This window comes from Drosophila biarmipes, unplaced genomic scaffold (genome assembly GCF_025231255.1).
Source record: "Drosophila biarmipes strain raj3 unplaced genomic scaffold, RU_DBia_V1.1 ptg000009l, whole genome shotgun sequence".
NCBI lineage: Eukaryota > Metazoa > Arthropoda > Insecta > Diptera > Drosophilidae > Drosophila > Drosophila biarmipes.
In genome coordinates, this window is record NW_026114530.1 from 1685974 (window position 1) to 1974331 (window position 288358).

The 288358-nt window shown below is 40.0% G+C and overlaps 2 protein-coding genes, 1 long non-coding RNA gene and 1 pseudogene across 5 annotated transcripts; 2 read left to right on the forward strand and 2 right to left on the reverse strand.

Annotated features, from left to right (window-relative positions):
* The first annotated feature begins 249 nt into the window (after window positions 1-249).
* On the forward strand, window positions 250-129351 carry LOC127011810 (uncharacterized; annotated as a pseudogene).
* Window positions 129352-157627: 28276 nt separating this feature from the next.
* Window positions 157628-166045, reverse strand: LOC127011811 (uncharacterized). Its single transcript, XM_050889984.1, has 2 exons — window positions 165998-166045; window positions 157628-158512 (listed from the first exon to the last, which is right to left on the reverse strand). Exon 2 carries the CDS (start codon window positions 158198-158200, stop codon window positions 157628-157630), a length of 573 nt encoding a protein of 190 aa, XP_050745941.1. The 5' UTR covers window positions 158201-158512; window positions 165998-166045.
* Window positions 166046-278990: 112945 nt separating this feature from the next.
* LOC108021983 (uncharacterized) lies at window positions 278991-287688 on the reverse strand. 3 transcript variants are annotated; one of them, XR_007765180.1, is made up of 4 exons: window positions 286513-287688; window positions 286405-286447; window positions 286217-286346; window positions 278991-279745 (listed from the first exon to the last, which is right to left on the reverse strand). It is a non-coding gene; the product is annotated as an uncharacterized LOC108021983 (long non-coding RNA). The 3 variants fall into 3 exon arrangements; XR_007765179.1 differs by having other exon boundaries at window positions 286053-286346; XR_001768025.3 differs by having other exon boundaries at window positions 278991-286346.
* Window positions 287689-287736: 48 nt separating this feature from the next.
* On the forward strand, window positions 287737-288344 carry LOC108021984 (ARL14 effector protein). Its single transcript, XM_017090824.3, has 2 exons — window positions 287737-287966; window positions 288143-288344. Exons 1-2 carry the CDS (start codon window positions 287768-287770, stop codon window positions 288304-288306), a joined length of 363 nt encoding a protein of 120 aa, XP_016946313.1. The 5' UTR covers window positions 287737-287767; the 3' UTR covers window positions 288307-288344.
* The last annotated feature ends 14 nt before the right edge of the window (window positions 288345-288358 follow it).

Genomic DNA, 288358 nt, shown 5'->3' on the forward strand with positions numbered 1-288358 from the left:
TTAGACAAATAACGTTAAGAGGAAGTATTAAAGAGGAGAAAACGATACAGTCAATTTTAACGACCATTAGCAAAAGAGGGATGGAGTTTCCAGAAAATCTGTTTTTTTTTAATACATTCGGCTCTAATACTTAAATTTATCGACCATCGTATCATTTTGGCATGTTAATGGGTAATGATAAAAAAACACAATATCCTTTACATTTTTACATAATATTTAAAAATGTGGTGCTAGACGGTTTCTAGTGTTATGGTAATATGTGAACGTAGCACCCTGCTACAAACCAAATCCCAACTTTCTAGCTTTATCGGGGTCGGATAAGCATTTCTGCGTGTTACATACTTCCCGATGAATTTAGTATACCCTTTTACTCTACGAGTAACGGGTATAAAAATACCATTTCGCACGATACGGAAGTTATTTATAGCATTTTTCTGGATAAATTGTAGCTGTTAAACTTATTTTAAATTTCTAGGAAGCTAAAACAAACTTTTGGGATAAACGCACAAACGGACCAGGTAAAAAATTGTCAAACAATAAAAACAATTTCATTATATGAAGGTTGGGGTATTGAAATAAAAATCTGTATATACATATATATACATATTATGGGTTTAGGTATCGGCTTACCAAAGTCTCATGTTTGAAATAAATATTTTAATTCCTTCGGCTTGCCGAAGTGAGCTTCTTCTCTTGTTTAACCTTATATTTGAATCTCTCTTCAGAATACAAAAACAAATGCACAAGACATAGGTTTGACCAAGGACTCCGATTTCAAAAATGTTTACATTGATGGCACTGAGACGCGTGTTGTTTTAAATTTCTGTAAAAAATTTAACTGTACAGTTCAAATTGATACTTGTAAGTATATAAATTATCTAAGCCAGAAATATTCTTAAAATTGTTTGCGTTAGGTTGAGTCCTTAACGAAAACAAATTTAAAAAAAATAAAAACCTTAAACAACCCATTTTTTTAAAATAATTGTTAAAATGTCCTTTAAAGACAAAAAGTCTTCTTAATTATATATGTTTTATCATCAGTATGTTTTTTTATCAGTAACATATTTTAATGGTCATAGGAAAATTTATAATTTTAAAACATTATTAGCCATATAAAATAGCTTTTCTGTCAATATTTAGAAATGGATGACTGAACAGGGTAGCCATAGTACCAAAATTAAAAATATACTACAAGGTGAGTTCCAAAGTAAACAGGACTTTTTTAATCTAGCGCCTTCTAGTGGCGCCATCTATATGTCAACTGGAGCGTTAGAATCTGCTATCGCTTATCGACTTCTAGTAAAAAAATTTCATGACATTTCATCTATTGGAAGTGAGGTTATTGCGTTTTAAGTGTCAGTATGTTTTTGTCTTCGGTGCGAAAATGAACTTCGAACAAAGAACGAATATTAAATGCGCAGTCTCATCGATCAACGCTTGTGTCCGACTATTTGACCAAAAATCACATTTTAACCATCAACAACTCCCCGTTTTCACCTGATATGGCACCGTGCGACTTCTATCTTTTCGGAAAAATTAATTTTCCGATGAAAAGAAAGCGTTATGCAGACGTAGAGGCCATTCAAAAGGCTTGCCCCGGCATACTGGCGGACATACTGGGCAACGAGCTAAAGCACTCGTTTGACATGCTTTTGGACCGCTGTATTAAAGCAGAAGGAGACTATTTTAAATAAAATGCATTTATTTTGCCGAAAAAACTATTTGTTCTGTCTTTTTTTTAAGTCCTGTTTACTTTGAAACTCACCTTGTAGATTAGTCGCAGTTATTTTAAAGGTGTGAGCTAAGCATTAAAAGCCAAATCGGAGCTGAGATAGCTTGCCGAATTCTGGGATTCTAACCCAAATAACAGACTTCATGCTCTTATCTATTAAGTGAGCAACAAAACATTAACAGGTCCACTCTAACGCCCATAAATGAAATTAAACACTAAATCAGTGGTGAAAAGCGCTTGCGCGACCAGCTGATTGTAGTGTGCGAAAGGGGCTTCGGACAGGGTGCAGGCCAAGCACATAAGTACGTGCCGTAGCACGTAGGAACACCTTGGGCGGTATTTCCTCGCGGGAAATTTATAAATAAAACACTTTAAACCTTATCACTAAGATTTATTCCTCTTATATATAATAATTGAGCAAAGTCCGATCGAAGAGAAACAGGTCACTGCGGGAAAAGGCCCAAATTTTAGTGCAGTACCGGTGAATTCCCCGGCGGGGATATGGTGGGTAGGGGACCGGGGGCACAACCCCTTGGAGGAAGCCTAGGAGTTGGACTGGTGGTGGGCGGTGGTACGCCGGCAAGAAAAGGACTGGCGGCGCCGGCTAATGCGGACGGTTTCCACACGCCACTGTCCAGTTTACCCGACTGGGCCAACATGGGAGCTGACCCATTAAAAAAGACCAATGTAATGGCGAGATCGCCAGAAAAAAGGGCGGAGAGCAGCGGCAAGCAGCCACGAAATGACGCGATAGTTATCGCAACATCTACTGGAGTGTCCTACGCGGTTAACCTTAAAAAGGTAAAGGCTTATCCTCCCAAACAAAGGTCTCTGACCCAGAAACCGCAGAGCTTCAGAGCAAAATGAAAGCGGCCCTGGGCAGCAATGTTGACGTCATGTCCCCTGAGACAACGCTGATCGAGGTGAAGGACATCGCCGAGACCACGGACAAAACGGATGTCATATGTGCGGTTAAGTCACAGTTTGATGTGGAACTGCCAGAATCTGCGGTGGTAGGACTTCGGGCGGCGTACGGGGACACCCAAACCGCCACACTAAGAGTTATGCCCGACATAGGGAGGCGTCTCATGGAAAAGCGAAAACTCGGTTGGGATGGACCTGGTGCGGAATCCGGTCAAAGATAACACCCAAAAGGTGTTTCAAGTGTATGGAATTCAACCATATAGCAGGGAACTGCTACAACTGCGGCGCAAAGGAGCACCAAGCCAGAGGCTGCAAAGCAAAGGCCTGCTGTATGCTCTGCAAGCGCCAAAAGGAGAAGGACTGTTACCACCCATCAATGAGTGGAAAATGTCCGTACTTCAGGAGGGCTTTGCAAGGGCTTAGGGGCTAATGAAGATTCTTCAGATCAATCTAAACCACTGCGAGGTTGCCCAAACGTTGCTGGAGCAAAATGTCATCGAGCAAAACGTGGACATGGAACTCATAGGCGAGCAATATATATAGAAATAAAAACTCCGGTGAATGGCTAGCAAATAGTAGCAAAAAACGGCAATATGGAGCTGCGGAAACCCAAGGCGCCAGATTAGCAGGAAAAAAAGCGGAAATTGCTTCGTCAAGGCCCATGTGAATGGTATAGCTTTCTATAGCTGCTACCTGCCGCCAAGCCTTAGCCTCGAAGCTTCGCCGCACTAGAGGTAGTACTGCTGAACTCTGGAACACAACCGACTTTCTATTGAGCCGGAACAAGTTCCATCAATGACCTTACATTTGTGAGCGCTGGACTGGCTTCTGGCTCCAGCTGGGAGGTTAGTGACGCCTATATGGGAAGTGATCATGCGGCAATAATTTGCACGATTAAGTCCACAAATGGCCCACCACGCGTTCCAAAGACCGTGGTAGGGTACAAAGTAGAAGCGCTAGACGTGGAGATGGTGCAGATGTTGTTCGAGGACCTCTCTACAAACGGATCAGCAGACGAAAGAGCAAACCGCATCGCAGATTACACTAAGGTAGCCTGTGATGCATCTATGCAGAGGAAGGGGAAACTCCCATCAAGGAAAATGTGAAACCAATCCATTGCGGAAGTTAGGAAAAAATGCCATACAGCAAGACGCGCATACCAACGAGCAAGAGAAAGACTCGAATTTAGGGCACTTCAGATATATTACAGGGAAAAAAGACGAGCCCTGGATAAACTAATAAAAGAAAGCAAATATATGCGAAGAAATAGACTCCAACCCTTGGGGCTTCGCCTATAAACTTGTCACAAAACGGCTTCGGGCATTTAGTAGAACGTCGCCGACATGCCCAGTCTCCCAAAAAGGGTAGTAGAAACACTATTCCCTGAGCAAGAGGGTATGGCGCGTATAGCACAGATCGTAGACACGAGAAGCATTAAGCTCACAAGTCCTGAGGAAGTCCTTGAGGTTTTTAAGACAATAAAGGGCGATAGGATAAGGCACCGGGACCTTATGGAATCCCGAATAAAGTATTAAAAATAGCCATAAAAGCAAACACAAAACAGTATTTGACATGTATAATGCGTGCCTAACAAAAGGCGTGTTTCCTAGTCGCTGGAAAACTCAGCGGTTGGTACTCATACCAAAGGGGGACAAACCAGCGGAGGAGCCTTTCTCGTATAGGCCACTCTGTATGCTGGATACGGTGGGTAAAATTCTTGAAAGAATAAACCACTCCCGGATAGAAGGTGCCCTTTTCGGAACCATCAGCCTCTCTGAGATGCAGTATGGTTTTCGAAAGGGACTATCTACAATCGATGCCATTGGCAAACTGTTCGAAGTCGCAGACAAAGCCATTGAGGGAAAAAGGTGGTTGTTCGGCACTAAGCAGTTTGCATAGCGGCAACATTGGTTGTTAAAAACGCACTCAACTCCGCTAGCTGGCACCACACACTAAATGCATTAAGCAAACTTAATGTCCCAGTGAACATAAGGCGAGTAATATCGAGCTTGTCGAAGGCCGCCTGCTCCTGTACGAAACAGAATCAGGGCAATCGACTCACAGGGTCACCGGGGGAGTCCCCCAAGGATCAGTCTTGGGCCCTTTGTTGTGGAATGTCATGTACGATGAGATCCTGCGGATGACATAGCCATAGTAGTTACGGCCAAGAAACTCCCAGACGCGGAAAGAATCTGCAATGAAGCTGGGAAACGAGCAAGCGCTTGGAGCGACTCTAAGGGTCTCGCCTTGGCAGCTCATAAGATCGAAGCAGACATGATAAGTAGCAGGCAGAAAGTTGAAACGGCCACTATTAAAATTGGAGAAGCCACCATAAAATCTCGCCCAAGCTTAAAATACTTGGGGGTCATGTTCGACCACCGGCTTTCTTTCAAAGTGCATCTAGCGTACGCTATTGGCAAGGCAGAACCAAGGCCGCAATTTCGCGAATTATGGCGAACACTCGTGGACCGAGGCAACCAGGACGTAGATTACTGGTTAGATTTATAACATCGACGATGATGTACGCTGCTCCCATATGATCCCGAGCCACACAAAATGGGAGTTACTTGAGGGGCGTGATTCCATACAGAGACTGTGTGCCCTGAGGGTTTGCTGTGCGTTCCGCACGGTATCCCATGACGCGGCACTAGTTATTTCAGGAGTAATACCGATGGACCTGCTAGCAGTGGAGTCAGCGGGTATCCGCGGAGGTAGCACAGGGATCGAAACTGTCGAATCCCTACGAAAAAGGTGCAGACAACTTACCATTGCAAAGTGGCAGGAGAGGTCGGCAAATAGCAGCAAAGGACGATGGACGCATAAGCTTATCCCAGAACTGGCTGGGAAGGAAGCATGGACATGTGGACTTTTACTTAACGCAACTGCTGAGAGGACATGGATGCTTTAAATACTACCTGAATAGGTTTAAGCATGAACGTTATCCGCACTCCCCACTCTGCGAGTCGAATAATGAAGAGGCAGAGCACGTATTTTTTGTCTGTCCGAGATTTGAAAATGAACGTCAAGATTTGAGCATAAGGGTTGGGAGGACGCCAGCCGTTTGTAACCTGTTAGAAATTATGCTTGAATCAGAAGTTAATTGGTCCGCTGCATGTAACATGGCCACAATAGTTCTTAAAAAACTGCGCATCGCAGAAAGGCTGCGAAATTCCAATATGATAGAATCCTAGAGAGCCCTTAGGGCATTCACCCCCCGGCGACCACTAACAAAAAAAAAAGCGACCACAAACTTAAAAAATAAAACAAAAATATTAACGGTGATACCTTAGTAAATATCAAAGAAAGATAATTAGGATTTTAGATTTACATTCTTTACGCTCACCCTGACGCCGACAAATCACCCAAAAGCGGATTTAAAATTTATTGATTTTGCCAATATCCATCAATTTACAAAAAATAAAGTTTGCATGCCCACTCTAACGCCCACAAATGGATGTCAAAACAACGGAATCTTTAACACTGCTACCTTGGAAACTATAAAAAACAGAAACTTTGGATTTCGGAATTACATTACTTAGCTTCGAACGCAGTTATCACTAAGATTTATTCCTCTTATATATAATAATTGAGCAAAGTCCGATCGAAGAGAAACAGGTCACTGCGGGAAAAGGCCCAAATTTTAGTGCAGTACCGGTGAATTCCCCGGCGGGGATATGGTGGGTAGGGGACCGGGGGCACAACCCCTTGGAGGAAGCCTAGGAGTTGGACTGGTGGTGGGCGGTGGTACGCCGGCAAGAAAAGGACTGGCGGCGCCGGCTAATGCGGACGGTTTCCACACGCCACTGTCCAGTTTACCCGACTGGGCCAACATGGGAGCTGACCCATTAAAAAAGACCAATGTAATGGCGAGATCGCCAGAAAAAAGGACGGAGAGCAGCAGCAAGCAGCCACGAAATGACGCGATAGTTATCGCAACATCTACTGGAGTGTCCTACGCTGATAACCTTAAAAAGGTAAAGGCTTATCCTCGCAAACAAAGGTCTCTGACCCAGAAACCGCAGAGCTTCAGAGCAAAATGAAAGCGGCCCTGGGCAGCAATGTTGACGTCATGTCCCCTGAGACAACGCTGATCGAGGTGAAGGACATCGCCGAGACCACGGACAAAACGGATGTCATATGTGCGGTTAAGTCACAGTTTGATGTGGAACTGCCAGAATCTGCGGTGGTAGGACTTCGGGCGGCGTACGGGGACACCCAAACCGCCACACTAAGAGTTATGCCCGACATAGGGAGGCGTCTCATGGAAAAGCGTAAACTCGGTTGGGATGGACCTGGTGCGGAATCCGGTCAAAGATAACACCCAAAAGGTGTTTCAAGTGTATGGAATTCAACCATATAGCAGGGAACTGCTACAACTGCGGCGCAAAGGAGCACCAAGCCAGAGGCTGCAAAGCAAAGGCCTGCTGTATGCTCTGCAAGCGCCAAAAGGAGAAGGACTGTTACCACCCATCAATGAGTGGAAAATGTCCGTACTTCAGGAGGGCTTTGCAAGGGCTTAGGGGCTAATGAAGATTCTTCAGATCAATCTAAACCACTGCGAGGTTGCCCAAACGTTGCTGGAGCAAAATGTCATCGAGCAAAACGTAGACATGGAACTCATAGGCGAGCAATATATATAGAAATAAAAACTCCGGTGAATGGCTAGCAAATAGTAGCAAAAAACGGCAATATGGAGCTGCGGAAACCCAAGGCGCCAGATTAGCAGGAAAAAAAGCGGAAATTGCCCATGTGAATGGTATAGCTTTCTATAGCTGCTACCTGCCGCCAAGCCTTAGCCTCCCCCAGGCAATAAATGTTCTCGAAGAGATTGCAGAAGACGCACGGGAAAATCGCCCTGCCGTAATTGCCGGGGACTTCAACGCCTGGGCCACGGAGTGGGGCTCCCCCAGAACAAATCCGAGGGGAAGTGCGCTGCTAGAGAGCTTCGCCGCACTAGAGGTAGTACTGCTGAACTCTGGAACACAACCGACTTTCTATTGAGCCGGAACAAGTTCCATCAATGACCTTACATTTGTGAGCGCTGGACTGGCTTCTGGCTCCAGCTGGGAGGTTAGTGACGCCTATATGGGAAGTGATCATGCGGCAATAATTTGCACGATTAAGTCCACAAATGGCCCACCACGCGTTCCAAAGACCGTGGTAGGGTACAAAGTAGAAGCGCTAGACGTGGAGATGGTGCAGATGTTGTTCGAGGACATCTCTACAAACGGATCAGCAGACGAAAGAGCAAACCGCATCGCAGATTACACTAAGGTAGCCTGTGATGCATCTATGCAGAGGAAGGGGAAACTCCCATCAAGGAAAATGTGAAACCAATCCATTGCGGAAGCCAGGAAAAAATGCCATACAGCAAGACGCGCATACCAACGAGCAAGAGAAAGACTCGAATTTAGGGCACTTCAGATATATTACAGGGAAAAAAGACGAGCCCTGGAAAAACTAATAAAAGAAAGCAAATATATGCGAAGAAATAGACTCCAACCCTTGGGGCTTCGCATATAAACTTGTCACAAAACGGCTTCGGGCATTTAGTAGAACGTCGCCGACATGCCCAGTATCCCAAAAAGGGTAGTAGAAACACTATTCCCTGAGCAAGAGGGTATGGCGCGTATAGCACAGATCGTAGACACGAGAAGCATTAAGCTCACAAGTCCTGAGGAAGTCCTTGAGGTTTTTAAGACAATAAAGGACGATAGGATAAGGCACCGGAACCTTATGGAATCCCGAATAAAGTATTAAAAATAGCCATAAAAGCAAACACAAAACAGTATTTGACATGTATAATGCGTGCCTAACAAAAGGCGTGTTTCCTAGTCGCTGGAAAACTCAGCGGTTGGTACTCATACCAAAGGGGGACAAACCAGCGGAGGAGCCTTTCTCGTATAGGCCACTCTGTATGCTGGATACGGTGGGTAAAATTCTTGAAAGAATAAACCACTCCCGGATAGAAGGTGCCCTTTTCGGAACCATCAGCCTCTCTGAGATGCAGTATGGTTTTCGAAAGGGACTATCTACAATCGGTGCCATTGGCAAACTGTTCGAAGTCGCAGACAAAGCCATTGAGGGAAAAAGGTGGTTGTTCGGCACTAAGCAGTTTGCATAGCGGCAACATTGGTTGTTAAAAACGCATTCAACTCCGCTAGCTGGCACCACACACTAAATGCATTAAGCAAACTTAATGTCCCAGTGAACATAAGGCGAGTAATATCGAGCTACTTCGAAGGCCGCCTGCTCCTGTACGAAACAGAATCAGGGCAATCGACTCACAGGGTCACCGGGGGAGTCCCCCAAGGATCAGTCTTGGGCCCTTTGTTGTGGAATGTCATGTACGATGAGATCCTGCGGATGACATAGCCATAGTAGTTACGGCCAAGAAACTCCCAGACGCGGAAAGAATCTGCAATGAAGCTGGGAAACGAGCAAGCGCTTGGAGCGACTCTAAGGGTCTCGCCTTGGCAGCTCATAAGATCGAAGCAGACCTGATAAGTAGCAGGCAGAAAGTTGAAACGGCCACTATTAAAATTGGAGAAGCCACCATAAAATCTCGCCCAAGCTTAAAATACTTGGGGGTCATGTTCGACCACCGGCTTTCTTTCAAAGTGCATCTAGCGTACGCTATTGGCAAGGCAGGCAGAACCAAGGCCGCAATTTCGCGAATTATGGCGAACACTCGTGGACCGAGGCAACCAGGACGTAGATTACTGGTTAGAGTTATAACATCGACGATGATGTACGCTGCTCCCATATGATCCCGAGCCACACAAAATGGGAGTTACTTGCAGGAGCGTGATTCCATACAGAGACTGTGTGCCCTGAGGGTTTGCTGTGCGTTCCGCACGGTATCCCATGACGCGGCACTAGTTATTTCAGGAGTAATACCGATGGACCTGCTAGCAGTGGAGTCAGCGGATATCCGCGGAGGTAGCACAGGGATCGAAACTGTCGAATCCCTACGAAAAAGGTGCAGACAACTTACCATTGCAAAGTGGCAGGAGAGGTCGGCAAATAGCAGCAAAGGACGATGGACGCATAAGCTTATCCCAGAACTGGCTGGGAAGGAAGCATGGACATGTGGACTTTTACTTAACGCAACTGCTGAGAGGACATGGATGCTTTAAATACTACCTGAATAGGTTTAAGCATGAACGTTATCCGCACTCCCCACTCTGCGAGTCGAATAATGAAGAGGCAGAGCACGTATTTTTTGTCTGTCCGAGATTTGAAAATGAACGTCAAGATTTGAGCATAAGGGTTGGGAGGACGCCAGCCGTTTGTAACCTGTTAGAAATTATGCTTGAATCAGAAGTTAATTGGTCCGCTGCATGTAACATGGCCACAATAGTTCTTAAAAAACTGCGCATCGCAGAAAGGCTGCGAAATTCCAATATGATAGAATCCTAGAGAGCCCTTAGGGCATTCACCCCCCGGCGACCACTAACAAAAAAAAAAAAAGCGACCACAAACTTAAAAAATAAAACAAAAATATTAACGGTGATACCTTAGTAAATATCAAAGAAAGATAATTAGGATTTTAGATTTACATTCTTTACGCTCACCCTGACGCCGACAAATCACCCAAAAGCGGATTTAAAATTTATTGATTTTGCCAATATCCATCAATTTACAAAAAATAAAGTTTGCATGCCCACTCTAACGCCCACAAACGGTTGTCAAAACAACGGAATCTTTAACACTGCTACCTTGGAAACTATAAAAAACAGAAACTTTGGATTTCGGAATTACATTACTTAGCTTCGAACGCAGTTAAATATTTTTACTCGAATTCGTCACGCCCACTTTAACGTCAAAGTACTTACAACTATAGCGTTAACAGTTTTTTACTACAAAAAAAACTATCTAAAATATTTATCCATTTTGTGCTAAAACAAGAAAGGAAGCTAACTTCAGTAAGCCGAAGTTTGTATACCCTTGCAGTTTTAAGAAATAATCAACGTTAGTAAATAATTTTTTCATATTATTTTCCCAATAATTTCCCGATTGTTCCTATGAACGCTATATGATATAGTCATACGATTTTGATAAACTTTAATTCGAAATTCAGTACTAATTTAAAAATGTTATTTTCAAGCTGAGAAGGTTAAATGTCAAAAAGCACCAAAGCTATATTTTGTTTTATATTGTTTTTCTACCAATTTTTCGATCGTTCCTATGACAGCTGTATGATAAAGTCTTCCGATTTTCATAAAATTTAATCTGGAATTCAGAAAAAATTTAAAAATTGTATTTCCACGCTTAGAAAGTTATATGTTAAAAAACACCGAAGATAAAATTTTTTCATACTATTTTACCATTAATTAATCGTTACTATGGCAGCTATATGATATAGTCGTCCGATTTTAATAAAATGTTATTCGAAATTCAGAATTAATAAAAAAAATGTTTTTCCAAGCTTAGAAGGTTATATGTTAAAAAAACACCGAAGATATAATTTTTTCATATTATTTAAGCACTAATTTGCCGATCGTTCGTATCTCAGCTATATGAATAAATTAAAAATGTATCCAAGCTTAGAAAGGTATATGTTTAAAAACAGCAAAGATATCATTTTTTTAAACATTTTTTTTCAATTTTTTTCCCCGATAGTTCTATGGGAGCTATAAGATATAGTTGTACGATCTGGATGGTTCCGACTCATATACTACCTGCAATAGAAAGAAGACTTTTGGGAAAGTTTCAGCCCGATAGTTAGCCATGCCAGCAAAAAAGGCGATGCATAAGGCGACGGCAAGCGAAGCTAGCCAAGGGGGAAATAGGGGCAAACATGCTGGGACCGAGAACACCAGTAAGGCCCAAAAACCTCCACAGGAGTGGAAAAAAGTAGAACCGAAGGAGAGGAAGCCCAAGGTACGTCCGCCACGAAATGACGCGATAGTTATCGCAACATCTACTGGAGTGTCCTACGCGGATATCCTTAAAAAGGTAAAGGCAGATCGGCAGCTGGAAGACCTAGGTCAAGCTGTACAGGCCGTCAGGCGAACGGCAAAGGGGGAACTGCTAATCCTCCTAAACAAAGGTCTCTGACCCAAAAACCGCAGAGCTTCAGAGCAAAATGAAAGCGGCCCTGGGCAGCAATGTTGACGTCATGTCCCCTGAGACAACGCTAATCGAGGTGAAGGACATCGCCGAGACCACGGGCAAAACGGATGTCATATGTGCGGTTAAGTCACAGTTTGATGTGGAACTGCCAGAATCTGCGGTGGTAGGACTTCGGGCGGCGTACGGGGAGGCGCCTCATGGAAAAGCGAAAACTCGGTTGGGATGGACCTGGTGCAGATGGACCTGGTACCATATAGCAGGGAACTGCAGATCCCAGGAGGAATGCTCTAAATGCTGCTACAACTGCCAGAGGCTGCAAAGCAAAGGCCTGCTGTATGCTCTGCACGCGCCAAAAGGAGAAGGACTGTTACCACCCAACAATGAGTGGAAAATGTCCGTACTTCAGGAGGGCTTTGCAAGGGCTTAGGGGCTAATGAAGATTCTTCAGATCAATCTAAACCACTGTGAGGTTGCCCAAACGTTGCTGGAGCAAAATGTCATCGAGCAAAACGTAGGCATGGAACTCATAAGCGAGCAATATATATAGATATAAAAACTCCGGTGAATGGCTAGCAAATAGTAGCAAAAAACGGAAATATGGAGCTGCGCCAGATTAGCAGGAAAAAAGCGGAAATTGCTTCGACAAGGCCCATGTGAATGGTATAGCTTTCTATAGCTGCTACCTGCCGCCAAGCCTTAGCCTCCCCCAGGCAATAAATGTTCTCGAAGAGATTGCAGAAGACGCACGGGAAAATCGCCCTGCCGTAATTGCCGGGGACTTCAACGCCTGGGTCACGGAGTGGGGCTCCCCCAGAACAAATGCGAGGGGAAGGGCGCTGCTAGAGAGCTTCGCCGCACTAGAGGTAGTACTGCTGAACTCTGGAACACAACCGACTTTCTATTGAGCTGGAACAAGTTCCATCAATGACCTTGCGGCAATAATTTGCAAAACTCAGCGGTTGATACTCATACCAAAGGGGGACAAACCAGCGGAGGAGCCTTTCTCGTATAGGCCACTCTGTATGCTGGATACGGTGGGTAAAATTCTTGAAAGAATAAACCACTCCCGGCTAGAAGGTTCCCTTTTCGGAACCAACAGCCTCTCTGAGATGCAGTATGGTTTTCGAAAGGGACTATCTACAATCGATGCCATTGGCAAACTGTTCGAAGTCGCAGACAAAGCCATTGAGGGAAAAAGGTGGTTGTTCGGCACTAAGCAGTATCGCATAGCGGCAACATTGGTTGTTAAAAACGCATTCAACTCCGCTAGCTGGCACCACACACTAAATGCATTAAGCAAATTTAATGTCCCAGTGTTCATAAGGCGAGTAATATCGAGCTACTTCGAAGGCCGAAGTGCTCCTGTACTAAACAGAATCCGGGCAATCGACTCACAGGGTCACCGGGGGAGTCCCCCAAGGATCAGTCCTATGCCCTTTGTAGTGGAATGTCATGTACGACGAGATCCTGCGGATGACGTAGCCATAGTAGTTACGGCCAAGAAACTCCCAGACGCGGAAAGAATCTGCAATGAAGCTGGGAAACGAGCAAGCGCTTGGAGCGACTCCAAGGGTCTCGCCTTGGCAGCTCATAAGACCGAAGCAGACCTGATAAGTAGCAGGCAGAAAGTTGAAACGGCTACTATTAAAATTGGAGAAGCCACCATAAAATCTCACCCAAGCTTAAAATACAATAAAATACCAAAAACTTAAAAAATAAACAAAAATATTAACGGTGATACCTTAGTAAATATCAAAGAAAGATAATTAGGATTTTAGATTTACATTCTTTACGCTCACCCTGACGCCGACAAATCACCCAAAAGCGGATTTAAAATTTATTGATTTTGCCAATATCCATCAATTTACAAAAAATAAAGTTTGCATGCCCACCCTAACGCCCACAAATGGATGTCAAAACAACGGAATCTTTAACACTTGGAAACTATAAAAAACAGAAACTTTGGATTTCGGAATTACATTACTTAGCTTCGAACGCAGTTAAATATTTTTACTCGAATTTGTCACGCCCACTTTAACGTCAAAGTACTTACAACTATAACGTTAACAGTTTTTTACTACAAAAAAAAACTATCTAAAATATTTATCTATTTTGTGCTAAAACAAGAAAGGAAGCTAACTTCAGCAAGCCGAAGTTTGTATACCCTTGCAGTTTTAAGAAATAATCAACGTTAGTAAATAATTTTTTAATATTATTTTCCCAATAATTTCCCGATTGTTCCTATGAACGCTATATGATATAGTCATCCGATTTTGATAAACTTACCATTGCAAAGTGGCAGGGAGGTAGGCAAATAGCAGCAAAGGACGATGGACGCATAAGCTTATCCCAGAACTGGCTGGGAAGGAAGCATGGACATGTGGACTTTTACTTAACGCAACTGCTGAGAGGACATGGATGCTTTAAATACTACCTGAATAGGTTTAAGCATGAACGTTATCCGCACTCCCCACTCTGCGAGTCGAATAATGAAGAGGCAGAGCACGTATTTTTTGTCTGTCCGAGATTTGAAAATGAACGTCAAGATTTAAGCATAAGGGTTGGGAGGACGCCAGCCTTTTGTAACCTGTTAGAAATTATGCTTGAATCAGAAGTCAATTGGTCCGCTGCATGTAACATGGCCACAATAGTTCTTAAAAAACTGTGCATCGCAGAAAGGCTGCGAAATTCCAATAAGATAGAATCCTAGAGAGCCCTTAGGGCGACTACTAACAAAAAAAAAAGGGCCCACAAACATAAAAAAATAAAACAAAAATATTAAAGGTGATACCTTAGTAAATATCAAAGAAAGATAATTATGATTTTAGATTTACATTCTTTACGCTCACCCTGACGCCGACAAATCACCCAAAAGCGGATTTTAAATTTATTGATTTTGCCAATATCCATCAATTTACAAAAAATAAAGTTTGTATGCCCACTCTAACGCCCACAAATGGATGTCAAAACAACGGAATCTTAAACACTGCTACCTTGGAAACTATAAAAAACAGAAACTTTGGATTTTCGAATTACATTGCTTAGCTTCGAACGCAGTTAAATATTTTTACTCGAATTTGTCACGGGAAAATACTACGAAAGAAATTTTAGCTTTTGGGTTTTTTGACATATTATTCTATAATATTGGGAATATACATTTTTATACTTTTAAGAATTTCAAATTCAATTTAATTAAAAGTATTGATTACTTTTTGTAACTGCAAGGGTATACAAACTTCAGCTTGCCAAAGTTATCTTCCTTTCCTTTTTTTTCATGAAATGGTTAATAATTTTTTGTTCTTTATTAATGCGATTTATTATGGTTTTAAATATACTTTAAAATCTACTGCTGCATGCATCACAGGCTACCTTAGTGTAATCTGCGTTGCGGTTTGCTCTTTCGTCTGCTGATCCGTTTGTAGAGAGGTCCTCGAAGAACATCTGCACTATCTCCACGTCTAGCGCTTCTACTTTGTACCCTACCACGGTCTTTGGAACGCGTGGTGGGCCATTTGTGGACTTAATCGTGCAAATTATTGCCGCATGATCACTTCCCATATAGGCGACACTAACCTCCCAGCTGGAGCCAGAAGCCAGTCCAGCGCTCACAAATGTAAGGTCATTGATGGAACTTGTTCCAGCTCAATAGAAAGTCGGTTGTGTTCCAGAGTTCAGCAGTACTACCTCTAGTGCGGCGAAGCTCTCTAGCAGCGCCCTTCCCCTCGCATTTGTTCTGGGGGAGCCCCACTCCGTGACCCAGGCGTTGAAGTCCCCGGCAATTACGGCAGGGCGATTTTCCCGTGCGTCTTCTGCAATCTCTTCGAGAACATTTATTGCCTGGGGGAGGCTAAGGCTTGGCGGCAGGTAGCAGCTATAGAAAGCTATACCATTCACATGGGCCTTGTCGAAGCAATTTCCGCTTTTTTCCTGCTAATCTGGCGCAGCTCCATATTTCCGTTTTTTGCTACTATTTGCTAGCCATTCACCGGAGTTTTTATATCTATATATATTGCTCGCTTATGAGTTCCATGCCTACGTTTTGCTCGATGACATTTTGCAGCATATTTGACTGTTAGCCTTATTCATGAGTTCCCTTTCATTATCCGCCACCATTGTACAGCAATTTGATGGGTTAGAATTTTGTGAGATTGTATTATTTTTGCCTGGCCTAGTTGTATCTTAACTACGGAATTATTGTTATCCAGTGGTGGAACCTTTAAATTTTGAGCTACGATGGTGGTGCATCTGGAAGGTTAATAGGAATTATAATATTTCTTGTTTCTTTTTAATATTTTTCTTAATCTTAGCTTTGTGTAACTTTTGTTTCTATGTAGAGATAAGTGTAATGTCTTGGTCCTCTAGAACTCTCTGTTTGGAAAACCTAGGAGTTATTTGATTCATTCTATTTTCTTTTCTGAATATTATGTCGCCTGTTTCAACGGATAATGGGTCTGCTTTGTCTTTATTTATTTTGTCTTTTTCTGACTCTTTGTTTTAGGGTTCAATACTTTTTGAAACTCATTGTTCTGTCTTAAATTTAATATCCCTAGAGAAAATGTGTGTTCTCTCTATTACCTCACGGCCACAGTCCAGTTCTTGAACCATTCTATTTTAAAGAATAATTCTGTAAGTCTCCGTAAGAGATAAGTGCATTCTCTTTACCGGAGATGTACTTGATGGTTGTTGAAATGATACGTGGGTTGTAATGTCGTATTGTGAACAGAAGTCGACAAATATTTTACCGGAAAATTCCGCTCCTGGGTCATACACGATCTTTTTTGGAATACCAAAGAGACTAAAATAGTTTTTCAAACAACTTACTACGTTCACACAACTTCTAGCTGGAATTGTATACGCACAAGTGAATTAAAAGAATTTGTCGATTATAGTTATAATAGATGGTTATATGTACAATTTGTATCGGTAAGGCGGGAATTTTAGTCCTTTGATGGAATGGTTTGGTGGTCTTTTATCGTGTTTTAAAGTTTGACATATATCTCAATTATTTATTGTTTGTGTTATTTTTTGTTTCAAATAAGGAAAATGGAGTGTACTTTTAAGGTGATTAAGAGTCTCCTTAATATCACGATGATTGTTTTTAATGTGATAGTTGTCCGATCTGGCTGGTTCCGACTCATATACAATAGAAAGAAGACTTTTGGGAAAGTTTCAGCCCGATAGCTTCAAAACTGAGAGACTAGTTTGCGTAGAAGCGGATAAACAGGCGGACATGGCTAGTTCGTCTAGTGACGCTGATCATGAATATATATACTTCATGGGGTCGAAACGTTTCCTTCACTGCGTTGCAAACTTCTGAATGAAATCATTATACCCTCTGCAAGGGTATAAACAAAGAGCGTCGAGTGCCTCGACTATTAGATACTTGTTACTCAGCTTAAAGGAGCAAAAGGAAAATGGAGATATATGTATAAGCAGCAAAGCAATATTATAAGAGCGCCACCTAACGGCTGCTTTGGTACATGTTATGTGGGCGGCAGACAGTTTTTAGCGTTTTGGCCTTTTGGGGGCGTAAGAGTGTGAAAATTTTAACTGAAATTTTTTTTGTATCATAAAAACTGTAAGCGCCGCTGAAACAAACTTGCGCTGCGTGGGGGAAGCACAGGAATCTGCATGCCAAGTCTGAATATTCTAGCTCACATAGTTTCCAAGATCTCAACGTTCATACGGACGGACGGACAGACGAACATGGCTAGATCGACTCAGCCTGTTATCCTGATCAAGAATATATGGGGTCGGAAACGCTTCCTTCTACCTATTGCATATTTTCCGACGAATCTAGTATACCTTTTTAGTCTACGAGTAACGGTTATACATAAATAAATTTATAACCATAAAGGACATAGCAATTTATATTTCCAATATTATAAGATAATATGTTAAAAAAAGTAAATAAAATTTAATTCAAAATTCAGAACTAATTAAAAAATGTTATTTCCAAGCGTAGGAGATTATAAGTTAAAAAACACCAAAACTATAATTTTTTAGTATTATTCTAACACTTATTTTTCAATTATCCGATTTTATAAAAATTTAGTTCGAAATTCAAAACTAATTAAAAAATGTTATTTCCAAGCTTATAAGGTAATATGTTAAAAAACACAAAAGATATAATTTTTATTTCATGTTTTCCTACTCATTTTTCGATCGTTCCTATGGCAGCTATATGATATTGTCGTCCGATTTTTATAAAAGTTAATTCGAAATTCAAAACCAATTAAAAAATATTATTTCTAAGCGTAGGAGATTATAAGTTAAAAAACACCAAAACTATAATTTTTTAATATTATTCTAACACTTATTTATCAATTATCCGATTTTATACAAATTTAATTCTAAATTCAAAACTACTTAAAAAATGTTATTTCCAAGCTTTTAAGGTAATATGTTAAAAAACACAAAAACTTTCGATGTAGAAATGCGCTCACTTACCAATGACGACTCTCAAAAACCCTCAACATCAACAAACGACCGTGTACTTAGAAGCCAAACTAAAGAAAAATCCACCCTATCTAAAAATCTAAAAGGTAAAGATCAAAGACCAAACCTTTCCAGCATAAACGTTATAAAACAAACACAAAAGCTTCAATAATCCCTAAATATATTACAATAAAAGAGATATTTGAACAACTACAACTGAGGATCCACACATTCCAACTCAAGAGGTAAAAGTAGTAGTAGCCAAATTCATTGAACAATCACAACTCACCCTACTTAACCCAACACCTTCACACACAGCGACCTCAGCTTTTGTTATCCCTCACTGACACCACTGACAATCTGGAATGTAATAGACGACCTTTTCGGAAGTGATCACTTCCCATTCATCCTCACTCTTTTTCCAACCGACACCATCATTTTTAAATTAAGCAAAGCAAACTGGGATGCCTTTGCAACCCACACACATAACAACAACAACATATACCCTCCCTCAACCAACATAAACAAAAAAACGGCACTAATTAACAAAATAATTATAAAAAGCGCACACCACGCAATACCACAAACACTACCTAACCGACACTCACGCACAGTTCCTTGGTGGAACAAAAACCTAGCAGACCTACACATAAAGAAAAAACAAACATGGAAAGCTCTGAAAAGAAACACAACCCAGGATACGATAATTGCCTACAGAAAAGCGAACGCAATTCTAAAAAAAGAAATTTAAAAAAAAATTTCTCACTTCAACCACATATTCAACCACTACATACCTTAGTCATACAAAACCAGCCTAATCATACCAATACTAAAACCTCAAAAAGATAAAGCCAGCATCTCATCCTACCGACCCATCTCACTTTACTGCTGCTTGAGCAAAACACTGGACAAAATAATAGCGAACAGACTTTGGTGGTTCCTTAACAATGACAAACAATGTGGCCAGAAAATAATAAAAGATATCATATACTTCACCAAAAACAGAAAAATTACTGTCCGAAAAGGGACACACAATTCAAGTAAACACCCGTTGGAAAATGGAATCCCACAAGGATACCCCATATCCGTAGTACTCTTCCTAATAGCCATCAACAACCTAGCCAACATCCTGACAAGATACAAACAGATTAAATTTAGCGCATATGCAGACGGTTTCCTTTTATTAGTACCTTTAAAAAACAATAAGAACATAAACATCAACCTAAACCACCTCTTTAGGAAAATAGAAGATTGAGGAAGTTAATTAGGCGCATCCCTGTCACAAACAAAATGTGAGCATCTACACATATGTAGAAAACTTGGGTGCAACTGCACCATTACAACCCAGAATTCTAGAATAAAAAACGTAGATTCACTCAAAATACAACTGGAACTCACATATTGACACTCTCATACCATCACTCTTCAACAAACTTAACATCATAAACATCACAAAAGCCATACTTATTTCTAAAATTGACTACGCACTTCATACTGTACTAAACAAATTAAAAAGCACACTGAACGCAGCTCTCAGAGCAGCCCAAGGTGCGTTTCGCACAACACCAATATACAACCTACTTTACGAATCCAACATTCCAACCATCGAGCAACGGCGAGACCACCTTACAACTAAGCTCTTCAAAAACCTTATCCGTTCCAGAGATACACCAATACACAAATTTATCAAACTAATAAATCGAGCTGTAGGAAACTGTCAACTTCTCAACATACCCTTCCAACCAACAAAACTGTAGAAAACAAAACCGCCACGGCAACTACAATAAAACATAATCAACACCTCGTTGCACAACTACAAAAAAAACAACACCTCACCCGAAACATTTCAAAAACTTTTCAATGAAACAAAACAAAACTACAAAAACCATACATTTATATACACGTACGGATAATTTGTCACAAGAAAATAATACGAAAGAAATTTTAGCTTTTGGGTTTTTTGACATATTATTCTATAATATTGGGAATATACATTTTTATACTTTTAAGAATTTCGAATTCAATTTAATTAAAAGTATTGATTACTTTTTGTAACTGCAAGGGTATACAAACTTCAGCTTGCCAAAGTTATCTTCCTTTCCTTTTTTTTCATGAAATGGTTAATAATTTTTTGTTCTTTATTAATGTGATTTATTATGTTTTTAATTATACTTTAAAATCTACTGCTAATAATTGTTTGACTGTTAGCCTTATTCATGAGTTCCCTTTCATTATCCGCCACCATTGTACAGCAATTTGATGGGTTAGAATTTTGTGAGATTGTATTATTTTTGCCTGGCCTAGTTGTATCTTAACTCCGGAATTATTGTTATCCAGTGGTGGAACCTTTAAATTTTGAGCTACGATGGTGGTGCATCTGGAAGGTTAATAGGAATTATAATATTTCTTGTTTCTTTTTAATATTTTTCTTAATCTTAGCTTTGTGTAACTTTTGTTTCTATGTAGAGATAAGTGTAATGTCTTGGTCCTCTAGAACTCTCTGTTTGGAAAACCTAGGAGTTATTTGATTCATTCTATTTTCTTTTCTGAATATTATGTCGCCTGTTTCAACGGATAATGGGTCTGCTTTGTCTTTATTTATTTTGTCTTTTTCTGACTCTTTGTTTTATGGTTCAATACTTTTTGAAACTCATTGTTCTGTCTTAAATTTAATATCCCTAGAGAAAATGTGTGTTCTCTCTATTACCTCACGGCCACAGTCCAGTTCTTGAACCATTCTATTTTGAAGAATAATTCTGTAAGTCTCCGTAAGAGATAAGTGCAGTCTCTTTACCGGAGAAGTACTTGATGGTTGTTGAAATGATACGTGGGTTGTAATGTCGTATTGTGAACAGAAGTCGACAAATATTTTACCGGAAAATTCCGCTCCTGGGTCATACACGATCTTTTTTGGAATACCAAAGAGACTAAAATAGTTTTTCAAAGAACTTACTACGTTCACACAACTTCTAGCTGGAATTGTATACGCACAAGTGAATTAAAAGAATTTGTCGATTATAGTTATAATAGATGTTTATATGTACAATTTGTATCGGTAAGGCGGGAATTTTAGTCCTTTGATGGAATGGTTTGGTGGTCTTTTATCGTGTTTTAAAGTTTGACATATTTCTCAATTATTTATTTTTTGTTTCAAATAAGGAAAATGGAGTGTTCTTTTAAGGTGATTAAGAGTCTCCTTAATATCACGATGCTTGTTTTTAATGTGATAGTTGTCCGATCTGGCTGGTTCCGACTCATATACAATAGAAAGAAGACTTTTGGGAAAGTTTCAGCCCGATAGCTTTAAAACTGAGAGACTAGTTTGCGTAGAAGCGGATAAACAGACGGACATGGCTAGTTCGTCTAGTGACGCTGATCATGAATATATATACTTCATGGGGTCGAAACGTTTCCTTCACTGCGTTGCAAACTTCTGAATGAAATCATTATACCCTCTGCAAGGGTATAAACAAAGAAGAGCGTCGAGTGCCTCGACTATTAGATACTTGTTACTCAGCTTAAAGGAGCAAAATGAAAATGGAGATATATGTATAAGCAGCAAAGCAATATTAGAAGAGCGCCACCTAACGGCTGCTTTGGTACATGTTATGTGGGCGGCAGACAGTTTTTAGCGTTTTGGCCTTTTGGGGCGTAAGAGTGTGAAAATTTTAACTGAAATTTTTTTTGTATCATAAAAACTGTAAGCGCCGCTGAAACAAACTTGCGCTGCGTGGGGGAAGCACAGGAATCTGCATGCCAAGTCTGAATATTCTAGCTCACATAGTTTCCAAGATCTCAACGTTCATACGGACGGACGGACAGACGAACATGGCTAGATCGACTCAGCCTGTTATCCTGATCAAGAATATATGGGGTCAGAAACGCTTCCTTCTACCTATTGCATATTTTCCGACGAATCTAGTATACCTTTTTAGTCTACGAGTAACGGTTATACATAAATAAATTTATAACCATAAAGGACATAGAAATTTATATTTCCAATATTATAAGATAATATGTTAAAAAAAGTAAATAAAATTTAATTCAAAATTCAGAACTAATTAAAAAATGTTATTTCCAAGCGTAGGAGATTATAAGTTAAAAAACACCAAAACTATAATTTTTTAGTATTATTCTAACACTTATTTTTCAATTATCCGATTTTATAAAAATTTAGTTCGAAATTGAAAACTAATTAAAAAATGTTATTTCCAAGCTTATAAGGTAATATGTTAAAAAAACACAAAAGATATACTTTTTATTTCATGTTTTCCTACTCATTTTTCAATATTATTTTAACACCTATTTTCCAATTGTCCGATTTTATTAAAATAGAATTCGAAATTCAGAACTTATTAAAATTGTTATTCCCAAGCTTAGAAGGTTATATGTTAAAAAACTCCGAAGATATAATTTTATTTTAATTTGTTCCCCGATAGTTCCTATGGGAGCTATAAGATATAATTGTCAGATCCGGCTGGTTCCGACTTATATACTACAGTCCGATAGCTTCAAAACTGAGAGACTAGTTTGCATAGAAACGGATGGACAGACGGACGGATAGACGGACATACGGACATACGGACCCTCTGAAAGGGTATAATAATGAGGAAAAAATTATATCTTCGGCGTTCTTTAACATAACACAAATAAATAACCTTTTTTTTTTGTTTTTGAATTTCGAACGTACACGAACTACCGACTCAATACGGTTGATGTGCACTTGATATTGTGGACTCCAAACCGGCGAACAATATTCCAAAATAGGACGGACAGAGGAGGTAAATAAAAATTTGGTCGTATAAGGGTCATCAAATTCTTTTGGCCAAAGCTTTATAAACCCAAGAACACGCAAGGCTTTGTTCACAGTGGACATAATGTGGCAGTCAAATTTAAGTTTAGGGTCCAGAAGAACACCTAAATCGTTAACTGAATATATACAGTCAAGTGGCGTAAATTTAAGAAAGTAACTGATAAGCGTAGGAGTACCCCTATAAAAAGTCATAACGTTGCATTTAAGGCAGTTCAAATTTAAAAGGTTGTACTCACACCATCCTTGAAAACAATCAATATCCGAGTGTAAGTTAAATCCCAACGCTAAATCATTATATGATGAACAAAGCTTAACATCATCAGCATACATTAGTACACGAGAATGTGTTATGCTTGAGCGAAGATCGTTAATAAACAAAGTAAACAGCAAGGGGGCCAAATGACTACCCTGAGGCACAACAGATGTCACGTAGATCAATTTTGAAACAGCATTCTTGAACATAACCCTCTGAGTCCTACCATTCAAGTAACATGAAATCCAAGATTACCGCAATTTATTTTGGATTCGGCTTGATCCGATTTTCGTTAAAACTCTTTGTGCATAAATTCTGATTTGTCCGGTTGTATTCTAAGTTTGCTAACCTAAGTCTTTGAAAGACTGCACTTAGGTCAGTGATATGTTCTTGTAGAGAAGCTGAGAAGATGATAATGTCATCCGGGTAAACCAAACATCATTTACCATTAAGATCGGAGAGGACATTGTCCATGATTCTCTGAAAAATAGCTGGTGCGTGTGGGGGCCCAAATGGCATTCTAATAAACTCAAGTGTCCTTTCTCAGACGTGAATGCTGTCATAGGGGTATCTTTGCTTTCCATCTCAATCTGATGATAACCAATGGCCAAATCTAGTGATGTTGCGTCCGGTTTTCTGATACAAAAAATACTAGAGCGCTCCACGGAGAATGACTATGTTTTCTTATGTTCTTGTCTAATAGATTACTAATTTTTCGTCTGATTTCCGTCCCATCTGTAGTGCTAAACCGAAAAGGTCTTCAAAATGTCTGTAGTTTTTATTTTGTGTTTTACCCTGTTAGTAATTGATTCTTTATTCCCTTCTTGAAAGATAAGATTTGTAAATTTCCTACAAAGTTGAGGAAGTTGTTGTTCTTCCTCACTGTTTAAATTGTTTAATTATTGTTATCCAGTGGTGGAACCTTTAAATTTTGAGCTACGATGGTGGTGCATCTGGAAGGTTAATAGGAATTATAATATTTCTTGTTTCTTTTTAATATTTTTCTTAATCTTAGCTTTGTGTAACTTTTGTTTCTATGTAGAGATAAGTGTAATGTCTTGGTCCTCTAGAACTCTCTGTTTGGAAAACCTAGGAGTTATTTGATTCATTCTATTTTCTTTTCTGAATATTATGTCGCCTGTTTCAACGGATAATGGGTCTGCTTTGTCTTTATTTATTTTGTCTTTTTCTGACTCTTTGTTTTATGGTTCAATACTTTTTGAAACTCATTGTTCTGTCTTAAATTTAATATCCCTAGAGAAAATGTGTGTTCTCTCTATTACCTCACGGCCACAGTCCAGTTCTTGAACCATTCTATTTTGAAGAATAATTCTGTAAGTCTCCGTAAGAGATAAGTGCAGTCTCTTTACCGGAGAAGTACTTGATGGTTGTTGAAATGATACGTGGGTTGTAATGTCGTATTGTGAACAGAAGTCGACAAATATTTTACCGGAAAATTCCGCTCCTGGGTCATACACGATCTTTTTTGGAATACCAAAGAGACTAAAATAGTTTTTCAAAGAACTTACTACGTTCACACAACTTCTAGCTGGAATTGTATACGCACAAGTGAATTAAAAGAATTTGTCGATTATAGTTATAATAGATGTTTATATGTACAATTTGTATCGGTAAGGCGGGAATTTTAGTCCTTTGATGGAATGGTTTGGTGGTCTTTTATCGTGTTTTAAAGTTTGACATATTTCTCAATTATTTATTTTTTGTTTCAAATAAGGAAAATGGAGTGTTCTTTTAAGGTGATTAAGAGTCTCCTTAATATCACGATGCTTGTTTTTAATGTGATAGTTGTCCGATCTGGCTGGTTCCGACTCATATACAATAGAAAGAAGACTTTTGGGAAAGTTTCAGCCCGATAGCTTTAAAACTGAGAGACTAGTTTGCGTAGAAGCGGATAAACAGACGGACATGGCTAGTTCGTCTAGTGACGCTGATCATGAATATATATACTTCATGGGGTCGAAACGTTTCCTTCACTGCGTTGCAAACTTCTGAATAAAATCATTATACCCTCTGCAAGGGTATAAACAAAGAAGAGCGTCGAGTGCCTCGACTATTAGATACTTGTTACTCAGCTTAAAGGAGCAAAATGAAAATGGAGATATATGTATAAGCAGCAAAGCAATATTAGAAGAGCGCCACCTAACGGCTGCTTTGGTACATGTTATGTGGGCGGCAGACAGTTTTTAGCGTTTTGGCCTTTTGGGGCGTAAGAGTGTGAAAATTTTAACTGAAATTTTTTTTGTATCATAAAAACTGTAAGCGCCGCTGAAACAAACTTGCGCTGCGTGGGGGAAGCACAGGAATCTGCATGCCAAGTCTGAATATTCTAGCTCACATAGTTTCCAAGATCTCAACGTTCATACGGACGGACGGACAGACGAACATGGCTAGATCGACTCAGCCTGTTATCCTGATCAAGAATATATGGGGTCAGAAACGCTTCCTTCTACCTATTGCATATTTTCCGACGAATCTAGTATACCTTTTTAGTCTACGAGTAACGGTTATACATAAATAAATTTATAACCATAAAGGACATAGAAATTTATATTTCCAATATTATAAGATAATATGTTAAAAAAAGTAAATAAAATTTAATTCAAAATTCAGAACTAATTAAAAAATGTTATTTCCAAGCGTAGGAGATTATAAGTTAAAAAACACCAAAACTATAATTTTTTAGTATTATTCTAACACTTATTTTTCAATTATCCGATTTTATAAAAATTTAGTTCGAAATTGAAAACTAATTAAAAAATGTTATTTCCAAGCTTATAAGGTAATAGTTAAAAAAACACAAAAGATATACTTTTTATTTCATGTTTTCCTACTCATTTTTCAATATTATTTTAACACCTATTTTCCAATTGTCCGATTTTATTAAAATAGAATTCGAAATTCAGAACTTATTAAAATTGTTATTCCCAAGCTTAGAAGGTTATATGTTAAAAAACTCCGAAGATATAATTTTATTTTAAATTGTTCCCCGATAGTTCCTATGGGAGCTATAAGATATAATTGTCAGATCCGGCTGGTTCCGACTTATATACTACAGTCCGATAGCTTCAAAACTGAGAGACTAGTTTGCATAGAAACGGATGGACAGACGGACGGATAGACGGACATACGGACATACGGACCCTCTGAAAGGGTATAATAATGAGGAAAAAATTATATCTTCGGCGTTCTTTAACATAACACAAATAAATAACCTTTTTTTTTGTTTTTGAATTTCGAACGTACACGAACTACCGACTCAATACGGTTGATGTGCACTTGATATTGTGGACTCCAAACCGGCGAACAATATTCCAAAATAGGACGGACAGAGGAGGTAAATAAAAATTTGGTCGTATAAGGGTCATCAAATTCTTTTGGCCAAAGCTTTATAAACCCAAGAACACGCAAGGCTTTGTTCACAGTGGACATAATGTGGCAGTCAAATTTAAGTTTAGGGTCCAGAAGAACACCTAAATCGTTAACTGAATATATACAGTCAAGTGGCGTAAATTTAAGAAAGTAACTGATAAGCGTAGGAGTACCCCTATAAAAAGTCATAACGTTGCATTTAAGGCAGTTCAAATTTAAAAGGTTGTACTCACACCATCCTTGAAAACAATCAATATCCGAGTGTAAGTTAAATCCCAACGCTAAATCATTATATGATGAACAAAGCTTAACATCATCAGCATACATTAGTACACGAGAATGTGTTATGCTTGAGCGAAGATCGTTAATAAACAAAGTAAACAGCAAGGGGGCCAAATGACTACCCTGAGGCACAACAGATGTCACGTAGATCAATTTTGAAACAGCATTCTTGAACATAACCCTCTGAGTCCTACCATTCAAGTAACATGAAATCCAAGATTACCGCAATTTATTTTGGATTCGGCTTGATCCGATTTTCGTTAAAACTCTTTGTGCATAAATTCTGATTTGTCCGGTTGTATTCTAAGTTTGCTAACCTAAGTCTTTGAAAGACTGCACTTAGGTCAGTGATATGTTCTTGTAGAGAAGCTGAGAAGATGATAATGTCATCCGGGTAAACCAAACATCATTTACCATTAAGATCGGAGAGGACATTGTCCATGATTCTCTGAAAAATAGCTGGTGCGTGTGGGGGCCCAAATGGCATTCTAATAAACTCAAGTGTCCTTTCTCAGACGTGAATGCTGTCATAGGGGTATCTTTGCTTTCCATCTCAATCTGATGATAACCAATGGCCAAATCTAGTGATGTTGCGTCCGGTTTTCTGATACAAAAAATACTAGAGCGCTCCACGGAGAATGACTATGTTTTCTTATGTTCTTGTCTAATAGATTACTAATTTTTCGTCTGATTTCCGTCCCATCTGTAGTGCTAAACCGAAAAGGTCTTCAAAATGTCTGTAGTTTTTATTTTGTGTTTTACCCTGTTAGTAATTGATTCTTTATTCCCTTCTTGAAAGATAAGATTTGTAAATTTCCTACAAAGTTGAGGAAGTTGTTGTTCTTCCTCACTGTTTAAATTGTTTAATTATTGTTATCCAGTGGTGGAACCTTTAAATTTTGAGCTACGATGGTGGTGCATCTGGAAGGTTAATAGGAATTATAATATTTCTTGTTTCTTTTTAATATTTTTCTTAATCTTAGCTTTGTGTAACTTTTGTTTCTATGTAGAGATAAGTGTAATGTCTTGGTCCTCTAGAACTCTCTGTTTGGAAAACCTAGGAGTTATTTGATTCATTCTATTTTCTTTTCTGAATATTATGTCGCCTGTTTCAACGGATAATGGGTCTGCTTTGTCTTTATTTATTTTGTCTTTTTCTGACTCTTTGTTTTATGGTTCAATACTTTTTGAAACTCATTGTTCTGTCTTAAATTTAATATCCCTAGAGAAAATGTGTGTTCTCTCTATTACCTCACGGCCACAGTCCAGTTCTTGAACCATTCTATTTTGAAGAATAATTCTGTAAGTCTCCGTAAGAGATAAGTGCAGTCTCTTTACCGGAGAAGTACTTGATGGTTGTTGAAATGATACGTGGGTTGTAATGTCGTATTGTGAACAGAAGTCGACAAATATTTTACCGGAAAATTCCGCTCCTGGGTCATACACGATCTTTTTTGGAATACCAAAGAGACTAAAATAGTTTTTCAAAGAACTTACTACGTTCACACAACTTCTAGCTGGAATTGTATACGCACAAGTGAATTAAAAGAATTTGTCGATTATAGTTATAATAGATGTTTATATGTACAATTTGTATCGGTAAGGCGGGAATTTTAGTCCTTTGATGGAATGGTTTGGTGGTCTTTTATCGTGTTTTAAAGTTTGACATATTTCTCAATTATTTATTTTTTGTTTCAAATAAGGAAAATGGAGTGTTCTTTTAAGGTGATTAAGAGTCTCCTTAATATCACGATGCTTGTTTTTAATGTGATAGTTGTCCGATCTGGCTGGTTCCGACTCATATACAATAGAAAGAAGACTTTTGGGAAAGTTTCAGCCCGATAGCTTTAAAACTGAGAGACTAGTTTGCGTAGAAGCGGATAAACAGACGGACATGGCTAGTTCGTCTAGTGACGCTGATCATGAATATATATACTTCATGGGGTCGAAACGTTTCCTTCACTGCGTTGCAAACTTCTGAATAAAATCATTATACCCTCTGCAAGGGTATAAACAAAGAAGAGCGTCGAGTGCCTCGACTATTAGATACTTGTTACTCAGCTTAAAGGAGCAAAATGAAAATGGAGATATATGTATAAGCAGCAAAGCAATATTAGAAGAGCGCCACCTAACGGCTGCTTTGGTACATGTTATGTGGGCGGCAGACAGTTTTTAGCGTTTTGGCCTTTTGGGGCGTAAGAGTGTGAAAATTTTAACTGAAATTTTTTTTGTATCATAAAAACTGTAAGCGCCGCTGAAACAAACTTGCGCTGCGTGGGGGAAGCACAGGAATCTGCATGCCAAGTCTGAATATTCTAGCTCACATAGTTTCCAAGATCTCAACGTTCATACGGACGGACGGACAGACGAACATGGCTAGATCGACTCAGCCTGTTATCCTGATCAAGAATATATGGGGTCAGAAACGCTTCCTTCTACCTATTGCATATTTTCCGACGAATCTAGTATACCTTTTTAGTCTACGAGTAACGGTTATACATAAATAAATTTATAACCATAAAGGACATAGAAATTTATATTTCCAATATTATAAGATAATATGTTAAAAAAAGTAAATAAAATTTAATTCAAAATTCAGAACTAATTAAAAAATGTTATTTCCAAGCGTAGGAGATTATAAGTTAAAAAACACCAAAACTATAATTTTTTAGTATTATTCTAACACTTATTTTTCAATTATCCGATTTTATAAAAATTTAGTTCGAAATTGAAAACTAATTAAAAAATGTTATTTCCAAGCTTATAAGGTAATAGTTAAAAAAACACAAAAGATATACTTTTTATTTCATGTTTTCCTACTCATTTTTCAATATTATTTTAACACCTATTTTCCAATTGTCCGATTTTATTAAAATAGAATTCGAAATTCAGAACTTATTAAAATTGTTATTCCCAAGCTTAGAAGGTTATATGTTAAAAAACTCCGAAGATATAATTTTATTTTAAATTGTTCCCCGATAGTTCCTATGGGAGCTATAAGATATAATTGTCAGATCCGGCTGGTTCCGACTTATATACTACAGTCCGATAGCTTCAAAACTGAGAGACTAGTTTGCATAGAAACGGATGGACAGACGGACGGATAGACGGACATACGGACATACGGACCCTCTGAAAGGGTATAATAATGAGGAAAAAATTATATCTTCGGCGTTCTTTAACATAACACAAATAAATAACCTTTTTTTTTGTTTTTGAATTTCGAACGTACACGAACTACCGACTCAATACGGTTGATGTGCACTTGATATTGTGGACTCCAAACCGGCGAACAATATTCCAAAATAGGACGGACAGAGGAGGTAAATAAAAATTTGGTCGTATAAGGGTCATCAAATTCTTTTGGCCAAAGCTTTATAAACCCAAGAACACGCAAGGCTTTGTTCACAGTGGACATAATGTGGCAGTCAAATTTAAGTTTAGGGTCCAGAAGAACACCTAAATCGTTAACTGAATATATACAGTCAAGTGGCGTAAATTTAAGAAAGTAACTGATAAGCGTAGGAGTACCCCTATAAAAAGTCATAACGTTGCATTTAAGGCAGTTCAAATTTAAAAGGTTGTACTCACACCATCCTTGAAAACAATCAATATCCGAGTGTAAGTTAAATCCCAACGCTAAATCATTATATGATGAACAAAGCTTAACATCATCAGCATACATTAGTACACGAGAATGTGTTATGCTTGAGCGAAGATCGTTAATAAACAAAGTAAACAGCAAGGGGGCCAAATGACTACCCTGAGGCACAACAGATGTCACGTAGATCAATTTTGAAACAGCATTCTTGAACATAACCCTCTGAGTCCTACCATTCAAGTAACATGAAATCCAAGATTACCGCAATTTATTTTGGATTCGGCTTGATCCGATTTTCGTTAAAACTCTTTGTGCATAAATTCTGATTTGTCCGGTTGTATTCTAAGTTTGCTAACCTAAGTCTTTGAAAGACTGCACTTAGGTCAGTGATATGTTCTTGTAGAGAAGCTGAGAAGATGATAATGTCATCCGGGTAAACCAAACATCATTTACCATTAAGATCGGAGAGGACATTGTCCATGATTCTCTGAAAAATAGCTGGTGCGTGTGGGGGCCCAAATGGCATTCTAATAAACTCAAGTGTCCTTTCTCAGACGTGAATGCTGTCATAGGGGTATCTTTGCTTTCCATCTCAATCTGATGATAACCAATGGCCAAATCTAGTGATGTTGCGTCCGGTTTTCTGATACAAAAAATACTAGAGCGCTCCACGGAGAATGACTATGTTTTCTTATGTTCTTGTCTAATAGATTACTAATTTTTCGTCTGATTTCCGTCCCATCTGTAGTGCTAAACCGAAAAGGTCTTCAAAATGTCTGTAGTTTTTATTTTGTGTTTTACCCTGTTAGTAATTGATTCTTTATTCCCTTCTTGAAAGATAAGATTTGTAAATTTCCTACAAAGTTGAGGAAGTTGTTGTTCTTCCTCACTGTTTAAATTATCGCTTCGGATTGATTTAAAATTCGTCTTCCTTATACCTCATCGCTTCTAATTTCAAACCCAACAAAAAAATAATTAGGTTTTGAGGAAAAATTGTTTATTTCGAGAAGGCTGTAGTTAATAAGAGCTTTATAGACCCCACCAGTTGTAATTATAATGTAATAATTATTCCGCTGCGCCAATAAAGAGGATAGGTTCATCGTTTTAATTGTTCTCATTCGTTATTTAATTTTTTTCATTCAAATGTATTTATGTTTTCTGACCAGCCCTTGTTGCTGCTCCGAGCTCGAAGGAGGTTCTCGTTGATCCCCAATTTGCTTAGGAGCTAAGAGGTGTAAGCGGCGATGCCAACTGCGGCAGAAGAGAGACACACATGCACTTTCTGCCTGCGGGACAAGTCACAGCGAGTGGTTCTTATTTCGGGCACTTAGGTTGCTGACCGAGACTCTGGATTGTATAAACACTGCGACAAAGTGTTACAGTGCGTGCCCCTTTCATTACTCTTGATACAGTGGGTGGTCAATACATATATTTTATATGAGTGCATACTACAATAATGGAGTTATTTTCTAGTATTAATTTTACGAAAAATTATATTACTCATAGCAATAATTTTTTTTTGTGTAGTTTTTTTTGTTTTTTTTTTAAACTTGTTTTTCTCTTATTTTTTTTGTGTTTTTAATTTGATTTTCTTTTTTTTGTATATTTTTATTTTAGATATGATTATCCTATGTGCTCTTATATTATGTATGGCCGTACTTGATATATTTATGAAATAAAAATTGAATATGAAATAAAGAGTTTTAATCTATCTTTATGTACTACTTGTTTTTTATTTTTATTATTTCTTATTGTTATGTTATCTCTATCTCCTAGTTGTTCTACTTTATAAGGATCTGCATATTTAAAGTCTAACTTATGTCCTGTTTCATTTTTCAATGAAACCTGATATCCTATTTTTAAATATAAATCTAAACTAGTTTTGTCGAAACTGATTGTATGTTTTAGCTTATGAGATTCTAGCATTAGTCTAGATCTCTAAAATGCCTGTCTAATCGAAATTGGAATTCCTTAGCATAGTCTTCTATATTATAAAGGGGGTTTTTTTTATCTATGCTATTAAAATGTTTTGGGAGATTTGAAATTTTACCAAAAACTTGCTCATATGGTCATAGTCATGTGCCATAGATGGGGTTGTATTAAAACAATATACGAAGTATCGCAGCCATACATCCCAATCTGTTTTGTCAATTGAGATGTATGAACGAATGAACTCATTGAGTGTTCTGTTGCTTCGCTCCATGGTACCTACTGTCTAGTAAGTTATGTTTTTAAAATGTAAATATTTACAAAGATTTTCAATAATTGAATTTTTATATTCTGTTCCCATATCCGTAACGAACGTCTTCATTGGGCCCTCCTTTAGTATAAAATCTTCAAATATAGCTTTTGCTACTGTATTTGCACTTTTATTTGGTATAGGTATAGCTACTAGGTATTTGCCAAACAGATGAGTGTTATTGCGTATTCATTTCCATTATTACATTAGATTAGATAGAAGTGGACCAATAGTATCTACATTTACTATATCGAAAGCTCTTTGTGGAGTTTCAGTTATAGCTAGTGGGGTCTTAGTATGTTTAGTCGTTTTCGACATTTGGCATTTAGGACATTTCTTTATGTACCCTATGTCTTTGGACATATTTTTCCAGTAATAGTGTCTCTGGACCTTGGCCAAGGTTTTTGTAATGCCTGTATACAAGGTGGTCTTGTATTGGATCATCATGGAATGCAGACAATATAGCTTCTTTTTCTTTCTTATTTTTTATTACGGTCACCGGGTTGAGTAGCGCTACTCCCAATGATTTCAATACATTATTGCCCATAATTTTAAAATTATCAATTGAAGCATTTTCAAAGATATTTTCCAACGGTGACACTTTGAGTTGGCTGACTTTGTGAATACCGGCCTGCTTTTCAAGCCTTTGAAAGAATTGACCTAAGTCAATGGTTCCATTATTATAAAATCGCTAACATCATATCTTGCTGTACTTTTCTTTCCGTGCTAAAAACATTTTCTTATTTACATGCTAGGTCACTACTTTACGTAATTCATCATTATTAATGACTTCATATACGTTAGGCTTTGAAGCTTTTTCTATAGGTTGCTTATGCAATTCTATTTGTTCTTTTCCTGCGCACGATTTTTGTCTACTTTGGTTTCTGGTAGTGATTTTCAGAATTGTATTGTTTGTTTGTATATTTTTTAAGTCTGTGATGGTTATTATAGAGAGCGCATCGGCTACAAGGTTATCATTACCCTTTAGATACTCTACCGCAAAAATATATTCCTTCAATTCAAGCCTTGTTCGTGTTAGTTTGGATCTGGGATTTACCATTGAAAATAAGTATGTAAGTGCTCTGTGGTCTCTTTTGACAGTGAAGTGTCTACCATAAATATATGGTCTGAAGTGTGTTATTGCCCAACGAATAGCTGCTAATTCTTGTTTTGTAGTGCTCTTGTTGCTTTCACCTTTCGTAAAGGATCTTGATGCGTATGCAACTGGAAGCTGTAGTCCATTTTTGCTTTGAGTTAGGACTGCTCCACAAGCGTATTTGCTAGCATCTGTTATTATGCAAAATTTGTTGCAAAATCTGGGTATTGCAACAGAGTAGCTTTTATTAATGTTGATTTAAGACGTTCGAAGGCGTTTTGACATTGTTTTGTCCATTGGAATTTTATATCTTTCTTACATAATCTTGTTATGTGACAGGAGTATTCATCAAAATTCTTAATAAAGCATCTGTATTAATTGCAAAATGCAATGAATCTTCTAGCGCAGTCCGCATCATGTGGGAATGGATAATTTTGAATGACGTCGTATTTTTTGTTGTCGGGCAAGATTCCTTTATCTGTGCATTTATGTCCTAAGAAAGTGAATTCATTCGTGAAAAATGAACATTTTTCAGGGTGCAACTTTAGGTTGTGTTGCCTACATTTCTCGAAAACATCAGTTAAGTTCTTGAGCATATGTTTTTCGGAATAACCAATGACTATTAAGTCATCCATATAAAGAAATGCTTGCGAAGCTTCTAGTCCAGAGAAAGCTATTGTCATCATTCTCCGAAAAGAGTTTGGCGCTATTTTTAAAATAAACTACTTGATCTGTGTTTGTGGTATTTAGTAATCTTATATATGCATTTTAGACTGTTGCTATGGTATTTGCGAATTTGAATTTCTTGATTCGGAATTAATACACAGTCTTTTTCTGAATTTATTTCGATTTTTCGGACGACTTGGGATCTTGCTGGCAGAATTAGGGAGTTGTTGCCAGAACTGTATGCTATTGGAACATAAGTCGGATATTTGAGACTTATTATAAGCCAGTTTTCAGACTGCTTGAAGTCTAATTGATAGTTGTATCTTTTGATAAAATCTATTCCTAGTATTCCATCATATGGAAACCTCTTGAATGTTTTGAAAATTATCGAAATTTTCCTTCAATATGGATATTATCGCACCTGTATCTAGTAAAAAAAAACTAATTCGTTTCCTGTTGCTACGTTCATGAAAGTGACGAATGTATTTAGACTGAGATTTAAAGTGTGAATTTTGTTTCGGCTACCGTAACATTGTTATTGTGGATGTTGTTGGTACTACCATTACCGTTGTAGTATTCCAGGCTGTTTCCGCCGCGGTTGTTTCCACCGATGTTGTTGTTTCTGTAATAATTGTTATTTTGGTTATTGTTATTTCTGTTATAACCATTGTTTTGATTAAATCCGTTATTCTGATAATATCTGGTATTGTTATAATTACCTCGATAATTACCTCTATAGCAATAATTATTTTTATAATTATTGCCGCGATAATTATTTTCACGTTGGGTGTACAATATGGAATTGGCATTGCCTGTCATTCATTGTTGCAAAATTGCCTGCTTCCCATATTGTTTTGAGGCGGCCATGCTCACAATTTTTGAATATTGTGGTGATGGCTTCCTTGGTGCTGAATTTGTTAGCGTGTTCGACTGATAGGCTTCGAAGCTTCTAAGAGCTTTCGTAGGTTGTCAATTTCTGTGGTGAATTTTTCTGCAGTTTTACCTTTTTGGCTTGTTTTCCCATTTTGGCTTTAACTACGTCGGATGTTTCTCCGACTATAGTATCTTACAGTTTTTTAATTATGGCTTTTATTTTTGTTTCGTTTTGGACTCTGTATAATGTCGATCCAATTATTTTTGATTTGATGACTTCTACAGCCGAAACCGCAAATGTACCTTTCGTAAGGTTAAACAACTTCAAAGCTGTTATGAATTTTCGAAGGTGTATCCTTTGCCCGTTAAACTTGGGGATAACATTCTATATTTTGTTAATGCATGCCCTTTGGGCAATTATCTTCTTAATTTATACAAAGCTGTTGTTAGAATCCGAGTCGGTCAACTTCAAAGCTGTTATGAATCTTTGAAGGTATATCCTTTGCACGTTAAACTCGGGAATGGCATTCGATATTTCTTTAATGTATGCCCTTTGGGAAATTATCTATTTTATTTCTACAAAGCTGTTGTTAGAATCCGAGTCGGTCAAGTTCTGGTCTTGAATAAGGACTGCCGGAATAGTGCGGTTGTTTATATCTTTTTCCTCTATATCGGGATCTGCTAAGATATGGTCGTCAGCCTCAGCTTGTATTGGTGGATCTGATGATTCTGACTCTTCTCTAGTTTCTATCTTCAACGGTGTGTTTAGGATAGTTGGTCTAGCCTGTCTCTCTGATTTCTGATCCGGTTTACTAATATTTCGGAATGCTTGTTTACAGTGTTTTGGACGGGGTCTTGATAATGACTTATAAAAATTCAAATTCAATTTTGAAATTATGTAGTTCCTTTTATAATTCGTCCCATTCCATTATTTAATGAAATATTTTCTAGATTCAGGAATCAATGAAAGATGTCTTCCAAGTATATTGTTATTGTTAATAACTGATTTAGGGTCGGGACGGTGCTCAATACTATTACTATACTACTAAAGCCTAAGTTGTACCTACTCACATTCGATTTCATTGATTAGTATAGGCTTAGCTCCTTTTTCGATTATTGATAATACCCTGTTCTGAAAGTCCGGTTCCTTATCAAGAGTGATTCTAATACACTCTGTAGTAATCATATTTATATATAAATTTTTTGTTTATTTGTTTATTTTCATTGTACATTGGATAAAATAATATCTATATATATCAAGATATGGCTATAAATATTTATATTAGATGGTTTGTGGGTTTTTATTATTTCTTCTTTTATTTTGAACATTTTTTCCAACTATTGTTTGAGCTTATATATTTTAAATTTTGTCCTGAGCATTAGCCTGGCTTTGATAAACATTTATTGCCTTGTAAAAAAAATGCGCTCATAATAAAGACAATGATTGATAATAAAATGTTTGTAAGATCTGTACATATTGTTTTGGACTCGATTTTATTTATAACGTCTGCTGTGGAGTCACCTTCTTTTACGTCTACTAAACCCATTTTTTTGTGTTTTTCTATGAGCTGCTATTGGGCCGTAGGTATTGTGAGAAAATTTTTTTTAACAATGGAAAAACCGGCCTAGTTTTTTTAGGCTATTGGGCCGTAGGTATTGTGAGAATTTTTTTTTAACAATGGGAAAACCTCCCTTGTTTTTTATGGTTTTCAGGCCACACGCTAATTGGGAAACTTTAATGTCGCTGAATTTCACATTAGTTTTTATATAAAATAAAAATAAAAAGGCATTGCAGTGCAATGAAAAAAATTATGCAACGCAGTGCATGGTAAAAAAAATTTACGCTCTATGAAGCGCTGTTGGCTTACTTCTCCTTGGTCTCGCTTGATTGGCAAGACGTGGCCGGTGCTGGCTGCACAGGCTGGACTTCCTCGATGCTCTTCTATGTTAGGGCATCGGTGCTGGCTGCATAGGTGTACTCGCAATGGGGCGAGCTCAGTGGTCCCTCGCAGTCGTTTGGGCACTTCTTCATTAACTTGGGTATTTCCTTCTTCTGTGGGGGAGGTAATTTGAGATTAGCTTTAGCGAGACTTTTAATTGCAGGGTAGGTGGATGTGTGTGTGGCTGTTTCATTTTTTTTCAATTAATAAATTGTTTACATTTTCAAGTTCGGCATGTAGTTTTGCCGAATTGTTCCAATCTCCCTTCTGGCGATTAACCTTTTTACCACAGCACTGCGTTTAGCACAGATCACACTCTACTCACTGCGATTCTTATTTTTCGTTGTCTGTTGCTATAATTTTTGTGTTTCCGTCCATCTTCTGGTTTTTTCGATGTCCTCGATGTTTTTCAAGTTTAAATCCTGAGTTCTGTCACGGTCGCCATGTAATAATTATCCCGCTCCGCCAATGAAGAAGATAGGTTCATCGTTTTAATTGTTCTCATTATGTTTTCGGAGCAGCCGTTGTTGCCGCTCCGAGCTCTTTTTTGATCCCCCATTTTCTTAGGAGCTAAAGGTCTAAGTCTCGTAGCGGCGCTGCCAACAGCGGCAGCGGAGAGACGCCCTATGTTTTCTTAAGTATATATCTATGCTCACTTAGTCTGGATCGCGGAGGTATATGCACATACATGAGGTCCGCTCGTGTTGCAATTATGCTGACGCTTGCACTTTCATATTTCGGGCACTTAGGTTGATAACCGAGGCTCTGAATTGTATAAACACTGCGACAAAGTGTTACAGTGCGTGCCCCTTGTAGTACTCTTGGTACAGTGGGTGGTCGATACATATATTTTATATGCGTGCAAGTTATCCAACCCCTGAAACCAGGCGACTTATTGCTTTTATAAACAAAAATTTCAATCTCTGCATTTGCCTTTATTTTTTCCTTTGGCTTTGAGGTCCGATCTTGGCTTCCTAGCTAAGTTAAACAAATCAAAATAAAGTAATATAAACACCAGCTTCCGTTCGAAGCACAATCAATTGCGATTTTTGCGTTCCAATTGTCCGCCAATTGCATCGGTCAGCATAATTGAATTTCACCATAATATGCGACAGTTTCATCTCAAGCTTTTAATCCAAACATAAATTGAAGTTCTAAAAGTTCAAAAGGAAAAGCTCCTGGCCGAGGTTTTTTGGATTTGGTTCAAGATTAGAGTAGGCAGTCCGAATTTGATCCAGATCGCGATTGGTTGATAATCATAAAGAAGTATGAGAAGTGAATAAAAATAATTGTGTTACTAATTTTCAATGAAGGTCTTTCACCAAAATATATTTAAAAATAAAAAATAAATTTTTTTATATAATTTTTCCGGCTGGCAATTAACTGGCGCCCAACGTGGGGCCGCTTCATTAAAAAGTTCCAAATAATTATTTAATGAAAAATAAGTTAAGTATAACCCAGCATTTTTAGTGGAAAAATCAAAAAATCCATCACCAACCGACGACACTTAACATTGTGACAGTAATCGTTGTTCAAAAATTACTAAAATTAATTAAAAATAATTAAATAAATTATTAAAACCCGGAAGTATATCAACGGTGGACCGAAAAATAAATTATTAATCTAAAAACCAAACCAAAAAAAAAACTCAAAAGGGAATCAAAACCAAAAATAAAAACTAAAAATACAGTGTCAAAAAAAATAAAAAAAAAGAAAAAAAAATTTAAAATACAAAGTGAATTAAGAAAATCTTCGAATAAATTATAGAAGAAGGAAGGGCGGTAGGGCAATCCCTCGCCAAGCTCAACACGATTGCAAATAAAAAATTTGAGAAGGAAGGAAGGCCTGAAGGGCCATCCCTCGCCAAAATCAGCACGAAGGAAGAACCCATCAGGACAGTTTCGTGAGGAATTAATTTAAAATAATAAAAATTAAATTTTGTAATTTAAGTTCAGGGAATTGAGAAAAATAATAAATTTAATAAAAATTCGAATTAAAAAATGCGAATTAAAAAATATCATCGAAAAACAATCTGGAGGATTATAAAATACAAAATACAAAGTTCACCGGGGAACCAATACAATATGTAGGTTGGAGGGAAGCTGCAGAAACTGCTATGAGTCTTTATAAAATTCAAAGCGAACAATATTTTATTGCTTCAACAATTTTACGAAATAAAATTATGCCCACGATGCTCTTACCAATCATGGCACCGTTTTAAATTTTCATGTAATCTTATCTAGATTAGATTTTATATGTAAGGATAAACGACCAATACATATTCTAGAGTCAGAACTAAGTATTCTCAGGCAGGGACGAATGATAGTTACTGAATACTATAACGATGTAAATAAAAAAATGACTTTACTAATAAACAAAACCATAATGACACAAGGAAAGGACAGTGTAATAACCAAAGAAACAAACAAAACAATAAGGGGCAACGCTGTACGAATATTAATATCCAGATTAAATGGATCTATCTCAGAAACTCTTTTCTCATTAAATTACCAACGCTTTGGCAAAGGTCCAGGAATTAGAATCAAACAATTTCCGTGCTCAAAACAAAGTTATAACTGGCTACAAAAGGGAAATTTTTGGCAAAGCATTAACCAAAATAACACTCAAAAGCTGTTAAGCCAATGGATGTTGATCCATCGATTCAACTCCAGAATAAACCTAATAACCATCAGCAGCCGAATAATAATTACAGGCAAATAATAATCAAAGAAGAAATAACAATTGGCAGGCAAATAATAATCAAGAAAGTTATAATAATAATTATTATCAAAATAATAATCATTCAAATTATTATCGCCCAAATCAAAATAGAGAGCAAACTTAACAAAAAAGGGAACCAGAGGGAACTGTAAATCAGCCAGCGAATAAAGTAAATAAATATTAATGAAAATCATTTTTTAGACGAGACCCCTACAGAGGAATGCCTTTTTTAAATAGAATAGACAGAAAAACTGAGAAGCAGTTAAAAATTTTGATAGATACAGAGCTTGTTATATAAAAAAGGGAATTTTTGAATATAAAAATGAGTTATCAATATATAAAAAGGTAACTACAGTTCATGGGTACTCAATTATTAAGTATTGTCATATTATCACTATATTTGAAACACGACATTTTTTTTATGAAATAGAAGGATTAGAATCTCATCTTCTAATAGGATTCAATTTACTAAGAAAAATTGGAGCTATAATAAATATAGCAAAGGGAGCATTAGAATATAAAGGGAAAACAGAAAAGTTAAAATATTACGATAATGAGGGAAAAGATGAAATAAATTTAATTAATGAAAAAAATAATATTCTTCCGTTAAAAGAATTTATTATAAAAAAATATTTTGATGAGAAAAGTAGAGAAGACACAGATTCATTATTTGTGGAAAATAGTGAAAAAGGCTTGGGAACTAAAAATCATGAGAACGCCGACGTAGAAATATCCGTCAACAAAAATACAAATATCTTGGGAACTAAAAATCCTGAGAACGCCGACGTAGAAATATCCGTCAACAAAAATACAAATATCTTGGGAATTAAAAATCCTGAGAGTGCCGACGAAGAAAATATAGTCAAAAATCGAATAAATAAAAATGGAAAATTTTCAAGCCAGCCGTCGTTGACAAACAACAGATAAATAATATCAGATAAAGGTACAGATCAATTAGGAGGACTAAAGGAAAAAATTGTTTCCTATATTGAAAAAGAGCATTCAAAAATTAATATGCAAATTCCTTTTAGAACATGGAAAATACGAATTTTTAAGAATACCATTCGGATTAACAAATGCACCAAGAATTTTTCAGCGAGCAATGGATGACATCCTAAGAGAACAAATATGGAAAACATATCATGTCTATATGGACGACATTATAATATTCTCAAATTCGATTGAACAACACTATGAAGACTTAAACAAAATTATAAATATATTATTAAATGCAAACATGAAAATCTCTTTGCAAAAATCAAAGTTTTTTAAATGCGTCTTATAACGTCATTAAAACAGACCCAGAAAAATTGACACCATTACTAAATATCCGCTTCCAAAAAATATTCGTGAACTGAGAAGTTTCCTAGGCCTTACGTGCTATTATAGAAAATTTGTTTTAAACTACGCTTTCATAGCCAAACCTCTAACAAAATACATTGGCGGTCATAATGGCAAAATTTCAAAAAGATTTTCAACAAAAATGTTAATTCGGACGTCGCAATTGGTGCAGTTTTAGCTCAAGAAGGTAAACCGATTACATTTATTTCAAAAACTTTATCTAAAACAGAGCAAGTTTATGCAACTAATAAGAAATATCTTTTAGCTATAGTATGGGCTCTTAAAAATCTAAGAAATGACTTATACGGAGTGATTGGAATTGAAATTCAAACCGATCATCAACCACTATCTTTCGCAATCTCTGATAAAAATCCTAATATAGAAATGAAACGCTGGTATTCCTTCATCGAAAGTTTCACTCCAAAAGTCAGTTATAAACCAGGTACAACTAATGTAGTTGCTGACGCCTTATCGAGGATTCAGATTAACAACATAACTGAAAGTAACGAATCGGTCTCAGATCAAAACACTCAGCATTCAGCAGAGAGTAGTTTTGAGAATGTTATACAAGAAACCCGAAAACCCTTAAACCAGTTTAAGCAACAATTGCTAATAGCAACGGGGAGGTATACAATACATGAGTCGATTAATAAATTCGAAAATACCAGACATATAGTAGAATTTGACACTTCCGAAAAATTGATATCAATCTTAAGAAAATACATTCCTCCTAATATAACAATAGGTATTCATTGTACTTTAGAGGACTTTTATAGAATTCAAAAACCACTTAAAGAAAATTTTATGAATAAATTTTTTGATGAAAATTATAAACAAATCATTAGATTGTATTATTGGCCAAACTTACTCACAAAACTAAAAGAATATATAAAAAATTTTACAATTTACAATGAAAACAAAAAGTAGCGACATCTAACTAGAATTCCAATTGGAGAAGCCCCAATCCCAGATAAAGAAGGAGAAAATTTACACATTGCCAAATTGTAAGCGCAAAGTCTCACTTTCATAACTTGCATTGAGGCCTATTCAAAATTTCTAGTAGTAAAAGAAATCCAAAATAAATTAAATATCGAAAACAAGTAATAATGACCGATAATGTACCGAGCTTAACCTCGGCCCAATTTAAATCTTGTGCACAAAGGTGCGGTTTAGCTTTACATTACGCAGGGGCACAGTACCTCAAACGGTCAAATTAAAAGGGCACATTCTACATTAACAGAATTAGCTCGATGCATTAAAGAATAATTTACATTAACTGATTATTCCGAAATAGTAATTAGAGCCGCTCAAGAATATAATCAGAGCATTCACTCATCAACGAACCAAAAACCCTTTGACGTACTATACAATAAAATAGAGCACGATAATATTCCTCAAATTTTAAAATATACACAAGAAAAAATGTTAGAAACACACAATGATAACAGAAAGGAAAAACAATATCATGTAGGACAGGTAGTTAATGAAAAGAAACATGGGGAAAGAAATAAACTTAAAACTAGATATAAAAAACAAGTAGATAAGGAAAATTTACCTAACAAAATAATAATCAACAGTAGAAATAGAATTATTCACAAAGATAATATAAAATTCTAAAAATTTTTTTACCTTTTACAGAAAATGTTTTATCACATGCTCATACAAAACAAAATCAGAAATAATTGACTATACAAGTCACGAGTATCTTATATTCAAGGACAATAAAGACGTATTGACATATGATTCATACGCAGACTTATTCAACGTAACTACTTAAGTTTTTATTAAGAAATAATAAAATGGAATCAGATAATATAAAAAGGGATACTAATAACAGATGTCAATGGGAAATTAGATATCATTTAGAAGTAATCGAATTAATTGTATCACAATTAATTTCAACTAGATCAAAACGGGGAATAAATGAGTTGGGCACTGTGTGGAAATGGTTAGCTTGAACTCCGGATCATGATGATTTTATGACAGTTCAGAATAAAGTCAATTAATTAATTGAAAATAATAATAAGCAATCTCAGTTTCACTCCAGACCTCATTGAGTAAAGACGTGCAGCTACGGCAATCCAAAATCACCAAAAACAGGCTTATCAGCAATATTTGCAACAACAAACAAATGAACAAAAAAGACATACAAAAAAACAACAAATAGTCACGTGATCATAACAACCACAAGCAGGGGGTTCGCCCCACAGAAGCAAAATGTTACTGTAACTTTTTTCTAAAAACTCAATAATTGAACATAAATTTATTGTTATTAAAAGAAAAGACAATTTATCACTGGAAAACACAAACCCATTTATTATAAAAAAATAAATCGACAACAACAAGCTCAAAAACTACTAAAAATAAAAAAAAATTGGTGAAGTTGACGTAGAACCATACGAACACAAAAGCGTTAACGAGACCAAGGGAGTCATTTCCTGCAATCTACTTATAAATGTCTCAGAAGAGAAAATTCTAGCCGAACTGAAGTCCCAAAAAGTTTCTCAGGTCTACAAATGGACCAGGCTAGTGGATCAAAATCGTGTACCAACAGGACTTATTACACTTACTTTTAACTCAACAAATCTCCCTGAAAAAGTGTTTATAGGCTATGAAATTGTGTTCACACGCCCGTACATAACACGCCCCATGCAGTGCAAAAAATGCCTTCGGTTCAACCATCCCCAACCGGACTGCAAGCAATATAACCCCGCATGTAAAAACTACTCAGAGACCACGCACAACAACGACAACAACGATTGTAATCGTCACTAGACGATTTTCTTAAAGAACTGGAAAATAAATATGCAGACATAAATAAGAAAGCTCAAACCCCTGCAGCCTACGACACTTTCGATGTAGAAATGCGCTCACTTACCAATGACGACTCTCAAAAACCCTCAACATCAACAAACGACCGTGTACTTAGAAGCCAAACTAAAGAAAAATCCACCCTATCTAAAAATCTAAAAGGTAAAGATCAAAGACCAAACCTTTCCAGCATAAACGTTATAAAACAAAGACAAAAGCTTCAATAATCCTTAAATATATTACAATGGAATAAAAAGAGATATTTGAACAACTACAACTGAGGATCCACACATTCCAACTCAAGAGGTAAAACAGTAGCCAAATTCATTGAACAATCACAACTCACCCTACTTAACCCAACACCTTCACACACAACGACCTCAGCTTTTGTTATCCCTCACTGACACCACTGACAATCTGGAATGTAATAGACGACCTTTTCGGAAGTGATCACTTCCCATTCATCCTCACTCTTTTTCCAACCGACACCATCATTTTTAAATTAAGCGAAGCAAACTGGGATGCCTTTGCAACCCACACACATAACAACAACAACATATACCCTCCCTCAACCAACATAAACAAAAAAACGGCACTAATTAACAAAATAATTATAAAAAGCGCACACCACGCAATACCACAAACACTACCTAACCGACACTCACGCACAGTTCCTTGGTGGAACAAAAACCTAGCAGACCTACACATAAAGAAAAAACAAACATGGAAAGCTCTGAAAAGAAACACAACCCAGGATACGATAATTGCCTACAGAAAAGCGAACGCGATTCTAAAAAAAGAAATTAAAAAAAAAATTCTCACTTCAACCACATATTCAACCACTACATACCTTATTCATACAAAACCAGCCTGATCATACCAATACTAAAACCTCAAAAAGATAAAGCCAGCATCTCATCCTACCGACCCATCTCACTTTACTGCTGCTTGAGCAAAACACTGGACAAAATAATAGCGAACAGACTTTGATGGTTCCTTAACAATGACAAACAATGTGGCCACAAAATAATAAAAGATATCATATACTTCACCAAAAACAGAAAGATTACTGTCCGAAAAGGGACACACAATTCAAGTAAACACCCGTTGGAAAATGGAATCCCACAAGGATACCCCATATCCGTAGTACTCTTCCTAATAGCCATCAACAACCTAGCCAACATCCTGACAAGATACAAACAGATTAAATTTAGCGCATATGCAGACGGTTTCCTTTTATTAGTACCTTTAAAAAACAATAAGAACATAAACATCAACCTAAACCACCTCTTTAGGAAAATAGAAGATTGAGGAAGTTAATTAGGCGCCTCCCTGTCACAAACAAAATGTGAGCACCTACACATATGTAGAAAACATAGGTGCAACTGCACCATTACAACCCAGAATTCTAGAATAAAAAACGTAGATTCACTCAAAATACAACTGGAACTCACATATTGACACTCTCATACCATCACTCTTCAACAAACTTAACATCATAAACATCACAAAAGCCATACTTATTTCTAAAATTGACTACGCACTTCATACTGTACTAAACAAATTAAAAAGCACACTGAACGCAGCTCTCAGAGCAGCCCTAGGTGCGTTTCGCACAACACCAATATACAACCTACTTTACGAATCCAACATTCCAACCATCGAGCAACGGCGAGACCACCTTACAACTAAGCTCTTCAAAAACCTTATCCGTTCCAGAGATACACCAATACACAAATTTATCAAACTAATAACCAGAAAGAAAATGGACCTCAACACTAAATCGAGCTGTAGGAAACTGTCAACTTCTCAACATACCCTTCCAACCAACAAAACTGTAGAAAACAAAACCGCCACGGCAACTACAATAAAACATAATCAACACCTCGTTGCACAACTACAAAAAAAAACAACACCTCACCCGAAACATTTCAAAAACTTTTCAATGAAACAAAACAAAACTACAAAAACCATACATTTATATACACGTACGGATCTCAACAAAATTCAACTACCGCTTTTGCTATTACCGCCGACACTGAAATATTGCACTACGGAAACCTACCACCTTACTCATCAATCCTAACAGCAGAGATAATTGGAATCCTCAAAGCCATCAAAATTGCAACCAGGAAAAGAGGAAAGTTTGTAATCTTTTCTGACTCATTAGGAGCGATCGAAGCAATCCACAATCCCCAAAACTGCATCAAATACCCAGCACACATAAGATCACTAATACAATTAAAACAACCTAAAATAAAAATTTTATGGACCCCAGGGCACTCCAACATTAAAGGAAACGAACTCGCAGACAAAACGGCAAAAGAAGCAACGAAAATGCCACTTATATATACGGAAGACGAAAATATATCAGACATAAACAAACTTCTAAAAAATCACATTAGGCAAGAAAATGAAACTCTTATAAACAGTTGCATTTGGTACAAAAACATCAACACAAACAACACCCACATATACGCACTTTCTGACATAACTCAAGAACAAATCACCACAAGTGACCAAATTAAATTTATAAGGCTCCGTCTTGGACACTCAAACATAACACACAAACACCTTCTCGATCCAAACACCTCCCGCAACTGCCCTCTCTGCCAATCAACTCCAGTTAACATGGAACACATCCTAGACTCATGCCCAGCGATAACCCAGGACAAGCAGCTTCTTTTTAAAGATCTCAAAGCCTTTGAGTACCTCAAGCACCCATCAGCAGAAAATATAGCAACTATCATAAACTTTCTTAAAAAACAAATTTATATAATCTCATCTAAAATCAAAATTTAAAATATCACTAAATTAAGTTCAATAATACGTAGTCGAAGGCCCCGCAGCTAGAACTACAACCCCCTATGTTAGTTTTAGTTTAAAACTATGATCTTTATGATCTTTAATAAATAAATAAAGAAATAAATAATAAGCAATCAATTATCAATTCGAAATTGTTTAAAGAAATAGAATCTCTTTCTTATGATTTTAAAAATGTTTTTATTGATCAAGATTTACCACTGCGAAAACATCGCTTACGATTATTAACATTTGATCTGCAAAATTTAATTGACACAATCACACTTGCAAAAATTGACGTTTTTTTTTTACCAAATATGTTTTTACCAAAATATGTTTTATGAAATGTCTAACTTTAAGAACGAACTTTTTAATAATTGTTGCACTTTAATAAAGGAAAAAACTTGTTTACCCGATTATTAAATGGTGAGAAATCAACTTGTAAAAAAATAAGAGAAAAAAATAAAAAAATAGACATCATACAAGATAGTGCAATTCTTATAAATGGTAACAATATTGTTAACAACTCCCATTTAAACGAGTCGTATTTAATAACATTTAATGGTACAACCAACATTAACAATATCTCATATACCAATTTGGAAAACAATTAAATCAATTAAATTAATTTCATATTGAATCGGGACGATCCATTTTAGAAGGGAAAGAGTTATCCAATCCCTGAAACCAGGCGACTTATGGCTTTTATAAACAAAAATTTCAATCTCTGCATTTGCCTTTGTTTTTCCTCAAAGCGTCCGATCTTGGCTTCCCAGCTAAGTTAAACAAATCAAAATTTAAGTAAACATCAGCTTCTGTTCGAAGCACAATCAATTGCGCCTTTTGCGTTCCAATTGTTCGCCAAATTGCATCGGTCAGCATAATTGAATTTTACCAGAAGATGCGACAGTTTCATGTCAAGCTTTTAATCTAAACATAAATTGAAGTTCCAAAAGTTCAAAAAGAAAAGTTCCTGGCCAAGGTTTATTGGATTTGGTTCAAGATTAGAGTAGGCAGTCCGAATTTGATCGAGAACGCGATCGATTGATAATCATAAAGAAGTATGAGAAGTGAATAAAAATAATTGTGTTACTAATTTTCAATAAAGGTCTATCACCAAAATATATTTAAAAATAAAAAATTATTTTTTTTATTTAATTATTCCGGCTGACAATTAACTTGCATACTACAAGACAAAGCTGACAAGCCGCTTGTCACATACGAGTACCATGTCAATCATGTTGGCCCGATGGATTTGACTAAAAAGCGCTAGCCTTTTGTGGTTGTATCCTACTCAAAGAACAGGGGTTGATGAAGTCGTCAGCTGTTTGGAGCGCCAGGCTGTTTGTTTTGGAAATCCGTACAGAGTAGTATCAGATCGTGGAGCTGCATTCACATCCCACTTGTTTAGGTGGTACTGCGACGGGGAGAAGATCCAACATTTTCTGATTGCTACAGGCGTACCTAGGGGAAACGGACAAGTAGAACGCACGCATAAAATAATTGTTCCAATGCTCTCCAAATTAAGCCATGCAAGTCCAGGTTGCTGGTATAAGCATGTAGGGAAAGTACAGTGCAGTCCGCTATCGCGGCATGTTGGAAAACTGTTTCATTCCCCGAATTAAAGAGGAAGGCGTAGACGACTTATGGTTTCAGCAGAACGGCACTACGTGCTACACAGCCAACGCCACAATCAATCTTTTGTGCGGTACGTTTGAAAATCGCATAATAAGCCGAAACGACGATATCAACTGGCTGCCTCGCAGCTGCTAAAAATTTGAAAAATATACACTCGTTTGTTTTTAATAGCGATTTTAAAATGCAAATCTTTCGTGTGGCACCGTTTACTTTCACAATTTTGCAACTGACACTCACACTAAGGCAGGGAAATCTTTTGATTGTATTTGTATGCCGCAACTGCGGCGCTAGGGAGCACCAAGCCAAAAGCAAATCAGAAAAGCTCAGTAGATTGTGTGTGTTCGTCGCCAAATTTATATAAAGTGACCTCCCAGTAGTTCAGTGAGAAAGCACAGAATTCACGGGTTCATAGTGGGTTTATTGCGGGTATAACTGCAGTCGGTTTTTTAATTTGCTTGTCCTCGCTGTCTCCGACGGTAGGGGTTGTCTCAGTGTTCTCTCGCCTCGTTGACGCGGTGTTCCAGTTTTGTAGCTCCATAAAGATCCTTGTCCGCTGCTTGTTCCTGACGCGTTGACTCGGCGACTGCTCGGCACTGTGGCTTCCGTTCAGATCGTGCGGACAGTCAAGGCGAAATGGCAGGAAGCTGCCTTGCTCTTCACTTCGCTTCTACGTCTTGTGTAAACGAGCGTTCCACCCTAGCCACACCCCTTCGCTTACTGTCCGTGCCGTACCGGTCGACCGCTCTCCCTTCTGGCTGATCGCGCCAGGACCTGCTCAACACCAATTGGCGCACGGGGCTCACGCCGGGACACGCCAAAGTGCTTAAGGCGAGGTACACTAGGGTTTGACAGCCTTACCTCCGAGCTCACGATTTCTTGTCTCCGGTACGCCAGACTTCGTTGGCAGGAATAAGCAGACCGCCTTGACTCTCCACACCGGGTTCAAAGTCCATGGCTCCGGTTTGATTCTCTTGTCCTTCATGCGCTGCTTCCCGCCGATGTCCAGCCTGATGCTGCCGTCCCGCTGATTCCCATGATGCATATGGCATGCTTGTATGCCGCTCCGCAGCCGAGATGTGGTGTTACTTCCTTTTGCACACGGCACTCTCGCTCCGCCCGCCAAGTATTCGCTCTCTCATTCTCCATTCTTGGTCTCCAAACTCTCTTGGGCTCAAAACCCTTTGCTCTCCAAACTCCCTTGTCTCCAAACTCCCTTGTCTCCAAAGACTCATGCTCGACAAACTCGCGCGTTCTCCAAACTCCCGCGTTCTTCAAACTCTCACGTTCTCTAACTCTTACGTTCTCCGTCCTTGATCTCCAAGCTCTCACGTTCTCCAACTGCTCTTCGCCGCGCCGTCACTACGCGAATTCGCCGCGCACCTGGTGAGCGGCCGGCTATCTGCTGCTGGGATTTGTGTGGAGTTATTCAACTCTTCACATTCCTCCCTTACTTCGGGAAAGATTTAAAAAAATCAGTGCTCCCACTCTCCGGCGTTCCCTTGTGTATCCTAGCCCCCGAGTCATGGCGCATCTCGTTTCGATTCCCTCGGCGCTCCCTCGTTTCTTCCTCGACGTTCCCTCGACGTTTTTACCCTGTTACAGTGCAGGTCGTCCTCCGCATAGCAACATTAAATCTCCCGCGCCGATCCTCCATATGTTCCCACTGGGCACCGATACTAATCTGATATCGATACGGCCCAGAGGGCCTGCTCACGATATCGATATCGCATCATCTCCGATATTTTTATTTTGCTTGTGCTCATCGATCGCACTATCGTCTAGTGCCAATCGACCGCCTATCGAGGAGCCCCATTCCCTGTTGTAAGTTGATTTTGCAATTGTTTATACACCTGTCGTAATTACACCTGTCGGTCGGAGTTTAGTTTTTTTACCCCTCAGCTCGGCGTTTCCACTGGTCCTCGACACTAAGTAAGTACTCTGATCTCGCACCCGACTCCTTGTATGTGCTCATCAACTTATTTTCTCTAGGCAGGTTGTCTTTGTGTGCCCTTTCAGACTCCTGAAGCTAAGTTAGCTGGTTTGGACCACAATCCGGACGGCGATCCTATCTCCCCGTTTGGAAATTATGCCCTTCCCCGGATGCGTGGCCTCTATAGGTACAGCTCTCTTAGCTGTGCCGACTTCCCCCTTCCTTCGGCAGACTGCTGCTGCGTGTTTCTAGCCAGTCCTAATCGAATCTTTGGAGACCTTGGTTCGTTCCTTTCTGCGTACGTTATCCTTGACGTGTTCATTGTACTGTATATGATTGTATCGTAGTGCATTGCAGAGAATCCTTCGAGTTTTCCCGTAGTACGCTTTAAGAATCCTAGAAGTGATCCTTGGAGTCTTTCCCCATTATCCTTCGAGGATCCTTGAAGTTATCCTTGTGCGCCTTCTTTCGCTCCCTTTATCCTTTGATCTCCTTGGAGTTATTCTTGGACTCTTTCCGCAGTATCTTTTGAGTTTCCTTGGAGATCTCCTCGGGCTCATTTTCGCCGTATCGTTTCAGAATCCTTGGAGCTATCCTTGGAACCTTTGCTCAGTGTCCTTTTGAGCGTTATCCTCGTGTCCTTTGGGCAACCTTGGAGCTATCCTTGTACCCTTTTCCGGCGTGGCCTTTGAAGATCCTTGAAGTTATCCTCGGACTCCTTTCGTAGTATCCTTTTGGACTCTTTGAAATTTTACTGTGGCTTTTTGTTCAACGTATCTGCTTGTAGCTGCTCTCTTGTGTTCTGTGTTTTTTGTTGTTTCAGCTCGCTCACGTGGATGGTCCTCTCTTTTTTTGTGTTCACGTGCCGTATTTTGATTACTGGTGACGCAAAATCCGTGAGCTGGTAAGGTCGGTAGTATCTTGGGGCCAAATTTACTGCGAACCCTTCGGCCGCCTTTGACAAATGATGCTCCTTGGCTCACACGACGTCCCCCACCGCTGGTGTCCATTGTCTCCTCCTTACGTTGTAATGCGTAGCCTGAGCCTGGGAGGCTCTCTCCAGATTCCGCTTTACAATCTCGAAGATTTCCCCGAGTTTGATGGCCTTCTTTCCTGGAGTCTCAGCGGGTCGCCCTCTTCTCAAGGTCTCTCTGTCGTGTAGGGCGCTAGGTAGCCTTTGTTCTATGCCTTGAGTAATAAACGCCGGTGTGCAGCCTGTGGAAACCGAAACACCCGTATTTTCTGCCAGCATGATCTCAGGCCATTTATCGTCCCAGTTTCTCTGATTTCTGCACTGTGAACTGCGCTATCATTGTCTTCACGGTCCTGTTTGCTCTCTCTGTCTGGTTCTCTTGCGGGGTATATGGAGCCGTGAACTGTTGCTTGGCTCCCATCTCGGCCAGGAAACTCTTAAAGATTTTGCCTTTGAACGTACTCCGTTGTCCGTTATGACTACCTTCGGGACCCCAAAACTTGCGATGAAGCGCTCCCTGAACGCTTTCTTTAGGGACTCGGCTGTCGCGCTCCGCAGCGGCACCAATTCAGTCCAATTGGAGAACCGGCAGCATTTGGTTGTTTTGAACGCGGCATGGGTCCGACGAAGTCTGCGCATACTGTAGCTCATGGTTCCTCCGGCACCTGCGTAAGCATTTTCATAGACGCCGGCATCTGATTCGGCTTGAATCTAATACATGTCTCGCACCCTCTTACGTGGTCTCGATCATCTCGGTGCATGCCTGACCAGCAGTACCAGGCTGCCAGACGTGCTATTGTCCTTCGGCTACCCACGTGGCCAGCTGCCGGGGAGTGGTGGTTCTCTTTCAGCACCGTTTCTCGTAGAGCTTTCGGGACGCCCATCTTCCACGTCGCGACATCCTGCCTGCTCTGTGTGAAATGTTCCTGTATAAGTGTCTCCCTCCATCACGTAGTCCGGGTACTTTTGTGGCTGGGTCCTAATCTTTCCGCGCATGTCCTGAATCTAGCTGCATGCTGCGGAGGCTTTCGCCGTCGATGTCTCCTTGATCCCTCGTTGTGTTACTGGTTGTGGCTGCTTTGACAATGCGTCTGCCAGCACATTGAGTTATCCCTTCCTGTACGCTTTTTCGAAGTCATACTGCTGCAATTTCAGGGCCCATCTGGCAATTTCAAATTTATTTGACAATTTTCATCATCCTATTTTTCGACTCTCTTGGATGATTCCCCTAATCAGATTTTTGAGAAAAATCTCTTATGCCGAAGTTTGATTATGGATTATTAAAGACGTTTCTGAGTCAAAATTGCCCCAATACCGTAATCACTCGCGTCCGTTTGCAGGACAAATGGTTTTTCATAATCCGGGCACGCCAAAAAGGGGCTGCCACCAGTCTTGCCTTTACATGTTCGAATGCCGATTGATGTTCCTGTGTCCACACCCACTTGTTTCCCTTGCGCAGCAGATCGTTGAGAGGTTTAACTATTTTTGCGAAGTCAGGTACAAATCGCCGGTACCATGATGATACGCCCTGACGGTGCCTATCCCGTCGCAAGTCACTCTATGACCCAGATATAGCAGCTCCGTCTTGAAAAATTGTAATTTTTCCGGGTTTAACCTCAGATTTGCGTCTTTCAGCTGCGGGAATACCTTTTTCAAGTTTGCCTTGTGCTCTTCTAGCGAGCGCCCGATCACTATAATATCGTCCTGGTACGCAAATGCGTGCGGCGACATCTCGGGTCCAACACCCGCTGGAAGGTTGCAGATGCCAAATGGAGTTCAAACGGCATTACTCTCCACTGGAATAATCCCTTTCCCGCACAGTAAACGCAGTGCACTCCCTGCGGCTTTCTTTCAGCGGGATTTGCCAGTAGCCATCCTTCACGTCCAAGCTGATTATGTACCGTGCCTTTCTCAGCTGATCGAGGATATAATTTATTCGAGGCATCGGGTAGGCATCCTTTATCGATTTGGCGTTGATCTGTTTGAAGTCGACGCACAGTCTCCACTTGCCCGTCTTCTGTAACGAACCGCTACACTTATAAAAACTCTAGGCCAGATGTTACCTCGAGATGTCAGCGCACGAGTTACCCTCTCTACCCTATTCGTAGAGATGGAGAGTCTGCGACGAACTCGAAGAGGCACGATCCAACTGGACATAATCGAGAACTACCGTTATAAACAGACAAGAGAAGACAGAATCGCGAAGTGGCGATTCTGCTCGGCCGAGTCAGTCGAGTGTGAACATCGTTACTGAACAGACGTTACAAAAATAAATGAAAACAAGAATAAATAATAAAAGTGTATTTATTGAATAACTAACCCTGGGAGATATCTACACCAATATTGTTATCAACAATATTGGTAACTGGCGCAGTCGTACTCTTACCTATTATTCTAAGAGCAACAATATGTGCTCAAGCCAATCAAACGTGTCGTGAGGATGTTTGAGATAGTTGCAGTTAGTTCTGTGTTTCAGTGCGACTCACAGACTAGGGGCAAATATACGTTTTCAAACCTTTTTACGTGCAGTTGATACATGTTCGAATGATATTAGTATATATTTAGGTGCAACCTAAGTACCAAATGCAACAATATATTAATATACGTACATATTTTATATTAACAGATAGGAGCTACCATGAGAGGAGCAAAAATCCATACTCCAAATACCAGGAGTCAAACTGGAATCAACACCATCGTATCCGAGAATACAGAGGCCATCGTAACAAGACAAGACGATCAATCATCCACTACTTCTTCATCAGAATACGTCCCTTCGAATCAAGGAGAGCAAAATGCTAATCCACTTGATATCCTATCAACACTAAAAATACCTGACGCAATTTGTTTTTTACCTGTATTCGACGGTAATCCAAAAACTTTACATGAATTTATAACCAATGTGGAGGAAATTCTAGCACTGATTAGCGGCACTAGTAAAACGCCATATGGTCAGCTGCTTCTAAGATCGATTCGAAATAAATTCGAAGGAAATGCCAGCGAAGGCATCATCGAAGCAGGAGCCAGTCTTGGGAAGAAATTAAAGAAGCCCTCATCTTGCATTGCGCGGACAAGAGATATGAACCCACTCTTATGTTCGAGCTCCACAATACTGTGCAGGAAGGTCTTTCCTTACGACAACTATATAACAAAGTCTGTGAGATTAAATTAGCATTATTTAGAATAGCGGAAACCACAAAATCGGAGCAGATTGTGGTTAAGACAAAAAAAAAAACATTGTTTGCTGACATATGTCTCAACTCATTTTTAGCAGGCATTAGAGGCCCATTAGGAGCTACAATATGATCCATGAAACCGACCAATCTCCGAGAGGCCTTCGAATGGGCATTGAAAGAAAGAGAAACTTTTTTCGCTTAAAAGAATATAAAAATACCGGATCAAAAACAGGAATATGGATCTCAACAATATTATAATAGAAGTATAGAATATAATAGAGGAAATTATGACAGACGTAGCCATAAACGTAGTAGAGACGGTTCTAACGATAGAAACGGTAATAGAGGAAATGACGACAGACGTAGCTATAAGCGTTATCGAAACGATTATGACAATATTGATAATAATTACAAAAGAAATAATATGTTAGCAATTATGCCAAAAGATAATAACTATAACAATAACAATCAACAGAAACAATCCAATAGACAAACCACCAACTATCAGTACAGAAATTCGAATAGTAATGCTAATCAACACGCACAAATGCACAATTTTAATGAGGCGGCAAATTTTCCACAAGAAGCCTCAGACAACAGACCGGATACCTGATAAATAAAGACAAGTCAAAACTACCATATATTATGGTAAACAAGATTTTCGATAAAACTCTCAAGTTCCTTATAGATACTGGTGCTACCTTTTCTTTTATTAACCCTAATTATATTGAAAAAGAAAATCAAATTAAACTACATACACCAATAGCCATTAAGATAGTACTAAACCAATTCCAATTATATAACAAGACTATGATTCCATTGTTTAGTGAATTCTCCGATGTGTCAGAATACTCATTTCTTTTATTTGATTTTCATCCATATTTTGATGGACTTATCGGGATAGATATATTGCAAGAAATAAAAGCTATTGTAAACATTCCGTTAAAAATACTTGAAACAAAAACTTCAAAAATAAATATTGAGCTAGAAGAGAAATCAAATTCTGATATATATACAATAGAAGAAGAATCAAAAAAGATTATTCATCTACCAGTAAACGTAACAAATGGAATGTTCTTGTTTGAAACCACAACTATTTCCGAAGACATTGTCATATCAGGTGGACTTTATACTGCCGAAAATAATCTTAGTTATATGGAAGTTAATAATTTTTCAAGACAGGACAAAAAATTCTGCTTAGATACATACTTAGAAGTACGACATTCGATAATCAAGATTTCAATACTTATATACGAACTCAGCATCTTAATAATGAGGAAATTACCCAACTTAAAAAACTCTGCTTATAATTTCCGATGCTGTTTTTCAAAGACGGAAATACCTTACCTTTCACTAACTTAATAAAGCACAGAATTAGAACCACAGACGAAATTCCCATTCACACTAGACCTTTTCGTTATAGTCAAAAAGAAAGACAAGAAATGAGGAAACAAATCAATAACCTGCTGGAACAAAAAATAATTAGGCATAGTTATTCTCTATGGAGTGCTCCAACGTTTCTGGTATCAAAGAAAATGGACGCCTCAAATACAAAAAAATGGCGATTAGTATCGGATTATCACAAATTAAATGAAAAAACTATCAAAGACAAATATCCTATGCCCAACATCAATGATGTGTTAGATAGAATTGGCAGGGCTAAGTACTTCACAGCATTAGATTTAGCTAGCGGGTATCACCAAATCGAGATGCATCCGAAAGACATAAACAAGACGGCATTTTCCACAGAAGGAGGACACTTTGAATTTGTAAGAATGCCATTTGGACTTACAAATGCCCCAGCCACCTTCCAAAGGGTTATGGATAACGTTTTAGCCGACGTAAATGGCAAATGTTGTCTTATATATCTAGACGATATAATAATATTCTCTGCATCTCTACAGGAACATATTAACGATTTAAAACCAGTCTTTAAAAAAATTAAATAATGCTAACCTTAAATTGCAACCTGCAAAGTCTGAATTTATGAGAAAGGAAATTGAGTATTTAGGTCACGTGGTTACGGACAGAGGAATAAAACCAAATCCAAAAAAAAATTAGTGCTATAAAATCATTTCCACTTCCAAAGACCAGAAAACAAATAAAATCATTTTTAGGTCTGCTCGGTTACTATAGAAAATTCATTAAAGATTTTGCTACGATCACCAAACCCTTAACACAACAATTAAAAGGTAAAGATTCAGACAAAATTGGCAAAGAGTTCTTAAACGCATTTGAAAATTGTAAAGACCTATTATGTAATGATCCATTGTTAAAATATCCGGACTTTTCAAAACCTTTCACTCTTACGACAGACGCAAGTAATGTGGCAATAGGAGCAGTCCTTTCTCAAGGCACATCGAACAATGAAAAACCAGTATCATTTGCTAGTCGCACACTTACAGACTCAGAATTAAAGTATTCAACCATCGAAAAAGAAATGTTAGCCATTGTATGGGCTACTAAATATTTCCGTCATTATCTATATGGCAAAAAGTTTTAAATTAACACCGATCACAGACCACTAACGTGGCTAATGAATTTTAAAGAGCCTAATTCTAAATTGGTTCGGTGGAAACTGCAACTTTTAGAATATGATTATGAAATCTCATATAAAAAAGGTTCTGAAAGTACACACCAACAGTTCTATAAAAAATACCCTTAATAAAAGACAAACACAATTTTAAACGTAAATAAACCAATTAACGAATACAACATGCAGATTATATTTAGAATTCATACAGACTCTCAAATAATAACCTCAACTCTTTTCAAAAAAAAAAATAAGGAGAGTAGTCACGGATAGTTCATTTGATAATAAAAAATAACAGAAACATTTAAAACAATATTAAAACCAAATAAAGTATACGCTATTTTTGCTGCAAATGACATTTTCACCATCATTCAAGATGTATTAAAAGAATATTTCTTACCCACAAATCTTTATAAAATTGTAAGAACTACTACCATACTGAAAGATGTTGAAAGTATTGCAGAATTAATCACAGAAATACAAAATTATCATATAAACAACAATCATAGAGGCGTAGACGAAACGGTAGCTCATTTAAAGAGACAAATATATTCTCCACAACTTAAAAATCAAACGTCCCGATTAATTAATAGCTGTGATATTTGTCAAACCTTAAAATATGATAGACAACCACAAAAACTATCTTATCAAGAAACAAAAATTCCAGATTTTCCTATGTAAATATTACACATCGACTTGTACAGCATCAATTGCAAAATAATTTTAACAATTATAGATAAATTTTCAAAATTTGCAGCTGGATATACTATTCCAGCAAGGGATAGTCTGAATATAGTTAAAGCCATGAGAAATTTCTTTGTACTCTTCGGTACTCCAAAAAAACTTGTCTGCGATCAAGGCGCTGAATTTGCAGGAAAAATATTTAAAGACTTCTGCCAACAATATAATATTCAAGTACATTTCACGTCTTTCCAACAATCATCTAGCAATTCACCAGTTGAGAGGTTACATTCCTCCTTAACAGAAATATATCGCATCATATTAAATAAAAAAAAGGAGAAAAAATTGGATTGTGATCATGATGATATTCTTACTGAAACGTTTACTACATATAATAACGCTATCCATTCTACCACTAAATACACTCCATATTAGATTTTTTACGGTAGACCACATTTATTTAACAAAGAGACGACCTTCAGCAACGAACATGATTATATACAAAAACTTAATGATTTTCAGAGAGTAATATATCCCGAGATTAAAGATAAAGTTGAAAAAAGATGAAAATTATAATCAATAAGTTGAATAACGATAGGCAAGACCCGGAACGACTAGAAAACAATGATATAATATTTAGAAAAGAAAATAGACGAAATAAGCTTACCCCTAGATTCACTAAGCATCAAGTATTACGAGATAAAGGTCCAACCCTTATCACATCCAAAAATCAGAAGATTCATAAATCAAAAATTAAAAAAAGAATAAAGAAACAGAAAACTCAGTCCATTTAAATTCTAATCCTTAAAAAAAAAAAAAGGAAGTTTGTTACAAAAGTAAGATATATAAATATATATAATATAAATAATGAAAGTTAATGAACAAAATAATGAAGCCTTAATATTTTTATAAGTTGATCATTTTTTGAGAAAAACATATAAAATAGATATATTATATAAGCTCAAAATTCAGACTAATAAGCATAATAATATAAGAGTTACAAACACTGTATGTATAGAATAGGCGATGAACGCAATAAAAAATGTACTTATGTCACAATATATCTAATAAGGCAAAGTAACAATATTTCAATAACCACATACTTATTCATTTTATATTAATCGAATAAACTACTAACCATGCTTAATCTAAGACTAGAGCAGGGTCTCGTTTTAAGGAAAACACCTTCGTTCGTGCCGTCAGATGTGTCTCCATTCCGGACCTCACTCAGCACTTGGGGGGGGGGGGGGGGGAGGAGTTACCCTCTCTACCCTATTCGTAGAGATGGAGAGTCTGCGACGAACACGAAGAGGCACGATCCAACTGGACATAATCGGGAACTACCGGTTTAAACAGACAAGAGAAGACAGAATCGCGAAGTGGCGATTCTGCTCGGCCGAGTCAGTCGAGTGTGAACATCGTTACTGAACAGACGTTACAAAAATAAATGAAAACAAGAATATTTATTGAATAACTAACCCTGGGAGATATCTACACCAATATTGTTATCAACAATATTGGTAACTCACGCGACAAGTTATTCTCCGGCTCTGGCTCTTCGGCTATGGGTGTGATGGTCTTGCCGACATCTCGGAATGCCTATTCCTAATAAAATTCCGATGTTCGCATGCCTCACCAATCTAACCGGTATGGAGAACAACACACACATCATGTTGCCTTTCTTATATACTTCCTATCCGACTGATCTGCCCCTCTCGCCACCCTCGATGTTCTGGAGGTCTTGGTCATGCCCACACTACCAATGGTTTCTCTTGCCCTCATCGCTTAATAGCCTGAGCGACCCCTTTCTCTTTTCAAGTGCACTCCTTCATTGCAGGTCAACGCCAGCCGCGGCCAACACTAATAACTTTTAGCACATTATAAACATTTTAATTACAGTAAAATACAAACATAACTTATTCCAAGATAGACGATAAAAAATCTCATGCGAATAGACGACAATTTAAAAATTACAAGATTAAAGACTTTTGGGACTAAACTGATGAACGATTTCGCAAATCCCCTTGGTGGACTTTGCCTAAATTATTAATGGTATGATTTTCTTGTTGTGCTTGCTAATGTTGGAGTTTCTCCATGGACATTTCAAATCCAAATTTTAAGTAAAATTAGTCAGACAAATTTTGTTGACTGGCCAATTTAACAAAACTCAAAACGAACGAAGAGCTTGGAATCCACGCGATCGAGCTTTCTTTCGATCATGTTTTCCCGGTTCGCTCAGATGTTGTCGTACATTTTTTTCTACTTCATGCTCATTCGGCCATCCCTTCTGATCTTTCCTTCTTAAGTCTCACCCCTCAATTTATTACATTTCCTTCCTACTCCCTTTCTTTTATGTAATGAATATATGAAAATTTGGACTCACCACTGTTTCAAATCCATCGACGAAAGCGCTTTCTTCGGGATGATGCTGAGAGCTGTGAAAGGGGGAAAGAAAATGCAAAAAAAGAAGAGGGGAAAGGGAGACACTCAAACCGACACAGCAAAAAAATGTAAAAAAAATTACTTTCGGGGCTGGCTGAAACTTCGATCGCGGCTTCAACGCATGCTTGCTTTTTCTTCTTTTTGTTTCTTAGCTAGCTGCCTAAGGCACTATTACACCCACATATTCACAAGCACCAACACAAAAAAAACTATGCTTACACTTAAATTTGCTTAAACTATGTTCTAGCCGCCAACTAACTCGCGGGCAGCTACTACAGGCTTTCACCGACGCGTGCGGCGGGTGCAAAAAAAACGTTTACTTTCGCGTAAATTGATCTTTTTCTCTAAATTCTTCTTTTCGCGACGGATCGCAACGAAAGCGACTGGCGTGATCCGATCCGTGTAGGAGACTGAAAGTCTTGCGAAGCCCCGCCTCTCTTTACCCACGAAAACGATAGCGGCTGCTTTTACGGCTCAATTTAAACTCTGCTGTCGTAGGTCGGGATTTTGTAACTTCTAAAATCGTGGATATCTAAATTAGGACTCTCTTCTCCTTTTCTTGCTCAAACACACGGCCGGTACCGCCTAGGGTTATGGGGTCAGACGCAGCTGGTATAATTTGGGTCAGGTTAGGTCGAAAATGTATATATAAAATTAATGCTTGATTTCCAATGCTGCTGCCGCCGCCTTTTCCGCTTGGCCGCCGAATTTCTCGCTTTCGTTTGGCACCAAGATCCACATCCGTTTCTTTTCCTTTCCTTCCCCAGCGCCTTCTCGGGGACTTTCCGAATCGCCTTCCGCCGACCGCCTACAATAATTTCCCCGGCTGAATTCAATTTTCTAAACATTTCCTTTTCTATCAAAACTCACCAGTCTAAGCGCGATCCAACCGAAAATTTAACAAGTAAAAAAAATTCCCTCTTGGGTCACTCGCGAACTGACTTGAGTTGACTGCGTCTATACGCTGCCGCTGCCGAAAAGGAAAAGAAAGCATCCGCCGCTGCCGACCCGCCGGTAACCTCGCTCGTGGGGCATGGTGAATTTCTAGGACCGCTTGACATGTGCCGCTGTTATTCTCCTAGACCCACCAGCTACCTATAAACCCTTTCTAGGCCTGTCACAGGTGGCGCCACCGCTAGGTTTTATCGGACCCACAGATGGAGCTACCAAACCATCTAGCATTTTAGACAAGCGTTTCAAAAATACCCCCCCTCAAGATCAGACTTGGGGGTCGACGCTCCAAGGATGATACCAAGAACGCTTGTCACCCTGACTCTACTGCTTTATGTCCTTAGCATGAAAGCGCCCCACATACCGTCCCTGTAGATCCTCGAGGTCATAACAAGCTTGACCAACCTTTTTCCTCACCCGTGACTTTACGAAGGCTGGTCCCAACTTTGCGTTATAGCCAGCTGCGAAATTACTTTGCTTGAAATTTCTACGATAAACTTCTTGACCTTCCTTGAAGAACACCTCCCTTGACCTTAAATTGTATTTTCGCTCATTTTTCTCGAACTGATTTTTCATTACCTCTAGAGCTTTGCTGCGGACCAGCTCAAGAGAGTCTTCTTTAGAAAACGCCAACGTTTTATCTTCCAGCAAATTGAGGGCTCCTAACAGCTTGTATGTGGCCCCAGACGATATGAAATGCTGTCCGAACACCATATAATATGGGGATGTCCCTAAGCTTGAGTGAACAGCTGATCTCAGGGCGCAGCATATACTACTTAGCTGCTCATCCCAATGCTTCTGATCACTTCGCACGTAGGATCGAATGGCGGCTATCACGGAGCGATATACCCGCTCCGAGGCATTTGACTGAGGAGAGTAAACCGGCGTCAAAGTGTGAGATACCTTGTACTCTCTTAGGAATTTTTGAAATGCTTCAGACTTAAACTGCGATCCATTATCTGACATAATCGTCTCGGGAACGCCAAAAACATGAAAAAGCTCCTGCTGCATGTACTTCACAACTACATCTGCCGAGAGTCTCTTTACTGCCTTTAAGAAAACAAACTTGCTGTAATGATCCAACACAATAAAGATCCCAATATTGCCACTCCTGGATCTTGGGTAAGGTCCTAAGAAATCTATGTAAAGTTTTTGAAACGCCCTCGCTGACTCTGAAGCCTTTCCCATTGGAGGTCGCAACGCTTGGTTTGGGGCTTTATTCATTTTACAAGTATCACATGACCTTATATATTCTTTTACATCTTTTACCAAGCCTGGCCAATAATAGTATCGCCTAAGCCTTTCCAATGTTTTGTGAACGCCTCCATGCGACGCTAACGGGTCATCATGCGCATTCTTAAGTGCTACAGGCACCAAACCCGAGGGAACCCATAACTTCCAACAAAAATTGTCGTGGATCGGCTCTCCAGATGTATGTTCAGTTCTCCGGAACACAAAACCATCGGCTGATTTTAAATCAGGGAGACTACTGGCATTAGCTTTAACCTTTTCGATCAGCTCTATGTAGTCCGGATCTTTGAACTGGGAAGATTCGAAATCTACAAGCAACCCCAGGCTGGCCTCTAATGTAGCGACTTCTTCTTCGTTGACCCTCGATAAGGCATCAGGAACAACATTGAGCTTGCCACTGCGATGCTCTATTTTAAAATTGAAACTTTGAAGTTTCAATGCCCACCTCGCGAGTCTAGAATGCAAATCTGTCTGTGTCATCAACCATTTAAGCGACGCGTAATCGGTAATCACCGTGAATTCGTGGCCCTCAACATAGGCACGAAACCTTTTGATGCAAATAATAGCCGCTAAACACTCTTGCTCCGTGACCGAATAGTTTCCTTGTGCCTTATTGAGCTTTTTTGATACAAAGGCAATTGGACACTCTTCGCCACTCTCAGACTTTTGATCTAGAACACCCCCTACTCCGGTATTGCTAGCATCACAATGGATATAAAAGGACTTGCTAAAATCTGGGCTACGCAGAACGGGTGCAGAGCAAAGCATTTCTTTTAACTTATTAAATGCTCGCCACCCTCTACGCTCATCACAAACTTTTGTCTAGGTTTTAGTAGATCGGTTAAGGGAGCTGTCACTGCAGCGAAGTTACTTATAAATTTTACCGACCATGCCAAGGAATCTCCTCAAAGCTTTCAAAGTCTTTGGCACTGGAAAATTCGTCATGGCCAAAATTTTATCAGGGTCGGTACGCACTACGCCTTCCCCTACTATATGGCCTAAATATTTGGCACTTTTCATGCAAAAATTTCTCTTTTCTACGTTCAATGTCAAACCTGCTTCTCGAATGCAACTTGCCACCGAACTCAAAACCTTCAGGTGACTATTGAAACTATCTGAGACGATAAGCAAATCGTCCAAATAAACAAAGACCTCATTCCTAAGTCCAGCCGGTATTACCTTATCCATCAGCCTAGTCATCGTTTGCGAAGCATTCGTGAGCCCAAATGACCGCCGGTGAAACCGGAAAATGTCTCTGCTTTACGGGTTTCGCCTCTCCCACATCAATAGAATGCAACAAAAGACTGGTTTTCCCTAGACCAGAGACCGCGAAGGAAGGGAACTTGTCAATCACGGCTTGCAACTGGATTCTTTGACCATCAGTTAGAATGTGAGAATCACAGTCAATTCCTCAACCCGCATAGCCGGTGGCAATAGCTCAAAAGAGGACCAAAAATCAATGCCCAAATAGAGGTCTTGACTAAGCGAGGGAATTATAAACATCTCGAAGTCCTCTGTTTTTCCTTCGTACTGTACTGGTGTCTTTAAACAACCTGTCACATTTTGCCTTTGCCCATCAGCTGTGTTCACTGTACTTGCACCCCTCTTGAACGGAACTCGACCTTTAATTATTTGCTCGGCCAACTTTCCGCCTATTGCGCTTATGGATGCCCCCGTATCTAACAGTCCTATTACAACTCTGTCAAGCAAACGAACCTCTGCATAGGGCCGTCTGTCCAAGCTCATTTAGCGGATTGCGTATATGTCCTTCGCTGACTGCCAATACCCTTTGATCCTTTTTGCATTTCGAGAAGGTTTCTTATAAGGTCTAATTTTAGTATTTGGAAATTCTGTGTTCCTTATGAGTTGCGGCCAGAAAACTGGTGGCTTTCCCTCAACCCCTGGTCCACAATCGTTTAATGCTAATTGACAACGGAATTCGCTGGTTTGTTGCGAAGAACACACGGCTGTTGTCGAGGACGTGAGTTCCGAGTTTGGCGTGTTAGCGCCTCCACACGATATAAGAATTTATCTACACTTAACCCGTCCTGATCACCATTAAAACGCAACTTCCAACTGCTTATAATTTGACGACTCCCCAAATCAGAGCTTGAAAAGGCTGAGATGGGCCGGTCTGGAATATCAATATCTCCTATCTCTGACGAAACTCTAAAATTATGGCTGGATGCGGCTGGCCTGAGTGGCTCTTGCATCTGCGCAGCTACATTAGTTTGGATCATCGCCCCCATCCGTTCGGTTAGCTGAGTTAATAGGTCATTCTGCATTGCCTTTAATTGCTGCGCAACAATATTGGCGATCACCTCAGCTTCAGTGCCACGAGTTGGCTGTTTCCCATTAAAACTGGCTGGAGCTTTCGGCTTGGCACCTTCTCCCTTGGGTTTGCAACCAGGGCAACTGCCCTTGGCCTTGATGAGATTGTCAATACAATCTTTGTGGAATTCGTGGCCGCATTTTGCCCGTCCCACTTGGTCTGCTGACAACGGCCTGTCGCAAAGCGCGCATTTGGGCGATCCTGAAGCCTCAGACTCCATTGATGCGTAGGAAAATAATGACTAATTTTCGTTTGAACAACTCGAATATATCCAGCCTACGAGTAACAACAGACAACCAGAAACCCGCAAAAAATATATAAAAGAATTTGACACCCGATTTCGTATAAATACAATAAAAAATAAATCAAATAAAGGTAATTGTTTAAGAACTTATTCACGTTCCATCTACCAGATCGCGGAGGGCTCTTTGATCCCCCCAAGCTCGAATTAACGGACCGCTTGAATTTTAAAATGGGGCTCCAAATGTTTAATAAATTGCAACTTGTGGGATTTTTCTTCGCGAGCCTTTGGTGATGCCTGTCATCCGTGGTCAAGTGTCCCGCTTTTCGTAAGCAAGTCCACTTGCATGTCCTATGCGTCTGACTTGCACCGCCTCGAGCTGCGACGTGTAGAGTATACACAAATAGGTTTGCTTCGGCTAAAAAAAACTAACGGCAGTGGTCGGCTTGATGATGATCATCCGTTTTCCTATGCTTCCGAACACCTTTAAAGTCGAAACTGATATCCTAACGACTGGAGCAACCTTAGCTAAGTACATCGATGTACATTTCCTTCCTACTCCCTTTCTTTTATGTAATGAATATATGAAAATTTGGACTCACCACTGTTTCAAATCCATCGACGAAAGCGCTTTCTTCGGGATGATGCTGAGAGCTGTGAAAGGGGGAAAGAAAATGCAAAAAAAGAAGAGGGGAAAGGGAGACACTCAAACCGACACAGCAAAAAAATGTAAAAAAAATTACTTTCGGGGCTGGCTGAAACTTCGATTTTTTTTTCTTAGCTAGCTGCCTAAGGCACTATTACACCCACATATTCACAAGCACCAACACAAAAAAAAACTATGCTTACACTTAAATTTGCTTAAACTATGTTCTAGCCGCCAACTAACTCGCGGGCAGCTACTACAGGCTTTCACCGACGCGTGCGGCGAGTGCAAAAAAAACGTTTACTTTCGCGTAAATTGATCTTTTTCTCTAAATTCTTCTTTTCGCGACGGAGCGCAACGAAGGCGACTGGCGTGATCCGATCCGTGTAGGAGACTGAAAGCTCCCGCTTCTCTTTACCCACGAAAACGATAGCGGCTGCTTTTACGGCTCAATTTAAACTTTGCTGTCGTAGGTCGGGATTTTGTAACTTTTAAAACCGTGGATATCTAAATTAGGACTCTCTTATCCTTTTTCTTGCTCAAACACACGGCCGGTACCGCCTAGAGTTATGGGTTCAGACGCAGCTGGTATAATTTGGGTCAGGTTAGGTCGAAAATGTATATATAAAATTAATGCTTGATTTCCAATGCTGCTGCCGACGCCTTTTCCGCTTGGCCGCCGAATTTCTCGCTTTCGTTTGGCACCAAGATCCACATCCGTTTCTTTTCCTTTCCTTCCCCAGCGCCTTCTCGGGGACTTTCCGAATCGCCTTCCGCCGACCGCCTACAATAATTTCCCCGGCTGAATTCAATTTTCTAAACATTTCCTTTTCTATCAAAACTCACCAGTCTAAGCGCGATCCAACCGAAAATTTAACAAGTAAAAAAAATTCCCTCTTGGGTCACTCGCGAACTGACTTGAGTTGACTGCGTCTATACGCTGCCGCTGCCGAAAAGGAAAAGAAAGCATCCGCCGCTGCCGACCCGCCGGTAACCTCGCTCGTGGGGCATGGTGAATTTCTAGGACCGCTTGACATGTGCCGCTGTTATTCTCCTAGACCCACCAGCTACCTATAAACCCTTTCTAGGCCTGTCACAGGTGGCGCCACCGCTAGGTTTTATCGGACCCACAGATGGAGCTACCAAACCATCTAGCATTTTAGACAAGCGTTTCAAAAATACCCCCCCTCAAGATCAGACTTGGGGGTCGACGCTCCAAGGATGATACCAAGAACGCTTGTCACCCTGACTCTACTGCTTTATGTCCTTAGCATGAAAGCGCCCCACATACCGTCCCTGTAGATCCTCGAGGTCATAACAAGCTTGACCAACCTTTTTCCTCACCCGTGACTTTACGAAGGCTGGTCCCAACTTTGCGTTATAGCCAGCTGCGAAATTACTTTGCTTGAAATTTCTACGATAAACTTCTTGACCTTCCTTGAAGAACACCTCCCTTGACCTTAAATTGTATTTTCGCTCATTTTTCTCGAACTGATTTTTCATTACCTCTAGAGCTTTGCTGCGGACCAGCTCAAGAGAGTCTTCTTTAGAAAACGCCAACGTTTTATCTTCCAGCAAATTGAGGGCTCCTAACAGCTTGTATGTGGCCCCAGACGATATGAAATGCTGTCCGAACACCATATAATATGGGGATGTCCCTAAGCTTGAGTGAACAGCTGATCTCAGGGCGCAGCATATACTACTTAGCTGCTCATCCCAATGCTTCTGATCACTTCGCACGTAGGATCGAATGGCGGCTATCACGGAGCGATTTACCCGCTCCAAGGCATTTGACTGAGGAGAGTAAACCGGCGTCAAAGTGTGAGATACCTTGTACTCTCTTAGGAATTTTTGAAATGCTTCAGACTTAAACTGCGATCCATTATCTGACATAATCGTCTCGGGAACGCCAAAAACATGAAAAAGCTCCTGCTGCATGTACTTCACAACTACATCTGCCGAGAGTCTCTTTACTGCCTTTAAGAAAACAAACTTGCTGTAATGATCCAACACAATAAAGATCCCAATATTGCCACTCCTGGATCTTGGGTAAGGTCCTAAGAAATCTATGTAAAGTTTTTGAAACGCCCTCGCTGACTCTGAAGCCTTTCCCATTGGAGGTCGCAACGCTTGGTTTGGGGCTTTATTCATTTTACAAGTATCACATGACCTTATATATTCTTTTACATCTTTTACCAAGCCTGGCCAATAATAGTATCGCCTAAGCCTTTCCAATGTTTTGTGAACGCCTCCATGCGACGCTAACGGGTCATCATGCGCATTCTTAAGTGCTACAGGCACCAAACCCGAGGGAACCCATAACTTCCAACAAAAATTGTCGTGGATCGGCTCTCCAGATGTATGTTCAGTTCTCCGGAACACAAAACCATCGGCTGATTTTAAATCAGGGAGACTACTGGCATTAGCTTTAACCTTTTCGATCAGCTCTATGTAGTCCGGATCTTTGAACTGGGAAGATTCGAAATCTACAAGCAACCCCAGGCTGGCCTCTAATGTAGCGACTTCTTCTTCGTTGACCCTCGATAAGGCATCAGGAACAACATTGAGCTTGCCACTGCGATGCTCTATTTTAAAATTGAAACTTTGAAGTTTCAATGCCCACCTCGCGAGTCTAGAATGCAAATCTGTCTGTGTCATCAACCATTTAAGCGACGCGTAATCGGTAATCACCGTGAATTCGTGGCCCTCAACATAGGCACGAAACCTTTTGATGCAAATAATAGCCGCTAAACACTCTTGCTCCGTGACCGAATAGTTTCCTTGTGCCTTATTGAGCTTTTTTGATACAAAGGCAATTGGACACTCTTCGCCACTCTCAGACTTTTGATCTAGAACACCCCCTACTCCGGTATTGCTAGCATCACAATGGATATAAAAGGGCTTGCTAAAATCTGGGCTACGCAGAACGGGTGCAGAGCAAAGCATTTCTTTTAACTTATTAAATGCTCGCTCACCCTCTACGCTCATCACAAACTTTTGTCTAGGTTTTAGTAGATCGGTTAAGGGAGCTGTCACTGCAGCGAAGTTACTTATAAATTTTACCGACCATGCCAAGGAATCTCCTCAAAGCTTTCAAAGTCTTTGGCACTGGAAAATTCGTCATGGCCAAAATTTTATCAGGGTCGGTACGCACTACGCCTTCCCCTACTATATGGCCTAAATATTTGGCACTTTTCATGCAAAAATTTCTCTTTTCTACGTTCAATGTCAAACCTGCTTCTCGAATGCAACTTGCCACCGAACTCAAAACCTTCAGGTGACTATTGAAACTATCTGAGACGATAAGCAAATCGTCCAAATAAACAAAGACCTCATTCCTAAGTCCAGCCGGTATTACCTTATCCATCAGCCTAGTCATCGTTTGCGAAGCATTCGTGAGCCCAAATGACCGCCGGTGAAACCGGAAAATGTCTTTGCTTTACGGGTTTCGCCTCTCCCACATCAATAGAATGCAACAAAAGACTGGTTTTCCCTAGACCAGAGACCGCGAAGGAAGGGAACTTGTCAATCACGGCTTGCAACTGGATTCTTTGACCATCAGTTAGAATGTAAGAATCACAGTCAATTCCTCAACCCGCATAGCCGGTGGCAATAGCTCAAAAGAGGACCAAAAATCAATGCCCAAATAGAGGTCTTGACTAAGCAAGGGAATTATAAACATCTCGAAGTCCTCTGTTTTTCCTTCGTACTGTACTGGTGTCTTTAAACAACCTGTCACATTTTGCCTTTGCCCATCAGCTGTGTTCACTGTACTTGCACCCCTCTTGAACGGAACTCGACCTTTAATTATTTGCTCGGCCAACTTTCCGCCTATTGCGCTTATGGATGCCCCCGTATCTAACAGTCCTATTACAACTCTGTCAAGCAAACGAACCTCTGCATAGGGCCGTCTGTCCAAGCTCATTTAGCGGATTGCGTATATGTCCTTCGCTGACTGCCAATACCCTTTGATCCTTTTTGCATTTCGAGAAGGTTTCTTATAAGGTCTAATTTTAGTATTTGGAAATTCTGTGTTCCTTATGAGTTGCGGCCAGAAAACTGGTGGCTTTCCCTCAACCCCTGGTCCACAATCGTTTAATGCTAATTGACAACGGAATTCGCTGGTTTGTTGCGAAGAACACACGGCTGTTGTCGAGGACGTGAGTTCCGAGTTTGGCGTGTTAGCGCCTCCACACGATATAAGAATTTATCTACACTTAACCCGTCTTGATCACCATTAAAACGCAACTTCCAACTGCTTATAATTTGCCCGACTTTGTCGGGACGACTCCCCAAATCAGAGCTTGAAAAGGCTGAGATGGGCCGGTCTGGAATATCAATATCTCCTATCTCTGACGAAACTCTAAAATTATGGCTGGATGCGGCTGGCCTGAGTGGCTCTTGCATCTGCGCAGCTACATTAGTTTGGATCATCGCCCCCATCCGTTCGGTTAGCTGAGTTAATAGGTCATTCTGCATTGCCTTTAATTGCTGCGCAACAATATTGGCGATCACCTCAGCTTCAGTGCCACGAGTTGGCTGTTTCCCATTAAAACTGGCTGGAGCTTTCGGCTTGGCACCTTCTCCCTTGGGTTTGCAACCAGGGCAACTGCCCTTGGCCTTGATGAGATTGTCAATACAATCTTTGTGGAATTCGTGGCCGCATTTTGCCCGTCCCACTTGGTCTGCTGACAACGGCCTGTCGCAAAGCGCGCATTTGGGCGATCCTGAAGCCTCAGACTCCATTGATGCGTAGGAAAATAATGACTAATTTTCGTTTGAACAACTCGAATATATCCAGCCTACGAGTAACAACAGACAACCAGAAACCCGCAAAAAATATATAAAAGAATTTGACACCCGATTTCGTATAAATACAATAAAAAATAAATCAAATAAAGGTAATTGTTTAAGAACTTATTCACGTTCCATCTACCAGATCGCGGAGGGCTCTTTGATCCCCCCAAGCTCGAATTAACGGACCGCTTGAATTTTAAAATGGGGCTCCAAATGTTTAATAAATTGCAACTTGTGGGATTTTTCTTCGCGAGCCTTTGGTGATGCCTGTCATCCGTGGTCAAGTGTCCCGCTTTTCGTAAGCAAGTCCACTTGCATGTCCTATGCGTCTGACTTGCACCGCCTCGAGCTGCGACGTGTAGAGTATACACAAATAGGTTTGCTTCGGCTAAAAAAAACTAACGGCAGTGGTCGGCTTGATGATGATCATCCGTTTTCCTATGCTTCCGAACACCTTTAAAGTCGAAACTGATATCCTAACGACTGGAGCAACCTTAGCTAAGTACATCGATGTACAATTGCTTCCTACTCCCTTTCTTTTATGTAATGAATATATGAAAATTTGGACTCACCACTGTTTCAAATCCATCGACGAAAGCGCTTTCTTCGGGATGATGCTGAGAGCTGTGAAAGGGGGAAAGAAAATGCAAAAAAAGAAGAGGGGAAAGGGAGACACTCAAACCGACACAGCAAAAAAATGTAAAAAAAATTACTTTCGGGGCTGGCTGAAACTTCGATTTTTTTTTCTTAGCTAGCTGCCTAAGGCACTATTACACCCACATATTCACAAGCACCAACACAAAAAAAAACTATGCTTACACTTAAATTTGCTTAAACTATGTTCTAGCCGCCAACTAACTCGCGGGCAGCTACTACAGGCTTTCACCGACGCGTGCGGCGAGTGCAAAAAAAACGTTTACTTTCGCGTAAATTGATCTTTTTCTCTAAATTCTTCTTTTCGCGACGGAGCGCAACGAAGGCGACTGGCGTGATCCGATCCGTGTAGGAGACTGAAAGCTCCCGCTTCTCTTTACCCACGAAAACGATAGCGGCTGCTTTTACGGCTCAATTTAAACTTTGCTGTCGTAGGTCGGGATTTTGTAACTTTTAAAACCGTGGATATCTAAATTAGGACTCTCTTATCCTTTTTCTTGCTCAAACACACGGCCGGTACCGCCTAGAGTTATGGGTTCAGACGCAGCTGGTATAATTTGGGTCAGGTTAGGTCGAAAATGTATATATAAAATTAATGCTTGATTTCCAATGCTGCTGCCGCCGCCTTTTCCGCTTGGCCGCCGAATTTCTCGCTTTCGTTTGGCACCAAGATCCACATCCGTTTCTTTTCCTTTCCTTCCCCAGCGCCTTCTCGGGGACTTTCCGAATCGCCTTCCGCCGACCGCCTACAATAATTTCCCCGGCTGAATTCAATTTTCTAAACATTCCCTTTTCTATCAAAACTCACCAGTCTAGGCGCGATCCAACCGAAAATTGAACAAGTACAAAATTCCCTCTTGGGTCACTCGCGAACTGACTTGAGTTGACTGCGTCTATACGCTGCCGCTGCCGAAAAGGAAAAGAAAGCATCCGCCGCTGCCGACCCGCCGGTAACCTCGCTCGTGGGGCATGGTGAATTTCTAAGGCCGCTTGACATGTGCCGCTGTTATTCTCCTAGACCCACCAGCTACCTATAAACCCTTTCTAGGCCTATCACAGGTGGCGCCAGCGCTGGGTTTTATCGGACCCACAGATGGAGCTACCAAACCATCTAGCATTTAAGAGAAGCGTTTCACTTCTTCCTTACCATCACGATGGAAGAGCTGTATGGGCTAGTTGAGTACTCTATGCATCCCATTTGGAGTAGCTCGTCCACCTTTGCATTGATTCCCTTGAACTTTCGGGTTCTTTGGGTAGTATCTCTGTTTTTTTGGTTTGTCATCCTTCATCGTTATTTGATGCTCTGATGTTTGACGTTCCTGTCATGGTTTTAAAACTGGATAGCTCTGCCACCAGGAAGTTCGTCATATTCGGTTTCCTGTTGTACGACTGCTACCGATAGCCTCTCCTCGAGCCACCCATTGTGTCGGTTCCTGGCCGGTATTATCACCTCGTGTCCATCACACCTTATCTTGGATCCGACTTGAGTTAGAAAGTTCCATCCTAATACCAATGAATCCACTACCCCTGGCAGTTTCTGCAGGCTCATGGTCAGTCACTTGTTCCCGAATGCGATCTCCACCTCCAGCTGTTCATCGATCCCGCCGCACCTTCCGTCTGCCAACCTATCTTGCCGCCGTGTCATCGTAATCCTCCCGAGGGCAGCCAGGTCGTCCGCCAGTTCCTTGCTAATAAAGCTCGCAGTTGCCCCGGTGTCGATCGTGGCCTTCTACGTGACTTCCCCAATCGTCACCGCTGCGGACAACTGCTGCTCCTCCTCGATTAGCTTGAAGAGGTAGCATCTTGTGACCCCCGATCGCCTTTCTGCGGCTGAGGTCGCTGGGCATTTCCCACCTTCTGGCGTCCATTGGCCTCCTCGTAGTGCTCCTGTTGCCTGCTGTCGTGGGACTCGTTGCGGCGGTGAAAATTGTCTCCTCGCATCTTCTGCACGTGACCTGCGTTGGTGGTGACGACTTTGCCTGTGAGAACTTGTTTTCTTGGTCGAACGCTTCCCGTTCCTTTTCCAGTTCTTCGTATTCATCGGCTAATAGCATCAACGTGTCCAGGTTCGGCACTTTGTACGCCCTTAGGAAGATCCTTAGGCTTGGGGTGCAGTTTTCCTTTATGATCTTTAAGGTGTCTCTCGCAGAATAGCTTAGAGGCCTCGACATCGTCTGCATGTCTATCATGTAGTCTTTAAATGACTCACTGAAACCCTGCTTTCGTTGCCTGACCTGATCCGACAGCCCTGTAAAGAAATCTCTCGGCAGAAAGTAAAGATGGAAGCTCTCAATGAACTCCGGCAAGGTTTTCCATTGTTTATCGTTGGCGATAAACCACTTCAACGCCCTTTCTTTCAGCAACTCCGGCATTGCTCGGGGGATCATGTCTAGGTCTAAGCCGTAGGTGTTGGCGGACCATTCTACTTTCCAGGAACTCGAACGGTTTCTCCGCCCCGTCGAACCTGACTGACAATCGCGGACTTGCTTAGCGACCCTTGCATAATCCGACTGGCTGGGGGTAGAGGTCAGCACCGTTGTCTTCCTGTCCTGGCTTGACTCTCTCCTGTGGGCCTCCCTTTGCAAGTTGTCGACTCTCAAACTTGCTACTAGGTTATCCCCTTCAGCGTTAGTTAGCGTGGTACTCAGGCCGGCTCTGTCGTAATACATAGCTTCCAGTCCAGCCCAGATGTCGGCCAGTTGTGGGTCGTTCTCTGTCTCGGAGTAATACAATGACTTCCTCATGTCTTCTAATCTGTCGTCCAGGGCGACATTAAGTCTTTGTGCGACCTGGGCGAAGTCCTCCTTCTTAAGGCGGTAAGGCGGTGGATGGGAAAATAGAATGAAAGAAATTATAGCTTCGGTGTTTTTAGACAAAAAAAATGGGAAAAATGTTGTTTTTATATAATTTTTTTTTTTATCAGTTTGTGCGGACTCGCCGAATGCAGAGTTATTAAAAAAAAACGTTCGACTTTTTTCGGTTTCGAATATGCACTGATTTTTAATGTTCGATTTCGAGATTACAAAAGAGAGATTTGTATGTATGTACATGTAGACCAGGTTGGCAAAGAGTTAAAATTATTAAGGAGCTTAAACAAAGTTATTTACAAAAATAATAATTAAATGAAAATTAATATTGACTTATGGTGTCATCGAACATTATCCGCCCGTTGAATGATCCAAGGAGTATTTAAGCACCAAGTTGCTCAGGCAGATGGTCTTCGAATGGATCCATTTTTCACTTGATATCGACCACTCTTACTCGTCCATCAGCTCCGATATGCGTGTCGGTGATGCGACCAAAGATCCATTCTTGGGGAGGTGTATTATCCTCGTGAATTATTACCATTTGGCCAGTTTGAATGTTGGCATTTGGTTTGAGCCATTTGGAACGCGCCTGAAGCGTGTGTAAATAATCAAGCCTCCATACCTCCCAGAACTGTTGCTTCAAGTACGTTATGTGCTGCCACCGCGTAAGATAGGATGGTCTGCTCTCGTCAATTAAAGGCTCCGATACGGACATCAAAAAAGGACCCAATCAGCAAGTGCGCAGGGCTAAGCGCCTCTCCATCGTTTGGGTCTTCGGAGAGGGGTGCCATTGGTCTTGAGTTTAAGATTGCCTCCGACTCGATTGCAATCGTTTAAAGCTTCTCGTACGTAGCCCAGTGTTGCCCAACATTTACCCTCCCTCAACCAACATAAACAAAGAAACGGCACTAATTAACAAAATAATTATAAAAAGCGCACACCATGCAATACCACAAACACTACCTAACCGACACTCACGCACAGTTCCTTGGTGGAACAAAAACCTAGCAGACCTACACATAAAGAAAAAACTAACATGGAAAGCTCTGAAAAGAAACACAACCCAGGATACGATCATTGCCTACAGAAAAGCGAACGCGATTCTAAAAAAAGAAATTAAAATTAGGAAAAGGGAATGGATTAACCATTGCTCTCTAATCACTTAAAGGCTCAACACCAGGAATCAACAGAATCTCATTTCCAATGATAAAAAAACATTTCACCATAAATCAAAAATAGAATACTTTCTCACTTCAACCACATATTAAACCACTACATACCTCAGTCACACAAAACCAGCCTGATCATGCCAATACTAAAACCTCAAAAAGATTAAACCAGCATCTTATCCTACCGACCCATCTCAATTTACTGCTGCTTGAGCAAAACACTGGACAAAATAATAGCGAACAGACTTTGGTGGTTCCTTAACAATGACAAACTACTACACCCTCTCCAATTTGGATTAAAAAAAGGCAAATCGACTTCGGATAATCTGCTCTATGCAGATCACATCATCACGAAGTCCCTTAATACTAGGAAACATACCTCACTCATCTCTCTTGACTTTGCAAGAGCTTTCGATCGAGTAGGTACACACGCAATAATTGACCAATTAATAAAATGAAAATGTGGCCACAAAATAATAAAATATATCATAAACTTTACCAAAAACAGAAAGATTACTGTCCGAATAGGGACACACACTTCAAGTAAACACCCGTTGGAAAATGGAATCCCACAAGGATACCCCATATCCGTAGTACTCTTCCTAATAGCCTTCAACAACCTAGCGAACATCCTGACAAGATACAAACAGATTAAATTTAGCGCATATGCAGACGAATTCCTTTTATTAGTACCTTTAAAAAACAAAAAGAACATAAACATCAACCTAAACCACCTCTTTAGGAAAATAGAAGTTTGGGGAAGTTAATCAGGCGCCTCCCTGTCACAAACAAAATGTGTGCACCTACACATATGTAGAAAACATAGGTGCAACTGCACCATTACAACCCAGAATTCTAAAATAAAAAACGTAGATTCACTCAAAATACAACTGGAACTCACATATTGACACTCTCATACCATCACTCTTCAACAAACTTTACATCATAAACTGCCTAGCCCGTCCCAAGTTTAACAGCAACACAAACACTCTACTAAACATCACAAAAGCCATACTTATTTCTAAAATTGACTACGCACTTCATACTGTACTAAACAAATTAAAAAGCACACTGAACGCAGCTCTCAGAGCAGCCCTAGGTGCGTTTCGCACAACACCAACATACAACCTACTTTACGAATCCAACATTCCAACCATCGAGCAACGGCGAGACCACCTTACAACTAAGCTCTTCAAAAACCTTATCCGTTTCAGAGATACACCAATACACAAATTTATCAAACTAATAACCAGAAGAAAAAAATGGACCTCAACACTAAATCGAGCTATAGGAAACTGTCAACTTCTCAACATACCCTTCCAACCAACAAAACTGTAGAAAACAAAACCGCCATGGCAACTACAATAAAACATAATCAACACCTCGTTGCACAACTACAAAAAAAACAACACCTCACCCGAAACATTTCAAAAACTTTTCAATGAAACAAAACAAAACTACAAAAACCATACATTTATATACACGTACGGATCTCAACAAAATTCAACTACCGCTTTTGCTATTACCGCCGACACTGAAATATTGCACTACGGAAACATACCACCTTACTCATCAATCCTAACAGCAGAGATAATTGGAATCCTCGAAGCCATCAAAATTGCAACCAGGAAAAGAGGAAAGTTTGTAATCTGTTCTGACTCCTTAGGAGCGATCGAAGCAATCCACAATCCCCAAAACCGCATCAAATACCCAGCACACATAAGATCACTAATACAATTAAAACAATCTAAAATAAAAATTTTATGGACCCCAGGGCACTCCAACATTAAAGGAAACGAACTCGCAGACAAAACGGCAAAAGAAGCAACGAAAATGCCACTTATATATACGGAAAACGAAAATATATCAGACATAAACAAACTTCTAAAAAATCACATGAGGCAAGAAAATGAAACTCTTATAAACAAATGCAACACATGGTACAAAAACATCAACACAAACAACACCCACATATACGCACTTTCTGACATAACTCAAGAACAAATCACCACAAGTGACCAAATTAAATTTATAAGGCTCCGTCTTGGACACTCAAACATAACACACAAACACCTTCTCGATCCAAACACCTCCCGCAACTGCCCTCTCTGCCAATCAACTCCAGTTAACATGGAACACATCCTAGACTCATGCCCAGCGATAACCCAGGACAAGCAGCTTCTTTTTAAAGATCTCAAAGCCTTTGACTACCTCAAGCACCCATCAGCAGAAAATATAGCAACTATCATAAACTTCCTTAAAAAACAAATTTGTATAATCTCATCTAAAATCAAAATTTAAAATATCACTAAATTAAGTTCAATAATATGTAATCGAAGGCCCCGCAGCTAGAACTACAACCCCCTATGTTAGTTTTAGTTTAAAACTTTACTATGATCTTTAATAAATAAATAAATAAATAAATAATAAGCAATCTATTATCAATTCGAAATTGCTTAAAGAAATAGAATCTCTTTCTTATGATTTTAAAAATGTTTTTATTGATCAAGATTTACCACTGCGAAAACATCGCTTACGATTATTAACATTTGATCTGCAAAATTTAATTGACACAATCACACTTGCAAAAATTGACGTTTTTTTTTACCAAATATGTTTTTACCAAAATATGTTTTATGAAATGTCTAACTTTAAGAACGAACTTTTTAATAATTGTTGCATTTTAATAAAGGAAAAAACTTGTTTACCCGATTATTAAATGGTGAGAAATCAACTTGTAAAAAAATAAGAGAAAAAAATAAAAAAATAGACATCATACAAGATGGTGCCATTCTTATAAATGGTAATAATATTGTTAACAACTCCCATTTAAACGGGTCGTATTTAATAACATTTAATGGTACAACCAACATTAACAATATCTCATATACCAATTTGGAAAACAAAATTTTCGACTACACAGCTACGAACCACTTCAAAAAATATGAAATATCCGATTACATTTTGTCAAATAACTCGGAACTGTCTTTAGATAATATAAATATCTTAAATACTTTCATTAAAATTAATAATACTAAAATATCACTTACCATTATATTATTAATTTTAATCATTATATATTTGATATTTTTAGTTATTATAAAATACAGAAATGTTATATTTTTGTAAACAAAAACAAGAGCCAGAACCAGAAAAATCTATTAACAAAGAAAATTTTTTAACAGAATTAAGAGATCAATTAAATTAATTTCATATTGAATCGGGACGATCCATTTTAGAAGGGGGAGAGTTATCCAATCCCTGAAACCAGGCGACTTATGGCTTTTATAAACAAAAATTTCAATCTCTGCATTTGCCTTTGTTTTTTCCTTTGGCTTTGAGGTCAGATCTTGGCTTCCTAGCTAAGTTAAACAAATCAAAATTTAAGTAAACATCAGCTTCTGTTCGAAGCACAATCAATTGCGCCTTTTGCGTTCCAATTGTTCGCCAAATTGCATCGGTCAGCATAATTGAATTTTACCAGAAGATGCGACAGTTTCATGTCAAGCTTTTAATCTAAACATAAATTGAAGTTCCAAAAGTTCAAAAAGAAAAGTTCCTGGCCAAGGTTTATTGGATTTGGTTCAAGATTAGAGTAGGCAGTCCGAATTTGATCGAGAACGCGATCGATTGATAATCATAAAGAAGTATGAGAAGTGAATAAAAATAATTGTGTTACTAATTTTCAATAAAGGTCTATCACCAAAATATATTTAAAAATAAAAAATTAATTTTTTTATTTAATTTTTCCGGCTGACAATTAACTTGCATACTACAAGACAAAGCTGACAAGCCGCTTGTCACATACGAGTACCATGTCAATCATGTTGGCCCGATGGATTTAACTAAAAAGCTCTAGCCTTTTGTGGTTGTATCCTACTCGAAGAACAGGGGTTGATGAAGTCGTCAGCTGTTTGGAGCGCCAGGCTGTTTGTTTTGGAAATCCGTACAGAGTAGTATCAGATCGTGGAGCTGCATTCACATCCCACTTGTTTAGGGGGTACTGCGACAGGGAGAAGATCCAACATTTTCTGATTGCTACAGGCGTACCTAGGGGAAACGGACAAGTAGAACGCACGCATAAAATAATTGTTCCAATGCTCTCCAAATTAAGCCATGCAAGTCCAGGTTGCTGGTATAAGCATGTAGGGAAAGTACAGTACAAAAGTTTCACCATTCAAACCATTAACCGGACTAGATATTCTTATTTCTGGAGATGTCAAACTTAAGTCTTTGATACAGGACTTGGAGAAGCCAATGCATCCACAACGAGTGACTGTTTGGTGAAGTTAGTGGTCGGGTGGCAACATGGGGCCGTTCTTTTTTGAAAACACGGACGGAGCCGCCATAACGGTTAATGGAGAGGAAGGTGTAGACGACTTATGGTTTCAGCAGAACGGCACTACGTGCTACACAGCCAACGCCACAATCAATCTTTTGTGCGGTACGTTTGAAAATCGCATAATAAGCCGAAACGGCGATATCAACTGGCCGCCTCGCAGCTCCTAAAAATTTGAAAAATATACACTCGTTGGTTGTTAATAGCGATTTTAAAATGCAAATCTTTCGTGGGGCACCGTTTACTTTCACAATTTTGCAACTGACACTCACACTAAGGCGGGGAAATCTTTTGATTGTATTTGTATGCCGCAACTGCGGCGCTAGGGAGCACCTAGCCAACAGCAAATCAGAAAACTGTAACGAACTAATTCATTTGCATGCGTGCGGCTAGCTCAGTAGATTGTGTGTGTTCGTCCCACAAAATGTATATAAAGTGACCTCCCAGTAGTTCAGTGAGAAAGCACAGAATTCACGGGTTCATAGTGGGTTTATTGCGGGTATAACTGCAGTCGGTTTTTTAATTTGCTTGTCCTCGCTGTCTCCGACGGTAGGGGTTTTTTTAGTGTTCTCTCGACTCGTTGACGCGGTGTTCCAGTTTTGTAGCTCCCTGAAGATTCTTGTCCGCTGCTTGTTCCTGACGCGTTGACTCGGCGACTGCTCGGCACTGTGGCTTCCGTTCAGATCGTGCGGACAGTCAAGGCGAAATGGCAGGAAGCTGCCTCGCTCTTCACTTCCCTTCTACGCCTTGTGTAAACGAGCGTTCCACCCTAGCCACACCCCTTCGCTTACTGTCCGTGCCGTACCGGTCGACCGCTCTCCCTTCTGGCTGATCGCGCCAGGACCTGCTCAACTCCAATTGGCGCACGGGGCTCACGCCAGGACACGCCAAAGTGCTTAAGGCGAGGTACGCTGGGGTTTGACAGCCTTACCTCCGAGCTCACGATTTCTTGTCTCCGGTACGCCAGACTTCGTTGGCAGGAATAAGCAGACCGCCTTAACTTAGCCGTGTGGTGCCCCTTTAGACCCAAGCCACCTGTGCCTCAGTTCGGAGATTCCTTGTAGTCCCGATCCCGAACGTCTCGACGTGGCAATCTTGCTCCTTGTAGGCTCCTACGGCGCTGCTTTCGACGACTCGCCTTGTTGGGTACCCCCTTGTAGTTTACTTGGTTGGTTTTCTGTTCACTCGGTATTCGATCGATTGCTTGTCTTAACTCTTCGACTCTTTTCCTCGACTGACCGTAATCGACTCATCCAGCTGCCAGCACCCTGCGGGTTTATATAGGGCCTCCGGAAACCGTTATTCCCCTTTTGCGCACGGCTCTCCGAAACTGTCCACACCGGGTTCAAAGTCCATGGCTCCGGTTTGATTTTGCAGCCGATGTCTAGCCTGACGGCAGCCCCGCTGATTCCCATGATGCATATGGCATGCTTGTATGCCGCTCCGCAGCCGAGATGTGGTGTCCGGCGGCGTCCCGTTACTTCCTTTTGCACACGGCACTCTCGCACCGCCCGCCAAGTATTCGCTCTCTCTTTCTCTATTCTTGGTCTCCAAACTCTCTTGGGCTCCAAACCCTCTTGCTCTCCAAACTCCCTTGTCTCCAAACTCTCATGCTCGACAAACTCCCGCGTTCTCCAAACTCCCGCGTTCTTCTCCGTCCTTGATCTCCAAGCTCTCACGTTCTCCAACGGCTCTTCGCCGCACCGTCACTACGCGAATTCGCCGCGCACCTGGTGAGCGGCCGGCTATCTGCTGCTGGGATTTGTGTGGAGTTATTCAACTCTTCACATTCCTCCCTTACTTCGGGAAAGATTTAAAAAAATCAGTGCTCCCACTCTCCGGCGTTCCCTTGTGTATCCTAGCCCCCGAGTCATGGCGCATCTCGTTTCGATTCCCTCGGCGCTCCCTCGTTTCTTCCTCGACGTTCCCTCGACGTTTTTACCCTGTTACAGTGCAGGTCGTCCTCCGCATAGCAACATTAAATCTCCCGCGCCGATCCTCCATATGTTCCCACTGGGCACCGATACTAATCTGCTATCGATACGGCCCACAGGGCCTGCTCACGATATCGATATCGCATCATCACCGATATTTTTATTTTGCTTGTGCTCATCGATCGCACTATCGTCTAGTGCCAATCGACCGCCTATCGAGGAGCCCCATTCCCTGTTGCAAGTTGATTTTGCAATTGTTTATACACCTGTCGTAATTACACCTGTCGGTCGGAGTTTAGTTTTTTTACCCCTCAGCCCGGCGTTTCCACTGGTCCTCGCCACTAAGTAAGTACTCTGATCTCGCACCCGACTCCTTGTATGTGCTCATCAACTTATTTTCTCTAGGCAGGTTGCCTTTGTGTGCCCTTTCAGACTCCTGAAGCTAAGTTAGCTGGTTTGGACCACAATCCGGACGGCGATCCCATCTCCTCGTTTGGAAATTATGCCCTTCCCCGGATGCGTGGCCTCTATAGGTACAGCTCTCTTAGCTGTGCCGACTTCCCCCTTCCTTCGGCAGACTGCTGCTGCGTGTTTCCAGCCAGTCCTAATCGAATCTTTGGAGACCTTGGTTCGTTCCTTTCTGCGTACGTTATCCTTGACGTGTTCATTGTACTGTATATGATTGTATCGTAGTGCATTGCAGAGAATCCTTCGAGTTTTCCCGTAGTACGCTTTAAGAATCCTAGAAGTGATCCTTGGAGTCTTTCCCCATTATCCTTCGAGGATCCTTGAAGTTATCCTTGTGCGCCTTCTTTCGCTCCCTTTATCCTTTGATCTCCTTGGAGTTATTCTTGGACTCTTTCCGCAGTATCTTTTGAGTTTCCTTGGAGATCTCCTCGGGCTCATTTTCGCCGTATCGTTTCAGAATCCTTGGAGCTATCCTTGGAACCTTTGCTCAGTGTCCTTTTGAGCGTTATCCTCGTGTCCTTTGGGCAACCTTGGAGCTATCCTTGTACCCTTTTCCGGCGTGGCCTTTGAAGATCCTTGAAGTTATCCTCGGACTCCTTTCGTAGTATCCTTTTGGACTCTTTGAAATTTTACTGTGGCTTTTTGTTCAACGTATCTGCTTGTAGCTGCTCTCTTGTGTTCTGTGTTTTTTGTTGTTTCAGCTCGCTCACGTGGATGGTCCTCTCTTTTTTTGTGTTCACGTGCCGTATTTTGATTACTGGTGACGCAAAATCCGTGAGCTGGTAAGGTCGGTAGTATCTTGGGGCCAAATTTACTGCGAACCCTTCGGCCGCCTTTGACAAATGATGCTCCTTGGCTCACACGACGTCCCCCACCGCTGGTGTCCATTGTCTCCTCCTTACGTTGTAATGCGTAGCCTGAGCCTGGGAGGCTCTCTCCAGATTCCGCTTTACAATCTCGAAGATTTCCCCGAGTTTGATGGCCTTCTTTCCTGGAGTCTCAGCGGGTCGCCCTCTTCTCAAGGTCTCTCTGCCGTGTAGGGCGCTAGGTAGCCTTTGTTCTATGCCTTGAGTAATAAACGCCGGTGTGCAGCCTGTGGAAACCGAAACACCCGTATTTTCTGCCAGCATGATCTCAGGCCATTTATCGTCCCAGTTTCTCTGATTTCTGCACTGTGAACTGCGCTATCATTGTCTTCACGGTCCTGTTTGCTCTCTCTGTCTGGTTCTCTTGCGGGGTATATGGAGCCGTGAACTGTTGCTTGGCTCCCATCTCGGCCAGGAAACTCTTAAAGATTTTGCCTTTGAACGTACTCCGTTGTCCGTTATGACTACCTTCGGGACCCCAAAACTTGCGATGAAGCGCTCCCTGAACGCTTTCTTTAGGGACTCGGCTGTCGCGCTCCGCAGCGGCACCAATTCAGTCCAATTGGAGAACCGGCAGCATTTGGTTGTTTTGAACGCGGCATGGGTCCGACGAAGTCTGCGCATACTGTAGCTCATGGTTCCTCCGGCACCTGCGTAAGCATTTTCATAGACGCCGGCATCTGATTCGGCTTGAATCTAATACATGTCTCGCACCCTCTTACGTGGTCTCGATCATCTCGGTGCATGCCTGACCAGCAGTACCAGGCTGCCAGACGTGCTATTGTCCTTCGGCTACCCACGTGGCCAGCTGCCGGGGAGTGGTGGTTCTCTTTCAGCACCGTTTCTCGTAGAGCTTTCGGGACGCCCATCTTCCACGTCGCGACATCCTGCCTGCTCTGTGTGAAATGTTCCTGTATAAGGTGTCTCCCTCCATCACGTAGTCCGGGTACTTTTGTGGCTGGGTCCTAATCTTTCCGCGCATGTCCTGAATCTAGCTGCATGCTGCGGAGGCTTTCGCCGTCGATGTCTCCTTGATCCCTCGTTGTGTTACTGGTTGTGGCTGCTTTGACAATGCGTCTGCCAGCACATTGAGTTATCCCTTCCTGTACGCTTTTTCGAAGTCATACTGCTGCAATTTCAGGGCCCATCTGGCAATTTCAAATTTATTTGACAATTTTCATCATCCTATTTTTCGACTCTCTTGGATGATTCCCCTAATCAGATTTTTGAGAAAAATCTCTTATGCCGAAGTTTGATTATGGATTATTAAAGACGTTTCTGAGTCAAAATTGCCCCAATACCGTAATCACTCGCGTCCGTTTGCAGGACAAATGGTTTTTCATAATCCGGGCACGCCAAAAAGGGGCTGCCACCAGTCTTGCCTTTACATGTTCGAATGCCGATTGATGTTCCTGTGTCCACACCCACTTGTTTCCCTTGCGCAGCAGATCGTTGAGAGGTTTAACTATTTTTGCGAAGTCAGGTACAAATCCCCGGTACCATGATGCTACGCCCTGACGGTACTTTTGGAGCTCTCTAACTGTTGACGGCGGTTTTAGTTCGACAATGGCCGCTACCTTTCCGAATCCGTGCCTATCCCGTCGCAAGTCACTCTATGACCCAGATATAGCAGCTCCGTCTTGAAAAATAGTAATTTTTCCGGGTTTAACCTCAGATTTGCGTCTTTCAGCCGCCGAAATACCTTTTTCAAGTTTGCCTTGTGCTCTTCTAGCGAGCGCCCGATCACTATAATATCGTCCTGGTACGCAAATGCGTGCGGCGACATCTCGGGTCCAACACCCGCTGGAAGGTTGCAGATGCCGAATGGAGTCCAAACGGCATTACTCTCCACTGGAATAATCCCTTTCCGGCACAGTAAACGCAGTGCACTCCCTGCGGCTTTCTTTCAGCGGGATTTGCCAGTAGCCATCCTTCACGTCCAGCCTGCTTATGTACCTTGCCTCTCTCAGCTGATCGAGGATATAATTTATTCGAGGCATCGGGTAGGCATCCTTAATCGATTTGGCGTTGATCTGTTTGAAGTCGACGCACAGTCTCCACTTGCCTGTCTTCTTCCTTACCATCACGATGGAAGAGCTGTATGGGCTAGTTGAGTGCTCTATGCATCCCATTTGGAGTAGCTCATCCACCTTTGCATTGATCCCCCTTGAACTTTCGGGTTCTTTGGGTAGTATCGCTGTTTTATTGGTTTGTCATCCTTCATCGTTATTTGATGCTCTGCCATGTTCGACGTTCCTGTCATGGTTTTGAAACTGGATAGCTCTGCCACCAGGAAGTTCGTCATATTCGGTTTCCTGTTGTACGACTGCTACCGATAGCCTCTCCTCGAGCCATCATTGTGTCGGTTCCTGGCCGGTATTATCACCTCGTGTCCATCACACCTTATCTTGGTTCCGACTTGAGTTAGAAAGTTCCATCCTAATACCAATGAATCCACTACCCCTGGCAGTTTCTGCAGGCTCATGGTCAGTCACTTGTTCCCGAATGCGATCTCCACCTCCAGCTGTTCATCGATCCCGCCGCACCTTCCGTCTGCCAACCTATCTTGCCGCCGTGTCCTCGTAATCCTCCCGAGGGCAGCCAGGTTGTCCGTCAGTTCCTTGCTTATAAAGCTCGCTGTTACCCCGGTGTCGATCGTGGCCTTCTACGTGCCTCCCCCAATCGTCACCGCTGCGGACAACTGCTGCTCCTCCTCGATTAGCTTGCCCGTTAGTTTGAAGAGGTAGCATCTTGTGATCGATCGCCTTTCTGCGGCTGAGGTCGCTGGGCATTTCACGCCTTCTGGCGTCCATTGGCCTCCTCGTAGTGCTCCTGTTGCCTGCTGTCGTGGGACTCGTTGCGGCGGTGAAAATTGTCTCCTCGCATCTTCTGCACGTGACCTGCGTTGGTGGTGACGACTTTGCCTGTGAGAACTTGTTTTCTTGGGCGAACGCTTCCCGTTCCTTTTCCAGTTCTTCGTATTCATCGGCTAATAGCATCAACGTGTCCAGGTCCGGCACTTTGTACGCCCTTAGGAAGATCCTTAGGCTTGGGGTGCAGTTTTCCTTTATGATCTTTAAGGTGTCTCTCGCAGAATAGCTTAGAGGCCTCGACATCGTCTGCATGTCTATCGTGTAGTCTTTAAATGACTCACTGAAACCCTGCTTTCGTTGCCTGACCTGATCCGACAGCCCTGTAAAGAAATCTCTCGGCAGAAAGTAAAGATGGAAGCTCTCAATGAACTCCGGCAAGGTTTTCCATTGTTTATCGTTGGCGATAAACCACTTCAACGCCATTTCTTTCAGCAACTCCGGCATTGCTCGGGGGATCATGTCTAGGTCTAAGCCGTAGGTGTTGGCGGACCATTCTACTTTCCAGGAACTCGAACGGTTTCTCCGCCCCGTCGAACCTGACTGAAAATTGCGGACTTGTTTAGCGAGCCTTGCATAATCCGACTGGCTGGGGGTAGAGGTTAGCACCGTTGTCTTCCTGTCCTGGCTTGACTCTCTCCTGTGGGCCTCCCTTTGCAAGTTGTCGACTCTCAAACTTGCTACTAGGATATCCCCTTCAGCGTTAGTTAGCGTGGTACTCAGGCCGGCTCTGTCGTAATACATAGCTTCCAGTCCAGCCCAGATGTCGGCCAGTTGTGGGTCGTTCTCTGTCTCGGAGTAATACTCCGACAATGACTTCCTCATGTCTTCTAATCTGCCGTCCAGGGCGACATTAAGTCTTTGTGCGACCTGGGCGAAGTCCTCCGTCTTAAGGCGGTAAGGCGGTGGGTGGGAAAATAGAATGAAAGAAATTATAGCTTCGGTGTTTTTTGACAAAAAAAAATGGGAAAAATGTTGTTTTTATATAAATTTTTTTTTATCAGTAAAATGTATATGTGCGGACTCGCCGAATGCAGAGTTATTAAAAAAAAACGTTCGACTTTTTTCGGTTTCGAATATGCACTGATTTTTAATGTTCGATTTCGAGATTAAAAAAGAGAGATTTGTATGTATGTACATGTAGACCAGGTTGGCAAAGAGTTAAAATTATTAAGGAGCTTAAACAAAGTTATTTATAAAAATAATAATAATTAAATGAAAATTAATATTGACTTATGGTGTCATCGAACATTATCCGCCCGTTGAATGATCCAAGGAGTATTTAAGCACCAAGTTGCTCAGGCAGAGGGTCTTCGAATGGATCCATTTTTCACTTGATATCGACCACTCTTACTCGTCCATCAGCTCCGATATGCGTGTCGGTGATGCGAACAAAGATCCATTCTTGGGGAGGTGTATTATCCTCGTGAATTATTACCATTTGGCCAGTTTGAATGTTGGCATTTGGTTTGAGCCATTTGGAGCGCGCCTGAAGCGTGTGTAAATAATCAAGCCTCCATAGCTCCCAGAACTGTTGCTTCAAGTACGTTATGTGCTGCCACCGCGTAAGATAGGATGGTCTGCTCTCGTCAATTAAAGGCTCCGATACGAACATCAAAAAAGGAGCCAATCAGCAAGTGCACCTCTCCATCGTTTGGGTCTTCGGAGAGGGGTGCCATTGGTCTTGAGTTTAAGATTGCCTCCGACTCGATTGCAATCGTTTGAAGCTTCTCGTACGTGCACCGACGAAATTAGTTGCATTCTCACATTAAAAGCGTAGTGGGATGCCTCTGCGACAGACGAAGCGCTTTAAACAGAGAATAAAATTATTGCTTCGAATGCGGTATGATCTGAAAAATGGTCCGCATAGGTCGACTGCAGTTACAAAAAAAGGTCGTTGTGAATAAAAAGCGAAGTGATCTCATTTTTTGTTCCATCAAACGAGACTTGTAATGGGAACAGTGTGTCCAGCGCCATACAATCTTTCGAACGATTTCTCGGGCGTTTACAATCCAAGCCTGAAGTCGCAGGATTTCAATGAGAGCCTTTGGTCCAGCATGAATGTGCTGCTTGTGGAGGTATTCAATAAATTTCAATGTGATGCAATGATTCTTTGGTAGAAGAACAGGAAATTTGGCATCGAGTGGAATGGGCGGCTTGGCTAAGCGGCCTCCTACACGTAATAGTGTAATCGAACCGTTTGATCCGCCTATCACTGCTAGGAACGAATTTAGTTTTTGAAATTCGGTTTTTAAAATCTAGTTTTTCTTTAGCTGCTGGATTTCGTTGAAAAAGGTCTTCTGTTGAATATGTGATACGATGTGCTTGAACGCGTATTCAGTTGCTAGTATATAAATTACAGCGACTATGTTTATTTTCCTATGGACCATAATTCTGTTGATGGCGCGTAACACAAAAGCTATGACTCGCAAAATGCGCCGATTGGATGAGAATTTGTTGATAACATAGTCGAATATATCTTCCTTGTTACCACTATCGGTACATGTGAGGACTGTTGCTTTTCGCAGCTCCAACTCTTCATTGGTGTCCTGAGAATTTGGTACTGGTTGAGGCCATCCCGTTGAGTCCTGACGTACGAAGCTTGGACCACGAAACCATATAGCTTCCATAAGCTCGGACGCTGCGCAGCCTCTTGAAACCATGTCTGCGGGATTGGTACTTGCCTGAAAATTGACTCCAAGTGATGTTTGACGTGGTTGATTGCATCTCAGAAATCCGGTTGGCGACGAAGCAGTTTAGCCTGGATGAGTGTTTGGTAAACCACTGAAAAACTATTCTTTAATCTGTCCAATAGAAAAAATTATCAATGTATTTTTCAAATTTATGCTTAATCTTGGTCCATGTTTGACACAATAAATATGCGGCGCACAATTCTAGCCGCGGCAATGAAATTGCCTTTATTGGGGCCACTTTAGACTTGGCGATGATTAGCATTGATTTGAACTCTCTATTTATGTATGTTCGTAGATATAGGCAACAGCCATAAGATCGCTGCGATGCATCTGAAAATCCATGTATTTTCAATGGATTTCTTGGTGACGAGTTAATGAATCTTGGAACTTTGATGGTTTGAAGATTGGGCAAATCTTCTTTTATTCGCTTCGACTAAGATTGAAGCTCAGGGGAAAGTGGATCGTCCCAGTTTAGACGATGCATCCACAACTCTTGGTCCAATATTTTGCATCGAATAACGACTGGTGATACGAGTCCTAGCAAATCGGACAAGAGAGCTACAAGTGAAACGATGCTCCGCTTGGTTATGACAGAGATTGTAGGTAGGGTATACCTGAAACAAAACACATCTAGTTTTGGTTGTCCCGACATGCCCAAAGTCTTCGTTACATCTTTGGTATCAACCTTGAATTGAAACTCTGCTGCGTTGCCTTCTGTTTTGCTTGTGTTCCACTTTGCAAGCTATAATCCGGGCTTAGAAGGTATGCTGGTGACCTCTGCAGCCTTGAGATGATGCTTCGACACTGCCTGCTCCAGTAAGTAGAAATGGTGCGCAGAACATGCCGTACGTGACAGTGTTGAGCTGAAACAATTTTAAAGCGAACTGAGTGCATGACGATGTATGCGAAAGGTAAGAAGTGTTAAGATAAGATTCTGCTGGATGCTTTGCCTAATTATCAACAACCCATTTACAGAAAAGGTTCGACGTTGTTTTGCACGATGCATTGAATACATCGCTTAGCTTGGTAGTCGTGCTTTCTGATCTAAGGACTTCATGATGAGGGATTACATAATGTGTCTTTTGAGAGTCGAAATCAGAAGCCAATTGCATGTGATTCAAATCTTTGTATTCCCCATATGAATTGAACGTTCATTTGCAAAAACCGAGATTTGGCAATTTCAAAGATTTACCTAACATGTGACGATTCTCCTAAAATGGCAAGCAAATTTGCACCCGTCCAGATTTGAGAAATCTTGTGTTTTCCACAAAATGCCGTTCGCATTCCTGCTCTTCTGCGGTGAAACCTTGATCGTACGAATCAAACTCCTCGATTAGCCAAAAACCTTTCTAACGCACCTTGCAGCTCCGTATATCGTGCCATGTTGTATGTTACGACTTGAGATTGCGGAATATAAGCATTCTTTCCGCCAACAATCCAACCAAGTGCTGTATTGACCAGAAAGGAAGTCCTGGACCAAAAGAAATTTTTCCATTAGAAAATAAATCAAAAAACTCTTGTGTGCTGATGAGTGATCAATCCGGTGAGCCATGTAGAAGCCTAGATCTGCAAGGTCAATCTCTGAGGGTATGTTCCATTGTGAAGTGTCAACGAATCGCTCTGGCTGATTAAGCGATATTGTCTTGGCTACAGCGAATTGCAAATGCAGTTCAGTTACAGAAAATAGTGGTCGAATAATTGTTGAGACCGAGAATCTCATCTGCGTTCTGACATCGCCTATGCCAGAAATGTCATACTTTTCTCTCATTTATTTCAGAGCCTGAGTCAAGCAAAGCTCTGGCTGGCTGAAATATTTCGAACGTATCCCTAATAAATTCTATTGCCGTAGGAATTAAGGCGCGCCTCGAAAGACGGGAATGCATAGAAACAGCATGTGTGGGTACCCGCTGCTGCTGAGATGTGTGGGAAACAATTTGTGTTTTGTGCTCTGGATGAGCAGTTCTATGCAGAGTAGTAGGATGTAAGCCTTGACAAACGCAGTATCGAGATCTGCCGGTGCGAAAAGAAGTTATGAATAGAGCGGATTGCTTGACGAAATTCAATTTATACTGTCAGTCTATTAAACCAAGTGAAGGGCAATGAGTGAGAGAGTGATCGGCAGCAGAATATTTTTTATAACCACCCTTGCTAACGTTGCTCTCCAAAAATTGCCTATGACGGCTTAAACTGCGATAACAAACCTCCCAAGTGGGCTACACCTCGTATTGTTGAACCCGATCGTACGATAATTTCAAATCTGCATCAATTTTATATAAAACAAGATGAAGTAGTATTGCGTTCATAACAACTGCTTCTGTTCCTAACGATAACAACGATTCACGCAGAGACGGTATCCAAGATACAGCGCAAAGCTGCGGGATCAGATCTTTTCATAACTTGAATATCGAATAAGCTAGAATTGTGATCTATGAAAATCAACATTTTTTATCGTAGCATTCCTTTAACTGCTTTAACACCTTTGAATAATTGTTTTCGGACACTTAAAAGGGGGCCATAACATTCAGGGCGGGGCCAGACAAACAGCTAAGCAAGTAGTTGAATTTGTCTACAGCTGATATTGAAGCGTCATCATGTACCATGCTAGTAAAGGCAGTGATAAACATCATGTAGTCACCATACTTCCACACGAACTTAGGCAGCTTTAACGAAGGCAAACGAATATGGTGCCCAGTTGCGCAATTTTCCGATGAATTAAAGAAACTTGCATCTTCTGGCCGGTCCTTCTTTGACGCCCCATTACGAGTGATGATAATTGCCTTGGTTTCTATAAATACGTCCTCTAACTCTTGCCGGCAGTCATCAGCCTCATCCAGCCTCATTCAGTTCGATGTGTGATTGAATTTGAAGAATTTTTTAAAATACGATTCCAAAATTTTTGACTGGCATTCAAGGGCAGCAAGGTCGTTCTGCAGATGGATGCGAGCAATTATTGAGTGAAGCAATACCTTATTAAAATATTTTGGCAATGCCCTTTTGTTGAACGTGAAATGACAAAACCGCGATTACATTTGCGAGTCTAGCTTAGAGTTTTTCATCCGCTGTTCCTAGCTCTCCAAAGCTGTACTTGAGATGGTTATGATGCGCGTACCCTGTATGCAGGTAACCACGACGATCCAGTGGCGATGATACCGGTGATCCAACGATGCTTCCGGAGATACAACGATGATGCCAAACACACTGCCAATATTCCGATGAGCTGCACTGCCTGCCCAAATACACCAAGTATTGGCGTTGCTGGAATCTATTTCTCCGCCGAATGTAGAGGGAATGATTTTAAGTGGTTAATGATGGGACTTGCCGAATGCACTATCCTGTCACGCTCGCCAAAATGTGCGGGCTCTGTTGTTAGAAAAAAACGTTCGACTTGTTTCGGTGTCTAATATGCACTGATTTTTAGTGTTCGATTTCAAAATTACAAAAGAGAGATATGTATGTATGTACATGTGTGAGCTGCATGTATAAGAGAGCGCATGGCGAATTTAAAATATAAACAAATGTGTGGTAATTAAGTAGAACAAGTTGGAAAAGAATTCAAATTATTAAGCAGCTTCAACAAAGTTATTTATAAAAATAATGATAATAATAATAAAATGAAAATGAATATTGACTTATGATGTCATCGAACAGTATATTGATATATAATTTTTTTTTAGTATAGCCATACCGAAGATTGTATACCCTTGCAGTTATAAGAAATAATCAACTTTAATAAATAATTTTTTCATATTATTTTCTTACTAATTTTCGGATTGTTCCTATGACAGCTATACGATTTTGATAAAATTTAATTTGAAATTTAAAACCAATTAAAACATGTTATTTCAAAGCTGAGAAGATTTTATGTCGAAATACACCAAAGCTATAATTTGTTTTATATTATTTTCCCAACAATTTTCAGATGGTACCTATGACAGCCAAATGATATAGTCATCCGATTTTAATAAAATTTAATTCAAAATTCAGAACTAATTTAAAAATGGTATATCCAAGCTTAGGAGGTGATATTTTAAAAAACAACTAAGATATAATATTTTTTTTTAAATTTTCCCCGATAGTTCCTATGGGAGCTATAAGATATAGTTGTCCGATCCCGATAGAAACGGACGGCCAGACGGACATGGCTAGATCGACTGGTCTAGTGACGCTGATCAAGAATATTAATACTTTATGGGGTCGAAATCATTATACCCTCGGCAAGGGTATGAAAAAGAATTTTTAAGAATGAAATTATATATAATAAAATAGAATTTATTATAATTAAAGATATTGTAAGGTTTGTATTAAAAAAATAAATAAAATATTTAGGAAATTAAAAATGTATATATTCTACGTATTAAACATTTTCAATCTGTCAGGACCGCCAGGAACAAAGTGGCCTCAATGGGAGTGATACGAAGCTGAGATAGGGAGTCTCAGGAGTGAGCAGAGACATATGGAAGAGATCTTTATTACATTGCAGGATCCATGGTAATACTACTCAGAGGCTGGGCCTTGGGCTGGTGGCACACCTACCCATCCCCGATGCCATCACGAGTTCCTTCAGAAAAAAATTGCTGGAGTACCACAGAACAGCGAAATACGAGGAAAAGGCAATAGAAAATATAAGACGTAGACACCATAGTAAGGGGGAACCAGCGAAAGAACCCGAGATCTCTGTAAAATCAAGAGGTTTACGACACACATACAAAAAGAAAAAACTTAGGTGGGTTTACCAATAGAGGAGAGCACATGATCGCACAACTCAGCCGAGAAAACGGCAAACTCCGAAAACGCGCTGGGGACAATCGAATCTACCTGGAAGTTAATGGAAACCACCAAGAAACCAGTAGAGACCCCAAAAGTAACTATGAACACTAGACAGAGGCATTACAACATCATTCGACTTAATAAGATAAGTAATAGATACTCGCACAAGTCAATAAAGGCAACACATGAGTTCGCGGGACCATTGACATGGGAGCTACACGAAGTTTCATCGGCAGAAAGCTAGTCAACAGAATAGCAAGACACGGGAAGAGCAAGCGAATAACCGAAGCCATTAGACCAGCAGAACGGACAAACAGAAGAGGCACAGAGGCACTGGAAGTGCCAATACAGCTCGTGTACCAAACAAGCACAACGAAACTGGTAGTCCTCGACTGGTAATTGGAAATAAGGAAGAACGCTATAGTCGAGTGCCTCGACTATCAGATATTCAAACTTCAGAATATGGCAGCAAAGGGAAATGCATATATATAAGCAGCAAAGCGATATTTTAGGGCGCCACCTACCGGCTTTTACAGTAGATGTTATGTGGGCAAGCAGATTTGAGCTTTTAAACCGTTTGTTGGCGTAAGAATGGGCATGGTACTTGCGCTGCGCAGGAAGCCCAAGAGACACGGCATCAAATCATAAGCAAGAGGCATTCTAACAGATACAAGAATCAAGAATCCCTCAGAAGACAATTGGAAAATTGCCAGCCATAAGATCTCGAAAAAACACGATCGCCCAATTAAACATTGGTACTTTTATTGAAACACGGCAACTCAAGCTATAAAAAATAAGAAAATAAAAAAATATTCGCTTACAGTTCGTCGAAAGCAATCAAATAAAAAATAACAAAGAATTTAGTATGCGTAGATTTCAGCTGACCGAGCATGCAGATCGAGATGCATGCCGAATGGGTCAAGTACTTACCATTCGTGAGGGAAATATACAATCACACTAGACTGTATAGACATCTATCGTCATGGGAGACGAGAGAGCGCTTTCTGCGAGAAAACCACAACGAAGCAACAGCAGGTCACCTAGGGTTCAGAAAGTCTAAGCACCGGAGACATGACTTACATGACTTTACAACAAAGGCAGCGGGGAAATTGCTGAAAGAGATAGCAAAAGCACCATAGGATCCGAGTCGACCGGGTATAGCCCTGCTTTTCTATTATACGGACGGGAAAGATGACTACCTGGAAGCCTGTTTAACGAAACCACACCAGTATCCGGAAAGGAAAAAAAAGGCAGTCGAGATTCCGTTGCAAAAATGATGAAGACAAGCAAGTTCGGATATCTGTACATCGGAAGAACAGAACAAGATCAAGACAGGAATTACAACCCTTGGAAATAGGACTCAAAAAGCTCAAAATAGGAAACCTCATATCGGAACAACAACAGCCATTATCCAAGGCAGCTAAGCTAGCATTAAAGGAACAGGGCCCATTTAAAGTGACAGGATTCGTGTCAACAGTAAAAGCAACGATAAAACACACAGTGACAGGAAAGACACACAGAACGTACGAGTATATAAACGAATTTAATCCCATAATAGCACTTTGATCCGCTTTTGTCAAGGTTGTCCGTCAAAATTTGTGTCATTGTTCTTGGCCTTCTCCACTCTCGCATCAGCAAAGTTATAGCCAATGTTTTCAAACTCTTTTTCACATTATGTTTTGGAAAAGCAATATAGTGTAGGCTTAAGTTTATTGTAAAAATCTAATTGACAATTATTTTATTAGCGGAGAGTATCGTATTTAGCGGAGAGTATTAAATTTACCATATCAGCGAAAGTCAAACTATTCATGACTGCAAACGTCGATCGGGGGGTCTTACAATTCTAAGTACAACTATAAGGCTGATACTTGCCGCTTAAAAAATAAATGTAATTATTTTATATAAAAAAATATAAGATTTATGGGAAAATTATAGATCTAAGGGATTACATATAAATAGTTTTTTCTAAAAGATTAATTCTTGATCTTAACTCTTTTTATCTAGACGATAGGAAACAATGACTGTTGCAGCCGTTGTGATTATAACTGCCTCTTGGTAATATATAAGTTATCTAATTTATCTGCAGGTATCGGTAGAATTGAGTTTAGGTGTTTTGCTATATATATATATGTATATATCGGTTGTTTTCTTTAGAGGTAGAGAACTTTAAGTTGGCATCACTGTTCAAGATGGCGACCGATTTAACAGTAGTCAAGTGATTTATTCTCAGTTTGGTTTGGCAATTCATCATGAATAGACTCACGCCTGAACAACGGTTGCAATTGCTCTATTTTATAATAGTTTATTGAAAGACACGTTTGGTGACCGCCTAATTTCACGTTTTGGACCTGTAAATTGGCCTCCAAGATCTTGTGATTTAACACCGCTAGACTACTTTCTGTGGGGCTATGTAAAGTCATCGGTCTATGCTGATAAGCCACAAATGCTTAACCATTTGGAAGACAACATTCGCCGTGTTATTGCCGATATACGACCGCAAATGTTGGGAAAAGTCATCGAAAATTGGACGTCCAGATTGGATTACATCCGAGCCAGCCGTGGCATATGCCATAAATCATATATAAAATGTAATGCCACAAGATAATCTTTCGAATAAAAAAAATTCATGTCAATCGAATAATCCATCGCTGTTTTATTGCAACGTTCTATACCTAAAAAAAAACACCCGTTATATTATCATAAAAATAAGAATTTCGTTCCGACGAACTTATTCTCCTTTTAATCCTGGACGATGTGATCTCGACGCTCAGGACTCTGGACCTAGAAGTCGTTACAATTAGTTTATATATATATATATATACACACAATATTAGATGGCGCTTCAAAAAAACCTTAAAAATACGTTGCACAAAGGAAATAAGACTATGGCTGTATATATGTGTATGTATGTAAATTAATTTTTTCTCATGTGATTTAATAAAAAAAAATATTTTTTTATTTTTATAAATCACTCATTCACTATTACATTTTATGATAGGTCGGACTTATTTAATTCACTGCTATTTTATTTTTCAAATTTGTTCTCATCGATTCGGATCTCAAAAACGGATTGCCTGCTCTCTAGTTCAATGATCAATAATCAAACCTTGGCTTAAGAGATTTAAGTCAAAAAATTGACTGAAGAGAGTAGGAAAATAGGATGATGCAATTTACCAATTAGCGGAGTTTAGGAAACGCTTTGGGGATCTTTTTTTTACGCTAGCGGACTTGGGTCTCGCTCCTGGGGATCTTTTGCTTACGTTAGCGAAATCAGGGCTCGCTTGGGACTCCGATGTTAACAATATCGGCTTTGATGTTTACAGCATCCGTTTGATGTTGCCTGCTTGAAATTGATCTGGGTGGGAATGATTTCGAGGCCTGGTTGTCAGAAATATCTGTCCACGGCCTATTCTCGGGTCTGTCAGAGTTATCTTAGCTCTCGGCTCAAAGCTGTTTATAAATTGGGTAAGAGCCCCTAAATAATGTGTCATATAACTCCCCCTATTCTAAATTGAATTGTCCCGATCCATTGAAAGTGTTAGGTATATTGAATTTAATTGATTGGCTAAATCGACAATGATATTTTCTTCTAATGTATTTTCGTTGTCGGGGATATTATTTATTTCATTACCGAAAATGTTGCCTTCTGGTTCAATTTCTATATAAATTTTCCATGGTTTGAATATTAAAAATGTTCTGAATTTGATTATAATCATTACAATTAAATTTATACATGTAAATATTATTAATATTAACGTAATTGGTATGTGAGTTTGTTTAATTTGAATAAATGGATTTAGTATGTTAATATTATCGAGTAAGAGTTCCGAATCATTGGATATAATATATTCGGATACTAAAAAATCTGTATATTTTCGAGCTGTGATGAATTCCAATATCATATTGTCTACATTGGTGTAGGAAATATTATTAATTTAAGTGGTGCCATTAAAAGTTATAAAATATGACCCATTTAAATGAGTGTCATTAACTGTATTATCCTTCTGGGTTAAGTGTGCAATAACTATTAAATATTTCTGTTTTAAAATTAGACATTACATAGTACTTATTTCTACATTTTGCGACGTGATAATCAATTAATAATTTTCCATCAACATGTGAAATGATCTTGAATTGTAAACGTCACAACGATCGATAATAATAGGGTATTTTATGTAAATTATAATAAGATCTTGATGCAAAGCGATTTTAAATTCAGATATATCTAAAAGGCTGTTATAACTACAGGTCCATCTTCGTGCTTAAAAATTTCTAGTATATCATCATTGTTTAGAATTTTAGTTTAAATACATCAATTTTGGCAAGTGTAATTGTGTCCATTAAATTTGTATCGTCTACGTAAGTAAGCGCAGACGATATTTTCTAAGTGGAATTTCTTGATTTTTAAAGGCTGTTTTGAATTGTTCAAAGATTTTATCTCTTGAAATATTTTAGAATTAATAACGAATTGATCGTTATTATTTTGTATTAAATCATCGATTTTATTTTGGACTGTTATGAAATCATCATGATCTGGTGTTCCCGCTATCCATTTCCAAATGGTGCCTATTTCATTAATGCCTCTTTTTGATCTACTGGGTATAACTTAAGAGATAAGTATTTTGATCATTTTTAAATCGTGGGATATTTCCCAAAGAAAATTCTTGTTGTCGTGACCCTTTGGAAATTCTGTTTCAAGATTAATTATTTCTCTATAAGGACTTATATTAGTTATATGAAATATCTCTGCGTGTGATTCATAAAGAAGAAAATCTTTGGTATCCTTGTGAAGAAGGAAATAATGGTTCGTGTAATCCATAATTTCGGATTTGGTTGCAGCTACCAGCAATAATAAGTACATTATTGAAATCACTATCTGTAATTTGAAACAAGTTATTTAATATTATCTTTATGAATCGTACGGTTTCTGTTATTTATAATAACTTTAACTTTTGGGAGATTTTGCTTAACTACTTGTTTTTTATATCTAGCATTAAGCTTGTTCCTATCCCCGTGTTTATTTTCGTAAATTACCTCTCCTACGTGATAATTCTTATTTTGTCTATCTTTATTGTGAAAATGCAACATTTTCTCTTGGGCTCGCTGCAATAATTTAGGAATATCATCGTGTTTGATTTTATTAAATAATATAACAAAAGGTCGATGATTGGTTATTGGCTCGTTATCTATCATGAAAGATTTTGCTAATTGTTGTAAAATTTCTGAAACTTTATTTTCTATATTTAGTTTATTAGGGATTTCTTTTACCACTAAGTATTTCGAAAACGAATCTATACAAGTAATGAATATAAGATTTTGGGCGTAAAATATGTCAAGATGCGAATTCTCACCTTCTCTTTCTGGAATTGGTGCTTGACCGATAGAAATCTGTACTGGGTGTCTGTTGTATTTGTTTTGATTACAGATAGTGCAATTCTTTATAAACTACTTAAGCTCCTTGTATATATTTGGCCAATAATAGAGTCTAGTTATTTGCTTATAATTTTCATTAAGCCCTCTATGAGCTCTACAATGAGTTTCTGTGATCTGTGATCAAGAGATCTGTTTTCAGCGTTCTGTTCAAATGTCTTAGTTCAAATATCTTTAAAAAAATGTATTTATAAAATTGTCCTTAAATGGTTTTTGAATTCTTTAAAAATCTTTTAGAGTACAGTGAACTCCCATTGTTATATTGGGTGGAATATATTCCCTTAAGATTGATACTAAATTTTCTGGAGTGTCATACTCTATTATATGTATAATATTTCCGAATACTTTAATCGACTCATGTATTGTATACCTTCCCGTTGCTATTAGCACTTGTTGTCTAAACTGGTTTATGGGTTTTCGGGTTTCTTGTATTACATTCTCAAAACTACTCTCTGCAGAATGCTGAGTATTTTGATCTGAGACCGATTCATTACTTTCCGTTAAGTTATTTATTTGAATCCTTGATAAAGCGTCCGCAACAACATTTGTTGCTCCTGGCTTGTAAATAATTTTGGGTGAACAGCTTTCAATAAAGGAATTCCACCTTTTATCTCAATATTTGGATTTTTTTGAGAAATGGAAAATGAAAGAGGTTGATGGTATGATCGGTATAGATCTCGATGTTGTTAACCCCATATAAGTAATTACGAAGATTTTTAAAAGCCCCTACAATGGCTAAAAGTTCCTTTTTATTGGTTGCGTATAATTGTTCGGTTTTAGTCAGAGGTTTTGAAATAAATGTTATTGGTTTTCCTTCCTGAGAGAGAACAGCACCAATTGCTAAGTCAGACTCGTCCGTTGTTAGAGTACATTTTTTGTTATAGTCTGGTTGTACTAGTTCTACTTGTGCAATTAAATTTTCTTTGAGCTCGTTAAAAGCTCTTACAGCTGAATCATCAAACTGTATTAAAGTTTTACGTGATGCCTTTTTTGATACTTTGCCGTTTTGGACTTCTAAATATTTTGTTAAAGGTTTAGCTATTTTTGCGTTATTTTGTATAAATTTTCTGTAATATCCTGTAAGGCCTAGGAAGCTTCTAAGCTCTCGAATATTTTTGGTTATCGGATATTTTACGATAGTATAAATTTTTTCGGGATCGGTTTTTATCACATTGTGAGAAACAACGTAACCGAGAAAATTTGTTTATAATTTAAAGAACTTTGATTTTTCAATTGAAATTTTCATGTTTGCGTTCAGCAAAATTTTAAAAATGACAATTAAATCTATATAATGTTGATCATTTGTTTTTAAGAATATAATTATTTCATCCATATAAACATGACATGTTTTACACACTAGTTCTCTTAAAATATCATCCATCGCTCGTTGTAAAATTCTTGGATTCTGATTCGTTCATAAGAATCAGATGAAATCAAGTTTCCAAGTCAATTGTTGAAAAGTATTTGGCTTTTCCAAGATAAGATAAAATCACTGAAGGGTCCTGCATTGGATACCTATCAGGTATAGTACTTTCATTAAGTTTATTATAATCTATTACGAGTCTGAGCTTTGGAGTTCCATCTTCATTGAAACATTTTTTTGGTACCACTAGTACAGGAGAATTATAAGGACTTCTACTTAGCCTTATAATTTCTTCTTTTAGGATTCGACTTATTTCAGGATTCACAAAATCTGAAGCTGATAGAGCATAAGGGTATTGTTTGCTGTAAATTGCCCTATTATTTACGGTGTTTATTTCACCGCATATGTCTGTCCTAAATGGAATATGCATATTAATTGTTGAATGTTCTTTAATGATAATATTTAATTTTTCGTTCTTCAGGTCTTTTCTTTGATCTGCAGAAGATACTTTTAAGTTGTTTATTTTTTGGTTGTCGGATAAGTCGATAACGTCGTGTTCAGAATTTTTAATTTTTAAACTTATTTCAACCACGCCGTGTTCAGGATTTTTAATTCTCGAACTTTCATTTTTGTCTGATTTTTCAACGATGGCGTGTTCAGAAATTTTAATGCCGAACTTTTTTTTTCGAATTTTTCAACGACAGCGTGTTCAGGATTTGTATATCCCAAACCAAATTCGCTTTGATTACCCATTTCAGATTCGTATCTGATTTGAGCCTGTTCCTACAAAGTATTTTTGTAATATAAATTCCTTTAATGGAATAACGCTGTTTTCTCTTGTTAAATAATGTTGGTTTAAGTTGCTTCCGTTATCGTAAATTAATTGTTCTTTATTTCCAATATATTTAAAAGCTCCCTTAGCTGTGTAAATTACAGTTAACCTGGATAGACTCGTCTACCTCCATTGGTTCAGGCTTATTTTGTGGCTGCCTATACTACTCTGGTTCCAAGAATTATTAATATTTTGATTATAATTACCATACGTATTTTTGTTCTGATTGTTGTCATGATTAAACCTTTAATTATTATTGTTTCGCTTGTAAGTGTAATTGTTGTTTTGTTGTCTTGGCTTGTAGTTGAAATGTGTTTGTCCATTTCCACCAGAATTTGGGTCACTATGTTTTCTCTGAATATTTGAGAAACTCGTGTTGTTGCTTTCTAATTCCTGAACTGTGACCATTGCATTTGGTAGGTCAGGTGGATTCATTGAGAAAATAGTATCTGAAATTTGGCCGTTGAGGCCGGTAATGAAGACTCTAAGCGCTGTCTTCCTTTGTTTCTTATTCATGTCAGCTGTTATCGGTTTGTTTCTACCATAGGTCATAATAGTTTTATTAATTAGTAAAGTCAATTTTCTATTAACCGTACCAAAATAATCCATTATAGATAATTATCCCTGACTCAATAATTACATAATACACAATAAATTCCTGTTTAATAGAATTTTCTTTTTTAAGTATAAAATCTTAAATTAAAAAGGGCTCTAATAACTATTGCTGAGCTGGAAGGTCATTTCGTTGCAATCGGGTCCGGTATGAAAGGACGGTGTGGTAGGACGCTTTTGTTTTGATATTTCGTCTTTAACGGGTAGAATGCCAAGATCTCTGTAGATGTTGTCGTTCCGAACATACCAAGGTGCCCCAGTGATAGTTCTCAAGATTTTTGATTGTGCTCGCTTTATAGTGTCGATGTTGCTGCTGCTCGCTTTTCCCCACAACTGGGAGCCATAAGTCCAGACTGGCTAAAGCGTTGAATTGTAAAGCAGGACCTTGAAGTCCAGATAGAGGGGGAAGAAAGAAGAAGAAAAGGAGGCTATTGGATTTTAGTTTTAGATACATTTTCTTAGGACACGTTTGTCTGCTAAGAGTAAACGTTATGTGTTTACACTTTTTTGCATTTATTACGCCAGTCTGATAACCAGAACTTTAGAACTTTAGTTTACGATTTGCGCGAAACGCAAATCCTTGCGTTTAAAAATTTTTCGAACGTTTTCGACTGAGTGAATAATTGTTTATTTGGAGCGTTAACAAAACACGTCTGCACGCGACCGAAGTGATTGAATTGGACGTTTGTCGCTAAAGACAAAGTCTAGTTTGGCCATTATAGCTTCGAAATTTATTACCCTACCATTATGGGTTAAGGTATAATTTGCCATTCCCGTTAATTTGTTTCTTAATATAGATAAGGCAGAATAAATCATTTCACTCCCTTTGGCATATTGTCCCATGGCTATTTCAGCTGATTCTCTCCAGCTTACATATTTATCTTCTTCACCTTTATATTCCCTAACAGATTTAATGATCTCATAGGATGTGACGCACTTGATATTTGGGTCTATAATCTCTATCTTTTATGGATTTAATTCAAGATTTACAATTTGTTTAATTAAATCTCCTACATTGTGCTTTGATTTAACTCACTACTTTCTCCAAGCCGTGATGTTGGTTGAACGACTTTAGAACTTGAAGACTCTAAGGATCACTAGATCACTAGTCCAACGATGAGTTTCTTGATATCGCTAACATCTTGGATATCGTCTTTGTGGTCAACGATCTCCATGGTGTTGCCGGCCACTGTGGACGTTTTTCTGCCCATCTTGGGGGCCTTAGGCCATCCACTTGGTTCATTGGTAATCTTCGTCATTAGAGGTTGATAGATTTATCGTAGATTTTCTTCAGGATGCAATCGATTGTAGGACCGTTAAGAAAAATTTTCTCCTGAATAAAGGTGGCTTCCAGAGAAAGATGGGGACGTCTCTCGGAACACTAGTCTTCTTCTAATCGTGATCCTCAGGGGAGTTGCATTTCTAGACCAGTGCCAGGGAGATCAGAAAAGATTTTGTCTATGTTCTCTATTTGGCTGCGGTCTTTTATACCAGACAAGAGCTACCGCTAGCTCAACTAGGGATAATGTTTCTCTATTTCCCTAATCCTAGGAGTCCGGTCACTTGTGTTCCAACGATCATCTAGGAAACATGACCAAGGAGAAATACCCGGTTAAGTGTCTTGTAAGATAGTGTTGGTATTAATGGTGGATCCGTAAGAACTCGGATTTATATCGGCACTGCGAACTAATAAGGATCACTGGCGTCCCGGTGTGGATCCTTGGAAATCAGCCCAGATCTATTTGTGATCACGGAGTGAGTTCCCCCAGAAATCACGTTACCGACTTCCGTACCGAAAATGAAACGGATGTAGACGGCAGGTTGAAACTTACGATGCCTGGCATACCGAAACATACGATGCCCTACATGCACAAGCCTGACACGAAATCCAAGTAGCTCGTTTTCCCAATGAGCCAGAATACTACGAAACCGTCAAACGTTCACTACGACGCAAGCACTGCACAACTTGACTTTTCCGCAGCGCAGAACCATAAGGCTGTGCTCAATTCCGCCCTTCCGTGACACTGAATTATAAAACAAGCTTTACAAAACCCTTCCACAGTGCCGAATGACGAAGCAATAGTGCTCCAGTCCGGCCCTTACGCAGAGCTGACACATTAAAGCAAGCAGCCAGCAACTCAGTCCTTACGCAGCAGAGGCAACCAGCCACCGATATTATCAGTTATACCCTATCTCTACACATTCATAGTAAATACAAGAAGGAAGGTAAACCGATCCATAGAGGAAATAAATGTCTGCCCTGGCCACGGCGAGCTATACCGCCTCCTGAAACAGGTTCGTTACAACCATTGTAAGGTTGCAAACTGTTGCTAGAGAAAACTACCATCAAGCGATAGGTAGTAATTGCACCCATAAGCAATTCATTAATACAAATAAAAATTCCGTGGAATGCTTAGCAAATACCAAATCTGCAATACGGAGCTACAGTAGTCAAAGATTTAAAATTAACAGGAAAAATAGCGGGAATTGCTTTCTAGTGCTAGAATGATCTCACCTCCATCAATAAACTTTAAATTTCAGACGCCACGGGGTCCAGCTGGAAAGTGAGTGACAAAAAATTGCGGGAAAAATAGCGGGAATTGCTTTCTAGTGCTAGAATGATCTCACCTCCATCATAAACTTTAAATTTCAGACGCCACGGGGTCCAGCTGGAAAGTTAGTGACACCTATAAGGGTAGTAATCATACAGCAATAAACTGCTCAATAAGGGCGAGAAACGTTCCATCACGAGTTCCTTATAGAGTGACAAAGGTACAAAAAACCATGCAGAGAAAGAGAAACAATCCGTCCAGACGTAGGCCTGCATACTGGTGGAACTAAGCGTTTTTTAGCGTGGTTCCTATTTATTATTGTGAAATAATAATGCACTTATCATATCAATTTCTTTTTGTGAGCTCAAAAAGTTTTAGTGTGTTTTTGATTATTTCAAATTCGCCGGTTTAGGTTTTGTGTTTTGTTTGCCTTAATTTATCCACTTTCTTGCACTTTTCTCGAAACTTGTACGAGACATGTAAATAAAATTAAAAAAAAACTTAACTTGGTTTGTAAGACTTGGTTTTATAAGGCTTTATTTGAGCTACTCTTTTGATAATTTTATTTTTCACGCCCCTCACTTCGCCATAACTCCATGTCTACTCACTCAGATTTATTATTTTTCAGCTTCCAATAGAAGTTTTTCAATTGCCAATGCTTCAGCGTCTTCTATTCCATTTGTAGTTGAGTCCTTGTTACATGGCGACCGTGGCATGGTGTCTCACGGTAATAATACCTTTGCTTGGTGACTCCGTGTAACTCCCCATAAGACGGGAATGTGTTGGCCGTAGAACTTTTATATATTTATAATTTAATGTTATGTACAGTGTGTACCACATATGCGCGCATACTACACTACTCAATTATAAGAAATACAGACATATTTTAATGCATTTTGTTCGGGGAAAAGAGGTAAAGCGATCCATAGGCCAATATCAGTCTCGAACTTTGGCCCTTTACCGCCTCCCAAAACAGGGTCAGAAACATACATGTCCGAGTTCGTAAAGAACGCCAACCATACCGAGGAAACCATCAAACGCCTCCTAGAGCTGTCCCATAAGCTTTCAAGAACCCATTACCAATACCCGAACCCACAAGGACCGCCAGGAACAAAGTGGCCACAATGGGAGTGATACGAAAATGAGACAGGGTTCATAGCAGGGCGGAGAAGTCAGCACAGGAATATGGTATAGATCTTTAACACGCTGCAGGATCCATGGTAATACTACTCAGAAGCTGGGCCTTCAGCTATGGCACACCTACCAATCCTCATCCCCATCATGACTTCCTTCAGAAAAAAAAATGTTGGAGTACCATAGATCAGCGATCCACAAGGAAAGAGCAATGGAAAACATAGACACCAGAGAAGGGAGGAGCCCGCGAAAGAACCCGAGAGCGCTAGCGGAATACCACCGATTAGCCTAGGAATTCGAGGACCTCCAGTCACATAATAGCACAACTCATCAGAGAGCTCAGCAAACACCGGCAACTCGCTGGGGACAACAGCAACCAACTGGAAGTTACTGGAGACAACCAAGAAACCACAAGGAAAGAGCAATGGAAAACATAGACACCAGAGAAGGGAGGAGCCCGCGAAAGAACCCGAGAGCGCTAGCGGAATACCACCGATTAGCCTAGGAATTCGAGGACCTCCAGTCACATAATAGCACAACTCATCAGAGAGCTCAGCAAACACCGGCAACTCGCTGGGGACAACAGCAACCAACTGGAAGTTACTGGAGACAACCAAGAAACCAGTAGAGACCCCATAAGCAACTACAAGCACCAAATAAGGGCATTAAAAGATCATTCGACTTGAGTAATAGAAACTCGCACAAGTCAATACAGGCAACACATGAGTTCGCGGGCCCTTCAACATGGAAGCCACACGAAATTTCATTGGCAGAAAGCTAGCCAACAGAATAACAAGATACGGGCAGAGCAAGCGAATAACCGAAGCCATTGGAGCAGCAGAACGCACAAACAGAAAAGGCACAGAGGCACTTAATACAGCTCGTGAAACAAAAAACAAGCACAACGACACTGGTAGTCCTCGACGAGGTAATCGGAGACCTACTACAGGGAGGCATCAAAGCAAATATTAACAAGGAAGAACGCTATAGTCGAGTGCCTCGACTATCAGATACCCGTTACTCAGCGTAAGGCAGCAAAGGGGAAATGAATATAAATAAGCAGCAATTCGATATTTTAGGACGCCACGTACGAGCTTTTCCAGTAGATGTTATGTGGGCGGTAGACAGATTTAAGCCTTTAAACCGTTTATGGGAGTAAGAGTGAGCGTGGTACTTGCTCTGCGCAGGAAACCCCGGAATCTGCTTGCCAAGTCTGACAGTTCTAGTTCTTATGGTTTCTCTCAGCCTCAGTGTTCATACCGACAGACAGACGGATAAACGGTCGGAAACACTTCTTTCTACCTGTTACATACTTTCCGACGAATCTAGTATACCATTTTACTCTACGAGTAACGGGTGTAAAAATAACTACAGATAGCAACACAGGAATAAAAAGCACAAGAGAAACGGCTTCAGATTATTAGCAACAGGAGATCTAACAGATACAAGAATCAGGAATCCCTCAGAAGAGATTTGGAAATGATAAATCGAATCAAAGGAGTCATTCACATTGACGATCTCGGAACCTAGCAATAAAAAATAAACGAGTAGACTAACTCGCTTACAGCTTGTCAATAGCAATCGAAGAAGAAAAGAACAGAGAATGAAGTATGCGTAGATTGCAGCTGACCGAGTCCTCAGATCGAGATGCATGTCCGGTATCCCGAATGGATCAAATACAAGCACACTAGACCTGAAAAGCGCTATCTGAAGATTCCGAGTGACAAAATTATAAAACATTATACCACTTTTACTGTACCAGGTCACGGACTGTTTCAGTGGAAAGTAATCCCTTTCGGATTAAGCACAGCCCAACCCACTTTCCGAAGAGCCCTCTGGATGACTTAGTGTTCATTGGAAGTACGAAACGGGAACACCTTAAGAAATTGCAAGAAGTAATGAGACGACTACGCAAGGCAAGCCTCAACACGAAGAAATGTTTCTCCTTTAAAGGAGAACTAAGATATGTTGGTCAATTAGTCAGGGCAAGAGGGATACACACCGATCCGGAAAAAATAGTCGCAATCCTCAGCATCCCAAATGCATACACGGCGAGGCAGGTACACAGCTTTTTGGGGGTAGCCTCATGGTAAAGAAGAATCGTTTCGAACTTCACCGAACTGGCACAATAACTTTACAACCTGGTCAAGAAAAGTACACAACAGAAGTTTCTAGCAATAGAAAGAGGCCCAGAAACGTGGCCGGCTTATGCAGTAATGGAAGGGAAAATTGTATAGACATCTATTGTCATGGGATACTAGGATACGCAACCGTGGAAACTATGCGTTGCAAAGAACCAACGAGAGCGAATTCTGCGAGAAAACCACAACAAAGCAACAGCAAATCACCTAGGGCTCAGAAAGTCTAAGCACCGGAGGAACCGGCGACATACTACTGGCAATGGATGCACGTTACATGACTTTACAAGAAAGGCAGCGGGGAAATTGCTGAAAGAAATAGAAAAAGCACCCTAGGATCGGAGTCTACCGGGTATAGCCCTGCGCTTCTATTATACGGACGGGAAATATGACTACCTGGACTCCCGTTTAACGAAACCACACCAGTATCCGGAAAGGAAGGTATTACAAACTATGGAAATGAGACTGGAGGCTTAAAATAGGAAACCTCATATCGGAACAACAACACCCATTATCCAACGCAGCTAAGCTAGCACCAAAGTAAGAGGTCCCATTTAAGATGACAGGATTCGTGTCGAAACAGTAAAAGCAAAGTTAATACACACAGTGACAGGGAAGACACATAAAACGTATACAAACGAACTTAAACCCATAGTAGCAATTTGTTGTCCGTCGAAATTTGTGTCATTGTTCTAACCAGCACACCCCATTGTAAAAGTTCTAGCCCATGGTTTCTAATTCTTTTTCTCATTATAAATTTATTGGGTAATATCTATGTCGACGTATGCGTATCGTCGTTCCGACGAACTATTTCTCCTTTTAATCTTGGGCGATGAGATCTCGACGCTCCGGACCCTGGAATTGGAAGTCATTAAAATTGGTTTATATATGTATATATACGTACGATATTGGATGGCGCGTCACAACAATATAAAAAAATAAGACTATGACTGTATGGATGTGACTGTATAAATGTGTATGTACCTATACATCGCATGAGAGTTTCACTGCGACATACGTCAGTTTTGATGCTCGAGCTTGAGCGGGTCGATTCGGATTTTAAAAAACGGATTACTGTTACCAGTAGATCGGTGGTGGTCCTTGCTCTGGCCACCCAACACCAAAACAAAATTTTTCAAACACGCCCAAAAAAGCTTGTCACACTTATGCAGCGATATTTCGATTATGATAAGTCATCGCTAAAACCGTGAACCGTTAAAATTACCGACAACGGGATTGTCGTCATCGCTCGGTTTGGTCACACTAGTCGGAGCCTATAAAACCTCAGTCCGGTCACTTGCGTTTCAACCATCATCGAAAAAACATCACCAAGGAGAAATACCCGGTTAAGTGTCTTAAAGATAGTCTTGGTATTGATGGTGGATCTGTAAAGCTCAGTTTTATATCGGCTCTGCGAACTGCTGAGGATCACTGGCATCTCGGTGTAGTTCCTTGGAAATCATCCCACACATATTTGTGATCACGGCGTGAGGTCCCCCAGAAATCACATTACCGGCTTCCGTCCAATGAAGTAAGCTATACAAAACCCTTCCACAGAAGAGGAAATAAATGTCTGCCTCGAACCCTGGCCACGGCGAGCTATACCGCCTCCTGAAACAGGTTCGTTACAACCATTGTAAGGTTGCAAACTGTTGCTAGAGCAAACTTCCATTAAGCGATAGGTAGTCATTGCACCCATAAGCAACTCATTAATACAAATAAAAATTTCGTGGAATGCTTAGCAAATACCAGCAAATCTGCAATACGGAGCTACAGTAATCAAAGATTTAAAATTAACAGGAAAAATAGGGGGAATTGCTTTCTAGAGAATGATCTCACCTCCATCATAAACCTTAAATTTCAGAGCTGGAAGGTTAGTGACACCTATAAGGGTAGTGACCATACAGCAATAAACTGCTCAATAAAGGCGAGAAACGGTCCATCACGAGTTCCTTAGGCAGTGACAAAGTACAAAAAATAATGCAGAGAAAGGGGAACAATCCATCCAGACGTAGGCCTGCATACTGCTAAGATATAGCGGGTGTCGAAAAAGACTGCCACAGCGTTGAGAAGGACTGCCACAGGGACTGTCATCCAGAAGTATACCTGAATTTGAGGCACCTCATTTCAGGGAAGGAAAACGATACCTGAACAAAATTATAAAAGAAAGTGGATGCTTAAACCAAATATGTGAAAATGTGTACTCAAATCCGTGGGGCTGCGAATGTAAGCTCGCCACTCGACACACCCAGCAGTCCCAAAAAGTAGTGGAAAATATTTTCAGAGCATAAAGTACTGCAACACAAGGTACAGTGACATAAATTACAGTATAACATAACTAAGATTCATTTGACTGGTATTTCATTCAGGGGGACCGAAAGTTATGGCTTTTACATTTCTACCAGTTTGTTCCGTAATACGTCAGCCTGTGGATGTTATATGTAGTTTTTGAGCTTTGCTGAAGAGTTATAATTATTATTATTTTTTGGGCTTTGTAGAAGAGTTATTAGCTCTGGAAAATTGTCTGATGAGAGCTCCGAAAGCGGTTGGTGCTTGTTATAAATGCGTGAAATACGTTTGGCACCGCGAAATTCATTACGTCTGAGACTTTTCGGGGATCTGCTGGCCAGTAGGTTTTAGGGAAAAGAAAAGAAACAGCATCGAATTTGTTATTTGATTTTTTAATTGCATTATATAATTGCCTTCCTTTGAGAGTCACGAGCTCACGGATCCCTGTCGTTCTTTCTTTTGTTGGTAGCTTACTGAGTATTTTGAGCGTGGTACCTATTTATTATTATTAAATAATTATGCATTTGTTTAAAACATATCAATTTTTTTGTGAGTTCAAAAAGTTTTAGTGTGTTATCGCTTATTTCAATTCGGCGATTTAGTTTTTGTGTTTTTTTGCCTTTAATTCATCCAGCTTCTTGCACTTTTCCCGGAACTTCCACGAGACACGTGGGTATAATAAAAAAAAAAAAACTTAACAACTTGGTCTGAGTGATTTTTAATTTGTATTTGCATTAGCTCTATGTTACGATGCAAGCTGGATGTTGCAAAATCCATTTACTTGCACTTTGACTTGATTTTCCCTTCCCTCCGTTTTTTCGTGGAAACTTGAGTTAAACGTTTTCCTGCTCGTTTTCGGGTTGATTATTCTACAGGGAAGCTACTGCCTGGATTATGATTATCTTAAAATTAGATTAATTTGTTCTCAATGCAAGTTATATTATTAAATATATACTCAGAAAAAGGAAAATAGTTTTTATCCAATACGTATTTTTAGAATGTTCCAATATTTTTTGTGCAATTCGGACCAGTACTCCAAATCAATATTTAATTATTAATATCTTTTTCGCATTTCTCACGCATGTCGTGTAAGTTAGCGTTGGTCAATCTACGGCGTTTTAAGGATGGGTCTAGAATCTATTAGTTAGGACCTTGAATTAGAAAAAAAAGTTAACCTTAAGAAATGTTTTGCCTATATTTTACACAAGTAAAGCAAAGAAATAAAAATTAAATAAATACTTTTTAAACCGTTATTTTTTGCATTTTATTTATAGCAGACGCAAACAATTGGGTCAATGTTTATCCAAATATTTCTGGGGATGGTGCTCTCGGTATGATTACACATCATAAAGTGGATATCTGCATTGGTGCAATGTACTCGTGGTCTGAAGATTAGTCATATTTAGATCTATCCGTGTATCTTGTGAGGTCTGGGATAACATGCCTTGTTCCTGCTCCATTACGGATAGCTAGTTGGTATCTACCATTAGAGCCTTTTCAAAAACATCTATGGGCTGCGATTCTGTTATGCCTATGTATGGAAGCTATTGGACTAATTCTAGCTTATAAGAGTGAGCAGGATCTGTGCGTGCAGCCTGAAAACCATTATGACTGGTGGACGGGCACAAAATTCGGACTTTCAACCACTTTTAAGCTTTTTATATCGCAATCAGAAAGTAGCAAAGCAAACTCAAATACAGTCCGTTTATTGCTCTTTGTCTGCTTTCTAAATGATTTAATTATTACCAGCATATATGGTGGTGGCTTAGCCAGTATATTGACAGTACCCAACATGGACGAAGCAGCCGACACAGTCCAGCGTCTGCTGACTATTTGGTGCCTGAAGCGATTGACCAGTTAATAATTATGAAAGATGATCTTTATTTCCAGTATACCGTTGCTGGTGTTCCCAGACTTTGGCCTTTCTTAGATCAATTCAATTCGCTGATTCAGTGCTGGCATTCGTCGGGACTCGATAAGTACTGGGAAAATCGTATTGTGGCTGATAACTTAAACCTCAAAATACAAAAACAACTCGAAGAAACTATGTCAAGAAATAAAGAAGATATTGGTCCGTACATGCTTGGAATGACTAACTTTGCCGGAATCATCCTTATTTGGGTGTTAGGATCAAGTGTTGCAATATTGTCTTTTTCTTTTGAGTTACTGTATTTATCTAATGTTTTCACGTTTATACACAATAAGTATAAACATACTTATAAAATATGAATATTTGATAAACAATGGTATGGCGGGAAGAAATAAAACTAAGGTTCATACTACCGTTCGTCAAAAAAAATTTAATCCTAATGTTTATTCAACTAAACCTTTGGTTTAGGGCATGGTTGCCCTGGCATGGTTGCCCTAGCATGGTTGCCCTGGTTTCCCTCACCCAAACAATTAGGATTGACGTGGCAAACTTCAGCGAGCCTTATATTCATTATGGAAAACCCATAATATGTTAAACCCCATAAAGTATATATATTCTTGATCAGCGTCACAAGACGAGTCAATGTAGCCATGTCCGTTTGTCCGTCGGTCCGCCTGTCCGTCCGTTTCTACGCAAACTAGTCTCTCAGTTTTAAAGCTATCGGGCTGAAACTTTCCCAAAAGTCTTCTTCCTATTGCAGGTAGTATAAAAGTTGGAACCAGCCGGATTGCACAACTATATCTTATAGCTCCCATAGGAACTATCGGGGAAAAAATTTTTAAAAAATTATATCTTTTCTGTATTTTAACATATACATTTCTAAGCTTGGATATTACTTTTTTAAATTAGTTCTGAATTTCGAATTAAATTTTTTCAAAATCGGACGACTATATCATATAGCTCCCATAGGAACAATCGAAAAATTAGTAGTAAAATAATATTGAAAAATTATATCTTCGGTGTTTTTTAGCTTATAACCTCTTAGGCTTGAAAATAACCTTTTTTTTGGTTTTGAATTTCGAATTAAATTTTTTTTCAAAATCAGACCACTATATCATATAGCTGCCATTCAACGCTTGGAAATAACATATTTTAATAAGTTCTGAATTTAAGATTTACTTTGATCAAAATCGGACGACTATATCATATAACTGTCATAGGAAGGATCGGAAAATTGGTGGGAAAATAATAGGCTTTAGATTTGAATATTCCTTGATTCTGCTGCGTTCGTTTATATTGTTAATGATCGCTAAGCTATGCCGGCAGAGACGCCGGCAGGACTGCAGTCGACGCTTATGTGTAAATGCTTAGGGCTGACGAAGGGTCGCAGAGGAATAGAAAGGTAGTATGTTCACTTGGTGACAGTGCGGCTGACTCTGCAATGTCCAGTCCCAGTGCACTTAAGGGAGGTCATACAACCGTGCCCTTCAGGAACAGCTTGCTGACCGATCTTGACGACTGATATACTCATCGAAAGGTAACGCAAAACAATTTGAAAATTACATACCAAGACTTTGGACTTCGTAAGCATATTTATATTTTTGGGTGTATTAAGTTGATCGAGATAGAAAATTTCTGTTCAAGACTTTAAAAAAATCCGCTAGCCTAGCGAGATTATTAAAGAAAAAAGATTTTAAAGGCCTATACTTTGTAAACATATAATGCTACAGAATTTACAGAATATATGTCTCTTAAAATAAAGTAAATTTTGCAAATGACGCTGTGTATACTGATGTTGTCCAAAAAAAAAAAATGAATTAAAAGTTAAAGCAAAAATTTTTTTTACATATACTTGTTGAGTTTTTTTTTTTAAATCGGTTCGAACGATTTATTTTCAAATTTTAAACAAAATGACAGTTCATGTTCCTCAATGTTTGATATATAAAAATTTTTTGTCATAATAATTACGGGCTTGAACGATAAAAAATGTCAGCCCCTAGTTAAATTTGAAGAGAATTGTAGTGCCCATTTGAATGCCCAAAACTGTGCAATAGTAATTTAATGAGCACAAAATCGACCAAAACATTTTTTTGTAAATAAATTATTTAAAGTTCAGAAATTTAATGTAATGTTAATATAACTCATATATTAGTAATAAGGCAAGAGTCGAAACGGAGTTAATAACTCCAACAACGGTAACATTGTTAGGGATACTCCCGAAAATCATTAGATATTCATTTATTGGGAACCATTAGACTCACACCATCAATTTAAGTCAAAAACTAAGTATCCATGAATATTTTGCAACAGGAAAAAATTGTATTTTTTATAGATACAGTCGCCGACAACAACAGCAGCCAGATTTGTAGTTATATTAGTACACAAGAATTATCTTAGCTAAGCTTTTCCCCTCCGTTCTCGCATCAGCAGTAGCCACACACACACCAGGATAGCAACGAAATATACACCAAGAAAAGAGCTCGCGTGAGCAGCGCCGCACAGAGCAAGCGAGAGAGGACAAGCGATCGAGGAGGAAAACAACCCGCGAAAATTGGCACGCGGCAAGGGAAGAGCGAGAGAAATGGAGTACCGAATCTTCGACAAGTGAAAAAACCCAGAACAGCCGAAAACTTGAACAAAACGCGGCGGCAAAGCTTGACTCTGTCACTTTTGAAAACGCGGCGCATCGGACCAAAAGTACGAGCAGGTCACTCTTAGACACGCGGCGCACGTGATCAGAAGTGCGAGGAGTGGACTCTTGCAAAGGCGGTGCACGGGATCAGAAGCAGGGGACTCTTACACACGCGGCGCACGGGATCAGGAGTGCGAGAAGCGGGACTCTGGGTAACACAGCGATCGATATCGGCATTGCGGAGAAAAATCTAGATGGACAACGAAAATATTGTGCGTTCGGAGTGAAAAAATTTGCGAAGGAAGAAAAACCCCAAGGACGGTCGAGTGACCAGTGCAAGTGACCCAGGAAGCGAAGGAAGGAGTGGGAAGGTGAGGAGAGTGTGCCGGCCCATGACCAGCGGTGGAGCAACCGCGTGTGTGTGTGCGTGAGAGCGAAACGGGTGAGTGAGTGGAGTGAACCGCATTTTGGCCAGCGAGAACCACGTGCAATGAGAAATTTCTCGAAGGCCTCGATGCGGCTTCGCCCAGAGTAGGCTAGAATTTATATACCATGACCTAACCTAACCCGTTAACCCGCGAGCACTGAGAAAAAGATGAACCAAGAAATGAAAAGAATGCTCTAATATAAAATATTTCTCGCCTGATTTTAATCCAACTCGTAGGAAAAGAATACAATCAAGCTGGCCACGCATAAATACAAATATTTCAAGACAAATGCCTAGATTTTAGGCCATAAATTCTGCCCTAGGAAAAAGTAGTCTCCATAATCGATCCCCTCTCTCTCGGCCTTCTCGTAGCGAATGCTATGAGCCAGGCCCAAATGCGCGTTACCGCTGACCCTTTTCACTCTGCTACAGACACCGAATAAACTATTTCTCTCACTCCGTACCCCGGTGGCTGGCACTCTACATCTCACGCCAGCAAACAGATTTTCGTCCAAGACCTTTTTGTCCCATATCTTTATAAATATTTTCGGTAAAGAGACCCTGGCGGGACTGAGTATATCCCAGCCTACTAGACTTATTTACACTTTTATGACAATCAATCTTAAAATACAAAAAATATATCAATTGAAGAACTAAATTGGATTGAGATTCAGGCAACTACATTTTCCATTCATATTTCATTAAAAATACAAGTGTTATGAACCAAACTGATAAATTCAGCATGGTATTATAAGGCTATTTTGAACAACGATATAAACTCATGTGTAAAGAAAACTCAAGAGAAAAGTCTGTATTATCTCAACTTTCGAAAAAATTTCCTCCATAGTCCAAACACAGCCTTCAAACATATGAACCCAATACACAGACAGATTCGGACTAAAAACCAAATCAATAGGAAAGCGTAGGTAAATATGTTAGTGAATAAAAATATTCTGTTTCTTTTTATAACAGTCCATTATTCTTAGTTCCCAGACGGACTCCATGAAGAAGAAACGATTGGAAACTAAAGATTAATAATAAACTTATCTGATAAAGGTTTGATACCTAGAATGGATGAGATTTAGATAAGCTAGCTAGAGCAAAATATATATTTCATCATCTTTGCCTAATATCACTTTTCATAAAAAAAGAAAAAGTTCTAGAGATATAATGTCTTTACACGCGACTAGTGATGTAATAGTAATTAGATGTTAACAAATATAATGTTTTCGAGAACTCTAGGGAATACAAAAAGTTTCATCCTGAAAAAAGGTAATTTTTTATACCTGAATTAATTTTCTGGTATCTAAATGCACTGATAATGAAATCTTGCCCGACTACAAAAATATACATAAGTTCAAGTTGCTAGAAAGCAAGCTTGTGGAGCAGTATCATCTCAAAAAAAGAAAAACTCTAAATTTTTTTCGTACGCCTCAAAAACGTTTACGAAAGGTTAAAGTAACATTGGCCAATAACACACTTCTTACCATATACTATTATTTTATATTTTTTATGCCTTAACAAGAATAACCAATAGAAGTAAAGATCAACAAGTAGAAGTAGAGATTAACAAGTGTAACATATTTGGATATTTACTGTTGATTAAGTAATTTGTACACCCAATTAACTGTGGTTTTCTGCTCATGAATCAAAACGACATTCCTAAGCAAAGGCTATAAAACGAAACAGCCCAAGCTTCAAAAATTTCTGTTGACGTAAAAACGCTAACATTCCGCAAATGAACGACGTCTTATGCGACGTCTTGCGAAATCAGATTTCAGAGCGCTCTTATAAACAAGCATGCATTGAACTAAGATACTTGCTCTTACCTAGGCTTCTACCCAACAGTTACTCTAACTACTCCAACAGCAACAACAACAGAAACTGGAATGGTATCGACTGTCCGCTCGATTTCACCTTTATCCAAAAACCGCAGACAAACGCGCCCGTGCTTACAGAATTACATTTATTTATGACATCTGGGATAGAATAATTCTTCTCATAAGTGTCCTAAGGGACAACAGCAGAAACAGAAATGAGTGAGAGGTGTGGTAGACAAACCGCCGACTGCACCAACGCTGGAGGAAAAATAAATGAGTGTCGCTCGTCGCCTGTTTTTTTTTTCGTTGAGCAAAGGGATGTATCGATACAAAAAGCTCTAGAGGTGTGCCCAAGCGATAGACCCCGCACACTCCCAATGGCTAAAGACAGGGCACGTCAGGAGAAAAAAATAAGAAGAAGAATTGAATATACTAGAAGATAGCCTTACCGACCCTATAAAGTATATATTCTTGATAAATGTATATATATATATATATCTTACTTTATGGGTTCGGAAACGCTTACATCCGTCTGTTACATACTTTCCGACAAAACTAGTAAGGGAAGGTACTGAAGTTTATTATTCTGCAATAGTTTATGACATCCCATTATTGTTCCGAAGAAGTCCCTGATAGACTCTAACAAGAAGAAATTTGAATTAGTAATTGACTATCGCTAGATTAAAAAGAATTTGTGATCTTATAAATTTCCGCTTCCTAGAATTATTGACATGGCCCAGTTGAAATAAGCCAAGAATAGCTTTGATCTGAAGGACAGATTAACTTACATCGTTGGAGCCTTTCAGTCCCGGAACAAGATGTGTTCCCAGGGTCACCATTAAGTATTAATACGATATTGTCGCCATTCGACTGATGCTACCATAAGAAAACACATTGAAAGAAAAAAACCATTTGAAGCCGTCAAGGCCAGGATAGCCGCTGATGTGACCCTGGCTTGCAAGGGTTTCTACAAAACGTTTGTGCTGAAAAAAAATACAACGATTAAGGCTTTGGTGCCAATCTCACACAACATTCCGACTAAGGTGAGCGGCCTTTTTCTTCTTCAGCCGATCTTGAAATAGAGTGAAAGGACGTTTAGCGTGGGGAAAATAAAACTAAAACAATCACATCAAAGGAATAACGGATAACATGACCCCAAAGTGGTTAAATAGCATTGTCTGCACAGAAGAAACGATTTTAACACTTCATACAATAAGAGACGGTCATGCTCGCCGTTTCCAGAATAATGCCAAAGTATCTGGTGTCCGAAACCAGTTCATGTCCCCATAAAAATTGAGAAGGCTGCAAGACCTAGCGCGCTACTACAATCTCACTTGACCAAGGCTGTGGAAAGCTTCCTTTGAAAGCCACCCTTAAAACTCGAAGCGCCGTTCAAAATCGCAAAACTAATTTTGCAGCTTATTTCAAGATACTACACCTGAAGAGTGTTAGGTAGAGAACAAAAGAAATAAGCGATCTAAAGCCAGGAATTGAGATCGTCTCTTAAACTGCGGAAATAAATGGCCACGACATCGCAGCACTTTCCCTTAGCCGAAAAAGGTAGAGAAGAAAAGAAGTATCCCAACTGGCACAGCACATGTAACTCTGCAAATCTAACCCTTTTTGGAAGACCAGCGTAAAGGCAAGACCACCACAACAGGAGAATAAACCAGCATTACAGCTTCTAAAAAACTGAAGACGAATGGACTGAAACAGCTTATAGACATCGGATTAAAGTTCAGCAAGCTGAGCAAGCTAATGGAAAGGAATTATCTCGATTAACATTGTCTTTTTCTCATTAACGGTTTCGCCTCGTCCTGCTTTGCTGAAGACCCTCTCCAACTCTATTTTTGAAAAAGAGCATTTTCAATGCGGAAAAGTCGTTCTGGTTCATCTAGAAATTTATTAAATATGTGGACTATGTTTGATCGTATTTCCTTAGCTATTTAAATTTACCTTGGTCCAAAATAATTTATCTATTTCCTGATTGACCAAGCCCCTCTCTATATACTGCTGTCTCATAACAACGGAATCAGTTATGGCAATACAATGTTGATTATGAGCTTGATTATTTAGAATTAAACAAAAAAATTACTTATTATCGCCGCTTTTCTTCACAGTTGAAATATCCGTTTGGTTGGGTGAGTCCTGGCAAATTGCCAACGTGAGCAGCTCACTATCCAAATAGTCACATGCTTGGTCCGCATGTTAAGGGTTTCTAAATCCATTTTTTTTTAAACGTGGATCAATAAGGGTTGGTATTCTGGGAAGTTGCCACTTCTGGTATATAGACAAATGTTTTCTTATTCCGCCCAACAATTTATTTATAATAGTTTTTCCCTCTACGGTCTCCAAGTCTGGCATAATGCGTTGTAACTTTCGACACAAAAAATTTGCCGTGGGTTTTATTAAGGAAATTGTAACATACGTCCCAAGTACGTTATACGTACGTTATACTTTTTCTTGGAGCAACGTATATGGGAGGCCATCTTGGAACACCAGGTTGATAGTATGGGTGAAGCAGGGGGCATTTCTTAGTTTCAGAATATCCCTCGACTTGAGCATTGTTGCGGCATTGTCTTTAACAATGCAAACTGTTTTTTCAAGAACGTTCCACTGCGTTAATATTTCTTGAATTGTATTTGTAATATTATTTGCCGAATGCTTAGTAGCATCCAAAAAGTTTTTGGTGCCTAATGATGCTATTTTCATTGCATAGTCGTGTACAAAGTGAACTGTAACTGTTAAAAAAGTGTAACTGCAACGTTTGAAGTGCAGTGAAATAATTGCCAGATTTCCTTATATAAAACCTGTGTTTATAGTAAAAGTAAATACAAGAAGTAAAGAGTAAGTTACATGTAGTGGAGAAGGTCACGGAGTCACTGCTAATAATAATACCTGTGAGTACTTTACAAGTCATTTATTTTTTACTAGACTGTAAGGCTGCAGGTCCTCAGCGATCATTTCGGTTAAGGCGCGGTCAATATCAATTTTACGCTTTGAATTCAATTATACAATATTGCTCTCTTAAAAGAATCTGCATGCCAAAAGTGATTCTACCTCTTATAGTTTCCGAGATTTCAGCGTTCATACAGACAGACAGACGGACATGGCTAGATCTACTCGGCTAGTGATCCTGATCTGGAATATATATACTCTATGGGGTCGGAAACGCTTCCTTTTACCTTTTACACACTTTCCGACGAATCTAGTATACCCTTTAATTCTATGAGTAACAGGTAACTAAATTATTTAAAGAAAACTATCCATTTTGTTATTAATTACACAAATCTGCGCAAATTCCTTTCTTTCTCTCTTTTAACGTAGAGATGGTGTGAGGAGTTGAATAACTCCACACAAATCCTAGCAGCATATGGCCGGCCGCTCACCAGGTACGCGGCGAATTCACATAGTGTCGGCGTGGGCAAGAGCGGTTGAAGAACGTGAGATATTGGAGGTCAAGGACGGAGACGTGAGAGTTGGAGAACGTGAGAGTTTGGAGAAAGTGAGAGTTTGGAGAACGTGGCATCTTGGAGAGCAAGAGAGTTTGGAGACAAGGGAGTTTGGAGAGCAAGAGAGTTTGGAGGGCAAGAGGGTTTGGAGACCAAGAATGGAGAGAGAGAGAGAGAGCGAAGACTTGGCGGGCGTAGCGAAAGTGCCGTGTGCAAATGGGAGTAACGGGACGCCGCCGGACTTTGGACGCGGCCGTGAACTTTGGAGCGAGAGAGAAGGTGCCACATCTCGGCAGCGGTGCGGCACACAAACATGCCACTTGCGTCACCGGAATCAACGGGACGGCAGTATCAGGCTGGACGTCGGCGGGAAGCAGTGCGTGAAGGATAAGAGGGTCAAACAGGAGCCATGAACTTGGGACACGGTGTGGACAGTTTCGGCGGGCCGTGCGTAAAAGGAAAATAACGGTTCCCGGAGACCCTATATACGCACGCAGGCCGCTAGCAGCAGGATCAGTGGCATACAATCAGTCAGTCGATTACGGTCAGCTGAGCACAATTAGTCAAGTCAAGCATTTGAACGAATACCAACCAAGCAAACTACGAGGGAGCCACAACAAGGCGAGTCCTTTAAGGATCAAGATTGTCACCTCGAGACGTTTGGGATTCGGATTACAAGGAATCTTTGAGCTGAGGCACAGGTGGCTGAGGTCTAAGGAAGCACTACACGGCTAAATCAAGGCGGTCTGTTCATTCCTGCCAAAGAAGTCCTGCCGTTACGCCTGGAGGGTCTACCAGACTTGGAGAAGTTAAGGCCGGCGACTTGAAATCGTGAGCTCGGAAGTAAGCCAGTCGAGCAGTAGTGTACCTCGACCCGAGGACTACTTGGGCGTGACACTGCACCAAGTGGAGTTGAGCAGGTCCTGGCGCTATCAGCCAGAAGGGAGAGAAGTCCCGGAGCGGCGCGACTGAACCCCGAGAGTAACGAGCCAGAAAGGAGAGAAGTCCCGGATCGGTGTAAGCCCACGAACCCAACACAGAAGTCACGCGACGTACAGCCACCCTGCCAGGAGCAGTTCGCAGGACACCGCAACAACCACGCAAGGAGAATCGAGCCCGCAGGAACGGCACAGTACGCGAAAGGGTGTGGCTAGGATGGAACGTTCGTTTACACGAGGCGTAGAAGCGAAGTGAAGAGCGAGCCAGCTTCCTGACGTTCCGCCTTGGCTGTGCGCACGATCTGGGGGGAAGCCCCCATGGTACCATCCGGGACAGAGCAAGGGATATGCGGTCGTGTGTCGAGAGGAGTGATCCTGGAGAACTCGTCAGTCTGTTAACCCTAGTCTGGGAACGGTGACGTTTCCCTAAGCCCCGATGCTGACCCCATAGCGAGTCTGAATCGTGGCCGAGCAGTCACCGAGTCGAACGAGTCAGGAACAAGCAGCGGACAAGAAACACCGTGTCAACGAGGCGAGCGAACATTGAGACAACCCATACCGTGGGAGGCAGCGAGACAAGCAAATTAAAAAGCCGACTGCAGTGAATTCTGTGCTTTCTCACTGAACGTTTATATAAATTTGGTGGGACGAACACACACAATCTACTGAGCTAGCCGCACAAATAATGTAGCGAGCAGAAAGCAAACAAATCAGTTCGTTACATCTGGCGCCCAAAACGTGATTGTCCCAGCGGTGGAAGCAAAATAAACAGAATGGGAAAGAAGTGAATTTACCGCCTTAAGAAGGAGGACTTCGCCCAGGTCGCACAAAGACTTAATGTCGCCCTGAACGGCAGATTAGAAGACATGAGGAAGTCATTGTCGGAGTATTACTCCGAGACAGAGAACGATCCACAACTGGCCGACATCTGGGCTGGACTGGAAGCTAAGTATTACGACAGAGCCGGCCCGAGTACCACGCTAACTAACGCTGAAGGGGATAACCTAGTAGCAAGTTTGAGCGTCGACAACTTGCAAAAGGAGGCCCACAGGAGAGAGTCAAGCCAGGACAGGAAGACAACGGTGCTGACCTCTACACCCAGCCAGTCGGATTATGCAAGGTTCACTAAACAAGTCCGCGATTGTCAGTCAGGTTGGACGGGGCGGAGAAACCGGTCGAGTTCCTGGAAAGTAGAATGGTCCGCCAACACCTACGGCTTAGACCTAGACATGATCCCCCGAGCAATGCCGGAGTTGCTGAAAGAAAGGGCGTTGAAGTGGTTTATCGCCAACGATAAACAATGGAAAACCTTGCCGGAGTTCATTGAGAGCTTCCATCTTTACTTTCTGCCGAGAGATTTCTTTACAGGGCTGTCGGATCAGGTCAGGCAACGAAAGCAGGGTTTCAGTGAGTCATTTAAAGACTACATGATAGACATGCAGACGATGTCGAGGCCTCTAAGCTATTCTGCGAGAGACACCTTAAAGATCATAAAGGAAAACTGCACCCCAAGCCTAAGGATCTTCCTAAGGGCGTACAAAGTGCCGAACCTGGACACGTTGATGCTATTAGCCGATGAATACGAAGAACTGGAAAAGGAACGGGAAGCGTTCGCCCAAGAAAACAAGTTCTCACAGGCAAAGTCGTCACCACCAACGCAGGTCACGTGCAGAAGATGCGAGGAGACAATTTTCACCGCCGCAACGAGTCCCACGACAGCAGGCAACAGGAGCACTACGAGGAGGCCAATGGACGCCAGAAGGTGGGAAATGCCCAGCGACCTCAGCCGCAGAAAGGCGATCGGGGGTCACAAGATGCTACCTCTTCAAACTAACGGGCAAGCTAATCGAGGAGGAGCAGCAGTTGTCCGCAGCGGTGACGGTTGGGGGAGTCACGTACAAGGCCACGATCGACACCGCGGCAAGTGCGAGCTTTATAAGCAAGGAACTGGCGGACGACCTGGCTGCTCCCGGGAGGATTACGATGACACGGCGGCAAGATAGGTTGGCAGACGGAAGGTGCGGCGGGATCGATGAACAGCTGGAGGTGGAGATCGCATTCGGGAACAAGTGACTGACCATGAGCCTGCTGATACTGCCAGGGGTAGTGGATTCATTGGTATTAGGATGAAACTTTCTAACTCAAGTCGGAACCAAGATAAGGTGTGATGGACACGAGGTGATAATACCGGCCAGGAACCGACACAATGATGGCTCGAGGAGAGGCTATCGGTAGCAGTCGTACAACAGGAAACCGAATATGACGACTCAGCGAACTTCCTGGTGGCAGAGCTATCCAGTTTCAAAACCATGACAGGAATGTCGAACATGGCAGAGCATCAAATAAGCCAATAAAACAGCGATACTACCCAAAGAACCCGAAAGTTCAAGGGGAATCAATGCGAAGGTGGACGAGCTACTCCAAATGGGATGCATAGATCACTCAACCAGCCCATACAGCTCATCCATCGTGATGGTAAGGAAGAAGACGGGCAAGTGGAGACTGTGCGTCGACTTCAAACAGATCAACGCCAAATCGATAAAGTATGCCTACCCGATGCCTCGAATAAATTATATCCTCGACCAGCTGAGAGAGGCGCGGTACATAAGCAGCTTGGACCTGAAGGATGGCTACTCGCAAATCCCACTGAAAGAAAGCAGCGTTTACAGTGCCGGGAAAGGGCTTATTCCAGTGGAGAGTAATGCGTTTGGACTCCATTCGGCATCTGCGGGTCACTGGGTCCATTCGGTCACTGGGTGATTGAACCCGAGATGTCGCCGCACGCATTTGCGTACCAGGACGATATCACAGTGATCGGGCGCACACTAGAAGAGCACAAGGCAAACTTGAAAGAGTTATTCCGGCAGTTGAAAGACGCTAATCTGAGATTAAACCCGGAAAAAGGACAGTTTTTCAAGATGGAGCTGCTGTATTTGGGTCATAGAGTGATTAGCGACGGGATAGGCACGGATCCGGAAAAGGTATCATTAGAGAGCTAAGACAGTACCTGGGAGAAGCATAATGGTACCGGCGATTTGTACCTGACTTCGCAAAAATAGTCAAACCTCTCAACGATCTGCTGCGCAAGGGCAACAAGTGTGGACACAGGAACATCAGTCGGCATTCGAAGAAGTAAAGGCAAGGCTGGCAGACCCCGTACTGGCGTGCCCAGATTTTGAATAACCATTTGTCCTGCAAACGGACGCAAGTGATTACGGTATTGGGTCATTTTAACCCAGGAAACTGAACGTGGCGAAAAAGTGATCTCTTACTCAAGACGAACGCTTAACGGGCTGAAAAAACTACTCCACGACCGAGAAGGAGTGTTTGGCAATAGTCTGGGCGATCCGGAAACTGAAAACATATTTGAAAGGGTACCACTTCAAGGTGGTAACCGACCACATGGCACTGAAGTGGCTCAACAGCATCGAGAGCCCTTCAGGAAGGATCGCCAGATGGTCCCTGGAGTTGCAGCAGTATCACTTCGAAATAGAGTACAGGAAGGGACAACTCAATGTGATGAAAAGACGCATTGTCAAGGCAGCCACTACCAGTAGCGCTGGGAGGGATCAAGGAGACATCGGTGGCGGAAGCCTCGCATCATGCAGCTGGATTCAGGACATGCGCGGAAATATTAGGGACATACCACACTCTACGAGAAACGGTGCTGAAAGAGAACTACCACTCACCGGCAGCTGGCCACGTAGGAAGCCGAAGGACAATAGCACGTCTGGCAGCCCAGTACTACTGGCCAGACATGCACCGAGATGCTCGAGCCCACGTAAGAGGGTGCGAGACATATATCAGATGCAGGCGGCTGGGAAAATGCTAACGCAGTTGCCGTAGGAACCATGGGCTACAGTATGTGCAGACTTCGTCGGACCCCTGCCGCGTTCAAAACACGGCAACCAAATGCTGCTGGTGCTGAAGACAGGTTCTCCAAGTGGACTTAATTGGTGCCTCTGCGGAGCGCGACGGCCGAGTCCCTAAAGAATGCGTTCAGGGAGCGCATCATCGCAAGGTTTGAGGTCCCGAAGATAGTCATAACGGACAACGGAGTATAGTTCAGCAGCAAAATCTTCCATATACCCCGCAAGAGAACCCAACAGAGAGAGCAAATAGGACCGTGAAGACAATGATAGCGCAGTTCACAGGGCAGGATCAGAGAAACTGGGACCGCCAAACATAACACAGAGGCCGCGGGGAACGACACACATTGCAGATCCCCATGAGGCCTGCCAAATGTGCGGCGGCCAATAACACTGGGCACGAGGATGTCGACTCCAACGCCTGTTGTTCTGCTGGGTGTGCGGGAGAGTAGGTGTCAGGAGCGTCGAGTGCTGCCAGCAGGCGGGAAATGCCCAGCGACCTCAGCCGCAGAAAGGCGATCGGGGGTCACAAGATGCTACCTCTCCAAACTAACGGGCAAGCTAATCGGGAGGATTACGATGACACAGCGGCAAGATAGGTTGGCAGACGGAAGGTGCGGCGGGAGCGATGAACAGCTGGAGGTGGAGATCGCATTCGGGAACAAGTGACTGACCATGAGCCTGCTGATACTGCCAGGGGTAGTGGATTCATTGGTATTAGGATGAAACTTTCTAACTCAAGTCGGAACCAAGATAAGGTGTGATGGACACGAGGTGATAATACCGACCACATGGCACTGAAGTGGCTCAACAGCATCGAGAGCCCTTCAGGAAGGATCGCCAGATGGTCCCTGGAGTTGCAGCAGTATCACTTCGAAATAGAGTACAGGAAGGGACAACTCAATGTGATGAAAAGACGCATTGTCAAGGCAGCCACTACCAGTAGCTCTGGGAGGGATCAAGGAGACATCGGTGGCGGAAGCCTCGCATCATGCAGCTGGATTCAGGACATGCGCGGAAGTATTAGGGACATACCACACTCTACGAGAAACGGTGCTGAAAGAGAACTACCACTCACCGGCAGCTGGCCACGTAGGAAGCCGAAGGACAATAGCACGTCTGGCAGCCCAGTACTACTGGCCAGACATGCACCGAGATGCTCGAGCCCACGTAAGAGGGTGCGAGACATATATCAGATGCAGGCGGCTGGGAAAATGCTAACGCAGTTGCCGTAGGAACCATGGGCTACAGTATGTGCAGACTTCGTCGGACCCCTGCCGCGTTCAAAACACGGCAACCAAATGCTGCTGGTGCTGAAGACAGGTTCTCCAAGTGGACTTAATTGGTGCCTCTGCGGAGCGCGACGGCCGAGTCCCTAAAGAATGCGTTCAGGGAGCGCATCATCGCAAGGTTTGAGGTCCCGAAGATAGTCATAACGGACAACGGAGTATAGTTCAGCAGCAAAATCTTCCATATACCCCGCAAGAGAACCCAACAGAGAGAGCAAATAGGACCGTGAAGACAATGATAGCGCAGTTCACAGGGCAGGATCAGAGAAACTGGGACCGCCAAACACAACACAGAGGCCGCGGGGAACGACACACATTGCAGATCCCCATGAGGCCTGCCAAATGTGCGGCGGCCAATAACACTGGGCACGAGGATGTCGACTCCAACGCCTGTTGTTCTGCTGGGTGTGCGGGAGAGTAGGTGTCAGGAGCGTCGAGTGCTGCCAGCAGGCGGGAAATGCCCAGCGACCTCAGCCGCAGAAAGGCGATCGGGGGTCACAAGATGCTACCTCTCCAAACTAACGGGCAAGCTAATCGGGAGGATTACGATGACACAGCGGCAAGATAGGTTGGCAGACGGAAGGTGCGGCGGGAGCGATGAACAGCTGGAGGTGGAGATCGCATTCGGGAACAAGTGACTGACCATGAGCCTGCTGATACTGCCAGGGGTAGTGGATTCATTGGTATTAGGATGAAACTTTCTAACTCAAGTCGGAACCAAGATAAGGTGTGATGGACACGAGGTGATAATACCGGCCAGGAACTACACAATGGGTGGCTCGAGGAGAGGCTATCGGTAGCAGTCGTACAACAGGAAACCGAATATGACGACTCAGCGAACTTCCTGGTGGCAGAGCTATCCAGTTTCAAAACCATGACAGGAATGTCGAACATGGCAGAGCATCAAATAACGATGAAAGACGACAAACCAATAAAACAGCGATACTACCCAAAGAACCCGAAAGTTCAAGGGGAATCAATGCGAAGGTGGACGAGCTACTCCAAATCACTCAACCAGCCCACACAGCTCTCCTATCGTTATGGTTAAAAAGAAGACGGGCAAGTGGAGACTGTGCGTCGACTTCAAACAGATCAACGCCAAATCGATAAAGGATGCCTACCCGATGCCTCGAATAAATTATATCCTCGACCAGCTGAGAGAGGCACGGTACATAAGCAGCTTGGACCTGAAGGATGGCTACTCGCAAATCCCACTGAAAGAAAGCAGCGTTTACAGTGCCGGGAAAGGGCTTATTCCAGTGGAGAGTAATGCGTTTGGACTCCATTCGGCATCTGCGGGTCACTGGGTCCATTCGGTCACTGGGTGATTGAACCCGAGATGTCGCCGCACGCATTTACGTACCAGGACGATATCACAGAGATCGGGCGCACACTAGAAGAGCACAAGGCAAACTTGAAAGAGTTATTCCGGCAGCTGAAAGACGCTAATCTGAGATTAAACCCGGAAAAAGGACAGTTTTTCAAGATGGAGCTGCTGTATTTGGGTCATAGAGTGATTAGCGACGGGATAGGCACGGATCCGGAAAAGGTATCAGCCATCGCCGAATTAGAGCCACCGTCAACAGTTAGAGAGCTAAGACAGTACCTGGGAGAAGCATCATGGTACCGGCGATTTGTACCTGACTTCGCAAAAATAGTCAAACCTCTCAACGATCTGCTGCGCAAGGGCAACAAGTGTGGACACAGGAACATCAGTCGGCATTCGAAGAAGTAAAGGCAAGGCTGGCAGACCCCGTACTGGCGTGCCCAGATTTTGAATAACCATTTGTCCTGCAAACGGACGCAAGTGATTACGGTATTGGGTCATTTTAACCCAGGAAACTGAACGTGGCGAAAAAGTGATCTCTTACTCAAGACGAACGCTTAACGGGCTGAAAAAACTACTCCACGACCGAGAAGGAGTGTTTGGCAATAGTCTGGGCGATCCGGAAACTGAAAACATATTTGAAAGGGTACCACTTCAAGGTGGTAACCGACCACATGGCACTGAAGTGGCTCAACAGCATCGAGAGCCCTTCAGGAAGGATCGCCAGATGGTCCCTGGAGTTGCAGCAGTATCACTTCGAAATAGAGTATAGGAAGGGACAACTCAATGTGATGAAAAGACGCATTGTCAAGGCAGCCACTACCAGTAGCTCTGGGAGGGATCAAGGAGACATCGGTGGCGGAAGCCTCGCATCATGCAGCTGGATTCAGGACATGCGCGGAAATATTAGGGACATACCACACTCTACGAGAAACGGTGCTGAAAGAGAACTACCACTCACCGGCAGCTGGCCACGTAGGAAGCCGAAGGACAATAGCACGTCTGGCAGCCCAGTACTACTGGCCAGACATGCACCGAGATGCTCGAGCCCACGTAAGAGGGTGCGAGACATATATCAGATGCAGGCGGCTGGGAAAATGCTAACGCAGTTGCCGTAGGAACCATGGGCTACATTATGTGCAGACTTCGTCGGACCCCTGCCGCGTTCAAAACACGGCAACCAAATGCTGCTGGTGCTGAAGACAGGTTCTCCAAGTGGACTTAATTGGTGCCTCTGCGGAGCGCGACGGCCGAGTCCCTAAAGAATGCGTTCAGGGAGCGCATCATCGCAAGGTTTGAGGTCCCGAAGATAGTCATAACGGACAACGGAGTATAGTTCAGCAGCAAAATCTTCCATATACCCCGCAAGAGAACCCAACAGAGAGAGCAAATAGGACCGTGAAGACAATGATAGCGCAGTTCACAGGGCAGGATCAGAGAAACTGGGACGAGAAATGGCCTGAGATCATGCTGTCAGAAAATACGGGTGTTTTGGAATCCACAGGCTACACACTGGCGTTTATTACTCAAGGCAGAGAACCAAGGCTACCGAGCGCCCTATACGACAGGAAGAAGGCTACCCGCTGAGACCCCAGGGGAGAAGGCCAACAAACTCGGGGAAATGTTCGACTTTGTAAGGTGGAATCTGGATCCTCCTCCTCCCAGGATCAGGCTAGGCATTACAAACTAAGAAGGATACAATGGACACCAGCGGTAGGGGACGTCGTGTCGGCCAAGGAGCATCTTTTGTCAAAGGCGGTGGAGGGGTTCGCAGAAAAGTTGGCCCCAAAATACGACGGACCTTACCAGGTCACGGATTTTGCATCACCAGTAATCTGCAAAACACGGCACGTGAACACGAAAAAAGAGAGGACCATCCACGTGAGCGAGCTGAAATAACAACAAACACAGAACACAAGCGAGCAGCTACAAGCAGATACATTATACGAAAAGCACCAGTAAAACCCCAAAGATTCGTGAGGGATACTACGAGAGGAGTCCGAGGATAACTTCGAGAATCTTCATAGAAAACGGCAGAAAATAACCAGAGGAGGACTCCAAGGATGCCAAAGAGGACACTGAGAAAAGGGTACAAGGATAGCTCCCAGGATGCCCAAAGCATACGTGGAAAAGAACCCGAGGATAACTCCAAGGAGATCAAGGATATCGGGTGCGAAAGAAGAAGCACATCGATAACTCCAAGGATGCTCGAAGGATAATGAGGAAAGACAAGCCAGGAAACTTAGCTTCAGGAGTCTGAAAGGGCACTCATGGTCAACAAAGGCAACCTGCCAAGAAAGATTCCGTTGATGAGTCGGGTGAGAGATCAGAGTACTTAACCACGCCTCAATAGGCGACCGATTGGCACTGGACGATAAAATAAAAATATCGGTGATGATGAACATCGCGGCGAACAAGTGGCAACGCCGCACCTGCGATATCGATATCGTGAGCAGGCCCTCTGGCTATTTAGAGCCGATTAGTATCGGTGCCCAGTGGGAACAGATGGAGGATCGGAGCGGGAGATTTAAAGTTGCTATGCGGAGGACGACCGGCGCTGTGGAAACGAAACAAGGTTGAAAGCGTCGAGGGAACGTCGAGGGAGCAACGAGGGAGCGCCGAGGGAGCCAGAAAGTGATGCGCCATGACTCAAGGGCTAGGATATACAAGGGAACATCGGAGAGTGGGAGCGCTGATTTTTCTTAAATCTTTCCCGAAGTAAGGGAATAACTGAATAACTCCACACAAATCTCAGCAGCAGATAGCCGGCCGCTCACCAGGTACGCGACGAATTCGCGTAGTGGCGGGGTGGCGAAGAGCGGTTGGAGAACGTGAGAGTTTGGAGATCAAGGACGGAGACGTTAGAGTTGGAGAACGGGAGAGTTTGGAGAACGTGGCATCTTGGAGTGCAAGAGAGTTTGGAGACATGGGAGTTTGGACAGCAAGAGGGTTTGGAGAGCAAAAGGGGTTTGGAGACCAAGAGAGTTTGCAGACCAAGAATGTAGAAAGAGAGAAGACTTGGCGGGCGGAGCGAAAGTGCCGAGTGCAAATGGGAGTAACGGGACGCCGCCGGACTTTAGACGCGGCCGTGAACTTTGGACCGAGAAAGAAGGTGCCACATCTCGGCAGCGGTGCGGCACACAAACATGCCACATGCGTCACCGGAATCAGCGGGATGGCAGCATCAAGCTGGACGTCGGCGGGAAGCAGTGCGTGAAGGATAAGAGGGTCAAACAGGAGCCATGGACTTTAGACCCGATGTGGACAGTTTCGGCGGGCCGTGCGCAAAAAGGGAATAACGGTTCCCGGAGGCCCTTTATAAACCCACAAGGCGCTGGCAGCGAGGATCAGTAGATTGTAATCAGTCAGTCGATTACGGCCAGTCAAACACAATCAGTCAAAACAAGCATTTGAACGAATACCAACCAAGCAAACTACGAGGGAGCCACAACAAGGCGAGTCGTCGGAACCAGCGCCGTGGGAGCCTACAAGGAATTTCCGAACTGTGACACAGGTGGCCTTGGTCTAAAGAAGCACCACACTGCTAAGTCAAGGCGGTCTGTTCATTCCTGCCAACGAGGTCCAGGCGTTACGCCTGGAGGGTCTACCAGTGCCTGAGTCCTGAAAAGGAGAGGCGTCCGATGTTCAGGCACCATTTTTGCCGGCGTAAGCTACGTCGTATTCGGGTCGTGGGATCTTGGTAAACCTCTCTCCTCTCCAACATAACGAGAATTAATATTTAAAGTGCCTGGAAAAAATAATATTAACGCGTAAAGTTCGTCAGTCGTCAGTCCACACTGCCCCACAAGCCTAGCTCTCGCTTGATTGCAATACGATCGGGCTGTGTTTTGGCCATATTCCCTCCCTTTTACACATTCGTGTGCATATGGATCGTGACGGGCCTCGCACAACGATCCCCTATTGTCGAGGTTGTCCGTCGAAGGTTATATCATTGTTCTTGACCTACTCCACTGCATTGAAAAACTGCAAACGTCGCTCAGAGTGCTCTTGAAATTGTACATACAACTACAAGGCTGAACCTCGCCGATGAAATGTTATTACTATATATGTCTAAACGTATAATACATATAATTTATATTAAAAGAATATAGAGATAATAATAGAATTAATTTTTGGTCTTAACTAAAAATATATTGACATTGCCCAAAAATATGTTCTTGTCTAGAGAGAGAACAATGACTGTGGGAACTGTTGATATTATGATAGCTTTTTGAAGCCTATTACAATGAATGAGTGGTGAAAATTCCAGACGGAAGGTCTCAATATATAATTTCTCTAAATCATCTACCGCTATGGGTAGGGATGTTTTTAATAAATCGGAAACTTCGCTCCGACACACTTACCCCTTTTTATTTAATCCTGTTCGATGAGATCTCGACGATCTGGATCCTGGGTTTCGGGAGATGTTAAAATTGGCTTATATATGTTTATACGTGCGATACTTGATGGGCGCTCACAAAAAACATAACAAGAAAACAACGTTACACAAAAATATAGCACTATAGCTATATAAATATGTATATACTCGTATGTATGCATCGTACGGGAACTCCACAGTGGCACACGTCGGTTTCAATGGTTGAGCTGGTCAGTGCAGCTCCAATTTCTTGTATTAGTTGTCGGTCTTGCTTCACTTGTATTGAAAAAAAAATGGCATGCACTTGCTTTTTGTTGTCTATTGTTGTTGGCTATTTACTATTTTTTGCTATGAATTGCCACTTAATTCGCCCTTTATCGGCTTATTGTTTTTTTTTTTTCTTTATGTACACTTTTGCCTCGACTGCTTTTTCCTTCTTAGGCTCCGATGTGTGCAACTACTTTCTCCAGGGCGTGGTGCTGGTCGCGGCGTCGCTAAATGGAACGTCTGTTTATCTTGACGACCTTAAGGAGCACTATTATCAGGAGTAGACCAACTATGATCTTCATGGTCTTGTTTACATCCTGTATACCATCGTTGTGGTCAACGATCTCCACTGTGTTGATGACATTGGCACTGCTGCCGTCGACTTTGGACGTTTTACTGCCCATCTTGGGGGGTCCTTATTGCCTCCAGAGTGCTTTGTTGCACTCTTCGTCCTCTAGGGTTGGGATGTGGTCTTCCTTCGGAATAAGGGTGTCCTCCAGGAAAGGACTTAGGTGTCCTTATAAACACTAGTTTTCTTCCGATAGCTCTTGATCGGAGCCAGCGGAGATCAGAACAAATTCTGTCTGCCTTCTACATTTCGGCTGACCTCTTTTATACCGCGCTAGAGATTTTGCTAGCCCTTCCGTATTGGATGAATTAACTAGGGGTTCCCACCTAGGGATAATGTTTCACTATTTCACTTATCTGAGAGGTTATTGACCGGTTGCCGTATTTTGCCACCTGCTGGATTACGGTTACCAGAAGGTCCTGAGTCCGGTTAGTCACATGTACCTCTCCCTCTGTCTCAATATTCATTGTTTGTTTCTATATGGAATCTTCTTTACAAGGAGGGCGTACGTAACCGGCTCGAAGTGATCGATGCGGAACACATGGAATGACGTCGCAAAAGGAATCTGCGTACCTTTGGTTTTGTTGTTTCCTCTTTTTTTTATTTATTTATTTATTCTTTTTCAGGCGCTGAGTGACGTGTGGCTTCGACCCACGCCTTAGAAGATCCAGTCGGGCTTATTATATAATCTGTGTCATATGGCAGGGTTTTATTGCATAACAATAATATTTGTTCCGAAAAATAAAAGCTTTCCGGCCCCGCACGGATATATACATGCATACATACCTGTAAAGGGAGAAGGGGAAGAAAACAAAACAAACATTCAAAGATAGTTAAATACTACAAAAAATAGAAGAAAATATGGTATTAGTTGTTGGTGCCTTCATCATGGTTTTTTTGTAACCGAGGCTTCGCAGCTGCATTGTGGAGAATATTATTATCATTATTATATATATATTTTTGTTCCCAAAAAAGTACATGTATAGGTTCTTATTTTTATTATTTTTTTTAAATTTATTTATAAACTTTTCTTATCTTAATAATAAACGTTATTCCTAGGCTCCTTCAGGACCTTTGCCCGTCCTGCCTTGCCAGTAGTCCCAGGCTTCGGCTCCATTTGTGGAGCTTCATTGGCATTGGTCCTCCTGTACCGTCGGTTTTTTCCTTTGTATTCCTGTTGTTTGGGTGTCTGCTTCCACTCGTGTAAGGGTCTGACAGGTTTGCATTCAGCATTGCTGGATGCCCTCTTCTTCGAGATGGATACTCCGGTTCAAGCCGTGCATCCACTCGATCAAGAGCGCCAGATACGACGTTTCATCTTACGGAGCCGACAGGCGGCGCGGATGGCTTTTTGGTGGATTGCTTGCATCGTATATGGTACCATTTCGGTCTCTGCTTGGGGTTTTTATAGCAGCGGAACGAATTCGGTTTGGTCCAAGCTTGGCATTATATCCGACAGCTTTATTACTCTGTTTGTAGTTTTTTCTGTAGACAACTTGTCCTACTGAAAATTCTACTATCTTGCTGCGGGTGTTATACGCCCTTGTCGCGCGTTCATGAGTTCGGTTGAGTCCCTGGGTCACTTTTTGGCGTATGAGTTCCATCTTGTCTGGGAGGTTTATCTGGTAGTCTCCTGCCGGTATACCACCTAACTTCCGTAACACTGGATAGGCCGTGCCATGGGTAACCATACGCGTTCCGATCATGGCGTAGTAAAGTGCCATCCCAATTGGCTCATGTTGGCCATTCCTAAGAGCACACTCTATTCGACTTAACTGGGTATCCCAATTCCGCTGATTCGTTGCAATTATTGCTCGCAAAATTTGAAGTACCGATCGGTTTACTCTCTCAGCCGCGTTCGCTTGTGGGGAGTAAAAGCCAGATTTTACGTGTGGAATACCATACCATTGGCTCCCCAAATATTTGGGACCCAAACTGTTTTGCCGTTGTCAGAGTGTATGAACTCAGGGATCCCGTACTGGTGGAAGACTTTTGTCTCAAGGAATTTTACGACCTCTGTAGCTACTGCATGTCCCATCGTCTGTAGCCAGACCAACCGTTGGTCCTTGGGTATGGTCCCATAAAGTCGATAAACAATCTCTGACCAGCACTTTCCCTGATACGCTGTTCTCCCATGGGTGGTCGGTCACTTTTGTTGGCAGTCTTAGTGATTTTACAGAGCTCACACTCTTTCACTATCTTTTGGACATCTACAGCCATCCCTGGCCAGTAGTAGAAATCGGGTCGTAGCTCGGTGGGAACCCAGAGCTTCCATGCTCGGCCCTCATCCACGGCGTCGTTTAGGCAGAGGCCCATCCGTTTGTAGACGTAGCCTTCCGATATTTGAAGGTCTTTATTTTTACCTAACTGATGTTCCACCGCCTGCACCAGTTTGACATAATCCGGTGATTGGACCGCTGTCGAATCCAGGTTGATGTGTAGGTCCAGCTCTTCCGCACCAGTCTTCTGTAGCTCGTCCATATGAACTCGTGAGAGTGCATCAGGGACTACATTTAGTGATCCTTTTCTGTGTTCTATGGGGAAGTCAAACGCTTGCAGCTTCAAACTCCACCGTGCGAGTCTGCCTGACAAGTCTTTCTGACCCATCAGCCATTTTAGACTAGCGGAATGTTCCGCTGTGCCTTGTTCAACTTGACTGACATATAGGCAATCGGGTGTTCCCCTCCTGAGTCATCGGATTGGAACAAAACTCCTCCTACTCCCGTGGTGGACGCATCACATTGGATGGTATATGGTTTCTTGAAGTCTGGGGGGATAAGTACAGGTGCTGAGGACATGCTGGTTTTCAACAGTTCAAACGCCTTAATTGCTTCTTCCGACATCTCAATTTTCTTCACCCGGTCTTTCTTCAAGCACTCGTAAAGCGGAGCCGCTGTCTGTCCGTAGTTTTGAATAAACCTCCTGTACCAACCAGTCATACCCAGGAACCTTCGCATCTGTTTGGTGGAGCTAGGCTGAGGAAATTCCTATATCGATTGTATTTTTGCCACGTCAGTTCGGATGCATCCTCGCCAACCACGTACCCTAGATACCTGTAGCAAAACTTGCTTTTGTCTACATTAATGGTTAGCCTGACCTGGCTCAACATATCTAGGTGAGCTTCAAGTGTAGGTGAACAAACCAGCAGGTCATCCAAATACACAAATACATTTTCGCGCAGCGCCGCTGGTATAACTTTATCCATTAGTCGGCACATTCTCGGTGCAGCATTGCACAGGACAAACGAGTCACTGGGGAACTCCAGCTACTGTTGCTCTCCTCAATCACGCCAAGACCTAGCATGCGGTCTAGCTTGGCATACACCAGCTTTTATTTAGCTGGGGATATTGGGTAATGTCGCTGTTTGATTGGTAGGTCCTCGTTGGTAACTTCAATTACATACTGTTCTAGACTGGTCTTTCCTAATTTCTTATCCAGGCATGAGGAATATGTGTCTATCACTTGCAGCAACTTTAAATGTTCTTCTGGAATGAGCTGATGCGGGGTATAAGCCGTCTCGTGCTTGAGCGTGTCGTTCATACCCAGGTCTCCAGTCATAAGGTCGACCTCTGGTGTTGTTTTAACGGTGGCAACCTCACGTCTACCTTTACCAGGGAAAGTGAGGCCGAATGTATTCCAAAAATTAGTACACACTCTTCATTTAGCTTTCTTATTGGCCTCGACCTGTTTTTCAACAAAGCACTTTATCTAGTAACGCAAGTATTTCTTCTCCATCAACCTTTGTTTTGGCAAAGAAGCGGTTGTCGTTTTGCATGCTCACTACTGTGTCCACTACCTTTTGTTTGAGCCGGCGATTGTCTGCTCTGACATCATATAACTTTAGTATTTTTCGTGCTGTTCGTTTCTCGTTATTGGCGAAGATACGTTCGCGACCTGAGCATTCTTGTCCATCCCCACAACGCCCCCGAGGTTATCGGCTGCGCATGTTTCTCCCGGTGCTCTTTAGCCAGCGATTAACTCGGAGACCTTCTCTTTTGAGCTCCGCCAATGAGGTTATCGGGGATGTTAACAGCAGTCCCTCCATTTGGGAGTTCATATTGTCCTTCAAAAGCTCGATAAATTCTTCTTCAGCGATTTTGTGCTTGAGCTTGAAATGCAAGTTGTGCATATCCGAAACCTAATCGCTAAAAGTTTCGTGCGGTCCCTGTCTGCGATCCATTAGTTCCTTGACTTTCATGAGGTCGCTCGCAGTAGTGGAATACGCCCGTCTCATTTCTTGGGTTAATGAGTAGTAGTCGAAATCGAAATCTTCCGCTTTGTCCTCCATAAGTTGCTAATATAATTTAGTGGCCGCAGCGGTCATCGGAAGATGGAACTCAGGAAAGACCTGTTGGCGACTGAGGTCATACAATTCTTGCAGTCGGTCCAGCTCTCAACAGACATGCCGCGCCCGCTACCGTCGAACTTTAGGTTTCATCTGTCTCGTCTGTCATCTCTTGATCTCGGTCCCTGACATGATGCGTTCCTATCGATCTCTGGATGCAATTGGTGGCTCGTCTCCCTCTCGTCTGGTCGGAATTGGGTGTTCTTAAACGGTGCATCTGACTATTGAGCATATCCTGTGTCACCGGTTCCAGAGGTGAAGTCTCTTGATATCTCCAGAAGCTGGCAGTAGGATTTGGAAGAGATCGGGTTGGTGAGGGCAGTCCCTTCGGTTCGGGCCCCCTAGTTGTTGTAGACTGCATTTCGGCTACTTGCGCTTTCACTGCTTCTATTTGGGCGCTCATACCACGCTGCATCTCGTTGCTCTGCCTCAAAAGCTCTATCAATCTCTGCTCACGTCGCTCGGCAGCTTCTAAGCTATCCTCCTCGTGTCTCTGATATTGAGGAAGCATACTTGATATCCCTCTAAGAGGTCTGAGGGGTAAATTCTCTCCACCGGCGGCTCCTTCCATTCCGGGGGCTTGGTCCAGATTGTTTTCTTCGGACAGGGTGTCTACCTGTACTGGCTGATTCTGGGCGCGCTTGCACTCCGGGTTTGGTGGTTTTCTCCGCGCGTAGTTGCGCGGGTCAGTTTTCCGGTGCTGGGTTGGATCAAAATCTTCTTTTTGGCCCCCTACATTTATACATTTGGACCTTCTTTTAAGGTCTTCGCTATTTTTTTTTTTTTGTATAGATTGCCACTTGTGCTGACTAAGGCATGCACTCACTTTTCACTTTACGTTTGGTATAACCGGATCACGCGCCTCTTTTCCAAGCACGCGGTCTGCGACGTAAACGCTAAATAAATAGACAATAATAATGTGAATATACTGAGGGGTGCTGCTCTCTGCTCCGCAAGTCTCTCTTCGCCCCAAGAACTAAACACAACAGGTACCCCTAACTAGGGGTGTCAGCCGCTTTTACACAACTGGGTTCCGCTAAGCTAACATGCCCTTACTTTCCTTTTCTAGTCAGCGCAAAAGTTTCAAACGAAAACGGGCTGCACCTAGACCAGGAATCTGTCCAAAACCCACTCCCGCCAGTAGTCGGAAATCCGGTTGTTTGACCGATCATTCTCGGGCTCCACACCCGCCTTCCTATTTCTCTGGACTCGAACCAAGCAAACGACCTGACAAACTAGCCTAATACGTTGTAGGGCGCCGGCCAGAGAAATTAAAGATCGTCCCCCGCCCAAATATGTCAAGGGAAACAGTAAAGACTCGAACCAAGCAAACGACCGGACAACCGCCTTGTACGTTGGAAGGCGTCGGCTTTACGTTTCATACCCCCACCCCAATCTGTCCTGGATCGACAAACGAACAGTACAAGCGCACCGCAAGTGCTAAATGCGTTGCCGTAATATTTGCGCTCCTGCTATTCTCGAGCCTATCAAACGACCTGGCTAATGCCTAGTAAGTCGTGGGGCGTCGGCCAGAAAGCTCATCTAAATTATATTTACGTTAACTTCAACAAATAGTCTGTCAGCACATACTGTAGGTGTCGTATTATAAAAGGAATAACTCATACTTTGATTTAAGGAAGTTCCGGTAATTTGGCCATGCACAAAACAGGGAATCTCTTTTTATAGTTAAAATATTTCAAAGTCAGACCTCCTCAACACTGACAGTCACAGAAGCTGCGGACTTTAAAGTTAAATGTTTGGGATTAAAAACAATTAGGTAAGCATGTGCACATTAGAAACTTAATTCCCCCTGCTCTATCAAACAGTCAAATTACAAAAACTTAATTCCCCCTGCTCAATCAAACAGTCAAATTACTCATGGCAAATAAGAATGGAAGCTATGCCATACTCAGGTCAGATGTTTGACCCTGATAGAATTCTTTAAGGAATATGAAAATCCTGCGTTGGGCGCCATTTCTGTTACGTAGGCATATTAGTGCCTGAGTCCTGAAAAGGACTTGGGCCGAGGGAGACGCGTCCGATGTTCAGGCACCATTTTTGCCGGCGTAAGCTACGTCGTATTCGGGTCGTGGGATCTTGGTAAGCCTCTCTCCTCTCCAACATAACGAGAATTAATATTTAAAGTGCCTGGAAAAAATAATATTATAGCGTAAGGTTCGTCAGTCGTCAGTCCACACTGCCCCACAAGCCTAGCTGTCGCTTGATCTCAATACGATCGGGCTGTGTTTTGCCCATATTCCCTCCCCTTCACACATTCGTGTGCTAATGGATCGTCGCGGGCCGAGCAATACGATCCCCGATTGTCGAGGTTGTCCGTCGATGGTTATGTCATTGTTCTTGACCTACTCCACTTCTTACATCAGCACAACCCCATGTTAAAATTCTAGTTCACCATGGTTTCAACTTCGTTTTCACATTATAAAGCAAAACACTGAACATTCACGACTGCAAACGTCGCTCAGAGGGCTCTTGAAATCGTACATACAACTACTAGGCTGATACTCGCAGCTTAAATGTTAAATTTAATTACTGTATATGTCTAAACGTAATATACATATAATTTATAACAAAAGAATATAGAGATAATGATAGAATTAATTTTTGGTCTTAGCAAAGAATATATTGACATTGTCTAAAAATATGTTCTTGTCTAGACGAGAGAGAATAATGACTGTGGGAGCTGTTGATATTATGATAGCTTTTTGAAGCCTATTACAATGAATTAGTGGTGAAAATTCCAGACGGAAGGTCTCAATATATAATTTCTCTAAATCATCTACCGCTATGGGTAGGGATGTTTTTGATAAAACGGAAACTTCGATCCAACACACTTACCCCTTTTTATTTAATCCTATGCGATGAGATCTCGACGCTCTGGATCCTGGGTTTTGGGAGATGTTAAAATTGGCTTATATATGTTTATACGTGCGATACTTTTTGGGGGCTCACAACATAACATAACACGAAAACAACGTTACACAAAAAAATAGCACTATAACTGTATAATTATGTATATATATATGCATCGTACGGGAACTCCACAGTGGCACACGTCGGTTTCAATGGTTGAGCTGGTCAGTGCAGCTCCAATTTCTTGCATTAGTTGTCGGTCATGCTTCACTTGTATTGAAAAAAAAATGGCATGCACTTGCTTTTTGTTGTCTATTGTTGTTGGCGATTTACTGTTTTTTGTTTTTAATTGCTTGTTTTTTTTCTTTATGAACACTTTTGCCTCGACTGCATTTTCCTTCTTAGGCTCCGATGTGTGCCACTATTTTCTCCAGGGCGTGGTGCTGGTCTCGGCGTCGCTAAATGGAACGTCTGTACATCTTGACGACATTTAGGAGCATTATTATCAGGAGTAGACCAACTATGAACTTCATAGTCTTGTTTAGATCCTGTATATCATTGTTGTGGTCAAGGATCTCCACAGTGTTGATGACATTGGCACTGCTGCCGTCGACTTTGGACGTTTTACTGCCCATCTTGGGGGGTCCTTATTGCCTCCAGAGTGCTTTGTTGCACTCTTCGTCCTCTAGGGTTGGGATGTGGTCTTCCATCGGAATAAGGGTGTCCTCCAGGAAAGGACTTAGGTCTCCTTATAAACACTAGTTTTCTTTCGATAGCTCTTGATCGGAGCCAGCGGAGATCAGAACAAATTCTGTCTGCCTTCTACATTTCGGCTGACCTCTTTTATACCGCGCTAGAGATTTTGCTAGCCCTTCCCTATTGGATGAATTAACTAGGGGTTCCCACCTAGGGATAATGTTTCACTATTTCCCTTATCTGAGAGGTTATTGACCGGTTGCCGTATTTTGCCACCTGCTGGATTACGGTTACCAGAAGGTCCTGAGTCCGGTTAGTCACATGTACCTCTCCCTCTGTCGCAATATTAAGAGGCTCGAAGTGATCGATGCGGAACACATGGAATGACGTCGCAAAAGGAATCTGCGTACCTTTGGTTTTGTTGTTTCCTCTTTTTTTTTATTTATTTATTTATTCTTTTTCAGGCGCTGAGTGACGTGTGGCTTCGACCCACGCCTTAGAAGATCCAGTCGGGCTTATTATATAATCTGTGTCATATGGCAGGGTTTTATTGCATAACAATAATATTTGTTCCGAAAAATAAAAGCTTTCCGGCCCCGCACGGATATATACATGCATACATACCTGTAAAGGGAGAAGGGGAAGAAAACAAAACAAACATTCAAAGATAGTTAAATACTACAAAAAATAGAAGAAAATATGGTATTAGTTGTTGGTGCCTTCATCATGGTTTTTTTTTAACCGAGGCTTCGCAGCTGCATTGTGGAGAATATTATTATCATTATTATTATGTATATATATATATATATTTTTGTTCCCAAAAAAGTACATGTATAGGTTCTTATTTTTATTATTTTTTTTAAATTTATTTATAAACTTTTCTTATCTTAATAATAAACGTTATTCCTAGGCTCCTTCAGGACCTTTGCCTGTCCTGCCTTGCCAGTAGTCCCAGGCTTCGGCTCCATTTGTGGAGCTTCATTGGCATTGGTCCTCCTGTACCGTCGGTTTTTTCCTTTGTATTCCTGTTGTTTGGGTGTCTGCTTCCACTCGTGTAAGGGTCTGACAGGTTTGCATTCAGCATTGCTGGATGCCCTCTTCTTCGAGATGGATACTCCGGTTCAAGCCGTGCATCCACTCGATCAAGAGCGCCAGATACGACGTTTCATCTTACGGAGCCGACAGGCGGCGCGGATGGCTTGTTGGTGGATTGCTTGCATCGTATATGGTACCATTTCGGTCTCTGCTTGGGGTTTTTATAGCAGCGGAACGAATTCGGTTTGGTCCAAGCTTGGCATTATATCCGACAGCTTTATTACTCTGTTTGTAGTTTTTTCTGTAGACAACTTGTCCTACTGAAAATTCTACTATCTTGCTGCGGGTGTTATACGCCCTTGTCGCGCGTTCATGAGTTCGGTTGAGTGCCTGGGTCACTTTTTGGCGTATGAGTTCCATCTTATCTGGGAGGTTTATCTGGTAGTCTCCTGCCGGTATACCACCTAACTTCCGTAACACTGGATAGGCCGTGCCATGGGTAACCATACGCGTTCCGATCATGGCGTAGTAAAGTGCCATCCCAATTGGCTCGTGTTGGCCATTCCTAAGAGCACACTCTATTCGACTTAACTGGGTATCCCAATTCCGCTGATTCGTTGCAATTATTGCTCGTAAAATTTGAAGTACCGATCGGTTTACTCTCTCAGCCGCGTTCGCTTGTGGGGAGTAAAAGCCAGATTTTACGTGTGGAATACCATACCATTGGCTCCCCAAATATTTGGGACCCAAACTGTTTTGCCGTTGTCAGAGTGTATGAACTCAGGGATCCCGTACTGGTGGAAGACTTTTGTCTCAAGGAATTTTACGACCTCTGTAGCTACTGCATGTCCCATCGACCATCCGTTGGTCCTTGGGTATGGTCCCATAAAGTCGATAAACAATCTCTGACCAGCACTTTCCCTGATACGCTGTTCTCCCATGGGTGGTCGGTCACTTTTGTTGGCAGTCTTAGTAATTTTACAGAGCTCACACTCTTTCACTATCTTTTGGACATCTACAGCCATCCCTGGCCAGTAGTAGAAATCGGGTCGTAGCTCGGTGGGAACACAGAGCTTCCATGCTCGGCCCTCATCCACGGCGTCGTTTAGGCAGAGGCCCATCCGTTTGTAGACGTAGCCTTCCGATATTTGAAGGTCTTTATTTTTACCTAACTGATGTTCCACCGCCTGCACCAGTTTGACATAATCCGGTGATTGGAACGCTGTCGAATCCAGGTTGATGTGTAGGTCCAGCTCTTCCGCACCAGTCTTCTGTAGCTCGTCCATATGAACTCGTGAGAGTGCATCAGGGACTACATTTAGTGATCCCCTCTGTGTTCTATGGGGAAGTCAAACGCTTGCAGCTTCAGACTCCACCGTGCGAGTCTGCCTGACAAGTCTTTCTGACCCATCAGCCATTTTAGACTAGCGGAATGTTCCGTTGTGCCTTGTTCAACTTGACTGAAATATAGGCAATAGGGTGTTCCCCTCCTGAGTCATCGGATTGGAACAAAACTCCTCCTACTCCCGTGGTGGACGCATCACATTGGATGGTATATGGTTTCTTGAAGTCTGGGGGGATAAGTACAGGTGCTGAGGACATGCTGGATTTCAACAGTTCAAACGCCTTAATTGCTTTTTCCGACATCTCAATTTTCTTCACCCGGTCTTTCTTCAAGCACTCGTAAAGCGGAGCCGCTGTCTGGCCGTAGTTTTGAATAAACCTCCTGTACCAACCAGTCATACCCAGGAACCTTCGCATCTGTTTGGTGGAGCTAGGCTGAGGAAATTCCTATATCGATTGTATTTTTGCCACGTCAGTTCGGATGCATCCTCGCCAACCACGTACCCTAGATACCTGTAGCAAAATTTGCTTTTGTCTACATTAATGGTAAGCCTAGCCCGTTGTAAGCAGGCGCTGACCTGTCCCAACATATCTAGGTGAGCTTCAAGTGTAGGTGAACAAACCAGCAGGTCATCCAAATACACAAATACATTTTCGCGCAGCGCCGCTGGTATAACTTTATCCATTAGTCGGCACATTCTCGGTGCAGCATTGCACAGGACAAACGAGTCACTGGGGAACTCCAGCTACTGTTGCTCTCCTCAATCACGCCTAGACCTAGCATGCGGTCTAGCTTGGCATACACCAGCTTTTATTTAGCTGGGGATATTGGGTAATGTCGCTGTTTGATTGGTAGGTCCTCGTTGGTAACTTCAATTACATACTGTTCTAGACTGGTCTTTCCTAATTTCTTATCCAGGCATGAGGAATATGTGTCTATCACTTGCAGCAACTTTAAATGTTCTTCTGGAATGAGCTGATGCGGGGTATAAGCCGTCTCGTGCTTGAGCGTGTCGTTCATACCCAGGTCTCCAGTCATAAGGTCGACCTCTGGTGTTGTTTTAACGGTGGCAACCTCACCTCTACCTTTACCAGGGAAAGTGAGGCCGAATGTATTCCAAAAATTAGTACCTGTTTTTCAAGAAAGCACTTTATCTAGTAACGCAAGTATTTCTTCTCCATCAACCTTTGTTTTGGCAAAGAAGCGGTTGTCGTTTTGCATGCTCACTACTGTGTCCACTACCTTTTGTTTGAGCCGGCGATTGTCTGCTCTGACATCATATAACTTTAGTATTTTTCGTGCTGTTCGTTTCTCGTTATTGGCGAAGATACGTTCGCGACCTGAGCATTCTTGTCCATCCCCACAACGCCCCCGAGGTTATCGGCTGCGCATGTTTCTCCCGGTGCTCTTTAGCCAGCGATTAACTCGGAGACCTTCTCTTTTGAGCTCCGCCAATGAGGTTATCGGGGATGTTAACAGCAGTCCCTCCATTTGGGAGTTCATATTGTCCTTCAAAAGCTCGATAAATTCTTCTTCAGCGATTTTGTGCTTGAGCTTGAAATGCAAGTTGTGCATATCCGAAACCTAATCGCTAAAAGTTTCGTGCGGTCCCTGTCTGCGATCCATTAGTTCCTTGACTTTCATGAGGTCGCTCGCAGTAGTGGAATACGTCCGTCTCATTTCTTGGGTTAATGAGTAGTAGTCGAAATCGAAATCTTCCGCTTTGTCCTCCATAAGTTGCTAATATAATTTAGTGGCCGCACCGGTCATCGGAAGATGGAACTCAGGAAAGACCTGTTGGCGACTGAGGTCATACAATTCTTGCAGTCGGTCCAGCTCTCAACAGACATGCCGCGCCCGCTACCGTCGAACTTTAGGTTTCATCTGTCTCGTCTGTCATCTCTTGATCTCGGTCCCTGACATGATGCGTTCCTATCGATCTCTGGATGCAATTGGCGGCTCGTCTCCCTCTCGTCTGGTCGGAATTGGGTGTTCTTAAACGGTGCATTTGACTATTGAGCATGTCCTGTGTCACCGGTTCCAGAGGTGAAGTCTCTTGATATCTCCAGAAGCTGGCAGTAGGATTTGGAAGAGATCGGGTTGGTGAGGGCAGTCCCTTCGGTTCGGGCCCCCTAGATGTTGTAGACTGCATTTCGGATACTTGCGCTTTCACTGCTTCTATTTGGGCGCTCATACCACGCTGCATCTCGTTGCTCTGCCTCAAAAGCTCTATCAATCTCTGCTCACGTCGCTCGGCAGCTTCTAAGCTATCCTCCTCGTGTCTCTGATATTGAGGAAGCATACTTGATATCCCTCTAAGAGGTCTGAGGGGTAAATTCTCTCCACCGGCGGCTCCTTCCATTCCGGGGGCTTGGTCCAGATTGTTTTCTTCGGACAGGGTGTCTACCTGTACTGGCTGATTCTGGGCGCGCTTGCACTCCGGGTTTGGTGGTTTTCTCCGCGCGTAGTTGCGCGGGTCAGTTTTCCGGTGCTGGGTTGGATCAAAATCTTCTTTTTGGCCCCCTACATTTATACATTTGGACCTTCTTTTAAGGTCTTCGCTATTTTTTTTTTTTGTATAGATTGCCACTTGTGCTGACTAAGGCATGCACTCACTTTTCTCTTTACGTTTGGTATAACCGGATCACGCGCCTCTTTTCCAAGCACGCGGTCTGCGACGTAAACGCTAAATAAATAGACAATAATAATGTAAATATACTGAGGGGTGCTGCTCTCTGCTCCGCAAGTCTCTCTTCGCCCCAAGAACTAAACACAACAGGTACCCCTAACTAGGGGTGTCAGCCGCTTTTACACAACTGGGTTCCGCTAAACTAACATGCCCTTACTTTCCTTTTCTAGTCAGCGCAAAAGTTTCAAACGAAAACGGGCTGCACCTAGACCAGGAATCTGTCCAAAACCCACTCCCGCCAGTAGTCGGAAATCCGGTTGTTTGACCGATCATTCTCGGGCTCCACAACCGCCTTCCTATTTCTCTGGACTCGAACCAAGCAAACGACCTGACAAACTAGCCTAATACGTTGTAGGGCGCCGGCCAGAGAAATTAAAGATCGTCCCCCGCCAAAATATGTCAAGGGAAACAGTAAAGACTCGAACCAAGCAAACGACCGGACAACCGCCTTGTACGTTGGAAGGCGTCGGCTTTACGTTTCATACCCCCACCCCAATCTGTCCTGGATCGACAAACGAACAGTACAAGCGCACCGCAAGTGCTAAATGCGTTGCCGTAATATTTGCGCTCCTGCTATTCTCGAGCCTATCAAACGACCTGGCTAATGCCTAGTAAGTCGTGGGGCGTCGGCCAGAAAGCTCATCTAAATTATATTTACGTTAACTTCAACAAATAGTCTGTCAGCACATACTGTAGGTGTCGTATTATAAAAGGAATAACTCATACTTCGATTTAAGGAAGTTCCGGTAATTTGGCCATGCACAAAACAGGGAATCTCTTTTTATAGTTAAAATATTTCAAAGTCAGACCTCTATTCTGAGACAAAGTGCTGGTTGAGTGGCTGCTCAACACTGACAGTCACAGAAGCTGCGGACTTTAAAGTTAAATGTTTGAGATTAAAAACAATTAGGTAAGCATGTGCACATTAGAAACTTAATTCCCCCTGCTCTATCAAACAGTCAAATTACAAAAACTTAATTCCCCCTGCTCAATCAAACAGTCAAATTACTCATGGCAAATAAGAATGGAAGCTATGCCATATTCAGGTCAGATGTTTGACCCTGATAAAATTCTTTAAGGAATATGAAAATCCTGCGTTGGGCGCCATTTCTGTTACGTAGGCATATTAGTGCCTGAGTCCTGAAAAGGACTTGGGCCGAGGGAGACGCGTCCGATGTTCAGGCACCATTTTTGCCGGCGTAAGCTACGTCGTATTCGGGTCGTGGGATCTTGGTAAGCCTCTCTCCTCTCCAACATAACGAGAATTAATATTTAAAGTGCCTGGAAAAAATAATATTATAGCGTAAGGTTCGTCAGTCGTCAGTCCACACTGCCCCACAAGCCTAGCTGTCGCTTGATCTCAATACGATCGGGCTGTGTTTTGCCCATATTCCCTCCCCTTCACACATTCGTGTGCTAATGGATCGTCGCGGGCCGAGCAATACGATCCCCGATTGTCGAGGTTGTCCGTCGAAGGTTATGTCATTGTTCTTGACCTACTCCACTTCTTACATCAGCACAACCCCATGTTAAAATTCTAGTTCACCATGGTTTCAACTTCGTTTTCACATTATAAAGCAAAACACTGAACATTCACGACTGCAAACGTCGCTCAGAGGGCTCTTGAAATCGTACATACAACTACTAGGCTGATACTCGCAGCTTAAATGTTAAATTTAATTACTGTATATGTCTAAACGTAATATACATATAATTTATAACAAAAGAATATAGAGATAATGATAGAATTAATTTTTGGTCTTAGCAAAGAATATATTGACATTGCCTAAAAATATGTTCTTGTCTAGACGAGAGAGAATAATGACTGTGGGAACTGTTGATATTATGATAGCTTTTTGAAGCCTATTACAATGAATTAGTGGTGAAAATTCCAGACGGAAGGTCTCAATATATAATTTCTCTAAATCATCTACCGCTATGGGTAGGGATGTTTTTGATAAAACGGAAACTTCGATCCAACACACTTACCCCTTTTTATTTAATCCTATGCGATGAGATCTCGACGCTCTGGATCCTGGGTTTTGGGAGATGTTAAAATTGGCTTATATATGTTTATACGTGCGATACTTTTTGGGGGCTCACAACATAACATAACACGAAAACAACGTTACACAAAAAAATAGCACTATAACTGTATAATTATGTATATATGTATGCATCGTACGGGAACTCCACAGTGGCACACGTCGGTTTCAATGGTTGAGCTGGTCAGTGCAGCTCCAATTTCTTGCATTAGTTGTCGGTCATGCTTCACTTGTATTGGAAAAAAAATGGCATGCACTTGCTTTTTGTTGTCTATTGTTGTTGGCTATTTACTATTTTTTGCTATGAATTGCCACTTAATTCGCCCTTTATCGGCTTCTTGTTTTTTTTTTCTTTATGAACACTTTTGCCTCGACTGCTTTTTCCTTCTTAGGCACCGATGTGTGCCACTATTTTCTCCAGGGCGTGGTGCTGGTTGCGGCATCGCTAAATGGAACGTCTGTACATCTTGACGACCTTAAGGAGCACTATTATCAGGAGTAGACCAACTATGAACTTCATGGTCTTGTTTAGATCCTGTATATCATCGTTGTGGTCAACGATCTCCACTGTGTTGATGACATTGGCGCTGCTGCCGTCGACTTTGGACGTTTTACTGCCCATCTTGGGGGGTCCTTAATGCCTTCAGTTTGTTTTCTTGCACTCTTCGTCCTCCAGGGTTGGGATGTGGCCTTCCTTCGGGATAAGGGTGTCCTCCAGGAAAGGATTTAGGTCTCCTTAGAAACACTAGTTTTCTTCTACTACCTCTTGATCGAAGCCAGCGGAGATCAGAACAAATTCTGTCTGCCTTCTTCATTTCGGTTGACGTCTTTTTTACCGCGCTAGAGCTTTTGCTAGCCCTTCCGTGTTGGATGAATTAACTAGGTGTTCCCACCTAGGGATAATGTTTCACTATTTCCCTTATCTGAGAGGTTATTGGCCGGTTGCCGTATTTTGCCACCTGCCGGATTACGATTACCAGAAGGTCTATCGTGGTCGTTGTTCTGGTCACCTGACACCCTCAATTTGCCAAATTGCAATTTCGTCTGCCTGTACCTCTCCCTCTGTCTCAATATTCATTGTTTGTTTCTATATGGAATCTTCTTTACACGGAGGGCGTACGTAACAGGCTCGAAGTGATCGATGCGGAACGCATGGAATGACTTCGCAAAAGGAATCTGCGTACCTTTGGTTTTGTTGTTTCCTCTTTTTTTTTATTTATTTATTTTTTCTTTTTCAGGCGCTGAGTGACGTGTGGCTTCGACCCACGCCTTAGAAGATCCAGTCGGGCTTATTATATAATCTGTGTCATATGGCAGGGTTTTATTGCATAACAATAATATTTGTTCCGAAAAATAAAAGCTTTCCGGCCCCGCACGGATATATACATGCATACATACCTGTAAAGGGAGAAGGGGAGGAAAACAAAACAAACATTCAAAGATAGTTAAATACTACAAAAAATAGAAGAAAATATGGTATTAGTTGTTGGTGCCTTCATCATGGTTTTTTTTAACCGAGGCTTCGCAGCTGCATTGTGGAGAATATTATTATTATTATAATTATGTATATATATATATATATTTTTTTGTTCCCAAAAAAGTACATGTATAGGTCCTTATTTTTATTATTTTTTTAAAATTTATTTATAAACTTTTCTTATCTTAATAATAAACGTTATTCCTAGGCTCCTTCAGGACCTTTGCGATGTCCTGCCTTACCAGTAGTCCCAGGCTTCGGCTCCATTTGTGGAGCTTCATTGGCATTGGTCCTCCTGTACCGTCGGTTTTTTCCTTTGTATTCCTGTTGTTTGGGTGTCTGCTTCCACTCGTGTAAGGGTCTGACAGATTTGCATTCAGCATTGCTGGATGCCCTCTTCTTCGAGATGGATACTCCGGTTCAAGCCGTGGATCCACTCGATCAAGAGCGCCAGATACGACTTTTCATCTTACGGAGCCGACAGGCGGCGCGGATGGCTTGTTGGTGGATTGCTTGCATCGTATATGGTACCATTTCGGTCTCTGCTTGGGGTTTTTATAGCAGCGGAACGAATTCGGTTTGGTCCAAGCTTGGCATTATATCCGACAGCTTTATTACTCTGTTTGTAGTTTTTTCTGTAGACAACTTGTCCTACTGAAAATTCTACTATCTTGCTGCTGGTGTTATATGCCCTTGTCGCGCGTTCATGAGTTCGGTTGAGTCCCTGGGTCACTTTTTGGTGTATGAGTTCCATCTTGTCTGGGAGGTTTATCTGGTAGTCTCCTGTCGGTATACCACCTAACTTCCGTAACACTGGATAGGCCGTGCCATGGGTAACCATACGCGTTCCGATCATGGCGTAGTAAAGTGCCATCCCAATTGGCTCGTGTTGGCCATTCCTAAGAGCACACTCTATTCGACTTAACTGGGTATCCCAATTCCGCTGATTCGTTGCAATTATTGCTCGTTGCTTGAAGTACCGATCGGTTTACTCTCTCAGCCGCGTTCGCTTGTGGGGAGTAAAAGCCAGATTTTACGTGTGGAATACCATACCATTGGCTCCCCAAATATTTGGGACCCAAACTGTTTTGCCGTTGTCAGAGTGTATGAACTCAGGGATCCCGTACTGGTGGAAGACTTTTGTCTCAAGGAATTTTACGACCTCTGTAGCTACTGCATGTCTCATCGTCTGTAGCCAGACCAACCTTTGGTCCTTGGGTATGGTCCCATAAAGTCGATAAACAATCTCTGACCAGCACTTTCCCTGATACGCTGTTCTCCCATGGGTGGTCGGTCACTTTTGTTGGCAGTCTTAGTGATTTTACAGACCTCACACTCTTTCACTATCTTTTGGACATCTACAGCCATCCCTGGCCAGTAGTAGAAATCGGGTCGTAGCTCGGTGGGAACCCAGAGCTTCCATACTCGGCCCTCATCCACGGCGTCGTTTAGGCAGAGGCCCATCCGTTTGTAGACGTAGCCTTCCGATGTTTGAAGGTCTTTATTTTTACCTAACTGTTGTTCCACCGCCTGCACCAGTTTGACATAATCCGGTGATTGGAACGCTGTCGAATCCAGGTTGATGTGTAGGTCCAGCTCTTCCGCACCAGTCTTCTGTAGCTCGTCCATATGAACTCGTGAGAGTGCATCAGGGACTACATTTAGTGATCCTTTTCTGTGTTCTATGGGGAAGTCAAACGCTTGCAGCTTCAGACTCCACCGTGCGAGTCTGCCTGACAAGTCTTTCTGACCCATCAGCCATTTTAGACTAGCGGAATGTTCCGCTGTGCCTTGTTCAACTTGACTGACATATAGGCAATCGGGTGTTCCCCTCCTGAGTCATCGGATTGGAACAAAACTCCTCCTACTCCCGTGGTGGACGCATCACATTGGATGGTATATGGTTTCTTGAAGTCTGGGGGGATAAGTACAGGTGCTGAGGACATGCTGGTTTTCAACAGTTCAAACGCCTTAATTGCTTCTTCCGACATCTCAATTTTCTTCACCCGGTCTTTCTTCAAGCACTCGTAAAGCGGAGCCGCTGTCTGGCCGTAGTTTTGAATAAACCTCCTGTACCAACCAGTCATACCCAGGAACCTTCGCATCTGTTTGGTGGAGCTAGGCTGAGGAAATTCCTATATCGATTGTATTTTTGCCACGTCAGTTCGGATGCATCCTCGCCAACCACGTAGCCTAGATACCTGTAGCAAAACTTGCTTTTGTCTACATTAATGGTTAGCCTGACCTGGCCCAACATATCTAGGTGAGCTTCAAGTGTAGGTGAACAAACCAGCAGGTCATCCAAATACACAAATACATTTTCGCGCAGCGCCGCTGGTATAACTTTATCCATTAGTCGGCACATTCTCGGTGCAGCATTGCACAGGACAAACGAGTCACTGGGGAACTCCAGCTACTGTTGCTCTCCTCAATCACGCCAAGACCTAGCATGCGGTCTAGCTTGGCATACACCAGCTTTTATTTAGCTGGGGATATTGGGTAATGTCGCTGTTTGATTGGTAGGTCCTCGTTGGTAACTTCAATTACATACTGTTCTAGACTGGTCTTTCCTAATTTCTTATCCAGGCATGAGGAATATGTGTCTATCACTTGCAGCAACTTTAAATGTTCTTCTGGAATGAGCTGATGCGGGGTATAAGCCGTCTCGTGCTTGAGCGTGTTGTTCATACCCAGGTCTCCAGTCATAAGGTCGACCTCTGGTGTTGTTTTAACGGTGGCAACCTCACGTCTACCTTTACCAGGGAAAGTGAGGCCGAATGTATTCCAAAAATTAGTACACACTCTTCATTTAGCTTTCTTATTGGCCTCGACCTGTTTTTCAAGAAAGCACTTTATCTAGTAACGCAAGTATTTCTTCTCCATCAACCTTTGTTTTGGCAAAGAAGCGGTTGTCGTTTTGCATGCTCACTACTGTGTCCACTACCTTTTGTTTGAGCCGGCGATTGTCTGCTCTGACATCATATAACTTTAGTATTTTTCGTGCTGTTCGTTTCTCGTTATTGGCGAAGATACGTTCGCGACCTGAGCATTCTTGTCCATCCCCACAACGCCCCCGAGGTTATCGGCTGCGCATGTTTCTCCCGGTGCTCTTTAGCCAGCGATTAACTCGGAGACCTTCTCTTTTGAGCTCCGCCAATGAGGTTATCGGGGATGTTAACAGCAGTCCCTCCATTTGGGAGTTCATATTGTCCTTCAAAAGCTCGATAAATTCTTCTTCAGCGATTTTGTGCTTGAGCTTGAAATGCAAGTTGTGCATATCCGAAACCTAATCGCTAAAAGTTTCGTGCGGTCCCTGTCTGCGATCCATTAGTTCCTTGACTTTCATGAGGTCGCTCGCAGTAGTGGAATACGTCCGTCTCATTTCTTGGGTTAATGAGTAGTAGTCGAAATCGAAATCTTCCGCTTTGTCCTCCATAAGTTGCTAATATAATTTAGTGGCCGCACCGGTCATCGGAAGATGGAACTCAGGAAAGACCTGTTGGCGACTGAGGTCATACAATTCTTGCAGTCGGTCCAGCTCTCAACAGACATGCCGCGCCCGCTACCGTCGAACTTTAGGTTTCATCTGTCTCGTCTGTCATCTCTTGATCTCGGTCCCTGACATGATGCGTTCCTATCGATCTCTGGATGCAATTGGCGGCTCGTCTCCCTCTCGTCTGGTCGGAATTGGGTGTTCTTGAACGGTGCATCTGACTATTGAGCATATCCTGTGTCACCGGTTCCAGAGGTGAAGTCTCTTGATATCTCCAGAAGCTGGCAGTAGGATTTGGAAGAGATCGGGTTGGTGAGGGCAGTCCCTTCGGTTCGGGCCCCCTAGATGTTGTAGACTGCATTTCGGATACTTGCGCTTTCACTGCTTCTATTTGGGCGCTCATACCACGCTGCATCTCGTTGCTCTGCCTCAAAAGCTCTATCAATCTCTGCTCACGTCGCTCGGCAGCTTCTAAGCTATCCTCCTCGTGTCTCTGATATTGAGGAAGCATACTTGATATCCCTCTAAGAGGTCTGAGGGGTAAATTCTCTCCACCGGCGGCTCCTTCCATTCCGGGGGCTTGGTCCAGATTGTTTTCTTCGGACAGGGTGTCTACCTGTACTGGCTGATTCTGGGCGCGCTTGCACTCCGGGTTTGGTGGTTTTCTCCGCGCGTAGTTGCGCGGGTCAGTTTTCCGGTGCTGGGTTGGATCAAAATCTTCTTTTTGGCCCCCTACATTTATACATTTGGACCTTCTTTTAAGGTCTTCGCTATTTTTTTTTTTTTGTATAGATTGCCACTTGTGCTGACTAAGGCATGCACTCACTTTTCTCTTTACGTTTGGTATAACCGGATCACGCGCCTCTTTTCCAAGCACGCGGTCTGCGACGTAAACGCTAAATAAATAGACAATAATAATGTAAATATACTGAGGGGTGCTGCTCTCTGCTCCGCAAGTCTCTCTTCGCCCCAAGAACTAAACACAACAGGTACCGCTAACTAGGGGTGTCAGCCGCTTTTACACAACTGGGTTCCGCTAAACTAACATGCCCTTACTTTCCTTTTCTAGTCAGCGCAAAAGTTTCAAACGAAAACGGGCTGCACCTAGACCAGGAATCTGTCCAAAACCCACTCCCGCCAGTAGTCGGAAATCCGGTTGTTTGACCGATCATTCTCGGGCTCCACAACCGCCTTCCTATTTCTCTGGACTCGAACCAAGCAAACGACCTGACAAACTAGCCTAATACGTTGTAGGGCGCCGGCCAGAGAAATTAAAGATCGTCCCCCGCCCAAATATGTCAAGGGAAACAGTAAAGACTCGAACCAAGCAAACGACCGGACAACCGCCTTGTACGTTGGAAGGCGTCGGCTTTACGTTTCATACCCCCACCCCAATCTGTCCTGGATCGACAAACGAACAGTACAAGCGCACCGCAAGTGCTAAATGCGTTGCCGTAATATTTGCGCTATTCTCGAGCCTATCAAACGACCTGGCTAATGCCTAGTAAGTCGTGGGGCGTCGGCCAGAAAGCTCATCTAAATTATATTTACGTTAACTTCAACAAATAGTCTGTCAGCACATACTGTAGGTGTCGTATTATAAAAGGAATAACTCATACTTTGATTTAAGGAAGTTCCGGTAATTTGGCCATGCACAAAACAGGGAATCTCTTTTTATAGTTAAAATATTTCAAAGTCAGACCTCTATTCTGAGACAAAGTGCTGGTTGAGTGGCTGCTCAACACTGACAGTCACAGAAGCTGCGGACTTTAAAGTTAAATGTTTGAGATTAAAAACAATTAGGTAAGCATGTGCACATTAGAAACTTAATTCCCCCTGCTCTATCAAACAGTCAAATTACAAAAACTTAATTCCCCCTGCTCAATCAAACAGTCAAATTACTCATGGCAAATAAGAATGGAAGCTATGCCATACTCAGGTCAGATGTTTGACCCTGATAAAATTCTTTAAGGAATATGAAAATCCTGCGTTGGGCGCCATTTCTGTTACCTAGGCATATTAGTGCCTGAGTCCTGAAAAGGACTTGGGCCAAGGGAGACGCGTCCGATGTTCAGGCACCATTTTTGCCGGCGTAAGCTACGTCGTATTCGGGTCGTGGGATCTTGGTAAGCCTCTCTCCTCTCCAACATAACGAGAATTAATATTTAAAGTGCCTGGAAAAAATAATATTAACGCGTAAAGTTCGTCAGTCGTCAGTCCACACTGCCCCACAAGCCTAGCTCTCGCTTGATTGCAATACGATCGGGCTGTGTTTTGGCCATATTCCCTCCCTTTTACACATTCGTGTGCATATGGATCGTGACGGGCCTCGCACAACGATCCCCTATTGTCGAGGTTGTCCGTCGAAGGTTATATCATTGTTCTTGACCTACTCCACTGCATTGAAAAACTGCAAACGTCGCTCAGAGTGCTCTTGAAATTGTACATACAACTACAAGGCTGAACCTCGCCGATGAAATGTTATTACTATATATGTCTAAACGTATAATACATATAATTTATATTAAAAGAATATAGAGATAATAATAGAATTAATTTTTGGTCTTAACTAAAAATATATTGACATTGCCCAAAAATATGTTCTTGTCTAGAGAGAGAACAATGACTGTGGGAACTGTTGATATTATGATAGCTTTTTGAAGCCTATTACAATGAATGAGTGGTGAAAATTCCAGACGGAAGGTCTCAATATATAATTTCTCTAAATCATCTACCGCTATGGGTAGGGATGTTTTTAATAAATCGGAAACTTCGCTCCGACACACTTACCCCTTTTTATTTAATCCTGTGCGATGAGATCTCGACGATCTGGATCCTGGGTTTCGGGAGATGTTAAAATTGGCTTATATATGTTTATACGTGCGATACTTGATGGGCGCTCACAAAAAACATAACAAGAAAACAACGTTACACAAAAATATAGCACTATAGCTATATAAATATGTATATACTCGTATGTATGCATCGTACGGGAACTCCACAGTGGCACACGTCGGTTTCAATGGTTGAGCTGGTCAGTGCAGCTCCAATTTCTTGTATTAGTTGTCGGTCTTGCTTCACTTGTATTGAAAAAAAAATGGCATGCACTTGCTTTTTGTTGTCTATTGTTGTTGGCTATTTACTATTTTTTGCTATGAATTGCCACTTAATTCGCCCTTTATCGGCTTCTTGTTTTTTTTTTCTTTATGAACACTTTTGCCTCGACTGCTTTTTCCTTCTTAGGCACCGATGTGTGCCACTATTTTCTCCAGGGCGTGGTGCTGGTTGCGGCATCGCTAAATGGAACGTCTGTACATCTTGACGACCTTAAGGAGCACTATTATCAGGAGTAGACCAACTATGAACTTCATGGTCTTGTTTAGATCCTGTATATCATCGTTGTGGTCAACGATCTCCACTGTGTTGATGACATTGGCGCTGCTGCCGTCGACTTTGGACGTTTTACTGCCCATCTTGGGGGGTCCTTAATGCCTTCAGTTTGTTTTCTTGCACTCTTCGTCCTCCAGGGTTGGAATGTGGCCTTCCTTCGGGATAAGGGTGTCCTCCAGGAAAGGATTTAGGTCTCCTTAGAAACACTAGTTTTCTTCTACTACCTCTTGATCGAAGCCAGCGGAGATCAGAACAAATTCTGTCTGCCTTCTTCATTTCGGTTGACGTCTTTTTTACCGCGCTAGAGCGTTTGCTAGCCCTTCCGTGTTGGATGAATTAACTAGGTGTTCCCACCTAGGGATAATGTTTCACTATTTCCCTTATCTGAGAGGTTATTGGCCGGGTGCCGTATTTTGCCACCTGCCGGATTACGATTACCAGAAGGTCTATCGGAGTCATTGTTCTGGTCACCTGACACCCTCAATTTGCCAAATTGCAATTTCGTCTGCCTGTACCTCTCCCTCTGTCTCAATATTCATTGTTTGTTTCTATATGGAATCTTCTTTACACGGAGGGCGTACGTAACAGGCTCGAAGTGATCGATGCGGAACGCATGGAATGACTTCGCAAAAGGAATCTGCGTACCTTTGGTTTTGTTGTTTCCTCTTTTTTTTTATTTATTTATTTTTTCTTTTTCAGGCGCTGAGTGACGTGTGGCTTCGACCCACGCCTTAGAAGATCCAGTCGGGCTTATTATATAATCTGTGTCATATGGCAGGGTTTTATTGCATAACAATAATATTTGTTCCGAAAAATAAAAGCTTTCCGGCCCCGCACGGATATATACATGCATACATACCTGTAAAGGGAGAAGGGGAAGAAAACAAAACAAACATTCAAAAATAGTTAAATACTACAAAAAATAGAAGAAAATGTGGTATTAGTTGTTGGTGCCTTCATCATGGTTTTTTTTTAACCGAGGCTTCGCAGCTGCATTGTGGAGAATATTATTATCATTATTATTATGTATATATATATATTTTTTTTTTGTTCCCAAAAAAGTACATGTATAGGTTCTTATTTTTATTATTTTTTTTAAATTTATTTATAAACTTTTCTTATCTTAATAATAAACGTTATTCCTAGGCTCCTTCAGGACCTTTGCGATGTCCTGCCTTACCAGTAGTCCCAGGCTTCTGCTCCATTTGAGGAGCTTCATTGGCATTGGTCCTCCTGTACCGTCGGTTTTTTCCTTTGTATTCCTGTTGTTTGGGTGTCTGCTTCCACTCGTGTAAGGGTCTGACAGATTTGCATTCAGCATTGCTGGATGCCCTCTTCTTCGAGATGGATACTCCGGTTCAAGCCGTGGATCCACTCGATCAAGAGCGCCAGATACGACTTTTCATCTTACGGAGCCGACAGGCGGCGCGGATGGCTTGTTGGTGGATTGCTTGCATCGTATATGGTACCATTTCGGTCTCTGCTTGGGGTTTTTATAGCAGCGGAACGAATTCGGTTTGGTCCAAGCTTGGCATTATATCCGACAGTTTTATTACTCTGTTTGTAGTTTTTTCTGTAGACAACTTGTCATACTGAAAATTCTACTATCTTGCTGCGGGTGTTATACGCCCTTGTCGCGCGTTCATGAGTTCGGTTGAGTCCGTGGGTCACTTTTTGGCGTATGAGTTCCATCTTGTCTGGGAGGTTTATCTGGTAGTCTCCTGCCGGTATACCACCTAACTTCCGTAACACTGGATAGGCCGTGCCATGGGTAACCATACGCGTTCCGATCATGGCGTAGTAAAGTGCCATCCCAATTGGCTCGTGTTGGCCATTCCTAAGAGCACACTCTATTCGACTTAACTGGGTATCCCAATTCCGCTGATTCGTTGCAATTATTGCTCGTAAAATTTGAAGTACCGATCGGTTTACTCTCTCAGCCGCGTTCGCTTGTGGGGAGTAAAAGCCAGATTTTACGTGTGGAAAACCAAACCATTGGCTCCCCAAATATTTGGGACCCAAACTGTTTTGCCGTTGTCAGAGTGTATGAACTCAGGGATCCCGTACTGGTGGAAGACTTTTGTCTCAAGGAATTTTACGACCTCACGGCATGTCTCATCGTCTGTAGCCAGACCAACCTTTGGTCCTTGGGTATGGTCCCATAAAGTCGATAAACAATCTCTGACCAGCACTTTCCCTGATACGCTGTTCTCCCATGGGTGGTTGGTCACTTTTGTTGGCAGTCTTAGTGATTTTACAGACCTCAAACTCTTTCACTATCTTTTGGACATCTACAGCCATCCCTGGCCAGTAGTAGAAATCGGGTCGTAGCTCGGTGGGAACCCAGAGCTTCCATACTCGGCCCTCATCCACGGCGTCGTTTAGGCAGAGGCCCATCCGTTTGTAGACGTAGCCTTCCGATGTTTGAAGGTCTTTATTTTTACCTAACTGTTGTTCCACCGCCTGCACCAGTTTGACATAATCCGGTGATTGGAACGCTGTCGAATCCAGGTTGATGTGTAGGTCCAGCTCTTCCGCACCAGTCTTCTGTAGCTCGTCCATATGAACTCGTGAGAGTGCATCAGGGACTACATTTAGTGATCCTTTTCTGTGTTCTATGGGGAAGTCAAACGCTTGCAGCTTCAAACTCCACCGTGCGAGTCTGCCTGACAAGTCTTTCTGACCCATCAGCCATTTTAGACTAGCGGAATGTTCCGCTGTGCCTTGTTCAACTTGACTGACATATAGGCAATCGGGTGTTCCCCTCCTGAGTCATCGGATTGGAACAAAACTCCTCCTACTCCCGTGGTGGACGCATCACATTGGATGGTATATGGTTTCTTGAAGTCTGGGGGGATAAGTACAGGTGCTGAGGACATGCTGGTTTTCAACAGTTCAAACGCCTTAATTGCTTCTTCCGACATCTCAATTTTCTTCACCCGGTCTTTCTTCAAGCACTCGTAAAGCGGAGCCGCTGTCTGGCCGTAGTTTTGAATAAACCTCCTGTAGCAACCAGTCATACCCAGGAACCTTCGCATCTGTTTGGTGGAGCTAGGCTGAGGAAATTCCTATATCGATTGTATTTTTGCCACGTCAGTTCGGATGCATCCTCGCCAACCACGTACCCTAGATACCTGTAGCAAAATTTGCTTTTGTCTACATTAATGGTTAGCCTAGCCCGCTGTAAGCAGGCGTTGACCTGGCCCAACATATCTAGGTGAGCTTCAAGTGTAGGTGAACAAACCAGCAGGTCATCCAAATACACAAATACATTCCATTAGTCGGCACATTCTCGGTGCAGCATTGCACAGGACAAACGAGTCACTGGGGAACTCCAGCTACTGTTGCTCTCCTCAATCACGCCTAGACCTAGCATGCGGTCTAGCTTGGCATACACCAGCTTTTATTTAGCTGGGGATATTGGGTAATGTCGCTGTTTGATTGGTAGGTCCTCGTTGGTAACTTCAATTACATACTGTTCTAGACTGGTCTTTCCTAATCCCTTATCCAGGCATGAGGAATATGTGTCTATCACTTGCTGCAACTTTAAATGTTCTTCTGGAGTAAGCTGATGCGGGGTATAAGCCGTCTCGTGCTTGAGCGTGTCGTTCATATCCAGGTCTCCAGTCATAAGGTCGACCTCTGGTGTTGTTTCAACGGTGGCAACCTCACGTCTACCTTTACCGGGGAAAGTGAGGCCGAATGTATTCCAAAAATTAGTACACACTCTTCATTTAGCTTTCTTATTGGCCTCGACCTGTTTTTCAAGAAAGCACTTTATCTAGCAAAGAAGCGGTTGTCGTTTTGCATGCTCACTACTGTGTCCACTACCTTTTGTTTGAGCCGGCGATTGTCTGCTCTGACATCATATAACTTTAGTATTTTTCGTGCTGTTCGTTTCTCGTTATTGGCGAAGATACGTTCGCGACCTGAGCATGCTTGTCCATCCCCACAACGCCCCCGAGGTTATCGGCTGCGCATGTTTCTCCCGGTGCTCTTTAGCCAGCGATTAACTCGGAGACCTTCTCTTTTGAGCTCCGCCAATGAGGTTATCGGGGATGTTAACAGCAGTCCCTCCATTTGGGAGTTCATATTGTCCTTCAAAAGCTCGATAAATTCTTCTTCAGCGATTTTGTGCTTGAGCTTGAAATGCAAGTTGTGCATATCCGAAAACTAATCGCTAAAAGTTTCGTGCGGTCCCTGTCTGCGATCCATTAGTTCCTTGACTTTCATGAGGTCGCTCGCAGTAGTGGAAAACGCCCGTCTCATTTCTTGGGTTAATGAGTAGTAGTCGAAATCGAAATCTTCCGCTTTGTCCTCCATAAGTTGCTAATATAATTTAGTGGCCGCACCGGTCAACAGAAGATGGAACTCACGAAAGACCTGTTGGCGACTGAGGTCATACAATTCTTGCAGTCGGTCCAGCTCTCAACAGACATGCCGCGCCCGCTACCGTCGAACTTTAGGTTCCATCTGTCTCGTCTGTCATCTCTTGATCTCGGTCCCTGACATGATGCGTTCCTATCGATCTCTGGATGCAATTGGTGGCTCGTCTCCCTCTCGTCTGGTCGGAATTGGGTGTTCTTAAACGGTGCATCTGACTATTATGCATATCCTGTGTCACCGGTTCCAGAGGCGGCGTCTCTTGATATCTCAAGAAGCTGTCAGTCGGATTTGGAACAGATCGGGTTGGTGAGGGCAGTCCCTTCGGTTCGGGCCCCCTAGATGTTGTAGACTGCATTTCGGCTACTTGCGCTTTCACTGCTTCTATTTGGGCGCTCATACCACGCTGCATCTCGTTGCTCTGCCTCAAAAGCTCTATCAATCTCTGCTCACGTCGCTCGGCAGCTTCTAAGCTATCCTCCTCGTGTCTCTGATATTGAGGAAGCATACTTGATATCCCTCTAAGAGGTCCGAGGGGTAAATTCTCTCCACCGGCGGCTCCTTCCATTCCGGGGGCTTGGTCCAGATTGTTTTCTTCGGACAGGGTGTCTACCTGTACTGGCTGATTCTGGGCGCGCTTGTACTCCGTGGTTGGTGGTTTTCCCCGCGCGTAGTTGCGCGGGTCAGTTTTCCGGTGCTGGGTTGGATCAAAATCTTCTTTTTGGCCCCCTACATTTATACATTTGGACCTTCTTTTAAGGTCTTCCCAATTTTTTTTTTGTATAGATTGCCACTTGTGCTGACTAAGGCATGCACTCACTTTTCACTTTACGTTTGGTATAACCGGATCACGCGCCTCTTTTCCAAGCACGCGGTCTGCGACGTAAACGCTAAATAAATAGACAATAATAATGTAAATATACTGAGGGGTGCTGCTCTCTGCTCCGCAAGTCTCTCTTCGGTCAAGATCCGTCCGATATTTAAGCCCCAAGAACTAAACACAACAGGTACCCCTAACTAGGGGTGTCAGCCGCTTTTACACAACTGGGTTCCGCTAAGCTAACATGCCCTTACTCGTCTTTTCTAGTCAGCGCAAAAGTTTCAAACGAAAACGGGCTGCACCTAGACCAGGAATCTGTCCAAAACCCACTCCCGCCAGTAGTCGGAAATCCGGTTGTTTGACCGATCATTCTCGGGCTCCACAACCGCCTTCCTATTTCTCTGGACTCGAAACAAGCAAACGACCTGACAAACTAGCCTAATACGTTGTAGGGCGCCGGCCAGAGAAATTAAAGATCGTCCCCCGCCCAAATATGTGAAGGGAAACAGTAAAGACTCAAACCAAGCAAACGACCGGACAACCGCCTAGTACGTTGGAAGGCGTCGGCTTTACGTTTCATACCCCCACCCCAATCTGTCCTGGATCGACAAACGAACAGTACAAGCGCACCGCAAGTGCTAAATGCGTTGCCGTAATATTTGCGCTATTCTCGAGCCTATCAAACGACCTGGCTAATGCCTAGTAAGTCGTGGGGCGTCGGCCAGAAAGCTCATCTAAATTATATTTACGTTAACTTCAACAAATAGTCTGTCAGCACATACTGTAGGTGTCGTATTATAAAAAGAATAACTCATACTTTGATTTAAGGAAGTTCCGGTAATTTGGCCATGCACAAAACAGGGAATCTCTTTTTATAGTTAAAATATTTCAAAGTCAGACCTCTATTCTGAGACAAAGTGCTGGTTGAGTGGCTGCTCAACACTGACAGTCACAGAAGCTGCGGACTTTAAAGTTAAATGTTTGAGATTAAAAACAATTAGGTAAGCATGTGCACATTAGAAACTTAATTCCCCCTGCTCTATCAAACAGTCAAATTACAAAAACTTAATTCCCCCTGCTCAATCAAACAGTCAAATTACTCATGGCAAATAAGAATGGAAGCTATGCCATACTCAGGTCAGATGTTTGACCCTGATAAAATTCTTTAAGGAATATGAAAATCCTGCGTTGGGCGCCATTTCTGTTACCTAGGCATATTAGTGCCTGAGTCCTGAAAAGGACTTGGGCCAAGGGAGACGCGTCCGATGTTCAGGCACCATTTTTGCCGGCGTAAGCTACGTCGTATTCGGGTCGTGGGATCTTGGTAAGCCTCTCTCCTCTCCAACATAACGAGAATTAATATTTAAAGTGCCTGGAAAAAATAATATTATAGCGCAAGGTTCGTCAGTCGTCAGTCCACACTGCCCCACAAGCCTAGCTGTCGCTTGATCTCAATACGATCGGGCTGTGTTTTGGCCATATTCCCTCCTCTTCACACATTCGTGTGCTAATGGATCGTCGCGGGCCGAGCAATACGATCCCCGATTGTCGAGGTTGTCCGTCGAAGGTTATGTCATTGTTCTTGACCTACTCCACTTCTTACATCAGCACAACCCCATGTTAAAATTCTAGTTCACCATGGTTTCAACTTCGTTTTCACATTATAAAGCAAAACGCTGAACATTCACGACTGCAAACGTCGCTCAGAGGGCTCTTGAAATCGTACATACAACTACTAGGCTGATACTCGCAGCTTAAATGTTAAATTTAATTACTGTATATGTCTAAACGTAATATACATATAATTTATAACAAAAGAATATAGAGATAATGATAGAATTAATTTTTGGTCTTAGCAAAGAATATATTGACATTGCCTAAAAATATGTTCTTGTCTAGACGAGAGAGAATAATGACTGTGGGAACTGTTGATATTATGATAGCTTTTTGAAGCCTATTACAATGAATTAGTGGTGAAAATTCCAGACGGAAGGTCTCAATATATAATTTCTCTAAATCATCTACCGCTATGGGTAGGGATGTTTTTGATAAAACGGAAACTTCGATCCAACACACTTACCCCTTTTTATTTAATCCTATGCGATGAGATCTCGACGCTCTGGATCCTGGGTTTTGGGAGATGTTAACATTGGCTTATATATGTTTATACGTGCGATACTTTTTGGGGGCTCACAACATAACATAACACGAAAACAACGTTACACAAAAAAATAGCACTATAACTGTATAATTATGTATATATGTATGCATCGTACGGGAACTCCACAGTGGCACACGTCGGTTTCAATGGTAGAGCTGGTCAGTGCAGCTCCAATTTCTTGCATTAGTTGTCGGTCATGCTTCACTTGTATTGAAAAAAAATGGCATGCACTTGCTTTTTGTTGTCTATTGTTGTTGGCGATTTACTGTTTTTTGTTTTTAATTGCTTGTTTTTTGTTTTTTTTTTTTTTTCTTTATGAACACTTTTGCCTCGACTGCTTTTTCCTTCTTAGGCTCCGATGTGTGCCACTACTTTCTCCAGGGCGTGGTGCTGGTCGCGGCATCGCTAAATGGAACGTCTGTACATCTTGACGACCTTAAGGAGCACTATTATCAGGAGTAGACCAACTATAAACTTCATGGTCTTGTTTACATCCTGTATATCATCGTGTTGATGACATTGGCGGTGCTGCCGTCGACTTTGGACATTTTACTGCCCATCTTGGGGGGTCCTTATTGCCTTCAGTTTGTTTTGTTGCACTCTTCGTCCTCCAGGGTTGGGATGTGGCCTTCCTTCGGGATAAGGGTGTCCTCCAGGAAAGGATTTAGGTCTCCTTAGAAACACTAGTTTTCTTCTACTACCTCTTGATCGGAGCCAGCGGAAATCAAAACAAATTCTGTCTGCCTTCTACATTTCGGCTGACGTCTTTTTTACCGCGTCAGAGCTTTTGCTAGCCCTTCCGTGTTGGATGAATTAACTAGGTGTTCCCACCTAGGGATAATGTTTCACTATTTCCCTTATCTGAGAGGTTATTGACCGGTTGCCGTATTTTGCCACCTGCCGGATTACGGTTACCAGAAGGTCTATCGTGGTCGTTTTTCTGGTCACCTGACACCCTTAATTTGCCGAATTGCAATTTCGACTGCCTGTACCTTTCCCTCTGTCTCAATATTCATTGTTTGTTTCCATTAAAATCTTCTTTATCTGCGTACCTTTGGTTTTGTTGTTTCCTCTTTTTTTTTATTTATTTATTTTTTTTTCCTTTTCAGGCGCTCAGTGACGTGTGGCTTCGACCCACGCCTTAGAAGATCTAGTCGGGCTTATTATATAATCTGTGTCATATGGCAGGGATTTATTGCATAACAATAATATTTGTTCCGAAAAATAAAAGCTTTCCGGCCCCGCACGGAAATATACATGCATAAATACCTGTAAAGGGAGAAGGGGAAGAAAACAAAACAAACATTCAAAAATAGTTAAATACTACAAGAAATAGAAGAAAATATGGTATTAGCTGTTGGTGCCTTCATCATGTTTTTTTTTAACCGAGGCTTCGCAGCTGCATTGTGGAGAATATTATTATCATAATTATTATGTATATATATATATATATTTTTTTGTTCCCAAAAAAGTACATGTATAGGTCCTTATTTTTATTATTTTTTTAAAATTTATTTATAAACTTTTCTTATCTTAATAATAAACGTTATTCCTAGGCTCCTTCAGGACCTTTGCGATGTCCTGCCTTACCAGTAGTCCCAGGCTTCGGCTCCATTTGTGGAGCTTCATTGGCATTGGTCCTCCTGTACCGTCGGTTTTTTCCTTTGTATTCCTGTTGTTTGGGTGTCTGCTTCCACTCGTGTAAGGGTCTGACAGATTTGCATTCAGCATTGCTGGATGCCCTCTTCTTCGAGATGGATACTCCGGTTCAAGCCGTGGATCCACTCGATCAAGAGCGCCAGATACGACTTTTCATCTTACGGAGCCGACAGGCGGCGCGGATGGCTTGTTGGTGGATTGCTTGCATCGTATATGGTACCATTTCGGTCTCTGCTTGGGGTTTTTATAGCAGCGGAACGAATTCGGTTTGGTCCAAGCTTGGCATTATATCCGACAGCTTTATTACTCTGTTTGTAGTTTTTTCTGTAGACAACTTGTCCTACTGAAAATTCTACTATCTTGCTGCTGGTGTTATATGCCCTTGTCGCGCGTTCATGAGTTCGGTTGAGTCCCTGGGTCACTTTTTGGTGTATGAGTTCCATCTTGTCTGGGAGGTTTATCTGGTAGTCTCCTGTCGGTATACCACCTAACTTCCGTAACACTGGATAGGCCGTGCCATGGGTAACCATACGCGTTCCGATCATGGCGTAGTAAAGTGCCATCCCAATTGGCTCGTGTTGGCCATTCCTAAGAGCACACTCTATTCGACTTAACCAATTCCGCTGATTCGTTGCAATTATTGCTCGTAAAATTTGAAGTACCGATCGGTTTACTCTCTCAGCCGCGTTCGCTTGTGGGGAGTAAAAGCCAGATTTTACGTGTGGAATACCATACCATTGGCTCCCCAAATATTTGGGACCCAAACTGTTTTGCCGTTGTCAGAGTGTATGAACTCAGGGATCCCGTACTGGTGGAAGACTTTTGTCTCAAGGAATTTTACGACCTCTGTAGCTACTGCATGTCTCATCGTCTGTAGCCAGACCAACCTTTGGTCCTTGGGTATGGTCCCATAAAGTCGATAAACAATCTTTGACCAGCACTTTCCCTGATACGCTGTTCTCCCATCGGTGGTCGGTCACTTTTGTTGGCAGTCTTAGTGATTTTACAGACCTCACACTCTTTCACTATCTTTTGGACATCTACAGCCATCCCTGGCCAGTAGTAGAAATCGGGTCGTAGCTCGGTGGGAACCCAGAGCTTCCATGCTCGGCCCTCATCTATGTCGTCGTTTAGGCACAGGCCCATCCGTTTGTAGACGTAGCCTTCCGATGTTTGAAGGTCTTTATTTTAACCTAACTGTTGTTCCACCGCCTGCACCAGTTTGACATAATCCGGTGATTGGAACGCTGCCGAATCCAGGTTGATGTGTAGGTCCAGCTCTTCCGCACCAGTCTTCTGTAGCTCGTCCATATGAACTCGTGAGAGTGCATCAGGGACTACATTTAGTGATCCTTTTCTGTGTTCTATGGGGAAGTCAAACGCTTGCAGCTTCAGACTCCACCGTGCGAGTCTGCCTGACAAGTCTTTCGGAGCCGCTGTCTGGCCGTAGTTTTGAATAAACCTCCTGTACCAACCAGTCATACCCAGGAACCTTCGCATCTGTTTGGTGGAGCTAGGCTGAGGAAATTCCTATATCGATTGTATTTTTGCCACGTCAGTTCGGCTGCATCTTCGACAACCAAGTACCCTAGATACCTGTAGCAAAATTTGCTTTTGTCTACATTAAAGGTTAGCCTAGCTTACAACATATCTAGGTGAGCTTCAAGTGTAGGTGAACAAACCAGCAGGTCATCCAAATACAAAAATACATTTTCGCGCAGCGCCGCTGGTATAACTTTAGCCATTACTCGGCACATTCTCGGTGCAGCATTGCACAGGACAAACGAGTCACTGGGGAACTCCAGCTACTGTTGCTCTCCTCAATCACGCCTAGACCTAGCATGCGGTCTAGCTTGGCATACACCAGCGGTTGTCGTTTTGCATGCTCACTACTGTGTCCACTACCTTTTGTTTGAGCCGGCGATTGTCTGCTCTGACATCATATAACTTTAGTACTTTTCGTGCTGTTCGTTTCTCGTTATTGGCGAAGATACGTTCGCGACCTGAGCATTCTTGTCCATCCCCACAACGCCCCCGAGGTTATCGGCTGCCCATGTTTCTCCCGGTGCTCTTTAGACAGCGATTAACTCGGAGACCTTCTCTTTTGAGCTCCGCCAATGAGGTTATCGGGGATGTTAACAGCAGTCCCTCCATTTGGGAGTTCATATTGTCCTTCAAAAGCTCGATAAATTCTTCTTCAGCGATTTTGTGCTTGAGCTTGAAATGCAAGTTGTGCATATCCGAAAACTAATCGCTAAAAGTTTCGTGCGGTCCCTGTCTGCGATCCATTAGTTCCTTGACTTTCATGAGGTCGCTCGCAGGAAAACGCCCGTCTCATTTCTTGCGTTAATGAGTAGTAGTCGAAATCGAAATCTTCCGCTTTGTCCTCCATAAGTTGCTAATATAATTTAGTGGCCGCACCGGTCATCGGAAGATGGAACTCAGGAAAGACCTGTTGGCGACTGAGGTCATACAATTCTTGCAGTCGGTCCAGCTCTCAACAGACATGCCGCGCCCGCTACCGTCGAACTTTAGGTTTCATCTGTCTCGTCTGTCATCTCTTGATCTCGGTCCCTGACATGATGCGTTCCTATCGATCTCTGGATGCAATTGGTGGCTCGTCTCCCTCTGGTCTGGTTGGAATTGGGTGTTCTTAAACGGTGCATCTGACTATTGAGCATATCCTGTGTCACCGGTTCCAGAGGTGAAGTCTCTTGATATCTCCAGAAGCTGGCAGTAGGATTTGGAAGAGATCGGGTTGGTGAGGGCAGTCCCTTCGGTTCGGGCCCCCTAGATGTTGTAGACTGCATTTCGGCTACTTGCGCTTTCACTGCTTCTATTTGGGCGCTCATACCACGCTGCATCTCGTTGCTCTGCCTCAAAAGCTCTATCAATCTCTGCTCACGTCGCTCGGCAGCTTCTAAGCTATCCTCCTCGTGTCTCTGATATTGAGGAAGCATACTTGATATCCCTCTAAGAGGTCCGAGGGGTAAATTCTCTCCACCGGCGGCTCCTTCCATTCCGGGGGCTTGGTCCAGATTGTTTTCTTCGGACAGGGTGTCTACCTGTACTGGCTAATTCTGGGCGCGCTTGAACTCCGTGGTTGGTGGTTTTCCCCGCGCGTAGTTGCGCGGGTCAGTTTTCCGGTGCTGGGTTGGATCAAAATCTTCTTTTTGGCCCCCTACATTTATACATTTGGACCTTCTTTTAAGGTCTTCGCTATTTTTTTTTTTTGTATAGATTGCCACTTGTGCTGACTAAGGCATGCACTCACTTTTCACTTTACGTTTGGTATAACCGGATCACGCGCCTCTTTTCCAAGCACGCGGTCTGCGACGTAAACGCTAAATAAATAGACAATAATAATGTAAATATACTGAGGGGTGCTGCTCTCTGCTCCGCAAGTCTCTCTTCAGTCAAAAACCGTCCGATATTTAAGCCCCAAGAACTAAACACAACAGGTACCCCTAACTAGGGGTGTCAGCCGCTTTTACACAACTGGGTTCCGCTAAGCTAACATGCCCTTACTTTCCTTTTCTAGTCAGCACAAAAGTTTCAAACGAAAACGGGCTGCACCTAGACCAGGAATCTGTCCAAAACCCACTCCCGCCAGTAGTCGGAAATCCGGTTGTTTGACCGATCATTCTCGGGCTCCACAACCGCCTTCCTATTTCTCTGGACTCGAACAAAGCAAACGACCTGACAAACTAGCCTAATACGTTGTAGGGCGCCGTCCAGAGAAATTAAAGATCGTCCCCCGCCCAAATATGTGAAGGGAAACAGTAAAGACTCAAACCAAGCAAACGACCGGACAACCGCCTAGTACGTTGGAAGGCGTCGGCTTTACGTTTCATACCCCCACCCCAATCTGTCCTGGATCGACAAACGAACAGTACAAGCGCACCGCAAGTGCTAAATGCGTTGCCGTAATATTTGCGCTCCTGCTATTCTGGACTCGAGCCTATCAAACGTCCTGGCTAATGCCTAGTAAGTCGTGGGGCGTCGGCCAGAAAGCTCATCTAAATTATATTTACGTTAACTTCAACAAATAGTCTGTCAGCACATACTGTAGGTGTCGTATTATAAAAAGAATAACTCATACTTTGATTTAAGGAAGTTCCGGTAATTTGGCCATGCACAAAACAGGGAATCTCTTTTTATAGTTAAAATATTTTAAAGTCAGACCTCTATTCTGAGACAAAGTGCTGGTTGAGTGGCTGCTCAACACTGACAGTCACAGAAGCTGCGGACTTTAAAGTTAAATGTTTGAGATTAAAAACAATTAGGTAAGCATGTGCACATTAGAAACTTAATTCCCCCTGCTCTATCAAACAGTCAAATTACAAAAACTTAATTCCCCCTGCTCAATCAAACAGTCAAATTACTCATGGCAAATAAGAATGGAAGCTATGCCATACTCAGGTCAGATGTTTGACCCTGATAAAATTCTTTAAGGAATATGAAAATCCTGCGTTGGGCGCCATTTCTGTTACGTAGGCATATTAGTGCCTGAGTCCTGAAAAGGACTTGGGCCGAGGGAGACGCGTCCGATGTTCAGGCACCATTTTTGCCGGCGTAAGCTACGTCGTATTCGGGTCGTGGGATCTTGGTAAGCCTCTCTCCTCTCCAACATAACGAGAATTAATATTTAAAGTGCCTGGAAAAAATAATATTATAGCGTAAGGTTCGTCAGTCGTCAGTCCACACTGCCCCACAAGCCTAGCTGTCGCTTGATCTCAATACGATCGGGCTGTGTTTTGCCCATATTCCCTTCTCTTCACACATTCGTGTGCTAATGGATCGTCGCGGGCCGAGCAATACGATCCCCGATTGTCGAGGTTGTCCGTCGAAGGTTATGTCATTGTTCTTGACCTACTCCACTTCTTACATCAGCACAACCCCATGTTAAAATTCTAGTTCACCATGGTTTCAACTTCGTTTTCACATTATAAAGCAAAACGATGAACATTCACGACTGCAAACGTCGCTCAGAGGGCTCTTGAAATCGTACATACAACTACAAGGCTGATACTCGCAGCTTAAATGTTAAATTTATCTACTGTATATGTCTAAACGTAATATACATATAATTTATAACAAAAGAATATAGAGATAATGATAGAATTAATTTTTGGTCTTAGCAAAGAATATATTGACATTGCCTAAAAATATGTTCTTGTCTAGACGAGAGAGAACAATGACTGTGGGAACTGTTGATATTATGATAGCTTTTTGAAGCCTATTACAATGAATGAGTGGTGAAAATTCCAGACGGAAGGTCTCAATATATAACTTCTCTCTGGATCCTGGGTTTTGGGAGATGTTAGAATTGGCTTATATATGTTTATACGTGCGATACTTTTTGGGGGCTCACAACATAACATAACACGAAAACAACGTTACACAAAAAAAAAGCACTATAACTGTATAAATATGGATATATGTATGCATCGTACGGGAACTCCACAGTGGCACACGTCGGTTTCAATGGTTGAGCTGGTCAGTGCAGCTCCAATTTCTTGCATTAGTTGTCGGTCATGCTTCACTTGTATTGAAAAAAAAATGGCATGCACTTGCTTTTTTTTGTTTATTGTTGTTGGCGATTTACTGTTTTTTATTTTTAATTGCTTGTTTTTTGTTTTTTTTTTTTATGAACACTTTTGCCTCGACTGCTTTTTCCTTCTTAGGCTCCGATGTGTGCCACTAATTTCTCCAGGGCATGGTGCTGGTCGCGGTGTCGCTGGAACGAATGGAACGTCTGTACATCTTGACAACCTTAAGGAGGACTATTATTAGGAGTAGACCAACTATGAGCTTCATGGTCTTGTTTACATCCTGTATATCATCGTTGTGGTCAACGATCTCCACTGTGTTGATGACATTGGCGGTGCTGCCGTCGACTTTGGACGTTTTACTGCCCATCTGGGGGGTCCTTGCACTCTTCGTCATCCAGGGTTGGGATGTGGTCTTCCTTTTGGATAAGGGTGTCCTCCAGGAAAGCACTTAGGTCTCCTTATAAACACTAGTTTTCTTCCAATACCTCTTGATCGGAGTCAGCAGAGATCAGAACAAATTCTGTCTGCCTTCTACATTTCGGCTGACCTCTTTTATACCGCGCTAGAGCTTTTGCTAGACCGTATTGGATGAATTAACTAGGTGCTCCCACCTAGGGATAATGTTTCACTATTTCCCTTATCTGAGAGGTTATTGACCGGTTGCCGTATATTGTCACCTGCCGGAGTACGCTTACCAGAAGGTCGATCGTGGTCGTTGTTCTGGTCACCTGGCACCCGCAATTTGTCGAACTACAATTTCTTCTGCCTTTGCTAGCCTGAGTCCGGCTGGTCACATGTACCTCTCCCTCTGTCTCAATATTCATTGTTTGTTTCTATATGGAATCTTCTTTACACGGAGGGCGTACGTAACACAGACTTGGAGCAGTGCAGGCCGGCGACTTGATATCGTGAGCTAGGGGGTAAGCCTGTCGAGCCCCAGTGTACTTCGCCCCAAGCACTACTTTGGCGTGTCCCTGCGTCAGGCCAGTGCGCCAAGTGGAGTTGAGTTGGTCCTGGCGCGATCAGCCAGAAGGGAGAGAAGTCCCGGAGTAGCGCGACAGAAACCCGAGAGTAACGAGCCAGAAAGGAGAGAAGTCCCGTATCGGGGTAAGCCCATGAACCCAACACAGAAGTCACGCGACGTACAGCCACCCTGTCAGGAGCAGTTCGCAGGACACCGCCACCAGCAAGCAGGACACCACACCGCAACAGCCACGCAAGGAACGGCATAGAACGGCATGGACAGTACGCGAAAGGGTGAGGTGGAACGTTCTTTAACACGAGACGTAGAAGCGAAGTGAAGAGCGAGCCAGCTTCCTGACGTTCCGCCTTGGCTGTCCGCACGATCTGGGGGGAAGCCCCCATGGTACCATCCGGGACAGAGCAAGGGACATGCGGTCGTGTGTCGAGAGGAGTGATCCTGGAGAACTCGTCACTCTGTTCACCCTAGTCTGAGAACGGTGACTTTACCCTAAGCCCGTGGCCGAGCAGCCACCGAACCAAACGCGTCAGGAACAAGCAGCAGACAAGGATCTTCAGGGAGCGACAAAACTGGAGCACCGTGTCAAAAAGGCGAGCGAACATCAAGACAACCCATATCGTCGGAGACAGCGAGACAAGCAAATTATGAAGACGACAGCAGTTATACCCGAAATAAGCCCACTACGCACCCGTGAATTCTGAGCTTTTTAACTGAACCGCACAAATAACGTAGCGAGCAGAAAGCAAACCAACAATAATGTCCGAAAAAGGAAGACGGTTTATGAAGAAGGGGAAAATCTGGCGGGGGTGGACTTGGTGCAGAGCCTAAATATATGCTTTCATTGAATGGGTTTGGTCATTTAGCTCAGAATAACCGCAGTCAGGATGACTTCTCGATAAGCTGATTCAACTGCGGCGCTAGGAAGCGCAAGCAAGCAGCCGCAAAATAATCTGTAAAATCTAAATAATCTGTTAAATAATGAAGAAACCAAATTACGCTCATCAGACCATAAGTTCTTAGTGCTTGTACCCAGAATGGCAATACATGGGCCCAGGAGTAAATCAACTTTTTTCAAATAAACCTGCACCAATGCTATGTTCGTAAAATGTTGCTAAGGCAAAATTGTATTTATTCGTACACAAGCTAACTATATGAAAAAAAGATAACAGTGTATGGTTCGCAGATACTAGCAAAAAGTCTCCAATATGAAGCTGCTGGTAACCAAAAGCTTCAAATAATCAGGACATAGCGCCGGAATTTTCGCTAGGATTCGGGTGATTGATATAGCCTCCTATAGCTAACAAAACCGACCACCTCTAGATCTAGAACCACTTTCATTATTGACTTCACATTTATGAGCTCCGGCTTGGACACGAGATCCAACTGGGATGTTAGTGACATTTACACGGGTGATGACCATGCAGCAGTAATCTGCTAAACAAAGGTGACAAACGGCCCACCGTTCCTTAGACTGTGGCAAGGTACGAAATGGAAACGCTATTTATTTATATATTTAATAGAAGTTAGCAAATTTCTGCCAGCATAAACAAAGTACCCGTCTCACATTAAGATATTTGTAACATTCAGATTCACAGAACATTATGTCAATATTAAAAGTACAAATATATATATTGCGAACCTTTAACCTCAAATGGATCATGTAATTTAATATTCGTTGCTGATATTTAAGGCAATAGGTCGAATGTGACGAGTTAACCTTACAGGGATGGAGAACTGTAATTGACCGAGAATGTTCGAACAGCAACAAAGTCTAACGTACTGTCCGTACCAATCATTTCGTTGAGAGACAAGATCGGCCGAACTGAGCGGTCACATCTATATACAACATAATTTTCCGTAAATATTTCGTAATCAGACACAGAAGGATTAAGTCACGTTTCAGTAAAAGCTATTACATTGGCATCAAACGAGACACTGTTGACGTAAACTGAGTACATTTTGGTAGTGTAGGTAAAAATTGTTGATTAGTTTATTGAAACGTTGGTTGAAGGAATCGGAGGCCCGTGCTTGCTGTGTACGTATTCGTGGACAATGACTTATTTGTGGCATCAAGAGCCTTATCAAGATGTACCTCAGGAAGTAACAGGTAGTTTTTGACATCGTCTTTAAAGGCGATTAAGGCAATTAAGGTGGGAGACGAAAATGAGTTTATTTTGGGCAATTCTCGCCCTTATCAGGCGAACCGTACTGGAATACCAGTCTTTATAGACCGGATTTAAGGATCTATATAATCGGTTATTTAAGGCTGAATCTAATTTTAAAGATAGTATTCTGCGGTCAGAGGCAGCTGGCGGCCTCAGTGTCTATGATGCATTGGAACCACTTCCTGTTGCTGCCAATTCTAGATCGTGCGCTGCTGCTTTTGGCTCCGCATACAATAAGAAAGTGTCTGGGGTCCGAAACCAGTTTATGTCCCCATAAAAATTGAGAAGGCTGCAAGACCTAGCGCGCTACTACAATCTCACTTGACCAAGGCTGTGGAAAGCTTCTTTCCTTAAAACTCGAAGCGACGTTCAAAATCGCAAAACTAATTTTGCCGTTTATTCCCAAGATACTACACCTGATGAGTGGTAGGTAGAGAACAGGGAAATAAGCGATCCAATGCCAGGAATTCAGATCGTCTCTTAAACTGCGGAAATAGATGGCCACGACATCGCGCTTTCCCTTAGCGGAAAAAGGTAGAGAAGAAAACGAGTATCCAAACTGGCACAGCACATGGAAATCTGCAAAGCTAACTCTTTTTGGAAGACCACCGTAAAGGCAAGACCACATAAACAGGAGAGTAAACCATCATTAAAGCTTCTGAAAAACAGAAGACGAATGGACTGAAACAGCTTATAGACATCGGATTGAAGTTCAGGAAGCTGAGAAAGCTAATGGAAAGGAAGTATTTAATTACAAGCCCACTGAGGAATATTTATGATGAAATGATGATAACTACCTACAGGCTAAAGCCCAGTCGGTAGTGAAAAGCATTATCGAAGATCAAGAAAAGTCCCAAAATAAATTCACGAAAATTGCGAGGAAGGGAATCGGAGCTGGGACAGAGAGGACCAGCAACACCAAAAAGCATGAGCTAAAGGACAAGTAGCAGTTAATGCTTAAGGACGTGATAATCATCGCAGCCGCTAAATTCTAGATTTGGATGGGATACCTCCATTAACATTGTCTTCTCAGCACTCTGACGTCAACATTGCTACCCAGGGCAGCTTTAACAGTGCTCTGTAGATTCTAGATAGATCGGATACTTTGTTTAAGAGAATCAGAAGTATCCCCTTAGCTGTGCACTGCTGAATTTATTTCTGGGCTGCAGTTTATGGAGCTTGGACAAGCCGTAGAGGCAGTGCAGTGAACAGCTAAGAGGCTCTGCTGATTCCCCAAGTCATTAACGTTTTCGCCTTGTCCTGCTTGCTGAAAACCCTCTCCGACTTTACAGATGAAGAGCATTTTCAATGCGGGAAATTCGTTCTGGATCATCTAGAAATTTATTAAATATGTGGACTATGTTTGACCGTATTTTCTTAGCTATTTAAATTTACCTTGGTCCATAATCTCCAAGTCTGGCATAATGCGTTGTAACTTTCGACACAAAACATATGCCGTGGGTATAATTAAGGAATTGGTAACATACGTCCCACATACGTTATACGTACGTTATACCTTTTCTTGGAGCAACGTATATGGGAGGCCATCTTGGACTACCAGGTACGGGTGAAGCAGGGGGCATTTCTTAGTTTCAGAATATCCCTCGCCTTGAGCATTGATGCGGCATTGTTTTTAACAATGCAAACTGTTTTTTCAAGAACGTTCCAATGCGTTAATTTTTCTTGCAATGCAATATTATTTGCCGAATGCTTAGTAGCATCCAAAAATTTTTTGGTGTCTAATGATGCTATTTTCATTGCATAGTCGTGTACAAAGTGAACTGTAACCGTTAAAAAACTGTAACTGCAACGTTTGAAGTGCAGTGAAATAATTGCCAGCTTTCTGAAGGTTTCCTTATATAAAACCTTTTTTTATAATAAAAGTAAATATAAGATGTAAAGAGTAAGTTACATGTAGTAGAGAAGGTCACGGAGTCACTGCTAATTATAATAACACCTGTGAGTACTTTACAAGTCATTTATTTTCTACTAGACTGTAAGGCTGCAGATCCTCAGCGATCATTTCGGTTAATGCACGGTCAATATCATTTTTACGATTTGAATTCAATCATACAATATGGCTCTCTTAAAAGAATCTACATGCCAAAACTGACTGTTCTACCTCTTATAGATTTCGAGATTTCAGCGTTCATACAGACAGGCAGACGGACATGGCTAGATCTACTCGGCTAGTGATCCTGATCCGGAATATATATACTTCATGGGGTCGGAAACGCTTCCTTCTACCTGTTACACACTTTCCGACGAGTCTAGTATACCCTTTAATTCTATGAGTAACAGGTAACTAACCTATTTAAAGAAAACTATCCATTTTGTTATTAATTACATAAATCTGCGCCAATTCTTTTCTTTCTTTCTTTTAACGTAGAGATGAAGATATCGACCACTATCGAGAGTGGTATAAGTTCTTAGTGCTCGTACCCAGAATGGCAATACATGGGCCCAGGAGTAAATCAACTTTTTTCAAATAAACCTGCACTAATGCCATGTTACCAAAATGTTGCTAAAGCAAAATTGTATTTATTCGTACACAAGCTAACAATATGGGAAAAAGATAAAAATGTATGGTTCGAAAGCTTCAAACAATTAGGACATAGCGCCGAAATTTTCGCTAGGATTCGGGTGATTGATAAAGCCTCCTATAGCTAACAAAACGGACCACCTCTAGATCAAGTACCAGTTTCATTATTGACTTCACATTTATGAGCTCCGGCTTGGACACGAGATCCAACTGGGATGTTAGTGACACTTACACGGGTGATGACCATGCAGCAGTAATCTGCTAAACAAAGGTGACAAACGGCCCACCGTTCCTTAGACTGTGGCAAGGTACGAAATGGAAACGCTATTTATTTATATATTTCATGGAAGTAAGCAAATTTCTGCCAGCATAAACAAAGTACTCGTCTCACATTAAGTAGGCTTTGGCATAGACAGGTTGGTTAAGATATTTGTTACATTCAGATTCACAGAACATTAAGTCAATATTAAAAGTACAAATATATATATTGCGAACATTTAACCTTAAGTGAAGTATGTAATTCAATACTACTACTAATACTTAAGGTAATAGGTCGAAAGTGACGAGTTGACCTTACAGGGATGGAGAACTGTATTTGACCGAGAAGGTATTTTGTTCCAGGAGATTCGTAGACGTTAACATTCGTTTCATACGGGGACATAACTGAACTGCACTGGTGCTATAGCTGAGCGGTAATTAGCTCACTAATTAGCGGTATAAAAAAGAGGCAGAGTGAGGGAGAGGGTACAGGTAGGATGAAGTTGTGAGGAGTTGAATAACTCCCCACAAATCCCAGCAGCAGATGGCCGGCCGCTCACCAGGTACGCGGCGAATTCGCGTAGTGGCGGCGCGGCGAAGAGCGAGGACGGAGAACGAGGGAGTTTGGAGATCGAGGACGGAGAACGAGAGAGTTTGGATATCGAGGACGGAGAACGAGAGAGTTTGGAGATCGAGGACGGAGAACGAGAGAGTTTGGAGATCGAGGACGGAGAACGTGAGAGTTTGGAGAACGTTAGAGTTTGGAGAGGAAGAGAGTTTGGAGAGAAAGAGAGTTTGGAGACAATTGAATTTGGAGAGAGAGAGAGAGAGTTTGGAGACCAACAATGGAGAAGGAGAGAGCGGAGACTTGGCGGGCGGAGCGAGAGTGCCGTGTGCAAAAAGGAGTAGCGGGACGCCGCCGGACTTTGGACTTTGGAAAGAAGGTGCCACATCTCAGCAGCGGTGCGGCACACAAACATGTCGCATGCGTCTCCGGGATCAGCGGGACGGCGGCATCAGGCTGGACGGAGGCGGGAGGCAGTGCGTCAAGGACAAGAGGGTCAAACAGAAACCATGGACTTTGGACCCGATGTGGAGAGTTTTGGCGGGCCGTGTGCAAAAGGGAAATAACGGTTCCCAGAGGCCCTATATAAACCCGCAGGGCGCTGGCAGCGAGATCAGTCTGTCAAGATCAGTCGTTCGGGATCAGTCATTGAGAAGAGTCAGTCAAGTGAAGAGCATTCAGTCGAGAGCAGTCAGTCGAGATCAGTCAGTCAAGAGCGAGCAGTCAGTCGAGAGCAAGGAGTCGTCGGAGGCAGCGCCGTGGGAGCCTACGAGGAGCAAGATCGTCACGTCGAGACGTTCGGGATTGGGATTACTAGGAATCTCCGAACTGAGACACAGGTGGCTGTGGTCTAAGGAGGCGCCACACGGCTAAGTTCTGTTCTGTCCTTCCGACGAAGTCCTGGCGGTACGCCTGGAGGGTCTACTAGACTAAGATTTGAAATCGAGAGTAGCAAGCCAGAACGGAGAGAAGTCCCGGAGCGGCGTAACAGAACCCCCAGAGTAGCGAGCCAGAAGGGAGAGAAGTCCCGGAGCGGCGCAACGGAACCCCTAGAGTAGCGGGCCAGAAGGGAGAGAAGTCCCGGAACGGCGTAACAGAACCCCTAGAGTAGCGAGCCAGAAGGGAGAGAAGTCCCGGAGCGGCGCCACAGAACCCTGAGAATCACGAGCCAGAAGGGAGAGAAGTCCCGGATCGGCGTATACCTTCGAACCCCGCGCAGAAGTCAAGATCTACAGCCACCTGTCAGTAGTAGTTCGCAGGACATCGCCACCAGCAAGCAGGACACCACACCGCAGGAACGGCACGGACAGTACGCGGAAGGGTGAGGCTAGGGTGAAACGTTCGTTTACACGAGGTACAGAAGCGAAGTGAAAAGCGAGGCAGCTTCCTGGCGTCCAGCCTTGACTGTCCGCACGATCTGAGCGGAAGCCCGTGGGACCATCCGGGACAGAGCAAGGGAAAGGCGGTCGGGTATCGAGAGGAGTGATCCTGGAGAGCTCGTCAGTCTGTTCACCCTAGTCTGAGAACGGTGACGCTTCCCTAAGCCCGCACGGCTGACCCCATAGCGAGTCTGAACCGTGGCCGAGCAGTCACCGAGCCAGCCACGTCAGGAGCAATCAGCGGTCAAGGATCTTCCAGGAGCGACAAGACAACCAGCCACGTCAGGAGCAATCAGCGGTCAAGGATCTTCGAGGAGCGACAAGACGACCCACACCGTCGGAGACAGCGAGACGAGCAAGTTATAAAGCCGACTGCAGTTATACCCGCAATAAACCCACTCCGAACCCGAGAATTCTGTGCTTTTTCACTGAACTACTAGGCGGTTACGTTTATATAAATTTGGTGGGACGAACACACACAATCTACTGAGCTAGCCGCACAAATACCGTAGCGAGCAGAAACCGAAGAAATCAGTTCGTTACATCTGGCGCCCAAAACGTGATTGTCCCAGCGGTGAAAGTAAAATAAACAGAAGGGGAAAGAAGTGGATTTAACGCCTTAAGAAGGAGGACTTCGCCCATGTCGCACAAAGGCTTAATGTCGTCCTGGACGGCAGATTAGAGGACATGAGGAGGACATTGTCGGAGTATTACTCAGAAACAGAGAACGACCCACAACTTGCCGACATCTGGGCTGAGCTGGAAGCCATGTATTCCGACAGAACCGGCCCGAGTATCACGCTAACTAACGCTGAAGGGGATAACCTAGTAGGAAGCCTGAGCGTCGACAACATGCAAAGGGAGGCCCACAGGAGAGAGTCAAGCCAGGACAGGAAGACAACGGTGCTGACTACTAGACACAGCCAGGAGGATTATGCAAGGGTCGCAAAACAAGTCCGCGAGTGGTCATTCAGGTTCGACGGGGCGGAGAAACCGTTCGAGTTCCTGGAACAAGTCGAATGGTCCGCCAACACCTACGGTTTAGACCTAGACATGATCCCCCGAGCAATGCCGGAGTTGCTGAAAGGAAGGGCGTTGAAGTGGTTTATCGCCAACAATAAACAATGGAAAACCTGGGCCGAGTTCATTGAGAGCTTCCATCTCTATTTTCTGCCGAGAGATTTCTTTACAAGGCTGTCGGATAAGGTCAGGCAACGGAAGCAGGGTTTCAGTGAGTCATTTAAAGACTACATGATCGACATGCAAACGATGTCGAGGCCTCTAAGCTATTCTGCGAGAGACACCTTAAATATCATAAAGGAAAACTGCACCCCAAGCCTAAGGATCTTCTTAAGGGCGTACAAAGTGCCGAACCTGGACACGTTGATGCTATTAGCCGATGAATACGAAGAGCTGGAAAAGGAGCGGGAAGCGTTCGCCCAAGAAAACAAGTTCTCAAAGGCAAAGTCATCACCACCAACAAAGGTCACGTGCAGAAGATGCGAGGAGACAGATAGCCAGGAGGCACGGAGAGTTGACCAGTTTTCACCGCCGCAACGAGTCCCATGACAGCAGGCAACAGGAGCACCACGAGGAGGCCAATGGACGCCACCACAGCAGCAACAGATACAACCAGCGAACACGGTGTGGAGACCGCCAAACACAACACAGAGGCCGCGGGGAACGACACACATTGCAGATCCCCATGAGGCCTGCCGAAGGTGCGGCGGCCACGGACACTGGGCACGAGGATGTCGACTCCAACGCCTGCTGTTCTGCTGGGTGTGCGGGAGAGTAGGTGTCAGGAGCGTCGAGTGCTGCCAGCAGGCGGGAAATGCCCAGCGATCTCAGCCGCAGAGAGGCGAGCGGGGGTCGCAAGATGCAACCTCTCCAAACTAACGGGCAAGCTAATCGAGGAGGAGCAGCAGTTGTCCGCAGCGGTGACGATTGGGGGAGGCACGTACATGGCCACGATCGACACCGGGGCAACAGCGAGCTTTATAAGCAAGGAACTGACGGACAACCTGGCTGCCCTCGGGAGGATTACGAGGACACGGCGGCAAGTTAGGTTGTCAGACGGAAGGTGCGGCGGAATCGATGAACAGCTGGAGGTGGAGATCGCATTCGGGAACAAGCGACTAACCATGAACCTGTTGATACTACCAGGGGTAGTGGATTCATTGGTGTTAGGATGGGACTTTCTAACCCAAGTCGGAACCGAGATAAGGTGCGCTGGACACGAGGTGAGAATACCGGCCAGGAACCGACACAATGGGTGGTTTGAGGAGAGGCTATCGGTAGAAGTCGTACAGCAGGAAGCAGAGTATGACGACACAGCGAAGTTCCTGGAGGCAGAGCTAGCCAGTTTTAAAACCATGGCAGGAACGTCGAACATGGCAGAGCATCAAATAACGATAAAGGACGACAAGCCAATAAAACAGCGATACTACCCGAAGAATCCGAAAGTTCAAGGGGAGATCAATGCGAAGGTGGACGAGCTACTCCAAATGGGATGCATAGATCACTCAACCAGCCCATCGTGATGGTTAGGTAGAAGACGGGCAAGTGGAGACTGTGCGTCGACTTCAGGCAGATCAACGCCAAATCGATAAAGGATGCCTACCCGATGACTCGAATAAATTATATCCTCGACCAGCTGAGAGAGGCACGGTACATAAGCAGCTTGGACCTGAAGGATGGCTACTGGCAAATCCCGCTGAAAGAAAGCAGCAGGCAGTACACTGCATTTACAGTGCCGGGAAAGGGCTTATTCCAGTGGAGAGTAATGCCGTTCGGACTCCATTCGGCATCTGCGACCTTCCAGCGGGTGTTGGATCGGGCAATTGGTCCCGAGATGTCGCCGCACGCATTTGCGTACCAGGATGATATCATAGTGATCGGACGCACACTAGAAGAGCACAAGGCAAACTTGAAAGAGGTATTCCGGCGACTGAAAGAGGCTAATCTGAGATTAAACCCGGAAAAATGCCAGTTTTTCAAGAAGGAGCTGCTGTATTTGGGTCACAGAGTGACTAGCGACGGGATAGGCACGGATCCGGAAAAGGTAGCAGCCATTGCCGAATTAGAGCCGCCGTCAACAGTAAGAGAGCTCCGACAGTACCTGGGAGTAGCTTCATGGTATCGGCGATTTGTACCTGACTTCGCCAAAATAGTCAAACCACTCAACGATCTGCTGCGCAAGGGCAACAAGTGGGTGTGGACACAGGAACATCAGTCGGCATTCGAAGAGGTAAAGGCAAGGCTGGTGGCAAACCCTGTACTGGCGTGCCCGGATTTTGAAAAACCATTTGTCCTGCAGACGGACGCAAGTGATTACGGTATTGGGGCTATTTTGACCCAGGAAACCGAACGTGGCGAAAAGGTGATCTCTTACTCAAGCCGAACGCTGAACGGGGCTGAGAAAAACTACTCCACGACCGAGAAGGAGTGTTTGGCAATAGTCTGGGCGATCCGGAAACTGAAGCCGTATTTGGAAGGGTACCACTTCAAGGTGGTAACCGACCACATGGCGCTGAAGTGGCTCAACAGCATCGAGAGCCCGTCAGGAAGGATCGCCAGATGGGCCCTGGAGTTGCAGCAGTATGACTTCGAAATAGCGTACAGGAAGGGACAACTCAATGTGGTGGCAGACGCATTATCAAGGCAGCCACTACCAGTAACACTGCGAGAGATCAAGGAGACATCGGCGACGCAAGCCTTCTCAGAATGCAGCTGGATTCAGGACATGCGCGAAAAGATAAGGACGCAGCCACAAAAGTACCCGGACTACGTAATGGAGGGAGACACTTTGTACAAGAACATTCCACACAGAGCAGGCAGTGAGGATGTCGCGACGTGGAAGTTGTGCGTCCCGAAAGCTCTGCGAGAAGCGGTGCTGAAAGAGAACCACGACTCACCGGCAGCTGGCCATGGAGGAAGCAGAAGGACAATAGCACGTCTGGCAGCCCGGTACTACTGGCCAGGCATGCACCGAGACGCTCGAGCCCACGTAAGAGGATGCGAGACATGTATCAGATTCAAGCCAAATCAGATGCAGGCAGCTGGGAAAATGCTAACGCAGGTGCCAGAGGAACTGTGGGCTACAGTGTGCGCAGACTTCGTCGGACCCCTGCCGCGTTCAAAACACGGCAACCAAATGCTGCTGGTGCTGATAGACAGGTTCTCCAAGTGGACTGAATTGGTGCCGCTGCGGAGTGCGACAGCCGAGTCCCTAAAAAAAGCGTTCAGGGAGCGCATTACGCAAGGTTTGGGGTCCCTAAGGTAGTCATAACGGACAACGGAGTGCAGTTTAACAGCAAAATCTTCAAGAGTTTCCTGGCCGAGATGGGAGCCAAGCAACAATTCACGGCTCCATATACCCCGCAAGAAAACCCGACAGAAAGAGCAAACAGGACCGTGAAAACGATGATAGCGCAGTTCACAGGGCAGGATCAGAGAAACTGGGACGACAAATGGCCTGAGATCATACTGGCAGTAAATACGAGTGTTTCGGAATCCACAGGATACACGCCAGCGTTTGTTACTCAAGGCAGAGAACCGAGACTGCCGAGCGCCCTATACGACAGAGAGACCTTGGGAACAGGACGACCCACTGAGACCCCAGGGGAGAAGGCAAACAAACTCGGGGAAATCTTCGAGATTGTAAGGCGGAATCTGGAGAGAGCCTCCCAGGATCAGGCTAGGCATTACAACCTGAGGAGGAGACAATGGACACCAGCGGTGGGAGACGTCGTGTGGGCCAAGGAACATCATTTCTCGAAGGCGGCCGACGGGTTCGCAGCAAAGTTGGCCCCAAGATACGACGGACCTTACCAGGTCACGGATTTTGCGTCACCAGTAATCTGCAAAATACGGCACGTGAACACAAAAAAAGAGAGGACCATCCACGTGAGCGAGCTGAAACAACAACAAACACAGAACACCAGCGAGCAGCTACAAGCAGATACGGTAGACAAAAGGCAACAGTAAAGTTTCAAAGGATACCCAGAGGACACAAGGAAAGGGGTCCAAGGATAGCTCCAAGGATACCCGAAGGGCACAAGGGAAGGGGTCCAAGGATAGCTCCAAGGATACCCAAAGGACTCGAGGAAAGGGGTCCAAGGTTAGCTCCAAGGATACCCAATGGACGCGAGGAAAGGGGTCCAAGAATAGCTCCAAGGATACCCAAAGGACGCGAGGAAAGGGGTCCAAGGATACCTCCAAGGATACCCAAAGGACGCGAGGAAAGGGGTCCAAGGATAGCTCCAAGGACGCGAGGAGAAGGTCTACAAGGATCTGATTAGGACTGGCAGCAGCAGTCTGCCGAAGGAAGGGGGAAGTCGGCACAGCTGAGAGAGCTGTACCGAAAGAGGCCAAGCATCACGGAGAAGGGCATCATGCCCAGACGAGGAGACGGGATCGCGGGCCGGATCGGGGTCCAAACCAGGAAGCACAGCTGCTGGAGTCTGAAAGGGCACTCGTGGTCAACAAAGGCAACCTGCCAAAAGAAAGGAAGCTGATGAGCACATACAAGGAGTCGGGTGTGTGATCAGAATACTTATGCAGTGGCAAGGACAAGTGGAAACGCCGGGCTGAGGGGTAGAAAAAAACTAAACTTCTGCCGACCGGTGCACGGGCATAAACAATTTGCAAAATCACCATTCAACAGGGAAGGGGGCGCCTCGATAGGCGGTCGATTGGCACTGGACGATAGTGCGATCGATGGGCACAAGAAAATGGAAATATCGGTGATGATGAACATCGCGGCTCGCAAGTGGCAACGCCGCACCTGCGATATCGATATCGTGAGCAGGCCCTCTGGGTATCGATAGCAGATTAATATCGGTGCCCAGTGGGAACAGATGGAGGATCGGCGCATGAGATTCGAAATTGCTATACGGAGGACGACCGGCGCTGTGGAAATGAAATAGGATGGAAATCGTCGAGGGAACGTCGAGGGAGCAACGAGGGAGCACCGAGGGAACCGGAACGAGATGCGCCCTGACTCAATGGCTAGGATATACAAGGGAACGCCGGAGAGTGGGAGCGCTGAGTTTTCTTAATCTTTCCCGAAGTAAGGGGGGAATGTGAGGAGTTGAATAATTCCCCACAAATCCCAGCAGCAGATGACCGGCCGCTCACCAGGTACGCGGCGAATTCGCGTAGTGGCGGCGCGGCGAAGAGCAAGGACGGAGAACGAGAGAGTTTGGAGATCGAGGACGGAGAACGAGAGAGTTTGGAGATCGAGGACGGAGAACGAGAGAGTTTGGAGATCGAGGACGGAGAACGAGAGTGTTTGGAGATCGAGGACGGAGATCGTGAGAGTTTGGAGAACGTGAGAGTTTGGAGAGGAAGAGAGTTTGGAGAGAAAGAGAGTTTGGAGACAAGGGAATTTGGAGAGCGAGAGAGTTTGGAGAGCAAGAGGTTTCGGAGACCAAGAGAGTTTGGAGACCAACAATGGAGAAGGAGAGAGCGGAGACTTGGCGGGCGTAGAGAGAGTGCCGTGTGCAAAAAGGAGTAGCGGGACGCCGCCGGACTTTGGACTTTGGAAAGAAGGTGCCACATCTCAGCAGCGGTGCGGCACACAAACATGTCGCATGCGTCTCCGGGATCAGCGGGACGGCGGCATCAGGCTGGACGGAGGCGGGAGGCAGTGCGTCAAGGACAAGAGGGTCAAACAGAAACCATGGACTTTGGACCCGATGTGGAGAGTTTTGGCGGGCCGTGTGCAAAAGGGAAATAACGGTTCCCAGAGGCCCTATATAAACCCGCAGGGCGCTGGCAGCGAGATCAGTCTGTCAAGATCAGTCGTTCGGGATCAGTCATTGAGAAGAGTCAGTCAAGTGAAGAGCATTCAGTCGAGAGCAGTCAGTCGAGATCAGTCAGTCAAGAGCGAGCAGTCAGTCGAGAGCAAGGAGTCGTCGGAGGCAGCGCCGTGGGAGCCTACGAGGAGCAAGATCGTCACGTCGAGACGTTCGGGATTGGGATTACTAGGAATCTCCGAACTGAGACACAGGTGGCTGTGGTCTAAGGAGGCGCCACACGGCTAAGTTCTGTTCTGTCCTGCCGCCGAAGTCCTGGCGGTACGCCTGGAGGGTCTACTAGACTAAGATTTGAAATCGAGAGTAGCAAGCCAGAACGGAGAGAAGTCCCGGAGCGGCGTAACAGAGCCCCCAGAGTAGCGAGCCAGAAGGGAGAGAAGTCCCGGAGCGGCGCAACGGAACCCCTAGAGTAGCGGGCCAGAAGGGAGAGAAGTCCCGGAACGGCGTAACAGAACCCCTAGAGTAGCGAGCCAGAAGGGAGAGAAGTCCCGGAGCGGCGCCACAGAACCCTGAGAATCACGAGCCAGAAGGGAAAGAAGTCCCGGATCGGCGTATACCCTCGAACCTCGCGCAGAAGTCAAGATCTACAGCCACCTGTCAGTAGTAGTTCGCAGGACATCGCCACCAGCAAGCAGGACACGACACCGCAACGGCCACGCAAGGAGGATCGAGCCCGCAGGAACGGCACGGACAGTACGCGGAAGGGTGAGGCTAGGGTGGAACGTTCGTTTACACGAGGTACAGAAGCGAAGTGAAAAGCGAGGCAGCTTCCTGGCGTCCAGCCTTGACTGTCCGCACGATCTGAGCGGAAGCCTGTGGGACCATCCGGGACAGAGCAAGGGAAAGGCGGTCGGGTATCGAGAGGAGTGATCCTGGAGAGCTCGTCAGTCTGTTCACCCTAGTCTGAGAACGGTGACGCTTCCCTAAGCCCGCACGGCTGACCCCATAGCGAGTCTGAACCGTGGCCGAGCAGTCACCGAGCCAGCCACGTCAGGAGCAATCAGCGGTCAAGGATCTTCCAGGAGCGACAAGACAACCAGCCACGTCAGGAGCAATCAGCGGTCAAGGATCTTCGAGGAGCGACAAGACGACCCACACCGTCGGAGACAGCGAGACGAGCAAGTTATAAAGCCGACTGCAGTTATACCCGCAATAAACCCACTCCGAACCCGAGAATTCTGTGCTTTTTCACTGAACTACTAGGCGGTTACGTTTATATAAATTTGGTGGGACGAACACACACAATCTACTGAGCTAGCCGCACAAATACCGTAGCGAGCAGAAACCGAAGAAATCAGTTCGTTACAAAGTATTATCGTAACCAACGGATGAGTACATGGACTGAACAAATTTGCAAGCAAGTTAGCCATACCGGAATTACAAGAGGCGGATGAAGTATCAAAGTGAAAACAAGATGGAAATTCTTGTGACTTTCTTTTTGAATTAAAAATGGCATAGAACTGTTTGGGGTTATCCTTGAATTCGGTTTTACAACGGTTTATGTAACTATTGTAGCAATCGGAATTAGAGATAAAGAAATTCCAGTGAGCAATTAAATACCTCGAATGGTCGGCCATCTGTTTTTTATAAAATAGAGTTTACGAGGGAACCAGGGGGCTTACAAGACTCGGTGGCAGAGGGAAATGACGGGACAAACATATCGAAAATATAATATACTGGTCCATAAAACCGTTCCACTTAGCTCTACGAAAGCATCGAAAGGATGCTGGTGCGGTATCGGAACATGGCAGTACTGAATCTAATGCTTTTAAGGTTCCATTAAGAGTAGGATGGTACGAGTCTTCAGGATTCGAAAGCGGACCAGTTCGAATAACATATCCGGCAAGCATTTCAAGCTCGAGTTCAGTTGTTTTAAATAAAGATCAATAAGACCATGAACAAACTCATCATGAGAATATATGAATTTATTGAGGGCATCCAAGGATTGGCAAGAAGGTTAAAATCGCGCAAAACGATAAGATGATCGTTATTAACAGTCGAATGAATACTTTATATTTGAGCCAAATGATGAAGATAGAGACTAGTATCAGAATAGGGGAATACCCGAGGATATAAAAATCATGAACATGAATTCGCACAGCAACAAAGTCTAACGTACTCTCCGTACCAATCATCGGAATACGTTTAGAGACAATATCGGCCGAACTGAGCGGTCACATTTATAAACACCATAATTTTCCGTAAATATTTCGTAATCAGACACAGAAGGATTAAGTCACGTTTCAGTAAAAGCTATTACATTGGCATCAAACGAGACACTGTTGACGTAAACTGAGTACATTTTGGTAGTGTAGGTAAAAATTGTTGATTAGTTTATTGAAACGTTGGTTGAAGGAATCGGAGGCCCGTGCTTGCTGTGTACGTATTCGTGGACAATGACTTATTTGTGGCATCAAGAGCCTTATCAAGATGTACCTCAGGAAGTAACAGGTAGTTTTTGACATCGTCTTTAAAGGCGATTAAGGCAATTAAGGCGGTGGATGAAAATGAGTTTATTTTGTACAATGCCCGACCTTATCGGGCGAGCCGTACTGGAATACCAGTCTTTATCGGACGGATTTAAGGATCTATATAATCGGTTATTTAAGGCTGAATCTAATTTTAAAGATAGTATTCTGCGGTCAGAGGCAGCTGGCGGCCTCAGTGTCTATGATGCATTGGAACCACTTCCTGTTGCTGCCAATTCTAGATAGTGCGCTGCTGCTTTTGGCTCCGCATACAATAAGAAAGTGTCTGGGGTCCGAAACCAGTTTATGTCCCCATAAAAATTGAGAAGGCTGCAAGACCTAGCGCGCTACTACAATCTCACTTGACCAAGGCTGTGGAAAGCTTCTTTCCTTAAAACTCGAAGCGACGTTCAAAATCGCAAAACTAATTTTGCCGTTTATTCCCAAGATACTACACCTGATGAGTGGTATGTAGAGAACAGGGAAATAAGCGATGCAATGCCAGGAATTCAGATCGTCTCTTAAACTGCGGAAATAAATAAATTCTAGATTTGGATGGGATACCTCCATTAACATTGTCTTCTCAGCACTCTGACGTCAACATTGCTACCCAGGGCAGCTTTAACAGTGCTCTGTAGATTCTAGATAGATCGGATACTTTGTTTAAGAGAATCAGAAGTATCCCCTTAGCTGTGCACTGCTGAATTTATTTCTGGGCTGCAGTTTATGGAGCTTGGACAAGCCGTAGAGGCAGTGCAGTGAACAGCTAAGAGGTTCTGCTGATTCCCCAAGTCATTAACGTTTTCGCCTTGTCCTGCTTGGTGAAAACCCTCTCCAACTTTACAGATGAAGAGCATTTTCAATGCGGGAAATTCGTTCTGGATCATCTAGAAATTTATTAAATATGTGGACTATGTTTGACCGTATTTTCTTAGCTATTTAAATTTACCTTGGTCCATAATCTCCAAGTCTGGCATAATGCGTTGTAACTTTCGACACAAAACATATGCCGTGGGTATAATTAAGGAATTGGTAACATACGTCCCACATACGTTATACGTACGTTATACCTTTTCTTGGAGCAACGTATATGGGAGGCCATCTTGGACTACCAGGTACGGGTGAAGCAGGGGGCATTTCTTAGTTTCAGAATATCCCTCGCCTTGAGCATTGATGCGGCATTGTTTTTAACAATGCAAACTGTTTTTTCAAGAACGTTCCAATGCGTTAATTTTTCTTGCAATGCAATATTATTTGCCGAATGCTTAGTAGCATCCAAAAATTTTTTGGTGTCTAATGATGCTATTTTCATTGCATAGTCGTGTACAAAGTGAACTGTAACCGTTAAAAAACTGTAACTGCAACGTTTGAAGTGCAGTGAAATAATTGCCAGCTTTCTGAAGGTTTCCTTATATAAAACCTTTTTTTATAATAAAAGTAAATATAAGATGTAAAGAGTAAGTTACATGTAGTAGAGAAGGTCACGGAGTCACTGCTAATTATAATAACACCTGTGAGTACTTTACAAGTCATTTATTTTCTACTAGACTGTAAGGCTGCAGATCCTCAGCGATCATTTCGGTTAATGCACGGTCAATATCATTTTTACGATTTGAATTCAATCATACAATATGGCTCTCTTAAAAGAATCTACATGCCAAAACTGACTGTTCTACCTCTTATAGATTTCGAGATTTCAGCGTTCATACAGACAGGCAGACGGACATGGCTAGATCTACTCGGCTAGTGATCCTGATCCGGAATATATATACTTCATGGGGTCGGAAACGCTTCCTTCTACCTGTTACACACTTTCCGACGAGTCTAGTATACCCTTTAATTCTATGAGTAACAGGTAACTAACCTATTTAAAGAAAACTATACATTTTGTTATTAATTACATAAATCTGCGCCAATTCTTTTCTTTCTTTCTTTTAACGTAGAGATGAAGATATCGACCACTATCGAGAGTGCGCACCACTAAGGGCGGTATTAGGAGGCATCCAGACGGCAAGACCAATAATAATGTCCGACAAAGGAAGACGGTTTATGAAAAAGGGGAAAATCTGGCGGGGGTGGACTTGGTGCAGAGCCTAAATATATGCTTTCAGTGAATGGGGTTGGTCTTGAGTTCTTGATAAGCTGATTCAACTGCGGCGCTAGGAAGCGCAAGCAAGCAGCCGCAAAATAATCTGTAAAATCTAAATAATCTGTTAAATAATGAAGAAACCAAATTACGCTTATCAGACCATAAGTTCTTAGTGCTCGTACCCAGAATGGCAATACATGGGCCCAGGAGTAAATCAACTTTTTTCAAATAAACCTGCACTAATGCCATGTTACCAAAATGTTGCTAAAGCAAAATTGTATTTATTCGTACACAAGCTAACAATATGGGAAAAAGATAAAAATGTATGGTTCGAAAGCTTCAAACAATTAGGACATAGCGCCGAAATTTTCGCTAGGATTCGGGTGATTGATAAAGCCTCCTATAGCTAACAAAACGGACCACCTCTAGATCAAGTACCAGTTTCATTATTGACTTCACATTTATGAGCTCCGGCTTGGACACGAGATCCAACTGGGATGTTAGTGATACTTACAAAGGTGGCGACCATGCAATAATCTGTTAAACAAAGGCGACAAATGGCCCACCAAGAGTTCCTTAGACTGTGGCAAGGTACGAAATGGAAATGCTATTTATTTTTATATTTCATTGAAGTAAGCAAATTTCTGCCAGCATAAACAAAGTACTCGTCTCACATTAAGTAGGCTATGTCATAGACAGGTGGGTTAAGATATTTGTTACATTCAGATTCACAGAACATTAAGTCAATATTAAAAGTACAAATATATATATTGCCAACATTCAACCTTAAATGGATCATGTAATTCAATATTCGTTTTACTAATATTTAAGGTAACAGGTCGAAAGTGACGAGTTAACCTTACAGGGATGGAGAACTGTATTTGACTCGTAGTGATTGATTTTTGATTCGTAGACGTTGACATTCGTTTCATAAAGCCATGCTGAGACGGGAACATAACTGAACTGCACTGGTGCTATAGCTGAGCGTGGCATAAAAAAAGCGGCAGAGTGAGGGAGAGGGTACGGGTAGGATGAAGTATTATCGTAACCAACGGATGAGTACGTGAACTGAAAAAATTTGGCAAGCAAGTTAGCAATACCGGAATAACAAGAGCCGGATGAAGTATCAAAGTGAAAACAAGATGGAAATTCTTGTGACTTTCTTTTGAATTAAAAATGGCATAAAACTGTTTGGGGTTATCCTTGAATTCGGTTTTACAACGGTTTAAGTAACTGTTGTAGCGATCGGAATTAAAGATAAATAAATTCCAGGGAGCAATTAAATACCTCGAATGGTCGGCCGTCAGTCCGTTTCCCTTAAATTTCCTAAAAAGTCTAGATATGAAATTTTTTAATAAAAAGAGTTTACGAGAGAACCAGGGGGGCTTACAAGACTCGGTGGCAGAGGGAAATGACGGGGCAAACATATCGAAAATAGAATATAGAGTTCCATAAAACCGTTCCACTTAGCTCTACGAAAGCATCGAAAGGATGCTGGTGCGGTATCGGGACATGGCAGTACTCCATTAAGAGTAGGATGGTACGAGTCTCTAGGATTCGACATATCATATCCGTCAAGCATTTCAAGCTTGAGTTCAATTGTTCAAAAGAATGATCAATAAGACCATGAACAAACTCATCATGAGAATATATAGATTTATTGAGGGCATCCAAAGATTAGCAAGAAGGTTAAAATCGCGCAACACGATAAGATGATCGTTATTGCCAACGGTCGAATGAATACTTTGTATTTTAGCCAAATAATGAAGGTAGAGACTAGTATCAGAATGGGGGAATAGCCGAGGATATAAAAATCATGAACATGAATTCGAACAGCAACAAAGTCTAACGTACTCTCCGTACCAATCATTGGAATACGTTTAGAGACAGTATCGGCCGAACTGAGCGGTCACATTTATAAACAACATAATTTTCCGTAAATATTTCGTAATCAGACACAGAAGAATTAAGTCACGTTACAGTAAAAGCTATTACATTGGCATCAAAGGAGACACTATTGGCGTAAACTGAGTATATTTTGGTAGTGTAGGTAAAAATTGTTGATTAGTTTTTTGAAACGTTGGTTGAAGGAATCGGAGGCCCGTGCTTGTTGTGTACGTATTCGTGGACAATGACTTATTCGTGGCATCAAGAGCCTTATCAAGATGTACACCAGGAAGTCAAATTTTAAACGAAGACTAACTTCAGCACGGGTAATTCAGTCCGAGAAATAGTTAGCTCGCTACACAGGTAGTTTTAGGCATCGTCTTCAAAGGCGATTAAGGCAATTAAGGCGGTAGATGAAAATGAGTTTATTTTGTGCAATGCCCGCCCTTATCGGGCGAACCGTACTGGAATACCAGTCTTTATTGGACGGATTTAAGGATCTATATAATCGGTTATTTAAGGCTGAATCTAATTTTAAAGATAGTATTCTGCGGTCAGAGGCAGCTTGCTGCCAATTCTAGATCGTGCGCTGCTGCTTTTGGCTCCGCATACAATAAAAGAGTTTCTGCGTTCCGAAACCCCCATATGTCCCCATAAAAATTGAGAAGGCTGCAAGACCTAGCGCGCTACTACAATCTCACTTGACCAAGGCTGTGGAAAGCTTCTTTTGAAAGGCTCCCTTAAAACTCGAAGCGACGTTCGTAATCGCAAAACTAATTTTGCCGTTTATTCCAAAGATACTACACCTGATGAGTGGTAGGTAGAGAACAGGGAAATAAGCGATCTAAAGCCAGGAATTCAGATCGTCTCTTAAACTGCGGAAATAAATGGCCACGACATCGCAGAACTTTCCCTTAGCTGAAAAAGGTAGAGAAGAAAACGAGTATCCAAACTGGCACAGCACATGGAAATCTGCAAAGCTAATTCTTTTTGGAAGACCAGCGTTAAAGCAAGACCACATAAGAATAAAACAGCATTAAAGCTTCTGAAAAACAGGAGACGAATGGACTGAAACAGCTTATAGACATCGGATTGAAGTTCAGGAAGCTGAGAAAGCTAATGGAAAGGAAGTATTTAATTACAAGCCCATTGAGGAATATTTTTGATGAAATGATGATGACTACCTACAGGCAAAGGCCCAGTCGGTAGTTAAAAGCATTATCGAAGATCAAGAAAAGTCCCAAAATAAATTCACGAAAATTGCGAGGAAGGGAATCGGAGCTGGGACAGAGAGGACCAGCAACACCAAAAAGCATGAGCTAAAGGACAAGTAGCAGTTAATGCTTAAGGACGTGATAATCATCGCAGCCGCTAAATTCTAGATTTGGATGGGATACCTCCATTAACATTGTCTTCTCAGCACTCTGACGTCAACATTGCTACCCAGGGCAGCTTTAACAGTGCTCTGTAGATTCAAGATAGATCGGATACTTTGTTTAGGAGAATCAGAAGTATCCCCTTAGCTGTGCACTGCAGAATTTATTTCTGGGCTGCAATTTATGGAGCTTGGACAAGCCGTGGAGGCAGTGCAGTGAACAGCTAAGAGGTTCTGCTGATTCTCCAAGTCATTAACGTTTTCGCCTTGTCCTGCTTGCTGAAAACCCTCTCCGACTTTACAGATGAAGAGCATTTTCAATGCGGGAAAGTCGTTCTGGATCATCTAGAAATTTATTAAATATGTGGACTATGTATTTTCTTAGGTATTTAAATTTACCTTGGTCCATAATCTCCAAGTCTGGCATAATGCGTTGCAACTTTTGACATAAAACATATGCCGTGGGTATAATTAAGGAATTGGTAACATACGTCCCACATACGTTATAGGTACGTTATACCTTTTCTTGGAGCAACTTATAGGGGAGGCCATCTTGGACTACCAGGTATGTGTGAAGCAGGGGGCATTTCTTAGTTTCAGAATATGCCTCGCCTTGAGCATTGATGCGGCATTGTTTTTAACAATGCAAACTGTTTTTTCAAGAACGTTCCAATGCGTTAATATTTCTTGGAATGCAATATTATTTGCCGAATGCTTAGTAGCATCCAAAAATTTTTTGGTGATAATGATGCTATTTTCATTGCATAGTCGTGTACAAAGTGAACTGTAACCGTTAAAAAACTGTCATACAATATGGCTCTCTTAAAAAAATCTACATGCCAAAACGGCCTGTTCTACCTCTTATAGTATTCGAGATTTCAGCGTTCATACAGACAGACAGACGGACATGGCTAGGTCTACTCGGCTAGTGATCCTGATCCGGAATATATATACTTCATGGGGTCGGAAACGCTTCCTTCTACCTGTTACACTCTTTCTGTCGAATCTAGTATACCCATAAATTCTATGAGTAACAGGTAACTAACCTATTTAAAGAAAACTATACATTTTGTTATTAATTACATGAATCTCCGCAAATTCTTTTCTTTCTCTCTTTAAACGTAGAGATGGAAATATCGACCACTATAGAGAGTGCGCACCACTAAGGGCGGAATACGGAGGCATCCAGACTGCCAGACCAACAATAATGTCCGACAAAGGAAGACGGTTTATGAAGAAGGGGAAAATCTGGCGGTGGCGGACTTGGTGCAGAACCTAAATATATGCTTTCAGTGAACGGAGTTTAGTCATTTAGGTCAGAATAAACGCAGTCAGGATGACTTCTCGATAAGCTGATTCAACTGCGGCGCAAGGAAGCGCAAGCAAGTAGGCGCAAAATAATCGGTAAAATCTAAATAATCTGTTAAAAAATTAAGAAACCAAATTACGCTTATCAGACCATAAGTTCTTAGTGCTCGTACCCACAATGGTAATACATGGGCCCAGGAGTAAATCAACTTTTTTCAAATAAACCTGCACCAATGCTATGTTGCCAAAATGTTGCTAAAGCAAAATTGTATTTATTCGTACACAAGCTAACAATATGGAAAAAAAGATAATAATGTATGGCTCGCAGATACTAGCAAAAAGTCTTCAATATGAAGCTGCTGGTAACCAAAAGCTTGTAACGAACACGGCAATGTGTGCGGCTATCTGGCAGCGTACTCTGCCTACAGGGTCGGCTGTGCTCAGGGAAAATGGGAGTGGGGTTTTGCTACCTAGAGAACCGCGCCGTCACATAAACTTAAATAGTAGACAGAGTAGGGAACTATTGACAAACTAAACCAAAGCTCAAACAATCTAATTTTATACTAAGTGTGAGGAATTGCAGATGTCATTTAATTCCTCTTTAAAACCCACCCAACCTTGCATAGGCTCGCTTTGCGTATGTGGCCAATGCCCTTATTAATGATGCATAGTTACTTTAGGTGTGCCAATTCGCAAACAAATTTACTTCATTTTATACTTCATTCTCAAATACGTACCAAAATTCAATTAAAGATAAGTTGCCCATGGCAGCTGCTTATGATTTTCTTAACGTTAGCTTGCCCATGGCAGATGCTTATGATTTGCTTAACGTTAGCTTACCCATGGCAGATGCTTATGATTTGCTTAACGTTAGCTTGCCCATGGCAGATTAACCATATAATGGGTACAAATGACTTCATTTAGGTTCTTCATTCAAAAATTTACGTTACCAATTAAGTTTTAAAAAGAAAAACGGTAATCTTCAACAAAATAGCACGGGTGTCGAAACTTGAATCTATAGTTATTCTATAGTTATAGTCGGCTATGCCGTACTTACAACATTAATACTTTAAATCTGTTTCCAGTGCAGTCGACAGGCCTGTGGACGGTGTGTGTAAACGAGGATGTGTGTATGCTGAGTGAACTACAAAATATTATTAATTAAAAGTCAATCTAAGGCCAAATATACATACTGTACCCGTGTAATAAGCTTAATTTCTATAAAATTTAAATCCATTCTAAAAACTACAAAAGCAATGCAACAGTCAGATCGGCTGCCGAGATCGGGGGATCCAGGGTGTCTGCTTATCCGCTATACGCTCGTGTTGGACGTGTCGATGGCTAACCATCAGTCTGGGGTTAGGTTACTCGCAACTGGTCAGGAGAATATGGCGATCAACACGTGTATCAATCTAGGAACTGCAAACATAATAACTAACTGGTCAAGGCTGGGTTTACTTTTATTTACCTTAAGTTTTCCTTACGTCTTACAACGGTTGGAAAGCTTGGCTCGAAACTTAAATTTGCACTGGTAAACTGTATGTGGCTCGGCTCGAGTAGTCCCGCAGCCAGAGTGAGCCAAAACGAGCTCCAGGCGATTTGATCAAATAGCGCTCCGCACTCCCACTGTCGTTTATCCATTAGTACACCATTATTGAAAAATATTAAATTCCCTATGCTCACCGGAATGTTGACCATAACCAATATTTCCATTTTGCGTGTGTCCATCGATCGCGCTATCGTCCAGTACTAATCAACAGCCGTGGTACTAATTGCCGTGGTATTTACAAGCCTGCAAACGGAAGCGAGTGATTACGGCATAGAGGCAATTTTGAACCTATCCTCGGTTGTCGTATCCTGCGATGGTTACTGCGCTAGCCACTGGATTGCTAGACAGTCCTTTGTGTAACGTAGAATGATGACGTTGATGCCAGTTTCGACAAACATATAGTAACCCACAGTCACACACAGAGTTCGATCCCGGGATTTTCTCAGATATCGAGGTATTTAAGGGTGCTTGAAGTCTGTCGCACTGTGTCATGCAGTGCTCTAAGCTGTTTCGCAGACCTGTTTATAGGCGTATAATCGACGATTCCTCCCATTAACGGAGGGTCTAAAATTTTGCCGTTTTGGTACGTTCATCTAGGTCACAAAACAGAGATCGCTCAACAGGTATAGCTTGCTAGAATAATAACTGTCTCAGTGTCGTCGTTTGGCAGAATCCTTTCCATAGTTCTTAATGAGCTGTTGGCTCTGTCCTTGTAGCTCATTTTGGTTGTCTAGTAGTCGATTGTGTAAATCGATTCTTGTGTGACTTGTTTCCTCAATGAATGATTGACATAGTGCGTTAAGCTAATGCTGGACGTTGCTTGGTATCCTGCAAAGCTGGATGAATCCTATGAAGCTGCATCAAGCGGCTGTAAATCCTGTTGAACTGGAATAGGCTGTGTATCAAGTGTAGCTAAAAGATCTATGATATCCTGTGAAGCTAATTAAGCTGCGTATCCTCTGAAGCTAAAGAAAGCTGCGAATCCTGTGAAGATGGATGAGCTATGGTATCCTCTGAAGCTGCAGTAAGCTGCGAATCTTATGAAGCCGGAGTTAGCTGCGTATTCTGTGAAGCTGGATCAAGCAGTGGTTTCCAGGGCGGTTCCACCAGTTAGAGGTTCAGCTTTTTGTTGGAAGGGGTCGCTAAAGCGTGATCCATTGATGGTAAAGGATCACATCGGGGACACCAATGTTTGTGCCTAACCAAGGACAATGGTAAGAGTGAGCGCCTTGTCGCTGGCGTTTTTATGGCAGCACGATCGTTACACGACGATGGATGGACCCTCACTGCGCTGAGTGTTGGGCTAACGGGGGTTGGCCGCTAGATGAGATGTATTATCCTATTCCTTGAGGGAGGAAGAAGATCCGCGGAGTTATGATAGCGTTGATAACTGATTCATTCTTAAGTTGATACTTGCTTATATAGTTCTTGGAACAAGGAAATGTACTTTTATGAGTTATATTCTAGAGTAGGTCAGTGAGTTTCGATGATGTTAGCAGTTAGCATAGTTAGCTCGGCTGACACTGCAACAACGTGCTGACCACATTGGCGGGTCAGTGCACCGTCGAGTTAGTGGGACGTTTAGTCAACCGTTGACATAAAATATAATATGCCTGGTACTGATTTGTTGGGTGCTGGTCATGTTGAGCACCCTTGGGCCTTGGGTACGAAAAGGGTCCTAGAATAACTACAAGGATTCTCAAGAGATACTATGAAAAGAGTACAAGGATAACTCAAAGGATTCTCAAAGGATATTACGAAAAGACTTCAAGGATATCTCCACGGATTTTAAAGGCATACTACGAAATGACTCCAAGGTGTAGGAATGCTTGTTCGAGCTATTTTTATGAATCCTCAAAAGTAGAACAGAAAAATGAAAAAGATACAAAAAGAAGCAAAAGAAACCGTGCTGCCCATAAAGTATGTTGCTATCGGCAAGGGCAGATATTCTTTTCTTGGGCTTGGAAGGAAAATCAGCTGATTGATTTCATATTGGCGGCTCAATATATCCGGTTTGAGGTAACCAAGGTAACACGCGATTTCCTTTTCTTTTTCGATTTCGATCGCCAGGGAGGACAGTCAATGAGTTTAGAAAAAAAGGTTTTAGAGCTTTGCATTTTTTATCCTTCCGCCAATGGCAACCAACGTAACACAAGCCAAAATTTTGAAAAGAAAGTTAGCTTGGTACGCATTCGCAAAAATCTTTAAACAGTTTCCACTTGGCAAACCAGCAGAAGAGAAAGATACTTCCCAGAAAATCAAAAGCCATTTCGCGCAGATCCAATTCGCCGGAGATTAAAAGAATTTGCAGCCATTCATCACCCCGTTTTCCATGTTGGAAACTTCTTCCTGAGCAAGGCAATTCGCTCAGCTTCTCAGAGCGACCAGCTTACCGTCTCTCTCTTGGATTCCAGCCGGCAAAGCCAAAGTCCTTTACGCCGACCACGCCGCATAAACTTTAAATTAATTCGCGCCGTGCTTAGCCGCAAGTGGAATTAAAAAATCACGCAGCCAAAGTTTGGCTAGTTTTTTTTTATTGGATTCAAAATGTAAAAGAAGTTTGCGAAAGAAAAGGTGGAAAAATGTGAGAGGAGTGAAATATTACGGATTAAGAGAATGGAAAAAGTAAAACACGTGTAAGTGAAAAGTAGCAAAGAGAAAACAAAAGTATAACTGAAAAAAAAAGATGTAAGTGTACAAATAATTTATATAAAGCCTAACAAAGGGAAATTAAAAAAAAATGTATACGAGTATATGCATACATTTCCTTAATTGAAAAAAAAATATCTATAAAAAAAGTTTAAAGAAAAATGTGCGCTAAATTCGGAAGTAAAAGCATGGCATAAGGAGAACCAAGAAAGAAGTCTCTCTCTTTTTTCAGCGACCGCTGAAAAGATCTTTCGCCGCCGGATCGTTGGTAAGTTTTTTCTTCACTGTACTTTAATTTTCCTTTTTCTTTTGTGCTCTTTGCGTAACTGACCTACGCCATACGCTTTCGCCTTTACTCGCGTAATCGTTTTGTAACTCTACATTTGTAAACAGAAAAAAATAAAAAAAAGACGACGAGCTCTTAAATAAAAAAATGTAAATATAATTATTTTTACAACCCCATCGAACTTTCCGGGATTAAACCTATTCCAATTTTTTCTCTTTTTCTAATAATGTTTTTTAATACATACATATACATATTTTTACATTGAACAAAAATTAAGCGAATTGCATATTTTAAAAAATTCAATTTTGTTTCAACAATATTTCATTCTTCCAGCCTCGCAAATAATTTTAAGTAAATATATCGGAATTTAATATTTTTATTTAATTATCAAAATGAAACCGAATGCAAATCAAATATGAAATTTTGGATTCAGGATCATGGTAGAATGGGCCTTCGCAATTATTTTTGCGAGGAAAGGGGAGTGACGCAGGCAGGATTATCCCTTGTGTGTTGTTCGTGCTGTTCTTTCTACCATTTTCTTATATTTTCTCCTTTTTTTTGTTTCTTCTCTCAAACTTAGTCCGCGAAATTCAATTTTATCGTTGATAGCATTTGAGCAATGGTAACGTGGGGGTACCCTTTCTTCAAAACCCACCCCAAGACGACCAGACATAAATGGAAGCCGAGGACAACGCGTACTCCGCTCAACGCGTTATTTCTTTCCACCAGCTCATTTCCCAATTCAAACGTTATATGCTACAAAGGATAACTCCAGGGATCCTCCAGGAATACTACAAAATAGGTACAAGGGTACGAAAGATCGTGGTAGGTAGAAGGAGAGGCCGAAGGATATACGGAGCAAAGACGATGGAACCGTGGTGTCGAAGAGGAAACCCAGGCAACCATAACCGCCGACGCAGAGTGACGAGGGAATGCCCCGGTGGATGACAGCGCATGCGCCCAAGCCAAGGTTTGAGCGGCCACCGAGGGAAAAAATTCTACCTTTTGATAAATTGTAAGAGATGAAGTAATTAATAAATAAAAATAAATTTTTATTAAATCACGAGTGAGAAAAATAATTGGCGCCCAACGTGGGGCCGTGCGATTAAAAAATTCTAAAAAAGCAAAGCAAAAAGCAAATCAACAAAAAAGTTTTGAACTGAAAAAAGGAATTTAGCGCGGCCAAAAAAACCTGATACAACCGACAAATAAATAAAAAGTTTGTGTTGATCAAAAAACTAAGGTGGAAAATATTTAATGAAATAATCCCCTTGAAATCTCAAATTACAAAATAGTGATCCTAACATAAATTCACTACTATAAAAATCAAAAAGTGATGAAAAAATGTTCATCAAAAAAATAAACATTGCGAAAAACAATTTAATTCAACGAATGTTTAAAACCAAAAAATTAAAAAAACCTTCAAAATCAACAACAAAGACATTGTAAGAAAACAGGCTGATTGGCAATCCCTCATCAAATATTGGAAAAGGAGGAAGACCCAATTTAAAAACAGAATTAAAGAAAAAAGACAAAATCTAAAAACAAAAAAAAGAAAGACGACCCCAATCAGGATCATGATTCAGGATAAGGACGACCCCAACAGGCAAAATAACAACGATAAGAAAAAAAATAAGGACGATTCGTGAGCGATACTATTTTTTTATTATTATTATCATACATTTTTTATTATTATTATTATATAAAAAATTTGTAAGAAAGGAAATATAAATATACAAAGTGGAAGAGTTGATTTCAAATTTCGAAAAAGTTCTCAAAATGCCAGAACCTTCAACAAGCCAGACTAGAGCAAATAAAAGACTCCACATGAGTCCGACCCAAGAAAATACAAACCATCAGGCAATAACAAACAACACCATGATAAATGTAGGAGATTTAATTAAGCAAATTGTAAATTTTGAATTAAATCCATTAAAGAAGGAGATCGTTAACTTAAGATCGCAGCTTTCTCACAAAATTAAAACGGTTGAGGATTATCAAATAGAGATTGAAGATCCAAATATAAAATGCGACACATCTTATGAGATCATCAAATCTGTTAGGGAACATAAAGGTGAAGAGGATAAATATGTAAGCTGGAGAGAATCGGCAGAAGGAGCCATGGGGCAATATGCCAGAGGGAGTGAAAGATTTTCATTACCGGCCTCAACGGCCGAATATCTGAAATAGATGGGTTAGACTCAAATTTACTGGTCGGCTATAACCTATTAAAAAAATAGGAACGGTAATTGATACAGCTAAGGGAGTAATTAAATATAATGGAATAGAAGAAAAATTAAATTATGATAACGGAAACATATTAAACCAACATTCTTTAACAGAAGAAAACACCATTCTTCCATAAAAAGAATTTATATTAAAAAAATACTTTAATGAAAAAGCTCAAATCAGATCCGAATCTGAAATGAGTAATCAAAGCGAATCTAGTTTGTGATGTACAAATCCTGAACACGCCGTCGTTGAAAAATCCGACAAAAATAAAAGTTTGGAATTAAAAAATTCCGAACTAGCAGTCGTAGAAATATCCAACAAAAATAAAAGTTTGGGAATTAAAAATCCTGAACGCGCTGTCGTTGAGAAACCCGACCAAAATAAAAGTTTGGAATTTAAAAATTCTGAACACGCCGTCGTTGAAAAAAATAAACAACATAAAAATATCGTCTGCAGATCAAATAAAAGATCTGGAGAACGAAATACTAAATATCATCAATGAAGAGCATTCAAAAATAAATATGCAGATCCCATTTAGGACAGATATCCGCGGTGAAATAAACACCGTAAATGATAGGGCCATTTACAGCAAACAATACCCTTATGCTCAATCAGCTTCAGATTTTGTAAATTCTGAAATAAATCGAATGTTAACTGAAAAAATTATAAGGCCAAGTAGAAGTACTTATAATTCACCAGTACTAGTAGTACCAAGAAAAGGTTTCAATGAAGGCGGAACTCCAAAAGTCAGACTCGTAATTGATTATAAAAAACTTAATGAAAATACAATACCAGATTGATATCCAATGCAAGACTCTTCAGTGATTTTTTCAAATCTTGGGAAAGCCAAATACTTTTCAACAATTGACTTCGAATCTGGATTTCATCAGATTCTCATGAATGAACCATACATTCAGAAAACCTCATTTTCAATAAACAACGGGAAATACGAATTCCTAAGAATGCCTTTCGGTTTGACCAACGCTCCAAGAATATTCCAACGAGCGATGGATGATCTTTTAAGAGAACAAGTAGGTAACACATGTCACGTTTATATGGATGACATAATTATATTTTCAAAAACAATTGAACAACATTACAAAGATTTAATTCTCATTATTAAAATTTTGCTGAACGCAAACATGAAAATTTCAGTTGAAAAATCAAAGTTCTTTAAATTAGAAACCAATTTTCTCGGTTACGTTGTTTCTCACAATGTGATAAAAACCGATCCCGAAAAAATTTATACTATCGTAAAATATCCGATACCCAAAAATATTCGAGAGCTTAGAAGCTTCCTAGGCCTTACAGGATATTACAGAATATTTGTACAAAATAACGCAAAGATAGCTAAACCTTGAACAAAATATTTAGAAGGCCAAAACGGCAATGTATCAAAAAAGGCATCACGTAAAACTTTAATACAGTTTGATGATTCAGCTGTAAGAGCTTTTAACAAGCTCAAAGAAAATTTAATTGCACAAGTAGAACTAGTACAACCAGACTATAATAAAAAATGTACTCTAACAACGGACGCATCTGACTTAGCAATTGGTGCTGTTCTTTCTCAGGAAGGAAAACCATTAACATTTGTTTCAAAAACTCTGACAAAAACCGAAAAATTATACGCAACCAATAAAAAGGAACTAGCCATTGTAGGGGCTTTTAAAAATCTTCGAAATTACTTATATGGGTTTAACAACATCGAGATCTATACCGATCATCAAACTCTTTCATTTTCCATTTCTCAAAAAATCCAAATATTGAGATGAAAAGGTGCTATTCCTTTATTGAAAGCTATTCACCCAAAATTATTTACAAGCCAGGAGCAACCAATGTTGTTGCAGACGCTTTATTAATGATTCAAATAAATAATTTAACGGAAAGTAATGAATCGGTCTCAGATCAAAATACTCAAGATTCAGCAGAGAGTAGTTTTGAGAAAGTAATACAAGAAACCCGAAAAGCCTTAAACCAGTTTAAGCAACAATTGCTAATAGCAACGGGGAGGTTTGCAATACATGAGTGGATTAATGTATTCGGAAATAATAGACATATAACAGAGTATGACACTCCAGAAAATTTAGTATCAATCTTAAGGGAATATATTCCACCCAATATAACAATAGAAGATTTTTACAGAATTCAAAAACCACTTAAGGACAATTTTATAAATACATTTTTAAACACTAAGACATTTGTCCAGCATGTCGAGAACGCTGAAGACAGATCTCTTATTGTTGTAGAGCTCATAGAGGGCTTGATGAAAATTATAAACAAATAACTAGACTATTATTGGCCAAATTTATACAAAGAGCTTAAGTAGTTTATAAAGAATTGCACTATCTGTAATCAAAACAAATACAACAGACACCCAGTACAGATTTCTATCGGTCAAGCACCAATTCCAGAAAGAGAAGGTGAGAATTTGCATCTTGACATATTTTACGCCCAAAATCTTATATTCATTACTTGTATAGATTCGTATTCGAAATACTTAGTGGTAAAAGAAATCCCTAATAAACTAAATATAGAAAATAAAGTTTCAGAAATTTTACAACAATTAGCAAAATCTTTCATGATAGATAACGAGCCAATAACCAATCATCGACCTTTTGTTATATTATTTAATAAAATCAAACACGATGATATTCCTAAATTATTGCAGCGAGCCCAAGAGAAAATGTTGCATTTTCACAATAAAGATAGACAAAATAAGAATTATCACGTAGGAGAGGTAATTTACGAAAATAAACACGGGGAAAGGAACAAGCTTAATGCTAGATTTAAAAAACAAGTAGTTAAGCAAAATTTCCCAAAAGTTAAAGTTATTATAAATAACAGAAACCGTACGATTCATAAAGATAATATTAAATAACTTGTTTCAAATTACAGATAGTGATTTCAATAATGTACTTATTATTGCTGGTAGCTACAACCAAATCCGAAATTATGGATTACACGAACCATTATTTCCTTCTTTACAAGGATACCAAAGATTTTCTTCTTTATGAATCACACGCAGATTTATTTCATATAACTAATATAAGTCCTTATAGAGAAATAATTAATCTTGAAACAGAATTTCCAAAGGGTCACGACAACAAGAATTTTCTTTGGGAAATATCCCACGATTTAAAAATGATCAAAATACTTATCTCTTAAGTTATACCCAGTAGATCAAAAAGAGGCATTAATGAAATAGGCACCATTTGGAAATGGATAGCGGGAACACCAGATCATGATGATTTCATAACAGTCCAAAATAAAATCGATGATTTAATACAAAATAATAACGATCAATTCGTTATTAATTCTAAAATATTTCAAGAGATAAAATCTTTGAACAATTCAAAACAGCCTTTAAAAATCAAGAAATTTCACTTAGAAAATATCGTCTGCGCTTGCTTACTTACGATCTTATGAATACCCTATTATTACCGATCGTTGTGACGTTTACAATTCAAGATCCATTTCACATAATGATGGAAAATTATTAATTGATAATCAATTCGCAAAATATAGAAATAAGTACTATGCAATGTCTAATTTTAAGACAGAAATATTTAATAATTATTGCACACTTAACCCAGAAGGCTCTTGTTTCACTAGATTACTAAATGGAGAAAAATCCTTTTGTAACAAAACCCGAGAAAAAAATAAAAATGTAGATGTAATCCAAGATGGAACCATTTTTGTAAATGGAGAAAATACAGTTAATGATACTCATTTAAATGGGTCATATTTAATAACTTTTAATGGCACCACTAAAATTAATAATATTTCCTACACCAATGTAGACAATAAGATATTGGATTACATCACAGCTCGAAAATATACAGATTTTTTAGTATCCGAATATATTATATCTAATGATTCGGAACTCACATTGGATAATATTAACATACTAAATCCATTTATTCAAATTAAACAAACTCAAATACCATTTACGTTAATGTTAACCATATTCACATTTATATATATAACTATTTTGATTATAATCAAATTCAGAAAAATTGTAATATTTAAACCATGGCATATTCATATAGAAATTGAACCAGAAAATAATATTTCCTATAATAAAATAAATAATATACCCGACAATGAAAAAACCCTAGAAGAAAATATCATTGTCGAATTAACCCATCAATTACATTCAATTTACCCATCAGTTTCAATGACTCGGGACGATTCAATTTAGAATGGGGGTAGTTATATGACACATTATTTAGGGGCTCTTACCCAATTTATAAACAACTTTTAGCCGAGAGCCAATTTCCAAATAACTCTGACGGACCCGAGATAAATCCGTGGTCAGCTATTTCTTTCAACCACGCCTCCGAATCATTCCCACCCAGATCAATTTCACACAGCCCAAATCAAGCAGATGCTGTAAACATCCAGTCCGCCAACGTAAACAAAAGATCCCCAAAGCGAGCCCAGAGTCCGTTAATGTAAACAAAAGATACCCAAAGCGGTCCCTAAAACTCCGCTAATGTAAACACCAATTTCCGGCCAAGATTGGACTTCAAATTTAATTGGCAAATTGCATCATCCTATTTTCCGACTCTCTTGAGCCATTCTCTTTATCAATTTTTGGGGATAAATTTTCTTAAGCCGAGGTTTGATTATTGATCATTGAACTAGAGATCAAGCAGTCCGTGTTTGAGATCCGAATCGAGCAGTAGTGCTAATCGAGCAGTGAATTATATAAGTTCGACCTATTGAAAAATTGTAGTAGAGATTAAATGATTAATAAATAAAAATAAATTTTTTTAATTAAATCACGAGTGAGAAATTTAAATTGCACTGGAAGCGCAAGAAATGTTGTACCTTAACATTTTAACACATTTGAAACGGAACTTTACAAAATATTAAAATAAATAATAAATATATCTATATATATAAAAGAAAGTCGTGTTAGTTACACCACTTATAACTCAAGAATGGCAGAACAGATTTGGCTGAAAATTGGTAGGGAGGTAGCTTAGAGCCAGGAGACGGACATAGGATCCTTTTTATCCCGTTCGACAGCGTTCGTCTGTGACTTGACATGAAACGTCAGTCACTATAAAACGTGGTATAACAAAAAAGAATCAGACTTGGAATAACAAAACGCATATGACAGCTATGTAATTGACGTAAAATGACAGCTATGTAATGACGTATGGATGACAATTTGATATTTGTAATTGATTGATTGAAGTGAAGTGAAGTTTAATTAATAATGCCGCGACCAAGACGATCGAATCTTTCCCGACAAAGCCGTAATGCAAGAAGAATACAAAATACTGCAAATGAAAGGACTGAAGAAGAACAAGAAATTGCACGTGAACAGCGCCGCAATAGTATGGCTCGACTTCGTGCTTCTCCATCACGAGAGCAAAGTGAAGCAGCCCGTGAAACAGCTCGGTTGGCAATGCAGAATCGTCGAGCGAACAACAGAAGTCAACAAATAGATAATTTGCGACGCAGAACAAGATATTTAGCTGATTTGAATCGAGCTGCGTTTCGATACGATTGCAGCAATGATTACAGCTTGTATCCTAGCGTTTGTATTGGGCAAATGGACGTTGTTTGCGAGTATTGTGGTGCATTAAAGTTTTCCGGAGAAACGCCTGGATTATGCTGCGTTAATGTGTCATGTGGCGGAGTGTTGACTCCGCCACATGACATTTGTTTCCAAATGACGTCATTTGGGGTAGAACAAAGTTCGCCGGGTCAGCTAATTTTTAATAAGATGTAAAATAATTTTTTTTGTATCGCGCGATAGTTCCCTACGTGATACGGCACGAACCTAAGTTCTTGCACTGCACTGACAGCCCCTTTCGCACAGCTACTAAGAAAGAGTTAACGGGGTAAAAGCGGTTGTGAAATGTATCAACAACTACATAAATAAAGAGTGAAACAGAAGATGCGAAATATGCCTACCTTCCCTCACCATTGATCGACCTCGGTCCAAAAACCTTCACCCCTTCGTCAGCATCCGGCTGCTTTCCTCGTATGGTTGCTGAAAACTTTGAAACAAAGTCGTAGCGTTTTTAGCTCCGCGGGTAATTTATTCTATTTGATGATTAACATATTATGGAATTTCTTTTTTTTCTACAATTTTAATAATGATTACCAATTAATTTGGTGTTAGCTTTAAATTGCTGAAAAGTAATGATTGCGTCGCGTGACGGGCCATCTCGCTTTTTTTTCATTTCTGACATGTAGGGCATACATACGGGAAAGCAGATCGTTTAAGCAGTGCTGAAAATCTCTAGAACGCAGTAAAAGGACCAAAAATTCGTGCAAGTAATATTGATGGCCAATTTTCCCATTGGTCTATGACTAACTCTCGTACCGTGCTTCTCTCAGTTGGTCGAGTATATAATTTATTTGGGGCATCGGGTATACATCCCTTAAAGACTTGGCATTGATTTGCCTGAAGTCGACGCACAGTCTTCACTTGCTTGTCTTCCTTTTAACGTTCACAGCTCTTCCGTATGAGTTTGTTAAGTGATCTATGTATCCCATTTAGAGAAGCTCGTCTACCCTCGCATTGTTCTCCCATTGAACTTTTGTATTCTTGGGGTAGTATCGTTGCTTCATTGGTTTGTTGTCCTTCATCGTGATCTGATGCTTTGCCATGTTTGATGTCTCAGTCATGGTGTTAGAACTAGATTGCTCTGCCGCAAGGAATTTCGTCGTGTTGTCATCTTCGCTTGCCTGTTGCATGACTTCTACCCATAGCTGGTATTATTATTTCGTGTCCAGCAACTTTATCTCGGTTCCGACCTGTGTTAAAAAGTTCCATCCTAATACCAATGAATCCACAACCCCTGGTAGTATCAGCAGGGTCATGGTCAGCCGCTTGTTCTCGAATGCGACCGCCGCTCGCCTCTATGTGGTTAAGATCACTGACCATTTTCCGTCTGCTGGCAGCGTTCAGCACACCTGACGCCTACTCTCCCGCATACCCAGGAGAACAACATGACTTGGTCCAGTGGCCCTGACTGCCGCACGTTCGGCCTCCTGGGGTTCTTTGATGTGTCGGTTGGTGAGGTACTTGGTTGTCTCCGCACAGTATTTGTTGGCTGCCTTTGTTGCTGTTGTGGTAGTGTCCAATGGACACTACTACTACAATGGCCACCGCGGGGTGCACCTATTGCCTGCTGCCGTGGGACTCGGTGTGGTCGCGACCATTTCCCCGTGTCTCCTGGTTGCCTGTCTTTCCGCACCTTCTGCATGTGACCTGCGTTGGTGGTACTGACATGGTCTTTGACAATTTGTTTTCCTGTGCTCATCTTTCTCGTGTTCTTCGTGCTCATCGGGTAGGTTCATTACTTATCCCAGGTCCAACATTTTGTACGCCCTTAGGAAGATCCTTAAACTTGGGGTGCAGTGTTCTTTGATGATCATTAATTAGACTTTTGGAGGAATAGTCAAAAGGCCTCACCACCTAAACCCTGCTTCCGTTTCCTGACCTTATCTGAAGGCCAGGTGAAGAAGTCTCTCGGCAGAAAGTATGTGTTTATTATATATGTAATCATGTCTATGTGTGGGCGGCCGTATGTTTCGCGGATCAAGTTGAAAAAAAAGGATAGCAATAACAACATCCTCTTCCCAAAATACGTTCAAAGGCTTCTGTACATAGCAATAACGACAGACACTTCCCAAAATACCTTCAAAAGGCTTCTTAACTCAACCAACAGCGATCAAATAGACAGCTTAAATTACTTACGATGTAGTAAACTCAAATGTTAAAAACGGAGATATGTTTGTAACTTTCAAATAATTTCCTAGCAGATTTAAAGACACAGCTTTCAGGAAATAGTTAGTTTTCAAAATAGCGTCTTATTTAAATCAGATCGGTAAACACAAGATAAAAAGATAATTAATATTAAAAAAATTACAGAACTTCACATAGTAAAAAACAAGAGAGAACGCTATATTGCAGTGTCTCGACTATACTCTGTACTAAGTTCAATCAATTCTGCATTTAGTATTTTTTTTATTGTTTCTTATATGGTTATAATATGCACTGATAAATGTGCATTCGGTTCGGGGCTCATTTTATCAATGTTGTCGCTTGACTTAAGAATAAGTTGGCTTGGCATAAAATTCACACAGCTGCGCGAACATCGCCGCCGCCAACGCTTATATATCAATATGTATATTAATATTTGTGTGTCGCTGCTGAGGAGTGATGCTTATGCATCACTGTATATAAGCGGCGCCAGTAGCGGCCGCGCAAGAGAGAGGGAGTGTTATGTTCACATGGTAACCGAATGGTCGGCCGCGCATGCAGACATGCCGGATCAGCATTTAGGATGTTCATAACATTGTTGTGTGGGTGTGAGAAAAATAGAAAATATTAATAAATATTTTTTGTAGCTAATATAGTAGAAAAGTTAGTAAAATCGACTATTTCTTATTATTAATTATTATAGAAATTTTTTTTCTAATTGCATTCCTAAATTCATTATTATAGTTAAGAAATCACTTTTTTTTTTGAAAATAAAAATTTGATGTTGTTTTTTTTTTCCAATTAATGGCCATCCTACAAAATACATTCTATAAACATTTTTAATCTATCCTTGTAAACTGTCTGAGTTTTGTTTTTTTTTTTTATTTAAAATTGTTATATTATTATTAGGTTCTATTTTCTACCCTACCGTATAGGGTTTCAAGTCTAGCTTATGGCCAGTTTCATTTTTTAATAAAACCTTGTCTTCTATTTTTAATTCAAAATATATGCTATTCTTGTGGTATCTATCTTTTTGTTTTTGCTTATTGGTTTCTAGCATTATTCTGGCTCTTTTATATAAAATCCCTGTTCTAATCAAAATTTAGATTCCTTAGCATGATAGATTTGAAATTTTACCAAAAACTAGCTCATATGGACAATAGTCATGTGCCTTAGATGGGGTTGCTTTAAAATAATATACGAAGTATCGCAGCCATATATCTCAATCTGTTTTGTCAACTGAGATGTATGAACGACTGAACTCATTGAGTGTTCTGTGGCTTCGCTCCACGGTACCTACTGTCTGGTGGTGGTATACAGTTGAATTGATGTTTTATATATGTAAATATTTACATAGATATTCAATAGTCCGTAATGAGAAGGCTCTTGATGCATATGCAATGGGAAGTTGGAGTTCGCTATGGTTTTGAGTTAAAACCGCTCCAAATGCTGACTTACTTGCATCAGTAATTATACAAAATTCTTTACTGAAATCGGGATATTGTAGCAAGGTAGGTTCCATAAGTTTTGTTTATAAATATTCGAATGCGTTTCGGTATTCAGCTGTCCATTCAAAAGGAACATTCTTTTTACATAATCGAGCTATTTGCCTCAAATAGTCGCCGAAATTTTTTATGAATCGTCTGTAGTAATTGCAGAATGCTACAAAACGTCTTGCGCTGTCTGCATCGTGTGGGGCTGGTTAATTCAGTGTAACGTCATATTTCTTGTCGTCTCAAAAACTTCTGTTAAGTTTTTAAGCATATGTTTTTCGGAGCAACCTACAACTATTAAGTCATCCATATAAAGGAATGCTTGTAAAGGTTCAAGTCCAGAGAATGCAATAGTCATTATTCTCTGAAATGCATTTGGCGCTATTTTTAAACCACAAGGTAATCGCGTAAAGCGATATGAGCAATTGCTCGTTGAAAAGGAAGTTATATCTCTTGAGCTTTTTCCAAGTTCTATTTGGAGAAATCCTGACATTAAATCAAGACATGAAAAGTGTATTGCTCGACCTAGTTGATCTAAAATATCATCAATTCTAGGGAGTGAAAATTTATCGGACAGTAATTTTTTATTAATCTGACGATAGTCAATTACTAATCGCCACTTATTTTCTTCGGAACCTGGAGCTGATTAATTAGGGACAAGTATTCAGATACAGAGGCTTCGACAATGATTAACTTTCTGACTTGATTTTGAATTTCGTTCGCCTGACTATGTGGGCTTCTATAGTTTTTTATGTATACGGGTTCCTCATCTTTTAATCTCAGTTTTTGTTTGTAGAAATTTTTCGTGCTATTTGGTTCTGTTTCTAATCCGAATGTCATTATATTTTTTAAATAATTTTGAGAGTTGTGATTTGAATTGTCGGGGGAAATTTTTTGACAATTGGGATAATACAGACTTTTATCTAATTTCTTGTGATTCGCATGCTAAATTATTCGCACTGACCATTTTACCTTCGTCTTTGGTACTTGCCATATAAATTCCATGCTCAATTTCTTGTGTTGGAATTAATACACTGTCTTCTTTTGAATTTAATTTTATTTTTCTAATGACTTGTGATCTTGCTGGCAAAAGAATAGAGTTATTGCCAGAACTGTATGCTCTTGGAAATTTTAAATTGCTTGGTCTTATTATAAGCCAACCAGATGGCTTAGTCTGGTAGTCTGTATTTCAATTGATGTTAAGCCTTTGGAGTTAGTAATTTCTTGGCTTATTCCCCGTAGATCTATTATGTTATTATCTTGTATGTTTTGAAATATATCGGAATTTTCTTTTACTAAAGAGATTTCGGCTCCTGTGTCTACCAAAAATACAATTTTTTTCGGTAGCCACATAGATGTATGAGACGAATATATTCTGGCTGAGATTAATAGTATGAACTGTTACGTTCTCTACTGTTGAGTATTTTTAGGGGCTTGGGAGTTTTTCGAAGTGTCATTGGCTACTCTTACACTATTTGTATTATTGTTATTTTAGCCTCTGTTCGAGTTGCCACGGCCCCTTGAGTTTCCTCTGTAGTTCCCGCGACCATTGTTATGGTTGGTATTGTTGTGTTAACTATAATTGTTACTATGACCACTGAAATTACCTCTATAACTTCTACTTCCGCGGTTTCCGCCACGCTGTGTATAGTTATTGTAGTAAGGAACCAAGTTTGGTTGTCCTGTTGCTTCTGTGCAACTGTTTACGAATTTTGAAACCGCGTCATTCATTGTGTTGAAATTGCCGGCTTGCATGATAAGTTTTACCTTACCAATCGTGCAGTTTTTAGTCATTGCTTTTACTACATGCTGCGTGGGAAAACTTCTTGGTAGTTCTAATGTTAAACCGTCTGTTATGTACGCACCTCCTAAGGCCTTCGTCATCTGCTCAATCTCTGATGTGTTTTGATTGGCAGTTTTATTGCGTTGCTGTAGATTCATCAGCCTTGCTGACAATACTTCTACAGTCTCGCCTTTGACGTTACTTTTTAATTTACTTTTTACTTTTTAATTCAGCTACCGTTATTTCGTTTCCAATCAGATTTCTGGCTACACCCATTAGTTTTGTCCTTATTATAGAGACTGCTAGGTTTTCGCCTTTTATTGACTCTATTATATGTAATGCATCAATTAAAGTGGTTAAGTTTTCTGCTTTACCATCGAAAACTGGTATAAGCTTTGATGCAGTATTCATGAAATCAATATTTGTTTCTGCCATTATGAAGTTGTTGTTCTCAGTTATGCTTGAGCTTGAGTCTGAATCTGTTGTATTATCTTCGTTTGATAATAAAACGGCTGGGATAGTAAGATTCTTCTGACTCCGTCTGACCGACGCCAGTTGGCTCTTCCAACGTTAATTCTTCATCGGTTTCAGCTGTTATTGCAGTATTAAGAATGGTTGGTACAGAGATGTCTGTTGCGTTACTTTGCTCGATCGCAAAGTATATTTTCCAATTCTTTAATATTCCTGTAGTCCTTACGTAGACTTCTTTGCTGCAGGAGTTTTACCCTTTTTCCACTTCTTTTCCGTTTGTGGATGGGTTTGCTTGACTCCTGTCGTGCCCTGTACTCAGCTATTGTGAGGGGGCGAGGTCCATCGTTGGGACACAGCTCTAGGGCCTCTTGTAAGCTTGGTGCGTCCCTTTGCTCGACAGGAGCAGGCGCCTCCCACGATGGTGCAGAGGGTGCATTACCTTCCGCACGCATATGACTCCTGCGTTAGTGTAGTCGGCGGTTTGCCTACCACACTTTCTTTTCCTGCGTTGGCGTATAAGGATTTGCCATTCCTTCCACACTTTTTCTGGTTTTGCTGCTGGTTTTTGTTTTTGTTTTTTTTTTTTTTTTGACTTTTTGATTCAGGCGGTGTTGGTGCTGGTCATCTCGCAAGCTGATGAGTTTTATTTTTGTATTATTATTTTTATTTTCTTTGTTGTTGTCCGGGCCTTTGCTGGTCATCGCACAGGCTAATAATTTTTTTTCCTTAATTTACAGTTTTTATGTTTTTTGAAAAAATAATTCACATTTCTTTATGATTTTTCTTTTGATTTGCATATGGTTTTAATGCGATGATTCCACTATTCACGGTCATGGTCGCCATGTACTAAGTTCAAACAATTCTGCATTAAGTATTTATTTTATTGATTTTTATATGGTTATAATATGCACTGATAAATGTGCATTCGGTTCGGGGCTCATTTTATCAATGTTGTCCCTTGACTTAAGAAAAGTTGGCTTGGCTTAAAATTCACATAGCTGCGCCAACATCGCCGCAGCCAACTCTTATATATCTAAATATGTATATAAATATTTGTTCATATGGTAACCGAATGGTCGGCCGCGCATGCAGACATGCCAGATCATCATTTAGGATGTTCATAACATTATTGTGTGGGTCGAATTACTTCGCACTTGAAGTGCTGGAAATATTAGGACATAAGCAAATGCCACAATGTTATAGTGATATAAGTGGTACAGTGTGTATGCGATATGTGAGCATACTACAACCCGTTACACAGCTTTTAAATAAAAATATTGGTATAAGTTAAGTTAAAATGTTTAAAATTTCCGCATTAAGTTGGAATACGCTTAAAAAACTAAACAAAAATGGCATTATGGCACACGGGCCTAATCATGCGAGATTTAGTCATAGAACAATGAAAAAATTGCCCATCAATATTAAGTGCATAATTTTTTGATTAATCGGAACTAAATAATAAAAATCGGTATTAAAAAGTATTGTAGAGATAGAGGGGGTGACGAAACAGATAAATTCCATAAATTGTTAATCATTTAATACAATAAGTTACCTGCGGAGCTAAAAAGGCTCCGACTTTGTTTCAAAGTTTTCAGCAACCATACGGGGAAAGCAGCCGGATGCTGACGAAGGGGTGAAGGTCGATCATTGGTGAGGGAAGGGAGGCATATTTCGCTTCTTCTGTTCCACCCTTTGTTTATTGTTTATTGTTCGTTTACTTGTTGCTACATTTTCTTCACTACCGCTTTTACCCAGTAAACACTTTGCTAGTAGCTGTACTATCTATCTAAAGGACGTGATAGTCATTGCAACGGCTAATTTAGTGTCCTACGCAAGATTCTTAAAAAGTAAATTCTGGGCTGCAGTTGATGGAGCTTAGACAAGCCTCTACGCTGTGCAGTGCACAGGTAAGGGGGTACTTCTGATTCTCCTGAACTAAGCATCCAACCCAAAACCTACAGAGCACCGTTAAAGCTGCCCTGGGTAGCCATGTTGGCGTCAGAGTGCTAAACAAAAAAATGTTCATCGAGGTAAAGGATATGTGTAAAATCTCCGATAAAACACAATTTGACGCGGAACTGACAGAATCGTCTGGGTTCGCTCTAAGGGCGGCATACGAAGGCTCACAGACGGCCAGACAAAGGGAGACGGCTTTTGGAGAAGGGCAAAGTTTGGCGGGGGTGGAATTGGAGTGATAGCTTACTACCCCCGCCAAACTTTGCCCTTCTCCAAAAGCCGTCTCCCCTTGTCTGGCCGTCTGTGAGCTGTGTTTTATTTTATTTTAACTTAACTTATACCAATATTTTTATTTAAAAGCTGTGTAACGGGTTGTAGTATGCTCACATATCGGATACACACTGTACCACTTCTATCACTATAACATTGTGGCATTTGCTTATGTCCTAATATTTCCAGCACTTCAAGTGCGAAGTAATTCGACCCACACAATAATGTTATGAACATCCTAAATGATGATCCGGCATGTCTGCATGCGCGGCCGACCATTCGGTTACCATATGAACAAATATTTATATATATTATGTATTTATATACATAGGTAATGCACCCTCTGCACCATCGTGGGAGGCGCCTGCTCCTGTCGAGCAAAGGGACGCACCAAGCTTACAAGAGGCCCTAGAGCTGTGTCCCAACGATGGACCTCGCCCCCTCACAATAGCTGAGTACAGGGCACGACAGGAGTCAAGCAAACCCATCCACAAACGGAAAAGAAGTGGAAAAAGGGTAAAACTCCTGCAGCAAAGAAGTCTACGTAAGGACTACAGGAATATTAAAGAATTGGAAAATATACTTTGCGATCGAGCAAAGTAACGCAACAGACATCTCTGTACCAACCATTCTTAATACTGCAATAACAGCTGAAACCGATGAAGAATTAACGTTGGAAGAGCCAACTGGCGTCGGTCAGACGGAGTCAGAAGAATCTTACTATCCCAGCCGTTTTATTATCAAACGAAGATAACACAACAGATTCAGACTCAAGCTCAAGCATAACTGAGAACAACAACTCATAATGGCACAAACAAATATTGATTTCATGAATACTGCATCAAAGCTTATACCAGTTTTCGATGGTAAAGCAGAAAACTTAACAACTTTAATTGATGCATTACATATAATAGAGTCAATAAAAGGCGAAAACCTAGCAGTCTCTATAATAAGGACAAAACTAATGGGTGTAGCCAGAAATCTGATTGGAAACGAAATAACGGTAGCTGAATTAAAAAGTAAAAAGTAAATTAAAAAGTAACGTCAAAGGCGAGACTGTAGAAGTATTGTCAGCAAGGCTGATGAATCTACAGCAACGCAATAAAACTGCCAATCAAAACACATCAGAGATTGAGCAGATGACGAAGGCTTTAGGAGGTGCGTACATAACAGACGGTTTAACATTAGAACTACCAAGAAGTTTTCCCACGCAGCATGCAGTAAAAGCAATGACTAAAAACTGCACGATTGGTAAGGTAAAACTTATCATGCAAGCCGGCAATTTCAACACAATGAATGACGCGGTTTCAAAATTCGTAAACAGTTGCACAGAAGCAACAGGACAACCAAACTTGGTTCCTTACTACAATAACTATACACAGCGTGGCGGAAACCGCGGAAGTAGAAGTTATAGAGGTAATTTCAGTGGTCATAGTAACAATTATAGTTAACACAACAATACCAACCATAACAATAATCGCGGGAACTACAGAGGAAACTCAAGGGGCCGTGGCAACTCGAACAGAGGCTAAAATAACAATAATACAAATAGTGTAAGAGTAGCCAATGACACTTCGAAAAACTCCCAAACCCCTAAAAATACTCAACAGTAGAGAACGTAACAGTTCATACTATTAATCTCAGCCAGAATATATTCGTCTCATACATCTATGTGGCTACCGAAAAAAATTGTATTTTTGGTAGACACAGGGGCCGAAATCTCTTTAGTAAAAGAAAATTAATATTTCTACGGGGAATAAGCCAAGAAATTACTAACTCCAAAGGCTTAACATCAATTGAAATACAGACTACCAGACTAAGCCATCTGGTTGGCTTATAATAAGACCAAGCAATTTAAAATTTCCAATAGCATACAGTTCTGGCAATAACTCTATTCTTTTGCCAGCAAGATCACAAGTCATTAGAAAAATAAAATTAAATTCAAAAGAGGACAGTGTATTAATTCCAACACAAGAAATTGAGCATGGAATTTATATGGCAAGTACCATAGACGAAGGTAAAATGGTCAGTGCGAATAATTTAGCATGTGAGTCACTTTTGAACTACGAAGTAGGCGAAGGAAACAAAGAAATTAGAGAAAAGTCTGTATTATCCCAATTGTCAAAAAATTTCCCCCGACAATTCAAATCACAACTCTCAAACTTATGTAAAAAATATAATGACATTCGGATTAGAAACAGAACCAAATAGCACGAAAAATTTCTACAAACAAAAACTGAGATTAAAAGATGAGGAACCCGTATACATAAAAAACTATAGAAGCCCACATAGTCAGGCGAACGAAATTCAAAATCAAGTCAGAAAGTTAATCATTGTCGAAGCCTCTGTATCTGAATACTTGTCCCTAATTAATCAGCTCCAGGTTCCGAAGAAAATAAGTGGCGATTAGTAATTGACTATCGTCAGATTAATAAAAAATTACTGTCCGATAAATTTTCACTCCCTAGAATTGATGATATTTTAGATCAACTAGGTCGAGCAATACACTTTTCATGTCTTGATTTAATGTCAGGATTTCTCCTAATAGAACTTGGAAAAAGCTCAAGAGATATAACTTCCTTTTCAACGAGCAATTGCTCATATCGCTTTACGCGATTACCTTGTGGTTTAAAAATAGCGCCATATTCATTTCAGAGAATAATGACTATTGCATTCTCTGGACTTGAACCTTTACAAGCATTCCTTTATATGGATGACTTAATAGTTGTAGGTTGCTCCGAAAAACATATGCTTAAAAACTTAACAGAAGTTTTTGAGACGACAAGAAATATGACGTTACACTGAATTAACCAGCCCCACACGATGCAGACAGCGCAAGACGTTTTGTAGCATTCTGCAATTACTACAGACGATTCATAAAAAATTTCGGCGACTATTTGAGGCAAATAGCTCGATTATGTAAAAAGAATGTTCCTTTTGAATGGACAGCTGAATACCGAAACGCATTCGAATATTTATAAACAAAACTTATGGAACCTACCTTGCTACAATATCCCGATTTCAGTAAAGAATTTTGTATAATTACTGATGCAAGTAAGTCAGCATTTGGAGCGGTTTTAACTCAAAACCATAGCGAACTCCAACTTCCCATTGCATATGCATCAAGAGCCTTTACCAAGGGAGAAAGTAATAAGTGTACTACCGAACAGGAACTAGCTGCAATACACTGGGCAATATTACATTTTCGACCATACACTTATGGCAAACATTTCACCATCAAAACAGATCACAGACCTTTAACATACTTGTTCTCAATGACTAGCCCAAGTTCCAAACTGACACGTATGAGGCTAGAATTAGAACAATGCAACTTCACGGTTGAGTATTTGAAGGGGAAAGACAATTACGTAGCCGATGCGTTATCAAGAATAACCATCAAAGAACTACAAAATACAACCAGAAATATAAATAAAGTCACTACAAGATACCAAAGCAGACAGAAATCTTGCGCAGGAGAAAAATAATTAAACTTGACTAGGCAATCTATAGAAAAAGCTTCAGGGCCCAACGTATACGGAGTCATAAACAATGATGAAGTACGCAAAGTACTGACCTTGCACGTAAAAAATGTGCTATGTCTATTTAAACATGGACATAAAATTATTGCAAGATATGATGTTAGCGATTTATATACCAATGGAGTCCTTGACTTAGGTCAGTTTTTTCAAAAGCTTGAGACGCAAGCCGGTATACATAAAATCAGCCAACTCAAAGTGGCACCGTTGGAAAATATCTTTGAACACGTTTCAACAGATAATTTCAAGAAAATGGGCAATAATGTATTGAAATCATTGATTGTAGCGCTACTCAACCCGGTGACCGTAATAAAAAAAATAAAGAAAATGAAGCTATATTGTCTACATTCCAAGATGATCGAATACAAGGTGGTCATACAGGCATTACAAAAACCTTGGCCAAGGTCCAGAGACACTATTACTGGAAAAATATGTCCAAAGACATAGGGTACATAAAGAAATGTCCTAAATGCTAAAAGTAGAAAACGACTAAACATACTAAGACCCCACTAACTATAACTGAAACTCCACAAAGAGCTTTCGATATACTAATTGTAGATACTATTAGTCCGTCCACTTTCAAAATCTAATAATGGAAATGAATACGCAGTAACACTCATCTGCGATTTAACTAAATACCTAGTAGCTACACCTATACCAAATAAAAGTGCAAATACAGAGCAAAAGCTATATTTTAAGATTTTATTCTAAAGTACGTTCCAATGAAGATGTTCATTACGGACATGGGAACAGAATATAAAAATTCAATTATTGAATATCTATGTAAATATTTACATATTAAAAACATCAATTCAACTGTATACCACCACCAGACAGTAGGTACCGTGGAGCGAAGCCACAGAACACTCAATGAGTTCAGTCGTTCATACATCTCAGTTGACAAAACAGATTGGGATATATGGCTGCGATACTTCGTATATTATTTTAAAGCAACCCCATCTATGGCACATGACTATTGTCCATATGAGCTAGTTTTTGGTAAAATTTCAAATCTACCAAAACATTTTAATAGCATAGATAAAATAAAACCCTTTTATAATATAGCAGATCATGCTAGGGAATCTAAATTTAGATTAGAATAGGGATTTTATATAAAAGAGCCAGAATAATGCTAGAAACCAATAAGCAAAAACAAAAGGATAGATACCACAAGAATAGCATAGATTTTGAATTAAAAATAGAAGACAAGGTTTTATTAAAAAATGAAACTGGCCATAAGCTAGACTTGAAACCCTATACGGTAGGGTAGAAAATAGAACCTAATAATTATATAAAAATTTTAAATAAAAAAAAAAAAACAAAACTCAGACAGTTTACAAGGATAGATTAAAAAATGTTTATAGAATGTATTTTTTAGGATGGCAATTCATTGAAAAAAAAAAACTACATCAAATTTTTATTTTCAAAAAAAAAAGTGATTTCTTAACTATAATAATGAATTTAGGAATGCAATTAGAAAAAAATTTCTATAATAATTAATAATAAGAAATAGTCGCATAAATTTTTCAAGTTTTGATTTTACTAACTTTTCTACTAATTAGCTATAAAAAATATTTATTAATATTTTCTATTTTTCTCACACCCACACAACAATGTTATGAACATCCTAAATGCTGATCCGGCATGTCTGCATGCGCGGCCGACCATTCGGTTACCATGTGAACATAACACTCCCTCTCTCTTGCGCGGATTCAGATAAGGTCAGGAAACGGAAGCAGGGTTTAGGTGGTGAGGCCTTTTGACTATTCCTCCAAAAGTCTAATTAATGATCATCAAAGAACACTGCACCCCAAGTTTAAGGATCTTCATAAGGGCGTACAAAATGTTGGACCTGGGATAAGTAATGATCCTACCCGATGAGCACGAAGAACACGAGAAAGATGAGCACAGGAAAACAAATTGTCAAAGACCATGTCAGTACCACCAACGCAGGTCACATGCAGAAGGTGCGGAAAGACAGGCAACCAGGAGACACGGGGAAATGGTCGCGACCACACCGAGTCTCACGGCAGCAGGCAATAGGTGCACCCCGCGGTGGCCATTGTAGTAGTAGTGTCCATTGGACACTACCACAACAGCAACAAAGGCAGCCAACAAATACTGTGCGGAGACAACCAAGTACCTCACGAACCGACACATCAAAGAACCCCAGGAGGCCGAACGTGCGGCAGTCAGGGCCACTGGACCAAGTCATGTTGTTCTCCTGGGTATGCGGGAGAGTAGGCGTCAGGTGTGCTGAACGCTGCCAGCAGACGGAAAATGTTTAGTGATCTTAACCACATAGTGGCGAGCGGGGGTCGCATTCGAGAACAAGCGGCTGACCATGACCCTGCTGATACTACCAGGGGTTGTGGATTCATTGGTATTAGGATGGAACTTTTTAACACAGGTCGGAACCGAGATACCAGCTATGGGTAGAAGTCATGCAACAGGCAAGCGAAGATGACAACACGACGAAATTCCTTGCGGCAGAGCAATCTAGTTCTAACACCATGACTGAGACATCAAACATGGCAAAGCATCAGATCACGATGAAGGACAACAAACCAATGAAGCAACGATACTACCCCAAGAATACAAAAGTTCAATGGGAGAACAATGCGAGGGTAGACGAGCTTCTCTAAATGGGATACATAGAGCACTTAACAAACTCATACGGAAGAGCTGTGAACGTAAAAAGGAAGACAAGCAAGTGAAGACTGTGCGTCGACTTCAGGCAAATCAATGCCAAGTCTTTAAGGGATGTATACCCGATGCCCCAAATAAATTATATAATTGACCAACTGAGAGAAGCACGGTACGAGAGTTAGTCATAGACCAATGGGAAAATTGGCCATCAATATTACTTGCACGAATTTTTGGTCCTTTTACTGCGTTCTAGAGATTTTCAGCACTGCTTAAACGATCTGCTTTCCCGTATGTATGCCCTGCATGTCAGAAATGAAAAAAAAAACGAGATGGCCCGTCACGCGACGCAATCATTACTTTTCAGCAATTTAAAGCTAACACCAAATTAATTGGTAATCATTATTAAAATTGTAGAAAAAAAAGAAATTCCATAATATGTTAATCATTAAATAGAATAAATTACCTGCGGAGCTAAAAACGCTACGACTTTGTTTCAAAGTTTTCAGCAACCATACGAGGAAAGCAGCCGGATGCTGACGAAGGGGTGAAGGTTTTTGGACCGAGGTCGATCAATGGTGAGGGAAGGTAGGCATATTTCGCATCTTCTGTTTCACTCTTTATTTACGTAATTGTTGATACATTTCACAACCGCTTTTACCCCGTTAACTCTTTCTTAGTAGCTGTGCGAAAGGGGCTGTCAGTGCAGTGCAAGAACTTAGGTTCGTGCCGTATCACGTAGGGAACTATCGCGCGATACAAAAAAAAATTATTTTACATCTTATTAAATACTAGCTGACCCGGCGAACTTGGTTCTACCCCAAATGACGTCATTTGGAAACAAATGTCATGTGGCGGAGTCAACACTCCGCCACATGACACATTAACGCAGCATAATCCAGGCGTTTCTCCGGAAAACTTTAATGCACCACAATACTCGCAAACAACGTCCATTTGCCCAATACAAACGCTAGGATACAAGCTGTAATCATTGCTGCAATCGTATCGAAACGCAGCTCGATTCAAATCAGCTAAATATCTTGTTCTGCGTCGCAAATTATCTATTTGTTGACTTCTGTTGTTCGCTCGACGATTCTGCATTGCCAACCGAGCTGTTTCACGGGCTGCTTCACTTTGCTCTCGTGATGGAGAAGCACGAAGTCGAGCCATACTATTGCGGCGCTGTTCACGTGCAATTTCTTGTTCTTCTTCAGTCCTTTCATTTGCAGTATTTTGTATTCTTCTTGCATTACGGCTTTGTCGGGAAAGATTCGATCGTCTTGGTCGCGGCATTATTAATTAAACTTCACTTCACTTCAATCAATCAATTACAAATATCAAATTGTCATCCATACGTCATTACATAGCTGTCATTTTACGTCAATTACATAGCTGTCATATGCGTTTTGTTATTCCAAGTCTGATTCTTTTTTGTTATACCACGTTTTATAGTGACTGACGTTTCATGTCAAGTCACAGACGAACGCTGTCGAACGGGATAAAAAGGATCCTATGTCCGTCTCCTGGCTCTAAGCTACCTCCCTACCAATTTTCAGCCAAATCTGTTCTGCCGTTCTTGAGTTATAAGTGGTGTAACTAACACGACTTTCTTTTATATATATAGATATATTTATTATTTATTTTAATATTTTGTAAAGTTCCGTTTCAAATGTGTTAAAATGTTAAGGTACAACATTTCTTGCGCTTCCAGTGCAATTTAAATTTCTCACTCGTGATTTAATTAAAAAAATTTATTTTTATTTATTAATCATTTAATCTCTACTACAATTTTTCAATAGGTCGAACTTATATAATTCACTGCTCGATTAGCACTACTGCTCGATTCGGATCTCAAACACGGACTGCTTGATCTCTAGTTCAATGATCAATAATCAAACCTCGGCTTAAGAAAATTTATCCCCAAAAATTGATAAAGAGAATGGCTCAAGAGAGTCGGAAAATAGGATGATGCAATTTGCCAATTAAATTTGAAGTCCAATCTTGGCCGGAAATTGGTGTTTACATTAGCGGAGTTTTAGGGACCGCTTTGGGTATCTTTTGTTTACATTAACGGACTCTGGGCTCGCTTTGGGGATCTTTTGTTTACGTTGGCGGACTGGATGTTTACAGCATCTGCTTGATTTGGGCTGTGTGAAATTGATCTGGGTGGGAATGATTCGGAGGCGTGGTTGAAAGAAATAGCTGACCACGGATTTATCTCGGGTCCGTCAGAGTTATTTGGAAATTGGCTCTCGGCTAAAAGTTGTTTATAAATTGGGTAAGAGCCCCTAAATAATGTGTCATATAACTACCCCCATTCTAAATTGAATCGTCCCGAGTCATTGAAACTGATGGGTAAATTGAATGTAATTGATGGGTTAATTCGACAATGATATTTTCTTCTAGGGTTTTTTCATTGTCGGGTATATTATTTATTTTATTATCGGAAATATTATTTTCTGGTTCAATTTCTATATGAATATGCCATGGTTTAAATATTACAATTTTTCTGAATTTGATTATAATCAAAATAGTTATATATATAAATGTGAATATGGTTAACATTAACGTAAATGGTATTTGAGTTTGTTTAATTTGAATAAATGGATTTAGTATGTTAATATTATCCAATGTGAGTTCCGAATCATTAGATATAATATATTCGGATACTAAAAAATCTGTATATTTTCGAGCTGTGATGTAATCCAATATCTTATTGTCTACATTGGTGTAGGAAATATTATTAATTTTAGTGGTGCCATTAAAAGTTATTAAATATGACCCATTTAAATGAGTATCATTAACTGTATTTTCTCCATTTACAAAAATGGTTCCATCTTGGATTACATCTACATTTTTATTTTTTTCTCGGGTTTTGTTACAAAAGGATTTTTCTCCATTTAGTAATCTAGTGAAACAAGAGCCTTCTGGGTTAAGTGTGCAATAATTATTAAATATTTCTGTCTTAAAATTAGACATTGCATAGTACTTATTTCTATATTTTGCGAATTGATTATCAATTAATAATTTTCCATCATTATGTGAAATGGATCTTGAATTGTAAACGTCACAACGATCGGTAATAATAGGGTATTCATAAGATCGTAAGTAAGCAAGCGCAGACGATATTTTCTAAGTGAAATTTCTTGATTTTTAAAGGCTGTTTTGAATTGTTCAAAGATTTTATCTCTTGAAATATTTTAGAATTAATAACGAATTGATCGTTATTATTTTGTATTAAATCATCGATTTTATTTTGGACTGTTATGAAATCATCATGATCTGGTGTTCCCGCTATCCATTTCCAAATGGTGCCTATTTCATTAATGCCTCTTTTTGATCTACTGGGTATAACTTAAGAGATAAGTATTTTGATCATTTTTAAATCGTGGGATATTTCCCAAAGAAAATTCTTGTTGTCGTGACCCTTTGGAAATTCTGTTTCAAGATTAATTATTTCTCTATAAGGACTTATATTAGTTATATGAAATAAATCTGCGTGTGATTCATAAAGAAGAAAATCTTTGGTATCCTTGTAAAGAAGGAAATAATGGTTCGTGTAATCCATAATTTCGGATTTGGTTGTAGCTACCAGCAATAATAAGTACATTATTGAAATCACTATCTGTAATTTGAAACAAGTTATTTAATATTATCTTTATGAATCGTACGGTTTCTGTTATTTATAATAACTTTAACTTTTGGGAAATTTTGCTTAACTACTTTCCCCGTGTTTATTTTCGTAAATTACCTCTCCTACGTGATAATTCTTATTTTGTCTATCTTTATTGTGAAAATGCAACATTTTCTCTTGGGCTCGCTGCAATAATTTAGGAATATCATCGTGTTTGATTTTATTAAATAATATAACAAAAGGTCGATGATTGGTTATTGGCTCGTTATCTATCATGAAAGATTTTGCTAATTGTTGTAAAATTTCTGAAACTTTATTTTCTATATTTAGTTTATTAGGGATTTCTTTTACCACTAAGTATTTCGAATACGAATCTATACAAGTAATGAATATAAGATTTTGGGCGTAAAATATGTCAAGATGCGAATTCTCACCTTCTCTTTCTGGAATTGGTGCTTGACCGATAGAAATTTGTACTGGGTGTCTGTTGTATTTGTTTTGATTACAGATAGTGCAATTCTTTATAAACTACTTAAGCTCTTTGTATAAATTTGGCCAATAATAGTCTAGTTATTTGTTTATAATTTTCATCAAGCCCTCTATGAGCTCTACAACAATAAGAGATCTGTCTTCAGCGTTCTCGACATGCTGGACAAATGTCTTAGTGTTTAAAAATGTATTTATAAAATTGTCCTTAAGTGGTTTTTGAATTCTATAAAAATCTTCTATTGTTATATTGGGTGGAATATATTCTCTAAGATTGATACTAAATTTTCTGGAGTGTCATACTCTGTTATATGTCTATTATTTCCGAATACATTAATCCACTCATGTATTGCATACCTCCCCGTTGCTATTAGCAATTGTTGCTTAAACTGGTTTAAGGGTTTTCGGGTTTCTTGTATTACTTTCTCAAAACTACTCTCTGCAGAATGCTGAGTATTTTGATCTGAGACCGATTCATTACTTTCCGTTAAATTATTTATTTGAATCTTAGATAAAGCGTCCGCAACAACATTTGTTGCTCCTGGCTTGTAAATAATTTTGGGTGAATAGCTTTCAATAAAGGAATACCACCTTTTCATCTCAATATTTGGATTTTTTTGAGAAATGGAAAATGAAAGAGTTTGATGATCGGTATAGATCTCGATGTTGTTAAACCCATATAAGTAATTTCGACGATTTTTAAAAGCCCCTACAATGGCTAAAAGTTCCTTTTTATTGGTTGCGTATAATTTTTCGGTTTTTGTCAGAGTTTTTGAAATAAATTTTTTTTTATAATCTGGTTGTACTAGTTCTACTTGTGCACTTAAATTTTCTTTGAGCTTGTTAAAAGGTCTTACAGCTGAATCATCAAACTGTATTAAAGTTTTACGTGATGCCTTTTTTGATACATTGCCGTTTTGGCCTTCTAAATATTTTGTTCAAGGTTTAGCTATCTTTGCGTTATTTTGTACAAATATTCTGTAATATCCTGTAAGGCCTAGGAAGCTTCTAAGCTCTCGAATATTTTTGGGTATCGGATATTTTACGATAGTATAAATTTTTTCGGGATCGGTTTTTATCACATTGTGAGAAACAACGTAACCGAGAAAATTGGTTTCTAATTTAAAGAACTTTGATTTGTCAATTGAAATTTTCATGTTTGTGTTCAGCAAAATTTTAATAATGAGAATTAAATCTTTGTAATGTTGTTCAATTGTTTTTGAAAATATAATTATGTCATCCATATAAACGTGACATGTGTTACCTACTTGTTCTCTTAAAATATCATCCATCGCTCGTTGGAGTATTCTTGGAGCGTTGGTCAAACCGAAAGGCCTTCTTAGGAATTCGTATTTCCCGTTGTTTATTGAAAATGAGGTTTTCTGAATGTATGGTTCATTCATGAGAATCTTATGAAATCCAGATTCGAAGTCAATTGTTGAAAAGTATTTGGCTTTCCCAAGATTTGAAAAAATCACTGAAGGGTCCTGCATTGGATATCAATCTGGTATTGTATTTTGATTAAGTTTTTTATAATCAATTACGAGTCTGACTTTTGGAGTTCCGCCTTCATTGAAAACTTTTCTTGGTACTACTAGTACTGGTGAATTATAAGTACTTCTACTTGGCCTTATAATTTTTTCAGTTAACATTCGATTTATTTCAGAAGTTACAAAATCTGAAGCTGATTGAGCATAAGGGTATTGTTTGCTGTAAATGGCCCTATCATTTACGGTGTTTATTTCACCGCGGATATCTGTCCTAAATGGGATCTGCATATTTATTTTTGAATGCTCTTCATTGATGATATTTAGTATTTCGTTCTCCAGATCTTTTATTTGATCTGCAGACGATATTTTTATGTTGTGTATTTTTTGATTGTCGGGTAGTTCAACGACGGCGTGATCAGAATTTTTAAATTCCAAACATTTATTTCGGTCGGATTTCTCAACGACAGCGCGTTCAGGATTTTTAATTCCCAAACTTTTATTTTTGTTGGATATTTCTACGACGGCGTGTTCGGAATTTTTTAATTCCAAACTTTTATTTTTGTCGGATTTTTCAACGACGGCGTGTTCAGGATTTGTATATCCCAAACTAGATTCGCTTTGATTACCCATTTCAGATTCGGATCTGATTTGAGCTTTTTCATCAAAGTATTTTTTTTAATATAAATTCTTTTAATGGAAGAATGGTGTTTTCTTCTGTTAAAGAATGTTGGTTTAATATGTTTCCGTTATCATAACTTAATTTTTCTTCTATTCCATTATATTTAATTACTCCCTTAGCTGTATCAATTACCGTTCCTATTTTTTTAAAAGGTTATAGCCGACCAGTAAATCTGAGTCTAACCCATCTATTTCATAAAAAGTATATCGCGTATCAAAAATAGTTATCATATAATAATATTTAATTATTGAATATCCATTCACTGTGGATACTCTTTTGTAAATTGGAAGCTCGTTCTTATTTTTATAAATTCCTGTTCTTATATAACACGAGGTTGCCCCAGTGTCAATTAATATTTTTAATATTTTTTTATCTTTGGATCATTTCTAATTAAGTATGGTAAGCCTACTCCTGACTTTTGTCTAAAAAATGGTTCTCCTCAATGTTATTTAATCTTATCGTCTTGTTAGCCGGTTTGTTAACAGTTCCAGTTGGTACCCTTGCATTTTGGGCTTGGCCTTGCTGAGTGTGCTGGGTTTCAAATTTTATTATAGCCTTTATTATAGCCTTGATTATAGCCGTTGTTAGCCTTATTCTGAACCTGGATAGACTCGTCTACCTCCATTGGTTCCGTGTTATTTAAATATTTTAGAATAAATAACGAATTGATCGTTATTATTTTGTATTAAATCATCGATTTTATTTTTGACTGTTATGAAATCATCATGATCTGGTGTTCCCGCTATCCATTTCCAAATGGTGCCTATTTCATTAATGCCTCTTCTTGATCTACTGGATATAACTTGAGAGATAAGTATTTTGATAATTTTTAAATCGTGGGATATTTCCCAAAGAAAATATATAATTTATATTTCTTGTTTTCCTACTAATTTTCAGATCGTTCCTATGGCAGCTATATGATAAAGTCGTCCGATTTTGAGAAAATTTAATTCGAAATTCAATCCAAAAAAAAAAAAATTTTATTTCCAAACATAGCAGGATGTAAGTTAAAAAACACCGAAGATATAATTTTTCAATATTATTTTACCACTAATTTTCCGAAATATAGTGGTCCGATTTTGATAAAATTTAATTCAAAATTCAGAACTTATTTAAAAATGATATATCAAAGCTTAGAAAGGTATATTTTAAAAAACAGCAAAGATATAATTTATTAAATTTTTTCCCTGATAGTTCCAATAGGAGCTATAAAATATAGTTGTCCAATCCAGCTGGTTCCGACTTATATACTACCTGCTATAGAAATAAGACTTTTGGAAAAGATTCAGCCTGATAGCTTTAAAACTGAGAGACTAGTTTGCGTAGAAACGGACGGACGAACGGACATGGCTAGATCGACTCGTCGATCAAAATTTCAATACAATGAGTGAGAAAACACCTGTGTTCGTCGATAGTTGTACCGACGCAATCGGACACCCAAATACAGTCCTATATGCTGCACAACAACAAGAATATATACCCAATCGAAATTACCGCGGAATACCAATTGCAACAATTATGGACACAATAGAGGTCAATATAGAGGAAACTGTGGATGCCGTGGACACTCAAACAGCTACCACAACAATAACAACGGTGATAATCATAATGTGAGAAATGCCTACTTCGGGAAGCTCTCAACAGCTCTTAGGTACACAGCCATAGGTAGCAAAAAGGTTCATTCAATTAATATTAGCGTAAATATATATAACATTCTCAAATGTGGCTAAAGGCAAGTAATTAAAATTTTTGATAGATAATCTTGCATATATATCTTTGTTAAAAGACAATTCTGACACTTTTAACGACATAAATATTGACAAAAAATAAATATTCAGGGCATCAATCAAGGATTAAATCAATCCAAACGACTGACATCATTAGAAAAACAAACAACTAAATATATTATTCCGCACAACTTCCATATTGCTTTCCATGCCGTGTGAAGGAATTTAAGGAAAGATTTTATTAAAAAAATATAATTGTCAACTAGACTTCACACTTTTAAAAGGTCTGCTCAAAAGCAGGTTGTAAGTTAAAAAACACCGAAGATATAATTTTTCAATATTATTTTACCACTAATTTTCCAATATACAGTCGTCCGATTTTGATAAAATTTATTTCGAAATTCAGAACTTATTTAAAAATTATATATTCAAGCTTAGAAAGGTCAGATTGAGGTCAGATTGAGCTAGACGAAAACTCTAGAGATATAACGTCTTTTTCAACGAGCAATGGATCTTATCGCTTCACCCGATTGCCATTTTGTGCGAATGTTTTGTATTCATATATTTACAAAGCCTAGCCTAATAATTTTGTTAGAAATTTTAAATAGATCTCACAGTAAACGAGTATGTGTTTATAGTTATTTTAACATTTCTATTAGATTCGGTAAATCTCTTAGCTTTGGTAATGAAATTTACCCCCTTGCACCTGGATACCGAATAGCCTGTGCAGCCAGCACCGATCTCGTCCGGCGCACCAAGCCGGAATACGGAAAAGTAAACCGAAAGCGCTTACAAGAGCGCAAATCTTAAATTTTATTTAACTATATCAATACGCATCGATGTATGTAAAAACCAAAAACCAGATAACATACAGAAATAATTTCGTGCAAATGCCTAATGCAGGAAGAATTCAAAAGAAAAAAAAAGAGGGGAGCCCATAAAAACTTCCTTATTCTTAATATAAGAGAATTAAATAGTCAATTGTATGCTGAAAAAGCAACCCCAGTACCCTGGGGAGAAAATGTACAAATTAAGAAAGAGTTAGCACATTTTTATTTCAAATAAATAACTCCCAAAATGGGTTTAATTGACACCAAAACAGTGGACACCACTGCTAATATCATTAATAAAATCGAATCAAAAAATATTGACACCGATTTATCAAAAATATTATTATCAATAATTATTTTTATTATGGGTGCATATATTTTGTATAAAGCCTATGTGTACCACAATAAGAGTGTATCAAAAAGGGCGATAAATAACAAATCTAACAAATCCTGCATTTATAACAGTAACAGAAGCTAGATATAGACTCAGATATAAGTGCGCCAGACATAAAAGAAAACATAATGGCAGATCCAGCAGCCCAAAGGGCATACGCGTATATAAAAGATGTCTCGAACGCCGTTCCGGAATTTAACGAACAAAAGTACACCTTCAAAAATTTGTAACAGCTTTGAAGTTGGTTAACTTGACTAATGGCACATTTGAAGATTTGGCTGTAGAAGTCATTAAATTAAAAATTATAGGATTTACATTATACAAGGTGCAGAATGAACTGACAATAAACTCTAACTGAAGTAGAATAATACGGCTCCTGGCTCACGAGGTAATAAATCGAGTCAAAAAAAGGGGGTGGGGGTGACCCTCATTAGTCACGCATGGTTGCACACAGGTGTCATAATGACCTAATTAGCATAATTAAGTAATAAAAGTGTGGGGAAAAGGGGGTGGGGTTGACCGTTAGGTAGCACACAGGTGTTACAATGACCTAATTAGGGTGGTGTTTTGTCTTATCTTGTCTTTTCTCACCCCAAAGGTGTGTGTGAGGGGTGTTTTGTCATGCGTACAATTTGTGGTTGTTTACAGTGGTCTTTTTCTGTCTATTCAATTAGGGTGATATTCGTTCATGTAACCTGTCTTCAGGCTTGTGGTCAGCAGGTGTTGGTTTGAGGGATATTAGACCGCATTAGATGGGGGATGGGGTGTGAAACAAGCGTGTCTTAAATATTTTAACTCTATAGAGGGTGGCTCCTATTAGAATTTACACAAATTAGACAGTTTATTTAATCAAATACAAGGTAAACTAGTTTTAATTCCCCTCAAAATATTTCTTCAGTCTTGTGGTCAGCAGGTGTTGGTTTGAGGGATATTAGACCGCATTAGACGAGGGATGTGGTGTGAAACAAGCGTGAGTTCGAGAACTTCCCCCTCTTTAGCGAGCATTAGAGCATTAGATGGGAAAGTGAGCGTGAATATCTAAAGTATGTTGCTTCATACTTGTATTAAGTTAAGGGGAGGTTAATCTTAAATGTTCCAATTCTATAGTGGAGGAGGTGGTGGTTGTGGTTCTTAACAGAATATACACAAAAAGAAATGAGATCGTTTATTTAGTCAAATACGTTTTTATTTAATCATTTACGTGTTAAATTAGTTTCTATTGAGTTTTTTAGGTGTTTCCCATAATTGGAATGAATTACTGCGGTGGCTTCAACATCTTTAAAAAATTGATGAAATGATTTCAACTTCAAGATATGTTCCTTGAAAATCTCACTCCCATGCTCCTTTAAAGACTCTTCAGTTTTTGAGGAAATCATTTAAAAAATTTTTTTTTTTTATTAGGCTGAATGTTTATCTTAAATTAAAGTCTGGTGGATATAAGCCTTTGTATTATACTTGGAAAACAGATTTTAAATAATGCAACAGCTGTTGATAGACCCACCCCCGAAAACAAATTTTAAAATATATAACATTTTTTTTTTTTTGGTTTTCTATTTATTTTAGAATTTTGACATAAGATGAAATTAATTTTCTAACTCTATATGTTGAATTATAAAATGAAAATAAACCACAACTTTCTATGTTATCACTAGAAAATTTAAATAATATAAACTCCTTCACGTAAATACTTATGAACATTTCCCTTGACTCCAGCAGTAATTTCAAGTCCTCTTTTGAAATCATATTTCCAAATGTATTAATAAATAAATTAATTTTATTTATCAAGGAAAAATAATTCGGCATATTAAGATTGTTATTAGAGTCCGACATTTCGTAAACTTCTTTTTTCGACTCTCAAATTGCGAATGAAAGAATGAATGGTGAAAAGTTGTTGTTGTTAGCAGTTTTCTTTTGTGTAAAAGTTTAAGATTTTATGAGCATTGGTGAGCGAGCAGACACCATCTCGAGCATGTAAAGAACAATATAGGAAGTGGTTTCCATCCATTATTTTTAGAGAGGGACAGCCAACTCCACCAATGTAAATTACATCATAAATTTTTATAAATTATTGTATGAATAACCTTATTTGATATCCCTTACAAATTATTTCCTTTTTATACCCTTGCAGAGGGTATAATGATTTCAGTCAGAAGTTTGCAACCCCATAAAGTATTTATATTCTTGATGAGCGTCACAAGACGAGTCGATCTAGCCATGTCCGTCTGTCCGTCCATTTCTACGCAAACTAGTCTCTTTGTTTTGAAGCTATTAGGTTGAAGGTAGTATATAAGTCGGAACCAGCCGGCTTGGACAACTATATCTTATAGCTCCCATAGGAACTATCTTAAAAAAATTATATCTTTGGTGTTTTTTAACATATATCTTTCTAAGCTTGGATATAACATTTTTAAATTAGTTCTGAATTTCGAATTAAATTTTATCAAAATCGGACGACTATATCATATAGCTCCCATAGGAACAAAACCTCAAATAAAAATTATATCTTTTGTGCTTTTTAACATATAACCTTATAAGCTTAAAAATTACATTTTTTAATTAGTTCTGAATATATCATATAGCTGTCATAGGAACGATCGGATAATTGGTGGGAAATAATGTGAAACAAATTATAGCTTTGGGGCCTTTTGACATAATATCTTACAATATTGGGAATATAAATTTTTATATTTTTAAGAATTTCGAAATTATAGATTATTTTTTATAACTGCAAGGGTATAAAAACTTCGGCTTGACGAAGTTAACTTCCTTTCTTGTTTCTAATTATTTATTTTAAATACATTTGTGTTTCTTTGAAAAAATATACTTCATCGTACCAATAAATTTTATTATTATTTTATTATTTATTATTATTCATTTTTTATTCAATTCAATGAAATGAGTGTATGAGAAAATTAGAGCTCAAGATTGTTTCAATTTTGAATACGACTCCAATTTCTTTTAGAATAAATTTATTATTATTTCCTTGAAATCCTTAAACATCAATTGCAACAATGTTTTCACTCATGATTGATTGATTGATTGTTAGACAATCCGCTGAACTAGACCATTCATCGAGTTATATTCAACTAAACGATCATGTATCAGCACGCAATATACTTGAACATTTTCGATAGCGGGCTTTCTAAGTTCAATTGAAATCCCCACATCAATGGGTCCCGATTAACCATTTCATTTTGATATGATAAGTCTATTACGATAATAGGAGCTTTATTTTTAAACTCTGCAAGTGATAGTAAAGGAGATTCACTTCGATTATAGTAACTAGTTTGAAACTTGCAATACATTTCATACAGGTGAGCAAATCGATCTTTCGCAAAGTCCAAATTCAAGTCATGGTAGGGATATGTTTCAGAGCTTAAGTAGACCTTTAGATTTCTTAAATTGTTTGTAATCCGATAGTGAATATCTTTAAATGCAATTAAAGCAAATCGTGGACGTTCACGTTTAGCAGCTAATTTAACATTCCAAACATGATGTGTTCCGTTACTTAGTTTAGGATTAATGTATGTATCCCAACTGCGGAATGCAATCGGTAGAATGGATCCACTTTTTATAATATCATACATTTTAATTTTCATTGAATCGCTGGGTGTTATACGAGAAATTTTCCATGTAATATTAGTCATATTGATTTGATATTTTCCGACTCTTTGTGCATTCTCAATTTTATCTTCCTCAAGTACATCATTTTATTTTTTTGATATTAATAGTACTCGTTCATGTTTACAATTTAATAAAACTTTTTTGAAATCTTCAGCAAATCCAAGTAGATTTTTAAGGGGTATTGAAAAGTTAAAGTCAAGGCTTAAATTGAAATCAGATCCTCCACTCCATCCAGAATTGAAAAATCTCTTGCTTCCAAATTGATTTAAAGAAACTCAGTTTTTTATTGTAGAAGTAATACCACTAAACCTTGTTCTATCTATCTCAACCACATTTATTTCATAGCGTATTTCATCTAAAAAGTATGACATGCAATTATTTCTCATCCTCCCAAAAACATTTTGAGTTTCTACCGCTCCCCCTTCCTTAATTTAGCAGTGAATAACTGTGACATTCTTTCTTCGATATACTATCACTAGAGAAAAGTTTTTCTCGTACTGCCAATATTTTATTTAACCCCATAACTTTAGTTAAACTCGTACTTTGAAGCCCAGTGATTTAAGAATTAACTTCTTTTTTAATGTAAGTGTCTTTTAACTTTCGATCCTCTTCCTATAAATTTATGTTTTAAAGTGTGCTGATGATGGAAAGTATCACCTCTTTTATTATATATAATCATTGTATTAGTCTTAAATGTAAACGAATTGTATAGTTTTCACCGCGTAAATTAATAAGATCACCGTTCTGATCAGTTATGTGTATAGAGAGTGCACTTATTTCTCTAGTGTTGACTGGTAAGTAAATGAGATTGTGTGGTATGATTTTCATTTTATAGCGCGGTGGAACATTAATTCCGAATTCGAATAATGAATGATCTTGTCAAGGTCATAATCTTTTAGTTTATTTATTAATCATAAATATCATTGAGCTTATATGATCCTATGGGGAGTTGAATAACTTTATCACCAATATGAAATAGATTATTATTTATATCAACATTGGGTATAGAGTTGTACATATGAAAGTCAATGAGTGCGCACTCATAGTAACCATTCGTTAGTTCAATGGATTGGAAATAGGTAATGTTTTTAATGGGTTCATTACCATTTTATGTGAGAGTGAATGATCTACTCATTTTGGAATCTAATAATGAATTGTGAAAATATAGCTTACAAAACGAATTTATATTCTCAAATAATTATAAATTCATTAAAACTCTTCCAATATCTTTCTTTTTCCATATCGTTCTCTTTACTTATTATGAGGGATCCGTATTTATCAATCTAGCCATTTTGACAAATTGTAACGAACTGATTTATTAGCTTCTGCTCGCTACGGTATTTGTGCGGCTAGCTCAGTAGATTGTGTGTGTTCGTCCCACCAAATTTATATAAACGTGACCGCCCATTAGTTCAGTGAAAAAGCACAGAATTCACATGTTCGGAGTGGGTACTACCCACATGCTCGGGCGAGGTACAATGGGGCTCCACAGGCTTACCCCCCAGCTCACGATTTCAAGTCACCGGCTATCACTGCTCTAAGTCTAGTAGACCCTCCAGGCGTAAAGCCAGGACTTCGTTGGCAGGAAAGAACAGATGCCTGGACTTAGCCGTGTGGTGCCTCTTTAGACCTCAGCCACCTGTGTCTCAGTTCGGAGATTCCTAGTAATCCCAATCCCGAACGTCTCGACGTGACAATCTTGCTCCTTGTAGGCTCCACGGCGCTGCTTCCGACGACTCGCCCTGGTGTGGATCCCTCGTAGTTTGCTTGGTTGGTGTTCGTTCGACTGCTTGTCTTAACTCTTGATGATCGTACTCGACTGATGCTCTCGACTAACTGATCTCGACCGAATGATCTCGACTAAATGATCCCGCTGCCTGCGCCCTGCGGGTTTATAAAAGGCCTCCCGCACACGGCCCGTCGAAACTCTCCACACTGGGTCCAAAGTCCATGGCTCCTGTTTGACCCTCTTATCCTTCACGTAAGGGAAGGGAAGCACTGCTTCCCGCTGACGTCCAGCTTGATGCTGCCGTCCCGCTGACGCATGTGGCATGTTTGTGTGCCGCACCGCTGCCGAGATGTGGTACCTTCTTTCTCGGTCCAAAGTCCGGCGACGTCCCGTTACTCCCTTTTGCACACGGCACTCTCGCTTCGGCCGCCAAGTCTCCGGTCCATTCTTGGTCTCCAACCCTCTCTTGGTCTCCGAACCCTCTTGCTCTCCAAACTCGCTCGCTCTCCCAACTCCCTTGTCTCCAAACACTTTTGCTCTCCAAACTCCCACGTTCTCCAAACTCTCACTTTCGCTAAACTCTCACGTTCTCCATCCTTGATCTCCAAACTCTCTCGTTCTCCGTCCTCGATCTCCAAACTCTCTCGTTCTCCCTTCGCTCTTCGCCGCGCCGCCACCACGCGAATTCGCCGCGTACCTGGTGAGCGGCCGGCCATCTGCTGCTGGGATTTGTGTGGAGTTATTCAACTCCTCACATTCCTCCCTTACTTCGGTAAAGATTTAAGAAAAATCAGCGCTCCCACTCTCCGATGTTCCCTTGTATATCCTAGCCCTTGAGTCATAGCGCATCTCGTTCTGGCTCCCTCGGCGCTCCCTCGTTGCTCCCTCGACGTTCCCTCGACGCTTTCAACCTTGTTTCGTTTCCACAGCGCCGGTCGTCTCCGCATAGCAACTTTAAATCTCCCGCTCCGATCCTCCATCTGTTCCCACTGGGCACCGATACTAATTGGCTATCAATACCCAGAGGGCCTGCTCACGATATCGATATCGCAGGTGCGGCGTTGCCACTTGCTCGCCGCGATGTTCATCATCACCGATATTTTTATTTTGCTTGTGCTCATCGATCGCACTATCGTCCAGTGCCAATCGGTCGCCTATTGAGGCGCCCCTTCCCTGCTGTATGATGGTTTTGCAATTGTTTATGCACCTGTTGTAAGTACAACTGTCGGTCGGTGTTGATTCTTTCAATAAAGCAAGAACTATAGTACATGAAAATAGGACAGCATTAAATAGTGCTAATTGGTCAAAATTATCTAAATTATTGATCAAGTTACGAACAAATTTAAAAAGTGTTAATGATAGGTATAATTTAAATATATCGATACCTACAATTAAAAATGAAGATTCCGATTCGAGCGAAGGAATCGAAATTAATGAAAAAGATGTAGATGATCTAACAAATCCTGCATTTATAACAGTAACAGAAGCGGAAGAAGAAGATATAGACTCAGATATAAGTGCGCCAGACATAAAAGAAAACATAATGGCAGATCCAGCAGCCCAAAGGGAATACGCGTATATAAAAGATGTCTCGAACGCCGTTCCGGAATTTAACGAACAAAAGATACACCTTCAAAAATTTGTAACAGCTTTGAAGTTGGTTAACTTGACTAATGGCACATTTGAAGATTTGGCTGTAGAAGTCATTAAATTAAAAATTATAGGATCTACATTATACAAGGTGCAGAATGAACTGACAATAAACTCTAACTGAATTTGAATAATACGGCTCCTGGCTCACGAGGTAATAAATCGAGTCAAAAAAAGGGGGTGGGGGTGACCCTCATTAGTCACGCATGGTTGCACACAGGTGTCATAATGACCTAATTAGCATAATTAAGTAATAAAAGTGTGGGGAAAAGGGGGTGGGGTTGACCGTTAGGTAGCACACAGGTGTTACAATGACCTAATTAGGGTGGTGTTTTGTCTTATCTTGTCTTTTCTCACCCCAAAGGTGTGTGTGAGGGGTGTTTTGTCATGCGTACAATTTGTGGTTGTTTACAGTGGTCTTTTTCTGTCTATTCAATTAGGGTGATATTCGTTCATGTAACCTGTCTTCAGGCTTGTGGTCAGCAGGTGTTGGTTTGAGGGATATTAGACCGCATTAGATGGGGGATGGGGTGTGAAACAAGCGTGTCTTAAATGTTTTAACTCTATAGAGGGTGGCTCCTATTAGAATTTACACAAATTAGACAGTTTATTTAATCAAATACAAGGTAAACTAGTTTTAATTCCCCTCAAAATATTTCTTCAGTCTTGTGGTCAGCAGGTGTTGGTTTGAGGGATATTAGACCGCATTAGACGAGGGATGTGGTGTGAAACAAGCGTGAGTTCGAGAACTTCCCCCTCTTTAGCGAGCATTAGAGCATTAGATGGGAAAGTGAGCGTGAATATCTAAAGTATGTTGCTTCATACTTGTATTAAGTTAAGGGGAGGTTAATCTTAAATGTTCCAATTCTATAGTGGAGGAGGTGGTGGTTGTGGTTCTTAACAGAATATACACAAAAAGAAATGAGATCGTTTATTTAGTCAAATACGTTTTTATTTAATCATTTACGTGTTAAATTAGTTTCTATTGAGTTTTTTAGGTGTTTCCCATAATTGGAATGAATTACTGCGGTGGCTTCAACATCTTTAAAAAATTGATGAAATGATTTCAACTTCAAGATATGTTCCTTGAAAATCTCACTCCCATGCTCCTTTAAAGACTCTTCAGTTTTTGAGGAAATCATTTAAAAAATTTTTTTTTTTTATTAGGCTGAATGTTTATCTTAAATTAAAGTCTGGTGGATATAAGCCTTTGTATTATACTTGGAAAAAGGATTTTAAATAATGCAACAGCTGTTGATAGACCCACCCCCGAAAACAAATTTTAAAATATATAACTTTTTTTTTTTTTTTTTGGTTTTCTATTTATTTTAGAATTTTGACATAAGATGAAATTAATTTTCTAACTCTATATGTTGAATTATAAAATGAAAATAAACCACACCTTTCTATGTTATCACTAGAAAATTTAAATAATATAAACTCCTTCACGTTAATACTTATGAACATTTCCCTTGACTCCAGCAGTAATTTCAAGTCCTCTTTTGAAATCATATTTCCAAATGTATTAATAAATAAATTAATTTTATTTATCAAGGAAAAATAATTCGGCATATTAAGATTGTTATTAGAGTCCGACATTTCGTAAACTTCTTTTTTCGACTCTCAAATTGCGAATGAAAGAATGAATGGTGAAAAGTTGTTGTTGTTAGCAGTTTTCTTTTGTGTAAAAGTTTAAGATTTTATGAGCATTGGTGAGCGAGCAGACACCATCTCGAGCATGTAAAGAACAATATAGGAAGTGGTTTCCATCCATTATTTTTAGAGAGGGACAGCCAACTCCACCAATGTAAATTACACCATCAATTTTTATAAATTATTGTATGAATAACCTTATTTGATATCCCTTACAAATTATTTCCTTTTTATACCCTTGCAGAGGGTATAATGATTTCAGTCAAAAGTTTGCAACCCCATAAAGTATTTTTATTCTTGATGAGCGTCACAAGACGAGTCGATCTAGCCATGTCCGTCTGTCCGTCCGTTTCTACGCAAACTAGTCTCTTAGTTTTAAAGCTATCAGGCTGAAACCAAAACCAAAAGTCGTCTTTCTATTGCAGGTAGTATATAAGTCGGAACCAGCCGGCTTGGACAACTATATCTTATAGCTCCCATAGGAACTATCTGGGAAAAAATTACAAAAAAATTATATCTTTGGTGTTTTTTAACATATATCTTTCTAAGCTTGGATATAACATTTTTAAATTAGTTCTGAATTTCGAATTAAATTTTATCAAAATCGGACGACTATATCATATAGCTCCCATAGGAACAAAACCTCAAATAAAAATTATATCTTTTGTGCTTTTTAACATATAACCTTATAAGCTTAAAAATTACATTTTTTAATTAGTTCTGAATATATCATATAGCTGTCATAGGAACGATAGGATAATTGGTGGGAAATAATGTGAAACAAATTATAGCTTTGGGGCCTTTTGACATAATATCTTATAATATTGGGCATATAAATTTGTATATTTTTAAAAATTTCGAAATTATAGATTATTTTTTATAACTGCAAGGGTATACAAACTTCGGCTTGACGAAGTTAACTTCCTTTCTTGTTTCTAATTATTTATGTTAAATACATTTGTGTTTCTTTGAAAAAATATACTTCATCGTTCCAATAAATTTTATGATGTTTTTTTGTTAGGCAAGTAGCTGTTTTCCTTCATTTTTTATTCAATTCAATGAAATGAGTGTATGAGAAAATTAGAGTTCAAGATTGTTTCAATTTTGAATACGACTCCAATTTCTTTTAGAATAAATTTATTATTATTTCCTTGAAATCCTTAAACATCAATTGCAACAATGTTTTCACTCATGATTGATTGATTGATTGTTAGACAATCCGCTGAACTAGACCATTCATCGAGTTATATTCAACTAAACGATCATGTATCAGCACGCAATATACTTGAACATTTTCGATAGCGGGCTTTGTAAGTTCAATTGAAATCCCCACATCAATGGGTCCCGATTAACCATTTCATTTTGATATGATAAGTCTATTACGATAATAGGAGCTTTAGTTTTAAACTCTGCAAGTGATAGTAAAGGAGATTCACTTCGATTATAGTAACTAGTTTGAAACTTGCAATACATTTCATACAGGTGAGCGAATCGATCTTTCGCAAAGTCCAAATTCAAGTCATCGTAGGGATATGTTTCAGAGCTTAAGTAGACCTTTAGATTTCTTAAATTGTTTGTAATCCGATAGTGATTATCTTTAAATGCAATTAAAGAAAATCGTGGACGTTCACGTTTAGCAGCTAATTTAACATTCCAAACATGATGTGTTCCGTTACTTAGTTTAGGATTAATGTATGTATCCCAACTGCGGAATGCAATCGGTAGAATGGATCCACTTTTTATATTATCATACATTTTAATTTTCGTTGAATCGCTGGGTGTTATATGAGAAATTTTCCATGTAATATTAGTCATATTGATTTGATATTTTCCGACTCTTTGTGCATTCTCAATTTTATCTTCCTCAAGTACATCATTTTATTTTTTTGATATTAATAGTACTCGTTCATGTTTACAATTTAATAAAACTTTTTTGAAATCTTCAGCAAATCCAAGTAGATTTTTAAGGGGTATTGAAAAGTTAAAGTCAAGGCTTAAATTGAAATCAGATCCTCCACTCCATCCAGAATTGAAAAATCTCTTGCTTCCAAATTGATTTAAAGAAACTCAGTTTTTTATTGTAGAAGTAATACCACTAAACCTTGTTCTATCTATCTCAACCACATTTATTTCATAGCGTATTTCATCTAAAAAGTATGACATGCAATTATTTCTCATCCTCCCAAAAACATTTTGAGTTTCTACCGCTCCCCCTTCCTTAATTTAGCAGTGAATAACTGTGACATTCTTTCTTCGATATACTATCACTAGAGAAAAGTTTTTCTCGTACTGCCAATATTTTATTTAACCCCATAACTTTAGTTAAACTCGTACTTTGAAGCCCAGTGATTTAAGAATTAACTTCTTTTTTAATGTAAGTGTCTTTTAACTTTCGATCCTCTTCCTATAAATTTATGTTTTAAAGTGTGCTGATGATGGAAAGTATCACCTCTTTTATTAAATATAATCATTGTATTAGTCTTAAATGTAAACGAATTGTATAGTTTTCACCGCGTAAATTAATAAGATCACCGTTCTGATCAGTTATGTGTATAGAGAGTGCACTTATTTCTCTAGTGTTGACTGGTAAGTAAATGAGATTGTGTGGTATGATTTTCATTTTATAGCGCGGTGGAACATTAATTCCGAATTCGAATAATGAATGATCTTGTCAAGGTCATAATCTTTTAGTTTATTTATTAATCATAAATATCATTGAGCTTATATGATCCTATGGGGAGTTGAATAACTTTATCACCAATATGAAATTGATTATTATTTATATCAACATTGGGTATAGAGTTGTACATATGAAAGTCAATGAGTGCGCACTCATAGTAACCATTCGTTAGTTCAATGGATGGGAAATAGGTAATGTTTTTAATGGGTTCATTACCATTTTATGTGAGAGTGAATGATCTACTCATTTACACTCTAATAATGAATTGTGAAAATATAGCTTACAAAACGAATTTATATTCTCAAATAATTATAAATTCATTAAAACTCTTCCAATATCTTTCTTTTTCCATATCGTTCTCTTTACTTATAATGAGGAATCCGTATTTATCGATCTAGCCATTTTGACAAATTGTAACGAACTGATTTATTTGCTTCTGCTCGCTACGGTATTAGCTCAGTAGATTGTGTGTGTTCGTCCCACCAAATTTATATAAACGTGACCGCCCATTAGTTCAGTGAAAAAGCACAGAATTCACATGTTCGGAGTGGGTACTACCCACATGCTCGGGCGAGGTACAATGGGGCTCCACAGGCTTACCCCCCAGCTCACGATTTCAAGTCACCGGCTATCACTGCTCTAAGTCTAGTAGACCCTCCAGGCGTAAAGCCAGGACTTCGTTGGCAGGAAAGGACAGATGCCTGGACTTAGCCGTGGGGTGCCTCTTTAGACCTCAGCCACCTGTGTCTCAGTTCGGAGATTCCTAGTAATCCCAATCCCGAACGTCTCGACGTGACAATCTTGCTCCTTGTAGGCTCCACGGCGCTGCTTCCGACGACTCGCCCTGGTGTGGATCCCTCGTAGTTTGCTTGGTTGGTGTTCGTTCGACTGCTTGTCTTAACTCTTGATGATCGTACTCGACTGATGCTCTCGACTAACTGATCTCGACCGAATGATTTCGATTAAATGATCCCGCTGCCTGCGCCCTGCGGGTTTATATAAGGCCTCCCGCACACGGCCCGTCGAAACTCTCCACACTGGGTCCAAAGTCCATGGCTCCTGTTTGACCCTCTTATCCTTCACGCGCTGCTTCCCGCTGACGTCCAGCTTGATGCTGCCGTCCCGCTGACGCATGTGGCATGTTTGTGTGCCGCACCGCTGCCGAGATGTGGTACCTTCTTTCTCGGTCCAAAGTCCGACGGCGTCCCGTTACTCCCTTTTGCACACGGCACTCTCGCTTCGGCCGCCAAGTCTCCGGTCCATTCTTGGTCTCCAAACTCTCTTGGTCTCCGAACCCTCTTGCTCTCCAAACTCGCTCGCTCTCCCAACTCCCTTGTCTCCAAACACTTTTGCTCTCCAAACTCCCACGTTCTCCAAACTCTCACTTTCGCTAAACTCTCACGTTCTCCAACTCTCACGTTCTCCATCCTTGATCTCCAAACTCTCTCGTTCTCCGTCCTCGATCTCCAAACTCTCTCGTTCTCCCTTCGCTCTTCGCCGCGCCGCCACCACGCGAATTCGCCGCGTACCTGGTGAGCGGCCGGCCATCTGCTGCTGGGATTTGTGTGGAGTTATTCAACTCCTCACATTCCTCCCTTACTTCGGTAAAGATTTAAGAAAAATCAGCGCTCCCACTCTCCGATGTTCCCTTGTATATCCTAGCCCTTGAGTCATAGCGCATCTCGTTCTGGCTCCCTCGGCGCTCCCTCGTTGCTCCCTCGACGTTCCCTCGACGCTTTCAACCTTGTTTCGTTTCCACAGCGCCGGTCGTCTCCGCATAGCAACTTTAAATCTCCCGCTCCGATCCTCCATCTGTTCCCACTGGGCACCGATACTAATTGGCTATCAATACCCAGAGGGCCTGCTCACGATATCGATATCGCAGGTGCGGCGTTGCCACTTGCTCGCCGCGATGTTCATCATCACCGATATTTTTATTTTGCTTGTGCTCATCGATCGCACTATCGTCCAGTGCCAATCGGTCGCCTATTGAGGCGCCCCTTCCCTGCTGTATGATGGTTTTGCAATTGTTTATGCACCTGTTGTAAGTACAACTGTCGGTCGGTGTTGATTCTTTCAATAAAGCAAGAACTATAGTACATGAAAATAGGACAGCATTAAATAGTGCTAATTGGTCAAAATTATCTAAATTATTGATCAAGTTACGAACAAATTTAAAAAGTGTTAATGATAGGTATAATTTAAATATATCGATACCTACAATTAAAAATGAAGATTCCGATTCGAGCGAAGGAATCGAAATTAATGAAAAAGATGTAGATGATCTAACAAATCCTGCATTTATAACAGTAACAGAAGCGGAAGAAGAAGATATAGACTCAGATATAAGTGCGCCAGACATAAAAGAAAACATAATGGCAGATCCAGCAGCCCAAAGGGAATACGCGTATATAAAAGATGTCTCGAACGCCGTTCCGGAATTTAACGAACAAAAGATACACCTTCAAAAATTTGTAACAGCTTTGAAGTTGGTTAACTTGACTAATGGCACATTTGAAGATTTGGCTGTAGAAGTCATTAAATTAAAAATTATAGGATCTACATTATACAAGGTGCAGAATGAACTGACAATAAACTCTAACTGAATTTGAATAATACGGCTCCTGGCTCACGAGGTAATAAATCGAGTCAAAAAAAGGGGGTGGGGGTGACCTAATTAGCATAATTAAGTAATAAAAGTGTGGGGAAAAGGGGGTGGGGTTGACCGTTAGGTAGCACACAGGTGTTATAATGACCTAATTAGGGTGGTGTGTTTTGTCTTATCTTGTCTTTTCTCACCCCAAAGGTGTGTGTGGGGGTGTTTTGTCATGCGTACAATTTGTGGTTGTTTACAGTGGTCTTTTTCTGTCTATTCAATTAGGGTGATATTCGTTCATGTAACCTGTCTTCAGGCTTGTGGTCAGCAGGTGTTGGTTTGAGGGATATTAGACCGCATTAGATGGGGGATGGGGTGTGAAACAAGCGTGTCTTAAATGTTTTAACTCTATAGAGGGTGGCTCCTATTAGAATTTACACAAATTAGACAGTTTATTTAATCAAATACAAGGTAAACTAGTTTTAATTCCCCTCAAAATATTTCTTCAGTCTTGTGGTCAGCAGGTGTTGGTTTGAGGGATATTAGACCGCATTAGACGAGGGATGTGGTGTGAAACAAGCGTGAGTTCGAGAACTTCCCCCTCTTTAGCGAGCATTAGAGCATTAGATGGGAAAGTGAGCGTGAATATCTAAAGTATGTTGTTTCATACTTGTATTAAGTTAAGGGGAGGTTAATCTTAAATGTTCCAATTCTATAGTGGAGGAGGTGGTGGTTGTGGTTCTTAACAGAATATACACAAAAAGAAATGAGATCGTTTATTTAGTCAAATACGTTTTTATTTAATCATTTACGTGTTAAATTAGTTTCTATTGAGTTTTTTAGGTGTTTCCCATAATTGGAATGAATTACTGCGGTGGCTTCAACATCTTTAAAAAATTGATGAAATGATTTCAACTTCAAGATATGTTCCTTGAAAATCTCACTCCCATGCTCCTGTAAAGACTCTTCAGTTTTTGAGGAAATCATTTAAAAAAATTTTTTTTTTTATTAGGCTGAATGTTTATCTTAAATTAAAGTCTGGTGGATATAAGCCTTTGTATTATACTTGGAAAACAGATTTTAAATAATGCAACAGCTGTTGATAGACCCACCCCCGAAAACAAATTTTAAAATATATAACATTTTTTTTTTTTTTGGTTTTCTATTTATTTTAGAATTTTGACATAAGATGAAATTAATTTTCTAACTCTATATGTTGAATTATAAAATGAAAATAAACCACACCTTTCTATGTTATCACTAGAAAATTTAAATAATATAAACTCCTTCACGTTAATACTTATGAACATTTCCCTTGACTCCAGCAGTAATTTCAAGTCCTCTTTTGAAATCATATTTCCAAATGTATTAATAAATAAATTAATTTTATTTATCAAGGAAAAATAATTCGGCATATTAAGATTGTTATTAGAGTCCGACATTTCGTAAACTTCTTTTTTCGACTCTCAAATTGTGAATGAAAGAATGAATGGTGAAAAGTTGTTGTTGTTAGCAGTTTTCTTTTGTCTAAAAGTTTAAGATTTTATGAGCATTGGTGAGTGAGCAGACACCATCTCGAGCATGTAAAGAACAATATAGGAACCACTTCCTATCCATCCATTATTTTTAGAGAGGGACATCTAACTCCATCAATGTAAATTACATCATCAATTTTTATAAATTATTGTATGAATAACCTTATTTGATATCCCTTAAAAATTATTTCCTTTTTATACTCTTGCAGAGGGTATAATGATTTCAGTCAGAAGTTTGCAACCCCATAAAGTATTTATATTCTTGATGAGCGTCACAAGACGAGTCGATCTAGCCATGTCCGTCTGTCCGTCCGTTTCTACGCAAACTAGTCTCTTAGTTTTAAAGCTATCAGGCTGAAACCAAAACCAAAAGTCGTCTTTCTATTGCAGGTAGTATATAAGTCGGAACCAGCCGGCTTGGACAACTATATCTTATAGCTCCCATAGGAACTATCTGGGAAAAAATTACAAAAAAATTATATCTTTGGTGTTTTTTAACATATATCTTTCTAAGCTTGGATATAACATTTTTAAATTAGTTCTGAATTTCGAATTATATTTTATCAAAATCGGACGACTATATCATATAGCTCCCATAGGAACATAACCTCAAATAAAAATTATATCTTTTGTGCTTTTTAACATATAACATATTCATCGAGTTATATTCAACTAAACGATCATGTATCAGCACGCAATATACTTGAACATTTTCGATAGCGGGCTTTGTAAGTTCAATTGAAATCCCCACATCAATGGGTCCCGATTAACCATTTCATTTTGATATGATAAGTCTATTACGATAATAGGAGCTTTAGTTTTAAACTCTGCAAGTGATAGTAAAGGAGATTCACTTCGATTATAGTAACTAGTTTGAAACTTGCAATACATTTCATACAGGTGAGCGAATCGATCTTTCGCAAAGTCCACATTCAAGTCATCGTAGGGATATGTTTCAGAGCTTAAGTAGACCTTTAGATTTCTTAAATTGTTTGTAATCCGATAGTGATTATCTTTAAATGCAATTAAAGCAAATCGTGACGTTCACGTTTAGCAGCTAATTTAACATTCCAAACATGATGTGTTCCGTTACTTAGTTTAGGATTAATGTATGTATCCCAACTGCGGAATGCAATCGGTAGAATGGATCCACTTTTTATATTATCATACATTTTAATTTTCGTTGAATCGCTGGGTGTTATATGAGAAATTTTCCATGTAATATTAGTCATATTGATTTGATATTTTCCGACTCTTTGTGCATTCTCAATTTTATCTTCCTCAAGTACATCATTTTATTTTTTTGATATTAATAGTACTCGTTCATGTTTACAATTTAATAAAACTTTTTTGAAATCTTCAGCAAATCCAAGTAGATTTTTAAGGGGTATTGAAAAGTTAAAGTCAAGGCTTAAATTGAAATCAGATCCTCCACTCCATCCAGAATTGAAAAATCTCTTGCTTCCAAATTGATTTAAAGAAACTCAGTTTTTTATTGTAGAAGTAATACCACTAAACCTTGTTCTATCTATCTCAACCACATTTATTTCATAGCGTATTCTCATCTGCCATGCATTTATTTCTCATCCTCCCAAAAACATTTTGAGTTTCTACCGCTCCCCCTTCCTTAATTTAGAAGACTCTCATGGGGGAGTACATATAAATCTTGATTTTGAATTGTAATTCTTATCTCATCATTCGGTTGTTGAAACGGTGAATAACTGTGATATTCTTTCTTCGATATACTATCACTAGAAAAAAGTTTTTCTTGTATTGCCAATATTTTATTCAACCCCATAACTTTAGTTAAACTCGTACTTTGAAGCCCAGTGATTTAAGAATTAACTTCTTTTTTAATGTAAGTGTCTTTTAACTTTCGATCCTCTTCCTATAAATTTATGTTTTAAAGTGTGCTGATGATGGAAAGTATCACCTCTTGTATTATATACAATCATTGTATTAGTCTTAAATGTAAACGAATTGTATAGTTTTCACCGCGTAAATTAATAAGATCACCGTTCTGATCAGTTATGTGTATAGAGAGTGCACTTATTTCTCTAGTGTTGACTGGTAAGTAAATGAGATTGTGTGGTATGATTTTCATTTTATAGCGCGGTGGAACATTAATTCCGAATTCGAATAATGAATGATCTTGTCAAGGTCATAATCTTTTAGTTTATTTATTAATCATAAATATCATTGAGCTTATATGATCCTATGGGGAGTTGAATAACTTTATCACCAATATGAAATTGATTATTATTTATATCAACATTGGGTATAGAGTTGTACATATGAAAGTCAATGAGTGCGCACTCATAGTAACCATTCGTTAGTTCAATGGATGGGAACTAGGTAATGTTTTTAATGGGTTCATTACCATTTTATGTGAGAGTGAATGATCTACTCATTTTGGAATCTAATAATGAATTGTGAAAATATAGCTTACAAAACGAATTTATATTCTCAAATAATTATAAATTCATTAAAACTCTTCCAATATCTTTCTTTTTCCATATCGTTCTCTTTACTTATAATGAGGAATCCGTATTTATCGATCTAGCCATTTTGACAAATTGTAACGAACTGATTTATTAGCTTCTGCTCGCTACGGTATTTGTGCGGCTAGCTCAGTAGATTGTGTGTGTTCGTCCCACCAAATTTATATAAACGTGACCGCCCATTAGTTCAGTGAAAAAGCACAGAATTCACATGTTCGGAGTGGGTACTACCCACATGCTCGGGCGAGGTACCCCCGAGCTCACGATTTCAAGTCACCGGCTATCACTGCTCTAAGTCTAGTAAACCCTCCAGGCGTAAAGCCAGGACTTCGTTGGCAGGAAAGAACAGATGCCTGGACTTAGCCGTGTGGTGCCTCTTTAGACCTCAGCCACCTGTGTCTCAGTTCGGAGATTCCTAGTAATCCCAATCCCGAACGTCTCGACGTGACAATCTTGCTCCTTGTAGGCTCCACGGCGCTGCTTCCGACGACTCGCCCTGGTGTGGATCCCTCGTAGTTTGCTTGGTTGGTGTTCGTTCGACTGCTTGTCTTAACTCTTGATGATCGTACTCGACTGATGCTCTCGACTAACTGATCTTGACCGAATGATCTCGACTAAATGATACCGCTGCCTGCGCCCTGCGGGTTTATATAAGGCCTCCCTCATAAGACATATCAGTATCACGATATATACGCATATTTGAATCATCTTGCTTAAACATTATAATCATATTCGCGTTATCACGTATTAGATGTTTTGGAATATGAGTATATGTTTGACATAGGTAAAAATACTATATATTTTTGTGACTTCCCATACAAAAATATGAACGAATGTGGTTTTGTTTTTCACAAGCAACATCATCAAAAATCATAATAGAGTTTTCTTTAGCCTTAGCGGGCAGTATCATCATCATCATTCATCATTTTGTGAGAATGTATAATATCCCATACCTTTTATCGGTTTAATTAGTTTTTCTAAATACTCATACTTTGGTTTTATATCATCCTCTTTGAGAATACATATATATTCTCAAATTTAAGTCCGTTTGGTCTTTCAACAAGACTGAGCATAATATTTGTTATTCCACAGTTTTACGGACTGACAACCAATGCTCTTATTGTATTGGGTAATAAAGAACTATATCGTGGAACTGAGTTTTTTTCACCACCCTCGTTATTTCTAATAGATTTCTTGTTTTTGACTTATTAAACGCATATTCACGTGTGTAATGTAGTTCATTCGATGAGAAATGCTCCTTGATTAAACATTATATAAAATGGGTAAGTGTTTTTATAATTGTTGCAGTCAGAGTTCAAACTTGAATTAACACACTTCCACACTACAACCAACATCTACAACAGAGTTAAAACAACTACAACAGCTACAAACAACAACTGGAACAACAAAAACAAGAAGAAAAAGAAACAACTAGATGAAGAAACAACTACAAATGGTCAACCCGGAAATGATGAAGGTACTCAAGGATTTTAATGGTAACCTACCAAAGCTCTCTTAACAAAAACAGAGATGGAATCGGATGTGCGCTACCCTGTTCGACAAGCTCAACGTAAAAAAAAACCAGCTTTGGAATGGCCCTCGTTCTTGAACTTGAAGAGTATGTATGTATACGGCTGTACTTGCCGGAAAGATACTCTACTTTAGATGATTCGACCATTGAATATATAAAAGATAATCTGTTTTGTATTATTAAGGGGAATGATAACAATCTATATTTAGAATTAAATAAACCTTAAAATGTTTTCATTTTTAATATTATTAATGTACTTATTTTCTCAAATAAAAATAAAATTTCATTAAACTCAAAACACTTTGTTATAAATATTTAGATTATACTACATTTTTCCCCAGTAGCACATAAGTATCAGAGAAAACTACAACAATGAAGCGAAATCTTTTAGAACAATTGACGAAAAGTAGGAATTCATTAAAAGAAAATTTGATGAATTGAAGCAAATAAAAAATAAGAACGTATCAAATTTGGAGGAAACTTTTAAACCTATTACAGAACCCTTATATGAATTACTAAGTGAAAATAAAAAATTAAATAAGAAAAAAAAAGTATATTAATGATACACACAATGTTTAGACTAAGTTCAAAAAAGAGAAAATAAGAGTACCTAAAAGTAATAAAAGGGTACAGAAGAGAGTAATTGAAGTGATAGTGATGCTTATGTTGATACTTACTCAGAACACTCTCATATAGATGAATCTGACAATTCTCATCAATCTCTTATAGTTGAATCTAATGTATCACAACAGTCTCATATACATGATTTAAATGAAAGTGTATATGAAGAAACCGGGGTGAAGTATAATATCAACATTAATCAGTTAAAACAAGAAAAGATTTTAGATAATAGTTATAGACCAAGAGAAGAAAATAATATTTTAATGTTGGGTAATAGTACACTCAAAATTAACAAAATGTAATGCAATTAGGAAGTGGAAATTTATGGACTCTATCACCTGGCTTATACCCTTTAATTTTTCATAACAGTTCTAAGGATTATATATAGGAATTATTATATATAGGAATGATTTAGAAACATATAGAAACATTTTAATTGAAACAAGTGCTCTTAAAAGAAACATCAACCAGATGGTCAAATAAAAGTAAATCGTTCTAAAAAATTTCTTCAATTATTAAACCATTAATATCGTCGTCTTCAGTAAACGAAGAATATACTGGTTCTGGGTATATGGGACAAAAATTACAACCAAATTATGTATATTGGGATAATGTTAATGAACTGGTTGAAAGATTAATGGCATCAAGAGCTGCTGGTAATAATAACCATACTAATGAAATTCTTTCAATAATAGAAGAATTACGTGAAGCAAAAATAATATATTAATAAAACGGAAAAAATTTTCCCATTTTGTTTAATAGTAAAATGTCTATTGACAAGTTTGGCCACTTTTCAAATGATAGAGGTTTTCCTCACTTTTAAAAGGGACGTTAAGAATCTTACAGGTTTAAATCTAGATACTGATGGTCACTTAAATGTTCAAAAAAAAAGAATTAAAAACTCTTCAAAACCAATAAATGGAAATGATTTGGCTAATAAATTTTATGTAGATGAGAAAATTAACAAAGCGAAATCACAACAAATGGAAACTATAACTAAATCATTCCAGCTACAAAATAATTTAAAAAAGCTTCTTAATAAATTGGAAAACATTAACAATTTCATAAAACAAAATTTAAAAAACCCGCACCAATCATTCGTTCTGATCAGATACAAATAGATGGAACGATACTTCGAAGTAGTCCATTTTCACGTCGTAAAAACGAGGAAGAGGTCTTAACAATTAATATGTATATGTATACCGTTCTTTCATTATTTATTTTATTATTAAAATGTCAGTTGATAAGTTTGGTTGTTTTTAAAATGTGAAAGAGTACTCAAGAGATATAACAAAAGGTGTAGAAAAATTCCAAAGTACACTCAATGATTATGATGGACATTTAAATATTCAGAGGAAACGATTTAAAAATGTTATGTTGATGATGAGATAAGTAAACTAGTACAAAAAACATCTAATGAAATTTCTAAACAAAGACAGAAACAAGAAATCTTTAGATTAAGACCTCGAATTCATAATATTGAGGGAAAAATTAGTGAAATTTCTAACAAATTGGAATTTCTCTTGAATACTATTAATAAGATAGTAGAGGATATAAATGAAATAGAAAGTATCATTTTCAATTATATCACTGCACCGACCGCAGTTTTAAAAGGTGAAACTGAATCTTTAGAGAAGAAACCATTTGTACCAAAGAAATAAAGTTATGAGTAAACGAGATATTGTAAATGAGTTACATCGACCATTATTCAAGAATTTTCCAGGACGTAGAGTTATAGTAAAGAGTATTAATGATTTATGGCAGGCTGATTTGGTTGAAATGGGGTCATATGCATCATCGAATAGAGGCTTTAGGTATTTATTAATAGTAATAGATACCTTTTCTAAATATGGATGGTGTGAAGCAATAAAACAAAAAAATGCAGAAGTTACAAAAGCAATGGAAAAAATAATAAAATCTGGTCGTGAAGTACCAAGGAATTTACAAACAGATAATGGAAATGAATTCTATAAAAAACAATTTAGAGAATTGATGAAACGATATGAAAATAATTATAACTCAACATTTAGTATTCTTAAAACACCTATTGTGGAACGTTTTAATAGAAAACTAAAAAAATTATGTGGCGTGAGTACAGTTTTAATGGAAAATACACATGGCTTCAAATTTACAAAGAATTTATTAATAATTATAACAATAGGAAGCATAGAACAATATAAATGAAACCCATTGATGTTAATGTTAAAAATGAAAAACAAATTTTGATAAAATCATTCAATCATCTAAAAATATTCAGAAATGGAAAGTTTAAAGAAAGGGATCTTGTACGAACAAGTAAATATAAGCATGTCTTTAAAAAAAGTTATACTCCAAGCTGGACAACGGAAATTTTTCGATTTCGGAAAGTACAAAATACATCACCCATCACATATTTACTTGAAGACTTGAGGGGTGATCCAATTCAAGGGGCTTCTATAGACAAGCAATTAAAAAAACAAAACTCCCTAATACTTATCCTGTTCAAAAGATTCTGAAACAAAAAGGTGATTATGTGCTTGTGCGTTGGCTAGGCTTTTCAAAATCAAAAGATAGTTGTATTCACAAAAAAGAAATTCTATAAAAAACAAGCGAAGGCATAGAAAAATTAAAATGAACGCTTTGACGTCAATGTGTCAAATCAAATTATATTTATTCACACGCACAATTTATATTTATAAAGTGTGAAGAAACATGTAAGGATACGAATTTGATGGAATTGATTATGTGCTTGTGTGTTGAGTAGATTAAGAGAGCGTGCGTGTACAGATAAGAATTCTGTATGGAACTGGAACTCTAAAGATTTAAAAACAAAAAGATGATTGTATAGTTACACACTGTGTAGACTTTTTTTAAGTTAGCAGATAGTTGGATTCACAAAAATAACAACTTGTTGCTTAGAACAATTAAAATGTACGCATTGACGTCAATTCGTGAAAAAGACTCATGTATATATTTATATATATACATATACAAATCTGGAGGTTATAAAGGGAAAGAATTTCAAAAAGTATTCCGTTTTCGTCTATTCGTTCACGCAAGTCAATTTCGGATCGTTTATTTGTTTGTGCGTGCAATCGTTTATTAATTTAAAAAAAAAAATGTCGTTTTTGATAATATTTTTTTAATTTCACTAATGAATCCGCTTGTGAAAATGTTACCGGTGCCCAGTAAAATGGCGATTATTGAAACCCCCTCTAATTCGAATAACTCAAACGGACTTTTTATCAGTATGCCGAAATTGAAAAAAATTATAAAAAATGATTTGAAATTCGAGATCTTGGAAGATATATTTATGTATCTTATAAACTAGACTAGTGATGATAGTAAAAAACATTTAAAAAGTGAAATAAAAATAATTAATACTAATAATATTATTAATGAAAACTCATAAACTGCAAGCACAGTTGAAAAAAAAAAAAACAACAACAACTACACCTACAACATCAATATCAAACCCACCTACTTTGATAAGTAGTCTGGAGGAGGAAGAAGAATCCAGTACCCCAACATCTAGAACAACAACTACATCTTCAACTACAACTACAACTATATCTGCAACTACAGCAGCATCTACAACAACAACAACAACAACAACATCTGCAGCAACAACTACAAACCCACCCAATCTTTTTGATTTTACTAGTAAAGATACAAATGTTGAGAAAATAGAGAATAAAACAAAAAAGAAAGTTAACTTCGGCAAGCCGAAGTTTGTATACCCTTGCAGTTATAAAAAAAAATACTAATTAATTTTATTAAATTCCAAAATCTTAAAAATATAAAAATGTATATTCCCAATATTATAAGATAATATGTCAAAAACCTCAAAGCTATAATTTGTTTCACATTATTTCCCAGCCAATTTTCGGGTCGTTCCTATGACAGCTATATGATATATAAAATTTGTTTCGAAATTCAGAACTAATTTATAAATGTTATTTCCAAGCTTAAAAAGCTATATGTTAAAAAACACCAAAGATATAATTTTTTCGTATTATTTTATTATTTTTATATTTAATTTTTCGATTGTTCATATGGCAGCTGTATGATATAGTCGTCCGATTTTGATGAAACTTAATTCAAAATTCTGAACTATTTAAAAAATGTTATTTCCAAGCTTAGAAGGTTATATGTTAAAAAAAACACCGAAAGTATAATTTTTTAAAAATTTCCGATAGATCCAGCTGGTTCCGACTTATATACTACCTGCAATAGAAAGAAGGCTTTTAAGAACGTTTCAGTCCGATAGCTTTAAAACTGAGAGACTAGTTTGCGTAGAAGCGGAGGGACGGACGGACGGACGGACAGACGGACATGGCTACATTGACTCGTCTTGTGACGCTGATCAAGAATATATATACTTTATGGGGTCGGAAACGCTTCCTTCACTGCATTGCAAACTTCTGACTGAAATCATTATACCCTCTGCAAGAGTATAAACATAGGAGCTGAAAAATCACAAAAAATTTTTATATTGTTATTGTTTATTCGAGTACCTAAAATTAGTAATACATCTCAAGAAATAGTGTTAGGTATCAATGATAGTGATACCGAATTTGAAACTGCAACACGAGTTCCTATAAAAATAAATACATCTCTTTCCTTTTTTTACAAAGCGTGTGCTTTGATTTTGAAGGGAAACTGAAAAATGGTTTCTACTGCTCGACTCTTTCTGCATTATTTCGGTTTAATAGACCGGGCAGGGTGGAGATTTGCTAAGCAGTTTTCTTCTATTTTTGAGCTCTTCTTTGTATCTTTATCTGAAGCTTTCTATCATTTGTTTTGGCAGAACAGTCAACTTAAAGCTAAATATGTGAGGATTAATTTGACATATCTCCATGGGTTAATTGGATTTCAGTTCAATAAAAAAAAGGTATTTCAACTATTTTGACATTTCATTGTGAATAAGAAATGAATACACAGCTTTGATAAATTCTTAATATATGTATTAAATCAAATCAAACACCTGAATTTCCCACACACATTTTTAATGCCAATTCGATTAAATGTACATAAAAACCCTGGAGAAAAACATTGCCAAATAATTTACACATCTAACAGATACTGATAAGCAGACATCTTTGCACGTATTTCTTTTTCTTAAACTGCTGCCGGAAACTCAGCAAAAACAACGCGCGAATAAACCACTAGCAGAGTTCATTGCATTTGACGTGCCAACAAGTCAAGACAACTTTTGGCTTGCTAAATTCTATCTGCTAAATGCTTTGCATTGTCGCAGTACAGTATCTTTTATTTTGTTTCATTATTTTCTGTCATGACTAGAGTTGCATATAAACTTAATAAGCAAAATAAACTACAGTTCGATTCATAAGAAATGCAAGTCGCATAAATATATAATTTATTTTATCTGAGTTTTAATGCTTGGCCCTCTTGTATTTTTTGGAAATATGATTTCAAAAGAGGACTTGAAATTACTGCTGGAGTCAAGGGACATGTTCATGAGTATATACGTGAAGGAGTTTATAAAAACAACATTTGGAGAACATTTAAATTTATGTACATTTTCTATTGATTATATAGAAACGTGTGCTTGCTTTCATTTTGTAGTTCAACAATATAGAGTAAGAAAATTAATTTCATCATATGTTAAAATTCTAAAATAAAGAGAAAACAAAAAAAAATTTTATATTTTTTTGAATTTGTTTTCGAGGGACGGTCTATCAACAGCTGTTGAATTTTTTAACATCTAGTTTCTATGTATAATGCAAGAATTTATCTCCGCCAAAGTTTAGTTTAACGTAAACATTCAGCCTATTATGTTGAAAGAAAAAAAATGATTTCCTAAAAAATTGAAGAGTTCTTTGTTGTTTCGAAGTTGAAATCATTTCATACAATTTTTAAAGATGTTGAAGCCATCCCAGTATGAATGTTGAAAAGAAAGAAGAAGATGCCTTAAAATTGATGGAACGATAAATTAATTTGTTTACAAAACTCAATGGAAACTAGTGTAACACGAATGTGATTAAATAAAAACGTATTTGACTAAATAAACGGTCTCATTTGTTTTTGTGTAAATTCTGTTAGGAAACACCAATATCACCCTAATTGAATAGACAGAAAAAGACCACCGTAAACAACCACAAATTGTACGCATGACAAAACACCCCTCACACACACCTTTGGGGTGAGAAAAGACAAGACAAGACAAGACAAAACACACCACCCTAATTAGGTCATTATAACACCTGTGTGCTACCTAACGGTCAACCCCACCCTCTTTTCCCCACACTTTTATGCGTGACTAATGAGGGTAACCCCCACCCCCTTTTTTGACTTGATTTATTACCTCGTGAGCCAGGAGCCGTATTATTCTACTTCAGTTAGAGTTTATTGTCAGTTCATTCTGCACCTATAATGTAGATCCTATAATTTTTAATTTAATGACTTCTACAGCCAAATCTTCAAATGTGCCATTAGTCAAGTTAACCAACTTCAAAGCTGTTACAAATTTTTGAAGGTGTATCTCTTGTCCGTTAAATTCCGGAATGGCGTTTGAGATATCTTTTATATACTCGTATGCACTTTGGGCTGCTGGATCTGCCATTATGTTTTCTTTTATGAATGGCGCACTTATATCTGAGTCTATATCTTCTTCTTCCGCTTCTGTTACTGTTATAAATGCAGGATTTGTTAGATCATGTAGATCTTTTTCTTTAATTTCGATTCCTTCGCTCGAATCGGAATCTTCAATTGTCGGTATTGATATATTTAAATTATACCTATCATTAACACTTTTTAAATTTGTTTGTAACTCTATTTTTGCTGTCCTATTTTCATGTACTATAGTTCTTGCTTTATTGAAAGAATCAACGAGGATCCTTGCATGTTTATTAATAGTATCTTTATGTATTGGCCTATTTTGGCTTATACATTTGTAAGTCTTATCAAAGATGTCTTTTATTTTACGGATATGGAGAGTTCACTGCTCCAGATCATTAGCCTGGCTTCTATTTATCGCCCTTTTTGATAAACTCTTATTGTGGTACACATAGACTTTATACAAAATATATGCACCCATAATGAAAACAATTATTATTAATTATTATTGATAATAATATTTTTGTTAAATCGGTGTCAACATTTTTTGATTCGATTTTATTAATGATATTAGCAGTGGAGTCCACTGTTTTGGTGTCAATTAAACCCATTTTGGGAGTTGTTTATTTGAAATAAAAACGTGCTAACTCTTTCTTAATTCGTACATTTTCTTCCCAGGGTACTGGGGTTGCTTTTTCAGCGTACAACTGACTATTTAATTCTCTTACATTAAGAATAAGGAAGTTTTTATGGCCTCATCTCTTTTTTTCTTTTGAATTCTTCCTGCATTAGGCATTTGCACGAAATTATTTCTATATGTTATCTGGTTTTTGTATGTATTTTTTTTGTTAATTAAAAATATAATTGTAATATTTTTTAAAAGATTTAAATTTTTACATACAACGCATATGCGTATAGATATAGTAAAAAAATTTAAGATTTGCGCTCTTGTAAGCGCTGTCGGTTCACTTTTCTGTATTCCGCCGGACGAGATCGGTGCTGGCTGCACAGGCTATTCGGCCTCCAGGTGCAAGGGGGTTAATTTCATTAATAAAGCTAAGAGATTTACCGAATCTAATAGAAATGTTAAAATAACTATAAACACATACTCGATTACTGAGAGATCTATTCAAAATTTCTAACAAAATTATTAGGCTAGGCTTTGTAAATATATGAATACAAAACACTCGCACAAAAACACTGAAAAAAGACAAGAACTCAGAGCACAAAAGTAAACTTAATTCAAAATTCTGAACTATTTAAAAAATGTTATTTCCAAGCTTAGAAGGTTATATGTTAAAAAAAACACCGAAAGTATAATTTTTTAAAAATTTCCGATGGATCCAGCTGGTTCCGACTTATATACAACCTGCAATAGAAAGAAGGCTTTTAAGAACGTTTCAGTCCGATAGCTTTAAAACTGAGAGACTAGTTTGCGTAGAAGCGGAGGGACGGACGGACGGACGGACAGACGGACATGGCTACATTGACTCGTCTTGTGACGCTGATCAAGAATATATATACTTTATGGGGTCGGAAACGCTTCCTTCACTGCATTGCAAACTTCTGACTGAAATCATTATACCCTCTGCAAGAGTATAAACATAGGAGCTGAAAAATCACAAAAAATTTTTATATTGTTATTGTTTATTCGAGTACCTAAAATTAGTAATACATCTCAAGAAATAGTGTTAGGTATCAATGATAGTGATACCGAATTTGAAACTGCAACACGAGTTCCTGTAAAAATAAATACATCTCAAAAATTAAAAGGCACTGAAAACAAGCATAACTCTCAAATAGAATTTACAAAGACAGGAATAAAAGAGAATTTTAAAAACCAATTAATTGAGAATGAAAGGAAAATAGGGGGACATCTGGATTTAGGAAGAAGGGGGTTAAAATGATTCTTCACCGTAACATATAAAAGTGTAGGTGTTAAATGTCACTACAATAATATATATAGAAGATCGCATGTTAAACGTAGTGTAAATAAATTAAAAGATACAACAAAAATACAGCAGTCCGTTAAAGCCAAGTAAAGCATTCGGTCTGGATCTGATTTTTTCTTTAGATCAACTTCTTTATTTTCCTTTTTTTTTCAAAGCGTGTGCTTTGATTTTGAAGGGAAACTGAAAAATGGTTTCTACTGCTCGACTCTTTCTGCATTATTTCGGTTTAATAGACCGGGCAGGGTGGAGATTTGCTAAGCAGTTTTCTTCTATTTTTGAGCTCTTCTTTGTATCTTTATCTGAAGCTTTCTATCATTTGTTTTGGCAGAACAGTCAACTTAAAGCTAAATATGTGAGGATTAATTTGACATATCTCCATGGGTTAATTGGATTTCAGTTCAATAAAAAAAAAGGTATTTCAACTATTTTGACATTTCATTGTGAATAAGAAATGAATACACAGCTTTGATAAATTCTTAATATATGTATTAAATCAAATCAAACACCTGAATTTCCCACACACATTTTTAATGCCAATTCGATTAAATGTACATAAAAACCCTGGAGAAAAACATTGCCAAATAATTTACACATCTAACAGATACTGATAAGCAGACATCTTTGCACGTATTTCTTTTTCTTAAACTGCTGCCGGAAACTCAGCAAAAACAACGCGCGAATAAACCACTAGCAGAGTTCATTGCATTTGACGTGCCAACAAGTCAAGCTATTTTGTGTGGCCTAAGAAATAACGTGGAAAGACAACTTTTGGCTTGCTAAATTCTATCTGCTAAATGCTTTGCATTGTCGCAGTACAGTATCTTTTATTTTGTTTCATTATTTTCTGTCATGACTAGAGTTGCATATAAACTTAATAAGCAAAATAAACTACAGTTCGATTCATAAGAAATGCAAGTCGCATAAATATATAATTTATTTTATCTGAGTTTTAATGCTTGGCCCTCTTGTATTTTTTGGAAATATGATTTCAAAAGAGGACTTGAAATTACTGCTGGAGTCAAGGGACATGTTCATGAGTATATACGTGAAGGAGTTTATAAAAACAACATTTGGAGAACATTTAAATTTATGTACATTTTCTATTGATTATATAGAAACGTGTGCTTGCTTTCATTTTGTAGTTCAACAATATAGAGTAAGAAAATTAATTTCATCATATGTTAAAATTCTAAAATAAAGAGAAAACAAAAAAAAATTTTATATTTTTTTGAATTTGTTTTCGAGGGACGGTCTATCAACAGCTGTTGAATTTTTTAACATCTAGTTTCTATGTATAATGCAAGAATTTATCTCCGCCAAAGTTTAGTTTAACGTAAACATTCAGCCTATTATGTTGAAAGAAAAAAAATGATTTCCTAAAAAATTGAAGAGTTCTTTGTTGTTTCGAAGTTGAAATCATTTCATACAATTTTTAAAGATGTTGAAGCCATCCCAGTATGAATGTTGAAAAGAAAGAAGAAGATGCCTTAAAATTGATGGAACGATAAATTAATTTGTTTACAAAACTCAATGGAAACTAGTGTAACACGAATGTGATTAAATAAAAACGTATTTGACTAAATAAACGGTCTCATTTGTTTTTGTGTAAATTCTGTTAGGAAACACCAATATCACCCTAATTGAATAGACAGAAAAAGACCACCGTAAACAACCACAAATTGTACGCATGACAAAACACCCCTCACACACACCTTTGGGGTGAGAAAAGACAAGACAAGACAAGACAAAACACACCACCCTAATTAGGTCATTATAACACCTGTGTGCTACCTAACGGTCAACCCCACCCTCTTTTCCCCACACTTTTATGCGTGACTAATGAGGGTAACCCCCACCCCCTTTTTTGACTTGATTTATTACCTCGTGAGCCAGGAGCCGTATTATTCTACTTCAGTTAGAGTTTATTGTCAGTTCATTCTGCACCTTGTATAATGTAGATCCTATAATTTTTAATTTAATGACTTCTACAGCCAAATCTTCAAATGTGCCATTAGTCAAGTTAACCAACTTCAAAGCTGTTACAAATTTTTGAAGGTGCATCTCTTGTCCGTTAAATTCCGGAATGGCGTTTGAGATATCTTTTATATACTCGTATGCACTTTGGGCTGCTGGATCTGCCATTATGTTTTCTTTTATGAATGGCGCACTTATATCTGAGTCTATATCTTCTTCTTCCGCTTCTGTTACTGTTATAAATGCAGGATTTGTTAGATCATGTAGATCTTTTTCTTTAATTTCGATTCCTTCGCTCGAATCGGAATCTTCAATTGTCGGTATTGATATATTTAAATTATACCTATCATTAACACTTTTTAAATTTGTTTGTAACTCTATTTTTGCTGTCCTATTTTCATGTACTATAGTTCTTGCTTTATTGAAAGAATCAACGAGGATCCTTGCATGTTTATTAATAGTATCTTTATGTATTGGCCTATTTTGGCTTATACATTTGTAAGTCTTATCAAAGATGTCTTTTATTTTACGGATATGGAGAGTTCACTGCTCCAGATCATTAGCCTGGCTTCTATTTATCGCCCTTTTTGATAAACTCTTATTGTGGTACACATAGACTTTATACAAAATATATGCACCCATAATGAAAACAATTATTATTAATTATTATTGATAATAATATTTTTGTTAAATCGGTGTCAACATTTTTTGATTCGATTTTATTAATGATATTAGCAGTGGAGTCCACTGTTTTGGTGTCAATTAAACCCATTTTGGGAGTTGTTTATTTGAAATAAAAACGTGCTAACTCTTTCTTAATTCGTACATTTTCTTCCCAGGGTACTGGGGTTGCTTTTTCAGCGTACAACTGACTATTTAATTCTCTTACATTAAGAATAAGGAAGTTTTTATGGCCTCATCTCTTTTTTTCTTTTGAATTCTTCCTGCATTAGGCATTTGCACGAAATTATTTCTATATGTTATCTGGTTTTTGTATGTATTTTTTTTGTTAATTAAAAATATAATTGTAATATTTTTTAAAAGATTTAAATTTTTACATACAACGCATATGCGTATAGATATAGTAAAAAAATTTAAGATTTGCGCTCTTGTAAGCGCTGTCGGTTCACTTTTCTGTATTCCGCCGGACGAGATCGGTGCTGGCTGCACAGGCTATTCGGCCTCCAGGTGCAAGGGGGTTAATTTCATTAATAAAGCTAAGAGATTTACCGAATCTAATAGAAATGTTAAAATAACTATAAACACATACTCGATTACTGAGAGATCTATTCAAAATTTCTAACAAAATTATTAGGCTAGGCTTTGTAAATATATGAATACAAAACACTCGCACAAAAACACTGAAAAAAGACAAGAACTCAGAGCACAAAAGTAAACTTAATTCAAAATTCTGAACTATTTAAAAAATGTTATTTCCAAGCTTAGAAGGTTATATGTTAAAAAAAACACCGAAAGTATAATTTTTTAAAAATTTCCGATGGATCCAGCTGGTTCCGACTTATATACAACCTGCAATAGAAAGAAGGCTTTTAAGAACGTTTCAGTCCGATAGCTTTAAAACTGAGAGACTAGTTTGCGTAGAAGCGGAGGGACGGACGGACGGACGGACAGACGGACATGGCTACATTGACTCGTCTTGTGACGCTGATCAAGAATATATATACTTTATGGGGTCGGAAACGCTTCCTTCACTGCATTGCAAACTTCTGACTGAAATCATTATACCCTCTGCAAGAGTATAAACATAGGAGCTGAAAAATCACAAAAAATTTTTATATTGTTATTGTTTATTCGAGTACCTAAAATTAGTAATACATCTCAAGAAATAGTGTTAGGTATCAATGATAGTGATACCGAATTTGAAACTGCAACACGAGTTCCTGTAAAAATAAATACATCTCAAAAATTAAAAGGCACTGAAAACAAGCATAACTCTCAAATAGAATTTACAAAGACAGGAATAAAAGAGAATTTTAAAAACCAATTAATTGAGAATGAAAGGAAAATAGGGGGACATCTGGATTTAGGAAGAAGGGGGTTAAAATGATTCTTCACCGTAACATATAAAAGTGTAGGTGTTAAATGTCACTACAATAATATATATAGAAGATCGCATGTTAAACGTAGTGTAAATAAATTAAAAGATACAACAAAAATACAGCAGTCCGTTAAAGCCAAGTAAAGCATTCGGTCTGGATCTGATTTTTTTCTTTAGATCAACTTCTTTATTTTCCTTTTTTTTTCAAAGCGTGTGCTTTGATTTTGAAGGGAAACTGAAAAATGGTTTCTACTGCTCGACTCTTTCTGCATTATTTCGGTTTAATAGACCGGGCAGGGTGGAGATTTGCTAAGCAGTTTTCTTCTATTTTTGAGCTCTTCTTTGTATCTTTATCTGAAGCTTTCTATCATTTGTTTTGGCAGAACAGTCAACTTAAAGCTAAATATGTGAGGATTAATTTGACATATCTCCATGGGTTAATTGGATTTCAGTTCAATAAAAAAAAAGGTATTTCAACTATTTTGACATTTCATTGTGAATAAGAAATGAATACACAGCTTTGATAAATTCTTAATATATGTATTAAATCAAATCAAACACCTGAATTTCCCACACACATTTTTAATGCCAATTCGATTAAATGTACATAAAAACCCTGGAGAAAAACATTGCCAAATAATTTACACATCTAACAGATACTGATAAGCAGACATCTTTGCACGTATTTCTTTTTCTTAAACTGCTGCCGGAAACTCAGCAAAAACAACGCGCGAATAAACCACTAGCAGAGTTCATTGCATTTGACGTGCCAACAAGTCAAGCTATTTTGTGTAGCCTAAGAAATAACGAGGAAAGACAACTTTTGGCTTGCTAAATTCTATCTGCTAAATGCTTTGCATTGTCGCAGTACAGTATCTTTTATTTTGTTTCATTATTTTCTGTCATGACTAGAGTTGCATATAAACTTAATAAGCAAAATAAACTACAGTTCGATTCATAAGAAATGCAAGTCGCATAAATATATAATTTATTTTATCTGAGTTTTAATGCTTGGCCCTCTTGTATTTTTTGGAAATATGATTTCAAAAGAGGACTTGAAATTACTGCTGGAGTCAAGGGACATGTTCATGAGTATATACGTGAAGGAGTTTATAAAAACAACATTTGGAGAACATTTAAATTTATGTACATTTTCTATTGATTATATAGAAACGTGTGCTTGCTTTCATTTTGTAGTTCAACAATATAGAGTAAGAAAATTAATTTCATCATATGTTAAAATTCTAAAATAAAGAGAAAACAAAAAAAAATTTTATATTTTTTTGAATTTGTTTTCGAGGGACGGTCTATCAACAGCTGTTGAATTTTTTAACATCTTTAACAACATCTTAACATTCAGCCTATTATGTTGAAAGAAAAAAAATGATTTCCTAAAAAATTGAAGAGTTCTTTGTTGTTTCGAAGTTGAAATCATTTCATACAATTTTTAAAGATGTTGAAGCCATCCCAGTATGAATGTTGAAAAGAAAGAAGAAGATGCCTTAAAATTGATGGAACGATAAATTAATTTGTTTACAAAACTCAATGGAAACTAGTGTAACACGAATGTGATTAAATAAAAACGTATTTGACTAAATAAACGGTCTCATTTGTTTTTGTGTAAATTCTGTTAGGAAACACCAATATCACCCTAATTGAATAGACAGAAAAAGACCACCGTAAACAACCACAAATTGTACGCATGACAAAACACCCCTCACACACACCTTTGGGGTGAGAAAAGACAAGACAAGACAAGACAAAACACACCACCCTAATTAGGTCATTATAACACCTGTGTGCTACCTAACGGTCAACCCCACCCTCTTTTCCCCACACATTTATGCGTGACTAATGAGGGTAACCCCCACCCCCTTTTTTGACTTGATTTATTACCTCGTGAGCCAGGAGCCGTATTATTCTACTTCAGTTAGAGTTTATTGTCAGTTCATTCTGCACCTTGTATAATGTAGATCCTATAATTTTTAATTTAATGACTTCTACAGCCAAATCTTCAAATGTGCCATTAGTCAAGTTAACCAACTTCAAAGCTGTTACAAATTTTTGAAGGTGCATCTCTTGTCCGTTAAATTCCGGAATGGCGTTTGAGATATCTTTTATATACTCGTATGCACTTTGGGCTGCTGGATCTGCCATTATGTTTTCTTTTATGAATGGCGCACTTATATCTGAGTCTATATCTTCTTCTTCCGCTTCTGTTACTGTTATAAATGCAGGATTTGTTAGATCATGTAGATCTTTTTCTTTAATTTCGATTCCCTCGCTCGAATCGGAATCTTCAATTGTCGGTATTGATATATTTAAATTATACCTATCATTAACACTTTTTAAATTTGTTTGTAACTCTATTTTTGCTGTCCTATTTTCATGTACTATAGTTCTTGCTTTATTGAAAGAATCAACGAGGATCCTTGCATGTTTATTAATAGTATCTTTATGTATTGGCCTATTTTGGCTTATACATTTGTAAGTCTTATCAAAGATGTCTTTTATTTTACGGATATAGAGAGTTCACTGCTCCAGATCATTAGCCTGGCTTCTATTTATCGCCCTTTTTGATAAACTCTTATTGTGGTACACATAGACTTTATACAAAATATATGCACCCATAATGAAAACAATTATTATTAATTATTATTGATAATAATATTTTTGTTAAATCGGTGTCAACATTTTTTGATTCGATTTTATTAATGATATTAGCAGTGGAGTCCACTGTTTTGGTGTCAATTAAACCCATTTTGGGAGTTATTTATTTGAAATAAAAACGTGCTAACTCTTTCTTAATTCGTACATTTTCTTCCCAGGGTACTGGGGTTGCTTTTTCAGCGTACAACTGACTATTTAATTCTCTTACATTAAGAATAAGGAAGTTTTTATGGCCTCATCTCTTTTTTTCTTTTGAATTCTTCCTGCATTAGGCATTTGCACGAAATTATTTCTATATGTTATCTGGTTTTTGTATGTATTTTTTTGTTAATTAAAAATATAATTGTAATATTTTTTAAAAGATTTAAATTTTTACATACAACGCATATGCGTATAGATATAGTAAAAAAATTTAAGATTTGCGCTCTTGTAAGCGCTGTCGGTTCACTTTTCTGTATTCCGCCGGACGAGATCGGTGCTGGCTGCACAGGCTATTCGGCCTCCAGGTGCAAGGGGGTTAATTTCATTAATAAAGCTAAGAGATTTACCGAATCTAATAGAAATGTTAAAATAACTATAAACACATACTCGATTACTGAGAGATCTATTCAAAATTTCTAACAAAATTATTAGGCTAGGCTTTGTAAATATATGAATACAAAACACTCGCACAAAAACACTGAAAAAAGACAAGAACTCAGAGCACAAAAGTAAACAGAGCTGTTCACAAGCGACGCTAAATCGATTCGATTATTATAGAATTTTTGTACTCTGTTCCCATGCCCGTAATGAACCTTTTGATTGGACCGTACCTTTAAATAAAATTCTCAAGTATTGCTTTGGCAACTGTTTTTGTTTGGAATTGGAATCGTGACTAGGTATTTAGTCAAGTTACAAATTAATGTGACTGCGTATTCATTACCATTCTCCGACTTGGATAGTGGGCCAATAGTGTCTAATATAATTCTGTCGAAATCATGTACAGGTGTATCAGTAATTGTTAAAAGAGTTTTTTTTTTATTACCTAGTGAGCCAGAATCCGTATTATTCATCTATATAGTCAATGCTAAAAAGGCGAAAACAATCCAGAAAGGCAAAACAGCCCTCAAGCTTCATACATTGACGAAGGCCTACCAGCCGAACATGCTGATAAATTCAGCACCAAAGAAGCCATTAGCACAATGATTAAAAACTGTGAGCATGGAAAACTTAAAACAATTCTTGAGGCAGGAAACTTCGCAGCGATAAACGAAGCCAATACTAAGTACTTACAATGTAGTACTCAAATGAAAGGCAACGCAAATTTAGTTTTATACGTCCAAAGAGGACATGGGCAGCGCGGTAATTACAATTATAGAGGTAATAATCGCAGTAGAGGCAATGGCAATAATTATAATCGAAACAATGAAATAAAATTAAAATTATAAATGAAACAATGAAAATACGCAATCAATCTCAGCCAAAATATATTTGCAACTTTTAAAAATGTAGCAACAGGAAAGGAACTTATATTTTAAATAGAACTGGTGCAGACATGTCAATACTAAAAAAATGCAGATATTTTTCCTGACATTCGGTCCGACTTTGTAATAAACATAGAGGAAATCGGTCAACAAATTACAAAATCCATAGGGCAAATATCCATTGAGATACAAACTACCAAATGTATAATCCCACATAATTTTCATATTGTAAATTTACAATTCGCTATTATCTGTGATGGAATATTAGGAATCAACTTTATCAAAAAATACAACTGTCAGCTAGAATTGAATCCGTCCGAAGACTGGCTTTTAATTAGACCAATCAACTTAAAATTTTCATTTTATATTCAGATAAAGTCGTATTTAAAAATTAAACTGGGCATAACTATTTTATCAAACATATTTAGGACCCCATATAGTAGAACAAGTAATAGATAATGATAACATAGTAATTGCCCGAAAAAACAGTAAAAAACAAACCGTTCATAAAGATAGGTTAAAAATATATAATTCATAGCAGACACACAAAATAAAACTTAACATAAACAAGAAAGGAAGAAAGGAATATATATATATATATATATATATTCTTGATCAGCGTTACAAGACGAGTCGATCTACCCATGTCCGTCTGTCCGTCCGTTTCTACGCAAACTAGTCTCTCAGTTATAAAGCTATCGGGCTGAAACTTTCCCATAAGTCTTCTTTCTATTGCAGGTAGTATATAAGTCGGAGCCAGCCGGATCGGTCAACTATATCTTATAGCTCCCATAGGAACTATCGGAGAAAAAAAAAATTATATCCTTCGTGTTTTTTAACATATACCTTCTAAGCTTGTATATAACATTTTAAAGTCGTCCGATTTTAATAAAATTTAATTCGAAATTCAAAACTAATTATATGTACAGAAACACCAAAGATATCATTTTTTCATATTTTCCGACTAATTTTCCGATTGTTTCTATGGCAGCTATATGATAGGGTCGTCCGATCATAAAGTTGATACAAATTTAATTTGAAATTAATAACTAATTTAAAAATGGTATATCCAAGCTTGGAAAGGTATATGTTAAAAAACACCATATATATAATTTTTTTTTTAATTTTTTTTGCCCGATAGTTCCGATGGGAGCTATAAGATATATACGGCTAGATCGCCTAGTTACGCTGATCAAAAATATATATATACTTTTTAAGTTCGGAAACGTCTCCTTTACTGAGTTGCAAACTTCTGACTGAAATCATTATACCCTCTGGGTATAGGGTACAAAAATAAATCGAAAATTGCAAAAGTATATAAAAATATATAAAATAAAATCAAGAACATTTTTTTTATATTTTAAAATACACATACAAAATATTATAAATCTTCAAATATCCAAACTTGTATACATAAATTAATTTGAGTAAAATAACTCGACATAGTTAGGTTATTTTTCAAAAGAAGGGATATGTAGTATGCGCAGATATTGAAGGTAAACTGTACCAATAAAGTAACATCGATAGCGCTGACCACCTGAATCTCTCTCTCGATTATGCTTATAAGACAAAATATGTATGAAACCGCTCCGCTGCTGGCATAACCGGCAGCGCAGCTAAGCGGTCTTAGATATAAGAATAAATTAAATAAAACACTCAGATATAAAAAGTCAGACGGCACAGACGTGTGATTTACCAATTTTACCTAATGTGCCAAACACTACACGAAAAAGTCAACTGACAGCGCTTCCAAGAGCGCACATCTTAAAATTTTGTTGTATTATATCTATTTAGCCGTTCTTTTGCATACTGAACGAATTTGGCAAAAATTCACAATTTATACCCTTGCAGAGGGTAAATGATTTCAGTCAGAAGTTTGCTACGCTGTGAAGAAGACGTTTCCGGCCCCAAAAAGTATATATATTCGTGATCAGCATCACTAGACGAGTCGATCTAGCCATGTGCGTCTGTCCGTCCGTTTCTACGCAAGCTAGTCCCTCAGATATAAAGCTATAGGGTTGAAACTTTCCTGAAAGTCTTCTTTCTATTGCAGGTAGTATATAAGTCGGAACCAGCCGAATCGGACAACAACATCTTTTAGCTCTTATAGGAACTATCTTTATACTAAGAAAAATATATATATAATTAAGAAAAATTATGTCTTTGGTGTTTTTTAACATATAACCTCCTACTCTTGGAAATAACATTTTTTAAATGGTTTTGAATTTCGAATAAAATTTATATTATTTATCATATAGGTGTCATAGGAACGATCGGAAAATGGGTGGGAAAATAATATTAAATAAAAATATAGCATTGGGGCTTTTTGACATATTATCTTAAATATTGGGAATATAATTTTTTTTTTATTATTAAGAATTTCGAATTCAATTTAATAAAAATCGGACTACTCTAACATATAAATGAAACAATCTTTAAAATTTCACATGGTGTTAAAGTTAAAGTTGATTATAACTGCAAGGGTATTCAAACTTGCCGAAGTTAACTTCCTTTAATGTTTAATTTGCCTGACACTTTTCCGGTTGATTTTATGTCTCTTGCAAAAAATACTCTGAAACCTCTACTTTTTAAATACATTTTTTTAAACACACAAAATTTTTAATTTCTTAGAAATAAAAACAAATTTTAATTTAAACAAATATATATATCTAAATATATATGGATCTAAAAACAAGAAAGGAAGATAACTTCGGCAAGCCGAAGTTTGTATACCCTTGCAGTTATAAAAAATTCGAAATTCTTAAAAATATAAAATGTATATTCCCAATATTAAATGATAATATGTCAAAAAGCCCCAAAGCTATAATTTGATTCCTATTATTTCCGATCGTTCCTATGACAGCTATATGATATAGTCGTCCGATTTTAATAAAATTAATTCAAAATACAGAACTTATTAAAAAATGTTATTTTAAACCTTTTAAGGTTATATGATATAGTCGTCCGATTTTGATAAAATTTAATTCGAAATTCAGAACTAATTTAAAAATGTTAAATCCAAGCTTAGATGTATATGGTAAAAAACACCAAAGATATTAATAATTTTTTTATTATTTTCCCCGATAGTTCCTATGGGAGCTATAAGATATAGTTGTCCGATCCGGCTGGTTCCGACTTACATACTACCTGCAATAGAAAAGAGGGGTAAGTTTCAGCCCGATAGCTTTAAAACTGGGAGACTAGTTTGCGTAGAACCGGACGGACAGACGGACGGACAGACAGACAGACGTACATTGCTAGATCGACTCGTCTTGTGACGCTGATCAAGAATATATATACTTAATGGGGTCGGAAACTTCTCCTTCAATGCGTTGCAAACTTCTGACTGAAATTATTATACCCTCTGCAAGGGTAGAAAAATTTGTTTAGCTATGGCCCCCACAAAAAAAATTATTGTTTAAAATATGTCTCTATTTGTCACTTACAATCGGTATTTTTTATAGGTTGGAGCCATTTTTTGTTTTCAAATGTAACTTTAATGTAATAAGCCCTGTTCGCACCCAAGGATGCTCAACATGACCATCCCCCAAAAAATCTGTTCCAGGCGCTCAACGTCATCCACTGGTTATGAGAATGGCTGATCAGCATGTAATATTTAATGTCAACGAACGACTTATCGTCTCACTTACCCAATGGCGCACTAACCCAACAAAGCGGTCAGCACATTATTGCGGGGTCAGCCGAGTAAACTACGGTAACTGCTACCAACATCGAAAACCACTGACCTACTCTAAATTATAAGTCATGCCAGTTAACTTATTTGCTCCAAGTAGTATATAAGCAAGTACCAACTTAAGAATAAATCAAGTAACAACGCACTCATAACTCCGCGGTTCCTCTTCCTACCTCTGGGAATAATCCTCGTAATACATCTAACCTAGCAGCTAACCTCTGGCAGCTCTAACCTCAACGCAGTGACCGCATAGCCTCTTCGTCCATCGTCGTGAAGCGATCGTCCTGCCTTTATAACCCTCTTGTCCCGCGGTGTGACCTAGAAGTGCCTAATTCGATTAGGCATAAACAAACCCTCTGATATTTCCACCAGCCATCTCGCTTGCCCTTATTAGAAACTTAATGGAGTTTGTATTTTTGAGTTATTTAACCAACTGTTAATAAGAAAGAAAATATATTTAATAAAGATCAAAAGAGTATTTATTTTACCAATTCTAAATTTTGAATTTAAGTTTATTTTATTTGTTTCTATTTTTTTTATAGGTGTTTTCCTAGTATATTTACCACATTTATTATGCAATTATTTTCAATGAAGTCGATTTTTCTTGAAATGAATAGTGCTTAGCCCTAGCTAATTTTTGGGTTATGGCATAATTTTTGGTTTAAACAGTGAATGTATAAAGTGTCCTTAACAGTCATTGTTTTTTGGAAACTTTTTCTTTTTTTTTGTATTGTTTGAACTAATATTATAAATAATTTTTTTTTGGGGATGGCGATACTGTATGATATATATGTAACAAAATAAAAGAGATTTTTAAAGAGGAATTTTTATAAATGAGATTATATTTAATAAAGTTGAATTAATTGTAATTAAAGAAATTTTAATGTTTTTTTTTTAATAAAGAAGATATTAAAGGAAATTAAAAATTGTGTCTTTATATTGTCACTTTTATTGATTTCGATTACTACATATGGTCCTAAGTACCGTTTATCTAACTTATGATCTTTTTAATTTTTTAATAAAACTTTATCTTCTATTTTTACATTAAAGTCTTTAGTGTTTTCGTCATATAGGTCCTTTTGTATATCTAAACATTGAAAAATTTACATCTTCTGTTTGTTTTTGTATAAGCCTATTATGACTTACACATTTGTTTCATACAAATCGAATGTTTCATTGATTTCTCGGATATGAAGAGTTAGTTGCTCCCATTTTATACTAAGTATTTATTGGTATTATTACTATTTTTGTTTTCTTTTATTTTATTTCTTTGCAATTGATACATTCGGTGTGTATTTTATCCGAAAATATATTGCAATTTCTCACAGTAAACAGTACTATTGCAATGGATAAGCGGGGAAAAAGTTAAGTTGTACTTATCCATATGCTCATATCCTAATTTGGAAATTATACAAGGAAGAACGCTATAGTCGAGTGCCTCGACTATCAGATACCCGTTACTCAGCTAAAAGGAGCAAAAGAGAAATGGAGCAGCAAAGCTATATTTTACGGTGCCACCTACCCGCTATTTCAGTAGATGTTATGTGGGTGGCAGAAAGATTTAAGCGTTCAAACGTTTGTGGGCGATAGAGTGGGCGTGGCAGATTTTCAGTCGATAGGTATTTTTTTACATATATATATGGACGTTGATGCACTTCGAACAGTAGAAACAAGTGGCTCAACAACACCAAGCACGTGCTTGTTACGCGCGGGGCCCTTTTATCAATTTGGGGAAAAAATGCGAGTTCGCGAGGCAGATACATACATAAAACAGAGACGGGTAACAAATGAAAATAAAAGGCACAACTAAGAATGAAGCAAATGAGTTAAAGTATTAGTTTTTAATACCGGGATAGAAGTTAAAATGCAAATTATATGATAAAGGTTATTGTAGTTATTACATAGAACGCAAAAGGGCTCGTGCAGACAAAAATTTGATGTACATTGTGGCAAATTTAGAGGATAATAATTTCGTGTTAGTCTAACAGGAACATTGAATGTTAGGCGGTTTAAAAGATCTGCAGAATCAATGTCACCTCTTATAAGATTTTGTATAAAAATTGTACCAAGCATTGTTCTACGATTTACAAGTGTAGGTAAATTAAGCAATTGTAATCAACTCTCGTAGGAAGGTAGCCTTACGTTTTGTAAACTACGCAGGGCAAATAAGAGACTTTTTTTTGTACCGACTCAATGTGCACTTGATATTTTTGACTCCAAACCGACGAACAATATTCCTAAATAGGACGGACACAGAAGGTAAATGATAATTTGGTCGTATAAGGCTCATCAAATTCTTTTGACCAACGCTTTATAGGCCCAAGAACACTCATGGCTTTAACAGTGGACATACGTTAACAGTGGACATAATGTGGCAGTCAAATTTAAGTTTAGGGTCCAGAAGAACACCTAAATCGTTAACTGAATATTTACGTTCAAGTGGCGTATTTTTAAGAAAGTAATTGATAAACGTAGGAGTACCTCTATAAAAAGTCAAAACGTTGCATTTAAGACAGTTCAAATTTAAAAGGTTGTACTCACGCCATCCGTGAAAACAATTAATATCCGACTGTTAGTTAAATCCCGACGCTATACCTTTATATGATAAACAAAGCTTAATATCATCAGCATACATTATTACACGAGAATGTGTTATGATTGAGGGAAGATCGTTAATAAACAAAGTAAATAGCAAAGGGCCCAAATGACTACCCTGAGGCACTCCAGATGTCACGTAGATCAATTTTGAAACAGCATTCATGAATATAACCCTCTGAGTCCTATCATTTAAGTAACATGAAATCCGAGATAAAAGATTACCAAGCTGATTTAAATAAAAGAAGTGAGTGGTTAACGAAGTCAAAGGCCTTACTAAAATCTGTAAATACAATGTCAGTCTGCATTTTTTTCTTAAACCCATTTATTACAATAGATGACAATTCAAGAAGGTTGGTGGTGGTCGATCTTCGCTTAACAAAACCATGCTGACACGGTGATATAAGCGAGGAACATACATGTTGTAAATGCGAAGTGAGAATACGTTCAAATGCTTTACGAATTGCCGACAATTTAGAAATGCCTCTATAATTTTGGGCATCTGCCTTCGCACCTTTTTTATGGAGTGGAATAATAAAAGAGTCCTTCCAGATAAAAGGAAAAACTGATGATGAAATAGACAAATTAAAAATTTTAAGAACCGGTTTACAAATGTTTGACGCACAAAACTTCAGCACACATCCAGGAAGTCCATCCGGGAGAATAAGTTGGCGTTGTTTAAGCTAAATCTCTTAAGAGAGAACTTTCGGTGATTACAGGGGAGGAAATATAATTTGCCCTACATAAGGGATTAGGGAAGTTGGAATTTGATCAAGCTGTCGAACTATAAGTAGTTTGGAAAAACTCAGAAATTGTGTTAAAACGTACCGATAAAGGCAATGTAGATGACCTACGCTTGGCATTAACAAAGTTGTAAAACTGTTTCTGATCGTTTGCAAATTCAAATTTACATCGTTTTAAATACATAGAATAGCAATGACTGTTGAGAACATTAAAATCCATTTGAGCTGCCAAATATTTCGAAAAATGTGGTCTACCCGTTTTTTTTTCCTAAAAGCACCTGAGATATTCAATAGGCTGTCTCGAGTCTGCTTCATAAAGCCGCTCATCTGAGCCACCATTTCTTTGCAGGACCCACATGACCACATAAGACCAGAGTTAAGATCAATAAAATCTTTAACTCTGCCGGGAAATCCTGCATATTTGACGTGCATCATCGAATCGCAGAGCCAGCAAAAAATAATGGGGTATTTAGTTGATTTTTTTTTGAGAACAGACGAGAGGCATTATAAGAAAACAAAAAGAAAAAATGAAATGAAATAAAATATCAAAAATACCTCAAAGTAAATTTGGCACTGGGACCAAATTCAAAAATCACAAAGGCACAAAAGACAAAAAAAAATAAGAGCGCGAGGTCGTAAAAATTTATTAGAACTTAAGAGACCACGAGCGAAAAAATATTCAACTTTTAGCACGAACAAATACAAAGTACATCAAGCAAGAGAGTGAGAGAGATAGAGAGAGTTACAGAAATAGCACCAAAAAAGTCTACCAAAAATTCAGCAGATTCATAGAGAGCAGGGTACAGTTATAAAACAGAGCGAGGGAGATTGAGAGGGAGTAAAAGAGTTCGTCACCCGGACGTTAAGCGATTGAGCGCAGGGTTTGAAACCTGCCTCGGAAAAAAGAAGCCCAGTGAAGACTAAAGCGAAAGCCTCGGATAAGATCGCCCCTTATGATGACGACCACCGTAAAATGAAAAAGGACTACGATTTAAGGATATGCACCTGGAATGTCCGAACCCCTAATTGGGAAGGTGCATCAAACTAGCGGATGCCCTCGAAAAATTAAAGGCTGACATTACCGCCATCCAGGAAATGAGATGGACAGGACAAGGTTTCTCCAAGAGAGCAAACTGCGATATCTACTACAGCTGCCATGCGGAGAGGCGCGAATTTGGATGCGGATTTGTAGTAAGCCGGAGACTTCGCCACCACGTCTCCAATTTCACCCCAGTGAGTGAACGCCTGGCTACAATCCGCGTCAAATGCTACGCGAGACTCGAGGACACATACGACCGCTGCCCAGACCACGACTTGAAGCTTATCCTTGGGGACCGTCGGTCGATTCAGCTTCCATGAGACTACCTCGAACAACGGTCTCAGGCTGATTGACTTCGCCGCGGCGCGAAACATGGTAGTGAGTAGCACCAGATTTCGGCACCTCGACATCCACAAGGCCACATGGATGTCCGCTGATCAAAAAACGCGCAACCAGATTGATCACGTTGTGATAGACGGAAGGCATGCCTCAAGCGTGATGGACGTGCGTACGTTTCGTAGAGTCAACATTGACTCGGACCACTATCTTGTCGCAGCCAAGATACGCATGCGGCTATGCCGAGCGAAAAACATACGCCCCATCACGCAACGAAGGCTTGACGTCACTAGGCTGCGATCACAACGGACAGCAATAGCGTACTCCACTCACCTCTTGGAACAGCTCCACCAACATATTCCTCTCCCTGTTGACGCCGGCGGACTCTGGGCGCACATATCCCACTCCATGCGAGCTGCTGCTGAAACAACCATTGGGTTTAAGCGCCCACCCACACGGAACCAATGGTATGACGAGGAGTGTCGCGTCGCAGCTGCAGCAAAAAACGCCGTCCACAGAAAAACGCTGCAGCCTGGCGCAACGCGAGCTACGTGTGAACGTTACAGGGAGAAAGGTAAGGAAGAGAGGCGACTTTTTAGACGGAAAAAAGAGCAAGAAAAGCGAGAGTCCGAGGAACTTGAGGTGTTACAAGACATGAATGATGTTCGAAAATTCTACCAAGAAGTCAACCGTCTGACACAAGGTTTCAAGACCGGAGCATTTAACTGTCGGGATGAAAATGGAAATCTGGTTACGGATACGCAGTGCACGCTGAGGTTATGGAGGGAGCATTTCTCCAAGCTGCTAGCAGGCGATGACAGCACCAATCCCGCCATTGGAGGAAGCAGTCCGATACCACCAATCGACGACAATGTGGATATACCACTACCTAACCATGACGAGGTCCGAGTTGCTATAACGTGGCTCAAAAACAACAAAGCAGCCGGTGCTGATGGACTGCCTGCAGAGTTGTTCAAGGCCGGCGGCGAAGAGCTGATAAGCTGTATGCATCAGCTCTTGTTCAAAATATTGCTAGAAGAAATCATGCCCAACGATTGGAATCTCAGCGTCCTTTTGTCCCGTTCTGAAGAAAGGTGATCCGACGATATGCGCAAACTAGCCTGATTACCATCTCATACAAGTCCTATCGAGCGTAATATGTGAACGACTGAAGCCGTATACCAGCACCCTGATCGGACCTTATGAGTGCGGCTTCAGACCTGGTGAGTCCACCATAGACCAGATCTTCACATTACGCCAAATCCTGGAAAAAACCCCCGAGAATAACATTGACACACACCATTTTTTGTCGATTATAAAGCTGCATTTGATAACCCGACGAGGGAACGCCTATATGCCACCATGTCTGAGTTCGGTATTTCTGCAAAGCTAATACGTCTTTGCAGAATGACATTGAGCAGCACCATCAGCTCTGTCAAGGTAGGAACGAACCTCTCCGAACCTTTTAATACCGTTTGAGGTTTTAGACAAGGCGACACCCTGTCGTGCGACCTTTTCAATTTCATGGAGATCAAGCGAAGAATCACACTTGCCAATAGGTGCTACTTTAGTCTGAGTAAGCAAATGTGCAATAGAGACCTCTCTCGCCGAACAAAATTAACATTCTACAAGACCTCATCCTACCCGTGCTACTGTATGGCGCAGAAGCATGGGTAATATCACAGGCGGATGCAGCAGCGCTTGGAGTGTTCGAGAGAAAAATTCTTCGCAAGATCTTTGGTCCCGTTCGAATTGGGGACGACTTTCGTATTCAGATGAACGACGAGCTGTACGAGTTGTACGACGACGTGGGCGTGGTACGGCGCATCATAATACAACGTCTGCGCTGGCTCGGCCACGTTGTGCGTATGGATGAAGAATCTCCAGCTCAGAAGGTGTTTGAAGAGAGGGTCGACTACGGGCGACGACGAAGGGGACGACCAAAGCTCCGATGGAAGGACCAAGTGGAGGAGAACCTGACTGCACTGGGTATTTCCGATTGGAGAAGTCGCGCGAGGAGCAGAGGCGCGTGAAGGGAGACGCTGAGGTCGGCCAAAACCCGAATCGGTTTGTAGTGCCACCTAATGAATAAATCAATGGTCGTCGGCATTTTTCACCTGTTTTTGGGTAGTAGTAGGGACTTGGGTAATATTTTTAGCAACCATAAAATTTATTTGAATTTTTCCGTTTGTTGTTCAGTTTTATTTTCCACAGTTTGAAAGCCAAGAAACATTGTAAGGCGTCATGATACCAATCCCAAAAAAGGGTTCCAATAAATCTTATTCAAAATCTGAATGGTATCTCACTTGATGATTTTCCCAGACAAATCTTTTTAACTTTATCGTAGAGACAAAATTACTGGAATTCTGGATTTTAGACTTACCCCTAAGTGATCCCAATAAGTCTTATACAGCATAAACCTTTTTCACAGATACTCTCCGGGAATCGGATAACTATTTATCCTAGACACATTACAGTATACTATTTATCATAGACACGAAAATTAACGTGTAAGAAGACCGAAGTAGGGCAGCGGAGGACTCCCGATCGGCGGACACGGGAACGGCCTCCGACTACCCAATTCCCCACTACTACCCAAAAACAGGTGAAAAATGCTGACGACCGTCGATGACCCAAATATATTTCGAACTTCACTAAAAAAAAAGTTTGGTGTCATTTTTCAAGTTCTTTCCAAAGGTATAATTTGCACGATTCTAAAATTAAAATTGCACATTTTGAAAAAAAGAATTTTAACTTGAATTTCACACCTTACGCACAAGCAGTCACACACACAAGGACTCGAGGGTAGGGGGTGATACTCGAGTTCGTGGGTATGCACTTGCACTTTCTCATGGACATTCTCAGAAGATAGCGAGGGGTCACAATATTGTGAAATGCAGTAAAACGATAGGAGTCCCTCTGATAGCAAGCACACTGATTATGATTTAAACCAAAACCTCAGATTCCACTTATTAAAGCTACTTATTCGTATAAAAAAGCAGGTAACAGGTAGAAGAAGCGATTCCGACCCCATAAAGTATGTATATTCTGGATCAGGATCACTAGCCGAGTCGATCTAGCCATGCCCGTCTGTCCGTATGAACGCTAAGATCTCGGAAATTAAAAAAGCTAGACATGTCAGACTTGGTATGCAGATTGCTGGGCTAGCGCTAGATTATTTTAAAACTTGCGAATGGATGGAGTTTTGGCGAAACGAAGGGGCGTGATAAAACAAATTATCAAAAGCGTAGCTCACATAAAGTGGCTAGTATTTAAGAAACAACTACCAACCCCCATGGGCAACAGCCCAAAAATTACAAGAATAACTTAATTTTATCAATTCAAGTCTTATATAAATAAAACCAATAACTCCATTATTGATCAGAATCACTAGACGAGTCGATCTAGGCATGTCCGTATGAACGCTAAGATTTCGGAAATTATAAAAGCTGGACAAGTCAGACCTGGTATGCAGATTCCTGGGCTTCTTGCGCAGCGCCAGCTTGTTTTAAAACCCGCAAATGGATGGAGTTATGGCAAAGCGATAAAATTATCAAAAGCATGGCTTACATAAAGTGGCTGTTATTTAAAAACAACCACCAACCCCCATGGGCAACAGCCCAAAAATTACAAGAAGAACTTAATTTTATAAATTCAAGTCTTATAAAAATAAAGCCAATAACTCCAGCTCACTCAGTAATTAAGATAACCATGAAAAAATAACATCAAAGCACCTGCACCTGAGTGAGTGTGAGGGCAGGCTGCCCCTTATGCCAGCGAAGGAGCATCAGCGAGCCAACCGGCGACCACCAACTGGTGCAGCCAAGAACGGAAATATCCCTAATATTATATTAAAAAAAAACACTTTTTATATATAAAATACATTAAAATTGAGAGGAACCCTTCTCTGATAGCTGTATAGCCCGTAAAGCTATATGACAAATATGTAGGATAATGTAAAGAAAACAATAAACCCCAAATTCTAAAAAGAAAAAAAAAGAAGAAACGAATGAAATATAATAGTAAAAGCAAATTTGAATTTAATATCGTTATAAATAATTGTTGTTATTTTATGTGCGTATATTCATTACAATGACTATATTTTACACAATAAGTGTATAACTAAAAGGGATCACTAGCGGAGTAGATCTAGTCATCCCCGTCTGTCTATCTAAAACAGTCAGTTTTGGCAGTTGTATGATTGAATTCAAAGTGTAAAAATGATATTGACCGTGCTTTCCTTGGCGAATTGAATTTGGCATGTTCAGGATTGTGGCTATCTTTTCCTGTTCAGTGTGTATCCCTCTTGCGCTGACTAAGTGACCAACTTATATTCTTCTTCTTCTTTGAAGAAATGAGATTTCTACGTGCTTATCCTGAAGCTTGCCTTGCGAAGTCGTCTTATAACTTCTTACAGTTTCTTAAGGTGTTTCGGTTTCGTATGTCCAATGACCACTGTATCATCCAGCGGTCTCTTCGGAAAGTGGGTTGGGCTGTGTTTAATCCGAAAGGGATTACATTCCACTGAAACAGTCCGTGACCTGGTACAGTAAAATTTGTTTATTGTTGTGTGTATTGTTTAATACTTTTATCATTCGGTATCTTTCAGTAGCACTTTTCAGGTCTAGTGTAATTGTATATTTGCCTCACGAATGGTAAATACTTTACCCATTCGGGATACCGGGCATGCATCTTGACCTGAATGCTCGGTCAGCTGCAATCTACGCAAACTACATTCCTTGTTCTTTTTCTTCGACTGCTTTTAACGAGCTGTAAGCGAACAACGATAGTTCTATGAGTTTTTTTTATTTTTTATTGCTTGAGTTGCTGGGTTTCAATAAAAGTACTTATGTTTAATTGGACGATCGTGTTTCTTCGAGATCTTATGGCTAGCAATTCTCCAATTCACTTATATATGGACGTTGATGCACTTCGAACAGCACAAACAAGTGGCCCAACGACACCAAGCACGTGCTTGTTACGCGCGGGGCCCTTTTATCAATTTGGGCAATAATGCGAGTTCGCGGGGAAGATACATACATAAAACAAATAGTGACGAAACACAAATGAAAATATAAAGCCTAACTAAGAATTAAGCAAATGAGTTCAAATATTAGTTTTTAATAGCGGGATAGATGTTGAAATGCAAATTAAATGATAAAGTTTATTATAGTTATTTCATAGAACGCGAAAGGGCTCGTGCAAACAAAAATTTGATGTACATCGTGGCAAATTTAGAGGATAATAATTTCGTGTTAGTCTAACGGGAACGTTGAATGTTAGGCGGCTTAAAAGTTCTGCAAAATTAATGTCACCTCTTATAAGATATTGTATAAAAATAGTACCAAGCATTGTTCTACGATTTACAAGTGTAGGTAAATTAAGCAATTGTAATCTACTCTCGTAGGAAGGAAGCCTTACGTTTTGATCCCAGTTCAAACTACGCAGGGCAAATAAAAGAAATTTTTTTGTACCGACTCAATACGGTCGATGTGCACTTGATATTTTGGACCCCAAACCGATGAACAATATTCCAAAATAGGACAGACAGGGGAGGTAAATAATAATTTGGTCGTATAAGGGTCATCAAATTCTTTTGACCAACGCTTTGTTCACAGTGGACATAATGTGGCAGTCAAATTTAAGTTTAGGGTCCAGAAGAACACCTAAACCGTTAACTGAATAACGTCATAACGTTGCATTTTAGGCAGTTCAAATTTAATAGGTTGTACTCACACCATCCATGAAAACAATCAATATCCGACTGTAAGTTAAATCCCGACGCTATATCATTATATGATAAACAAAGCTTAACATCATCAGCATACATTATTACACGAGAATGTGTTATGATTGAGGGAAGATCGTTAATAAACAAAGTAAATAGCAAAGGGCCCAAATGACTACCCTGAGGCACTCCAGATGTCACGTAGATCAATTTTGAAACAGCATTCTTGAATATAACCCTCTGAGTCCTATCATTCAAGTAACTTGAAATCCAAGATAATAGATTACCAGGAAACCCAAGCTGATCTAATTTAAATAAAAGAAGTGTGTGGTTAACGGAGTCAAAGGCTTTACTAAATAAACCCATTTATTACAATAGATGACAATTCAAGAAGGTTGGTGGTGGTCGATCTTCGCTTAACAAAACCATGCTTACACGGTGATATAAGCGCGGAAATTCAAATGCTTTAGGAATTGCAGACAATTTAATTTTGGGCATCTGCCTTCGCACCTTTTTTATGGAGTGGAATATTAAAAGAGTCCTTCCAGATAGAAGGAAAAACTGATGATGAAATAGACAAATTAAAAAGTTTAAGAATCGGTTTACAAATACTTGACGCACAAAACTTAAGTACACATCCAGGAAGTCCATGTGGACCGGGAGAAAATGTTGGCGTTGTTGTTGCTAAATCTCTTACGAGAGAGCTTTCGGTGATTACAGGGGAGAAAATACAATTTGCCCTATTTAATGGATTAGGGTAGTTAGAATTTGACCAAGCTGTCGAACTATAAGTAGTTTGGAAAAACTCAGCAAATAAATCAGCAATTTCTGAATCCGTCGATGCCTCCATTGAGCTTAGACGTACCGATGAAGGCAATGCCGATGCCTTACGCTTGGTATTAACAAAATTGTAAAACTGTTTCGGATCGTTTGAAAATTCAAATTGACATCGATTTAGATACATAGAGTAGCAATGACTGTTGAGAACATTAAAATCTGTTCGAGCCACAACATATTTCGAAAAATCTGCTGGTCTACCCGATTTATTATACTTTATATAAGTGTTATATTTAAGGTTTTTAAGTCTTTGAAGCGGATTGGTAGACCAAGGAGGTCTGTTTAGGTTTGAAAGAAACCCAGAAAAAACGTATTTAAGACTGTATAGAATAGTTCAGTGGCACTTTCAATGTCTGTACAATTGTACAAGTCTGTCCAATTATAATGAGAAATCATATCGTTAAGTTTATTATAGTTACATTTACGAAAACATCTTATTTTAGTTGGAGAAACTAAAGGAGAGAGGGTATCAGAGCAGGGGAGGCAAATTGTCAGTTCCATAGTAGGATGATATGGGTCTTCAGGTACAACAAGACCGTCAATTCTACATACTGTGATTTCAGACGGTTCTGAAACAAACACAATATCTAATCACTTCTTAAAGAATTTTTTATAAAGCTTACTTGCTGTAACGATAATTCTAAAAGGCCATCCACAAAATCATGGGCGGATAATGGCATAGCGACAAATGAGTCAGTAGGAGGAGACCAAGAAATATCAGGTAGGTTAAAGTCACATAAAACAATCAAAAGGTACCTCTGTTAGAAAGAAGGGATAAAACAGATTTGATTGCAGACAGATGGTGCTCATAAATTACTAGGTCAGAGCCAGGTGGAATATAAGAACATGTAACAAAAACAGATAACGATTGCAAAGAAACTTTTACACTTAGAAATTCAATTTCATTGGGTATATGAAGAAGAATTATTTCAGATGTAAGGCTAGAGGTAACGGCAATCAGGACACCGCCCCCCTACGTGAGTGGCGATCGGTAATATAAGTATTAAAGTTATTACCCAGAACTTCAGAGTCGGAAATCCCTGGTTTCAGCCAGGTTTCCGTAAAAGCTAAAATATCTTCTGTAAATGCAGAGGAGTCAGCATAAAGCTTGGGTAGCTTCATATTTAATCCCCTAACATTTTGATACGCCAACATTAAACTTTTTAGTTTTTTGACACAGTGGAGGGCCTGTTATTTGTTCTCGGTTTATTTGGGACAAATTCTTTAATTACTAAACCATCATTAAGCCAAAAGCTTTCAGAAAGTAAAACATTAAAAATGTCAGGCGGAGCAAATATTTTAAAAGAAGATATCCTACGAGCATATGAAAATCGAAATTGTTCAACTGCAAAATCTTCGGATGGGAATTTTTCACGTTTAAATTCCAGAACATCCTTAGATGTGGTATCTGGAATGAATCTAGAAACAAATAATTGCTTCGTTTGTGGGATAACTGAAAGTTTCTTACGCTCCCCAGCCGCAGTCTGAACCTCACTAGGCTGAGATCCAGGATCGGTGCCTACAGTACCTATAGGAACGGTCGGCACTGATTTCTTTGACTTAGCCAGTACAGAAGCTTTTAGTCCGGAAACATGGGCTACACTCGAGCTAGCTGTGTCCATACGCACAGTTGGTTCGCTTAACCCTGTGTCGACAGGAACTGCTGCTACCAAGTTCGGATTTGGGTTGGATTCCATGGTGGTATTACCGGTGGTTAAGCTGGCTTTTTTGCGTTTAGGCGACTCTGTTAATAATTTTTTATTATTAAACTGGGCACAGACGGTATTGAACCCCTCATTGAGTTGCCTAAAAGCACCCGAGATATTCAACAGGCTGTCTCGAGTCTGCTTCATAAAGCCGCTCATCTCAACCACCATTTCCTTGCAGGAACCATATGACCACATAAGACCAGAGTTAAGATCAATAAAATCTTTAACTCTGCCGGTGATTCCTGCACATTTGACGTGCATCATCGAATCGCAGAGCCAGCAAAAAATAAAGGGGTCTTTCGTAGAAGACGCAAGTGTGCAGTTTTTCTTAGAACAGACAAGGGCCATTATAAGACAAACAAATGAAATAAAATATCAAAAATACCCACTGGGATCAAATTCAAAAATCACAAAAGCACAAAACACAAAAACAAAAAAAAAAATAAGAGCGCGAGATCGCGAAAATTTATCAAAACGTAAGAGAGCACCAGAGAGAGAAAAAATATTCTATCGACTGAGCGTGGCTTGTTCAACACTAACAACTTTCAGTACGAACAAATACAAAGTAAATCAAGCAAGAGAGAGAGTTGCGGAAAATAGCACCGAAAAAGTATACTAGAAATTCAGCGGGTGCATAGAGAGCAGGTTACAGTTATAAAATAGAGCGAGGGAGTTTGAGAGAGAGTCAAAGAGTTTTAGCAAGTTTAGGAGCGTATGTTACAAAAACAAAGCTATGGGATTAAACAAATCTAATAGAAAAGTTAAAATAACTATTACCACGTACCCGTTACTGGGAGATCTATTTAGAATTACTAGCACAATTGTTAGGCTTATCTTTGTAAATAAATACACACAGAACACTCGCACAAAAATCACTGGACTATGATTATGAGGGATTCTAGATTTTTGTATCTGTTAGAAAGCTTATGATTTGATGCTGTGTCTCTTGTGCTTTTAATCTGGAGTACCTCAGGGTAGTCATTTTTGCCCTTTGCTGTTTACTTTGTTTATTAACGATCTTCCCTCAATCATAACACATTCTCGTGTAATAATGTATGCTGATGATGTTAAGCTTTGTTTATCATATAATGATATAGCGTCGGGATTTAACTTACAGTCGGATATTGATTGTTTTCATGGATGATGTGAGTACAAATTATTAAATTTGAACTGCCTAAAATTCAGCGTTATGACGTTATTCAGTTAACGGGCTCTTTGCTATTTACTTTGTTTATTAACGATCTTCTCTCAATCATAACACATTCTCATGTACTAATGTATGTTGATGTTGTTAAGATTTACTACGTTTATCAGTTACTTTCTTAAAAATACGCCACTTCACTTCAAATACGCCACTTTACTTCAGTTAACGATTTAGGTGTTTCTCTGAACCCTAAACTTAAATTTGACTGCCACATCATGTTCACTGTTAACAAAGCCATGAGTGTTCTTGGGCTTATAAAGCGTTGGTCATAGGAATTTGATGAGCCTTATACGACCAAATTATTATTTACCTCCCTTGGACGTCCTATTTTGAAATATTGTTCGTCGGTTTGGAGTCCACAATATCAAGAGCACATCGACCGTATTGAGTTGGTACAAAAAAAATTATTTGCCCTGCGCAGTTTGAACTGGGATCAAAACGTAAGGCAACCATCCCACCCGAGTAGATTACAATTGCTTAATTTTCCTACACTTTTAAATCGTAGAACAATGCTTGGTACTATTTTGATTCTGCATTTCTTTTAAGCCGCCTAACATTCAATGTTCTTGTTAGACTAACACGAAATTATTATCCTCTAAATCTGCCACGATGTACATCAAATTTTTGTCTGCACGAGCCCTTTCGCGTTTTATGTAATAACTACAATAACCTTTATCATTTAATTTGCATTTTAACTTCTATGCCGGTATTAAAAACTAATATTTTAACTCATTTGCATCATTCTTAGTTGTGCCTTTTATTTTCATTTGTTACCCGTCTCTGTTTTATGTATCTGCCTCGCGAACTTTTTTCCCCAAATTGATAAAAGGGCCCCGCGCATATCAAGTACGTGCTTGGTGTCGTTGGGCTACTTGCTTGTACTGTTCGAAGTGCATCCACGTCCATCATATATAAATAAAATGTAACGATATCAGTAAATAAGTTTTATAAAACATAATCGATACTTTTATCAACAAACCTAATACGCCTCTTGTGATTTTATTTAAAAACTACTACAATATGTATAAGCGAAACCGAACAGAGCAAATTATAGTTGGAGACATCAAATACTGAAATCTCCTAAGGCCTGGTGCTCAGATCAGCTAAAAGTTTTACTAGTCGAAAATTCTTAATCTTAGTAGTGTTACCGAAGATTTCATAGATCAAGACCTTGACAGAGTTGGAACCTGGATGGCAACGCACTTGTACCACTGACACTAAAGGAAGGCAGTAAGCATTCTGACAACTCTAGTTGTCCCTTAGCAGGTGGCCATTTCTCATCTTCCCTTCAGCGTACTTTAGCTCAGCATTAGCTGTCAAGTAGATGGTGGTGGAGAACTCGTCCGTGATCGAATTACTGGTGGTTCTTTCGCCCAGAATCTGGGAACATGGGACCAACTTATATTTTTATACCCGTTTCTCGTAAAGTAAAAGGGTATACTAGATTCTTCAGAAGGTATGTAACAGGCAAAAAGAAACTTTTCGACCCCATAAAGAATCACTAGCCGAGTCGATCTAGACATGTATGTCTGTCCGTCTGTCGGTCCGTCCGTATGAACGCTGAGATCTTGGAAAGTATAAGAGCTAGAATATTCATACTTGGCGTGCAGATTCCTGGGCTTCTGCAAGTTTGTTTCAGCGTGGTGCCACGCCCACTCTAACGATCACAATCCGCAAAAATGTTTAGCACTTGCAGTTTTTATGATAGAAACAAAATTTGAAATGTATGTGTCTTTGTAGGTATTGACCTATCGACCCCTTACATAACATCTACTGGAAAAGCCGGTAGGTGGCGCCCTAAAATATCGCTTTTCTGCTCATTATCCTTTTGCTCCCTTAAACTGAGTAACGGGTATCTGATAGTCGAGAGACTCGACTTAATCTTCTTGTCGTCTGAAAATCGAAAAACATTTAATGCAATAAATTCTAAATAAGACTTGCTTGCGTTTACTTCGCTTTTGTTAAACAGCTGGACACTGCATTTACGTTTTGAGCTGCAATGAAAATAATTGTAAATAACATTTATCCTACTTATGTACGTAAGCGAAAGGATACTTACACTTGAGGAACGCTTCAGTTAGGATTAATAAGATATATTATCTGTTTTATTTGCCTTAATTTTATTTGTCTTCCTGAGCCGCCCTTTAAAGTAACGGGGAAATCGTTTCACAGGCTGGCAGCTCCCGCACGAGGGCTGGAGAACAAGCAACCAGTGTCGTAACCTGGCACTTGGCGATATACATATCTATAAAAACCTTTTGTGGCAAAGGTCTTGGCTGAATTGGCCTGGATGAATGAAAAGCCACGTCTTTTCCTTCTCCGAACCGCTTTAGTTATATAGTAAATTTAAGTAATAAAACGTCTGTGACAGTCTAGTTAATTAAAAATATAGATAGCGGGGAAACATCATTTTTTTCCCACATTAGGCGTTCATGTCTTGGAACTATCTGGTTCAAAATTTAATATGACGGCACTTTTTAACTAATTTCTTCCGCCACTGAAAAGCAATTTTCTCCAAAAATGGACGGCTTTATCATTAGGATTTTTCACTGACCTTGCATTAGGTTATTACTCACTGTTAAGCGATTTTTTCAAAAACTGACGGCTTTAGCTCAATGATACAAGAAGCTTGAATTAACGCCCAATTTACTGTGCCTGTTTCTACAACCTCTGAGAGGGAAGCAATAAACAAAATTGTCGGGACCCGATTTTTATAACCTGCCATAGGAATAATCGGAAAATTAGTGGAAAAATAATATGAAAAAATTATATCTTTGGTGTTTTATAACATATAACTTTCTAAGCCTGGATATAATATTTTTCATTTAATTCTGAGTTTCGAATTAAATTTTATCGAAATCGGACGACTATATTTTCAAGCGTACGAGGTTATATGTTAAAAAAACACCGAAAGAAAGAAGATTTTTGGAAAGTTTCAGCCCGATAGCTTTGAAACTGAGAGACTGGCTTGCGTAGAAACGGAAAGACAGACGGATAGACGGACGGACAGACGGACATGGCTAGAGGGACTCGTCTAGAGACGCTGATCAAGAATATATAATTTATGGGGTCGCAAACGTCCCCTTCACTGCTTTGGAAACTTCTGACTGAAATCATTATACCCTCTGCAAGGTTATAAAAATTGGCCCCTAGTTCCAAATTCCACCGTTCCCCCATTGCCGCTAAGTCACCGACGCTAGTTTGACGCACATACGTACAAGTGAGTTCTAGGCGTGAGATTTTAATACTAAAATACGGTATTTTGTAATATTAATGCGCGGTCATATAATTTTGTTAGTTATGCTCAAAAAGTAATGAGTTCATACATTGATCCTGACTATTCTATAGGTCGCAACCTGCGACAGAGGCGTAGCAGAATAGAGATCTCTAGTGCTAACGAAAGAACAGACTCAGAAAAAAATAAAAGAAAAGGAAAGAAGAAAGCGCAATACATTGGAAAAAATAGCGCATATGATGAATATGGAAATATTCGCATCAATGGTCTAGACATTTGTGAGTACATCAAAAACATAAGTACATACTGACTGGGGTGTCAATAATCCAAAATAGCTGAATACATATAAGGAAATTAATAATGTTTATCAATATGTATACATTTTATCCACATAGTTGTGGATTTGTTTCCATCCAAAAAACAGTTGATATTTAACAATTTTGATTAATTTCAGGCGACTGCTTAAATAAAGAATGTGAAGGTTGCTGGTATGAGTGCCGTAGTTGTGGCTCTACCAGATGTGGTCCTCAATGCCGCTCAAATCGGAAGTTCTTCTACGAGGGCATTACATATGATGGAAAAGACTTATCTATACATAATAAATATATTCCAAAATAAAGTAGCGTATGTAGCATTGGGCTTTAGAATGAAATGAACATGAATATGGTTA

Coding starts and splice junctions, on each gene's coding strand:
- LOC127011811 (XM_050889984.1), bottom strand. CDS start 158,200: ATGGGTCAGAAAGACTTGTCAGGCAGACTCGCACGGTGGAGTTTGAAG.
- LOC108021984 (XM_017090824.3), top strand. CDS start 287,768: ATGAGTTCATACATTGATCCTGACTATTCTATAGGTCGCAACCTGCGA. Junction 287,967..288,142: donor CATCAATGGTCTAGACATTT/GTGAGTACATCA, acceptor GATTAATTTCAG/GCGACTGCTTAAATAAAGAA.